This window comes from Neovison vison, chromosome 2, assembly GCF_020171115.1.
Source record: "Neovison vison isolate M4711 chromosome 2, ASM_NN_V1, whole genome shotgun sequence".
Classification (NCBI taxonomy): domain Eukaryota; kingdom Metazoa; phylum Chordata; class Mammalia; order Carnivora; family Mustelidae; genus Neogale; species Neogale vison.
In genome coordinates, this window is record NC_058092.1 from 159348911 (window position 1) to 159637268 (window position 288358).

A 288358-nucleotide genomic window follows, 5' to 3' on the forward strand; every position below is an offset into this window, starting at 1 on the left:
TTTAAATATAGGCTTACAAAAGCATAAGTGAGCAAAATAAGCCTATTTTTCAGTCTTTTAGCCTGCCAACTTTATCCTACAACTTCCCTAATTTATATATGCAGGTTGTAACTATGTAAGAATTAACATGTCTAAATCCACACATTTGATCCCCCTAGCCCTGTTCCCTCTCCCACTTCCAGATGTTCAACCATCAACCCAGCCACTCAGGCAGAAACTTCTGTAATATATTTGGCTCATTATTTCCCCAGATGTATCTATATTGTCATCTAATTCTTTCTCACTATCAGTTACCCAGCTGTGCAAAAAATGACCCCAAAACTTCGTAGCTTAAGAAAACAAACACTTCGTTAGCTCACAGTTCCATAGGTCAGCAGTTTGGGCCAGATGCAACTGCATGGCTCTTCTCTTGGTCTTGCAGAATGCACTCCAGTGGCAGCATTAGCTGGGGGGTTGGCTAGTGTCTGGTGGTGCCCAAGCTATGACAGCCTGTATCTGCTATATATGGCCCAATCATCTGCAAGGCCAGCTTTGGCTTCTTCCTGTGGCAGTCTAAGGGCAGCAAGAAAGGGCAAACACCATGGAGAAGGTACATTCCAAGTCCTTGTTTGCATCGCACTTGACAATGTCTTGCTGTTCACAACATGTCAGCTGGCCAAGTCCAGAGTCAGAGAGGGGCCACAGAAGAGTGTGGATAGATGAGGGGCCATTGGAGGCCACTGCTGTGACCCTCTTTCCCCAAACCCAAAGCAAATCTCAATGTCTGCACTTTCCATACCCACTGGCTTATCCAGAATCAAGCCCCTCTCATCTCTCACTCGGAAACTGTAATAGATTCCTACTAACTTGTCTGTCCAGTTCTTCTCTCAAATCCCCTGAGCAGGTTTTCCAAGGACAGCAGAGAGATTATTTAAAATGTAAGCAAGGTGGTCTCGTTCCGTGTCAAGAACCCCTCCAGGATTTCTCATTTAATTGAGAATGTGATGCAGATGAATTCCTCTGGCGGAAACATCTCCGCAGCTTTGTCTCCATTTACCTGTGCTGCTCGTCTTCCTTTCCCTGTTGTCAGGGATGCCATCTTTCAGGCTTTTCCCAGCGATGCATCTTTCCATTATCATTCATGCACACCACCCACAAAGTTCTTCCCTGAACCATTGCATGACTTGGCTCCCTCTTGGATCTTATTAAACTGGGATCCTTCAATGACTCTCTTTCAAACCTGGTCTGTTTCTTTTGAAGCTCTCTGTGTGTCATAGTTTTTTTGTGTGGGGGTTCCTTTTCCACTTACCTTTAGCTGTTAGACAGTAGTCTATGGGCACAGGAGGACAGGGTTATAGCTTTTCGTATTCTCACTGTTTAGCTTGTCGTGCTTGTACATAGTAGAAACTCAAGAAATCTCTGTACAATGATCTCTCCAAATTCAAAGCAGCATAATCCACATGGCTAAAAAGTGGAAATGTCCCAGATGCCCATAAACTCATGAATGTTGAATGGACACAATATGGTACACCCATACCAAGAAATCTTGTTCCACAATAAAAAGGAATGAAGTAGTCACACATGCCACAGTATGGATGGACCTGAAACATGACACTAGTGAAAGATGCAGATCACAGCAAAACCAGAAACAAGACCCTATGTCTCGTAGGATTCCATTCATACAAAATTTCCAGAATAGGCAAATCTTTTGGAAACAGAAAGTGGATTAGTGTTTGCCAGAGTCTAAGTAGTGCAAGTGCTGGGAGACAGGGAAAGGCTGCTCATTTATATGGAACTTCTTTTTGGTGGAAAACACTCTAAAATCATATAACCGGTGGAAATGCATAACTCTGCTAATCCACTAAAAAATTAAATGTGCACTTTATGTGGGAGGGTTTTATGATATGTGAATTATTTCCTTCAAAATTGATTTAAAAAAACAATTCTTAGAGAATTAAATAAAGTCAGGTGCACACTGATCCTGATTTTGTGGGGCACGGGAGGGGAACAGCTATTTCAAAACTTCTTCCATTTCTGTGCATTCTCTTTTTCATTTAAGAGGTAAAACTATAAAAAGAGTTGTGAAACCAGAAGCAGGAGGAGTCAACTTCAAACTCCTTTGGTAAAGATGTTTTAGTTAAAGAAAAGTTACAAAATCATGAAATTTTAAACCTCGAATTCACCCTAAAGAATATTCCATCATAAAATGCAATGTCCTAGAATATATTTTAATTAACTATACAAGTTTGCATGCACATGCGTGCACACGCACACACACACACATATATTCTGAGTTCATTTCATCTGTGCAAGAACCAGGCAAGACCCTGCCACCCATTTCCAAGTCCTGACATAGGTGTGGAAATTGGCCTTTTCTATCATTGTTAAGATGTATCTTGGCTGTCAAAGAACTAAACATTATTTATTTTAACCTGAGTGAAACTTAAAATCATTTGAGTTTGCAAACTGAATGTGTTCTAACTCACTTCTTAGTCAAATGAGAAAAGTCAGCCAGTATGTTTGAGACTGACATAAGACAGTACAGCTAAAAACCACACTCCAGTCTGCAGGCTTAATTTTCCTTGCTCTTCCTCCTGAATTTTATTACCCTTAACTTGTCATTTCCGACCTCTAGCATGTTGTGATAATACCCTCCTCTGGAATGTGCTTCCACTGAAAACTTTTTGGAACTGTAAAAAAGGAATTACTTATCATGATGGTTTACTCATTAATGTCACATTTTTGTTGATACCTGATGTTGTTGAAGCTACTCTTAGACAGCATCCAGAGTCTTGCTACTCAAGAAAAATAGCCACCAATCCACACAATTCCTTTCAGAAAACTCTTTTCCTAAGAAGTGTGATAATTGTATTTCCCACTGCCCATATTCTTTTATGTGTTCTATCTTGTGCTTAGGAATTTAGAAAACACGTACATAAACAAAACAAAACAAACCACACACACACACATATATATATAAAATATAAAAATTAAAAAACCCTCTGAGATAAAACTCTCTTTAGCTAGTAACCTTGGATTAGACAATTCTCCTAATAGTTTGTTACATGACTAGGTGGCAATCAAAGGAGACAGTAAGATACCCGAGCTCTTTAAGCTCGGATGGATCCGAGCTTTAAGTGGATCCCTACACTTCCCCAATTTAACCAGGATCCTCTGTACTGACAAGACAACCCATTCTGCTGACATGAGTCTTGCCTCCCTCCTTGACTCATGGGTCCTAATGACAAACGCCCCTTGAACTCACAATCCGACTTGCCCTGTTGCTTCAAACAGCCCACCTGAATGAGAGTCAGGCATGTAAGATAAAATGTAACTAAACAATGAGATCTGTTAAATATGAATTTGGAATATGAATATAAAGATATTTGAATGTGAAACTGAACAGAAGTTTACCTAGATAAAGACTGATGACCTGGCTTTGGTCCACAATTTTTCTTATTGGAAGGAAGACAGATGGTGATTTATGAAGTAATTTAATGTGCCACGCAACTTACAAATCATGTTCTATTTAATCTATTTCTATTGAAGTGGGAGGGAAGCGTTGCTCCATCTGTGAACCAGATGAAGACTTAGAGGATCGAGAAGTTGTAATAATTTATTGAGATTATATAATTTGTGAGATACAGAATTACGTTTTAAGATATACCTGATCATATCATTTCTATAAGAGCAAATTATTCTCCTAGAGTTCTTCAAACTTAGAGAAATACATAGAAATTCAGTTGAGATCATCCCACAGTAATTTATTGAGGACAGATGATAATACAGATCTTTTGGGAATTGAAAAGATTGTTAAGGGAAAGAAAAATTGGTAAACTGCATTTTTTTTCCTGAAACTAAATGCTTTTCTTGCCCTCAGAGCTAGGCATAGGTTTAAAAAGCAAGTGTATTATTTTCTGTTTCTGCTTCTCAGAGAAGCATGAAAGTCTTCTAAAATTTAAGGCAAAATATCAGAAAACCTGATGTTATAAGATGTCTTGGATCCAAAGTTTTGTTACTGCCATTTTGATGCAGTTCATGTATTGAACTTGCTGCTTCCACTTTTATGACAAGCATACAAAACTTTAATCAAAATTATCTCAAATTTGGGTCTCATTAAAATATTCACCTAATTAATACCATCTTCCTTGATGCTATAGATAAAATCTTTCCAATTTCTAAACTTTTTTTCACTAAATGTATTTTCAGTGGTTCCTATTCCTTAATTAATACTTCAGAAAAAAACTTGATTTACTGTTCAAAGTTTACTAAGTCTATCTTATGTCAGTGTGTATTTTGTTTTGCACACAATTGTTAACTAAATGCAACTATCCAAGATCTTAAACATTACAACTTTGTCAAAAATATTTTTTTATCTGTCCATATTTTACCAAATAAAACTTCTTACCATGTCAAGTTTTACCTGCTGTCAATATTTTTGTGCAGACTCTTTCTACCAAGTGTGTTTTTTGGCATTTTATTATTGCTGTTTTCAGTACTTCCAAGCTATATGATTCTTCAAAAATATTTTTACTTATAACTCTCAGTTTGGGGATTTGTTGATTACTTCAATCATAATATTTACTAAGAAATGGTTAAAAGTTTTGGATGTAATTATCATCATGTTTTCATGATAGACATTTTGAAAGTTCAAAAAATGATTATCCTTTGGCTTAATAAGAGAAAAAATATTCCTGGATTCATTTGAGGAAAAAAAATCTTACAGCTTTAGTAATTACAAAATAAGAATGCTAATTTCAAGAAATATTACAAACACCAGCATCATTTGGTCTATTGTGAAAGACTAACATTCAGTTAAGTAAAACAATAGATACTAATTTCATGTAACCTTAGTAGAGATATAAATCCTATATATTATTTCTAAATCATGTATTTTTTTATTATGGCCAAATATACATGACACATACCATTTTACCATTTACTATAACAGCTGCCATTTTAATCATTTTTTTAAAGTAGACTCCACACCCTGCATAGAGCCCAACACAGGACTTGAACTCACAGTCCTGAGATCAAGACCAGAACTGAGCTCAAGAGTTGGACACTTAACTGACTGACTGAGCCATCCAGGCATGCTGTTAACCATTTTTTTTCAATTTATTTATTTTCAGAAAAACATTATTCATTATTTTTTCACCACACCCAGTGCTCCATGCAAGCTGTGCCCTCTATAATACCTACCACCTGGTACCCCAACCTCCCACCCCTCCGCCACTTCAAACCCCTCAAGCTGTTAACCATTTTTAATTGTACAATTCAGAAGCATTAACTTTTATAATGTTAATCACCATGAGCCATTTCCAGAACTTTCTCTTCATTCAGGACACTCTACACCCATTAAGCAGCAACTCGCCATTTCCCCCTTCCCTCAGCCCCAGGTAACCTTTTTCCCGCTTTTTGTCTCTATGCACTTAGTTATTCTTGGTACATCCCATAAGCAGATTCATGTAATATTTGTTCTTTTGTGTTTGGCTCGTTACACTTACCATAATTTTTTGAGGGTCACATACAGAGCGTGTGTCAAGATTTTATTCTTTTTTAAGACTGAATAATATTCCATTGTATGCAGACACCATATCTGTTCATGCATTCCTCTATTGATGGACACTTGTGCTGTTTTCAGCTCTTGGCTGATGGCTGTTGGTGTACAAGTATCTGTCTGAGTCATTGCTCTCCATTTGGGGAGGAGGTGGTGAATATCTCAAACTGGAATTGCTAGAGCCTATCACCCAGCTTTTTGAGGAACTAACAATTTCACACATCAGCTGTGCTGTTTGTAAGTGCACACGGACTTCTGGCCCTCCATGTCCTTATTGAAGCTTGTTATCTTCAGCGTTTTTGAGAATAGCCGCCCCACTGAGTGTGAAGTGCCATCACATTGGGCTTTGCCTTGCATTTCTCCAATAATGAGTAATTTGAGCCCTTTTCACGTGCTTTTTGGCTATTTGTGCGTCTTCACTGGTGAAGGGTCTGTTCAAGTCCTTGCCCATTTTTTTTCTTAATTGGGGCTCTTCGTTTTTTTATTCTTGAGTTATTGTATTTGTATATTCTGGATATTAACCTCTTATCAAATATATCATTTGAAAATATTTTCTCCCATTCTATGCTATTTTCCCCCACTCTTGCTAATGTCTTTGATGCACAAAGTTTTTAAATTTGATAAGGTCGAATTAATTTTCTCTTCTTGCCCATGGCTTTGGTGTCCTCCTCCATGACGTACCAAATCCAGTGTCATCAAGACTTTTCCCTACGTTTTCCTTTATGACTTTTATAATGTTAGCCTTTACATGTAGGCCTCTGATAAATTTCAAACTAATGTCTGTATATGGTATTAGGTCAGAACCCAAACTTATCCTTTACCATGTAGGTATCCAGTTTTCCCAGGACCATTTGCTCAAAAGACTGTTTTCTCCCCCATTGAATGGTTTTGGCATCTTGCTAAAAATAATTTTACCATACATGTATGAGTTTATTTCTGGGCTCTCTAGTCCATTCATTTGTATTTCCATCTTTATTCCAATACCATGTTGCTGTGATTACTGCAGGTGTAGAATATGTTTCAAAATCAGGAAATGGGAGTCCGCCAGTTTTGTCCTTCTTTTCCAAGATGTTTTGGCATTTCAGGTTTCCTTGATTTTCAGCAAAGTGACTTTTGTATTTGCTCATGTATGTACCTTCACCAGAGATCGTTATATCTTCCTATGGGTTCTACTTGCTGTATAAAGTTGTTTTATTTCCATCTGAAGGATATACTAATTTTTATGGCGAGGTCTGTGGTCAGGGATTTTATCAGATTTTGTTTGTCTGGAAGTGTCTAATTTCTTTAATTGTTCCCTCAAAAATGAAGGACAATTTTGCTGGTTATAGAATTCTCAGTTGACAGCATTCTTCTTTCGTCTCTCTGAACATACCATCCCACAGCCTTCAGATCTCCAAGGTTTCTCATATGAAATTGCCTGGCAATCTTCCTGAGGATCCCTTGCATATGATCACTCCTTTCTCTCTTGCAGCTTTCAAGATCCTCTCTTAGCCTTTGTTTTTTGATAACTTCATTAGTGTGTTTCAGTGTGACTATCTTTGGGTTTATTCAACATGGAGTTTGTTGAACTTCTTTGGCTTACATTATTTATGTCTTTAATCCAATTTGGAAGAATTTTTACACCATTTCTTCAAATGCTCTTTCTATCCCTTTATCTTTTGTCTTTTCCTAGGACTCCCATAATTCTTACGCTGGCTTGGTTGAGACTGTCCCACACATCATTGATTCTCTGTTTATTTTTCTGTTTTATTTTTCACCCTACTGAAAGTTTAAGGTGCTCTCAGATCCTTTCTAAGCATACATCTTTTCTGGGCATGGGCATGGTTTTCTAATTTCTCCCCTTATATGTGATTACTTTTGAATATCCTAATTTCCAAAAGAGTCACAAACCAGCTTCTCTAGGCCTTACATGGTCTATTCTATATCTCCACTTGTAATCTCTTGCTCCAGGCATCTGTGAGTATAGTTCTCCTAGCTTTTACAAACAGTTCCCATTACTTTTCCTGCTTGTGTTCCAAGTTATGCAAGATGGGAAAGAATGCCTTGCATCGGCCTTTTGGGAATTTTCAGATTATAGCAGATGTATAAAATAACTTGGAAAAAAGTCTGTTCCTCTAATTTAAGGGGAAAATTGGGAACCAGGTTGCTACCAGCTTAAGACCGAGACTATTACCAGGTCAGGCAGGGGATGGGGTTAAATGACTATTGCTTGGTTTCTACAAACTTTTACTGTTTTCAGAGCTCTTATGAATTGATTCATACAGCTTCTGATGTGTGCATATGTGTGTGTGTGTGTGTGTGTGTGTGTGTGTGTCGGTGTGTGTTATATGTAGAAATGAGTCCTTGGGATTTTCTACTTTGCCATTTTGCTGGTAACGTTGCTATATTTTTTAAAACCTAAGAAATGTTTACAGATAAAATATCTCTTTGAATATTTTTTTCTGTTCCATTTTTATTCCCTTCTATTTGGACTCTAACTGCACATATACCGGGAACTTTGGGTAAGTCCCACGTGTCTCTCCTGTTCTTTTCTATTCTTGGTTTTCTCTGTGTTATACTGTGGACATTTTCTATTGACCAGTTCAATAATCTTATTCTATCCAATCCGTTCTTAAACCTATCCATCCTGTTCTTAATTCCACATACATATTTTTCAGTTATAAGCTATGACTTTTGCTTTTATATAATGTCTAAATCTCTGGTAAAAATTCTCATTCATTTTTGTGTTTATCTTTCTCTTTTTTTCTTCAGCATATTAATCACAATTACTACAAAGTCTGCTAAGGTTATTTTCTGGATTATCTGTCAGACTTGTTTTTTAGAGTTTTATTATCTTGTCTATTTCTTGTTGGTTTTAGCCATACTGTATTACCTCCTTGCATGTCTTGTAAGTTTTAACTGCATGCAACATATTTCAGACAAAAGAACCTTTGAGGGTCCAGATGGTATCTTCTACCACTTGTCCATCTCCCCCATTAGGCAAAAACAGTAAGTGGTTGGTAACATCCATCTAATCTCTAAATTTCAGTTTAGGTAATTTTCAGTTTCCCTCTCCTTCATCTCTCCTTTTCAGGTGGGGCCCTCAATAGCTTCTAACTGAAAGATTCATGGGTCTTCCAACAACATAGCCTTAAAGTGAATATTCTAGAATGAAAAAGTACAATATCTAAAATGAAAACACAGAAGATGAGTTTAAGAGACCCACTTTTGTCCTCTAAAGATTTTCACCTCAGTCTTTAGTCTATCAGCCAACAGCTTCAACATTTGACAAGTGGAATTCCATCTGATTTTAGATTAGATATAGACAGAGCTAGAAAGAACATCACTCCTATCTTGTTTCATTTATTCTTCTCCTACCCACTTAAGCCCCCATGTTGCATCAAGATGGGATTGGGAGGGAGACAAACCATAAGTGACTCTTAATCTCACAAAACAAACTGAGGGTTGCTGGGGGGAGGGGTGTTGGGAGAAGGGGGGTGGGGTTATGGACATTGGGGAGGGTATGTGCTTTGGTGAGTGCTGTGAAGTGTGTAAACCTGGCGATTCACAGACCTGTACCCCTGAGGATAAAAATATATGTTTATAAAAAATAAAAAATTTTAAAAAAAGAACATCACTCCTTAAAATAAGAAAAAAGCTATAAAGCTGAAAGTTGACTAATTTCTATGAGACCATGAAAGAACCAAAGTCACAGCTACAGAGACAGGTGCCTGCAGGAAGAACAGCCCCAGAGCATTTGCTTCCCTGAGACAGAAGTGGCCAAATGTCATATAAACAAATAGAAATATCAAACAAGAAAAATTTTAGCAAGTTGTTGAAGCATGGACTTTACTGAGAGTGTGAAGTCCCTGGGGACCACTGCTATAAAGGAGGGATTTCACCCTCTTACAGGTTTTTCCTCTAGGAACCCCACCTAACAACCACAGGGAAGATGGGGAGAATGCTAAGAAAGGTAATGGCTGAGGGAGAAGCAGCTTTGGCCAATGCTCCACCCAGACCCATCCCTCCTTATTTTCCCTAAAACACAAAGGCCTTAGCCTACAGAAGAAAGATCAATTAAATCATAGTCTGAGTCATGGGAAAAGGAAATGGAGACCACCACTGAAAATCTGCCTTCCCCATATCTTTCCAAGTGGATAAGAGCCCCAATCTTCAGAAGGCACAGTGGCAAACCCACAGGCTGGGGGTGCATAATGGAAACCCATTCAACGTGAAGGAGGGAAAAAGGAAGCTCTATTTCAGGAAGAAGGGTAGGAACAATAGTGACATCCATATTCTTAAGACCAAGGTTCAATCTCTTAAAAAAGAAAAAAAAATCCTTAAAAAAATGGGATTGCCTGAAGCCGAGATTTAATTAGAAAATCAGAGAATTTCACCATCAACCAAATTTCATCCCCAGCAGCACGCTAACTAGCCCAGAGTAAAAATATCAATGGATATAGCAGAAAGCACAGTAGTATTGGTCTTTCAGGAAGTTCAAATTAAAAACACGATGAGATGCCACAATCAGCACTGCTAAAACAAAAACAATAAATGTTTTATGTGAACCTTTATAATTGCCATTCGCAGCTGACAAAGAATGTAAACAGCCAAGATGTCCTTGAGCAGATGAAAAGATACACACACGCTGGACACCTGTGTACTGGGCTGCTGCTCAGAAAAAAGACACGGTGAGCTGCTGAGTTACAAAACAGCACAGCTGAATTCTACATGCATTTTGTTAATGTTAAATGTTAAAATCTCTCCCGATTTTTCTGTCCCCCAGCAGACGCTCTCTGGTAAAAGCACAGAATATGTTCAAATAAAACACCGCTGTACTCCTCAGTATCAAATCATCACTCTCTCCAGAACGTCCTCAGGTCTCCTTCCTTTCCCAGTTCTCCTCACCTTCTTCAGGCTGGGGGACTTGGGGGAATGCCTGCTTCCTAAGGATTGTGAGGTTCGTGCACATTTTACTGCCTTTCAGGAGATTTTGGAATATGCCTTTTACTGTCTGGTGTAGAAATTAGCAAACGCTTTCTGGGGTCCCCTATACTCTCCAAGTTTATGATTTCGGTTCGTGTGACTACTAAAATTTTTGTTAGTTTTATTTTCTTTCTGCAGCCCAGCCTTTGCTGACAACAGGGGAAATGCCCTACTTGTTATTCGTTCTTTCCCGAAGTCTGCCGTCCTTGAAGTTTTAGCTCATTCAGTACTGCTGTTTCTACCTGCATCTCATGCCTTCAAACACGTAACTTTTCATGGTTTATTCTACTTTTCCTAGTTGTGATTAGTGAATGTCTGCCATGAGTAACTCTCTCACCCAGGAACATACCTTTTTTTTTTTTTTAATTTCTTTTCAGCGTAACAGTATTCATTGTTTTTGCACCACACCCAGTGCTCCATGCAATCCATGCCCTCTCTAATACCCACCACCTGGTTCCCCTTCAAAACCCTCAGATTGCTTTTCAGAGTCCATAGTCTCTCATGATTCACCTCCCCTTCCAATTTCCCTCAACTCCCTTCTCCTCTCCATCTCCCCTTGTCCTCCATGCTATTTGTTATGCTCCACAAATAAGTGAAACCAATTGACTCTCTCTGCTTGACTTATTTCACTCAGCATAATCTCTTCCAGTCCCGTCCATGTTGCTACAAAAGTTGGATATTCGTCCTTTCTGATGGAGGCATAATACTCCATAGTGTATATGGACCACATCTTCCTTATCCATTCGTCTGTTAAAGGGCATCTTGGTTCTTTCCACAGTTTGGCGACCGTGGCCATTGCTGCTATAAACATTGGGGTACAGATGGCCCTTCTTTTCACGACATCTGTATCTTTGGGGTAAATACCCAGGAGTGCAATTGCAGGGTCATAGGGAAGCTCTATTTTTAATTTCTTGAGGAATCTCCACACTGTTTTCCAAAGTGGCTGCACCAACTTGCATTCCCACCAACAGTGTAAGAGGGTTCCCCTTTCTCCACATCCCCTCCAACACATGTTGTTTCCTGTCTTGCTAATTTTGGCCATTCTAACTGGTGTAAGATGGTATCTCAATGTGGGTTTTAATTTGAATTTCCCTGAGGGCTAGTGATGATGAACATTTTTTCATGTGTCTGATAGTCACTTGTATGTCTTCATTGGAGAAGTGTCTGTTCATATCCTCTGCCCATTATTTAATATGATTGTCTGTTTTGTGTGTGTTGAGTTTGAGGAGTTCATTATAGATCCTGGATATCAACCTTTTGTCTGTACTGTCATTTGCAAATATCTTCTCCCATTCCGTGGTTTGCCTTTTTGTTTTGTTGACTATTTCCTTTGCTGCGCAGAAGCTTTTGATCTTGATGAAGTCCCAAAAGTTCATCTTCTATCCTAATTATTTTCAAGAAAAGCTAAATTTCAAATCAAAACACAATCTGTATTTTGATTACAATATTAAGTACGATTATTTATTGGATGCTTTATTCAGAAACTCATTTGATACCGTACTGTTCAGAAGACCCAATTAATGGAGATTATAGTTGGTGGAAAAAGTGATTAGTAGCCATTTATTAATGAATTTTGAAAATAGCATGGAGAGTTCTCTGAACTAGTTAAAGAATCCAAAATTGGGGAGCAACAGTGTAACTCAGTCGGTTGTGTCTGACTCTTGATCTCAGCTCAGGTCTTGACCTCAGGGTGGTGAGTTCAAACCCCCTCTTGGGCTCCACTGGGTGTGGAGTCTGCTTAAAAAGAAAAAAAAAGAATTAAAATTGGACTATCTGACTCAGGAAAAAAAAAGAGGATATTAAAAATGTAATATGAGTGGCTCACATCTCAAAATATTTCTATTAAATCTAGCAAAAATAAGCCAAAAACAGTTTATCTACTTAATGTATCATAGACATCGCTTAACAAACAACTGCTCGGTGAAAAGCCAATATAAAGGGGTGCCTGGGTGGCTCAGTGGGTTAAAGCCTCTGCCTTTGGTTCAGGTCATGATCTCAGGGTCCTGGGATGGAGCCCCCCATCCAGCTCTCTACTGGGTAGGGAGACTTCTTCCTCCTCTCTCTCTGCCTGCTTCTCTGCCTACTTGTGATCTCTGTCTGTCAAATAAATAAATAAAATATTATAAGAAAAGAGAAAAGCAAATATAAATAATGAGAAGGGGGTCAATAATGCCGATATCTTCTCTATACTCACATATTTTTCATGCTATGAAGTACAGAAAAAAATGTCATTGATTTACTGTAAGAATGACATCTTTCTTACAAAGGGGTGCACGACATCTCTCGTGCTCCTCACTTGAGCCTGCGGCAGGTGCGAGGCCGCCCCTGTGTCAGGACAGTCCGGCTGGAATGGCTGGAATAGCTCATGGGCCATAGGCTCGAGGGAGCCGAGTCAGTCTCCGCTGCAGCAAGCATGCAGGAGGTGGGCTGTGTCTCCATAGAGCAGAGCAGTCGGTGCTGACTAGTTCCCTTACCCTTTGTGGTCTGGTGTGACACCAGCATCCCCGCCGTCGCTGTTCCTGGACCAGAACTGCCTTCGGGCCTGGCCTCTGCCCAGGGTGGGCACCACGCCTGACAGTCTCTCCACACCGACAAGTAAGACATACTCAGGTCAGGACGGGAATGTTGACTTGGGAAAACCTACCAAGTGGGATCTGGAATCCAAAGAGGGGGTCCAAGTTTCAGTCCTGCAAGTGCCCGACACTGGTACCTTGGCCATGGTGGAGTCTGGGACCTGTAAACTGTTATATGGCAAACACTGAAATGTGAGCCCCATTCAGTCCCAGGTGGGGATCTGGTCCCTTCCATCTGATTTGGCTTTTTGCTAAAAGATCAAGAACTCCGAAGTAATATGGATTTTCCCCATCTATAATTTTTAAAACCTTGCTTCTGATTCTAAAAGTTCTTCACGGTTATAGGAAAATATTTGGGAAATACAAAATGATTTAGGCAGAAACATATGCCCTTCAAAACCCCAACTTTGGTAAATGAGGAGTTAAAGTCTTGGTACTTTTACTTCCAAAGTGCTTCAAGTTCATTTCCTTACCATTTTAGCACAGCTTCCTATATTGGAAATACTTGTAATTAACACCACCAAAGTCTGAATGTGACAGCATTGAGAAGTGGGAATGGGGATTCAACTCCATTCAGGCAAGCATCTGTGCTAGCTGAAGGAACTAAGGGGGTGCCTAGGGGACCATCTGCCCCCACCCTCACTTGCCTGAGCATCTGGGTCAGGGACAGGCTCTTGGAGCACAGTGAGGATGCCTAGATGTGTCCACAGTAAGCAGGAAGGGGTGTGGAGACCCCTCACACCTGCACTCTGGGGTCTCACACTCTGGGCTTCCCTGGGGAGAATGCTTTCTGCAACCTACCTGGAGTTCTCATCCCCCTTCCTCAGCTGCCTATTGAAGGGAACCCCACCAGGTGGGTCACAGCACATTTTTCTAATTAGTTTTCCGGACTGCTCAACAAATGTTGAGTCAACAAGCATAATCTTAAAATTCCTCTTCATAAAAATTGAGGTCGTGACCACTGGTGGTTCTGACCTGTGCCTGGCAGAGTCCTTTCCTTTCCTATCTGCTTCCTCACCTCCACCACTGTTCCTGCCACTGACAGGGCTTCCCTCCCCATGGATGCAGCTCCCTGTCCCAGGGATGGCTCCCTCCTCCTGGAGGAACCCCTCTCCATCATCAGCTAACATCCAAGGACACATCCAAGGACACTGTCTTAGAGGACACATTAAATTTAATATCTTTATCTTAGAAGAAAACATAAAAATATATCTTCATGATTGGGGCAGGCAATGACTTCTTAGATATGACACACAAAAGAAGTAAAGAGAAAGAGGTAAATTGGGCTTCATCAAAATTAAAAACCTTTGGGCTGCTATCAAATAATTAGTATTATTAAATAAAGTAGAGACAAACCACAGAATGGGAGAAAATATTTACAAAGCATATATCTGATAAAGAGACTTCTCTCCAGAATATGTAAAGATCTCATACAAGTCAATAATAAGATAACTAAACCAATGGGAAATGGGCAAAGGATGTGTATAGACCTCTCTCCAAGGAAAATATACAAATGGTAACTGGCACACACACACAGAAATGTGCAAAATCATTAGTCATTAGGGAAATGCAAACCATAATGAGATAAAACAATAATGAGATACCACTGGAGACACACTAGGATAGCTAAAATAAAAAGAAAGAAGCAGGTGTTGGTGAGGGTATGAAGAGATGAGATCCCTTATACATTGCAGCAGGAATATAAAATGACGCATTTGCTTCAGAAAACAGTTTGTTCCTCGGGATGTTAAACACAGATTTATCACAGGATGCAGCAGCCCCACTGGTAAACGTGTCCCCAAGAGGAGTGAGAACAGAGGTCAACAGGAAAACCTGCACACGAATGTTCACATTAGCATTGCCTATAAGGGCCCCAAAGTGGAAACAACCCAGTGTCCATCAACTACTGAAGGCATACAGAAAATACAGTATACCATCCAGTGAAATATTCAGTGTAAGAAGTACTGATGTATCCTACCATGTGGGCAGACCCTGGAAAATACAATGCCAAGCAAGAGAATCCAGTCAAAAAAAGATCGTATGTTCTATGATTCCACTTGCACCAAGTTTCCAGAAGAGGAAAATGTCCAGAGACAGAAAGTGTGCTAATAATATTACTAAGGAGTAATAGTGAACACGGGACAGGGGGAAGCATAGAAGATATGGCGTACATGCCCATGAGTGTAAACTTCCTTGGGAAAGAAATGAGCATGTTCTCAAATTAGAGTGTTGTGGTGGTTTCGCACCCTGTAAGTACTTGAAGAACACCGTGCACTTTAAGTGGGTGAATTTTATGGTATGTGAATTTTGTCTATTACAGTTTTAATTTGGCTTTTCCCACCAGAAACTAATATTTAGAAGAGCTGCCCTTTCCATCTGCTACTTTAGCAAATCAAGTCTCAAGACGTCTGTGTTCCTCAGAAACAATTCATTAAGAAATTACCACACCCTGCCCAGCACTGTCAGCAATAAGTTATCTTTTGGAGAGCCATGGACTTATGGTTAAATTCATAACAATTTAAGGAGATAAAATAAGAAGAATAACGGGAGATCAATAGTTCTACAATTATCCGCAGAGCTGCAGCATAATTATATTCCAGACATCTACACCCTTAATGGACTTCTGATAAGAAGCTATGGATTAATAGTCCACATTAACTTGGGCTGAGTTGCAGAAGAAAATCTGCATTTATAATTGTGTCACTTTTGCCTGTTTTGCAGAATTCTATTCTAGACTGAAGTGCACTATGAAAAGATACATTTATAATCAACCACCATTGAGAAGAAACATGAAAGAAACTACCTCATTTACACAAGATCAATAACAAAAAATCAAAAGATATGACAAGAAATTTTGAAGTCATGTACAAAGCCTACGTGAGGAAAACTTCTATTCAACACAAGGTAAGTCTTCTTCATTCTGTTTATTCAATTTCTTTTTAGTAATGATAACTAATGCTTTGAAATTTTGAGTGATATTTAATAACTTTAAAAAAGGATGTACAATTTCCATCTGTAACAAACATGACCTAAGTTAAGATGCACAGCTCTCAAAGTACATTTCAGTAAATACATTTCCTTCCTGGACTGTCCACTCTGAGGGACTCATCGAACTTTAGACCCAAAGTGTATCAGAAGCGACAGTACAATTTAAAAGGCAAGCGTTACTTAATAGATATTTTATGAAGACTATTTCTTTTTATCTCCATAAGAGCTCTAAAAAGAAGACAGTATTTCCACTATGTGAGCAAGAAAGCTACTTCCAAGATTTGGAAGCTCTGCTCCTGGGCGATGAACTCAGATCTGCCTGTCCCAAAGTCCCTATTCTTCCCACTTTCCACTGTCCGTTGGTGCATTAATCTAATAAATAGTACAGAAAATACGAAAGAGGAGTGCTTTGCTTCTAGGCCCATTAGATCCTGAAGAAGATTTTCTGTTTTCATTGGATTCTTACTACTTAATCTCTCAGATCTGAATTATAAGTGTAGACTTCTTATCTTCGCTATGAAGTTATAGACAGTTTGTGAGCAAAATCAGTAATTCTACATTGTATCTTTTGAAGTACCTAGAATTAAGATGACAAAAGAATAGACTTGACAGATGCAGAGAAGTCTTTCAAGGAATATGGGTAGAAGGGAAAAGGAATCAATAATAATTTGACCAGGAAAATCTGTCTTAAACAACAGATTTTGTGAGATATACTCAGTGTAATTGAAATGTCAGTTATTCCTAAATTAATATATACATTTAAAGGGATCCCAGTTAAAACACCAACAGGTTTTGATCTCCTGTTTTTGTTTTAGTGAGTGGTGAGGTCCTTTAGTCAAGCCAATTCCAACCTATTTGGAAATAGACCAAAAAATTTTCACAAAACTCTGAACAGCAGAGAGTGACGTTGCCTACCAGGTAGTGAACATTTGGCCCCCTGTCCTGCGTGCAAAATGCCTTTGTCCTATCCCAACGTTCCCCAAAGTCCTAACCCATTCCAGCATCATCTGTAAGTTCCAAATCTCATCCTCTAAATCATCTACGTCAGGCAGGAGTATGACTCTGAGTAGAGGCCACACTCAGAAAGACTCCATCCATGGACCGGTGAAGAGAGAAAATAGCTATCTTCTTCCAGAATAGCATAGTAAGGCAGGTACAGGATAGACATTCCATTTTCCATAGAGGGAAACTTAAAGGAATAGAGGGGTCACCAAGTGAGTCCAAACTCAGCAGAGCAAGTTCCATTAAGGCTTGGAAGATCCTCTGAGTCTTGGTGCCTTGTCCCCAGGGCTTTTGGGGTGGCCCCGCTGGCCTGGCCTTGAGTCTCTCTGACCTCTGTCTCCATGTCCACATGTGTGTCTTTGGAGTCATTCTTCCTTGTTCCTGAAGGACAGCCTGTGTTTTCCCGCAGGTAGCTCTGGAAGCCCACTTCCTGCTTCTAGAATCTCACAGGTTTTGGATAGCCTCCCTCCATTTATTCCTGTCTCTGTTCCTTCAGGAGAAGCTGGTGGTGTTTCTGCTGATACAACATTCTGTGAAACTGTGCTGGTCTGTGGTGTACATCGTGGGGCACCCATGCCTTTAGACCCCTCTGGCCAAACCCCATCTCTGTTCCTGGCTCTGCTGAGATGTTTGAGTGGGTCCATGGGGCCCCAGTTCATGTCTTCAGCAGAAGGTTGCCCAGCCTCACCTTGGCCCTCTCTCCTGAGCATCCCTCATCAGCCATGGATGGCCTTGTTTTCCCACTCCCAACTAGGATTGGCTTGGGACTAACCCAGTCAAGCGCTAGTCTGTCTTTGCTGAGCAACCCCTCTTCAATTTATCTCCTTCTGCACACATTGCTACAAGCTGAGTGGAGTCCTGCTTGGAAATCTCTTCAGTTATCCTCAGGATCTCCTCAGCTAAATCTCAACTACACCTCTCCATATTTGCCACTTGTAAATTGTTTTTCACTGGACAAAAGAACACAGTTCAGTTGTGTTTTCTGTCACTTTGCAACGAAGATGACCTTTTCTCCAATTTTGGATAACATGTTCCTCCTTTCCTTTTAAGACCTCACCAGAAGCACCTTTAATATTTGTATTTATGCCAAGATTCTGGTCATCAACAACTCGATGTTCACAATGAGAAACTTTCTCTGCCGTGCTTCTTCCCGAGTTGTCACCAGAATCCCCCTTAACATCCATTCTTCCTTCCCAGTTCAGAAGCCACTTTCCTCAGGCGCTGCCATAACAAACAGTCACAAACTTGGTGCCTGAACAGAAGTGTTAAGGTTTTGATAGGGTTAGGGCAAGCTGTTCCTTCTGGAGGCTCTGAGGCAATCATTAGCTCCACACTCTCTCATGGTTTCTGGGGGCTGCCAGCAACCCTTGACATTTCTTGAACTTTTTTTTTTTTAAAATTTTACTTATTTACTTGACAGAGAGAGATCACAAGGAAGCAGAGAGGCAGGCAGAGAGAGGAGGAAGCAGGCTCCCCACGGAGCAGAAAGCCTGATGCGGGGCTCAATTCCAGGACCCTGGGATCATGACCTGAGCCGAAGGCAGAGGCTTTAACCCACTGAGCCACCCAGGCGCCCCTCTTGAACTGTTGATACATCACTCCCATCTCTGCCCCTGTCTCCACGTGGCATTCTCCTTTGTGGCAAACATTTTTCCCCATTTTGGTTTTTTTTACATTCACTATTTAAAGTATACTTCTTACAGAGAGAAGGGCCACAAAATACAACCACTTTTTACAGTTAATTTGCATATGGAAAGTGTTAATTAAAATTTAAGGCTCTCAAAGTTTCTAATTAGCCTGTAAAATTCATTCTGCTATTGGGGTTTGGGTTTTTATTTCTTTTCTTGGTTGTATCTCTAATTATAGACTGTAAACTAAAAGTTTTTTTTTTATATTTCACAAGAGCATTTTAAAAGAAAATCACCAAAGTTTTAAAAATGTATGGCTTCCTAAGATTCAGCTGATGCAAATACTATTAGATAAATTGGTTTCACTGTGAAGTGAAAACTTCTAACAGAAATGGCTGAGCTTTTACTTTATGAATTGGAATTTAGGGAAAATAATCTCAAATACTGATAAGATTTAGTTAAATCATGGGCATAATTCCATCGGTTGGTGATAATACACAAATTTCATATTTTTTATCCAAGTAGCACAAGAATATGGCAAAAAGTGTGGGTTAGCACTCTATTTTTATAAAAAGATTCATTTATTTATTTGAGAGCAAGAGAGAGAGAGGGGCGTGGGGGGGGCAGGGGGCAGGGGGAAAAGGAGAAAGAATCCCGAGCAGACTCCCCACTGGGCACAGAGTCTAAGGCAGGGCTGGATCCCATGACCTGTGATCCTGATCTGAGCAGAAATCAAGAGCTGTTTCAAACCCCTCAGACTGAAGTGGCGGGGGGGTGGGTGGGAGGTTGGGATACCAGGTGGTGGGTATTATAGAGGGCACAGCTTGCATGGAGCACTGGGTGTGGTGAAAAAATAGTGAATACTGTTTTTCTGAAAATAAATAAATTGAAAAAAAAAAAGAAATCAAGAGCTGGATGCTTGATGGACTGAGCCCCCTGGGCATCCCCTCCATTTTTTGAATATACATCCAGGACTGGTTTTTAAGATCACAGTCTTGCATAATAGGTAAGAAGCTGAAATAATGACTGAATCAGAAATTAAGGCAACAGCAATTCATTGACTGGTCCCCATACATCAAGCACATTGATGTCCCTCGTCACAGCAGTGCTGACCCTTACTACTTCATTTTTTACCACATTCATATGTACCTAGCTAACACAGCATCCAGAGCCAGTAGATGTATCGACATCCTGAAGGCACCGAATTTTAGCATACAACTCAGTAATGCCTAGTCACTCTGGAGGACTGTCACTATGACCACCATCCCGTTTGAAAGCATTTCCAAAGAGGCTCACACTCCTGTGCTGTTGGCTTCATTCCCACTCCAAGCCGAAGTGAGGGCTAATGTAATTCCTGTCTCTACAGGCTTGCCTTTTACAGACATTTCATATAAATGGAATTTCACAATCTGTGCTTTTTACAAATGTACTTAGCCTGGTATGTATTGAGGTTCATCTCCATGGCAGGATGGATGTGCACTTGGATCATTTCTACTTTTTGCTCTTCTAAATCATGCTGCCAGGAACATTCATGCACACATCTCTGTACAGACACATATTTTCATTTATCTTGGATGGATATTCAGGAAAGTCATTGCTGGGTGATCTAGTAAATTTACATGTTCATTTTCAAATAACTGACAGATTGTTTTCCACGGTGGCTGCACCTTTTTGTGTTCCCATGAGCAATGAATGAGGGTTTCAATTTCTCCTCAGCTTCTCCAACACTCATTCTTGACTTATATTTTTTTCACTTTATTTTTTTAAAGATTTTTATCTACTTATTTGACAGAGAGAAAGAGAGCACAAGCTGGGGAGCAGAAGGAAGAGGGAGAAGCAGACTCCTCTCTGAGCAGAGAGCCCAATGTGGGGCTTGATCCCAGAACCCAGGATCATGACCTGAGAAGGCAGATGCTTCACCCACTGAGCCACCCAGGTGTCCCTGTCTTTTTTTCTGTGGTCATCCTTATGATTATGAAGTGACATCTCATTGTGGTTTTTATTTTCATTTCTCTGATGGGTAATAATATTGAGAATTCTGCCTTGGGCTCATTGGCCATTCTATATAAATATGCATTGATGAAATGTCTATTCAAAATTTTAGCTTATATTTTACTGCCTTTTTGTCTTGTTGACAAAAAGGCAGTAAAATGTGTTTTAATTAGTCAACTAGTGAACCATGAGAGACTATGGACTCTGAAAAACAGTCTGAGGGGTTTGAAGTGGCGGGGGGGTGGGAGGTTGGGGTACCAGGTGGTGGGTATTATAGAGGGCACGGCTTGCATGGAGCACTGGGTGTGGTGAAAAAATAATGAATACTGCTTTTCTGAAAATAAATAAATTGGAAAAAAAATTAGTCAATTAGTTGACTAATTGAGCTGCAAGATTTTAGAATCTATTTGGGATGCAAATAATTTATCATACATATGTTTTCAACATTTTTTCTTCCCATCTAGGACTTGTTTTTCACTTATTAATGGTGTTCTTGAAATTCAAAATGTTTTCATTTTTATGAATGCGAATTTGTCTTTAATCACATGTGTTCTTGGGGTTGTAGTAAGACTGTCTAACCTTAGTCCCTACTCTGCTGAAAGTGGAAACTGAAGTTTCATGTGGCCCAGGAGATGCTCAAGGGCACGCATGTGTTCACAGGCAGGAAGTTGTCCCTATGCCATCTCTCCTCTCTGCTCACTGCTACCAGGATTCAATTCATGGGAGCCCAGATGGGGGACGTCTAACCCTGGGCCTGCAATTTCCCCAGTGGTGGACATATTTTGAGTGACCCAAGCCCAGGAAGAAGGAACAGACCTGTCTTCCCAGAAAACACCTCGAGCTTCTTCTGTACCATGTGAAATAAATGTTTTGTGAGCAAATACATCCTATAAGAAAGTTTCTGATGATCCCTTCATCACCCTAAAGTAAAACGAACAATGCTCTTCTCTGATTTTAAGATACAAAAAGTAAAAATGTAAGTTAATTGGCCTTTAAACCTTTTTTTAAAATCTTCTATATAAACAAACTCTAGGAGTGCCTGGCTCAGTCAGTTGAGCACTGGGCTCTTGATTTTGGCTCAGGTCAAGATCTCAGGGTCATGAGATGGAGTCCCTCGCCGGACTCTGTGTGGGGATTGACTCTGCTTCTCTATCTCTCTCTCTGCCCTTCCACCAACTCATGTGTGTGGGGTCTCTCTCTCTCTCTCTCTCTAAAATAAATAAATAAATCTTTAAAACTTTTCTATAGGAAAACCAGGGGACCAACTGTTAAGTTTAAAGTAATCAAAAATTTCAACTGCATTACCCAAATTATTATAATGTGCCAATAATTAAGGTCAGTCACAGTGTATGTTGGTTTAATGTTAAAACTAACTAAAGAGACTTTATGAAGAATACATGGAGGAGACTAGTTCATGTTGTGAATTTAGGAAGCATTTCAAAAATGTCCTTGTGGAAGGCGGCCTCGAAAGTGACCCCAATGACCCCTACCTGCTTGTGTTCCCACCCCCTGAATTCCCCCCATGTCTTAGACTTGGGCTAGGCTGAATGATCTGCTTCTAACAAATACACAGCAGAAGCACACACACAGCACTCACAGCACTGCCATGGTAGGTGACAACATTATGTCGGCATGCCCCTGGCCCTCCCTCTCTTGAGCACTTGCTCTGGAAGAAGCCAGCGGCCATGTTGTGAGCTGCCCCACCAACATGCCACGTAGTAAGGTCCTGGTGTCTCTGGCACACAGCCAGAAAGCACCTGGGGCCAAGGAGTGCCAGTCTCCAGTCCTGGGAGTGATCAGGTCTCTCAAGGGATCCTCATCTTTGAACCTACAGGAAAAAGTCCTATCCTTTAAGTCTGTATGACTTTTGTATAAACTACATATTCGAATTAAGTGGAGTTCAATCAGACCAGGAGCGGGCAAGAGGACTTTAAGTATTGCATCATGATCCAAGCACGCTACAGGTAAGGGCTAATGAGAAGTGCTTTCAGCAGCAGCTGTCACTCCACCAACCTCTGGGGGTGTGGGTGAGCTCGGATTCTGCCACGAGGACATCACAGTCAAGGCAACACCTGGCATCTTAATTATTGAAGGGCTGCACAAGGATCTCTCGTTCATTCAAACTGCATGCTTGTAATTCTTGACGACAGACGATTAGAGGTAAGGGGTCCATTTATATTCTCTTGACCAGCAGTTGTGTAGATGAGGGTACAACTTAAGATCGAGCAATTAGAGGGAGTGAGATTTCTTCTAACTTATCTCTCTTCAGTTATGTTATCAGGAATGATTCTAATGACTCCATGTGACTAGCATCATAGTAACAAGGATGGAAATATACAGGGCATCCTATAAAGCAGCGCTTCTCAAAGCACAGCATCTTTTCTTAGAAAACCAAGTGCCCTGTCTCCACCCCCAAACTACTGGACCAGTGGAGGAAAAAGTCCCCATTGTTTTCAAGAATGACGTTTAGTTACCAGGACATCATCAGGACAGATCAGGGTGCTGACTGAGAGGCCAGTCTCAAAGGGAAGAATTCTGTCTTTGTAGTATGAACAGTGAGGTCATACATCTAGCAAAACAAAAACACTCCAGTAAACCAGGTTTTTAAAACGGGTTCTTTTTACATCATTATGAAAGATTTTCTGAAAGAAGTGGAAGGAGTTTGGATGGGACATTAATGACTCATGTATTTTTTTTTGTTTTATTTTGTTTTGTTTTGTTTTACAGTGGGTTCAATACCACTCAGAGCACACAGGTTCTCTATGATCAGGCAGGTCTAGGAACAGCCTTCCCTGGCTCCTCTTGAGAAATGTGGTATTGTCGGAGTCTTGCCAGTGTCCAGATCGTAGAAGAGCTGAGGTGAAGGGCGTGAGGCTGAGGGCTGGTCCATCCATTCCTTGGGTTCAAGGATGAGAAGGGCAGAGCCTGTGTGAAGGGCTGTGGGCACAGGGGCCGTTCTGATGGATCAGGACTTGAAGGAGCTCAAATGAGAAGTTCTCAGGAGAAGGGAAGGATTGAAACAAATTTTCCCTTACTCCCCCAGTGAGGATGTGTGTCTCTCTTCTTATTTCTTCATGTTTCTGAAAACATTTTGAGTTGTTTTTCATTTCTGCTGCAAGAGCAAATTTTCTGTCAAATAAAAATGTGAACTGAGAAAATTAATAACTAAGAGAAAAGGGGTGAGGTGGGAAGGGGTCTGCACAGAATGACCTGCAGGCTCAGCCTGACCTGCTGTCTTACTGTCTCACAATTCAGTCCTGAGGGAGGTTCTGGGGCCTCTGAGGCATTTTGCTGTCCTCTCCAACTGCAGACAACTTTCATCATCTTTCCCTTCTTCTATGTACTTCAGTCCTCCCCGTGTTACGGTCAGAGACAGCCCAATTTCTAGATTTCTAGAGTGCAGTCATCTGACTGTTTCTTTTTACTCATGCCCTTTATTCAGCTGTCCTGTTTGCCCTTAACTCCCCATGGCCTGACCCCTACAGAAGCTGAGACCATGGAGGATGACATCAGGAGGAGCTTGGTGAGGACCAGGCCTAGGAAATACCACTGCATCAAAGGAGGAGGTTTTGGGTAACACTTCAGAGAGGAACCCCTGGAAAGGGCCATGAGGAGGGGGAGTATCAATGCCCTGTAAGATACTATCACTCTGGCTATTCAACATTAATATCTACAATCCCCATAGTTGGGCTATGAAAAAGGAGCATATTGTACAAACACATATAGAGAATTGTTTTACTGCATTTCTACTATATGTATAAAAATTCTATTTATAATTCTTTGAGCACAATTATATATTTTCATTTTCTTTTCAGTAATGTGTATTTTAGCTCCATAAAAGTACTTTTTCTAGGGGCACCTGGGTGGCTCAGTTGGTTAAGCATCTGACTCTTGGTTTTGGCTCAGGTCATGATCTCATGGTCGTGGGATTGTGCCCCGAGTCGGTCTCTGTGCTCAGAGGGGTCTGCTTGAAGGTTCTCTCTCCTTCTCCCTCTGCCATTCCAGCTCATGCTCTCTCTCTCTCTCTCTCTCTCTCTCAAATAAAAAAAAATCTTAAAACCAAATGAAACCAAATGAAACAAAATCTTTTCTGGTTACTGTACATATGCCCCAAGGTTGTTAACCCAGAGAGCCACTGGCCTGAGGCCACACATGTTTGGTCTGACGCACCACTGCCTTTCAGCTCTTGTGGACTCCATTCTCCCATCTATTTCTCAGGGTCACAGATTCTAAGAGGCTTTGCCACAACATCCCAGGGTCCCAGGGTAGCCACATCACAGCATGAGATCCATATGTATGGAGACAACCACAGTCCAACTCCAGAAAAAAAGAGTCACAGGGCATGTATCAAGGAAGAAATAGAATTTTATGTTTGCATTTTAAGTTTAGGCACCATCAGAAGTACTTGTATTGGCACTGGCTTGTTGTCAACAGGGTAACAGGGAAGCAGCAGAGAAACACTATTTCAAAAGCTAAAAATCTCACTAAATTCTTAAGATGTTATGAAATAAAGCTTTGATTCTGGTCCACAAAGCAGCCCCTGGAATGTTTCCTGTGCCCTGCATAATACTTTCTAGCAGATAGGTCTTATTTTTTGGTGTTGTTATTACTTACATTCCTTTTCCCTAGTTTTTGGTTGACTTTATTATTTTGCTTTATTTTTAAAGCTTACAAAATGAAGGGTGTAAGCTATGCAGAAGACATAAGGGATAAAAATAAAGGAACACCCATGCATAACTCCTCTGCCTAAGAAAGAAAACTCAGCCATGTCTTCGCAGACCTTTATTGGTCCATCTCTACTCCCATCCTGTTGGTTATCCCCATTGTTCCTCCTCATAGTTTACTTGATGGGAATATACGGCTGAAGAAGATAACACTTTGAGTTGCATACTTTGAACTTTAAGTAGAGGGAATAATATACTGTGTGTATTCTTTGACTTGCTTTCTGGCTCAGTATCATGTTGATAATATTAAATCTCATAAACATTCATTGTGGTCTATGGTCATTGCTTTATTATATCTCATCATAAAATTAAATTAACCAATGCATCCATTCTAGTTGATGGGATTGGGTCTTTCTCCCATTTTTCATATTACAGTGAAAACAGCTATGCATCTTTTCAGGATCTTGGAGACGGGGCTGAAATTTATTTAGAGAGTATACAATAGGAATGGCTGAGTCCAAAATTTGACACATCTTCACATCTACGAAGCTTCAACAAACTGTTTTCTGAGATCGCTGTGTCCTCATGAGCAGTTAAAAGGCTCTGGAGGTCCATGTTGCTATGTAGAGTTGATAGTGTTGCTCTTTTTAATTGTGTCCAACTTGGTGGTTGGGAAATGGGATCTCTCTATGTTTTAATCTTCATTCCCTTCATTACTAAGGCAGCAAATAAAGAAAATAATTTTTTAAGTATTTTATTTATTTATTTGACAGAGATAGAGAGAGAGAGATCACAAGCAGGTAGAGAGACAGAGAGAGGGGGAAGCAGGCTCCCCGCTAAGCAGAGAGCCCAATGTGGGGCTCGATCCCAGGACCCTGGGATCATGACCCGAGCCGAAGGCAGAGGCTTTAACCCACTGAGCCACCCAGGCGCCCCTAAATAAAAATAATTTTATTTAGACAAACCAAGAAGGAAAAATGGGAGGGGGCTACCTCGGATGAAGGATCAAATCGGGTGTCTCCTGTGGAGAGTCATCTATGTAGACATGAGAGACGAGATGGGCTGTGCCAGGTAACCAGCTGTGGGCAGGGGGATGCAGACAGAGGGAGTGGTTTCTAGCAGTTCCAAGAGGCAAAACCCTCTTTCCTTTTAAGTTCTGTAAGTATTCTTAGCTGGTAAATTAGAGACCTTGCCAGACAGTTTCATCTAGATTAGGAGACTAGGGAGAAAAGGGAGAGTGTAGGGAGACATACTTTGTGCCTATTTATTCTCTTAACTGGGGTGAATTACTTTGCATTGTTAGAAAAGGAAAATCACACATAAAAACAGATTTTTAAAATCCTTGAGAAGAATTAATCTGGCATGAGTCATGCAATGTTTTAAGCTTAAAAGAATCATTAAGAGCTTTCTAGGTTTGGAGAAATATATACATATATATAATCTGTCATATTTAAGATCTGCATGACTTGCCTGTGTTAAATCTAGATGAAGCATTTCTAGCCCATTGGAGATGCCCCTTACTGTTCCCAAGTTCCGTTATATGTAGCTGCAATGGGTCATTCACTATCACTTGAATGTTGAGTCAAACTGAGTCACCATTCACTCCTGGAAAAAGACCCACCTTTAATGATCAGTGGAGTCCAAAAGAGTCCAATGGGGAACCTTTCTAGTTTTTCTTAGTTAGTCACTTTGCATTCTCTTGGGAACAGATGCCGGGATGGAATCAGTCATATGAGTGATTTGCCAGGGAGATGCCTGTGGAGAATGAGGAAGCAGGAGTAAGAGTGGAAAGCATTCCTATTTCGATGCAGGTCTGACGATCGAGGAGACAGGATGAGGCAGGATTGGACAAGAAGAGCTTCGGACTTGACTGCAGTTTAGAGACAGCTTCAGCCACGCTGCTGCGGAGTCCGGAGTAAAGGCACCCTCCAGGGAGACCCCACATGAGGCCAGGAGAGCCCCGCTCCACCAGCCAGTCATTGGCTGAGAGAAGCCTTGGGAGAATATGGCCCCAGGATGGAGGTGAGTGGGGACCCAAAAGTCCCAGAGGCACTGAGGCTGGAGGCTGTCACGTTCCCATGCTTCTCACAACAGGTTCTTTTGAAAGGGAGAGCTGAAAAATGTATCTCCACAACTGCCTCACTAAGAAATATAAACCTATTAAACTCACCATACGAAGAAGCTCACTGTCTTTAACGTCTGCATAACAATGAAATATCACGAATGCATCGGGCTCCTAAACTACATGCGGGCCTACCAGTTATGACATCCAAGAGCATCTCACTGGTGTTCTAATGACGTTGAAATGAAATGAGGGTTATTTGCCTGGCTCAAGGGATTATTTTTTAGAACTTTGTGCTGTTCACAAACAAATTAAGGATGACATTTTTTTAATTTACAGATTAAACTGATGTAGAGACATCTGTTAGTACCCTATAGCTTCAGTTCTCTATGTGTCTGTAAGCACAGTGATCCCCTTTCGTGTTCCTATCCTCAGCACTCAGAGTTGGTTTACCCTAAGTAGATTTTCTTCTGCATGAGCACGTACTCATTATTTATTTGGACTTCACATAAAATGGTTGCTATCCTTGACCCAGTGGTCCCAAACCACTCACATGGGTCTAGAATGTTCTGTGCCTAGGGATGCTGTCATATGATTGCGGAAGCCAGGCCTCCTGCATTGTTCATTCATTATGTGACATTCAGACCTCTCAGACTCATCTGCTTCATTGTCTTATTCCTACTAGCCACACAACCCATCAAAGCAGAAGGACACAAAAATGGGATTCAGACAAAAGAGGCCAAGCTTAACCAAGAGACTGGTTATTCCCCCTCCCTTTGTTTGCAATGTTCCGTTTATCTACTTTACAATGGGAAAGGAGTGGAATGGCTCACTTACACAGAGTAGAAGTTAGTGGAGAAGAATCATTAATTAGTGAGAGGAAGCGTAACATTGTGTTAGGTTGGCCATCTGTGTGGGAGAGGAGAATTATGAATCCCTACAGGAGGTTTGTCTAACAGAGGCCATGCAGTCAGGAAGAGCAGAGAGCCCTAGAAGTGACATGCATCTGTGATGCCCACCACGTGACATGCCTTCGCCCAAACCTCTTTCTGTCTTACTAGAACCTCTCACTACCCAGCATGGTTGCCTGCTTAGTCCCATGACCACCATAAACCTTCTGGAAAGAGAATAACTTTCCAGTTGGAACATAAGTATTGTTAGCTCTCACAATGGCCCCCTTCCAGGTCCATGACTTATGCTGAGCTACCTTTGTCCTGAATGGCTCTCACTGATAACTTGACCTACCTTTGCTCCTGTCAAAGCCACTCAGCACCCTTTAACAGAAACAAAGAGTGTTCAATGACATTTGCAAAAAGACCAACTAAAAATAGAACCCAAGTCACTATTAGAAGGCTAAATAATTAGCTAAATAATTAGCTACTTTCAAAATCAAAGCCGACCCCCCAAAGCCAAGGAAACTCCCTGACTGACAAATACACTAAGACAGCCACTTTCCAAGGAGACTCCTCCTCCACCACCACACACTGTCCCCTGCTCAACCTTCTGTAGAGACAGAAACTTAACGGACACAACGCACTGCAGCTGCTAACACCTGAGGCTGAGAAGCTCCTTGGAAGGATGAGGCAGGAGGCTTCACCAGTCAGATGGGTTTTGGAGACACCCAAATTGGCCACTGGGTCTCTCCTTGGTCTTTCGCCCAAAATTTAGCCCACAGCCTTCATAAAATTACACGTTAGCCCAAAGGAAATCTCAAAGATCTTCTCCACAAATATTGGTGGTAATGGTAATAACTAGCTCTTCTGCACAACCAGAAATAGGCACCATGTGTTCTCTTATGGGCTTTTGTCTGATGCATGCAGAAGTTTTAGAATTAAAGCTCTTTATTTATATCTGTCTGGATGTTTTTGTGCCTACACATATGTAATAGTTTCCTGCCTTTGGATGGTATTACAAAATTACACCATAAATTTCTTAAAAGGACTTCTATTTTAATTGCTGTAATGATAAATAAACACATACAGATTGAACAGTTCTAAAATTCCCAAAAATTTGGGAAATTTAACCTTTAATACTTTCACATGCTTTAAAAATATTCTTATACAAACTGACTCAAGGATTTTCAAAATTCAAGTTTCCATAATTTGGGTAGGTCTTTAGCAATCAGGACTAGTTTGATATTGCTGGTTGAAACACTGCCATTTCTAGCATCATACATTTCTATTCTATTTGGGTACATTCTTCCCAAAATTACAAAGGTTTCCTGATTAAATAAACCCGCCTGTGGCTACAGCTGTTTCAGACTATCAAAAATGCAAATATTTCCTTAACCAAATTGAACCTTCTTCTGACCAACCTTATTTCAACAGTACTTACGATTTGTAGTATAAAAATAGTTTCCAAGCTCTTTACATAACCTAAAACCTTAAACTTATGCTAACCTGAGTTAATGGTTTTCTTTAGATACCCAGGTCACTTATAAAGAAGAGAAAATACTGAAACTTAATTACTAAACATAATTTTAATTCTATATGCTTGTTTTAAAGATTTTATTTATTTTATTTGACAGACAGAGATCTCAAGGAGGCAGAGAGGCAGGCAGAAAGAGAGAGGGGGAAGCAGGCTCCCTGCTGAGCAGAGAGCCCGATGCGGGGCTCGATCCCAGGACCCTGGGATCCTGACCTGAGCCGAAGGCAGAAGCTTTAACCATTGAGCCACCCAGGTGCCCCAATTCTATATGCTTTTTGTCTCTAATTTTTACATGGTACAGACTGGGTTAAGATTTCAGAATTGCATTCAGGCCAGGTTATTTCTCCTGGAGAGCACACTTCTGTCTATAGAAAGATCTGGACATATTTCCAAATAATTCCTATGCCCCAACTACCTCCTCCTCTCATCCACCCCCCTCCAAAGCCACAAAGGCACCTTTCTCCATCCTCACCATGAGAACCTACAGGGCCCCTGATGAGAAGACCCCAAAACGGTGGCCCCCAGGATTTTCCCAATGAGTCACACCCAGCCTCCAGCCATTTGTGAAAAGTATCATGTAAGTCTCCCCATGTGTCTGTGGCTTCAATGTGCTTACTATGGGCCTCAGGAGGCAGTCACAGGCTCAGCCCCTGTCTCTCTGGATATGCCTGACTCTCTAAATTTCAGGGTGGCAGCTAATCTTGAAGCCTTGGTTCTCTGAGGAGCCCAAGAAAAGCTACTGATCTCTAGTTTGTCCTGATTTTTCTTACTGTAAGGCTAAAAGTGATGATTTCTGGAAGTTGCTTCTCTTGCTGTCAACATGTTATACAACAATGTTGTGTCTGTACTACTGAGCAGTGAACATCGGTACCACTGTTAACTACAGATTTTATTCTGATTTCACCAGTGTCTTCCACTAGTGTCCTTTGTCTCTCCCAGAATCCAAATAAGGATAACACATAGAATTTAGTTATGTATCAGCTTAGTCTCCTCAATCTGTGATACTCCCATAGCCCTTTCTTTTTTTTTTTTTCCAAGACTTTTTCACATTTGAAGTTCTCTCATTTTGGATTTTTCTGATATTTTCTATTAATTAGGCTGGAGTTATGTTTGGGGGGAAGTATAGCACAAAGGTGAGTCCCCTTTTTATGCATCATTTCAGGATGTACATGACAGAAGCTTGACTAATAACTGGGGATGGTAGCTTGATCACAGGGTTTAGATGGCACCTACCAGATTTCTCTGCTGAAAAGTTACACATTTTCCCCCTCAAATCTCTATCAGTTAGAAGCCAATCACTAAATTCAGTGCACAGTCAAGGGGAAGGGAATTAAACTCTACCTCTTGGTAGCAGGAATATCTGTATCTATATCATGAATAATTTTTCTGTTATTTATTTTTTCATATGGACTCATGGACATTTATTTTATTCTTTGGAATTTGATCCAACATATGCTTGCTTGTGTCATTGCTCAATTTGTTAAAATTTCCTGGTTTCATCTTTGTTTGAGCTTATAACTTCTTCAGTCTGTGTCTGCCCTGAATAATGCTGTGTTCTTACTTCTCCCAGTGAGTGCCTGTCACTCTCTAGTTTTCATGTTGCTTCTTCTTCCTGTGACATCTCTCTGCTGGGTTCACAAAAAGTAACTAATTTCCAACAATGCTCTTTCCAGCTTTCTATGTCTCTGAAATCATTTATTAGACTGATATCTGATAAATCATGATCCAAGAGCTCACATGAAAATAATGGATGTATAATTACAATATGAGTTCTGAATCACTGGTTCTGTGTGCTCTGAAATTTTCTGATCCAGGCTGGTGCCATTAGAGAAGATAAAAATAGATTATTTCTTCTTGTCACTTCAGTTCCCTCCCTTCACATCACTCCCATCTGTCCCCCACCTACAGAACCCATTATGCACATAAGGCCCATGACTTGGCTTGTTCTATATCGATACTATCAATCATGCTCTTTGGCCTTACATTAATAGACTCACTCCTGACTTTGTCCTCAGGAGAGAATACAGTAAATTATCAAAAAGAGAAGGTTTACATTACTCTCATAAAGTGTAGTTAACAAGCAGGGAGGACGTTCATACAACACCCCCATCAATCAGTGCCTGTGCTGAGACATAACAGTAAATGTCAATGGTAATAATAATAATAATAATTGAATAAATAAAGGCTTTTAAAATGGATACACCTCCAAGAATCTTAGAAAAAATGCAACATGAATTTAGGACTCAGAGAGTTTAAAGGTCAGAACAGGTCAGGAAGAGTAAAACTAATACCATTTCATAGATTTGAGCAATTACTTTAGGAAAAATCCATTACATAAAACACCTGTTAGATGCTGAGGAAGTAGTATGGAAAGGGACTATCTCGTCTGATAAAACACTATCAAAATGTATTCTGGAAAGGGATTCAAGATGGCAGCAAAGGAAGATCCTGAACTGATCTCCCATAAACATGAACACATCAAATCTACAGCTACATACGGATCATTCCCCTGTGAAAAAGATCTGAAATCTGGATGACAATCAACGGACAAAAGAATGTCATTGAGACAGGTAAGAGAGGCAGAGATTTGGTCTTCACAAAAAACTCAGGCCCCAGAGCCCAGCACACAATAGGGAGGGGTCTCACCAGTCTTGTGCTTCCTCTGGAAAAGTGAGGAGTTGGTGCCTCATATCAGGCAGTCCAACCCTTGGGATCTGCACCAGAGAGATGAGTTCCCCAGAGATGCCTGGCTTAGAAAACCAAGGGAGATGAGGGAGCCAAAGTGTAAGGGGGGGGCAGACTGAGTGGAGTCATCCAATCAGTAGGCCGTATGTATATCCACTGGGAAGGTTGGAATTCAATTGGCCACCTGTGTAGGGGCGGGGCTTAACCACCCCCATAAAGGTTGCTCTGCCAGGCTGCCAAGGGGGGCTGCTGCAGGAGAGCAGTGGAGCCGAGTCCGCGGAGAGTGGAGCGAAGAGCGGTGAAATCGGCGGAGAGCGGTGAAGTGGAGCGGAGAGCGGTGGAAGTTGCAGAAGAGCAGGGGAGTCAACGGTGTATAGAAGAGCTGTAACAGCTCTTGTAAGAGCTATAACCGCGTTTGGCGGTCCAGCCTCCAGCCTCCGGCGGCCCGAGCCACCGCCTGCAGCCTCCAGCCCCCGGCGGCGGCGCCGAGCCGTGGCCTGCAGCTTCCATCCTCCGGTGGCGGCCCCGAGCGCCGCCACCTGCAGCCTCCCGCGGCGGCCCCGAGCGCCGCCGCCTGCAGCTTCCATCCTCCGGCGGCGGCCCCGAGCGCCGCCGCCTGCAGCTTCCATCCTCCGGCGGCGGGCCCGGGCGCCGCTGCCTGCAGCTTCCAGCCTCCGGCGGCGGCCCCGAGCGCCGCCGCCTGCAGCTTCCAGCCTCCGGCGGCGGCCCCGAGCCATCGCCTGCAGCCTCCAGCCTCCGGCGGCCCAGCAGTCCAGTCGTCTGCGGTCCAGTTGTCAGCGGTCCCTCGACGCCTGCGGTCCTGAGACATCTGCGGTCCAGTTGTCAGCGGTCCCTCGACGCCTGCGGTCCTGAGACATCTGCGGTCCAGTTGTCAGCGGTCCCTCGACGCCTGCGGTCCTGAGACATCTGCGGTCCAGTTGTCAGCGGTCCCTCGACGCCTGCGGTCCTGAGACATCTGCGGTCCAGTTGTCAGCGGTCCCTCGACGCCTGCGGTCCTGAGACATCTGCGGTCCAGTTGTCAGCGGTCCCTCGACGCCTGCGGTCCTGAGACATCTGCGGTCCAGTTGTCAGCGGTCCCTCGACGCCTGCGGTCCTGAGACATCTGCGGTCCAGTTGTCAGCGGTCCCTCGACGCCTGCGGTCCTGAGACATCTGCGGTCCAGTTGTCAGCGGTCCCTCGACGCCTGCGGTCCTGAGACATCTGCGGTCCAGTTGTCAGCGGTCCCTCGACGCCTGCGGTCCTGAGACATCTGCGGTCCAGTTGTCAGCGGTCCCTTGACGCCTGGGGTGCCAGCGGCCCTGCCCCGCACTCCAGGACCCTCAGCAGTGACACAGTGAGAAACGACCTAGATGTCAGCAACCTCATTGGGAGTAGGCTCGCCGGGGTCAAAGTTGTCATCTTTTATAAAAGAAAGCCCTGACCGGTCAGTGCGATTCATGATGCTTGGCGCAAAATAAAGCTTTGCTTGACCTTCGCTTTGTATCAGTCTCGTTCCTTTGATCACGGACCCTAACAAAAGTACTATAGGAAACTGAGGTTCTCCTTCTAAAGAGCCCATGTTTGGTCTCACTCATCCTGGGATCCTGCTCAAAAGCACCACATTTTTTTTTTTTGATGTGGAAAAATTATTTTTTTAAATTTCTTTTCAATGTAACAGTATTCATTGTTTTTGCACCACACCCAGTGCTCCAGGCAATACGTGCCTTCCCTAATACCCACCACCTGGTACCCCAACCTCCCACCCCCTGCCCCTTCAAGACCCTCAGGTTGTTTTTCAGAGTCCATAGTCTCTCATGGTTCACCTCCCCCTTTTAAAGTGTCTAGACTGTATGGCAAGAAAATTCATTTGTTCATCTGAGGGTATCTGCCCAAGGGGCAGGGGAGAGTCAGGGGTCTCTCTGGAGACAAAGGCTCTGGCTGACACCATTTTTGTGTTCTCCACCTACCCTGCTAGCCAAGGTAGGCACATTGTGACACAGCACCTTCCTGTTGCCTCACAAGAAGGGCTTGCAGTCCCAGCATGGTCCCACCGCCTTGCTGAGGCTAGAGAGAGTGGGTGGTAGCAGCAATTCTTCACTCCCTCAAGGGCAGACTAGTGTGAACAATCATGGCATTTCCCTGCCCCCAATCTCGGGACTGGGATAGGGCATTCTCTTGCAGCACAGCAAAAATTGATGAGTACATGCAGTCAAGGCATTTACCTGTTCTTGTTCTGAAGCCAGAGGGCGTGCCTTGCCCCCTGCACACACCAGCTTCCCTGCTAAAGCCAGTAGGCATGTGAAAACCGCACAGGGGATGTCCCTTATTTGTTTGGCTCTGGTGGCCAAGGGGGCTGGCATTCCTGACCTCCAGGGAACTATAACAAATGCAAAGACACTTCTTGGCAGACCAGTACCCCCAGGACACTGCATAGACAGCAGGCTGAAATACAACCCCTGTCTTTCCATGAATAAAGCCTTTTTACTTACCCTGGAGCTTCAACCTGAGGGACAAGCTTCATGTCTCCCAGACATCTAGAGGCTACAGAGGTGCTCCCAGGGAATGTAAGCAGAAAGAAACCATCCTTGCTCACCCCCTTTGCCTCAATACAGCTCTACCAAACATCCCAGAAAGGAGCTTATACACTTATCTAGAGCCCTGATTTTTGAAACTGTCACCAGGGACACCTCCAGATCTCCCAATCTGGAGTCCAACTGGGATTGAAATTGTCACCCCACAAGACTATATATACGTGCACACTTTAAAAGCTTCTGCCTGAGTGTCTGACTTCCAATCAGCCTAAAACAAAGTGTTAGATTAGATTCCTCTCTTTGGAACACTGACAGGTCTTGGGGACAGATCAGAAATAAATCAGACTGTTTAGACAATCACAAAGGTTAGGAGACAACTAAGAACCAGGACAAGGGTAAGGGAGAAAGTTCGTCTCCCACACATGGCAACTTTTCATCACTGGAAGGAGTAGTTGTTTTGCCAAATATATAGAAACACAGGAAGTCAAGCAAAATGAGGAAATAAAAATACATTCCAAATAAGAGAATAAGACAAAACTTCAGAAAAATGTTAATGATATTGAGATAAGTAACCTACATGTAATAAACTCAATTTGATAGTCATAAAGATGCCCATGGAACTCGGGGGAAGAAAGGAGGAGCACAGGGGGAACTTCACCAGCAACAGCAAGTGTGCGAAAGAACCAACCAGAAGTGACAGGAATGATGAATACAATAATTAAACCGAAAACTACACTAAAGGTGTTCAGCCTGAGACTGGATGAAACAGAAAATAGAGTCTCTGAGGTGGAACACAAAGCTGCCCAAACAGAGCAACAAAAAGAAAAATGAATTCAAAACGTTAAAGATAACTTAAGAAACTTAATGTGACATCAAGCAGCATAACACTCAAATTAAAGAGGTCCTAAAGGGTGAGGAGAAAAAGAAAGGTGCAGAAAACTTATTTGAAAAAATCATGGGTGAAAACTTTCCTAACCTGAGGAAGAAAACACCACACTGGGATATTCAAATCAGAAAAGCAAACAAATAAAAAACACCTCAAAGACCCCAACACCAAGCCACATTATAATTTGAATGTCAAAAATTAATGATAAAAAGCAGCAGCAAAACACCTGTTTATTATGTGCAGGGAAGTGTACCCAGTAGGCTACCAGCAAATTATTCAGCACACGTTTCACAGGCCAGAAGAGAGCAGTGTGATGTGTTTAGAGTACTGAGGGAGGCACCTCAGTGGCACAATTGTTTAAGAGTCCAACTTTTGGTTTCTGCTCAGGTCATGATCTCAGGGTTGTGGGATCGAGCCCCACCTTGGGCTCCCTGCTCAGTCCGCTTCAGTTTCTCTCTCTTTCATCCCTCTTCCAAACAAATTGTTAGTGTCTGTGATCAAAGGAACGAGGCTGATGCAAAGTGAAAGTCAAGCAAAGCTTTATTTCACGCCAAGCATCGAAAACCAAACCGACTGGTAGGGGCCATCTCTTACAAAGAGGCGACGACGACGACCCCAACGAGGCCACTCCCCAGACAAGGCCATTCCCCGGACGACGATGCTCCCCAGACAATGACCCTGATGAGGCTGACGACTACCCCAACGACTACCCCCAACGTCTACTACTACTCCCTCCCATCCAGCCTCACAAATCAACCTTTAAAGAGGCGGTTGAGCCCAGCCCACACACAGGTGGCCAATGAGATTGCAACACACAGGGAAAGCTGCACAGTCATGCTCGGTCAGCAATATGGGTGACCAATTGAATTTCAACTGACCACAGTAAATATATGAACACCCCACTGATTGGATGTCTCCATCTGGTCTGGTCCACCCCTATATCCGGGGTTTGCAAGTAAGTTCCTCTGGCTAAAGAGGCCCTCATACAGGCCCTCACGTTCCCCCCTTTTCCTTGGAAATTAGTCAAATCCTTGACTTTTCAGCCAGTTCTATGTTCTCCTGTTGTAAGGGGTTATATTGAGCTTGTAAGACTAACATGTTTATCGCTCTAATTTTCTTCTGTACAAATGACATTAGGGCATTTACAATGCAGCGACCAAAAAGTAACAGTAGTGCACAGTCAGCTGATGAGTTAGCCATTCACCGCTTTGTATACCCTTTTGCATTTTTCCTAATTCCATTCATCTAAATTCCTGCCTATACTTTACATAAACAGGTAACAATAGGAGCAACAATAAACTCAAAGGTTTTTTAGTCTTAGCTTTAGTCCACGGTCAGCAGGGTCCGTGGGCTGCGGCTTCCATCTCTGGGGGGCGTCCTCGTCCTCATCTCATTTGACATGATCCGCGTGAATCCAGGCCCTAATGCCTTCTACTTTTACTGACATGGGGGTGGTCAGGATGACAGTAAATGGTCCCTTCCAGCGAGGCTCCAAGTTTCCCACTTGATAGCGACATATCCAAACCAAGTCCCGGGGTTGGTAAGGATGTGGTTCCACCTCTGTCTCTGACCCAGTGTGGGCAGTCCGGATCCCTGAGTGGGCTTTTTTTTAAGATAGACTGTAATGACTGCAGTGACTGGAGTACAGAATTATTAGTCATTTTTGCTAGGGCAACCTCTTGTAGCCGACGACAGAGTTGGGGGGGAGGGGTCTCCCGAACATTATTTCAAGTGGGGTCACCTTGTTTAAATAGGGTGTACATCGTGCCTTGAGGAGGGTGAAAGGAAGGAGATCAACCCATCCACCACCAGTCTCCAGAATTAGTTTTGTCAAGGTCTCTTTAAGAGTCTGGTTCATTCTCTCTACTTGCCCGGAACTCTGGGGCCAGTAGGCACAATGTGCTTCCAATTAGTGCCCACAGCCTTGGCCAATCCCTGTGAGACTGAACTCACAAATGCAGGGCCATTGTCTGACCCGATCGATCGCAAGAGGCAGCCCAACCTAGGAATTATTTCTTCTAGTAGCTTTTTAGCTACCACTCTTGCTATCTCATGTTTGGCAGAAAAAGCCTCTACCCAGTTTGAAAAGGTATCTACAAAAACTAACATATACTTGTGCCCATATTTTCCAGGTTTCATTTCTGTAAAATCTATTTCCCAATAAATTCCTGGTTCCTTACCTCTTTCTCTTTTCCCTCTTCCCATTTTAGTTCTTCCCACATTAACTTCCTAGCATTGAGCACATCTATCAACTACATCCTGAACCATACACCCTAATTTAGAAACCTGGAACTGCTTGTCTGTAAGTTCCTTGAGTTTGCGTATCCCCAAGTGAGTACCCTGATGTATCTGGTCTACTAACTTCTTATCTAGTCTTTGAGGAAGAATTATTTTTCCTGCTTTAGTCTTAGCCCAGTTCCCTTCATAGTCCAATTTAACCCATTTTTGTAAATACTTTAAATCTTCTTCTAAATAGTTTGTTTTTTTCTGGTAGGGCTGGAGCCGGGAGTGTAACCAGTTCTTGTACTGTTTCTCAGGCTGCTTGCTTTGCAGTTTGATCTGCTAATTGGTTTCCTTTTGAAATCAGATCAGTCCCCTTTTGGTGACCTGGGTAATGCATAATGGCCACCTCTTTTGGGTCCCAAGTAGCCTAGAGGAGAGCCAATATTTCTCTTCTGTTTTTAATTTATTTTCCTTCTGCTGTTAATAGGCCCCTTTCTTTATAAATAGCCTCAGGTATATGGAGAGTAGCAAAAGCATACCTGCTATCCATATAGATGTTGGCAGTTTTACCTTACGATCTACAATGCTTTGGTGAATGCAATCAGCTCCACTTTTTGCACCGATGTTCCGTGTGGCAGGGCTACTGTCCAGAGTTCCTGCTCAAAAGAAACCACCACAGCCCCCGCATACCTCTTTCTATTGACCTTGTAGCTACTCCCATCTGTGAACAGAGTCATCTCGGCATCTGGGAGGGGAACGTCTCTGAGATCCGGCCTTATTCGTGTGACTTGGGTTGGGACCTCCCCACAATCGTGTGGGTGGTCAACCACTCCTCTGGCAGCAGTGTGGCTGGATTTAGCACCGCTGGGGGCTGGAAGGTCACTCTTGGTTCATTAAGGAGGAGGGCCTGATACCCCGTCACTCAGGTGTTTGTCATCCATTGGTTTGGTGGAGTCTGGAGAAGGCCCTTGATAGCGTGTGTGGTGGTTATGATGAGATTTTGACCCAAAGTCAATTTACTCGCACCCTTGACCAGGAGGGCCGTGGCAGCAATTATGTGGAGGCAAGGGGGAACCCAGCTGCTACTGGATCTAGTTTCTTGCTCAAATAGGCTACTGGCCTTTGCCAAGGCCCCAAAGTCTGAGTCAAAACTCCTTTGGCCACCCCTGCTTTTTCATCCACATACAAGTGGAAGGGCTTGGTAACATCTGGGATGACCAATGTTGGGGCACTCGGTAAGGCTATTTGTAATTCCCGAAATGCTCCTTTGGCCTCAGCTGTCCACTCTATCATAGTGAGCCCCCCTTTGCCAGTTTGTAGAGAGGTCAGGCAATCTCTGCAAACCGCGGTATCCACAGCCTACAGTAACCCACCATCCCAAGAAATTCCCTCACTTGTCGGGACATGGTGTGGCAGGGGTATTGGGTGATCACTGTTTCTTGGACTCAGACAGTGAACGCACTCCTTCGTGGAGATCAAAGCCTAGATAAGTGGCATGGCTCTGACAGAGCTGCACTTTCTTCGCTGACACCTGATACGCTTTTTCCTGCAGTCTGTAAGAGAGCTTTCGTCCCCCACAAACATGACTTATCGTCCTCAGCGGCTACTAGCCAAGTCATCAACGTACTATAACAGAGTGACTCCCGGGTTGGAGGTTCTATACTCACACAAATCCTCGTGTAGGGCCTTGTCAAAAATGGTGGGTGAATTCTTGAATCCTTGGGGAAGTCTTGTCCAGGTGTGCTGGCCTTGGAACCCTTCCTGTGGGTCGGACCACTCAAAAGCAAAAAGGGGCTGAGATTCCCTTGCTAAATATATGCAGAAAAATGCATCCTTGAGATCTAAGATGGTATACACAGTTCTTTCGGGGCCCAGGAGGGGGAGTAGGGTATAAGGGCTAGGCACCGTCAGGTGGATATCTACAACCCGTTTGTTAACTTCTCGCAAGTCCTGAACAGGTCGGTACACCTCAGTCTCGGCCTTTTTGACGGGCAGCAAAGGTGTGTTCCATGGAGATTTGCAAGGAAATAGGATCCCATCTCCTCGGAGACAGTTAATGTGTTTTCTGATCCCTTCCTTTGCTCCCCGGGTGGAGGGGTTACTCCCAAACGCAAACAGCCATAACCATCGCCTTTAATTGCACCACCACTGTATGTTGTCCCCTGGCCAAGCCAGGGGGCTTCCCTTCTGCCCAGACCTAGGGAAACTCGACCTATATGGTTTGGAGAAGGCTCCCCCCTTTGTCTCCTCTGGTTTTGAGACTGGCTCATAAAGGAGGTATTCATCTATTGCTGCCATAAGCACCTGTACACTGGGTTGTCTCAAGGTTACAATCATGTCTCCTTCCAAGAACTGAATGCCAGCTCATAACTTGTGGAGGAGATCTCTTCGCATCAAGTTATATGGGGCATTAGGGAGGAAAAAAAAATCAATGTTTAACTACTCCTGAGGCCAAATTTAAAGTCCTTTCTGTTGTCCATTTATGTCTCTCTGTGCCATTTGCTCCTTGTACCCAGACTTCCTCTCCAGATAGTTTCCCCATAGGTTTAAGTAATGATGAAAATTGGTCTCTCGTGTCCACCAAAAAATCAATTGATTTCCCCTCCACTTCAATTTTTACCTGAGGTTTGGAGAGGGGATCTGAACCATGGCCCCTTCAGTCTCTGGTGGTGAGCACTGCTGTCTTCCTTTTGGGGCACTCCTTGGCCTAATGTCCTTCTTCCTTACAGTAAGCACACTGATCTGAATCCAAGTCTTCCCACCTGCCTTCTCTGTGCTTAGGCTTTTCCTTCCATTTACTATCCCCTACCTGTCTCCTCCCCTCCTCATGTAATGCCAAAACCTTAACCAGTTTTTTTGTCTGTTTTTCATCCTCTTGTGCATCCCTGTTGTTAAACACCTTTTCTGCTATTCCCACTAACTCAGTCAGATTCTTCCCTTCAAATCCTTCAATTTTCTGAAGTTTCCTCCTTATATCTGGGGCTGACTGACTGGCAAATGCAAGATTCATTGCCCTCTGATTTTCGGGTGCCCTAGGGTCGATCTGGCTATACATTTTATAGGCTTCAATAAGCCTTTCTAGGAAAGCTCCTGGAGACTCATTCTTACCTTGAGCCACTGTACCAGTTTTAGATAAATTTATGGATCTCCTTGCAGCTGCACGGAGGCCTCCCATAGAGCCTGGTGGTAGAAACGTAAGGTCTCCTTGCCTTCATTGGAGTTTAGATCCCAGTTGCGGGGTTCCCTCAGGCAGTAGTCCTCCATTTGGCAGGGATCGAGGTCCCTGCCAAGTCTCTCGCTTTTCACCTTATGGGTTTTTCGCATGATGCGATCCCTCTATTCCGCATTAAAGAGAGCCATAAGGAGCTGTTGAATATCCACCCAGGTAGGTTGGTAGATAAGAAAGACAGTCTCCAAGAGACTAATTAAGTCCTCAGGGAGGACAGAAAAGGATTTGTGTTGGGCCTTCCAGTTATAGATGTTAGAAGAGGAGAAAGGGATATAGGTTAGGTGGAGGTGCCCTCTCCCATATGGTAGAGCAACCTCATGGAGAGGCAGCATTGGCGCCAACAGTACTTGTGAGGTAAAGGGAGGCAGAGGGGCATAGAGGAAAGGGGAAAGATCAGGGCGGTCTCTCTGTTTGGTGGTCCCATAGGTGGACCCCAACAGCATCTGAGGTGGACTGGTAAGGGCATCTCAGGACTTGAGAGTCAGGTTTAGGGGACAGATGGGGAGGGGGAATTCCACATCCTCCACATCCGATGGGGGTAGGACGTTCTTCTTCCCTGGTTCCCCCTTATCTGTCTGTTCTGGCTTTGGTGCTCTGACCTGCCTTAGAGGGAGAGAGATGGTTTCATTAGCAGGGGAAGGTGGGACTTGAGCCATGACGATGGCTCTTCTATCAGATATCACCTGGCCACAATGTACGGTATTTGGTCTCGATGTAGATCGAACACCTCACTGAATAGATCTGAGCCTAGGCAAACGTTCCTTCCGGCAGCCACCCTGTGGGCCACTCTAACTGGCAGTGTTTTTAGTTTTCCTGGGGAAACCTTGTCACCCGACTGGGTGGCTTTACCTTGAAAATCCTTGAAATGTTCGAGAACAAGACCTAGGGGTGTCACAGGTCCCTTACTCTCCGCTTGTCCCATTTCTCCAAATACAACAAACAACACAACAGACAACAAAAAAACAAGGCAAAGAAAACCACAGGCCAAGAAATCCCCATCCAGAGCCCACTACTGCTGGGGACTTTCTTGGTCCCTGACAAACCAGACAATGGACAACAAAAAAAAACAAGGCAATCACTTATAAAGCTAGAGTGAAGACAAAAATAATATGTTTAACTAAAACTACAATAGTTAGTTAAAATATTTATATTTTAAAAAGGTTGTGACATCAAAAACATTAAACATGTGGTTCCCCACAGTATAGAACTTCAACAGTTTACATCAATGGAAAAGTCATCCACACAGAAAGTCAATAAGAAAACATCAGTCTTAAATGAATCATGTATACTGAGGTGAATGGATAAAGATATCACACACATCAATATAATATTCAGCCATAAAAAATAATGAAATGGTGATGGTTGTGGTAACATGGAGAACCTTGAGAATACCTTGTTAAATAAAATAAGAGAAAGACAAATACCATATAGTTTCACTTGTATGTAGAATTGGAAAAAAAAAAAAAGAAACTCAGATTCATAGATACAGAGAAGAGATTGGTGTCTGCTGAGGGGAGGAACTTGGAGGCCTGGGAGGGCGGAGGGATGGAGCCACAGGGTGGGGGAGGGGCTGCTTCTCTTCTGTCCCCTCCCCCTCCCTCAGGAGCCCTTTGTGACCAGACAATAGCTCTGTGATGTGGGCCTGGGGCTTGTATCTGCACCTCCACACCCAGGGCTCAGTTGTCTGAGGGCAGCAGTGCGATTGATTAGTTGCTAACTCTCAGGGCTCGGTTGCCTGAGGGCAGCAATGCGATCAGACATTAATGTCTGATGAGGGAAGAGATGGAAAATTATCTCTTCCCTCAGGAATTCTTTTTTAATGGTTGGATGAGCTCCAGTCCCATTATCTGGGCAGTTAATATCATCTTTGCCCTTGTATGTGGGATAGGGCTCTTTGTCTTTTTCCTCTCCTACTTCCAGCATGATCCATCCTCACCACCAGGAAAGAAGCACAAGAAGAGCAGGAAGGTAAGGAACCCTCGGCCCAGACCCAGCAGAGTGTGATTCTATCTTCTTTTCTATTATTCTTTCCACTTTTCTGAGTCACTGGGAAGACCCCTGAAATGGGAAAGAATAGAATGGGTATTCTCAGGAGAGAGTAGACTGAAAGACCCTCGGACTTCACCACCCAAGAATCGGACACCAGACTTCCACTGGATGCAAAAGCAAGAGGGTTTATTCTTCACAGACGCGCCTGCGGGCGGTCAGCAGCACCAGCTAGCTGAGCGCGCCCGGGCTTCTTGTTACAAGCTTTTTTATAGGGCAAGAAAAAAGGGGTACAGGAGCAATGGTTAAGCAACAGGTTTCCTATTGATTGTTTTATTTTTTTTTCCAATTTATTTATTTTCAGAAAAACAGTATTCATTATTTTTTCACCACACCCAGTGCTCCATGCAAGCTGTGCCCTCTATAATACCCACCACCTGGTACCCCAACCTCCCACCCCCCCGCCACTTCAAACCCCTCAGATTGTTTTTCAGAGTCCATAGTCTCTCATGGTTCATCTCCCCTTCCAATTTACCCAAAAGCACATACCCTCCCCAGTGTCCATAACCCTACCCCCCTTCTCCCAACCCCCCTCCCCCCAGCAACCCACAGTTTGTTTCGTGAGATTAAGAGTCACTTATGGTTTGTCTCCCTCCCTATCCCATCTTGTTTCATGGATTCTTCTCCTACCCACTTAAGGCCCCATGTTGCCCACTTTGTGTTTTAAAACAATCAATAGGATCACCACTCCCTCATATCAGGGAGTGGTGATCCTATTGATTGTTTTAAAACACAATGTGGGTTATCTGAGGTCACAGCTGTTAGTTCCTTCAACTCCCGAAACAACAGGGCGGGCTAGAGACTTTCTGTCCTTTGTTCTCTTTCCTGCTTTTGTGATAAGGTGGCGGGTGGTGGTAGGATGTTTTACAGCCAAGCGGTTACAGAAAAGCAAAAGAGCAGTTAGTTAATCAATGGCTGGGGGAAGGGTGTAGCCAAGCGGTTACAGAAAAGCAAAAGAGTGATTAGTTAATCAACGGCTGGGGGAAGGGTGTCTATATTCGGGGTCTTTCATAGACCACCATCCATCCAGGACAAGCCAGACTCAGCAGGGGTTAGAGGGACACGAGGATTTCTCCCTGAAGATCTCGGGCCAGAATCCAGGTGTGGTGGAGGGGTCCAGGGCAGTGTCCCAAACACAGTGACCGGTGGCCAAGGACCAGAGGCTAAAAGCTGCCTCTCTAGTGGAGGTCAGGCCCCTGAGCACTGGGTCACCAGCCACCGTCCCAGGACAGATATTTCAGGTGAATATTCCCCCTTCAGGGCTGATTGAGGGCAGTACTGAGCCCAGGAGGTCCCAAGCAGCAGCTAGAGTGGGGCTCTGGCCTTGGAAAGTGGGGTCCTATGTGAAAAAGTCCAGTTGTGCCACCAGGTCTGGTATTGTGTGTGTTTCTTGAGCAGAGGAACAGTGGCAAACTTCTCACATAGGATATCCTTCTGTACATTCTTCAAAGAAGGAAAACTGGAAATATTTGTATCCATTTTGAAAAGGAAATGAGTAAAACTAAAGAAAATCACAGTCCGCCCACCCGCTTAGTTAAATGTAGGAAGTCAAACTACTCATGAGCAGTGAGCACCTGCTGCTGGGCTGGGGGTCCCAGCCTCCCCATGTTCTCTTATCTCAGTACCAAGCAGAGCCATGGAGGAGGAGCAAAAGAAGCCAGAGAAGCCAGACTCTGAAAGGTGAGTGTCCACCACTCACCCCTGCATGCCCCAATTACACTGTGCCCCCTGCTCTGAAGCCCGGCCCCACCATCTCCCAAGACACCAGGGCCTGAGCCCATCCTTCAGGAAACAGAGCCCTGGGAGGCGGGTTGGGGGCTCCTGGGAGGGAGATCACAACCCACCCAGAGGCTTCCCGGATTCCGCACCAGAACAAAGCCCTGAGGGGCTGGAAATGGGTGTCGCCCAGCAGGGGCCCCAGGGCCTAGACTGGGGGCGGGACCTCCTGCTCCTACTGTGGACAAGCTGTTCAACTCAGCTCAGATTCCTCTGTGAAGCCATGCAGTCCTTCCTCCCCCAGCAAGGTCATGAGTGAGAAAACACTTTGGAAAAGACAAAGCGATCCCCAAAATGAACCCTGTAATCACCGTGTGGGCACGTGACCTTGGACAGTGCTGTTTGGGGCTTCCAAGTCCAATCCCCCAAAGGGACATTATACCCAGTCTCCTGTAAGACATCTGGGCCCCCCTTCCCCTGTGACCCAGTCTCCTGTTTCCAGCTTGCAGAAATTGCCTGCATGAGCTGGAAGAGTTCCACAGTTTAGTCTCCCTTCTGCAAAGGTAATGAATCTGTTCCCTTATCCCCTGGGTGGGCCTCCCCGAGTCTGTGATGTGACCCCCAGGGCTGCAGGGAACAGCCTCTGGGGCTGCTTGGGGGTGCTGGGAGGAGCCATGGGACAGATTGTGACCAAAGCCCCAGGCTGAGGTGACAGCAGGGGCATTGTGATGTGGGTGTGGGGCGTGGAGGGCCATGGGGTCCCCTCCCAGCCCCAGGCTGCTGCAGGGACAGCTCACACCTCTTGTCTCCCACAGCCACCTGACAAGGCTCTCTGACCAGGGGGGCTTTCACCAGTCCTTACATCAAGCAGCCCCTGGTCAGGTGCGCCAAGGGGCGCCAGCTGGAGCCTGTCAGCCATGCAGGGAGCCTGTGGAAGGCGCTCCTCCTGCCGTGGCCTCATCACCTGCTCGTGCTCCGCTGACAGGGCCCCCTCGGCCTCTGGCCTCCACCCTGCCAGCGAGACCTCAAGAAGAGCAAACTAACTTTAAAAAAATCCTACCAGACACAGTGAGAAAGAACTTTCTTCCAAGTCATTCCAACTGGGACTCTCTCATTCCAGCCATCTCAGGCCTTGGCCATGCCAGCTACCCCATTTTATCCTTTTCCTGGTGGTGGAAAAGTACCAAGTCCTTGTTCTTGCCTGGAACATTACAGCACAAGTGCCAGCAAGAACACGTGTCCTGCCACCCACCAGATGCCTTGTTCTGGGGTGGCCTTACTAACAGGCAGATAGAGACTCATAACCCTTCGTTTGTCAATCCGGATGTCCAGAAGCTCCTTGAACTGCTAATCAGCAAAAGGGTAGAACTGAAGAGTTGGAAGGAGAAAGAAATGGTTGGGTCAGTTTTCAAACAGTGGTGCCCAGACGACCATGTGAGCTTCTGGGGGACTCTGTGGAAGCTGCTGGGTTCCTTCTGGAACATGAAAAACAAAGCAGAGCCACTGGCCCAAACTCAGCCATTCTCATCTCCCAAGGTCTTGGAAGACCACTTGCACTGGAAACGCAGCCAGCTCTTCTGGGGTCTCCCCTCTCTGCACAGTGAGTCCCTGGTGACCACTGCCTTTTTTTCTACTCACTCTTCTCCACTACAGTCTCCCTCTGTTTTATTCAATGGGACCTCTAATTGCTTGCCAGTTCTAAACCAGGATCAAGTATCTTCACAGTTTTCCCATGCCCCACCATTGTTCCACCGTGGGATCCAAACTCAACCCTCAATGCTAACCTTGCCCCAGCCCCAAGTCCCCCTTGCACCCTCTGTCCCAATAAGACCACCTTCTCTCCCATCCCAGAGGAGGACCAGTAGGGTATCTTTTGCTACATCCCAGAATAAGACACAATCCTTTACCCCAACTAAAATGCAACATCTGGAGTGGCCCTTGTTGCCAAAGCAACAAGGAAGGGGGAAAACTTTACCCACTATGGAGAAAAGATCTCCAAAATTCTTTAGCCAAGTCCCTCCCAAGCTTCTGGAGGACCACCAGGCCTCCCGGGCCCACAGATCAGGTTCTACCTTTCAAGGGGACTTTGTCATCTTTAATATCCAGAAGCCACAGCTTCAGAGGAAGCTCAGCAGGGATAAACAGCAAAGCAGCTTGCCCCACAAGGTTCAGCTCTCTCTAGAACTGAGGTGGCCTCAGGATGAATTCCTGGGAGTGAGTCAGGCACAGGGAGAGCAGGGGCTCTCAAGGCCCTTTGTGTTTAAAGGTAAAAGCAGCCAAGCTACATGGAGGACCAGGTCCAGATACCACAGGAAGTATAAAGCAAGATTCAAACTAGAGAAGAACTTTGGTAAGGGTTTATGGCAGTGTCTGAAGAGGACACCAACAGGTCTCTCCAGGATCTCAGCTAGGTTCCCAGTGAAGGTTCTGGGAACCAACTCTGAGAAGGGGTTTGGAAGACCCTTAATAGGGGCCTTAGAGGGTGATCCAGGAAAATACTTAGCCAGGGGCCAAGACAAGAAACGTAGAGAAAGAACTTTAAAGGTTCATTTACACAGGAAATTAGGACATATCAGTAAAGGTCTGATCTCTGTGACTGTGCGTCGATCCTGGTTTGTGGCCAGCCATGCTTTTCCCAAGTCCCAACCCCACATGGCTATCAGAAATCTAGCACACTTAAAGGATCAGGAGCTCTACGTAAACACCTCCCATGAGCTGTCCTTCCTTTGTCCTAACACTCAGCAGAAGCTGGAAACTCACATCATAAGTTTTCAAGTGAGGCATAAGTGGGACCTACCTCTCCAAACTGTTGAGCCCATAGATCTCAAACTACTTGAAGCTCAACATTTGCCTTTTCCCCAGTCCCCCTTTCCATGCTCAGCCACCTTTGTACCTGGGGCCCCCTCAAAAGCCAAATTTTACAAGTTCTTGGGGAAACCACCTCAGCCCCATCCAGAAGAGAAGGGTATAACTGAAAAGTCTGATTCCACTTCAGGGAGTCCCCTGCCTGTTCCCTCACCCATACGTGAGCAAATCCAGCAGGCCCTGGGAAGGATTTTACCTGGTGATGGCCATCAGTCCTCAAATACGTCTTTATCAAGACAGGAGGGCAGATCACCTTCTTGGGCCTCCACTATCAGCCTCCCAAACAGAAACCTGCACAGCAAGACTGGTATGGGGGCCAAGAAAGACAACCTGGAACCAAGTCCAAGTTTAGAAATGGCCAGGAATGAGCTAAAAGAGAGTGGGGGTCAGGCCTCACCAGACATGGTAGCAACACTGAAGATGAAGCTCAGGTCCCAAACTCCAGGGTCTGAAGGGGCCACAGAGGCTATGGAGGCCAAGAAGGCCCCTGCTTGGAAAGTTGTCTTAAGACCCAGTGGGCTGGCCAACAAACCAGCCATTTATGTGGATCTGAGATCAGGATATCCAGGTGCTAGGAAAAGCCCCTCACCATCTACAGTGTTGGTTGCTCAAGATCCAGAGGAGGTAAGCCTTGAAACAAAGGTTAGTAAGGTTGAGCTCCAAAAGAAGATAGAGTCGGAGAACCAGCCTGAAGGCCCTACCACTAGTGAGCTTCCTCAAGATTCTCCCAGTGACCTCCTCCTCCCAGACTTTTCCACTTGTATGCTTGTTGAAGACAGTGGCACCAATGTGCTCCCACCAGACACTCACACTAATGCTGTCCTTGCTGCAGAAAGCTTGACCACTCAAGAGTCACCCTCCTGTTCCCAAATGGAACGTGCCAGTGGAGAGACACCAGCTTCCCCAGTGTCACATAACCTTAGCTCAAGTGGATTAAGCAGTGAGGGGCAGCAAGAGCCCTGTGGACCAAAGGTTGAGGAACCAAGTGACAGCCAGAGCAACAATGAGACCACTGATGAGGGAAAGGACCAGAAGAGACCCAAACCAGAAGAGAATGAAGACAGGTGTGCAGAACCGTTGGCAATCAGGGCTTCCCAAGCTAGCAAGATAGGCCACCCTCCCCAGGTCAGAGGATCAGGAGAGAGCCTTGGGAGCAAATACCTCCAGCTCATGCCACCAGAAAAGGGACATGTTTTTCCGGAAAGCCACTTTAGACAAAGGATGAAGAATTTTCTGCAGTGCCTTAATCCCACTAAAAAAAGCAAAGGACTGGAAGTCCCCCTTCAAAAAAGCAAGCCTGCATCGGCTTCTGCCCAGAGCTTGGTACCAGTCAGAAGCAGATTGGTTATGGACAACAGGGCTGCCGAAACTCAGACGGTAGTGACAGCTGTGGGACAAATTCTGGTGGAAAAATTGCGACTCCACCAAGGAATTCGGGCCTCAGAGATGTATCAGCACAAGGAATTGCAGGCCCCAGTACAAAGGCATTCTTGCCCCCACAGGGCTTTCGCCTCTACAGACCAGAAGAGAGTGATGGGAGGAATAGCCTCCAATCAGCAAGGTACCCCCAAGGGCCATAGCTGCCCTAGCAAGAGCCAGCTGGCCAGAGACAGAAATGGTGAATGGAAAAGCCTCCCCAGGAACCTGGGGCCCCCAGGCAGACCCAGCCAGCACCAGCCGATGGTGGCAGGTGTCTCAGGTCGAGTTCTCCATTATCCTACACGCAGTTTTCGAAAATATGCCTCAACCTATCAGGCAGAGAACGCTTCACACATCTTTCCTGGTCAGAAAGATTTCCCTCAAGAAAAAATCGAGTATATGCAAAGAAAGACCATTTTTTCTCATATTAGCACATCCTCTGTGTGCTAATAACTTCCCCGTGCCAAAATTTTGTTTCCCGAAAATACATGTTTGGTGTTTTTCCTCTCATGAGTGGTCCTGGACTTTGTGTGTGCCCTGCTTGGGTGGAGGGGATCAGGGTTTTCTCTCCCCAAAGGCCTGCTTTGGCTTCCAGAAGGATGGGGCCTTGGAGGGCCAGGGACCTTGGGGTCCACCCCGTCCCCTTCCTCACACACCTTCCATTTCCACGACAAGGTGAACAAGACCCAGAGTGGGACCTTGCTCTGCCCATCCTCTCCTGCTTTCCTTCCACCTGAAATTTGTGTGGTTGTAGGGAGGGTCTTCTGAGACAGAAATCCCACTCAGGCTCCAGGAAGACAGAGTCCTAGGTCAGAGTGGGGCCCGCAGTTGGGAGACGCAAGGCTGGCCCTGAGGGCAGAGGTGAGAAATCCTGCCCCCATCCACGTATCCTGTGGGGAGTAGAGGACGGCCACCCCAGGAGCCTTCTCTTCCCAGATAATCTCATCTTAGCTCCATGCAGCCAGCCCCTCTTACACTCGGAGCAGCAAGGGACAAGCTCGCTCCCAGCACTGAGGGTGTGTGTGGTGCCAGAGATCCCCAGCCTGCCCAGCCCCAGGGCACTGAAGGGGCCTTCTCACCAGCACCCCCTTCCCCTTCTGGGGGATGGGTAGGGTGTGGCTGTGGGCAGGGGGACCCTGCACTTAGGGTGGGAGGCCAGGAAGGAAGCCAAGTGTCAGGGTAAGCCCATGCCTGGTGTGACAACTGAAGACCCTTGGTGTCCCACTGCCACCTACAGGCCCAGAGGGGAGAAGTTAGAGGCGCTGGGACTGTCCCCACAGGATTTCCACCCCACTCCAGCTGCCAAGTCCAGGGGTGGGGTTGTGGAGAGGGTGGGGCGGGGGTTGTACAGAAGCCACCTGAGCTCCCACATGGAAAGCCAGGTTCCCAGAGGCAGCAAGGCCTTCAGGCAGAGAAGTTAAGTTCTGCACAATTTGATAAGCTTGTAGGACTGCGGGCCCCGGGACAGACTTGGGGTCTGTGACCTTTACGTACACGTGTGGCCCAAGGATGGCTCCCAGGGGACTGGGGGGGGGACTCGGAGGCCAAGGGACTGGCCTGGCTCCTGGTCATGGTTACCTCAGAGCTCAGAAGGGCAGGAGGACAAGATGGGGCTTGACCCACCACCGGCTAGAAGGACGTGTCCAGAATGAGGGTGCAGTCCAGGAGGCTCCCCCCACCGTGTGCCCCGCTCCCAGCCCAACATCATCCTCTAGGGCCCCTCACACATAGCTCACATGGTAGAGAGTCCCACAAGTCGGACGTGCACCCCACACTCCTGTTGGTAGAAGTGCCGTGGACAGGAGGCTGGTGGAACAGCCAGAAACAGGAAGGAGCAAGTCCCCTTGCCCTTCTCCTGCCAGATGGTACAAGAAGGCCAGAAAGGGAAAGCCCCATGCCAAAAGACCTTGTGCAGAGACCTCTGACAGAGACCCACCAAGACCTCCCACAGAGACTCATACAGAGACCCACACTGAGACCTCCCACAGAGACCCACACAAAGCCCAATCAGATCCTACACAGAGACCTCTGACAGGGGCCAACATCAAGAGCCCTCATGAACACCATTCCAGGGATGATCTTCAAGGCCCTCCCACACATACCTTATGCAGAAACTCTCACAGTGAACAATACCAAGAGACTTCACAGAGACCTGTGACAGAGATCCACACAGATTTCTCTCAGACACACCTCAGAAAATGATCTGAATACCCACACACAGCTCTGCAGAACCCACACAGAGGCCTCCCAGTGCCCTGCAGACACCAAAGACATACCTTGAACAGAGGCCTCACCTCCATCCTTAGGAGCCCAAGCAGCCACCCAGTGACAGGCCCCGCATGGATCTGAAGCCACTTAACAAACTGGCAGTGCAGTTGTGCTCTACAGATAAAAGGCCTTGTGTATTTTTTAATTACTTATGAAAAAGACTTAGATTCCCCATGTAAACCTGAAAAATCCTTTCCTTCACAGATTTTCATTGCTTGAGCTCCCACGCACAGTTTAAAGAATCAGAAACTGAAAACAAAACTTTGCCATCATCTAATGAGGGAAGAACTCTTATTTGTCCAGTTTTAGCTACGGTTTAGTGCCATGACTTGGTAAGATCTAGATAACAGATCTCAAGTGTATGCCTAAATCTCTCAGGTCACCCATTGAGGTGATGATGCCACAATCTTTTCTCTCAGAAGAGAGGAAGAGCTGGTGTCAGTTCTGTGGGTATATATATGTTTTTTAATTAAGAAAAAACATACGCAGTAAAATATTTTATGGGCTCACAGTTATTAATGTTATTAACATTTTGAAATTTGCTCCCTTGATGATACTTTCTCATGTTACTGAATCACAGGAACTATGGAAAGTGGCCCTGCATAGCCTATAATGTCCAATCATTAGTATTTAATGACCAAAACAACACATCATTCCCCTACAAATGCCTGCATCCACAATATCCCACAATCATAAAAAAGATACTTTCTTTTTTAAGTTTAAGCTACTTCTAAACCATGGTTTTAGTCAGAATAAAATTAAATTCTTGCAAGAGGTATAAAATAATATAACTTCTAACAAAATAAATGGGAATTTTTGAAGCTTTACTGTCTTTTGAAAGAAAACATCACTGCCTTGTCTCATCCTGATAACAAGAAATGAGATGACACAGCTCTTTGCTCTCAGCAATTTTATGTGTGTGTGTTAGTTGGTTCTGTGGATCAGATGCATTAGTATTTTTTTTAAAGATTTGTGGGACAGACTATTTTTATAGAAGCGATAAATAGGACATGTGTCTTGTTAGTGTCAGTAGCCATTCTTACCCCACTTGGAATAAGGGCAAGCGAGGAACCAACACAAACGTTTTCTGGGAAGTGATTCCATTACTTTGAACCTTTCTCAGTAGAAGAAAAGGTGGGAGGTCTCAGGTAGGAAGCTGAGACACTTTTGCCCCACAAATAAGTACACAATTCATAGGCCATTAAAACTGGGAGGGCTGCTGCAGGCTGTTGGCTGGAAGGATTTGCAGAGAGCAGATGAAGACAGACAGGCATGTTTAAGGTCTCTTGGCCATAGCCAGGACACCATTTACAAAATGTGCCCATAATATAAGTAGGAAACAGAACTTGACCAAAGCCTGCTGCGTGTCCTATCTTCCCTCAATTTACACAGCGAAGACACTGCCCTCCACCACCACCTCCCCACAGAACCCTCCCTCATTGTAAGACACTTACTGCGGACTTCAGATGAAAAAGTAGGTAAAGAAAGGAAGAAGAGGAGAAGAGGGGAGACAAAGAACCATTACCAACACACACACACACACAGTAGTGTTGGTCTCTGCTTTATCCCAGCCACCTAGTTAACAAATGGGGATCCCATGGCACAGAGAGTCTCCCCAAGCCACATGGGTACTCAGTTTCCACACATGACTCTAATCCAGTGCTTCCTCTGCTACACGACTTGAGCAGTGTAAAAGGATCCCTTTCCTAAGTCAGACAGATGGTATCCCTAAAGGAAATTATTTCCACCACCACTAATAATGGTACATATCACTTATTTCAGAGAGGAAAAAAGGAAGGAAAAGTCATCTTGCCATTTAGATAATGAAAATTTCAGAGAATAGAAACCTCTCTGGATCACAGTCTGGTTTTTCATTTGTTTGTTTTTTAAATATTTTATTTGACAGTGAGAGACAGGGAGGGAGAATAGAGAGGGAACACAAGCAGGGGAGCTGGAGAGGGAGAAGCAGGCTTCCCACCCAGCAGGGAGCCTGATGTGTGGCTTGGTCATGGGATCGAGCCAGAGCTGAAGGCAGACACTTAACGAATGACCCACCCAGGCACCCCAATGACACTTTGTAATATTTCTCTAAAAGAAAAGAATGACAAATGGGAATTTAAATCTATTAAATCTATTAACTTTCATGAAAATAAGTACAACGGATTGTGTTCCACTTTTCCCTCTGGGTGGACTCCTTTGTCCACATCTTGAAAATGTGTACAAAGTGTACCTTTGTCCGCATCTTGAATCCACCTGCAATTCCAAGTAGTCCTCAAAGATTTTGAGGATTGGAGGCAAAAGTACACAAAGCCCAGTTCCTGGAGATACCATCCCTGCTTTGTCATCTGAGAGGCTTGGGAAGTCCATTAAGAGTGAGACAGTAAGGGCCAATTTATTGTTAAAATCTGTTTAACTATTAGGGCCTGCTTAGCTAGAGCAACTCCATATTGCCTAGGTAGCCATATTGTTGTTTACATCCACGGACTTCATTCAAGGAATAAACACCCCATTAGTTCCTGGTATCGGTTCCAGGTATCGATTCCGGGAGTAAACACCTTAACAATAGAAGCCACATACCTTGAGGTCTGTGGTTATGCCCTATAATACCAGCTTGTGAGATCGGGATGGGGTCACTCTCTTTGGAGGCAGACCTGGCCAGTCAGTCTGACTTCTAGTGCTTGGCGTAGAATAAAGTTTGCATAACTTTCATTTTGTCTCAGTCTCATTCCTTTGATAATGGGCCCGAACAGAGATCTTTTTGTGGAGGGGCTCACCAGGTGACTGGACAGGACAGTACACAGGGGTGCAGAAGGAACACATTAGAACTTCCATTTGGAAACTTTTTCATCTCATTTTTTTAAAAATCCCTGTATTTATATAAGATTTGCCATGGATATAAATTGTAGACTTATGATGCATGTAGTTAACTTACATAAACACATACACATAAGAGGCTACATACTCTGAAAGATTTTTATGGGCTCAAAGAATGGTAGAAATGTAGAGACCACTGACATGAACAAGATTCCCAGTCTTTTCTAAGAAGCTGATCCAGAATCCAAAACAACTATGGGTTCTGGGCTCCATCAGCCAAACCATGTATATGGCTGGTCCAGAAAGAATGAGAACCATGGAACTCCAGAAGGGCTGTTTCACCAAACTTGGCAACCTTGATCATCCCCTCATAGACAGGGTGTTGGGTGACACAGAGGTGAGTGAACCATTCTGCCCCAATTCACCTGCAAACACAGCACAGTTGTGCACAAATAAAACCCCAAGCCTATGGTGAGGGTTGTGTTGAGGGGAAACGAAAGGGAGCTGAGATTCAGTTAGAGTGCAGTGAAGGAACCTCATGCCCTTCCTGGACCATCAGACCTCCGGGAGGTATGGGGAGGGTTCAGAAGCCATGGGGACCCCAGACAGCATTTAGCAGAGATCACACACACCATACTCAAGAGAATCGTTAAGAATGCAATGGGTTGCATTTCCATTACATTTTTGTGAGTATCCTATTGCTTTCAAGGTAAAATTTTGAAGGTATTTCCCAACGTAAAAAAATGGAAAATCCACTGGGAGATGTTATTTGCTTTGGATCATGTGAATAGTTCTAGGGACAGAAAAGAATGGATTCCTGCAGTCAAGTATATGGACACAGTGACTTGACTAGGAAGCAAGGGGGCTAAATACATTGGACCAAATTAAAGGGATTGGCTATTCCTTGGGCACACAACACTGATGGTGCTCACAAGCTGGCTTATTAAGACAGACCTCTAGCTAACAGGACAAGCAGCTGCTGTGAGTGCACTTAAGCACAGACAGGCTGGGAAACACCCCAAGGTAAGGGCTGTAAGCGAGGATGCAGCGAGGTCAGCCAATGACCCAGTTCTGGTGAAGGCAGCATCTGCGCCGGTCAGCTCTCACCATAGAGGATGATGTGAGAAGCACAAGTGGAGAAAGAGAAGTATTTCAATTCGATGTCAGAATCAATCACCTGAATGTATCACTAGATGTAGAAAATGAACTGAACTGAGAGTCTAACTGGTTCATCCACGATGCACTGTCTATGTTACCTGCTTATCTTCTGCAGAAAGGACGTCATTATTTCTCAGACTCTCTGATCCCCACCACACTGGGAGAGTCTGATGTACTTGTCAAGGTGAAGCCAGACATCAGGGGACAGACTCACAGGAAGTATGAATGTCGTGCAACTCCCTGAGAGACAGGCACCAAACGAAACATTTCATGGCATGACATGATAAGACATGATATATGATGGATGTATCGACAAACAAAGCGATGGTGAAAAATACTATAAATTATAGATGTGAAAAAAAAATGACCTCTGCCATCTCGGGAGAAGTACCCTACTTTTAACTTAATTCTGCCACTCTCAAGGACTATCATGTCTGTGTTCTTTTTATTGGGGTGACATTTTTGTCTGTACTCAGCATATGGATAATATATCAGTGAACAAGTTCTTATTAAAGCCCTTTTCAGGGGTGCCTGAGTGGCTCAGTGGGTTAAGCCTCTGCCATCAGCTCTGGTCATGATCTCAGGATCCTGGGATTGAGCCCAGCATTGGGCTCTCTGCTCAGCGGGGAGCCTGCTTCCCTCTCTCTCTCTGCCTGCCTCTCCTCCTACTTGTGATCTCTCTCTCTGTCAAATAAATAAATAAAATCTTTTTAAAAAACCCTTTGTATTCAAATTACAAGCAGACTTTATATAATAAATGCCTTTCTATTATATAAATGTCATTTATTTTTATGATAATTTATACATTTGTATACATCTTATACATTTTTATAATAAATGTTGTTCTATAGTAAGTGTTTTGTGAATGTCCTCTTTGTTTTATAACATTCCACTCTGATACCAGTCCACTAGCTTTCTAGGGAATAACCATGGGATGGTGAAAAGTCAGAGATTGAAATCTTAAGCAAAGGGAATCAGAGGGCCCAGGCTGACACAGTGCTTAAGAGAGAGTGCAAGAACTGAAATCATCTTGGTGGTTTTAACATTTATGAATTTTTACTATGTCAAAATAAATATAAAATTTGGGAGTGGAAGAGTTAAGCCAATCTTAGAGAATACACCCAAGCCAGCAATGCACTTACCTATTAATCTCTTTCTCCCCATACACTGAACAGGTTTGGCTAGAAGACCTGTACATTTCACTGATTTCTAGAATTCAAGAATTATATCTCCCAATAGAGGGTAAAAGCTTACCCATGTTCCCTTTACTGATGGGACGGTGGTGGGGAGATCCAGTCCTGCTAATGTCCAGAAGTGGCCCTGATTCACACCAGGGCCGTGTTACTCTCCACTTGGACATAAATGCCAAGGGGTATCACAGAACACCAACGCCAGAAAAAGTTACTCTGAGATCATGATAAAGGGGGACAAAATGAAGGTAACTCATAATTGTTTTTAAGTATAGAAACAAAGATCACCCCCCAAATACCCCCCAAAATACCAGGCACCCCATTCCATTCTCTTCGTTAATATGAGTGACATCTACCTCATTACCGGTAATGGTTTCTTCTGACTATAATCTTCCCTCCTATAGATAAGATTTATTGATATCATAGAATTGCCTCTGCCCTCAGCATCCAATTAAATGTGATTAGATTCAGCATCCAATCTAAATCTAAATCCAATCTAAAGTGACCCCCCACTTTTCGTCCTTCCCTCAAATTACCCAACCAAAACCCAAACCAACAGCAGATTTTTTTCTAACACCTCCTCCCCAGACACCTCCTGGTTCCCCATGGTATATGTCCTCCCTCGTTGCAACGAATAATAAGCCCAGCTTGTTCTGGATAAAACTTGTTCACAGGAGTGTTCCTGGTGGTGTCCGGCTAGAGGATGTGGATTTTGGAATGATCTCAGGGCAACCAGCTGATTCTCCCTCCCCAAGGAGAACACACCCCATTCTTCAGCCCTCCCTCCAAACACCACTCACTCCACAGCACTTCCATCCTCCCCCCAGCTGAGTCAGGTCCCACGTGCTGCATTCTCCAGACCCCCTGCACTCCCTCCTGTGACAGCCACTGCCTATCATGGCAGGCTTCTCACAAGCGCATTGAAAGCTCCTTGCAGGGTGCCTGGGAGGCTCAGTGGGTTAAGCCGCTGCCTTCGGCTCAGGTCATGATCTCAGAGTCCTGGGATCAAGTCCCGCATCGCATCGGGCTCTCTGCTCAGCAGGGAGCCTGCTTCCTCCTCTCTCTCTCTCTCTCTCTCTGCCTGCCTCTCTGCCTACTTGTGATCTCTCTCTGTCAAATAAATAAATAAAATCTTTTTTTAAAAAATTAATTAATTAATTAATAAAAAAAAGCTCCTTGCAGGCCCAGGGAGGAATGTGTGACCACATTGCCTGTAATTAGTCTGGTGCCTGATGAAACGGATCAGTAAAAGTTGGCTTATTCATGGACACATGTCGTAGAGCTTTCCAATCTACCTGAAGACTGAATCACAACAGTCTAATCACATCTTTAAAAAGGTTTCCAAGTAGCCAATATGTTTTGATAAAAATCTGTAAGATAAAACAGCATTAACAACTGAAATTTAATGATGCAAAGAAAACTCCAAATTATTGAATCTAAGTCTTTGATTTTATATGTCAAATACAAATATCCTTGTCACTTTTGAAACTAATCACAAAACTTAAGTGTTTATAGAATACAGCTTAAAAAGCATTTTACCTTAAGGTATTACTTTATGACGACAAAAAAATCATTTAAAAAGCTATTACCATCACGGCTTGCATGGAGCACTGGGTGTGGTGAAAAAATAATGAATAATGTTTTTCTGAAAATAAATAAATTGAAAAAAAAAAGCTATTACCAAAGAATATATTTAAGATAATTTAAATATGCAACTTGCAACAACCAAATATATTGTAAATCTACTATTCTAAAAATAAGAAACAATTATCTCTTGTTTACTTTAACATTTAATGTGCTGAAAAGTCCAGAGAACCATTGGTTTATTAATAAATTCATATAAAAAAGGGTAGTGAACAATCACACTGCATGCATTTTCCCTCTTTGAAAATTATTTTTGAATTATTGAAAGTGTTTAAAGACATTATTTGAAAAGTGTGCAAGAGAGAGGAAAATATGCCTGCATGCTTACTGCCTAACAATTTAAATTACAAATATACAGAAGTACATCTTTCAGTTATCAGATGAATAAATTTTAGATATTTAATGCATAAAGTGGTGATTATAGTTAATAATAATGTATTATATATAGAAATTTGCTAGGAGAGTAGATCTCAAGTGTTCTCACCACAAGAAAAGGGCAAAGACATAAGGTGATAGGTATTTTAATTAGCTTAACTGTGGTATGATTTCCTGGTTTCACTTGTAAGATGACTGTGAAATCATTTCACAATATGTAGGTAAGTGAAAACATCACATTGTACAACCTTAATCCATACAATCTTTATTTGCCCATCATACCTCAATAAAGCTAGAAGAAAAAATGCACAGATGTACACACACACGTATATCCGTATATGTTACATGGTGTATATACATGTGTGCATTTTAGCATCCTTAAGTTTGTATTACCTATTCCAGTTTTTGCTGGAAAATATTGCTTTCATTATTCTACATAATATGGCCCATTAAGGTTGATAAGCAGATATGATGCCCAAGTAACTTTTTTCTTTCTCCAGGGGTTTCTGCCAAGTCAACCTGAACTTGAGTTTGGAGAATTGCCTCCCTGCTCTACACCAGCCACTGCCAGCATCCCCAGCTCATTCCCAACCCTCTGGTTCTCCAAAACTTTCATGAGCATAAAGAGAGGTTTTTTCTTGGGAAAATATTGGATAGCTCTACTATTGACCACCTGTGCATTTATAATGAAGGATCAATCTGTGTGATTTGTCTATAAACTTGGAAGGGCAAAATGAATGCTTTTCCTTTTTACTCAGAATAACTAAAGTATGAATGAATATACTATTAAAGGTAAATTTTCATTAAAAAGTGTTCACAAGAGGGGGGACAAGATGGCGGGATACTAGGAAGAGGCGTCTTTTCAGCTGGTACCCCAAAGCGAGCTGATTACCTACCAAAGAACTCCAATCACCCATGAAATCAGCCTGAGATCAGAATTATACACGTCTGGATCTCTACAGGGGCAGAAGACGCCAGTGAGCAGGTAAATCTGAATGGGAACAGCGGACTGATATCGGAAGATAAACAAAAGGGGGAGAGAGCCACCAGAGGCGACCGGTGCAAAAGTAATACCCCGATAAGAGCGAGAGTGCCCTGCGTCTGGGGACCAGCATTAACTTGGAGACTGGTTGAAAGCACTCCAAAAGAGCAAAGGATGGCGGGGGCAAATTGTGGAAATCGGGGCGGCTAGGGACAGGGGCTTAAGTCCCCGGTCCCAGACGGCCTCCCCGGCGCGGAGGCAGAGAGAGTGCGGCGGTGAAACCAGCTCCTGGTCCCTAAGCCGCCACCATGCCCCAGAGCGCGGGGGTTCCGGCTCCTGTGAGGGGATGGGAGCTGCGCCGGTCTGCAGAACGCGCACTAGCCCTACCACAAAGCTTGAGATGCGCGCGCACGTCCCTCCAGCTCTCCTGGGTTTCTAAGGCCCGGGGGCGCTTCTTGACCCGGGCCATTGTTTCAAAGTCTAAGCCGCGCGCCGCGAAACTCTTCCCCGGACAGAGGCGCGCAAGAGCCCAGCCTGCGGCTTACGGACCAGCACCCCGTTCTCAGTGCCCCAGACGCGCGCCCGACCCACAGCCGCCTCTGAAAAGAGGTGCGCGCAAGCCGGGCACTCCCAGCCCGGGCTGGCGGCAAAATCTCAGTGTGTGATCGCTGCTTGGAACCTCTCTGGCGGTCAGGAGCTCCCAGACAGCCGCCACTGCCTTGGCTTTGGGGACGAGCAAAAGATCCTGCGCCCCCAGGGTCTTTAACTTGGAACCTGCACTGCCAGCGTCCAAGGGGGAATTTATTCAGCTTCTGCACCCAGACTGAGGCTTCTCTCTGAGACGGAGATCAGGAAGTGTTCCAGGGTGCACCTTGACTGCACCAGAGTTGATACATCCAGCTACATCTGTTCAGTCTTCTCCCACCAAAATGACTAGGAGGAGGAATGCCCAACAGAAGAAAAATACAGAGGATGGACCTTCTGCAATAGAGCTAACGGCTATCAATATAGACAATATGTCGGAAAGAGAATTCAGGCTAACAATTATCCAGCCAATAGCTAGGTTGGAGAAAGCCATGGATGACCAAACAGAATTGATTAGGGCTGAACTGAAAGCGACCAGACAGGATGTTCACAATGTTAGGGCGGAGCTCAAAGCTACCAGGGAGGAGGTCCACAATGCTCTCAATGAGTTCCAATCCAATCTAAACTCTCTCAAAGCTAGGGTAACTGAGACAGAAGATAGAATTAGTGATTTGGAAGATAAACAGATAGAGAGAAAGGATCAGGAGGAAGCCTGGAACAAACAGCTTAGATCCCACGAAAGCAGAATTAGGGAAATAAATGATGCCATGAAGCGTTCCAACGTCAGAATTATTGGAATTCCTGAAGGGGAGGAGAAAGAAAGAAATCTAGAAGATATCGTGGAACAAGTCCTTCATGAAAATTTTCCAAATCTCGCGAATGAAACCAGCGTTCATGTACTAGAGGCTGAACGGTCTCCACCCAAGATTATACACTCCAAAAAAACATCACGACACCTGATAGTCAAATTGAGAAGTTATAATTGTAGGTATAATCTCTTGAAAGCCGCCAGGGCAAAGAGGCTCCTTACTTACAGAGGGAAGCCCATCAGAATAACGTCAGACCTGTCCACAGAGACCTGGCAAGCCAGAAGAGGATGGCAAGATATATTCAGGGCACTAAATGAGAAGAACATGCAGCCAAGAATCCTTTATCCAGCAAGACTGACATTCAAAATGGATGGAGAGATAAAGAGTTTCCAAGACCGGCAAGGCTTAAAAGACATTGAAACCACAAGCCGACACTGCAGGAAATATTAAGGGGGGTTCTATAAAAGAGGAAAAATCCCAAGAGTAGCATTGAACAGAAATATAGAGACAGTCTACAGAAAGAAAGACTTCAAAGGTAACTCGATGTCAATAAAAACGTATCTATCAATAATCACTCTTAATGTGAATGGCCTAAATACAAATAACAATTTATAGATAGAGTTACATTAAGCAATAAATAATTGTGAAATTGAATCACGTTCAAAGTTAACCTAGCATGTTTGAGGAGAAGACCTCATTAATCATATCCATTGCTATGAGATCATCACAACTTTGTGGGTATACTGGTGAATCTGAAACACAACTTGATCTCACATGGCCCTGCTGTCATCTTGGGCCCTCACTCAGGATTGTAAGGCCACCCCCACTTTTTCTGTTATGTCTTCCTCTATCTTCAAGCCAACAATGATATGTCAAATCCCCCTGTGCCTCAAATCTCTCTGACCTTTCCTTCTTTTTACCAGACAAAGCCTGTGTAAAGAGCTCACCTGATTGGGTCTGGCCCACCTGAATAACGTCTATGTCTTAAGGGCAAGTGACTCAGAGTTTTAATTACATTTGCAAAAATTTCTTCACAGTGGTACCTAGATTAGTGTTTGATTGAAAAATAAGAAGACCTGAATCTTGAAGGACTGTGTTTAGAATTATTCCTACAATGGGGCACCTGGGTGGCTTAGTCAGTTAAGTGTCCAACTCTTGATTTTGGCACAGGTCAGGATCTTAGGGCTGTAGGATTGAACCTATTTAAGATTCTCTCTCCCTCTCCTTTTTCCCTCCCCTTCCTCTCTAAAATAATAATAATAGAATTACTCCAACCATGGCTTACATCCATACTGTTCTCCATACTGGCTTCACTAATTTACAGTCAAACCAACAATGCATGAGTATTCCCTTTTCTCCACATCTTCACCAACAATTGTTATTTCTTCTGTTTTTGATGGTAGCCATTCTAACAGGTAGGCGAGGATATCTCACTTTCATTTTGATTTGCATTTTCCTAATGGTCACTGCTGGTATGCTTTTTTTTTTTGCACCTGTTGGCTATCTATACGCATCTAGAGGACTGCTGCAAGTTTGTTTGTATCTGCATGTACCTGTTGGCCATTCTCTTCCAGTTCTATCTAGAACTCACTCAAGCAGGCTAGCCCACTACCAAAATACCTGCCTTAGAAATCATACCTCCTCTCTCTCTGCCTGCTTCTCTGTGATCTCTGTCAAATAAATAAATAAAATATTTTTAAAAAATGGGGTGCCTGGGTGGCTCAGTGGGTTAAAGCCTCTGCCTTTGGCTAAGGTCATGATCCCAGGGTCCTGGGATCAAGCCCCACTCGGACTCTCTGCTCAGCAGGGAGCCTGCTTCCTCCTCTCTCTCTCTGCCTGGTTCTCTGTGATCTCTGTCTGTCAAATGAATAAATAAAATCTTTTAAAAAATTAAAAATTAAGAAAAAAGAAATCACTGACCACTTTCTACATCCAAAGTTTAATTGAAAATCTTTATCTTAACAAACACTAGAGCAACAATTGACATTGATGGAAACCAAAACCTCCTCATTGGAATGATGTCTTCATTTGCCTTCTAGGCACTCTATTCTCTGGTAACTCTCCTACCTCAGGAGCCACTGTATCTGTGTCTTCTTTGTTAATTTATCCCTATCTTTTCATTCTGCTTTTCTCTAGCTCCTTGGAGACTTTAGATCCCATTGGTATGCTGGTTACTCACGGGTTTGTATTTCCAGCCTGGACCTATACCCCTGAACTCCTTCTCATATGTCTAACTCCATATGGGTTGGCTCACACCAAGTGTCTAGAAGCCATCTGACCTTTCCTTATCTCCTATCCTTGCTCTTTGAATCTTTTCCCACCTCCAATCTTTCTTCTTCCAGCTAATGGCAACTCCATTCCCCTAGTAGCTTAAGCAAAAATTTTTGGTGTCATCCTTAATTTCCAACTCATATCCCACATCTCTCATATCAATCAATCCCACTGGCCCAATTTCAGAATTTTAACTGGTGTCTAGCGATGTCTAACTCCCTCTCCTGCTCATACCCAAAACTTATCACTTTGTCCTGGGGTTTTTTCATTTCCTAACTTAGATGACCTCTACTGCTTATACCTTATGCTTCTACAGTTTATTCTTAAAAACCAGAAGGAGTGAGACTTCTAAAACAAGACATACAGTGCCACCCCTCTGCTCAAAACACCAAAAGAACTTCCTGATTCATGCAGTCAAGTCTAAAGTGTTTACCATGGCTAACCAGGCTCTCCACTCTTCCCAGCAATCCCCCTTCCTTGATCTCTACCTTCTCTGTGTTGTCTAGTTTGTCTCTGAGCTCTTCTTTAAACCTGTCATGGCTTTTTTTTTTTTTTAAGATTTATTTATTTATTTATTTGACAGAGAGAGAGAGAGAGAGAGAGAGGGAGAGATCACAAGTAGGCAGAGAGGCAGGCAGAGAGAGAGAGGAAGGGAAGCAGGCTCCCTGCTGAACAGAGAGCCTGATGTGGGACTCGATCCCTGGACCCTGAGATCATGACCTGAGCCGAAAGCAGTGGCTTAACCCACTGAGCCACCCAGGCGCCCCCTAAACCTGTCACAGCTTTTCACCTTATTTGCTTTGGCTCTGTCCTCACATGCTTCTCCCAGACATTTACATGGCCCTGCCCTCACTTCCAGCTCCTCTGCTAAAAAGGCACCATGATAGTAAAAACTTCTCTGATCACCCTCTTTTTTTAAAAAGACAATGGTCCCCACTTCCCCATTTTGCAATCTTTGCCCCCCATTTGTTTCATTTTATTTAAAAAATTATTTTTAGAACTGGTATAGAAAGATCATGAACTCACCTCCTTCCATAAACATGACAAACCTATGGCTGCATATGCAATAATTCCCTCCTCTGAAAGAATCCTGAAAACTGTAAGGACCTATTTAGCCAGAGCGACTCCATCTCAGTTAAATAGCCATTTTGTTGTTTATGCAGTAAACTTAAATTGACCCTGCCCCCCAGAGAAACTTACTTAAAGCAAGTCCAGAAACCAGTAAAATGTAGTCAGCTAAGGGGAACCCTCTTACACTGTTGGTGGGAATGCAAGTTGGTGCAGCCACTTTGGAAAATAGTGTAGAGATTCCTTAAGAAATTAAAAATAGAGCTTCCCTATGACCCTGCAATTGCACTACTGGGTATTTACCCCAAAGATACAGATGTAGTGAAAAGAAGGGCCATCTGTACCCCAATGTTTATAGCAGCAATGGCCATGGTCGCCAAACTGTGGAAAGAACCAAGATGCTCTTCAACGGATGAATGAATAAGGAAGACGTGGTCCATATACACTATGGGGTATTAAGCCTCCATCAGAAAGGATGAATACCCAACTGTTGTAGCAACATGGACGGGATTGGAAGAGATTATGCTGAGTGAAATAAGTCAAGCCGAGAGAGTCAATTATCATATGGTTTCACTTATTTGCGGAGCATAACAAATAATACGGAGGACATGGGGAGATGGAGAGGAGAAGGGAGTTGAGGGAAATTGGAAGGGGAGGTGAACCATGAGAAACTATGGACTCTGAAAAACAATCTGAGGGTTTTGAAAAGGCAGGGGGTGGGAGGTTGGAGGAGCCAGGTCGTGGGTATTATGGAGGCCATGCATTGCACAGAGCACTGGGTGTGGTGCAAAAACAATGACTTCTGTTACACTGAAAAGAAATTAAAAAAAAAAAAAAAAGTAGTCGGCATAGAATAAAGCTTTGCATAACTTTAACTTTGTTTCAGTCTCGTTCCCCTGGCCAATCAGTCTGACTTCTAATACTTGGCACAAAATAAAGCTTTAAATAACTTTCACCTTGTCTCAGTCTCGTTCCTTTGATAACGGACCCTAACAAAAACTAGATGAACAGTGCCTCCACCACAAATTATAAAAGAGCTACACTGAGATAGGTAGGAGCAGCAGAGACATGCTTTCACCAAAAACACCACTCCAGGCAGGGCAACACACAATCAGAAGGATCTCAAAGATATCGAACTTTTCCTGAGGGGCAAGGAACTTGTCTTCTATATCAGGCACCCCAGTCCCTGGGCCCTGCACCAGAGAAATAAGCCTCCAAAACACTTGGCTTTCAGAGCGATAGGTACTAAAAAGAGCATGTGTTGTGATGAGCACTGGGTGGTTTTTTTTTTTTTTTTTCCCTGATTTTTCTAACTTTTTTATTATGTTATGTTAGTTACCATACAGTACTGCATAAGTTATTGATGTAGTGTTCCATGAAGTGCTGGGTGTTATTCATAACTAATGAATCATTGAATACTACATCAAAAACTAAATGGTGTACTAGACAGCGGTTAACTGAACACACATACATAAGAAAGACACTTGGCTTTCAAAACCAATGGGGACTATGTCCAGGACGACCACAGAACTGTAGGGAATAGACCATCCATTCTTTTTTTTTTTTTTTTTTTTTTTTTAGCCACCCAGGCACCCCTGTATATCTTTTTATTGAGACTCTTCATGTGTTGTGTCATTTTCATCATGGTTTTCAACACTATTTCCATTAGTCTTTGACCATGTCCATGTAGCTGCTTTTAAATCTTTGCTGAATCTACCATCTGGAAATACTTAGATGGTTTCTCCTTAATGCTTTTTGTAGTAAGGGTCACCTTTCTTATCTCTTTGTTTTATAATCTTGTTAAATTTCAGGTAATGTAGCAATTAGGGGTTCTGATTTCCACCCCAGGGGGTTGTCTTGTTTTGCTTAATAACTTGCCTCCAGTAAATTTATGAAGTCTGTCTCTCCTGCAGTGTGCAGCCATTGATGTCTCTGTTCATTTCTTAAATTTTTAAGTCTTGCTTCCTACATGTTGCTGCTGTGCCTGCATTCTTTAACATTTAGCCAAAGATTGGGCAGATGTGTGAAGACCCCATTATTCATGCTTTCTCCTCTACTGATGGATCTGTGTGGGCTTCCAAGTCCATTCAACATTTGGGTCATTTTCAAGCGGCCGCCAGGTGGCGGCAGACAACATTTGGGTCATTTTCAAGACTGCCTGGTTTTTGCTTGCTAACAAGCTTTTTGCTTCTTTGCGTGTATGCGCATGGCTTGGCAACCACAGGTATGTGGGTGGCTTGAACCAGCTTCAGTTTGGACTGCATGCCCCGGGTAAACCTGGAGCTTCTGTGGAGTGCTTATCACATTCAGATGGCTCCCTGACCTCTCAGAGCCTACAGGTAAGTACCTTGCTACTCTTACCTTGTTTCCCCCAAACAGCATTGCAACCTCAGGCTAGAGAACCCTGTCTGCATAGCATGGAGGCCACCTCTTTGACTTACTCTGCTTCACGTCAGGCAAGTCCCTTGTCTAAGTGACAGGTTTCTGGCACGGGAAGTAAGAGCACAGCACAGACTCACACAACTCTAATCAAACTTGAGTAATTTTCATGAATAAACACTTCTTAGTTTGTTGTAGGTCTTCAGAGTCTTTAAAATATTATTATCCAGATCTAGCCTCGGAGCAGCGAGCCGAGTATAGGCCCTGCCCTCCCGCCGCCCCAAGCCCCAGAGCGGAGAGCCCAGCGGAGGCCCCGCCTCCCCTAGCCGGGAGCCGAGCGGAGGCCCCGCCGCCCCGAACCGCGAGCCCAGCGGAGGCCCCGCCGCCCCCAGCCGCGAGCCGAGCGGAGGCCCCGCCGCCCCAGCCGCGTGAGGAGCGGAGGCCCCGCCGCCCCCAGCCGCGAGCGGAGCGGAGGCCCCGCCGCCCCAAGCCGCGTGCCGAGCGGAGGCCGCGCCGCGGCGAGCCGAGTGGAGGCCCCACCGCCCCGAGGCGCGAGCCGAGCGGAGGCCCCGCCACCCCGAGCCGCCCCGGGCTGAGCGGAGGCCCCGCCGCCTCGAGCCGCGAGCCGAGCGGAGGCCCCGCCGCCCCGAGCCGCGTGCCGAGCGGAGGCCGCGCTGCCCAGTGCCGCGTGCCGAGCGGAGGCCGCGCCGCCGAGTGGAGGCCCCGCCGCCCCCAGCCGCGAGCTGAGCGGAGGCCCCGCCGCCCCGAGCCGCGAGACAAGCGGAGGCCCCGCTGCACCGAGCCGCGCGGAGGCCCCGCCGCCCCAGCCGCGTGCCGAGTGGAGGCCGCGCCGCCGAGTGGAGGCCCCGCCGCCCCAGCCGCGTGCCGAGCGGAGGCCCCGCCGCCCCGAGCCGCGAGCCGAGCGGAGGCCCCGCCGCCCCCAGCCGCCCCGAGCCGCGTGCCGAGCGGAGGCCCCGCCGTCCCGAGCCAGCGAGCCAAGCGGAGGCCCCGCCGTCCCGAGCCGCCCCGAGCCGAGCGGAGGCCCCGCCGCCCCGAGCCGCGAGCGGAGCGGAGGCCCCGCCACCCCGAGCCGCCCAGGCTGAGCGGAGGCCCCGCCGCCCCGAGCCGAGCGGAGGCCCCGCCGCCCCGAGCCGCGAGCCGAGCGGAGGCCCCGCCGCCCCCAGCCGCGAGCCGAGCGGAGGCCCCGCCGCCCCCAGCCGCGAGCCGAGCGGAGGCCCCGCCGCCCCAGCCGCGTGAGGAGCGGAGGCCCCGCCGCCCCCAGCCGCGAGCGGAGCGGAGGCCCCGCCGCCCCAAGCCGCGTGCCGAGCGGAGGCCGCGCCGCGGCGAGCCGAGTGGAGGCCCCACCGCCCCGAGGCGCGAGCCGAGCGGAGGCCCCGCCACCCCGAGCCGCCCCGGGCTGAGCGGAGGCCCCGCCACCCCGAGCTGCCCCGGGCTGAGCGGAGGCCCCGCCGCCCCGAGCCGCCCCGAGCCGAGCGGAGGCCCCGCCGCCCCGAGCCGCGAGCGGAGCGGAGGCCCCGCCGCCCCAAGCCGCGTGCCGAGCGGAGGCCGCGCCGCGGCAAGCCGAGTGGAGGCCCCACCGCCCCGAGGCGCGAGCCGAGCGGAGGCCCCGCCACCCCGAGCCGCCCAGGCTGAGCGGAGGCCCCGCCGCCCCGAGCCGCCCCGAGCCGAGCGGAGGCCCCGCCGCCCCGAGCCGCGAGCCGAGCGGAGGCCCCGCCGCCCCGAGCCGCGTGCCGAGCGGAGGCCCCGCCGCCCTGAGCCGCGAGCCGCGAGCCGAGCGGAGGCCCCGCCGCCCCGAGCCGCGAGCCGAGCGGAGGCCCCGCCGCCCCGAGCCGCGTGCCGAGCGGAGGCCCCGCCGCCCCGAGCCGCGTGCCGAGCGGAGGCCCCGCCGCCCCGAGCCGCGTGCCGAGCGGAGGCCGCGCTGCCCCGTGCCGCGTGCCGAGTGGAGGCCGCGCCGCCGAGTGGAGGCCCCGCCGCCCCCAGCCGCGAGCCGAGCGGAGGCCCCGCCGCCCCAGCTGCGTGCCGAGCGGAGGCCCCGCCGCCCCAGCCGCGTGCCGAGCGGAGGCCCCGCCGCCCCGAGCCGCGAGCCGAGCGGAGGCCCCGCCGCCCCCAGCCGACCCGAGCCGCGTGCCGAGCGGAGGCCCCGCCGTCCCGAGCCGCCCCGAGCCGAGCGGAGGCCCCGCCGCCCCGAGCCGCGAGCAGAGCGGAGGCCCCGCCGCCCCAAGCCTCGTGCCGAGCGGAGGCCGCTCCGCGGCGAGCCGAGTGGAGGCCCCACCGCCCCGAGGCGCGAGCCGAGCGGAGGCCCCGCCACCCCGAGCCGCCCGGGCTGAGCGGAGGCCCCGCCGCCCTGAGCTGCCCCGAGCCGAGCGGAGGCCCCGCCGCCTCGAGCCGCGAGCCGAGCGGAGGCCCCGCCGCCCCAGCCGCGTGCCGAGCGGAGGCCCCGCCGCCCCGAGCCGCGTGCCGAGCGGAGGCCGCACCGCCCCGAGCCGCGTGCCGAGTGGAGGCTGCGCCGCCGAGTGGAGGCCCCGCCGCCCCCAGCCACGAGCTGAGCGGAGGCCCCGCCGCCCCGAGCCAGCGAGCTGAGCGGAGGCCCCGCCGCCCCGAGCCGCCCCGAGCCGAGCGGAGGCCCCGCCGCCCCGAGCCGAGCGGAGGCCCCGCCGCCCCGAGCCGAGCGGAGGCCCCGCCATCCCGAGCCGCCGCGAGCCGAGCGGAGGCCCCGCCGCCTCGAGCCGCGAGTCGAGCGGAGGCCCCGCCGCCCCAGCCGCGTGCCGAGCGGAGGCCCCGCCGCCCCGAGCCGCGTGCCGAGCGGAGGCCCCGCCGCCCCAGCCGCGTGCCGAGCGGAGGCCCCGCCGCCCCGAGCCGCGAGCCGGGCGGAGGCCCCGCCGCCCCCAGCCGCGAGCCGGGCGGAGGCCCCGCCGCCCCCAGCTGCGAGCCGGGCGGAGGCCCCGCCGCCCCGAGCCAGCGAGCTGAGCGGAGGCCCCGCCGCCCCGAGCCGCGTGCCGAGCGGAGGCCGCGCCGCCCGGAGCCGCGAGCCGAGCGGAGGCCGCGCCGCCCCGGGCCGCGAGCCGAGCGGAGGCCCCGCCACCCCGAGCCGCCCCGAGGCGCGAGCCCTAGACCATCCATTCTTAAAGGACTCACACAGAGATTCACTCAGCCTGGGACTGAGCATAAAAGCAGCATTTTGAAAAAACCTAGACCATATGTGGAAACTACTAATCTTAAAGTGGCTTCCAGCAAGACAGAGGCCTGTTGTGACTTTCCAGGAACGAAAGTGCTGGTGGACGCCACTGTTGTAGTCCCACTCTACCTATTAATGCTGGAGTTGGCAAGTACCATATTGGCACTCTGACCTACTAGTGCCACTGGGCACACCCTGCCACACACATAACACAGCACACTGCAGCCAGCTAGGAGAACCCCAGCTCTGCCCTATATGGCAGCTACACGAGAGCCATCCAGGAAAGCACCCTATCTCCCTGTGCTGCAGCCATGCCAAGGTCAGATGCCTCATCTATGTGCTGCCTACAAGAGACCCACTTCAAAATGAAGGCACATGCACCCATGAAAAGACATTTCATGTAAGTGAAAACCAAGAGAAGCTGTTGTAATTAGACTCAGACAAAATAGACTTTAAAATAAAGGCTGTAACAATAGACAAAGAGGGGCATTACATAATGATAAAGTGGTCAATCCAGCAAGAAGATGCAACATTTATAAATACTTATGCACAAAATATGAGAGCACTACAAGACAGACAGCAAATATTAACAGACCTGAAGGGAGAAATTGACACAAGAAAATATAATATACTACAATACAAGTAGGCAACTTGAACCCCCCCCTTACATCAATGGATGGATCATCCAATTAGGAAATACATAGGGAAATATCAGTCTTAAACAACACGTTAGACCACATGGACTTAAAAGACATGCACAGGACTTTCCATCTGAAAGTAGCAGAACACATACTCTTCTTAGGTGCATATGGGACATTCTCCAAGATGTATCACATGCTAGGCCACAAAACAAGTCTCAGTATATTGAAGAAGACTGAAATCATATCAAGCATCATTTCCAACCACAGCAGTATGAAATTAGAACTCAATTACAAGAAGAAAACTGGAAAAATTATTAATATGTGGAAATTAAACGTGCTATTGGGCAACCAATTGGCAATTAGAGAAGTCAAAAGAGAAATGAAGAAATACCTAGAGACAAATGAAAATAGACATGAGACCTATCAGGGGCACCTGGTGGCTTAGTCAGTTAAGCACCTGCCTCTGGCTCAAGTCATGATCTTGGGGTCCTGAGTTCGAGTCCGACATCAGGCTCCCTCCTTCTCACTCTCCCTCTGCCCCTTCCCCACTTGTGCATTCACACACATTCTATTTCTCAAATAAATAAATAAATAAAATCTTTAAAAAACTTTAGGAAAAATCGAAATGAGACATATCAAAATCTATGAGGTGCAAGAAAGGCAGTTATAAAAGGGGATTTTGTAACAACCCAAGCCTACCTCAAAAATCAAGAAAAATCTCAAGCAATTTAATTTTACAGCTAAAGGAACTAGAGTAAAAAAAAAAAAAAAAGAACAAACAAGGCTCAAAGTTAGAAGAGGGGAAATAATAAAGATCAAAATAGAAACAAATAAAATACAGACTATAAAGGCAACACAAAAAAATCAATAAAACTTAGAGTTGGTTCTTTGGAAAGATAAAGAAAATTGACAAACCTTTAGGTAGACTAGCCAAGAAAAAGAGAGGGTTCAAATAGATAAAATACAAATAACAGGCAAGTCATAACTAATGTCAAGAAAAATACAAAAGATAATAAGAGACTACTAAGAACAGAGAAGCCAAGAAACTGGACAGCCTAGAAGAAATGGATACATTCCTAGAAACATACAGTCTGAATCATAAGAAATAGAAACTCTGAACAGTTTGATTACTGGCAAGGAGATTGAATTGGTAATCAATATTTTCCAAAAACCAACCATCCAGGACCAGGGATTTATAAGTATATCAAAAAGAGTAAAATACCTAGGAATGAATTTAATTAAGGAGGTTAAAGACATGCATACTGAAAACTGTAAGACACTGATGAATGAAACTAGAGATGACACATATAAATGGCAAGATATTTCATTCTCATGAGTTGAGAGAATTAATATGGTAAAAATGCCCATACTACCCAAAAAAATATGCAGATGCAAGGCAATTCCTGTCAAAATTACAATGCTGTTTTTTTTTTTTAACAGAACTAGATTAAATAATTTGTATAGAGCCATGAAACACTCCAAGTAACCAAAGCAATATTGAAAAAAGAGGGACAAAGCTGCAGGTATCCCACTCCATGATTTCAAATTATACAACAAAGCTATAATAATCACAATAGTGTTGTACGGGCATAAAAACAGACCCAGATATGAACAGAACAGAACAGATACCCCAGAAATAAACCCACACGTAAATGATCGATTTATGACAAAGGAGGCAAGGACATACAATGGGGAAAGAATAGTCCCTTTATTAAATGTTTGTAAAACTGGACAGCTACATACAAAGGAAAGAAACCTGATAACTATCTTACACCATATACAAAAATCAACTCAAAATGTATTTAAAAAAAAACTTGAATGTAAAGCCTAAAACCATAAAACTCTTAGAATAAAACATAAACAGTAGTATCCTCTTCGTGTAGTTTTTTTTGGAGCTGACTCCAAAGGCAAAGGCAAAATAAACAAAAGTGACCACATTAAACTGAAATGTTACTGTACAGCAAAGGAAAACATTAACAAAAAGAAAAACAGCCTCATGATATGGAAGAAGATAGCTGCAAATCATCTATCTGATAAGGAATTAGTATAAAAAATAAATTTTTTAAACACTCATACAACTCAATAAGAACAACAACAACCAAAACCTGATTTATTTTTTTTAAAGATTTTATTTATTTATTTGACAGAGAGAGATCACAAGTAGGCAGAGAGGCAGGCAGAGAGAGAGGAGGAAGCAGGCTCCCTGCTGAGCAGAGAGCCCGACGCGGACTCGATCCTAGGATCCTGAGATCATGACCTGAGCCGAAGGCAGTGGCTTAACCCACTAAGCCACCCAGGCACCCCCAAAATCTGATTTAAAATGAGCAGAGGACCTAAATAGATATCTTTCCTAAGAAATACAGGAGGCCAAGAGACGCTTGAAAAGATGCTCAATATCACTCATCAGGGAAGAAAAACCAAAACTATAATGAGGTGTCTCCTCACCTCTCAGAATGACTAGTATCAAAAATACAAGAAATAACATGCTGGTGAGGATGTGGAGAAAGGAAAACCTGCTGCACTGTTGGTGGGAATGTAAACTGGTGCAGACACTATGAGATGTGGTGTGGGGGTTCCTCAAAAACTGAAAAATAAATGGCCATATGATCCAGGAATTGCACTGTGGGGTGTCTATTTGAAGAAAATAAAAATACTCTTTAGAAAAGCTAGTATACTACAGAGATACTGTTCTGTTCATGGGAGCCTTGTTCACAACAGCCAGGATATGGAAACAACCCAAGTTTTCCCAACAAATGAGTGGATAAAGTAGGTTATACCTATATTATATGTGGATATATACTGAGCATTCTCATAAAAACAAAGTCATCCATTCTCCAAGAATATATAACAATCCTAAATGTACATGCTCCTAGAAAAAAGCTTCAAATATATGAGGTGAAAGCTAATCAATATGGAAAAAAAACACATAAATACCACAGTAGGGGACTTTAATACTCTTCACTTAATAAATGATAGAATAAGTGAGCAGAAAATCAGGTGAAGTATCTTGACTTCAAAAAGCCAGATGTTTTTTGTGATTTCAAAAACTCAACTAGAGATTATAATGTACCATTAATATGTTGTTTTGGCTATTTCTCAAGCATTATCTGAAGAGCAAGTGTGGTTAAGTAAGGGTCTAGAGCTGTGTGCCATTTATAAGGATTTATCTCTTGCAAGGAACACCAGGAAGAAGTTAGTGGGAATGAAAGGATGGCTCATACAGAGACAGTGGCATAGTACATTTGTATTGACCTAAATGTGGAAGTTCTTGTATCAAGACTCCCAATACAATTCATTATGTCAGCACATACATAAAACTGAGACTTAACCATTCCTTTTGTTAAACCCTATTAATGTTATGAGCCCTCTCAAAGCAAGTTTTCTTACCAGTGTAAAAGTTTTGTTTCTGATTTTTGTTTCTAAATTACAGTGAAAACTTCTTCAATCAAATTTCACATTGCCTGGGTGGCTCAGTTGGTTGGACGACTGCCTTCGGCTCAGGGCATGATCCTGGAGTCCCGGGATCGAGTCCCACATCAGGCTCCCAGCTCCATGGGGAGTCTGCTTCGCTCTCTGACCTTCTCCTCGCTCATGCTCTCTCTCACTGTCTCTCTCTCTCAAATAAATAAATAAAATCTTTAAAAAAAAAAAATAAGAAATTAGGGGAGGAGTCAAAATGGCGGAGAAGTAGCAGGCTGAGACTACTTCAGCTAGCAGGAGATCAGCTAGAGAGCTTATCTAAAGATTGCAAACACAGGCAAATCCATTGGCAGATAGAAGAGAAGAAGAACAGCAATTCTAGAAACAGAAAAACAACCACTTTCCTAAAGGTAGGACTGGCGGAGAAGTAAATGCAAAGCGACAGGAAGATAGACCCCGGGGGGAGGGGCCGGCTCCCGGCAAGCGGCAGAGCAACGGAGCACAATATCAGGACTTTTAAAAGTCTGTTCTACTGAGGGACATCGCTCCAGAGGCTAAACGGGGGCAAAGCCCATGCGGGGTCGGCGTGGCCTCAGGTCTCTCAGGGTCATAGAAGGATCGGGGGTGTCTGAGTGTTGCAGAGCTTGCGGATATTGGAAAGGGAAAGCCGGCTACAGAGACAGAACCGACAGTAAGCTCACAGCTCGGTGTTGCCTTGTACCAGCCGCAGGCTCAGTGAGCTCGGAGCACGGCAAGAGGTTAGGCAGACGCAAGTTACTAGGAGCTGTTCGGTGAGGGCGCACTGGGGAGCGGGGCCCCGGGCTCTCGGCTCCTCCGGGCCAGAGACCAGGAGGCCGCCATTTGTATTCCCGTCCTCTGGAACTCTATGGAAAGCGCTCAGGGAACAAAAGCTCCTGAAAGCAAAGCCGAGCAGATCACTCAGCCGGCCCCTGGTAAGGACAGTGCAATTTCGCCTGGGGCAAAGACACTTGAGACTCACTACAACAGGCCCCTCCCCCAGAAGATCAACAAGAAATCCAGGCAAGACCAAGTTCAACTACCAAGGAGTGCAGTTTCAATACCAAGGAGAGCAGCAGAATTCCAGAGGAGGAGAAAACAAATCACGGAACTCATGGCTTTCTCCCTGTGATTTTTTAGTCTTGCAGTTAAATTAATTTTTTTTCTTTTTCATTTTTTTTCTCTTCTGCTAAAATTTTTTTAACTTTTACCCTTTTATTTTTTAACGTTTTTTAGCTAGTTTATCTAATATATATATATATATATTCTTTTTTATACTTTATTCGTTTTCTTTTTTTTAATTCTTTTTTTTCTTTATTTTTGAACCTCTTTTTATCCCCAAATCAGAAGAGATCCCAATCTCTTCAATCTCTTTTTTTATTCTGTTTTTAATTCTTGATTGAATTTTTAATTCAATCTCTTTTTTTTAATTCTTTTTTTTTCTTTTTTTCTTTCTTTCTTTTTCAACCTCTTTTTATCCCCAAATCAGAAGAGATCCCAATCAGAAGAGATTGGGAGAGCCCAATCAGAGGAGATCCCAATCAGGGGAGATCCCTCACCCAATTGTGAGGGGGGAGAAATCCCCCCTCACGATTTCGGTTCTCTTCTGATTTGGTTAAAGCATATTTTCCTGGGATTGTTGCCACCCTTTTAGTATTTTACTTGCTCCTTCATATACTCTTAGCTGGACAAAATGACAAGGCGGAAAAATTCACAACAAAAAAAAAGAACAAGAGGCAGTACCGAAGGCTAGGTACCTAATCAATACAGACATTGGTAATATGTCAGATCTAGAGTTCAAAATTACAATTATCCAGGTCCTAGCGGGGCTTGAAAAAGGCATGGAAGATATTAGAGAAAACCTCTCCAGAGATATAAAAGCCCTTTCTGGAGAAATAAAAGAACTAAAATCTAACCAAGTTGAAATCAAAAAAGCTATTAATGAGGTTCAATCAAAAATGGAGGCTCTCACTGCTAGGATAAATGAGGCAGAAGAAAGATTTAGCGATATAGAAGACCAAATGACAGAGAATAAAGAAGCTGAGCAAAAGAGGGAACAAACAGCTACTGGACCATGAGGGGAGAATTCGAGAGATAAGTGACACCATAAGACGAAACAACATTAGAATAATTGGGATTCCAGAAGAAGAAGAAAGAGAGAGGGGAGCAGAAGGTATACTGGAGAGACATATTGGGGAGAATTTCCCCAATATGGCAAAGGGAACGAGCATCAAAATTCAGGAGGTTCAGAGAACGCCCCTCAAAATCAGTAAGAATAGGCCCATACCACGTCACCTAATAATAAAATTTACAAGCCTTAGTGACAAAGAGAAAATCCTGAAAGCAGCCCGGGAAAAGAAGTCTGTAACATACAATGGTAAAAGTATTAGATTGGCAGCTGACTTATCCACAGAGACCTGGCAGGCCAGAAAGAGCTGGCATGATATTTTCAGAGCACTAAACGAGAAAAACATGCAGCCTAGAATACTATATCCAGCTAGGCTATCATTGAAAATAGAAGGAGAGATGAAAAGCTTCCAGGACAAACAAAAACTGAAAGAATTTACAAACACCAAACCAGCTCTACAGGAAATACTGAAAGGGGTCCTCTAAGCAAAGAGAGAGCCTACAAGTGGTAGATCAGAAAGGAACAGAGACAATGTACAGTAACAGTCACCTTACAGGCAATGCAATGGAACTAAATTCATATCTCTCAATAGTTACCCTGAATGTTAATGGGCTAAATGCCCCAATCAAAAGACTCAGGGTATCAGAATGGATAAAAAAACAAAACCCATCTATATGTTGCCTCCAAGAAACTGATTTTAAGCCCGAAGACACCTCCAGATTTAAAGTGAGGGGGTGGAAAAGAATTTACCATGCTAATGGACGTCAGAAGAAAGCAGGAGTGGCAATCCTTATATCAGATCAATTAGATTTTAAGCCAAAGACTATAACAAGAGATGAGGAAGGACACTATATCATACTCAAAGGGTCTGTCCAACAAAAAGATCTAACAATTTTAAATATCTATGCCCCCAACGTGGGAGCAGCCAACTATATAAACCAATTAATAACAAAATCAAAGAAACACATCAACAATAATACAATAATAGTAGGGGACTTTAACACTCCCCTCACTGAAATGGACAGATCATCCAAGCAAAAGATCAACAGGGAAATAAAGGCCTTAAATGATACACTGGATGAGATGGACATCACAGATATATTCAGAACATTTCATCCGAAAGCCACAGAATACACATTCTTCTCTAGTGCACATGGAACATTCTCCAGAATAGATCACATCCTCGGTCCTAAATCAGGACTCAACCGGTATCAAAAGATTGGGATCATTCCCTGCATATTTTCAGACCACAATGCTCTGAAGCTAGAACTCAACCACAAGAGGAAGTTTGGAAAGAACCCAAATACATGGAGACTAAACAGCATCCTTCTAAAGAATGAATGGGTCAACTGGGAAATTAAAGAAGAATTGAAAAAAATCATGGAAACAAATGATAATGAAAATACAACAGTTCAAAATCTGTGGGACATAACAAAGGCAGTCCTGAGAGGAAAATATATAGCGGTACAAGCTTTTCTCAAGAAACAAGAAAGGTCTCAGGTACACAACCTAACCCTACACCTAAAGGAGCTGGAGAAAGAACAAGAAAGAAACCCTAAGCCCAGCAGGAGAAGAGAAATCATAAAGATCAGAGCAGAAATCAATGAAATAGAAATCAAATAAACAACAGAACAAGTCAACGAAACTAGGAGCTGGTTCTTTGAAAGAATTAATAAAACTGATAAACCCCTGGCCAGACTTATCAAAAAGAAAAGAGAAAGGACCCAAATAAATAAAATCATGAATGAAAGAGGAGAGATCACAACTAACATCAAAGAAATACAAACTATTATAAGAACATACTATGAGCAACTCTACGCCAACAAATTTGACAATCTGGAAGAAATGGATGCATTCCTAGAAACATATAAACTACCAAAATTGAACCAGGAAGAAATAGAAAGCCTGAACAGACCCATAACCAGTAAGGAGATTGAAACAGTCATTAAAAATCTCCAAACAAACAAAAGCCCAGGGCCAGACGGCTTCCTGGGGGAATTCTACCAAACATTTAAAGAAGAACTAATTCCTATTCTCCTGAAACTGTTCTGAAAAATAGAAATGGAAGGAAAACTTCCAAACTCATTTTATGAGGCCAGCATCACCTTGATCCCAAAACCAGACAAGGATCCCATCAAAAAAGAGAGCTATAGACCAATATCCTTGATGAACACAGATGCAAAAATTCTCACCAAAATACTAGCCAATAGGATTCAACAGTACATTAAAAGGATTATTCACCACGACCAAGTGGGATTTATCCCAGGGCTGCAAGGTTGGTTCAACATCCACAAATCAGTCAAAGTGATACAACACATCAATAAAAGAAAGAACAAGAACCATATGATACTCTCAATAGATGCTGAAAAAGCATTTGACAAAGTACAGCATCCCTTCCTGATCAAAACCCTTCAAAGTGTAGGGATAGAGGGCACATACCTCAATATCATCAAAGCCATCTATGAAAAACCCACCGCAAATATCATTCACAATGGAGAAAAACTGAAAGCTTTTCCGCTAAGGTCAGGAACACGGCAGGGATGTCCATTATCACCACTGCTATTCAACATAGTACTAGAAGTCCTAGCCTCAGCAATCAGACAACAAAAGGAAATTAAAGGCATCCAAATCGGCAAAGAAGAAGTCAAATTATCACTCTTTGCAGATGATATGATACTCTATGTGGAAAACCCAAACGACTCCACTCCAAAACTGCTAGAACTTGCACAGGAATTCAGTAAAGTGTCAGGATATAAGATCAATGCACAGAAATCAGTTGCATTTCTCTACACCAACAACAAGACAGAAGAAAGAGAAATTAAGGAGTCAATCCCATTTACAATTGCACCCCAAACCATAAGATACCTAGGAATAAACCTAGCCAAAGAGGCTAAGAATCTATACTCAGAAAACTATAAAGTACTCATGAAAGAAATTGAGGAAGACACAAAGAAATGGAAAAATGTTCCATGCTCCTGGATTGGAAGAATAAATATTGTGAAAATGTCTATGCTACCTAAACCAATCTACACATTTTATGCAATTCCTATCAAAGTACCATCCATCTTTTTCAAAGAAATGGAACAAATAATTTTAAAATTCATATGGAACCAGAAAAGACCTCGAATAGCCAAAGGGATATGAAAAGCTCCTTTTTCTCCATCACTTGGCAAGCTCAGAGCTTGTTAACCTGAAAATCCCTGGGTTAAATTCAAATACATTTTCACCTCCTTTTCTTTGATTTAATAAAATCCATCCCCAAGTGTGAGGCCTGGTCTGATCTGTTTTCTGTCGAGTCATGGTCACCTTGTTCCATGAGCCCTGGTGGTGGGCCAGCCAGACCCAGGCCCTGCTGCCTGGCACAGTCAGAACGCAGCCTGCTAACAGCCACAGCCCAATACCTTCATTTACTGCTAAAAATCTCCAGCCAGGAGGAAGCAAGTACCATCCACTAAGAATCAAAAGCCTGCATTTTATTCTTTTAGGTTTGGGAACCATCAGAAAGTGATCTTAGTTGGATTCAGCTTGTCATAAACAGGGCAGTGGGGAGGTTTCAAAACTGAAAGTCACTCTGGGATCTTTAAGGTCTTGACAACAAAGACCCCTGCAGGGGACAAAACATCTTACAATCAGTTTTTCTCCTCCCTTCCTGTTGGCCATTTCATTTTTGCTATGTCTGATTTAATTTCCAAAGGGGTTGTTTACATTATAGTGTATCTTAGTGTTTAAAATCTACAAGCTGACATTTATGAATTATATAGAAGATGTAAGGAATAAGGAAAAGAAACCCGTACACATCCCAACCATTCTAAGAAATGCGGTATCATCCACATCTTTGGAGTTGTCTGTACATCCCTCCCCTGGTCTATCAGTCCTGTTCGCTATTCTCTGTGTTTACTTTATATTTTTACCAAAGTAAAAGCATCGCTAAATCATATTTTATTTTGTATAGTTTTGAAACTAGAACAAATGCAACCATCCTGCACAATTTTTCTGCAAGTCGCTTTTATCTCTTCCTCAGTAGCATGTCTAAGTAATGTACACTTACGACGTTTCACGATAGTTCACTGTAACTTGAGCATGATACTGCAGAGCACATACATCCTTCCACTCGACAGGACTGGGTTGGTCCCCATTTTTTATTACTACAAAATGGCAGGTTTTCTCTAGGTCTAGCAGCAGAATCAGTCTTTCAAAAGGCCTGTTCTCTTCAGCCTGGCCCAGGTCCTGGTGAAGCATTTTCAAAAGCGATGGCTCTAACTCACAGCCCTACCACAGTCAGAACCCATGGGCAGAGGCATGACATTATCACACAGGTAGCTTTCCCTGGTGTCAGCAAAACACTCCATACCCAAGACATTCTCAGAACTGAAGCTACTTTCTAGACAACACCGTGAATGTTGAGAAACTAGGGCTGTTGCATAGCAGTTCACTGCAAGCCTGGGAAGAATGTGAACTCATCTGGAAGTCCTTACCTACTTCCTCGGCTTTGTAAATTTTGAATAATCATTAATTTTATAAGTCCCTCTACCTGAAGTTAGTGAAGATTAATTGAAATAAAACATCTTAAGATGTTTTCAAAATGGACATGGCTAAAGAAGCACAAAAGAAGTTTGAGTTTCTTTTGTACTAGGGTGATGCAAGGAAAGAACATATTATGTGGGGAGACTGGAGCTGCACACAGAGGACAAAAGTTCCTGGAATTAACCAAAATTCCAAGGACAACTCCAGATTTTTCTTCGTTTTTATTTCTTTTTTTTTTTTTTTTTTTTTTTTCTGGAGATCTCAAGGGGAACAGGTATTCTCTGAGCTTCACGCAGGATGAAAGGCAAATTGACAAAGGTCTGTCTCTAGCATGGTGAGCGGGTAGCACAGGCCTGGGAGGGCGGAGGGATGACAGAGCTACAGGGCTAGCGGTGGAGAGGGGATGTGGTCCGGCTACTTGTGTCCCTTACCTGTCCTCAAGGGCCCTTTGTGACCAGACCACAGCTCTGTTATGTGGGCAGGGGGCTTGTGTCTGCATGGACACACCCAGGGCTCAGTTGCCAGAGGGCAGCAGTGCAATCAGTCACTAACTCTCAGGGTTCAGTTACCTGAGGGCAGCAGTGCGATTGGACATTAATGCTTTCTAGAGGGAAGAGATGGAGAATTATCTCTTCCCTCAGGAAATCCTTACTGATGGTTGGCTGAGCCCCAGTCCCACTCTCTGGGCAGTTAATGCCATCTTTGCCTTGAGTGTGGACTAGGGTTCTTTCTTTTCTTATTATCTTATTTCCAGCCTGATCTGTCCTCACCACGAGACAAGAAACACAGGAAGAGCAGGAAGGTAAGAAACCCTCGGCTCAGACCCAGCAGAGTGTAACTCGATCATCTTTTCTATTATTCTTTCCACTTTTCCGAGTCACTGGAGAGACTCCTGAAATGGCAAAGAATAGAATGGGTATTCTCAGGAGAGTGTAGACCACCATCCATCCAAGACAAGCCAGACCAGGCAAGGGTTAGAGGGACATGAGGATTTCTCTCTGAAGATCTCGGGCCAGAGTCCAGGTGTGGTGGAGGGGGTCTAGGGCAGCATCCCAAACACAGTGACGGGTGGCCAAGGACCGGAGGTTAAGAGCTGCCTCTCTAGCGGAAGTCAGGCCCCTGAACACTGGGTCATCTGCTGCTGGGGTGGGGGTCCCAGCCTCCCCGTGTTCTCTTATCTCAGTACCAAGTGGAGCCACAAAGAAGGAGCAACACAAGCAAGAAAAATCAGACCGTGAAAGGTGAAGTGTCCGCCACTCACCACTGCGTGCCCCAGTTACACTGTGCCCCCTGCTCTGAAGGCCCAGTCCCACTGTCTCAAGGACACCAGGGCCTGAGCCCATCCCTCAGGAAACAGAGCCCTGCGTGGGGGTTGGGGGCTCTGAGGAGGGAGAGGGAACCTGGAGGCTTCCCAGATTCTGCACCAGAACAAAGCCCTGAGGGGCTGGAAACTGGTATTCCCTAACCAGGCACCCCAGGGCCTAGACTGGGGGCGGGACCTCCCGCTGCCACTGTGGACAAGCTGTTCAACTCTGCTTAGATTCCTCTGGAGGCTGCTGTAGTCCTTCCTCCCCCAGCAAGGTCATGAATGTGGAAGCACTTTGGAAAAGACAAAGCAATCCCCATCATGAATCCTGTAGTCACCATGCAGGCATGTGGCCTTGGACAGTGCTGTTTGGGGCTCCCGAGTCCAATCCCCCAAAGGTCTCCCCTAATGGGACATTGTACCCAGCCACCCGTAAGATCCCTGGACCCTGTCTTCTGCTGTGACCCGGTCTCCTCTGTTTCCAGGTTTAGAGAATTTCTGAGCAATGTAGAAGAGGTTCAGGACCTGTTCTCCCTTCTGGAAAGGTAAAGAATCTGCCCCCTCCTCCCTTGGGTGGGCCTTCCTGGGTCTATGGTGTGACCCCTGGGCTGCAGGGAACAGCCTCTGGGGCTGTTTGCCGGGACTGGGAGTAGCCATGGGGACAGACTGTGACCAAAGCCCCGGGCTGAGGGACAGCAGGAACATTGTGATGTGGGTGTGGGGCGTGGAGGGCCGTGGGGACCGTTCCCGGACCCAACTGCTACAGTGGCAGCTCATGCCTCCTGTCTTCCACAGCTACCTGGAGAGGCGCTCTGACCAGGGGGGCTTTCACCAGTTCTTACGTCAAGCAGCCCCTGGGCAGGTGCGCTGAGGGGTGCCAGCTGGAGCCTGTCAGCCATGCAGGGAGCCTCTGCAAGATGCTGATCCCGCTGTGGCCCCATCACCTGCCCTAACTACACTGACGGGTCCCCTCGGCCTCTGGGCTCCACCCTGCCAGCAGGACCAATGACCTCCTCAATTTCCGATGCTTTACACTCCTCTCTGACTACTTCCTGGCTAGCAGAGCCTTTCCTCCCCCGGGATGGCCTTCCACAGCAGCCACTTGCTCTCCCCACCCCCTTCTCCTTCAGAGGCCTCCCCTCGGCCTCTGACAGCCTCCTTGGCCCCAGAGTGGCCAGACTCTCCTTTGACTCTCCCTCAGTGTGACTCAAGGGCACCCCTGCCGTGCCCCATCCCACAGAGCTCGGCTCCACACACACCTTGGTCAGCTGACAGGTCAGCTTCTCCTGTCCCAGCCATCTCGGGCCTGGGCCGCTCACACTGCCCCATTTCAGCCCTGTCCTGGTGGCAGGCAGCTGCCAATGCCTGGAACCTGTCCACCTCAACATGCTTGGAGTCCTGTCAAGTGCCTCTGTCCCATGACCCACCAGAAGCCTTGATCTGGGGAGACCCCACACACAGACAGGAAGAGACTAGGATCCCCCTCTTCCATCAACCCGGACGTCCAGAAGCTTCTGGAGAAATTCATTGGCAAGAGAAAAGAACTGAGGTCTTGGAGGGAGAAGGACAAGAAAGAAAGGTCCAAATACCAGTTGACCTCTTTCAGGAGAATGTTCAAGTCCCCAGGTGATGGGCAGGACACCATGGGCCGCCCATCCTTCTGGAGCATGAGGGGCAAAGCAAAACAGCTGCTTGGTCCTGAGAAGCCCCCACGTCCCAAGATTCCAAGGGACAATTTAGAGCAGAAATGCCTCCAGCTCTTCTGGGGCCTCCCCTTTCTGCACAGCGAGTCCCTTGTGGCCACTGTCAGGGTGACCGATCCCCCACTGGAGTTCCCGTCTGTCATATTCAGTGAGCTCTCTCATGCCTTGCCTCTCTAGATTCAGGGCAACGTGGCTCCATGCCTCTCCCTGACCCATGACGTAAAGGACCCTTTGGCCCAGCCCCAACCCTTGACCCTGAGATTGTCCCAGTCCCTGCCCCTTCCTCCATATCAGCCCCAACCCCTCCCTCTGTATCAGCCCATTCCCCAGCCCCTCCCTTTGACTCAGCCCCCCTCTGGACCAGCCCCTGCCCCAGCCCCTCCCTCTGACTCAGCCCAAGCCCCTCCCTCTGGATCAGTCCCAGCTCCCACCTCTAACTGAGCCCCAGATGCAGGCAGGCCTTACACCCTCTGTCCCAGTTGGAAGCTTGTCTCTGCCACCTGAGATGGGGAGGTATGAGGTGTCTTGCCCTGTAGCCCAGAAGACACCATCTTACACGCCAACTACTTTTGAAAACCTTGAATGTCACTTTCTGGAGAAGCAACCAGAAAGGGCCAAGGTATCCCCTGTGATGAAAAGATCTCAGCAAGTCTTTAGCCAAGATCCTCCTGACCTTCCGCAGGGTGGCCAGGCCCCCGAGGGCCATGGGTCAGTCTCTGTCCTTCCTGGAGAATTGATCGACTCTGAGCTCTAGGAGCAACCGGATTGGCACCTTTGGAAGAGGCTCATGAAGCAAGGAAGGGGCCCGTCCTGCAGGATCCAGCTATCCCTAGAGATACAGCCTCACCAAGAGTTCCAGAAGGTGCCCCAGGCACACAACTGGCACAGTCCCAAGGCCGAGTCTGAGTCTTCGAATGGAAGCTGCCAGGCCACACACAAGACTGAGTCCAGGTACCCAGGAAGGACCGTGCCAGGAAAAAGACTGGGCAATGATTCAAGGTCCAGTGCAGGGAGGATTCGGAAAGATCTACACAGGGGCTCAGCGAGCTCTCCATAGAAGGCTCCAGGAAGAAATCTTGGGGAGTCAGACACAGACATGAAGCCCTCCACAAGCAGTACAGACGAGAAGCGCCTAGAGAAGGACCTGAGAGCCCATTTCAAGAAGTTGGGGCAGTTCAGAGAGGGTCAGATGCCTTTGGTTGTTTATCCTTCCAGGCTTGATGCCCACCAGGCCTCGGACCTTCCCGGAAAGCCAAGCCCTCATGGGAAACCTGGAAAGCCAGTGCTTTCCAAGTGCTGGGAGCCCCTCCCACGACTTTTCCATCCTCAGTCCATATACTCAGCGGATGCTAGAAGCACATATCAAAAGGCTCAGGGTGAAGCACCGTTGTGGCCTCCCCCTCAAGGTTCTCAAGACTATAAACCTCTTCAAGTTGAAGAAGGTCTTCCTCCTCTCCCAGTCCTTCCCTTTCCGCTCAGCCACCTGCATACCCAAGGCTGGCTTGGGCACCAAGTTCGTGGGAAATCCTTCTCAGCCCTATCAAGGAGAGGTCATGAAAGAGTCTTACCCCACCTGGGGGGGGGTCCCCTTGGTGCTCCCCAGCCTACATGTGAGGAAATCCAGCAGGCTCTGGAAGGGACCTCACCTGGGGGTGGCCCTCTAGCTGGACAGGGGCCCAGGCCACCTTCTCGGACCTTCACATACAGCTTTGTGGGCAGAATCTGGCACAGTGAGACTGTCTCTAAAACTCTTATGAACAGAAACTTGGAGTCAAGTCCAAGTCCAGCAATGGTCACAAAGGAGCTAAGGAGGGTGAATGGGGGTCAGGCGTCACGGGACATGACCATGATAGAGCTCAACTTAGAGCCCCAGAATTTGAGTGCCAAATAAGAGCCTGGGGAGGTGGGGGAGTTCAAGGAGGCGCCTGCGTGGTAGTCACCTTAGAATCCTGTGTGCTGGCCAACAACTAAGGCCTCCGTGGCAAGCAGAGAAGATCAGAGTCTGCAGGGAAAAGTGACAGTCCCTTGCAACGTACAACGTTGGTCACCTGAGACCTCGAAGAGCCACACCTTGAGGCAAGGCGCAGGGGATTGGAGCCCCAGAAGTTGATGGAGTCAGAGAACTGGCCTCGTGAAGCCACCCCCACCGTGCGCCTTCAAGACTGTGAAACTGGGGTCTTCCTTCAAGACTGTGTAATGGAGAGTCTCCAAGAGTGTCAGTCCAACATGTTCCTCGCTGCTGTCATTTTGGCTTCTCAGGGATCTCTGTCTAGCTTCCAGAGCAGGTCCAGTGAAGACACATCTACTTCCGAGGTGCTGCACGGCCAAAGATCCCGTGGCCAGAGCCCCCACAGGCAGCTAGGACCCCTGGGACTGCAGCACCAATGTAAGAGCCTGAACACGTCATGTGTCCCTCGTGAGGAGAGAGAGAGCTCCAGGAAGTCCCCCTCGAGAGAGCCTGCCAAAGAGTTGTCAGAAATGAAGCTCCTCCAGATCAGTGAAATTGAGATGTCCAGTAGAGAGAGCAAGGAGTCAGGAGAGGCCTCGGGAAGCAAGGCCTGTGAGATCTTGCTGAGGGAGGAGGTGCCTCCAGAAAACTACTTCAGGAGAAGGATGACTGGAAGATTCCCTTCAAAAGGGCAAGGCTTCATCATCCCAGGGCCGGGGACAAGTCATGGGCAGGTCAGCCATGGACAGCGCTTCTGCGGAGGCTTAGGTGATCGTGAGGGATGTTGAGGAGAAAATGTTGCCTTACCAGGGATTCAGGTTCTCGGAGCTCGGCTGGTGCAAAAAGGATCTCCAGGCTTCGGCAGACCCCGATGTCTGCTACCACAGGGTTCTTTCCTACCAAGAGCAGAGGAGAGTCATGAGGGAGACTGCAAGTCCACAGGGCACCCCCAGGGGCCACAACTATACCAACAAGACCGAGTGGATCGAGTGGCCCTTCCCCATCAGGGTGCCAGAGTTCCCAAGCAGACCCTGCCAGAATGAGGTCCCTGGTGCTGGGCGGTCCCTTCAGGCCCCACCCTGCAGGCCCACTGCCCCAGGCGCTGCCTCCTTAAAAAAGACAGTTCACCTGGCCAACCAGTGTGTGCTTCTCATGCCTTTCCCAGCAGGACAACTTTCCTCCAAGAAAAAATGCAAACGGTGCAGAGAAAAACTTTTTTTTTTTCTCATGTTAGTACATCATCTATGGGCTAATGGTTTCTTCATACCACAGTTACTTAGCTTCCCCCCAACTTTTTTTTTTTCCCTCATGAGTGGTGCTGGCCTCTGTGTGTGCCCTGCTGCAGTGGGAGGGAAGGATCAGGGTCTGCTCTCCCTGAGGACCTGTTCTGGCTTCCAGAACGAATGGGGCCTTGGAGGACAGTTTATCTCGGGGTCCACCCCCTCTCCCTTCCTCCCTCTCCCTCAGTTTCCAAGACCCAGACCGGGACCTCGCTCTGCCCATCCTCTCCTGCTTTCCCTCCACCTGGAGCTTGTGTGGCTTTAGGGAGGGTTTGCCAAGGCAGAAATCCAGTGCAGGCTTTAGGAAGATGGAATCATAGGTCAGAGTGTGGCCCACAGTTGGGAGACACAAGGCTGGCCTTGAGAGCAGAGGTGAGAAATCCTGCCCCACCCCCCGCAGTCTCCTGCAGGGGAGTAGAGGAGGGCCACCCCAGGAGCCTTCTCACCTCAGGGAATCCCATCTTAGCTCCCTCAGCCCCTCTTCTCACACTCAGAGCTGCAAGGGACAAACTCGAACCCAGTGTTGAGGGTGTGTGTGGCCTGCCACAGAGATCCCCAGGGACCCGCATTCCCAGACCCAGGGCACGGAAGGAGCCTGCCCACCAGCACCCCCTTCCCCTCTTGGGGGATTGAGGGAATGTGGCTGTGGGCAGGGGTCCCTATACTTAGGGTGGGATGCCAGGAAGGAGGTCAAGTGACAGAGTGTGCGCATGCCTGATATGAGGACTGAAGACCCTTGGTGTCTCACTGCCACCTAAAGGCCCAGAGGGGAGAAGTTAGAGGCCCTGGGGCTGTCCCCGCAGGGTCTGCGCCTCACTGCAGCTGCCAATTCCAGGGGTGGGGGGGTTGAGGGAGTAGGGTGGGGGTTGTACAGAAGCCACCTGAGCTACCACACAGACTGCCAGGTGCCCAGAGGCAGCAAGGCCTTCAGGCAGAGAAGTTAATTTCTGCATAATTTGATAAGTTTGTAGGACTGGGGGCCCCAGACGTACTTGTGGTCTGTGACCTTTATGTACACGTGTGGCCCAAGGATGGCTCCCAGGGGACTGGTGGGGACTCAGGCCAAGGGACTGACCTGGCTCCTGGTCTTGGTTACCCTAGAGCCTGGAGGGGCAGGAGGCCCTCAGATGGGGCTTCTCCCATCCCTGGCTGGAAGGGATGTGTCCAGAAGGAGGGTGGAGTCTAGGAGAGCCCCGCACCTCCCACGTGTCTGCCCCCAGCCCAACATTGTCCTCCAGGGTCCCCCACACATCGCTCTGATGGAGACCCATACAGAGATCCAACACAGAGACCTCTGACGGACACCCACACAGAGACAGTGCACAGAGAACTCTAACAGAGACCTCTGACGGACACCCACACAGAGACTCCACAGAGAACCCTCAGCACAACCCTACACAGAGATCTCTGCCAGAGACTCACAGGGGCAGGGGCTAAGTTTCTGATTATCATGACACCATTACTTATGATCATCCATGTTGTAGACAGCAAGGCCTTCTCAGAAACACCCAGTGACCAAGTCCATCCCATACTGAGAGATATCTGGCAGCTGTTGCTGTTGGGCTGTGACAAACACCATGGCAAGGGCCATGAATGCCCTGGTGTGAACAGGGGAGTGGGGAGGGCGCCCTGAGGGCAGGCATCCAGCACACCGATTCCTATGATGGGAATCTCCCCTGGAAGCTTGTGTGCACAACACAACGGACCACGCCTCCCTCAGTGACAGAGGAGTTTTGCTACGCATCCTCGCAGTCCATTTCCGATGGTGTTTGGCCACTTATGTAACGAAAGACCATCGGTTTCCAAAACTTCATGAAATTTACATTAACTGAAAATTTTGTTTTCTAGACTCTATCTATTGGGGGGGAAGGGGCATGGGGGAGGAGTAAAGGAGGGAGGGAGAAGGACAAGCAGATTCCTCACTGAGCAGTGAGCCTGGAACCACCAGTTCTCAGGAACTGAGATCCTGACCTGAGTTGAAAGCGAGAGTTGGTGCCTTACTTGACTGAGCCAGCTGGGTGCTCCCGAGATTTTTGAACTAACTTTTGAAGTACTCAAGAGAGGAGAAAATACATTCCAAAGTATTCACAATATAGTAATGATGGTGATGTTCTGTGCTTGTGGAGGGTTTCCTCCTCATGAAGCCCTGAATCAGGACCTTGTCTTAGAGCACCTCGCTCACAACCCTAACTCCCTTCTTTAACCCCTACCCCCTAACTGCTCCTCTAACCACTTCCCCTAACCCCTCCTCCAACGACTTCTCTAACCCCTACTTTAGCCACGCCCCTAACCACTCCCACCTTCAAAGGAATCAGTCCATGTGACTGATGAAGAGCAGGAAAGTTTCTTGCTGTTGTCTACTTTGTAAAACAAGGTTGCTTCTTGCCACCTCTCTTCTGGATTATTTCACAGACATTAGACAAAGCTTTAGAAGAAAGTTCTCCCTCATCTAAGAGAGTGGATCTTCCCACGTTTTATCAGAAAACTTTCCTACAAACATTTCAGAAATGCCAATATAATACATAGTATTTTCTACAGATGAATAAAAGCAAAGATTTATCTCATTCATGTAAATGCTAAGAAAGCAAGACAGCAAATTAGTGATTGAAGTCTCCCACCTGAGGCTTAAACGCAGATGAGCAGAGACCTGCAGTGATCAGCTACAGAGAAGGATAATACACGTAAGCGACATCGACTTTGCAATCACGGGGTAAACAATGATGTGGGGCTTGAAGCACACAGAGAACTAAAGAAAAGGGCCCACCTGTGTTGAGATCTGACTGTTTCCAGGACACTAAATGTGATTTTTTTCCATAAGCAGGATCTAAAGAAATCCATGCCATGACCCTGTGTGTTAAAGTTAATCAGGCTGTTTTTTTTCGGAAAGAAAGAAAAACAGGTTGATGTCTGGAAAGTTTCTTGGCCAAAGTGTCATCACGGAGAGGCCTGCCCCTGAGACTGAGGGTGGGAGGTTTCTGGAACAATGTCCCCCACACTAGGGCACTTGCCGGGAGGAATGCACTTACTGACAGGAGGTTTTATCTATACATACTCCTTGGTTTTCCTACCAAATAGGACTGCTGAGTCATGGAAACACTAAGTAGGAATTCTCAGGGGAAACGCCAAGAAAGAAACATTGAGACTAGGGTGCTGAGTGACTGTCTGTCTTAGGTCAATCCTTCATCTGTCTCATGCCTTCAAACTACCCTTTGTCTCATGCCACAACTACCCATGTCAGCATGTGGAGGGTTTGGACAGATGGGCTTAGAAGCCCTACAAACTCTGACTAAAAGAAAGACCCCATGACAAGAGTTCACCAATGCCCAAGGGTTTAAAGGACAGCAGAGAGAGCCAAGATTCCACATCAGAAGAAGCTAGGGACATCTGGAGGAGAAAGGTACAGCTTAGTCCCTCACAGGCCTGCTTCACATGAAAAGAAAGGCAGAAAATTCTGGTACTCCTTCCCGTGAGCACTGAAAGACCATCCTTCCTTCATTCAAAACTTACCACCCCCCAAAAAAACAAATGAACAAACAAACGTAACATGCAGAAAGGCTGAGCCAGTGGCAGTGGTTTCTACCCCAACTATTCCTGAGTCAGTATTATGGTCTTGCAACACCTCACTTTTATGTTTAACTGTCTCTGCTCTGAATACGTACGTTTCAGAGAAAGTTCTTAAGTGAGCATTCAAGTGAAGTCATAGAAATGTTCTGTACTGAGATCAAGTGGGCATTTTAACAACTTATAATTATGATTCTAATGTAGGAAATGCTCCATACCTCCCAAGCTAAGCTTGTTAGGGGTCAGACAGATTCATGAATGTGTTCAGTCTCTATCAGATTTCTGTCCTGGGTTGTTTTACTTCTAAATGTTTATAGCTGCTTAAACAGTGATTTAGAAAGAAAATACTTTCACTACCTTTTTTCACTCTACAAACCCACTTCAAATATTGTGTAAATATTAAAAGATATAATTCTCTCATTCCGTTCTCATGTCTCGAAGACTTTTAGTTTGTGTTTTTGAGAACGCTGTGCACTGAAAGTGATGTAAATGTGCTTGGGTGTCCTGATACAAGGGTGGTGTTTTCCATTCAATGCCTGTTTCTTGAAGGCTCACTTAAGCCCAGAGGAGCTGTTCTGATGCTTCTGTGGGGGCTCTGCCTGTCCCATCACTGGGCCTACTTGCCCTGCTCTGTGTCGCCAATAGTTTACCGGACTCCTGGGAGTCTGTGTTCTGGGATCCTGCCTTCTCAGCTGGACCTACTGGGAGAGACCTGGAGACCACATGATCTGCCCACAGAGTCCTACTATGGCCCAGGGTAGTAACAGGGAAGATCAAGGGCCGAGAGAATGCTCAGCACTGCTTCCCTGGGCTCCCTGCCCCCACCCTCTTGCCAGGGCAGCACCCCACCTCAGCTCTGGGCCACCCACTCCCAGGACAGAGTGGTGACTGCTACAAACTAGGGTTGTAAGAGCCTTCTGCCCACATGTGACATACATGTCATCTTAGTGAGGCAGTGACAAACCAGGGAAGAAAACAGTAACTGTTAAGTAGCTCTAATGCAGAGTTCGACTGTCCTGCAGTGTCCGTGCTTACATCTTTGACTCTTCATGGACTTCCACTCTTTCCATGCAAAACTGAAGGGACAGTGACACCCTGGCTAGCCCCCACCATGGAGGAGGGAAAGGGTGCTTGTGATTTATAGACTGAGGGGAAAGCACAGGAATCCCATGGACAATGATTTGTGGAACCAGGCCAGGTAGGAAGAAGTAAAAGAAGGAACAAAAACAGAAAGATGCAGTGTCCTTTTCTTTCGGAGAGTAACAGATGCACAGAGTCTGAAAGGTGGCCAGGAGCTGGGATCCAGGGCCCTGTGGACACCACAGAACCCTAAGCCTCAGCAGAATGCACAAATCTCAGTCCCACATCACCATTCATGAACTGAAATGTCTCCTCTCTGTCAGTTTCAGGTGATGAAAGACTGTTTATATATTTTGGAACTGTCCAGGGCAGCACCAGAGACTTGGTTCTCTATATGAGAAGGAAAGTAAGGTTGAAAATGAGAATACAGGGTGAAGACTGATTGTAAATTGCTAGCATTTCCTCTCTCCCTGATGACTCAACATCACCAGGCAGAGGCTGTGAGCCCCCTCCTCGGCCCACCAGGCTGGTCAGGCTGGCTCCTGTCACAAGGTCCCCATCTCACCTTCCCCTGTCTGTAACCCAGGGACTCCAAACGTAACAGTGAAATCGCCTCAAGTCTTTGTGGCCATCCCAACCTGAAATACAGGGAGCTGCCCAGGGGTTCTCAGTGGTTCAGGTCTGCACCTGCTGGATAAGGTCACCTCCTTGGCCCACATGCCATGTGGCCACCAGCAAGGAGTGCCGGTTGTGCCACCTGCCCTAGCACCTGTGAGTGTAACAAGTCCGGTCATTTCTTAGCTTTCCTGTGTGTGACTTCCACAACAGTGCTGGAATGTTTCTTAAACATTAAACACAAAACACCTTAAACATTAAACACCCCACAAGAAGGACTAACTTCCCCCACTCACAACACAGTGGTATTGGCAGAAAACAGAATCTTCATTACAAATACATGTGGTCCGGGAAAGCTAAGCGACTCACTAAACCAGACTTCTAGAAGGTGTCCTGCATCCTAGATGCCTGATGAACTCAGAGAGCCCGTTTCCTGCACAGTGGATCACAACAGCTCATTTCCTCTCTGCCCCAAATCCTTGCTTCCCTGCTCATGACTGACCCTGTTCTCATGACCATCAGCCAGGGCTTGTGACTAGTCAATTCCGATTGCGTAAAATACACTAGAAGGAGGACCTTGCAAATGATGGAGACAGAAAAAGTCATACTTCTGCCACAGTCTCTTAAAACACCAAGAAACTTCTTAAAACTTGAATCAGAAGATGTCAGGATACCTAAAAATGCAGTAAATACGTTCTTTACAAGATTCCAATGACTGATGGGTGAGAAAACATACCAGACACCAAGTGCAAGGGGCCAGAGCCAGGCTCTCAGGGCTGCAGGCCAGGAACCAGCACCACCAGATTGGGAGCCCCAGAGCCTGGTGTCCACAGCGAAATGCAGTAGGTGCACTGGTCCGAAGTCAGGGAGTGCTCCCTGGAGGAGGAGGCAGTGGATGCGGGGTTTCCACAGCACAAAGTTTAGACCAAGGCCACCAGAGCAGGGATGACATGGGCAGGGCACACCTGCAGGGAAGAAACCGAGCTGGAAGGAGGACACAGGGGGCTGGCAGGCTGCCCACAGGACACGGGAGGATGTTTAGGACACGGGCTGGCCAGGGGACAAACCTGCAAACCAGGTAAGGACATCGCACTGTGAGGGGTACTGAGTGTCCGAGTCAGAAGGGCGATGCAGTCCCCAGACAAGGAGAAACCAGGGAGGCTTCAGGATGCAGACCAGCATCTGATCCAGTGGGATGACCCAGCAGGGCATGGTTGAGGGAGGGGAATGGGGCTGCTGTGAACCTGGCCTGGGAATCTATCTTTACAAGAATGTATCTGAAATGGAGCTAATTAGTGATCAGAACTGAGTGAAATGGAGTGAGACCAGTTCTTGAAAAGTTGCAAAGTGGTTTGCCTCCTGGTGTCCAGACTGGCTTTTGTCGTTGTTGGGTTTCCCTTCTTTTCCAACTAGTTGCTGTGACGTTAACATCTGGCAGAGTTCCAGTGACTAGCTGGGCATGGGTGGGGGCCACGTGAAACAGGGTCCCCATCTTCTCGTGTGGATGCAGCTCACCCAGGGATCCCAGGGGGAGGGTCTGCACCCTGAGAGACTCACGTGGATCCTGAGTCCTTGACCTTCCACAGGCTGAGGTCAGAGAGAGGACTGTCCTTCCTTCCTCTGGAGGGGGTGCCCTGGAGAGGGCCCTGAGAGGGGGCCTGTGGACCTGTCCCTTCTTTGCCAGTGGCCTCCCTGCTGCACTTGTTGGGGTCCCTGGGCTGTGAGGATGTGCTCCACAGAAGTGGTAATTTAGTGAGTCCCCAAGATGGCACTGCTTCCCCCCCGGGTGACGGTCACATCCAGCTGGCCCTCAGAAAACATCTCATAGGAAATGGGAAGTGTGGGTGCCTGAAAATGGGCTGGAGGGAAGGGCAGAGGGGCTTTGCAGAGCCAGTGATAGAGATACACAGGACATGGCTGGGGGTCAGCAGGGACATGGGAAGAGCCTGTCTGAGTGCTGCGTCCCAGGTGGGGTTCCAGCTCTCTGCCAGTGTTACACACTGCCCACAAACCTCCCCTGAGGAGGGAAGGCTGCTTTGGTTGCCAGTGTGTTATTACAGTAACTATCATGGCCTGAGCACCAGTGGGATGATCCCTGGTACCCGGGAGCCTTGGCAGTGCCCTTTCATGCTATGAGTGTCCAGACACATGGTGTTTCCAGCAGCATCTGGAGAGATGGATACCAGCCCTCAGTGCAGGAGGCACATCTGTGTGCAAGGAGGAGCCTCTCCACTCACACACGGCCAGTCGGTTTAAAGGTCCTCTTAGGCATCACACATATCAGTCTGACAGGGTAAAGACTTCTTCTTCCAGCAATGACAGGAACCCACTCACACTGTGTTTTCATTTTAAAAATATGGAAACTGGGAGACGAAAATAACAGAACATGAACATGTATGTACCAGCACATTTTGAAATAGACTGGATACTTTAAAAAACTTAAAAATTCAGGAGAGTGATGTCAGCAAGATGACACACAAGAAAACTCCAGGTCTGTTCCCTCCACAGAAACACCAAAAACAACTAGACACTGACCAAAATAACCTTTGGGAACTATGGGAATGGCCACAGAGTCACAGCAACCAAGTGAGTGCTTGGTCAAGAAGGAGCCACATGTGGTAGGGTAGGAAATTCCGTGACCGTGCTGGGCAGAACACCTTGAGCACAGTAGTCACCATAAGCTAGTCCCCTTTGCAAACCAGAGAGAGCAAAGTGGACTAATCGGAGACCCTCTAATTTCTAACCTGTCTAGGGGATACCCGAGGGACTGGTCTTGGGACACCCAACACAGAGTTCAGACAACCAAAAGTGGCTCACAGCTCAGAAGGGGGGAAAACACTGGAAGCAGCAGGTACAACTTGTGAAAACCGTCCTAAAGGTCATTACAGACACAGACATCTGGGGCAAGTGATTATAGATCGAGAAATACAATAGAACAGCTAACATCCCTAAAATGAGCAAGGGTGTGAGCCTTAAAAAGAGGAAGACATTAAAAGCAGCCATACAAATGGGAGACCTGGGAAGAGAGCATGTGCACAGATGGAGGGATAACACAGGTATGAGAAAAGTGCATGCCAGGCTGATAAGGGTCTCCCCTGCATGGAGCCAGCATGCAAAGCCTGGGAGAGGGGGCTGTTTTTAAAAATATTCAATTTTCAATAAGAGGTCACAAGCTATACAAAGAAGAAGTAAAATATGACTCATTCAAAGGAACAAAATACATCTCCAGAAACCATCCCAAAAGAAACATTGGCTTTGGACTCACTAGAGAATGGCTTTAAAACAATTGCTTTAAATATGCTCTAAAGCCTAAAGGAAAACATGGACAAAAGAAATAAAGGAAATCAAGAAAATATATGAGCAAAATGAGAATATTTACAAAGAATTTGGAATTATTAGAAACAATCAAATGGAGGGGTACCTGGGTGGCTCAGTGGGTTAAAGCCTCTGCCTTCAGCTTGGGTCATGATTCCAGGGTCCTGAGATGGAGCCATGCATCCAGCTCTTTGCTCAGCAGGGAGCCTGCTACCCTCCTCCCCACTTCTGCCTCCCTCTCTGCCTACCTGTGATCTTGGTCTGTCAAATAAATAAGTAAAATCCTTAAAAAACAAAAAAGAAACAATCCAATGGAAATTTTGGAGATGAAAAATACAAAACTGAATTGAAAAAAAAAAATCATTTGAGGGGTTAAACAGCAGAGGCAAACAGAAAGAAAGGCTCAGCAAACTTGAATACAGGTCCCTTGAAACTCTTGAGACCGAAGAGTAAAAGGAGAAAAAAAGGACAGTGAACAAAGCCTGAGAGACTTATGATGGGAGAACATCAAGATGACCAATATAGACATAATGGGACGTGCAGGGGAGAAATGACTGAGAAAAAGGCGGAGAAGTAATGGCCATGCATTTCACAAGTCTGAGGAAAGTCGAGGATATAGCAATACAAGCTTAACAAATGCCAAGTAGGATAAACACAAACAGACCCACACCAAAGGAAGAGTGGCTCATCATATACAGAGCAGCCTCTGTAAAACTATCAGTGGGTTCCTCAGGCAAAAAGACAGGTCAGGGAGCATTCAACATTAGGCAAGGGAGGGGCTGAGGCTGAGTCAGAGGGAGGAGCTTGGGCTGAGTCGGAGGGGCTGGGGCAGGGGCTGAATCAGAGGGAGGGGCTTGGGCTGAGTCAGAGGGAGGGGCTGGGGCAGGGGCCGATCCAGAGGGAGGGGCTGGGGCTGAGTCAGAGGGAGGGGTTGGGGCTGAAATGGAAGAAGGGGCAGGGACTGGAACAATCTCAGGGTCAAGGATTGGGGCCTGGCAGAAGGGTCATGTAAGTCATGGGTCAGGGAGAGGAGTGGAACCAAGTTGCCCTGAATCTGGAGTGGCAAGGCATGAAAGAGCTCATTGAATATGACAGACGGGAACTCCAATGGGGGATCGGTCACCCTGACAGTGGCCACCAGGGACTCACTGTGCAGAAAGGGGAGACCCCAGAAGAGCTGGAGGCATTTCTGCTCTAAATTGTCCCTTGGAATCTTGGGACGTGGGGGCTTCTCAGGACCAAGCAGCTGTTTTGCTTTGCCCCTCATGCTCCAGAAGGACGGGCGGCCCATGGTGTCCTGCCCATCACCTGGGGACTTGAACATTCTCCCGAAAGAGGTCAGCTGGTATTTTGACCTTTCTTACTTGTCTTTCTCCCTCCAAGACCTCAGTTCTTTTCTCTTGGCAATGAGTATCTCCAGAAGCTTCTGGACGTCTGGGTTGATGGAAGGGGGGATCCTAGTCTCTTCCTGTCTGTGTGTGAGGTCTCCCCAGAACAAGGCTTCTGGTGGGCCATGGGACAGAGGCGCTTGCCGGGATTCCAAGTATGCTGAGGTGGACAGGTTCCAGACATTGGCAGCTGCCTGCCACCAGGACAGGGCCGAAATGGGGCAGTGTGAGCGGCCCAGGCCTGAGATGGCTGGGACAGGAAAAGCTGGCCTTTCAGCTGACCAAGGTGTGTGTGGAGCCGAGCTCTGTGGGATGGGGCATGGCAGGGGTGCCCTTGAGTCACACTGAGGGAGAGTCAAAGAAGATTCTGGCCGCTCTGGGGCCAAGGAGGCTGTCAGAGGCCCAGGGCAGGCCTCTGAAGGAGGGAGACATGGCGGGGAAGGGGAAAGAGCAAGTGGATGGTGTGGAAAGCCATCCGGGGGGAGGAAAGGCTCTACTATCCAGGAAGTAGTCAGGGAGGAGTGTGAAGCAACGGAAATTGAGGAGGTCATTGGTCCTGCTGGCAGGTTGGAGGCCAGAGTAAATAAATTAAAATTCAGAATTTTATTGATATTTAATTTTATTTAATATAATATATATTATGTTATATTTATACCCTAAGTGTTCACCACAGGTATACATATTATTCTGCCTTTCCATCCGATCAAGAACAGGAAAAGGATTCTCTCAGCACTTCTAGTTTACACTGTACTGGGTTTTCAATACAGCACAACAAAGTACATAAAAGAACAACAACAACAATAAAAGGCATCAGGTTGGTAAGATGAAGTAAAAGTGTACTTTTTTGAAAAAGATACAGTTTTCTATGTAGAAAATCCTAAGTAGTCTTTGAGAAACTATAAAAACTAGCTAGTGATTGCCAAGGTGAAACAAAATTTGCTGTATATTCCTATATTAGTGGTGAAGAATCCAAAAATAAAAATATTTCCATCCACAGCTTAAGAAATGACAAAATAACTAGGAATAAATTTAGCAAAATTGGGGCAAAATATACAAACCAAAACATACAGCATTGTTGGGATAAATCTAAAAGCATGTTAGAAAGACTGTCCATGTTCATGGATTGAACAATGCAATACTGTTAAGATGGAAATTCTCCACAAATTATATGATTTGTAAATTCAATATATCTTCTACCAAGATCCTTATTAAACTTTTTTAGTAGAATCAGGTTAATCCCAAAATTTAGGGGCGCCTGGGTGGCTCAGTGGGTTAAGCCGCTGCCTTCGGCTCAGGTCATGATCTCAGGGTCCTGGGATCGAGTCCCGTATCAGGCTCTCTGCTCAGCAGGGAGCCTGCTTCCTCCTCTCTCTCTCTCTGCCTGCCTCTCTGCCTACTTGTGATCTCTCTCTGTCAAATAAATAAATAAAAATATTAAAAAAAAAAATCCCAAAATTTATATGGAAATATAAGGGACCTAGAATAGCCACAGCAATTTTAGAAGAGAAAAATAATTTTACAAGACTTACACTGATTTCAAAATATACAATCTATCTACAGTAATCAACACAATGTAGTTTTGGCATAAAGTAAACTATACATGAAAGGAACAGAAGTCTAAAACTAACCTCTTCCATTTATGGCTAACTGACTTTCAGCAAAGATACCAAAGTAATTCAATGGGGAAAATATAATTTCTACAATAAAAGCTGCTGGGACAATTACACATTTCTGTGCAAAAGGTAAAAAAATGAAAATAGAAATTAGTTGAGACATTTATCTTATAACATTTAAAGTGGATCACCTGTACAATGTAAAACCTAAAACTATGAGTCTTGTAAAGATAATACAAGAGAACATCTTCTTGAACTTAGGTTGGTAAGAGTTTCTTAAATATGACATCAAAAGCATTATACACAGAAAGAAAAAAAGATAAATTGAACTTTATCAAGACTCAAAGGTTCTGCTCTCCCAAAACCACTATTAAAGAACATGATAAAACAGATTATGAGAAAATAACTGCTCATCATATGACTGATAACAGACTTGCATTTACAATTTACAAAGAGGGATTACAAGTCAATACTAAGAAGACACACTACAAATATAAAAAATGAGCAGAAGATTTGAATAGACCTTTTATCAAAGATGGAAAGATTGCTAACAAGCACATGAAAAGATCTCAAAATCAGTAGTCTTTGGGGAAATGCCTGTTAAAGTCACAATGAAATATGGAAATATACTTGCTATAATGGGCTTGATAAAGAAACTGACAATAGTACTCATCAGGGATGGTGTGGACAAGTAAAGTGTACAAACGTGTTAGAAAGGAGTTTGGCAGTTTCTTGAAAAGGTTAAGGACACACGTCTCATATGACTCAGCAATTCTACTCCTGGGTGTCTACAGACACACCCAATAGAAATACACAGTACCTGTCCATAGAAAGGCATACAGAGAAACCTAGCTACATTATTAATGTTCTCCAGAACTGGAAATAGTTCAAATGTCTATCAGTGAACAGATAAACATAATATGCTGTTTTTATAAAATGAATACTATTGAGTAAGTCAAAGAAACATATAGGACTGAGTCATGCTACTGCTTAGATGGCTAAACACAGTCGTGCTACTTCTGCTGCTAAATACAGTAGTCCTGAGTCATGCTGAGTGAAAGGAGCCAGGACAAAAGAAAAGGCAACATGTTGCACATTTCCAAATTTTCAAAAATTTTTACAAAAGGCCCATTTTAGGGACAAAAAGCAGAACTGGTTTCCTAGAGGAAAGGTCCTAGTTCCCTAAGGAACCGTCCTGGGTGAGAATGATGTTTGGACCTAGATTGTGGTAATTGTTACACAACTGTTACTAAAATAATCACAGAAATGTGCACGACGATGAATGTGTATTAGGACATGTAAATTTCATTCAATAATGCTGAGGAATGACAAAGGAAATTTCAGCTACATATAGGATCTTTATCCATTTTGCTTTTCTACTGCATTGACAGGATACTATTCAGGTTGACTAGAACCCCTGTCATTGTTCACTCCTTGTTTTGTGATTTGATCCATTTTTCTCTTTCCTTTCTCCCTTCCAATACACATTCCAAACTTTAGGTCTTCACTGTATCTTATAAACAAGTGTTCTATCTCTCTCTTTTAAATCTTTATGTCCTGCTCTCTTCTCAGGTAATTGACTATCAGGTCCGTGCTACACCATGACATCTTTTTAAACCTACTCCTTCAGTGCCTGCTTTTGGCTTGGGTCATGATCCCAGGGTCCTGGGATCAAGGCCAACATTGGGGTCCCTGCTCTATGGGGAGTCTGCTTCTCCCTCTTCTTCTGCCCCTTCACTTGTGTATGCTCTCTCTCTCGACAAAAATCTCAAAAAAACAAAAACAAAAACAAAGATAAAACAAAACAAAACAAAACCATTAAACCTACCCCTTTTCCCGAGGAATGGACAGAAGGGAAAGTTCTGGAAACCAAGGAAGCGCACCAGCCTTATGGAAGAAAGTGGAGTACAATCAGTAAATCCCACTTTTTTTTTTTTAAGATTTTATTTATTTTTCAGAAAGAGAGAGCACAAGTAGGCAGAGTGGCAGGCAGAAGAAGAGGGAGAAGCAGGCTACCCACTGAGCAAGGACTCCCCCTCTCCCACCACAGGGTGGGGCTTGATCCCAGGACCCTGGGATCATGACCTGAGCTGAAGGCAGATGGTTAACCAACTGAGTCACTCAGGTGCCCCAGAAAAATCCCACTTTGGAAGCATGAGTCTTTGTTAAGAAAAGTCATAAAAGGGAAATAAGGTGAAAATGTGGAATATAGAATGGGAATACGATTTCAAGGAAGGATATCTTCTGTGAGGACACCTTCTGAGGGAGAATTTCAGAATGAGAGTATAACCATGTCAACTGCACCTCTCACATGTGATACTGAATCACGGCTAAAGCTAGAGGAGGCCACTATCTTTGCCTTTTGCAAGAAGCCAAGATATACAGCCAACCTGGGATTACTTGGAAATGTAGTTCTCCCTGGTAACTTTGGGTAGGTTTGGACAGATTAGGAGTCAATACTATGTTGCCTCCTGAGAGACAAATGCCCATTGCATTAAAATTATGCCCAGAAGCTCGTGTCACTAAAAATTTATACATAGGAGATGGCATATGGTTTTGATGTTAAAGCAGATGAAACCCAGAGTAGCCTGAAAGATGTCTCTGTTGCCTACTCGGGTAATGGAAAATGTATGATATATGAGAATAACCTGGTTTTGTTAGGAAAGCTGACATAATAACATGGCATTATTAATTGAACACTGTTGTGTTAAACATTTAATCTCTTGGCCTCAGCTGTGTGATATAATAAAGGATTTTTGGATCACTTCTATAGTTGATAAAAATGAAGCTTGAGTGGATATTGATCTCTTGGATAGAAAGAATATTTGGGAAGGCAACCTAAAACTCACCAGCCAGGTAACAACCATGGGGACAGATTTGTTGGAGGAAGAGTTTATGTTTGAAAAACCTTACATACACCACTGAATGTCTCTATCAGCACTTAGAAAAAGGTGTAAGTAATAGAAGATGAAGGAAAGAAATAATCTTTAAAATATTAAAGAAGCATCAGATAACTTAATTAGGAAAAGGTATGGCTGGGAATGTATTTTGCAGAGGAAATGCCAATTCCTTACCAGGTAAAAGATATTCTGGTGTTTACCAGTGTTTTGGTAAGTCTCCTTTTATGCACTAGATACTACAGAAGTTGCTATACCAAAAATTTCAGAAAAATGTCTCCGATGTATGTATTAAGGGGATTATATATCCCAAGTGCAGATGATTTAGGAGGCATTAGAAGTTGTATTTAGAGGTCATAAGAGTTCCACTGTGTTATCGCCATAAAATTTTTATTGTTGTCTGTCCTGTATCCTCACAATAAACTTGGTCCTACAAGAGGCCTATTGGTTCTCAGGGTTGACAGTCAGTCTGAACCTAAGACCACTTCTGCTGATCAAGCAAACTGGGCAATGCGTAAATTAGTCATGTCCACATTATGCTCTCTAAAGCCTTAATGGGAGCTGGTGATGCTTTGAAGTTAAAAAATCTTCCAGGACTAATGGTTACCCCTCTTCTGTTCAGCATGTCTTAGACTAATCCAAGATGGCAGCAACCTCAGTAGAGTAAAGGGATCTTTCAGGTGTATAATTCACTAACAATACATTAATAATTAGTTTTTATGGACCAAAGTATTGTTACTGGAGATGGAGTTCTCATTTAGGCATTCCTCTGCCCGATGAAAAGCTCAAGAACAAAACAGCAACAATATTGCCCGAGAATTTGGAGAGCTAGTTCCTTTTCTGTGGTAACTTCATAATCCTCTAGAGGGCTTGAGTCTCATTACTCAGACTCTGAGATTGTAACCTGGAACTTGAATGCTTTCAAGTGCTGTGCTCTCTCATGCTCAGCTTCTACCCTCGCTGACTCCAGGAAAGAGTTCCTCCAAGTCGGCATCCAGCAAATGCCACAGCCCAGACCTGAACTCATCCTCTGAAAGACCTGGTCTTAAATACTTCTTCAAGAAATCTTACATTGTCTACAATTCCCAATCTGAATTACTCTCGTATGTGGGATTTGCCTTTAACTGATAGGTAAACTGATCTATTTATTCAGACCTTAATCCGTGCCAGACGCCATGTTCTAAAGTGCAGAAGATACAGACAGCATATTTTCTGTTTGTCAGCTTGTGTTCTAGAAGAGCAGACAGGAAAGAAAAGTATCTTTAATAAATGTACTAGTAGGGAAGGATAAGAAGAGATGACAAGGTCCAGAAATGCCTGTAATGATAGGGGCTTGGAAGAAGAAACCAAGGCGTACTTGACTTAGTAAAAGAAAGGCAAATCTCTTACCATTCGGTTCCTCCCATCTCCAACCGCATTCAGAGTGGTATCCTTAATGCCTCATGATATCCCATGCCTTTGGCTGTTACACGTCCACCTCCAGTAACCTTGCCTGTCTGAGCACTAATCATCCTGCTAGGTTCATGGAGTTCTCACCAGCAATGACACCTTCCTGGCTATTCAAGCCCTACCAGACCATCCTCCCCTCCCCACTCATGTTTAATGAACGCTCATTGTATTCTTAGTCTGTTCCATGTAATTTTAAAAAATCAAGAATGATTTGTGATATTTTCTGATTACTTCACTGTGAATAAGGGTCATTTCTTACTATATATATATATATATATATATATATATATATACATACACACACACACACACACACACATATATGTGTATATATATTACTTTTCAAGGGTTAGCACTGGTTTTTCTTCATCGTGTTTTTCAGGCCTCTAGTTTAGCATTGTGTACATTAAAATCTATACACATTAAATTATAATTTGTCTAAGAATATACTTATACAACATAGGCTTGTAATATGCACATATATTAGGGCTTTCTAGTTGGTGTTTTTACTTGTTTTATTTGCCAAACTGAATGATCAAGTTTACTAGGCTTCCAAGAAATCCCTATTGCTCTATTTGGAATAGTGGCTTTTTTCTAAGATTCCCTGTCTGTGAAACATCTCAACATGCAAGCATTTTTCTTTTACTCAAAGGACTACGCTTTGACATTTTAACATAATTTACTACAAAAGGGAGTTGAAAGGGAAACAGGTTTTTTTGTTTTGTTTTGTTTTGTTTTTTCCTGAAACAGTAGCTGAAAAAGGCAAACAGCTTTGGTGATACACAGAAAAGAAAAAATAAATAAAATACATTACACATTTTTGTTTCTTCTAGTTTCCAAATTTCAAGCCAATTATCTAGTAAACTGGCAATATCTAGAACTATAATGATTAGAAAGAATACTGTCAAAATTAAAAACCTACCACATAAATAATATTAAAAGCAATCATACACAATTAAAAGCTTTACAAAAATGCAAGAATTTAAGCATCCATTATTAAAACTGACCACCAACAGCTTTCACTGTGGCCACCCAAAACATGCTATATAAACATGAAAGCAAACAAACGTAACATCTTTTACAAATACATTTTCTTTGAAAAACTTGGTTTCTAAGTGTATCAGGAAAGGGGGATGGCAATCAAAAAATAATACAAAAGCCAAATGAGAGAACTATTTTTTAGCTATGCAAGTTCAAAATGCAGATGTCTGTGATCACGTGTTAATATCATTAATATTTTCCCCAAGTTTATCAAATGGGAAAACTTACTCTACCCAACATAACTCTTAAGGTATTAAGAGCAATTGAGATGTTAAAAAATCTTGTAGTATTTAACCAGATGATATGAGCCATATTTATCATCATGATAAAACAAAAATATTGTGTGCCTCTCTCTTCCCCATAACACTAGTGATTACCGAAGGTCAGAAATTAAATGTTAGTAGTTTCTTTATTCCTTATGATTAGCACAATCCTAGGCACTTCTTCCAACACAGTGAATGACTTTCAAATACATGTGTTAATTATTCACTTTTGCTTCTCCAAAAAATACAAGTGCTTTCTCAAGACATGTTTTCAGTCAGACTGTTTAGTGTCTCAAGAGCATTTGCTGGAGAGAGTCTTCTGGATAATCAAGCTAGAAATATGATGTCCTAGGGACACTAATCCCCCTGCAGTTTAGCTGATTAATACTTTAATCATTTTAATCTGAAATATAGGTAATTTCCCAACACTCATACCTAAATTAAAGAACACTTCTTTCACATGCACCCATTAGTTCCTTTATCCACTTGTTCATTAAATGAAAAATTATAGAAAATTTACTATGGACCAGGTGCCCGGCCTGGTGTTGTATACAAACAGCAGTGAAACAAGAGACAAAAAGGAGACACTGACAAAGTCTACACATCATGGGAGGTTGCTTGAGCTTATTACCTAATGGGAGAAATAGATCATAAAATTGTAATAAATTTGGAAATACGCTATAAAGGAAGAATCAGGCTGCTCTGGGATAACAGAGGGAGTATAATGCAGGAAAGGAGTCCAGGAAGGCTTTTTTGAGGAGGTGACATGTAAATTGAGATCTTAATGATGAAAAGCATGTGAATAGAAGTGAACGCATTAAAGAGCCAGAGAAAGATGGCTGGCAAGACGGAAACTGGAGAGTCATCAGCAGAGTGGTCATGCAGGATAGTGACTGGGCTTTATTCTGACAGCTGCGGAAAATCCCTGAAGGTGTCAGCACCACAGTTACTGCTTTGCTCTCCTATTCACAGGCGTCCTGTGGGGGCTATGTGGAGATGCCAGGGAGAGGAGATACACCCGGAGCCCAGAGGAGGGTGCTGGAAAGTCCCGGCAAGAGCTGATGGCAGCTTGTGGAGGAGGATAGTGGGGGGAAGAGGCTGGAGTAGATACATTTGGTTGGTGGCTAAGGGGAAATCAGTAGGACTTGGTAACTGATGGAGAGGAGGGAGGACGTGAGACTGTGCCAGGACTACCTCTGGTTTCCAACCTGCAACTATGGGGAAGGTGGTGCTTTCTCACATATGAGGGGAGCCCTCCACGTATACAGAATTCAGATGGTATAACAGAGTCTCAGCTTCAACGTGAGGAACCCATGCAATTTTAGGTATTTGTTTTCATTCTCACGCAAGTAGGTTTGGGTAAGAAATCATATGGTCTTCGGTAAAATTAAACTATTTCAAACATCAAAAATAAATGAAAATTGTATATGAATGTGAAAATATGCTTACAATTCTGCATGGTTTGCCCATCAAATTGTTACCTGAGATTTGCTGAAATACTGAACTCCACCAAGACTTTAACATAAACAGTCAAACTTGAGTCATGATATCACAAACCTAAACACACTCATGCACACATATACCGCAGAGAATGCTCTCATTATTTTACATAAAATAAATTGTCAGAAGGCATTAAAACACCACATGGGTTTATCCTGATTTTGTTTATAATGCTGGAAATCATTAAAAAAAGAATTTCAGTATATCCTTTTATATATTGTGTTTATGTGTCCTCCTCAGAGTATAATACACATGACACATAAGGATATACACAAATGAGGTGGTAAAGGCTATTAATAATCGTAAGTGTTTTATATAATCCATGAGAATAGTTCAATAATACTAATAACTAGGTAACATTTATATACAGTGGATTTGCAAAGTGCACATATGTTGGTAGCTTATAGAACTCAGAACACCTTTGTGAAGCTGGTACTATATTTATCACCTTTCTAAAGAGTAAAAAACCTAATTATAGAGGACTGAGCTATTTGTCCAGAGTCACATCAGGGCACAAAGGGGCAGAAGGAGACATAGCTCATCCGGGTCCAGAGTCTATCACTTATAACTTAGATTCAGTATCACCTCTGTCACTTAGAAACATTGTGATTGATCATTTTATCAGCGTGTTCACTCAAATTCTTTATCAAATGAGCCTGGGAACAAGAAACATTTTCAAAGTCATTTCCAGCTGTTCTGTTCAGGGACCTCTGACTCAGCCTGACTAAGAGAAATGTGCCAGTATTGAGTGTCTTCTGTCTGAAGAGCAGGAAAGGCATAGCCTCACTGAGGCTGTGGAGTTAGGAGAGGGCTGGGGGGGTGGTGGGCAACACTTTATCTATGGGAATTCCAAACAGAATTCATTTCTAGAATGAGAGATTTTGTATACTGACTGAGAGACCATGGTGGGAATCAATTCTATGGCTATTTGGTGAAGCCCTACCACAAGGAAGGGATTGTGCCGAGCACTGGTGGGTGGGTATCATTAAGAGTCCCTGTCCTGGAGGAATTTTCAGGTCAGCAGGGTAGACAGATGCATGTGAGCTAAACACCATGCAGGACATGGTAAATTGTGTGCCAGGTAGAAGCTGCTAGCTGGATGTGTAGAGGATGGTGCATGGAACCATTAATTCAGACTTGCTAGGAAAAATAACGGTTTTACTTAAAAGTCACATTTGAACTGTGTGTTAACAAATGAAAGGAAAAAGGCATCATTTGGATCAAACCTTGAAACTTGAGAGAGATGTCGACAGACTCAGAATGGGAAGGGATAGTCCATGCTGGAGTCAACAGAAGGAACAGAAGGAACAAAATAGAACTATCTCTAGGATCTCAAAGTTGATTACTTGGGGGATGTAGCAGGAGCTGAGACAGAAGATCGTGAGGCACTACAGAGATGTTCTTAAAGGCACGTGTGGAGATTGGGCTCTTCCTCAGGTAGGGAAGACCTGTCCTGATTTGTGCTGCAGAATAAGAACATGGGGTGGGGGGGCATCTGTGGAAACAGAGTTCCACTCAGAGTCCACCCTCATAGCCTAATTTCTGGCAGGCCATAGAAACAGGCAAATAATGACAGATCCATTCTGGAACAGCGATTTCAGCACCTGGACCGTCACCTGTGTGTGAGCAGGGGAAAGAGAGGGATGAGAAATGACTCGAAAGTGGCTGCTAAAGCCTGTGTAATATTAGATGCGTTTCTGTATTAGATGAAAGACCATGGATTAGTTAATTTATCTTGGAGTATGTCCAGTCTGAAGTTCCTAACCAAAACCTGTATTCCCCCCTACAACAGATCCTTGGAATGTCAGCTGGATGTTGAGGTAGTCACAGGGCATTGAATCTTGGTAGACATGAATATATGTTGTAGTAATGACTAAAAATGAGGGACTACTAAAGCAGCAAGAAGGAGTAAGAAGTGGGACAGAAGATAGGAACTGGAGAACAAGAAAAATAGAAAGAGGTGGAGGTAAGAATCAAAGGACTCAGCTCCCTATGAGACTCCATCTTCATGAATCAGCAATTTCAATTTTCCAAAGTATGAAATCTTATTAAGGGTAAAGATGAGTTTTCTCAAAACTGGCCATATATCAGAGTTGCTTTGTTTTGTTAGGTGACTCTCCCAATGGGGCTCGATGCTGAGTGGTCAGATGGCTGAAATAAAACCATGGCAGGATGGAGTTGAGACATCCTCATTTTCAAAGGCTGCTCAGGGCAATCTTTCTATTCAGTTAGGATCAAGAACACTGATTGATGAAAGTTGTGAGAGTTTAGGAAGAGCATCTATGGAGTGTGGACTGGGGAGGTAGCTACTGATAGAAAACCTACATCTTCAAAATATTAAAATTATATATCAAAATCTCTATCTTAAATATTGAGCAATTGGTTTTTCGAGAAAACCAGTAATGTGTGGAATGAGACCTAGGACAACAGAGTGTGATATCCTTGAGTGTCACCCTGTGGGAGTTCTTTGATGGCCTATAAGACGTTCTTTCTTTCTTTAAGAATTTATTTATTTATTTGACACAGAGAGAGAGATATCACAAGTAGGCAGAGAGGCAGGCAGAGTGAGAGGGGGAAGCAGGCTTCCTGCTGAGCAGAGACCCCCCCCCCCCAATGCAGGGCTTGATCCCAGGACCCTGAGATCATGACCTGAGCTGAAGGCAGAGGCTTAACCCACTGAGCCACCCAGGTGCCCTAAGACATTCTTTCATGCAAAAAAATCATTCTCACTCACGTCGGTTATCTCCCCCTAAACACAAGATATGCTAGTAATCTGAAGGACACAGATACTGGTTTGGGGCAGTGCTCTACCAGATGTAGCTCATGAGCCATTCTGTTCTATTTACATCACTCAGGCCTAGGAGATATAAAGTTAGAGGACCAATTTATAACAGAATTTGTAATAAGGACCTGGTTCCTCACATCCTTCTAACCAACCCATCCACTTCTTACATGTCCCTCCTAACAAGAAGGGGGTAGACTCAAAATAGTTGAGTAGGTACCGACATCGCGACAAGAAAGTCTTACAGTTGCATTGAAAATGATAGATTTAAAATTATCCAATTAAAATATACTTAAAATCTGGAGACCCCTGGGTGGTTCACGTCATGATCTCAGGGTCCTGGGATCAACTTTCACATTGGGTTCCCCACTCAGTGGGGAGTCTGCTTCTCCCTCTACCTGCCTCTCCCCTTGCTTGTACTCTCTCTCTCTCTGACAAATAAAATAAAATATACTTAAAAGCTGTTATCCAAGGTACTCTCTGATTAGTACTCACTGTCCCCTTTGCTTCTAATACTCTCACTTTTCTTTTCTTTTTTTTTTTTAAGATTTCACTTATTTATTTGACAAAGAGAGACACAGCAAGAGAAAGAACACAAACAGGGGGACAGGGAGGGGAGAAGCAGGCTTGCCGCAGAGCAGGGAGCCCAATGCAGGACTCGATGCCAGGACCCTGGGATCATGACCTGAGCTAAGGCAGAGGCTTCACTGACTGAGCCACTCAGGCGCCCCTTCACTGTTTTTGACATAAGAATACTAACCAAACATAAACAAGTTGATCTTGGGGGGCAGCAGGGCAAGGCAGGCTGGTGAGGGGCTGGGGTGGGAGTAGCCAGAATCTCTTCAGAGACTGTTATGAGGCAGGGGCAGGCCACAGTTCTTAGTCATTTTGCTTTATTTACAAATCTTTCTCTTCATAGGAAATGTATTTCCTTTCATTTCTAGGATCCTGGAGGATGTTTTAGAGACATACCACCCTGTTACCACATAGTGGGAATAACATTTAAAATACTAATTATAATGTTTCATTTCTTGGTGCTTAAATAATTTTTGAAAAAACATAGGGATAGAGGGAACATTCCTGAACGTCATCAAATCTATCTATGAAAGACCCACAGCAAATATCATCCTCAATGGGAAAAAGCTTGCAGCCTTCCCATTGAGATCAGGAACAAGACAAGGATGCCCACTTTCACCACTCTTGTTCAACATAGTATTAGAAGTCCTAGCAACAGCAATCAGACAACAGAGAGAAATAAAAGGTATCCAAATTGGTAATGAAGAAGTCAAACTCTCTCTCTTCGCAGATGACATGATTCTTTATATGGAAAACCCAAAAGACTCCACCCCCAAACTACTAGAACTCATACAGCAATTCAGCAACGTGGCAGGATACAAAGTCAATGTGCAGAAATCAGTGGCTTTCTTATACACTAACAATGAAAATACAGAAAGGGAAATTAGAGAATCGATTCCATTTACTATAGCACCAAGAACCATGAGATACCTTGGAATAAACCTAACTAAAGAGGTAAAGGATTTGTACTTGAGGAACTATAGAACACTCATGAAAGAAATTGAAGAAGACACAAAAAGATGGAAGACCATTCCATGCTCTTGGATCGGAAGAATAAACATTGTTCAAATGTCTATACTGCCTAGAGCAATCTATACTTTTAATGCCATTCCGATCAAAATTCCACCGGCATTCTTCAAAGAGCTGGAGAAAATAATCCTAAAATTTGTATGGAATCAGAAGAGACCCCAAATCGCTAAGGAAATGTTGAAAAACAAAAATAAAGGTGGCGGCATCACCTTACCTGATTTCAAGCGTTATTAAAAAGCTGTGATCACCAAGACAGCATGGTACTGGCATAAAAACAGACACATAGACCGGTGGAACAGAGTAGAGAGCCCTGGTATGGACCCTCAACTCTATGATCAATTAATCTTTGACAAAACAGGAAAAAATATACAGTGGAAAAAAGAGAGTCTCTTCAATAAATGGTGCTGGGAAAACTGGACAGCTATATGTAGAAGAATGAAACTCGACCATTCTCTTACACCGTACACAAAGATCAACTCAAAATGGATAAAAGACCTCATCGTGAGACAGGAATCCATCAGAATCTTAGAGGAGAACATAGGCAGTAATCTCTTTGATATCAGCCACAGCAACTTCTTTCAAGATACGTCTCCAAAGGCAAAGGAAACAAAAGCAAAAATAAACTTCTGGGACTTCATCAAAATCAAAAGCTTCTGCACAGCAAAGGAAACAGTCAAAAAAACAAAGAGGCAACCCACGGAATGGGAGAAGATATTTGCAAATGACAGTACAGACAAAAGGTTGATATCCAGGATCTATAATGAACTCCTCAAACTCAACCCACATGAAACAGACAAACACATCAAAAAATGGGCAGAAGATATGAACAGACACTTCTCCAATCAAGACATACAAATGGCTATCAGACACATGAAAAAATGCTCATCATCATTAGCCCTCAGGGAGATTCAAATTAAAACCACATTGAGATATCACCTTACACCAGTTAGAATGGCCAAAATTAACAAAACAGGAAACAACATGTGTTGGAGAGGATGTGGAGAAAGGGGAACCCTCTTCCACTGTTGGTGGGAATGCAAGTTGGTGCAGCCTCTTTGGAGAACAGTGTGGAGATTCCTCAAGAAATTAAAAATAGAGCTTCCCTATGACCCTGCAATTGCACTCCTGGGTATTTACCCCAAAGATACAGATGTCGTGAAAAGAAGGGCCATCTGTACCCCAATGTTTATAGCAGCAATGGCCACAGTCGCCAAACTATGGAAAGAACCAAGATGCCCTTCAACGGATGAATGGATAAGGAAGATGTGGTCCATATACACTATGGAGTATTATGCCTCCATCAGAAAGGATGAATCCCCAACTTTTGTAGCAACATGGACGGGACTGGAAAAGATTATGCTGAGTGAAATAAGTCAAGCAGAGAGAGTCAATGATCATACGGTTTCACTTATTTGTGGAGCATAACAAATAGCATGGAGGACAAGGGGCGTTAGAGAGGAGTAGGGAATTTGGGTAAATTGGAAAGGGAGGTGAACCATGAGAGACTATGGACTCTGAAAAACAGTCTGAGAGGTTTGAAGTGGCGGGGGGGGTGGGAGGTTGGGGTACCAGGTGGTGGGTATCATAGAGGGCACGGCTTGCATGGAGCACTGGGTGTGGTGAAAAAACAATGAATACTGTTTTTCTGAAAATAAATAAATTGGAAAAAAAAAGAGCAAAAAAAAAAAAAAAAAGAAAAGAAATCCATGGAGAGACTGCTATTCCATTACTATTCAGGACTAATGTCTGAAATTCTTGTGGGATAATTTCTCTAATATTTGGCTCTTGATGGACTCAGACTTCCTCACCTTAGAGATTCTGCTAGCGGAGGGGAGATGGAGTTTATTTTCTACTGAGCTGAACGGAAATGGGGCTGTGTCTGTGCCTGATTCTTGAAGCAGGAATCCATGAGGACAGGAAGCTAGAACATTCTCAACCAGAGCTTTTCTCTTGCCTGCTGTGGAAACATCTACTCAGAGGGTTTCTGTCCTGACCCTGGCTTGTTGGAGGTACCTATTCAATCTTTCCAGAGGAAGTATGCACACCTTTCTTCCCTCCTCTTTATTTCTCTCCTTTTGGATATACTGACAGCAGAAAGAATGGCCACTTGCACTTCACAGTCTCCTTAGTAGACCTAATGGACTTGTTTCATTTTCATGGGAGATGCAGCTATCTATATTTTGAGATGTGATGCCCGACGGTCTGTGACTTGTAGCTCCATCTGATGGCTCCTGGCACTTGAGATCATTCAACTCAACAGTGCTTCCATGGGAAATCCATGTGGTGCATAAATGGTCCAGTGTCTTGAAGGCAATACGGAGGGGCATGGCCTAGTTTTGTTTCAGGAACATTCTGTTGGGAATGAGACAGGGAGGATGTGAAGAGAAGAAGCTAAGTTTTGAGGGACCACCTGAGTGAGATATTGGCCCTTGACGGGGGACTAGAGAACTGCCATGGGAAGAGGGGATGGGGAGAAACTCTAGAGCTACATGGAGAGGACCTGACAAGGACTGAACAAGCACATGTGGGAGCACGTGCCTGGGTGACTGGCTGACTGCATGGTGTTGATGCAAAGAGAAAGCAAAAGTAGAAGATTTCAGGTTTTAAAAGGTATAGATTTTGCTACATTCTATTTTTTTTTTTTTTTTAGGTTTTATTTATTTGACAGAGATTGAGAGAGCACAAGCACAGGGAGTGGCAGTCAAAAGGAAAGAGAAGCAGGGTCCCCGCTGCGCAGGGAACCTAATGGGAGGCTCGATTCCAAAACCCTGGGGTCATGACCTGAGCCAAAGGCAGGTGGGAAATAATCTAAAAGCACCCTTTCCATACTGGCGATATCCTCGGTGCAGAACTTCAATGCCTTTCTTTCTCTCCCACAGCAAGTAAGTGTTACGCACTCCAAAGACTTAGCAAACTGAAAACTACAAACGTTGTAAGCCTCAAAAACAAGCCTCTCTGAGGGTTCTACTGAGTTCCTGTGAAGTATCACTGATGTTATCGTTCACACAAAGGCCAAGCACTTTCTAGGCTGTGGCATCACAAATCTGTGAGTATGCTAGCTGTCCTCTCAGGCCTCGAGACTTTATTGTCTTTGTCAAATGTCTAGAGAAAAGTAACTTGCCAGGATCACTGTCCCATCAGCACTGATATTCAAGTTCTCCAGTTTCAATTCTGTGGCTCTTGTCTGTGTCAAAATATATATATATGTGTATATATACACACATATATATACATATGTATATATTTAAATATGTGTGTGTGTGTGTGTGTATATATCCCCCCCCCAGAAGGAGTGTTTTTTGTTCAGTTTTCATAAACAGCTTTAAACTCTGCTTTCACATAGATCTGACCTTTTTATTCCAGGAGCTGAATTTATTTGAGAACTTTATTGCATCTTTATTCTAGACAGCCAGACAAGATGAAGTCATATGAAATGCTCACACTTTCCAAAGTAGGTATTTAAATACAGTGAAGATGTAGGTACACAAAATCAGTTGCTCTAGAAGTTTGCGCCAGGGAGAATACCTTACGACAAATATTTCTTGAGCATTTCTATGCATTTGACATACACTTGGGCCACAGCGTAAAGAAATATATGACCACCTGCCCTACTGTAAAGGCCGAGAGAAAATATACAGGATAATTCAATGTAGGATGGTTAGAGCCATCATGGGGACAAGCGGGATGTGGGGAGAAGCTTCTAGGCTGTGGTAAGGCCTTTCCTGACCGAGTGTCTTAGCCTCTGACGCATCAGTGAGACATTGATGCGATCGCTGATGTGAGAGTGCGACCCACACTGCCCCGGAGGAAAAGAAGGGACATTCACGAGGTGGGGCAGCATCCACAGATGCATGGGGGGCAGAGAGAAGATGGCAGACTGAGAGGATGGTGACTGTGTCAGGCTGGCTGGACAGAGAGTGTTCAGAGTGGCTGATGAAGGCTCAGGTTAACATGCCCTCGGTGTGGAAAGACAAAAGATCGTAGCTCAGCCTGCAAAACAGCTACCGTAGGCTGGCAATAACAACCTAAAAATCAGAGAGACCAGGTGCCTGGGTGGCTCAGTCAGTTAAGCATCTGCCTTCGGCTCAGGTCATGAGGATGGAGTCCCACATCAGGTTCCCAGCTCAGCAGGGAGCCTGCTTCTCCCTCTCCTTCTGCCTGCCACTCCCTCTACCTATGCTCTCTCTGTGTGTCAAATAAATATATAAAATGTTAAAAACAGAAAATCAGAGAGACCGTGGTGTGATCATGTCCGTGAGCCTCACTTTAGCTATGAATCCATGAGATTTCCATAAAAAAAACACAATTATGTCTGAGCAACTGTGAGACAGTGAATTATTAATAATTTATCCACTTGATATTTGTATTAGGTGTCAAGAGTATAAATATATCAATTAATAATTTTTTTAAAAAATTACTGCACTTAAAATCATAAAAGTGAATTTTCTGGGCTTTGTAATAGATAATTTATGCATGAACTGATTGATTATTACCCAGATAATAAAATATGCTTTCATATATCTCCTAGTTGCTTTTGCTTTGTAACTATGGTGATCACATAACTTTTCATCCAAACTGGGCCAGTTTTCGGAGAGAAAGAGGTATTATGAATAATTATACAAAGAAAACAGGCATGAATGTGAACCTTCCTGGGCAAACCAAACGTATGATTCTTTTTTTTTTTTTTTTTTTTTAAAGATTTATTTATTTATTTATTTGACAGAGAGAGAGAGAGAGAGAGAGAGAGAGAGAGAGATCACAAGTAGACAGAAAGGCAGACAGAGAGAGAGAGGAAGGGAAGCAGGCTCCCTGCTGAGCAGAGAACCTGATGTGGGACTCGATCCCAGGACCCTGAGATCATGACCTGAGCCGAAGGCAGGGGCTTAACCCACTGAGCCACCCAGGCACCCCAAACGTACGATTCTTATTCAATATGTGTATTTCAGTTAAAAATGTTTAAGAGATTACAATCTTTTAACATTTGTGATAGTGTTTGAAATGGAACATCCTTTCCTCTTTTCATTGGACTCCTTTCAGTCCTTTAATATTTGAAAGTTGGTGGGCTACTCCCTTTTGTTTCCCTAATTTCACCTTTACATTTTTGTCAGTATCCTGAATAAATCCCTGGCTGATATGGATGGAATAAAGATGAAAAATTTCTTAACCATGATGCTTCCCAGCTGTTAAATGTGCATATAGCTTTCGAAAGCAGAATTTTCAAAGTCTAGGAGGAAATACTTCATTTTGTTTTTCCTTAGCTCCCAAAACAGAAATGGGGATCAAATTCATTACAAACTTCTATGTTCAGGTGCCTGAGTGGCTCAGTGGGTTAAGCCGCTGCCTTCAGCTCAGGTCATGATCTCAGGGTCCTGGGATCGAGTCCTGCCTTGGGCTCTCTGCTCAGCAGGAGCCTGCTTCCCTCTCTCTCTCTGCCTGCCTCTCAATCTACTTGTGATCTCTCTCTGTCAAATAAATAAATAAAATCTTAATAAAAAAAAAATTCTATGTCCAATGAAAAATGAAACATTGCTGAAATAAGAAAAGGGGAAGAAGTTGAAAGACTCACTCCAGAGACCCACCAGACTGTTACACTTCAGGGGATCCCTGTACAAAGCCACAATATTCAGCTCTTATTCAAGCAGGTGGCACGTTATTATTCATATAGATTGAATCTATATAGATTCAATTCATATAGATTTGCTTATTATCCCCTTGACTACACACAAAACACAGTAATTTGAATCTAATAATGTCTGTAAAAACTTCCATTAATAATATAAAGTGTTACTAAAACATAAACGAATTATATATGGCCTGTTCTAATTGATTTTTGTTTCTATAATTGATGGGCTGCTTTTCATTGTACCCGGGTACACCAGGACAGCTAAGTTTGATAGTAAAGGAAAATAATTGATTTCAGGACTGAAATGAGGCAGTTTGGTAACCGTGCCTTGTCAGCTTTCTTAGCTCCTACAGAGAGCAGCACCACAGGCCTACATGGAGACGGAGGGTAGACAATGGATACATATTTTCTAGTTTTATATAGTTCCCTGATAATTGAAATAGTCAGTGCAAGAAAATAAATATCATGCATGGCCATTTTATACAAATGGTAAAAGGAGTCTGTCTTTGTTGAATGACTCCCAAACCCCTACTGAATAAAATGGAAGGAAAAAGCAATTTTACAGGAGGCTCTGCTGGTCTGCCCCTATCCCTCGTTTCCCTGTTAACTCTTTGTAGCCTGCTAAAACACGTCTCTAGTTTTTACTTTGGCTTTTCCTGATGTTCAAACACACTTCCCATTTCTATTCATTGGCCAAAAACCTTCTGATGCAGCAACAGGTAGCTCAGGGTCATCTGCGGAACATCCTCCTGGAATCCCCAGATTAATTTATATGCCCCGATTCTGTACTTTTCCAGCACTTTTTAGATGCCTTCCTGTTACGTGTTGATGGGACCTATTTGATTTACCAGCATGTACAACTCTTTACCCTTAGAGATCACAGGTTCTTCAAGAACGAGGGACAACCCATAACCTTTGATCTGGTAACGTATAACATGATCAGTGCCCACAAAATATGTCCTAGTTTGAACTAAAATCAAATGTGTGTCTGTGTGTTTCTGTTTGCAGTTGTACCAACAGAGAATTAAACCCACCACTTTGACGCAACTGCATCTTGGTGAAGGGATAAGAGTATGGCCCTCGCTTAGATCAACCTAAGTGTGAATCTCAGAGCTGCTGCTTCTCAGGGAGGCAATTTGGAGCCAGCTCCTTATGTTGGCTGAGATTTTTGTTCCACGTTTGCATCAGTGAGCTTACCACCAAGATTATGGTTCTAATTCAATGAAAAATGTGCTTAAGTAACTATGGACATGCTCCGTAAGCTTCCTTATCTTATTTTCTCTACCTTTAACAGTTTAAAATTATAAAAGAATACCCTCAATGTGCACTTCTATAGCTATTGTTCTGTGTGTTTATGAGAAGGACTTATATTGCACACCAGACTTACTCCAAGTCCTTGCTTGGTCAGTTCTATTAAAGTACTTCTCCCACCCTCATTGCTACTCCATAAATTGCCATTATTCCTTCCCTGTCCAGCTCCAATCTTACCTGCCAGCAAACTCTATCAGAATTACTTGACAGATTGTCCTGGTTTTCACAGTGCCTCTTAAACAATTTTATTGCAATACAGTAGATATTATTTAACTGTAAGTGTAATGCCAGATGGATCCCCTAGCTTTGATAATTTTTCTAGCCTAAGATCATTTTTCAAAATAAAGAAATTAATGAGACATCTATTGAAAGAATTTCTGGACAGGGAGGATCTTTTCTTTTTATGTTAGAAAGAAAAACAATTATTTTAAAATATAATATGATATTAAAATAAAAATATATAAATTCATGCCCATTTGAAATATATTTATGAGCAGTTTTTGTGGTCAAGAATTGATTCCTTTTAGCAAGAAAAAAAATGTTAGAAAATGTAACAGTTATATTATGTAGCGTTATATATATATTTGGACAAGGCATTTCTTACAAATATACTCAGTATTTGAATTACATCATAATATAAACAGTTATCTTAAAGAAAGGTAGTGCAATGTATTAAAATAGCTGAACTTCACTTTTTTAAATATTGCGGTCAAATTAATTTTAATTTCTGTAACATGAAAGTGCCTATAATACCCACTACAGGTTTCTTTGATTAGAGGTTTATAAATACAAAGAGAGAAGAAATTATTTTAATTTACCTTAATAACCAAATCAAATTTCTGGTGGAAGTCTCTGTTTACTGGTTCCAAGAGGCTAAGTTCTGCAGTCCTAGGATGCATATGAAAAAATCGTGGGTAATCCTCAGGAGTCCCTGAAAGACATTGAGATTTTGGCATATAATTGAAAACAATACATAGTATCTGTGTGTGCTGTATCTAATTCCCTTCATTAACTGAGGAACAGAATCACAATTTCATTAGTAAATTAACTTTCAAAATCATGTGGTCTAGGGAAAGGAGACACAAATGTGGTATACAATTAATTAGCTTATGAGTCAGAAGATGGAAAGTATTTATTATTGGGGTGATTTTCCAAATATCTTTTATTAGCAGAGCTCTTTAATTAATTTGAAACTTCATCACATGAAAAGAGCTATTAAGTGTAGGGAGAGCAATTTTTGAAGTATAAAATTGTGTTTTAATGGTGCATAAATCTTAATTATAGCCTGCCTGGTCTTTCACTGCATCTTGTAGTAAACAAAGACTAGTAATTTGTACCAAACATCAAGCTCCTTGAAAATTAAAATGACGCCTGGGTGGCTCAGTTGGTTGGGCAGCTGCCTTTGGCCCAGGTCATGATCCCGGCGTCCTGGGATCGAGTCCCACATCGGGCTCCTCGCTCGGCGGGGAGCCTGCTTCTGCCTCTGCCTGCCATTCTGTCTGCCTGTGCTCGCTCGCTCTCCCTCTCTCTCTCTCTGACAAATAAATAAAAAATCTTTAAAAAAAAAAAATTGAAAATTAAAATGAGCATATTCTTTTCCAGCTGCGAAAATACTTTTCTTAAGGCAAGAATCTAGCTAATTACATTAATCATATTAAATAAAAATGTATTGATGATATTCTTAATGCCTAGAGAGGGTATTTCTTAAGTACAAGCATTTTAGTGAGTTGAAATACATTTCTTCCTGCAGAAGTTTCTTTCAACTGCATTATTTTCCTTTGTATGATGTGACATCCTTTTTCTCAATGTGAAGAATAAGTAGAAGTCAAATTGTGTAACTATAGAGTATATGTATTCATTTGGCACAACAACAGCCATAAGAATGAAATAACTATGGTTTCCAATTATTAAAGGCTACTGTGTACTAAATGCTTTATGTAAATAATCATCAATAAGTCTGTAAATCATTCCCATTTTACAGAGAAGGACTTGGCAACTTTGAGATATTAAATAATTTGTCCAAGACCAAAGAGACAATATAAGACAGAGCTTGCATTCAAATCCAGGTTGCCAGAGCCAGACATATTAAAAAATGGATTAATTTCTATTCTTTCTTTGCTTCAACACTGAGACAAGAAGAGAAACTCTCCTGGGGCATTTTGTGAGGGAAAATAAAAAAAGTTTACCAGTAAAATAGACTTGAAAATACAGAAATGGTCAAAGTTTCACATGACAGTTTAGCATATGATAAAGTAATCATCTCAAAACAGTAGGGGAAATGGATTTTTGAATACTAGCATTTATCAAATAGAACAGCCATACAGAAAATGATAGAATTGCATCCATTTTTTATACTAGAGTAAACCCCAAATGGAGAGTCTATTCATATATAATAAACAATGAAACAATGCAAATTCAAGTAATAGATGAAAACACAAATGAATTCTACTATAATGTGAGAGTGGGCATATCTCTCCTAACTATGGTTCAAAATCAAGAAGCAATAAGGGAATAGAGAGATAAATTTGATGACATTACAAAATAGCTTGGCAAGACACAATAAACAAAGTAAAACCACAAATGACAAACTAGGGATAATATCTGCAATTAACAACAGATACAAAATGTTCATATCCCTAACATATGCAGATTTACAAATTAGAAAAGAAAAAGATCAACAATACATTAAAAAGATTGGGCTAGAGAATGAAAAGAGTTCATAGAAAGAGAAAGAAACAAATCTTGACCAAGTACAAAGATGCTCACCTTTATACACAAGAAGACTAATGCAAATTAAATTTGAGATTAAACTTAGATTCCATTTCCTGTTTGTTAGATTAGCAGTGGTCCAAAGTGGACACCATACTCTATTGGTGAGCCTGTGAAAAAACATGCACCTCCAGACATTTCTGGTATTATTGAAATAATGTTATAAAACCTATGATGGAAAACTTGGCATATCCATGAAAATGATGCATTGGGGAATTCTGGGAAGATGGCAAAGTAGGAAGCATTAGGAATCTATCTCTTCATGTAGACAACAACTGGCAAAATCTGTCTGATGAAAATGTTTTAGAACTCTGGTGTCTATTAAAGTCTTCCAAATTCCAGAGTAAGGTCTGGACAGTAAAATATGACTAATTTCTAACAATTACAGCTCTTAGCACAGTAGCTACTACCCACTTGGCAGGGAGCTGGACCCATGTTCCTGGAGAAGCTTATATACTACCTCTGGGAGCAAGGTTAGACAAAAAGGACCATGTCCTTCAAATAACGGAGATCTGTGATCTCCCTGGCAAATCCTGTTTCTGATCACAGAGGTGTAGGTGACTATTGTGTCTCTCACACATGCACACATATACACACACACACACACACACAAACACTCACACCCATTGTTCCCATTGTTATAAGCCCCTCCACTAGGCTGAATTAACTTCCAGGAGATTTGAGAGCCAGCATCCTCTTTACCCTCTTCATTTTTTTTCACTCTCTCTTTTTCCCCCCTCAGAAGATAGGCATTAAAGAGAAGGACATCCAAATGTGACTATACATGAGGGGAAATTAGTAAGTCACCATGCATACCCAGGGGAAGGCATAGGCTCAGAAATTACTTGAGAAAATCTTAAGTATTTTCACTTTAGACTAGTTCTCAGTGTAGAGACAGATTACAACTATAAAAAAAATAAATTAATCAACAAAAGTAGAAACAAAACCCAGCAAATCCTGGGAAAGTAAAAAATTCTGATTTCCAGAGTTACCACATTATTAGATTCAAATGTACAATTTTCAACAAGAACACCAAAGGTACATAAAAACAGGAAGGTATGGTCCATTCAAAGAAAAAAAAAAAAAGAAAGAAAGACTGAATCAACAGAAATAGCCCCTGAAAAACACCTGATTAATGAATGTCCTACTAGGCAAAGATGTTAAACAACTGTATTAAAGATCCTCAGGAACTAAAAATAGCTATAGAGGAAGTCAAAAAAATGATGCATGATCAAAATGAAAATATCAATAAAGAGAAAGAAAACCTAAAAAGAAACTATAAGAAATTTTGGAGCTTTAAAAGACAATACTGGAATGAAAAGTTTACTAGAAAGGTTCAAAGACAGATTGAGAAGGCAGAAGAAGGAATCAATGAACTAAAGATAGGGCCATGGAAATTACTGAGTCAGAGTAACAACAACAAGAAAAGATTAAACAAAAGAGAACGGTACCTAATTGACCTGTAGGGTACTATTAAAACCAACATATACATTGTGGGAGTTTTCAAAGGAGAAAAGAAAGAGAAAGATACAGAAAGAATGTTTGGGGGTAAAAAAATAAAGTCTGAAAATTGCCCAAGTTTGATGAGAGATACAGATATAGATCCAAAATGTTCAACAAAATTCATGTAACATGAATTTAAAGACACACCAAGAAACTTCATAATCTAACCCAAGAGACAAAGACAAGGAGAGAATCTGGAAAGTAGCTAGAGAGAAGGGACTTATCATCACATACAAAGGGTGCTCAATGAGATTATCAGCCTATTTCCTATCAGAAACCTTGGAGGCCAGAAGAGAGTGGCCCTATATAATAAAAGTGCTAATGTAAAGCAAAATGTAAAAAAAAAAAAAAAAAAATCCCGTATTTGGCAAAATTGTCATGTTGAAGTGGCAGAGAAACGAAGATATTCCAGGAATGATGAGGGAGTTCATTACCACTAGACCAGTCCTGCAAGAAATGTTAAGGGAGCCTGTGGGTTACAAGGTGAGGACAGTAGATGATAATCTGAAGCAGAGGGGGAGAAAAGATCTTACAAAAGGTAAATATATGGGCAATTATAAAAGCTAGTATAGTAACAACCATCTGTAATTTCACTCTGTGGTTTCTACATAGCATAAGAGACTAATAAATTTAAAAGAGTTATTAGTTTATGTGTTCAGGCACATGATGGAGAAACATGTGAATATGCTACATAAACAACCTAAAAGGGTGAGAAAGGAGCAGAGTTTTTTACGCTATTAAACTAATGTAAATTCAAGTTAGAGTGCTATGACTTCAGGATTCAAATATAATTCCCATGATGCAAACAAAAAGAACAGTTATAGCATATACACAAAAGGAAATAAGAAAGGAATTTAAACTCTCCCAAAAAAAAAAAAAATCAATGAAACACAAAAGAAGATAGTACTGAAGGAAATGAGGGATGAGAAAGCTGTAAGCTATGTGGAAAACAAATATATAGATGAAAGAAGTCCCTCCTTATCAGTAATGACTTTAAATGTAAATTAATTAAATTCTTCACTCAAAGACAAACAAATGGATTAAAAAAATAATCCAACTATATGCTGTCTACAAAACACTCACTTTCGATTCCAAGACACAAATCAATCGGTAGTGAAAGGCTGACATACGTTATACCATGAGGACAAAATGAAATAAACTAGTCATAAAAAAGACAAATACTGCATGATTTTACTTACATAAAGTACTTAGTCACAATTACAGAGACAGTAGGTAGAAGCGAGTATTCTAGGCATTGCAGGGAAGAGAAGAATAGGGAATTAGAGAAGAATAGGGTATAGAACTGCAGTTTTATAAAATGGAAAGGGTTCTAGGCACAATCTTATGAATGAATTTAGTATCACTAAACTGTATACTTAGAAATGGTTAAGATGGTAAATTATATGTTATGTGTATTTTATTATAATAAAAAATCATATTAGCATTTAGTTTTGATACAGAAACTCACTTCAAGGAATTTTTTACATTTTAATAATAAAATATAAGTAATTACCTAAATATACTTTACTAGTGGTCTGGCTGAATAAATGCTGATACATCCTCAAGTGGATAATAACTGAAATGAAAAAATGAATGATGGGTATTTTTATCCATTAGTACATTACTGTAGAGTTCTCTTTAGTTATATTAAGTGAAAAAACAACTTGGAGAAAAGTGCATATTGTATTACTAACTCTTAAGAAAGAGAAGTAAATACATATATAAATAAAAGGAAATATATATACAAATGTGTCTATATTAATATTAATAAGATGATAAATTATAACATCAAAAAAGTACTACATATGAGAGATAGAATGTCTTGAGGAAATAGGCAATGAAGCTTAAATTTTTTAAAAAATTAAGTCACATAAATATATATCATTATAAGACACTGAACATAAGGGCAACTCGAAAAGTAAAAATAAAATAAAATTTAAAAATCTAAATGTTTATTTAGTTGGTGACATAAACACAAACAGAAAAGGACCATCTCAGATAACTTTAATATAGTAACTTGATTTCACATTCATGATATAATGTAGCTCTAGAATAATAGAAATTACCAAAAACAAAAACAAATAAATAAAACAAAACAAAATAATGAAAAAGAAAACTGTCTATGATAATAATAGTGTTCACATTAGTGCTGTTAATCTAAGATGGTTATGGAAGTATTTTGCCAGAAATGAAATAAATAAGAATGTGGTGTCTTAATTCTATCATTCTCAGTGTTAGAAACAATTCTTATCATAGAAAACTGTATTGCCATAGAAACATAAGGAAATTTATGGCTATTCTCCAAGTTTTTATATTGTGGATATGTAGAAATTTATGATCAGTCTCAGTCAAATGTTACTGATGAATAGAGCTATAACTTCCTTTGGTAGAGCAAAAGCAATTATGATATACAACTTCTCTCCAGAATGATTTTCAATGAAAACCTTCATGTGACCCCTGAATGTTAAGTACTTTGCAAAAGCCAGGCTATTACTGAAGTATAAAAATGTTTTCCAAGAACAGAAGTGTATGTCTAAGTTCAAGGACCCTACAGATTCACTTAATCTTCTCATTTAGAAAATGTGGTATTCATTCCATTTAGCAAAGGTATACTTAATTCATCTGAAAACCATTTTTTCTTGGTTTCAGTTCAAGATAGTGACATAGGAAGACCCTGAACTCACCTCCTCCATGGAACACACTAAATTACACCTATTAATAGTTGTTCCTGAAGAAGAACTGAGGGCCACCGAACAGCCAAAGAGAGTGGACAGCAAGAGAACAGGAAAAGAGATGGATACATGGTAAGGAAGAGAACCCTCATCCCCCACACTGTGAGCCACAATGAAGTGGGACAGTACTGAGGGACTGTGAAGAGAACCCTCTGTCCTTGGATACAGAAACAAAGTGGTGGATTCAAAGAGAAACTAGGATACAGAAGGGATAACACTAGAACACCTCCAAGCACTAGGGGAGCCACTGAATGCTCTCTAGGTCAGAGGGACTGGAGAATGACATGATTCATATTCCCACCCCACCTTAAAAGCCCAGACCAGAGCAGGGTCCAGATGCCAATGCAGGTGGGTCCAGTCATCTCAGTGAGCTTGTGGCTTTAGTTAAGTCTAGTTTCCACAGGCCCACAGCAATCCTGGTCACACTGGGGCCCAGAAACAAAAGCTTCATTAAGAGTGCCAGGGAACTATAAAAAAAAAAAAAAAGAGTGCCAGGGAACTGAGAGAACAGTCTCTCCCCCACCAACCATGAGTCCAGACTGGAGCAAGGTCCACCTCAATGATCAGCTGGCAATCTCAAGGAACCTAGGGTCCACAAACCCACACCAGTCACCTTGTAGTGCTGAGCACAGAATACAAGGTGTGGCTTTGTGTGTGCTCTTTAAAAAATATTTATATTATTATTATTATTTTACTTTAAAAAAATTTATCTTGTCTTGTTTTGATTTTATTTTTTCTCTTCTGTTTTTTTCTTTTCTTTTATTTTTCTAATTTTTTCTTTCTTTTCTTCATTTATTATTTTCCTTTTTCTTTAATTATTGTATTTTCCCTTTTTTCTTTGTATAAAAAGCCATGATTTAAAAGAACAACTATCATTTACAGCTACAGCTCCAACTAACCAGCAGAACTCACCAAGCATTCACAGACTACAAAGAGAACATGTGCACAGGACCATTTGTTCAATTTTAGGACAAGTAATCATTTTGCCTAATCCATACAAACACAGACAGAAAGAAAAACAAAGTGGGGAGACAGAATAATATGCTTCAAAAGAAAGAACAAGAAAAAAAGTAAAACAACCTAAATGAAACAGAGATAAACAATATGCCTTATAAGGAATTTAAATTAAATACCATAAAGGTATTCACTGGGCTGCAGAAAAGAATGGTAGAACTCAGTAAGAACGTCAACAAAGACACAGATAATATTAAAAAGAACCAATCAGAGTTGAATAATACAGCATGTAAAATAAACACACAGACAAACACACACTCACACAGAGTAGGGAATCAACAGTAGATGAGATACAGAAGAAAGTATCAGCCATCTGGAAGATAGGGTAATGGAAAGCACATAAGCAATACAACAAAAAGAGGAAATAATTTTCAAAAAATGAGGATAGATTAAGAGATCTCTTGGACATTGGGTGGACAAACATACACATTATAGGAGTCTCAGAAAAAAGAGAGAGAGAGAAAGGTATAAAAATTTTATTTGAATAATAATTGAAAATTTTCCTAACCTAGGGAAGGGAAACAGACATTCAAGTCCAAGAAACATGGAGAGTTCCAAACAAGATAAACCCAAGGAGGTCCACACCATAGCACATAATAACTAAAATGTCAAAGGTAGAAGATAAAGAGAGAGGAGAGGAGAAGGAAGTTGAGGGAAATTGGAAGGGGAGGTGAACCATGAGAGACTATGGACTCTGAAAAACAACCTGAGGGTTTTGAAGGGGCAGGGGGGGGGGGGATGGGAGGCTGAGGGCACGTATTGCATGGAGCACTGGGTGTGGTGCAAAAACAATGAATACTGTTATGCTGAAAAGAAATTTAAAAAAAAAAAGTGTGAGAGAGAAACATAAGCCTTAACTGTAAGATTATCAACTGATTTTTCAGCAGAAAATCTGCATTCCAGAAAGGAGTGGCATGACATATTCAAAATGCTGTAAGAAAAAGACCCTACAACCAAGAATTTCTTGCCCAGCAAGGTTATCATTCAGATTTGAAAGGGAGATAAAAAGCTTCCCAGACAAATAAAATACAAAAGAGCTTATTGCCACTAAAACAGCCTAACAGAAAATGTTAAGGCCATTTGTTTAAGTGGAAAAGAAATGGCCACAATTAGACATAAGAAAAATATGAATAAAAAGATGTAAAATATGACAACATAAACTATGGAGAAGGGTGTAAAAAAAAGAAAGGGAGAAAGAAAGATTTTTTCTGTTTTTTTTCTTTTATTTTCAGAATGTGTTTGAGCTTAAGTGACAACTAAATTAATATGAACTGCTATTTACTTAGGATATTATATATGAACCTTATGAAAATGACAAACTTATAAAAAAATAATGAGAAAGAAGTCCAAAGAAACACTACAGATACTCACTGATCATGAAAAAAGAGCAAGAAAAGAAGAAAGGAACAAAGAACAACAACAACAACAACAAAAAAAAACCAGAAAACAAATGTCAATAAGCACATACCTAACAATAAGTACTCTAAATATAAATGGCCTAAGTGTGCCAATCGAAAAGCATAAGTGATAGGATGTATAAGACAAAACAAAACAAACAAGACCCATCTATATGCTGCCTACAAGAGACTCACCTCAGACACAGACACATACTGATTGGAAGAGAAGAGATGGAAAAACACTCACCATGCAAATTGAAGTGGAAAAAAAATAAATAAAGGCAGGGTAGCAACACTCATATGAGACAAAATAGACTTTAAAACAAAAACTGTAATGAGAGACAAGGAAGGATACGACTTAATTATAATGGGATCAATCCAACAAGAAGATACAACTGTAAATATCTACACTCAACACTGCATCACCTAAATACATAAAGCAGATATTAACAGACATTAAGAGAGAAAATTGTGGTAATATAATAATAGTAGGGAACCCTAATACCCCACTTACATTAATGGATAGATCATCTAGATGGAAAATCAACAAAGAAACAATGTCTGGGGGCGCCTGGGTGGCTCAGTGGTTTATTAAAGCCTCTGCCTTCGGCTCAGGTCATGATCCCAGGGTCCTGGGATCCAGCCCCGCATCAGGCTCTCTGCTCAGCAGGGAGCCTGCTTCCTCCTTCTCTCTCTCTGCCTGCCTCTCTGCCTACTTGTAATCTCTGCCTGTCAAATAAATAAATAAAATCTTTAAAAAAAAAAAAAAAAAAAAGAAACAATGTCTGAATAACACATTAGATCAGACTGACATACCAGATATAAATAGAATATTCCCTCCACAATCGAGAGAATATACTTTCTTTTCAAGTGCACATGGGACACTACCCAGAACAAAGGATTCAGGCCATAAAAATAAGACTCAACAAATTTAAAAAGCTTGAAATCATACCACGCACCTTTCCTGACCACAACGTTATGAAACTAGAAATAAATCATAAGAAAATAATTGGAAAAGTCATGAGCATGTGGAGACTAAACAACATGATACTAAACTACTAATGGGCCAATGGAACAGAAGAAATAAAAAAAAAAAAAAAAAAAAAACACATGGAGGCAAAAGAAAACAAGGACACAATGGTCCCAAATCTCTGGAACACAATGAACACAGCTTTATAAGGGAAGTATTTGGCAATACAGGCCTACCTCAGGAAACAATAAAAAAAACCTGAAATAAACAATCTAACCTTATGCTTAAAGGAACTAGAAAAAGAACAAACAAAGCCCAAGGTGAGTAGAGGACAGTAAATAGTAAAGATCACAACAGCAATAAATGAGTAGGAGCTAAAAAAAGGTAGAAAAAAAATCAATGAAAGTAGATTCTTTGAAACAAATAAAATTGACAAACCTTCAGGCAAAATTGACAAACCTCAAGAAATAAAGAGAAAGGACCCAAAGAAATACAATCAAATGAGAGAGTAGAAGTAATAACTGGTACAACAGGAGCACAAAGGATTGAGGCACCTGGGTGGTACTGTTGGTTAAGTGTCTGACTCTTGGTTTTGGCTCACGTCATGGTCTCAGGATAGTGAGACTGAATCCCATGTTGAGCTCCATGCTCAGCACAGAGTCTGCTTAAGACTTTCTCTGTCCCTCTGCCCCTCCCCGCCTAAAATAAATAAACAAAAAAATCTTTTAAAAAATCCCCAAAACAGGGACACCTGGGTGGCTCAGTTGGTTAAGCAGCTGCCTTCAGCTCAGGTCATGGTCCCAGAGTCCTGGGAACGAGTCCCACATAGGGCTCCTTGCTCAGCAGGGAGCCTGCTTCTCCCTCTGCCTCTGCCTGCCTCTTTGTCTGCCTGTGCTCGCTCGCTCGCTCTCCCTCCCTCTCTCTCTGGCAAATAAATAAATAAAAATCTTAAAAAAAAAAAATCCCAAAAACAGAAATACAAAGGATTATGAGAGAATGCTATGGAAGATTACATGCCAACAAACTGGAATGCCTAGAAAAATGGACAAATGCCCAGAACTATACAATCTTCCAAAATTGAAACAGGAAGAAATAGAAAAGCTGACAGACAGATTACAAGTAATGAAGTAGAATTAGTATCAAAAAATGACCCAAAAATAAAAATTCAGGACCAGATAGATTCAGAAATTAATTCTATCAGACATTTAAACAAGAGTTAATACCTATTCTTCTCAAAGTATTCCAAGAACAGTGGAAGAATGAAAGCTTCCAAATATATTCCATGAGGCCAACATTATTCTAAAACCAAAAGATACCATACACACATAAAAGAAAACTGCAGGCCAATATCTCTGATGAACATTGATATAAAACTCCTCAAGAAAATACTACCGAATTTCATACAACAATGAACTGGAAAGCTCAATCACCACAACTTGTTGGGATTTATGCCTGGATTGCAAGGATGGTTAAATATTCCCAAATCAATCAACATCACACAGCACATTAACAAAATGAAGGATAAAAATCATATCATCTTGATAGATGCAGAAAAAAAAATTTGACAATATTTAATATCCATTCATGATAAATATTATCAAGAAAATGGGGTGAAAGGGAACATACCTCAATCTAATAAAGGCCATATAAGAAAAAATCACAGCTAACATTGTACTCTGTGGTCAAAACTGAGACCATTCCCTCTAATGTCAAGAGCAAGACAAGGATGTTCACTTCACCACTTTTATTCAATACAGTCCTAGAAGTCTTAGTCACAGCAATCAGACAAGAAAAAGAGGTAAGAGGCATCCACATTGATAAAAAAGTTAAACTGTCACTATTTGCAGATGGTAAGATACTGTACATAAGGAACCCTAAAAACTCCACCAAAAAACTACTAGAAGTAATAAGTGAATTCAGTGAAGTGGCAAGAAACAATAATAATAATAATAATAAATCAGTAGTGTTTCTATATACAAACAACAAAGTTGCAGAATGAGAGGTTTAAAGAAGAAAAACAACACAGTTTGGCTATTGTGGACATTGCTGCTATGAACATCAGGATACATATGGCCCTGCTTTTCACTACCTCTGTATATTTGTTGTAAATACCTAGTAGGGCAATTGCAGGGTAATAGGGTAGCTCTATTTTTAAATTTTTGACGAATCTCCACACTGTTTTCCAAAGTAGCTGCACCAACTTGCATTCCTACCAACAGTGTAAACAGCAATGTCCACGTTCACCAAACTGTGGAAAGAGCCACGATGCCCTTCAACAGAAGAATGGATAAAGAAGATGTGGCCCATATATACAATGGAATATTACACAACCATCAGAAAGGATGAATACTCAACTTTTGTATCATCATAGATGGGACTGGAGGAGATTATGCTGAGTGAAATAAATCAAGCAGAGAAAGTCAATTATCATATGGTTTCACTTACTTGTGGAGCATAAGGAATAACATGGAGGGCATTAGGAAAAGGAAAGGAAAAGTGAATTGGGGGAAACTGGAGGGAAAGATGAACCATTAGAGACTGTGGATTCTGAGAAAGAAATTGAGGGTTATGAAGAGGAGGAAGGTGGGAGGATGGGAGAGCCTGATGGTGGGTATTAAGGAGGGCATGTATTGCATGGAGCCCTGGGTGTGGTGCATAAACAACGAATCTTGGAACATGGAAATAATAAAATTAAGATGTTAAAAAATTTATAATCACATCAAACACAATAAAATACGTAGGAACACCCTTAATCAAAGAGGTGTAAGATCTGTACTCTGAAAACTAAAATACTGATGAAAAGATATGAAAATGACACATAAAAATGGAAAGATATTCCATGCTTATGGACTAGAAGAATTAATATTGTCAAAATGTCCCTATCACCCAAAGCAATCTACAGATTCAATACAATCCACATCAAAATATCAACATTTTTCACAGAACTAGAACAAATAATACTAAAATTTGTATGGGATCACAGAAGACTTTGAATTGCCAAACCAATCCTAAGAAAGAACAAAGCTGGAGGTATCACAATTACAGATTTCAAGATCTACCACAAAGCTATAGTAATCAAAACAGATGCTATTAGGATAAAAATAGATACATAGATTAACAGAACAGAAAGGCCAGAAATAAACCCATAATTTATATGGTTATTTAATCTCCAACAAAGGAGCCAACAATAAGCAATGGGGAAGAAACAATATCTTCAATAAACGGTGCTGGGAAACGTGGACAGCTACATGTAAAAAATAAAACTAGACTAGTTTCTAGCACATTAAACAAAAATAAATTCCAAATGGATTAGAGACATACACATGAGACTTAAAATCATAAAAATCCTAAAGAGAACACAAACAGTAATCTCTCTGGCATTAGGCACTGCAACATTTTTCTAGATATGTTGCCTAAGGTTAGGAAAACAAAAGCAAAAATAAACTGTTGGGGCTTCATCGAAATAAAACTTCACTACACAGCAAAGGAAATAATCAACCAAACCAAACTAATGGCATTCTACTGAATAGAAGGTATTTGCAAATGACATATCTGATAAAGGGTCAGTATCCAAGTATATTAAAACTAACACTAATGGTGCATGCAAAAGTGAACACCAGGAAAGGGACAGGATGTTCACTCCCATGCTCCTAGTACAAGGTTTTAATCAGTCGTGTCATTATATCACATCATGAATATCCAAGCACATCAAGTCAGCCTGACAATTTTTAAACAATTAGAATTACTTGAAATGTAGGCTTACATCCAATATAATTAATAGTAATCAGTGCTTTATGTAATTGTTGAGCATTGCAGTTTTAACTAATGATTATGCAAGTATCATTATGAAACATTAGAGGGCTAACTCAATTTATTTTTAACTCATGGGACAAGGAATGAAAGAGTTGTCTTCAATCCAACATGTAACTATCTTAAGCTAACATGTACACAAATTACCTGAAGTAGATCAGAGATAGCTACAGATTTTGCACTTCCCACCATGAAGCTGAGTCTATTTTCCCTCTTCTTGAATAAGGGCTAGACTCCTGCTTGATTTGACCAATGGTTGGTAGTGGAAATGATATCATTCTAGTTCTGGGACTAAGCTTTGAGAAGACTGGTAGCCTTCACTTTAGCTTCTTAGAAGTCAGTGACCAATACTGTGAAGAAGGCTATAGAATAAGGTGAGGAGGAGGGAAGAGGAAGAGTGAGTAACCTCCCTGGATGTCTATATCTCTGGCAAGCTCCCAGCTGAAGCTACACATTTGAGTAGCATCAACTGCACTGTGTGAGAAGCAAAAGATCTGACCTGCCAATCCAAATCAACGCACAGAAATAGAAGAAATACCAAGCCACTGCCATTTTAGGTCACTAATCTCTTGAGTGGTTTATTGTACAAGAACAGACAACTAAAGCACTACCCACTGTCTCTACAGCTTCCCTTATGTTTCCCCAGCTTGTTCTATTTTCATGAATTTTGGTTCATTTCCACAAAGTTACTTGCCCTGAACTTTACTGTTTTTCCCACTGGCTGTAATGGGTTAATGAGTAGAGTGACATAGCAAACAAAGAATTGAGAATGGTAAAGCCTTCCCACAAACCCAGGTTCATAATCCTTTGGGCTATTACTTGAGAAAGAAATAGACTTCTGTTTGATTTAAGCCACTGTGTTTTGGAGGTTCTTTATAGAAGTATTCAAGCTGGTACATTTACTAATACAAACACCCCCTAGCCCACTATTATAGGTAACATAACTTCGCTTTGGATTCAATCAATGCTCTCATTTTTAGCAGATCTATTTTCAGGAGTTCCAGTATTTGTAGCTTATTATTCTACCCTATGTGATCTTTATGGGGGATGGGACAAGAGTTTCAATGTGTTTGAAATGCATAATTTTCTAGAACAATTTCCAGGGAAAGCCATAAAAATATGAATGATACTGATACTCAGTACTATAACCTGTAGGTAGGAGAAATATCTTCCAATAATGTGTGCCATAAAATCAAACTTCTCACAAGCCTACATAATAATAATAATACTTCACAATACTCCAGTTTATTAGCCAACAGTAAGTTTCTGATTATGGAGAAGAATAACCCAAAGAATCCAAAAAGGAAAGGTAGAAAATTTCTGAATTAGTGGAGGTACTTTAAAATTAGAATCAACATAGGTGACTCACAGATTATAAGTGAGGCTACTTAATGTTTAAAAGGCCAGCATGTAAATAAGGATGCAGTTATAAGGTGCATGGCACTGGGAAAACAAAACTAAACAAGAAAAGTAAAGGCAAATAAATAGAAATTCTGGACTCTCCCTCCAGTGTTTGTGAAATCTGAAATATACAAAAGAGGGTATTCCTTTTTCAGTTTAAAATATAATTCAAATTTGAATTTTCATGGCTTTTCCAACATGACTATCCTATACACTTGAGCACAAGAATATTGATATTTCATAATGCTCATCTGAGTTGAGCACTGGGTGTGGTGAAAAAATAATGAATAATGTTTTTCTGAAAATAAATAAATTGAAAAAAAAAATGTGCTTGTATAAAATATATGAACCCAAGTTTTCTGGATTGGTGTCTCTATTCTTAACTAGTGTATGACACCAACTCTTTAGCTGCTAGAATATTCATAATATCATTACAATTATTATACTTATTTTAAACAAGGAAAAGTAACTATTAATTATATTTTAATATTTATATGTTAGTATGTAACATCTATCTTAACTATATATTTATTACATTTTAAAAGATTTATTTACTTATTTTAGAGAGGGAGTGTGTGCGAGAGGGGGGAGCAAGAGAGAGAGAGGTAAAGAAGACTTTCCCCCAAGTGCTGTGCCTGACCAGGGGCTACATTTCAGGACCCTGAGATCATGACCTAAGCAGAAACCAAGAGTCAGATGCTTAACCGACCGAGCCACCAAGACCCCACCCCTATATATTAGAGTACCCAGCATTATAAAATACTAACATTTTAAGCTACTATTATCAATCAAGTGTCAGTAGATCTTCTTATATTATTCGAAATAAATACATAACTCTATTATATTGTTAGTGTCGGTGTGAGAACTCTCATGGAAATGCCCTTTTTTGTCTCTGAGGAGAACTTTTGACTTAAAGTTGATTTTGTCCTATATAAATATTGCTACCCTTGACCTCTATGTGTTTATGTATGCCACAAATACATTTCCATCCTTTCACTTTCAGCCCACTAGTGTCCTCAGGCTTAAGTGAGTCTCTCATTGGTAGTTTATCCTTAGATCTTTTATAAAAACTCCATTTAGGGGAGGAGTCAAGATGGCAGAGAAGTAGCAGGCTGAGACTACTTCAGATAGCAGGAGATGAGCTAGATAGCTTAAAGATTGCAAACACCTACAAATCCAACGGTAGATCAAAGAGAAGAAGAACAGCAATTCTAGAAACGGAAAATCAACCACTTTCTGAAAGGCAGGACTGGTGGAGAAGTGAATCCAAGGCAATGGGAAGACAGACCCTGGGGGGAGGGGCCGGGTTCTGGCAAGCGGTTGAGCAACGGAGCATAAAATCAGGACTTTTCAAAGTCTGTTCCGCTGAGGGACATCACTCCAGAGGCTAAACCGGGGTGAAGCCCACGCAGGGTCATCGTGGCCTCAGGTCCCGCAGGGTCACAGAAGGATCAGGGGTGTCTGAGTGTCACAGGGCTTACAAGTATTAGAACAGGGAAGCTGGCTACAGAGACAGAGCCGAGGAGTGAGCTCCCAGCTCAGAGTTACCTTGAACAGGTCGGAGTCTTGGTGAGCTTGGAGTGCGGAGGCCAGGGAGACAGGAGTAATTGGGCGCTGTTCTCTGAGGGCGCAATGAGGAGTGGGGCCCGGGCTCTCAGCTCCTCAGGCCGGAGACCGGGAAGCCGCCATTTTCATTCCCGTCCTCCAGAACTCTACGGAAAGCGCTCAGGGAACAAAAGCTCCTGAAAGCAAACCAGAGCGGATTACTCAGCCCGGCCCCCTCGTAAGGGCGGTGCAATTCCACCTGGGGCAAAGTCACTTGAGAATCACTACAACAGGCCCCTCCCCCAGAAGATCAACAAGAAATCCAGCCAGGATCAAGTTCACCTACCAAGGAGTGCAGTTTCAATACCAAGGAGAGCAGCGGAATTCCAGAGGAGAAGAAAGCAAAGCATGGAACTCATGTCTTTCTCCCCATGATTCTGTACTCTTGTAGTTAATTTATTTTTTTCTTTTTCAATTTTTTTTCTCTTCTTCTGTTAAATTTTTTTAACTTTTACCCTTTTCTTTTATAAACGTTTTTTTAACTAGTTTAACTAATATATATATATATTTCTTTTTATACTTTTTCTTTATTTGTTTTCTTTTTTTAATTGCTTCTTTTCTTTCTTTCTTTCTTTCTGTACCTCTTTTTATCCCCTTTCTCCCCCCTCACGAATTGGGATCTCTTCTGATTTGGTTAAAGCATATTTTCCTGGGGTTGTTGCCACCCTTTTAGTATTTTACTTGCTCCTTCATATACTCTTATCTGGACTAAATGACAAGGCGGAAAAATTCACCACAAAAAATAAGAACAAGAGGCAGTACCGAAGGCTAGGGACCTAATCAATACAGACATTGGTAATACGTCAGATCTAGAGTTCAGAATGAAGATTCTGAGGTTCTAGCCAGGCTCAAAAAAGGCATGGAAGATATTAGAGAAACACTCTTGGGAGATAAAAAAGCCCTTTCTGGAGAAATAAAAGAACTAAAATCTAACCAAGTTGAAATAAAAAAAGCTATTAATGAGGTGCAATCAAAAATGGAGGCTCTCACTGCTAGGATAAATGAGGCAGAAGAAAGATTTAGCGATATAGAAGACCAAATGACAGAGAATAAAGAAGCTGAGCAAAAGAGAGACAAACAGCTACTGGACCACGAGGGGAGAATTCGAGAGATAAGTGACACCATAAGACGAAACAACATTACAATTATTGGGATTCCAAAAGAAGAAGAAAGAAAGAGGGGAGCAGAAGGTATACTGGAGAGAATTATTGGAGGGAATTTCCCTAATATGGCAAAGGGAACAAGCATCAAAATCCAGGAGGTAGAGAGAACGCCCCTCAAAATCAGTAAGAATAGGTCCACACCCTGTCATCTGATAGTAAAATTTACAAGTCTTAGTGACAAAGAAAAATCCTGAAAGCAGCCCGGGAAAAGAAGCCTGTAACATACAATGGTAAAAATATTAGATTGGCAGCAGACTTATCCACAGAGACCTGGAAGGCCAGAAAGAGCTGGCATGATATATTCAGAGCACTAAACGAGAAAAACATGCAGCCAAGAATACTATATCCAGCTAGGCTATCATTGAAAATAGAAGGAGAGATTAAAAGCTTCCAGGACAAACAAACCTAAAAGAATTTGCAAATACCAAACCAGCTCTATAGGAAATATTGAAAGGGGTCCTCTAAGCAAAGAGAGAGCCTAAAAGTAGTTGATCAGAAAGGAGCAGAGACAATATACAGTAACAGTCACCTTAAAGGCAATACAATGGCACTAAATTCATCTCTCTCAATAGTTACCCTGAATGTTAATGGGCTAAATGCCCCAATCAAAAGACACAGGGTATCAGAATGGATTAAAAAAAAAAAAAAAAAAAAAAGCCCATCTATATGTTGCCTACAAGAAACTCATTTTAAACCTGAAGACACCTCCAGATATAAAGTGAGGGGGTGAATGATCATTAATCCACAATGAGATATCACCTTACACCAGTCAGAATGGCTAAAATTAACAAGTCAGGAAATGACAGATGCTGGCGAGGATGTGGAGAAAGGGGAACCATCCTATGCTGTTGGTGGGAATGCAAGCTGGTGCAACCACTCTGGAAAACAACATGGAGGTTCCTCAAAATGTTGAAAATAGAACTATCCTACGACCCAGCAATAGCACTACTGGGTATTTACCCTAAAGATACAAACGTAGTGATCTGAAGGGGCACATGCACCCAAATGTTTATAGCAACAATGTCTACAATAGCCAAACTATGGAAAGAACTTAGATGTCCATCAACAGATGAATGGATCAAGAAGATGTGGTATATATACACAATGGAATACTATGCAGCCATCAAAAGAAAGGAAATCTTGCCATTTGCAACGATGTGGATGGAACTAGAGGGTATCATGCTTAGCAAAGTAAGTCAAGCAGAGAAAGACAACTATCATATGTTCGCCCTGATATGAGGAAGTGGAGATGCAACATGGGGGGTTAAGGGGGTAGGAGAAGAATAAATGAAACAAGATGGGATTGGGAGGGAGACAAATCATAAGTGACTCTTAATCTCACAAAACAAACTGAGGGTTGTGGGGGGGAGGGGGGTTGGGAGAAGGGGGGTGGGGTTATGGACATTGGAGAGGGTATGTGCTATGGTGAGTGCTGTGAAGTGTATAAACCTGGCGACTCACAGACCTGTACCCCTGGGGATGAAAATATATTATATGTTTATTAAAAAATTAAAAAATTTAAAAAAATCCATTTAGCTGGTCTCTGTCTTTTAACTGGAGATTTTAAACCACTTATATCTGGAGTAGTTATTTATGGATAACGACTTACTATTGCCACTTTATTAGTGTGTTTGCAGTGCAACCCAGTGAGGGTGAATCAAAGTTGCTGATTTGATTCAGGGCTGACAGTGGGGTCCCAGTGAGGGAAGACACACCATGACTTAGGATCCCCAAGAACAGGGCACAACAGTGACTATGCCCTGGGGGCAGTCTCACTGCAGTGCCAGCTTCAGCTCCAGGGAGGAGACAGAGTAGAGAGCTCTGGGCAGCTCTGTCACCTAGGTTCAGCCCTGGTGAAGACTGTAGGTCCTCCTTAGCAAAGTCTACAAATGCCCATCATGGTGAGGTTTGCTAGGATTTCTCTGCTCTCCTGGTCCTGCGAGATGGAGTCCCTCCAAGGGGACCCCTCCTGGCACCGAACTGCTCAGACTTGGGGAAGGCATAATGCAGGTAAAATGCTCCCTATGCTTTCCTATGTGGGAATCATCAGTATGTAAGCTCTGTAGAGTTTCTGCTGTTTCACTTTTCTAGTCTAGAACTTTCGCAGAGCTATTCCCATCAGTCTGTAGTTATTTATTGTTTTGTTATTTTTGTGGGCAAGACAAGAGTTGGGGCCTCCTAGCCCACCATCTTATTGACATCACCTCCTCTGTATCTTTATGTAGAAAAAAATATTATTCCTTTCACTTGGTTAGAAATTTTACCATTCCCCTTTAGTTTTGATTTTGTGGTTCTATGGTTTTTCAATTTAACATTCTGTTCAATAACAGAATGTGTTCTAGTTCTTGAAAAATATCAAGATTTTTTTTTTTTTTAAGCCTAACACACAATTCTTAAATAAATGTACTTTGGGTTTTTTAAAAACAATTTGAAAAGACTGGTATTTTTCTTTTTTTTTTTTTTTCTATTTTAATCCCTGAGTCACTTAATCACTATATGCTTACTGAATTTTTATCAACTTGATCTAAGTTCTAAGAAGATAGCTTTAAATTCTTTCACTATGATAACTGTTAAATCAAAATCTCCCTGTATTTCTTTCTTTCTTTTTTTTTTTTTAAGATTTTGTTTATTTATTTGACAGCGAGAGAGATCACAAGTAGGCAGAGAGGCAGGAAGGGGGGGGAAGCAGGCTCCCTGCTGAGCAGAGAGCCCAATGTGGGGCTTGATCCCAGGACCCTGAGATCATGACTTGAGCCACCCAGACACCCTCTCCCTGTATTTCTAATAGTTTTTGCTTTATATTAGTTTCAATGATTTGTCATTAAGTAAATTTACATTTAATCAAGGGTTTGATTTTGTCAGATTTTGCTTCTTCATCTTTTGAAGTAATGGGTTTTGTCGATTACTAAGGTGTATTACACTGCCTTATTCATACATAAACCAACCTTGCATTCATGGGATAAATTCCATTTGGGCACAATGCATAATCCTATTTATAAGCTGCTGGATTTGATTTGTTAAGTATTCAAATGAAAAATTCTTCACCTATATTCATAAGGGATATTGTTGCATAACTTTCTATTCTTGTGCTATCTTTGTCTAGCTTTGTTATCAGGGTGATTCTAGCCTCACAGAATGAGTTAGGTAGTATTCCTTGCTCTTTTATTTTTTGGAAGGATAGCTGTTATATCTTTTTTTTTTTTTTTTTTTTTTTTTAACTTTGGTACAATTCCCTGGCCAAGACTTCTGGTCTTGGGTTTTTCTTTGAGAAGTTTTTTTGATATATCATTGTTCTTACAGGTCATAGGTTAGCTCAGAATTTTCTGTCTTCTTGAGTCTGTTTCAATAGGTTGTGTTTTTCTAATAATTTGACCACAGCAGTTTTCTAATTTGTGCATGATTGTAGGTAACATACCCTTATAATATTCTCATGTCTAAAAGGTCAGCAATAAGGTCCCTTCTTTCATCCTAGAGTGAGTAAATTGCTTCTTCTCTTTTATATTCTTGATCAACATAGCTCGAGGTTTGTCAGTTTTGTTGTTCCTTTCAAAGAATCTAAATTTTAGTTTCACTGATATTCTTCACTGTGCTTTTTATTTTCTACTTCATCAATTTCCACTCTAGACTTATTTCTATCCTTATGAGTTCTCTGTTTTAGTTAGCTCATCCTTTTCCACAGTCTTGAGGAAGTACATTGTTGATAAGATTTTTCTTCTTTATTAATGTTGGCATGCTCAACTATAAATCTCGCTCTGAGTATTTCTTCATCTTCATCCCATAAATTCTGGTGTGACATGTTTTCATTCTTACTTATCTCAAAGTAGTTTTCTTACTCTCTTTGTGGTTCTTCCTTTGAACCACTGACTATTCAGGAGTATCTGTCTAATTCCACATATATGTGTGTTTCCAAATTTCTGTGGTTAGTGATTTCTGATTTCTTTCCATTGTGGTCAATAGCTTGTATAATTTCAATCATTTCCAAATAATAATACCTGTTTTGTGGCCTAACTTGTGGTCTATATTGAAGAATATTTCATGTGCCTTTAAGAAAAAGGTGTATTCCATTGCTTTGGGTTTCAGTATTTGGGTATGGTTGGCTTGCAATGCTGTTCAATTCTGTCCTTGCTCCCCTCTGTCTAGCTGTTGAATCCATTACTTATGGTAGGGTTGCAGAGTCTCCAACTATCGTGCTTGAATGATCTATTTTCCCTGTTCAGGTTTATCAGTTTTTGCTTCATGTACTTTTGGACTCTATTGTTAGATGCATATATGTTTTTAACTATTATACCTTCTTAATGGATTGACTCTGTTGTTGCTATAAGATGTCCATCATTGTCTCATATAAAAAATATTACTGTATAATCTATTTTTGTCTAACATTAGTAGTATTACTTCAGCTCACTTTTAGTTATCATTTGTGTGGACTGTGTTTTCACAAACTTTTACACCCCAAAGGTTTATGTCTCCATAACTGAAGTGGGTCTCTTGTAGACAATGTATGGTTAGATCATGTTTTCCTTTCTTTTTTATCCATTCTGCTAATCTCTGCCTTTTAACTGGAACATTTCATTAACTTACATTGATTGTGATTACTAAAAAGGTAGGATTACATTTGCCATTTTGCTTTCTGTCTTCTGTATTTTCTGACTTTTCTGTTCCTCTATTATTCTATTACCGACTTATTTTGTGTTAAATAATATTTTTCGTATGTACTGTTTAAATTCCCTTGTGTGTCTTTTCATATAAATCTTTAAATTGCTTAAGTAATTTAAATCTTTAAATTTGCTTCCCTCTTTCTAGTTATTGCAAATGGATATTTATATATTTCATATCCATCAATGCTGATTATTGCTTATAACACTTTCTTTATATTAGATAGAAAAGGAAGAGTTACTAGAAAAAACTATACCTATGCTATGTTTTATACTTATCTATGTAGTTGTTTTTTCCACTATTCTGTATTTCTTCATGTAGATTTGAGTTACTGTCTATTTTAGCCTTAGATTTCTCTTTGATATTTCTTATAGAGAAGGTCTGCTACTGACAAACTCTCTCATTTTCTTTTTCTGGAAATGTCTTAATTTCTCATTCTTTTTTTGAAGGAAATATTTGTCATATTTAGAATTATTGATGAGCAATTTTTTCTTTTAGCACTTTGAACATTGTCATCCTACTGTTTCCTGGCATCCATGGTTTCAGATGATAAATCACAACTTTATGGAGAATTAATATCCATGAAAAGTCACCTGTACTTTCAAATTCTTTATTTGTCTGTGTGATTTGGTAATCTGATTGAGATGTGTCTGAATTTCTTTAAGTCTATACTTTTTGAAAATTCACTGAGTTTCTTGGATGTGCAGATTGTTTTCCTTAAATTTAAGATGTTTTTAACCATTATTTATTCATATATTCTTTCAGCCCCTTTTCTCTCCTGGGACTCCTGTTATGCATATCTTGGTATACAAAATGGTATCCCACAAGTGTCTGAGGCCCTCTTCTTCACTTTCTTCATTCTTATTTTCTTTCTGTTCTCAGATTTGATAATCTCAATTGATCTCTCTTCAAATTTGCTAATTGTTTCTTCTCCATACTTGAATCTTCTATTAATCCCTGCTAGTAAATTTTTAATTTATAGTTGTTGTATTTTTCAATTCAAAAATTTCTAATTGGTTCTTTTTTATAATTTATGTCTCTTTGTTAATATCTATTTGATGAGATAGCATTCCCATATTTTAATGTAATTCTTTGCATATGATTTTCTTTAGTTCTTTGGACATATTTTAAATACCCGATCAAAGGTCCTTGTTGTGTCTCCCCCTCACCTCCACCCAGTTGAAAATGTTTGTAAGCCCAATGTCTGGGCTTCCTCAGAAACACTTTTGTTATTTTTTTTTTTTTTTTTTTTGCCTTGTGTATCAACCATTCTTCCCTGTTTTTTTTTCTAGTCTCATAATTTTTGTTAAAAACTGGTCACTGCAAACAGTATTATGTGACAGCACTGAAAATCAGATTCCTTCCTTCCCCAGGAGCTATGGAGAACATTGCTTGTTTTAGTTGTGCTCAGTCTTTTTCTCAACTAATTATTTCTGAACTAATACTCCAAAATCTGCATTCTTTGTCATGTGATTCCACTGAAACCTGTACTAGTTCAGTGGTTAGTTAATAACTGGAAGATATCTTTGAACATATTTAGAAGCAGTAATTCTCCTAGTCGTTTTTGAGGAGAACTTTGTGTATTTTGGGTCACATCTTTAGTCTTCAGTCTTGCTGTTTAGAATTCAACCTTAGCTTTTGCTTTCTGCTTTTCCAGAAACTCAAGGTAACCCAGAGCTGAAAACCCAAGGTATTCTCAGATGTTTTCAAGAATTCGCACTACACTGTTCTTATTTTTGCCCTAAGATTCCTAGAAATATGTCAAAACTTTTTACAGACCATATGTATATCATTTCTGCCTTCTTTTTAAAATTTACTCTTTATTTAGCTTATTGGTTGTCCCAATTGTTATCTATTACTTCAGGCAGCAATAAAGTAAAAACACTTGCCTGTAACTGTTTTTGACAAACTCCTCTCCCATCTTCCCCTTCAGCTCCCAAATAAGGCTTTTTGTGCTGGGTGAACTCTGAGTCAGGTTTTCATGTGGGTTCTTCCAGAGAAGCACCAAGTTTTGTTCTGCTTCTTCCAATGACTGCCAAGCTACTTTGGGGGGGGTGGGCAGGTTGTTATTTTTTAGTGTTACTGCTAAACTAAAGAGCAGGCAATGGGAATCAGGCAAGTGAAAAATTCCACTGAGTTAAAAAAAAATTATTACAAAGAGTCATCTGTTTTTCTTGAATAAATGTTCCCTGGTTTGTTTTTAAGCCTTGGTTAATTTAGGAATTAATGAACCAAAATTATGATGTTCCTTTTTTTTAAAAAACAGTTTTTCATTGCTTTTATGAAAGAGGAAATTTTCAGGAGTCTTTACTTGTCTATTTTCAATAACTTTACCTTGGATGGGTCCTTAAATTATTAAAACTTTAATCTAATCTTACACGTGCTATGATTTTATTATATTGACTATAACAAACTTAAAGGGCTTCATTAAATATCCAACTCAGTGTTTGTAAAATCATAAGTGCCTAAACAAAAATAATTCAGTTCATCTAAATTTTTCAGTTTCATTGAAAATTTTAGTTTACCAGAAGATTCTATTTTGTACTTATTAGTTGAGATTTTACTGTCACTTTTTTTCCCTTTAGTACATGTTCCAATTTAAACCTAAATTTCATCTTCCTCATAGTAAAACATGAAAGGAGCATTGGTTGGACTGACTATCAGAGTTTTACTAATTCCCACCAATTGCCCTTCCCCATTTTGGGATGAAACAATTTCCATTTTAAGGCAGTAGTCAATTTTGAGGCTTTTTTTTTTCAATTATGAATTTTTGACTTTGCTTATAGTTTCAATATCTTTCACTCATTTATCCCTGCTAATCCCACACCCCTCACCCACCCCAGATACAATGGTATCATTTTTCTTGAGGAAAGCAACTGAACACATCATAGGAAACCATGGATTGAGGTGACATAGGGTCAGGTTGCTGGGGGAATCAATAGGAGAAGAAATAATTCCAGAACTGATGATAGTTACAGTAGGACTTTAAAGAGTGTCCTTAAATTTCATCCTTTGGACTTAGTACACGCTGTATCAGCCTTCTAGGTAATTTCTTCCTGGAAACCCTGATCTTTCTGCTGAAATAACTCTAAGCAATTTTCTCAGAAATACTTTGCACTTTCTTTTGATGATCCCATGTAATATGTGGTTCATAGGTTATTTCTAGTGCTTAAACTAGGTGTTTGAATTTATCTTTGGACATGTTTCTAGCCATAGACTCCACCCCTCCCTAACCTAAAACATTTATCTCTCATCTTTGCATCTACAGTATTTAGCACAGTGACCGACATGGTGTCAACCCTTCTGTTAATGAGACGAACAATAGCTATTTCTTTTTATCTATGCTAAGGCCCTTACAGACTTAAAAGATGGATGCTTATGTTCATAAGGTCTTTTTAAAAATGTAATAGTCTTATATCTGTAACTGGCTTATGACAAGTGTGTAGTTCCAGAGACAACTTTCTTACAGACAACATTTCTAAGTGGGATATAACGTCATATTTAGAAAAATCTATCTAATGTTTGTAGACTGTTGTATTACTATGCATGTGTGCACACACACAGGCTGAAGGCTCGGGATTAGAAAGGGGTTGAGGGCAATGAATGACTGAATAGTCATTCTGAAGCATACTTCAAAAGCAACCTCTTCTTCATGAAGAGATTTATGATATGTCTCACACGCATCTCTCTCTCTAGAGACTATAAACCATGCAAAGCAGCAACACCCATATTTTAGCAAAAGTAATTTGAGAAGAGTATCATAATGAAATTCTCATCATTTTTGCTTTGGTACAATTACCAGTATATGCACAACGATGAACTAGAATAGCTCCTGTGAAATTTTTCAAGGAAAAATTAGCCAAGGGTGTAATATATTGTGTACCCTTGGGTAATCATGGCCTTTCTCCCATATGGTTCCAAAAACTCTTATTTAATTCAGTCATATATTTTCAGAATTACATAATTACATTTAACCAATGGTAAAATACTAGTAGAGCAAACAGTGTATATTTTCAGTTAATTTTTTTCAAATTTTTCTTAGAGAATTCTTTATGAGGTAACACAGAGAAAACTACCAATATGTAGATTATTATTCATTTTTTAAAGTGGCTTCACTTCTTCAATTAAAAAAAATTCCATGTTTTCTTCTACACATTTCACTAAAACTAATTCTAAGAGAAAAGCCGTTATTTTAAAATTCATTTTTACATAAAAATAGTAATTTCCAAGGAGATCAACTTTGTTATTAGAGGTGTTTCCTTTGACTTGAGACCGCTTTTTCTACATGGTTCGAGAGTGATGACTGAGAGTGTAAAATGTGAGTAAATACAAACCAACAAGGATGGATCTGATGGTGGCTGGATATTCCGGTCCTGGGTCAACAGCTTGGATGGGTGGGGTAACAAAGATGGGGTTCAGTTCTTCCTGAAAAATAATTCAGACAGTTTAGTTCAGCTTTATTATTAATGCCTCATGAAAAACTGACACTCAGGGATTGGGTATTATAGTTTGGACAGCTAGGTAATATCTGAGCTAGTATTAAACTCAGGTTTCAGGAATTAGATATTATAGTCTGGACAGCTAGGTAATATCTGAGCTAGTACTCAAACTCAGGTTTCAAGATCTGTAACTTAACATATTAGACAATTTTGAATCTGAAGAAGGAGCAATGTGGCCTCAAGGTCAAAATGAAAAGACAGATTAATTATGCACTTAGAACGTTCTATCAGGAATTTCTCCTAAAAAGAAAACAAGGAAGAAAGATATCAATAAAGTTTGACTCTTCCCTAGATATAATTAAATCAGAAAAAATGTGAGGCTATCAAGTATTATTTTTATCTGTGTTTAGACAAGATTTGTAAGAATATTTACATTGTTTTTCTTCCAAGATCGTGTTTCAAAATTTCACATAACTTAATTATATTAAGATAAAATCTTTAAAAAGTGATGCTTTAGTCGAATAATAATCAAAGCCCCATCATTGCAAATTTTATATAGCTAAAATTAATTCTGTATCATGCATGTATATACATTTACCTTGTAGTTATCCATAAGAAGATGGATAGCAATACATTTCTCTAAGTCCTTGTTTCCCAATATGATGTTCAGAGGTGGACTTTCTCCTATCATGACAGGCAAACATTTTTCTGTGAAGAACCAGATAATAAATATGTTTAGGTTTCACAGGACATAAAGTATCTGAGTCAGCTTTTCAACTCTGCCACTGTTAACACAAAAACAAGAAATGGGCATGACAATATTGCAATAAAATTTTATTTACAAAAACAAATGGTGAATAGGATGTGATTTGTTAACCCCTGTACTAAATTATAAGTTATAATTTATAACAGGTATGAAAAAACAAATATGAAAAAACAAATATGCACTCCACACAGATAAGTTCGTGATGCACGGTATTAAATAACTTTTCAAAAAGCTAATCTACTCTACTGCAGGTCTTTTCAGAGACTTATGTGCTAATTTGCATAATGACTGTCCAAGAAAGGGGTTTATTTGCACATTTTCTAGAATCACGCATTTACATCTTAAACTCTTACACTCCCTTAGAACACAGCTTGAGAAATACTGCTTTAAGTCTCTACAATGCTCAGGCCAAATATAATAATAATTCTATTTTTTAAAAGATGTTATTTATCTGAGAGAGAGACACACAGTGAGAGAGGGAACACAAGCTACGGGAGTGGGAAAGGAAGAAGCAGGCCTACCCCAGAGCAGGGAACCTGATGCGGGGCTCGATCCCCAGGATCCTGGAATCATGACCTGAGCTGAAGGCAGATGTTTAACGACTGAGCCACCCAGGTGCCCCTATAATAGTAATTCTAAAGGGAAATAATGTCTATTTAAATATATAACTTCACATTCTAAGGAGTCACTGCAATGTTACTTTAATTCTTCTCAAATGATAGAACCTTGACACATATCATGTACTTTCAAAGAAAATCAGTAATTTCTAATCTCAGCAGAAATGCACAGTGGTGCCATGCTAAAAAGGCAATGGTATTAAACTGTACTGTCTGATACTTAATTTTGATTAAGTTATTATGTTAAGTGATGTTAAGCATAGCTATAGTACTAAAATATATTAAATTACTGAAGTTGCAATAATTAAAGATACTCACTGACCAATAATATGGAGTTCACATACATCTGAGGGACTCTGCCCAGTTCACAATCTCTCATGGGCACTCAGTAGTCTAAACGTTATTACTATTTTCCTAAAACAGAGAGCTCCTGGTAGGGATAACATTCTAATACTCTATTCACTTGCTGAAACGTGGATTCAGCACCATGAAAATATCAAGTCAGTATCAAAATTATGCCATTAAATCCAGATGACTACTATTTTGTTGTTGTTGCTGCTGTTTTCACAGAATACAACACATTACAACAGAATACTCTTCTTAGACTCTTCCCCTTGCTCCCTGTTTCTGTCCCTCTTTTTCTGTTTTATGCTCTCTCCTCCCCCCAACCCCCCACCCTCTCACTCACACAGACACACACACACCCCTTCCCAATTTCCATTTTACTTCCTCTGTAATCCTGGATTTCTCTTGGAACTGATAAAAATCCAGAGCTCTTCAAAGTATGTATGTTTGAATGCAGGAGTTAAGGGCTGATAGCTCACCCCAGACATTTTTTCAAAGGAATCTGAGCACTAAAGTCTCCATAGAGCTAAGCTACTTCAGTCTGGTTCAACTAGCAAAGCTTTTCCCAAAGTACAGGTCGATTCAGACCTTGCGAAGCCATTTCCAACCTCAGAATTTTTTTGCAATCCCTTCCTCCTTCCCATGCTCAGGGAAATATACAAAGGGACACTCGGTTCCTGTTGTTGGAAATAACTTACCCAGAATTAACAAAACTTGTGTCTGAGCTCTTCTGGGAGAGGGTCCCAGCTGATCACCTTTACTCCACTGTTTCTGTGGAGCTGCTAAATGCCCACACCTACGTGGTTTTAGTTTTGGTAACAAGTTATATAGTTTAAAATCCTCTCCTGTACAATCTAAAGTTGTTAGGATGAGCAATGGGGTTTTAGTCATATAATTTAAAATTATGTGAACAATAGATAAAACTAAACATAACATGGTAAACAAAACCCAGAGGGAGGGAGAGGTGCTAATAGCATTGCTCATCTTTCATAGTCGGTTATTAATAAATACATGGTGAGAACTGAAGAAATAAAAGGAAGCAAGTGTGCTACTTAGAATCAGAAGATTTAAAAATGCAAATACCAAAGTGTCCATGACTCAGGAGACTGGATCTAGAAGTGAAGATAGGAGCGATGAAAGGTATTTATTTAAAAGCCATATAGTCCCATTTCACTATGTAGTTACCATACCCTGAACTTACTTTTAATATTACAAATACATAAATTGTACTAGTGAGAATAAAATCAACCCTCTGGGTGAAGTTTTCAGTAAGTCTCCGGAAATTTGGGAGGACCATAGCTATCCTGAATAACTCATTAGGACTGACTTGTCTCACGCTATAAAGACTAGCAACTTACCTTAAGAAAAACTACTCTCCTTTTTTGTTAAAGATTTATTTATTCATTTTAGAGAGAAGCTCCATGCAGGACTCAATCTCCCAAACTTGAGATCATGACCTGAGCTGAAATCAAGAGTCCGAGGATCATCCAGGTGCCCCAGAAAAACTATTTTTCTTATGCTACCATTAATGAGTTGTGTTTTTTTTTTTTTAAGAAAATTTGGGTTTAAAAGTGAAAAGAATGAATTCTCAGGTATAATTTCTGAGATTATCTCCCACGTACATAGGGGTCTCTGAATCTTGAGAATTTTTAACACGAGCAACAAGTAACATTAAAGGATACTGTGTTTTGTTTAGAATGACACTGTTAAAATACTTAATATAATTTCTCATAAAGATAAGTAACATTTAAACCAGAGTAGGAAAATTATATATGCACTCATTAGAAGAAACAACATAAGAACATGCATCATTTTTTTAACTTTTCTCTCATCAAAAATCTCTATATTAGATGCAGCCAAGCACTGGAAGGGCATACAAATAAGCAAGAAAATCCTAGAGGGACACAATTCCTTAGAATAACCAAGAATTTTTTGGAAAAAGCAAGAAGTTTATGGGAAAAGAAAATGTAGGGACTCCTGGGTGGCTCAGTCAGTGAAGCATCTGCCTTTGGCTTAAGTCATGATCCCAGGGTCCTGGGATCCAGCCCAACATCTGGCTCCCTGCTCAGCAAGAAGTCTGCTTCTCCCTCTGCCTCTTCCGCCTTCCCTGCCTTCTCTCTTTCTCTCTCAAATAAATAAACAAATAAAATCTTTAAAAAAAAAAAAAAAAGAAAAAAAAAGCATGTAATCATTTACAAGGTTTGGCAAACAATATCTACTCATTTAATACGTTCTTGTCACTTTGTATTCTACTGAATTACACAACCTGGTAAGAGATCGGTACTCCCAGGTGGACTCTGAGGAAACAGTCCAGTGGTAGCTACTGTGAGAACAACCTTCACGGGTCTTGTGAAAAGACGAGCACCTATGAGATAAGCTTCCTTTAAAGAAACATTCTCTTCAAGTAGATAGTAACTACTGCTCCTTATTTCTCCTGTCCCTTTATTTCTCTTAGCTTCTAATTTTACTGTTGGATTCAGAAGAATTATGCTCAAGAAATTAGAAATTCACCCATGGCTTGAATATGCTTGGGTGTCCTTAAGGAGAGGATTAAGAGGATCCTCTATGCCGGCATAATTATTGGAATCACACTGGAAACTCTGTTGGCCAATCTGCGCAAACACAACCCACAGCCTAGTGCCAACAGTATGCAACATATTTGATTCATCAAGTTGAATTCCGGGAGTCACATTAAAAAGGCACCTAAACACCTTGCCCCTGAAGCAGGTCTGCCTTCTCTCACTGTTATTTGCCTTTGAGAAGTCCTGTCCCCAGAATTCTGCTCCTGCTAATGGGTATATTTTACAAGTGAACAGAAGAGCAGGCTTGCATTCCCATGCTCCTTGAATTAGCCCTTTAATTTCCTGACATATTTAGTAATGGTGATTCACCCCTAAAATGATTTAAGTCTACATAACGAGATTCATGTCATAAGGATAATCATAGAATCTATCAAACAGTAACAAAAAGATTGTCTACAGTAGAAATGTTCTCTGATTCTATGATTATAAGACCCAAGATTATTCTGCTAGAGACACATGCTTCATGATCATTTTCTGGAGAGGTGCCTTGTCTTTTCAATAGAACTAAGACCATGTTTTCATGTTCAACTCTTGAATTCTTTTGAGAAAGAATTAGAGGTAATTAGAGGGTTGGGGTCTGTGAGGACTACTTATTCCTTCTATGTGTTTCAGTCCCAATTCTGCTGTATGTCTATGTGTAGATATATCTGTATCTATTTACATAGATAATAAGTAAAAATGTATTCACAAGCAATCACAAAAGATGATTAAGGAAACCGATCTGTGGATTTAAGGAAGCCCCAACTCTTTTTTTCTTTTAGGTGTTCAAACTATAACCTTGCATAAAAAGTACATTCAAGGGAAGAGATTTCGGTGGTAGAATGCTTTCACCATTTAACCAGCATCAAACAAAGAAAAGTCATGATCTACAGGACTGTGAGATACATTCTATCTCATCCCAAAAGTTCAAAGCACACATAATTAATTCTCTTGGTTCCTAAATCTGTTTCCTGGGCAGGTAGACTGCCTTTGAATAATTTTAGCCAATTCTTATATCTTAAACAGTTTTCATTTCACTAATGGAAACTAATCAGTATCATTTATCATACAAGCCAACGGGGTAGTGAGTTTTGAAAATAAAAGTTTACATTTGACATTTAGTAACTTGATTAGTAAGGCTTTTAGCCTCAGTGAAAATAGAGGTAGAATTTATTTTTTTTTTTAAAGATTTTATTTATTTATTTGAGAGAGGGAGACAGTGAGAGAGAGCATGAGCGAGGAGAAGGTCAGAGAGCGAAGCAGACTCCCCGTGGAGCTGGGAGCCCGATGTGGGACTCGATCCCGGGACTCCAGGATCACGCCCTGAGCCGAAGGCAGTCGTCCAACCAACTGCGCCACCCAGGCGTCCCTAGAGGTAGAATTTAAAGCACTCTTTAAATTCTTATTTTCTTTAAAAAGTTTTAAATATTCTTCAACTCAGCATTGGAGTGATAGCTTCATATGAGTAACAGACACATAATATTACACTGAACCCATGATAGTATTTTAAATTAAATGAGAACATCATAACAGCCTCCAAGAGTGGTCAATAGAAAGGCTTGACCTGTTACAGTGGAAAATCCTGGAGAGGGCACAATAAGAAAAAATCTTTCAAAGGTAAACTGAGCTCAAAATACCACGTGTCTCTAACATAAGAGTCAAGCTTGTATATTTTCTTTAATTATTATAATTCTTAATTTGGACTTTAAAATGGTCACCCTTCTATTTATAGAATACTAGACTCATCATTGTTTAGCTATGTGGTCTATATATATTTCTTTAAGATTTTATTTATTTATTTGACAGAGAGAGATACAGTGAGAGAGGGAACAGAAGCAGGGAGAGTAGGAAAGGGAGAAGCAGGCTTCCTGTGGAGCAGGGAACCACTGTGGGGCTTGATTCCAGGACCCTGGGATCATGACTTGAGCCGAAGGCAGACGCTTAATGACTAAGCCACCCAAGTGGCCCTATGTGGTCTATATTTTAATCAAATAATAATCTTACAGTATTAAGAAAGCAGATAATTATGTTAGAATAATAAAAACCTCACCATCACCTATAAATATATGCAAGCAGTGATAATTAAGTGATTTAAAATGTTAGCAAGCTATATAATATCTAATTATTGAATGTTATTCTTAAATTCCTTTCATTAATTTAAGTGTTCTTTACACTTAAATACTTCCTTTTTTCTATATCCTTAAGAAATTTTTAACACCAAATTTGTATTTCAAATCTATTACACACCTCCTTTAATGGAAGAATAGTGTTTAGAGTTTATGAAAGAAAATGTAGTGGACATTGTTATCTCATATACTGTAAATGTGTTATTTTCCTGCAAGCTTTTGAAAATATTTAGCCAAATTGTTGTTTGTTTCTATACATTAACTGACACAGAAAGGAAGAATGGCTATGTTCACGCATACTCTCATATAAACACATACACCCTTAACACACTCCCTTAAGATGCCGAACCACCATTTCTGCTTTTTCTTTGATTAGTTTTGCTTTCTTTCAAGTGGCAGAAATACTGGATTGATTGAAAAAAAAAGTGTAAGATTTATATATAAGTATATATTTACATATAAGTATAGAAAAAATATTTTAAAATGTTCTATTCTCTGTGAACACTAAACAAAACAAAACAGTATTAAGGTGGGTGACATGGGCCAAACCAAGTAAGTTGAACTTCCTTCCTATGGAATCACAGAAGAAACACAGTAGAACATTCACATACGCCTTTGAACCTTATATACTTTGATGTCTGATTCTTTTCAGTCTTCCAATTTTAATAATAATCATCTCTAGAATAGAAGAGCCGAGAGCCCACATGAAATACTCTGACCGCCATGATCCACGAAGAGCGTCAGCTTCTCCTGATCACTGAAACTTTATATCACACATTAAGGGAAACAAGCAAAACTACCCTGCAAAACAGATACTTTGTTGTATCATTTTCATGAGCACACCAGACCTGCTTCAATGTCAGGCTCTTTCTTATTCTGATGTGTCTCTGAAAAAGTGTTTGAGATATATTTTTATATTTTACATATTACAAAACATTTTACATATTTTTACGTAATATACCCTGATGGCATGCTGTGTTGAACATGTGCATTTGAACATAATTGCAATTGCATATTTTACTAATATTTGATTTTTTTACTAATACTGCCCTTCTTTTCAAAACATTTCTTCGAATCTTTGCCTTTTAAAATCATTTCTTTGCTTAGACTTAAGAAATGTAGTTTGAGCTATTTATTTTACAAAAATTATGAAATATATGCTCAGACATGTGTTTATAAGGATTATTTGTTACAACCTACAACTTGCCTTTTAAGAATACACTTTATATGGAAGTACTATATATAACAGACTTTTATAAATCATAAATTCATAGCATGATGAATTATCACAGTTAAATTTAATTCTAAATGCTACTGACATGAAGAAATAGAATACTGCCCATGTATCAGAAGCCCTATATTATCTATTTTCTATGAATTGCTACTGTCCCTTCCATCCTAAAGATAACCTGCCTTCTAATATCATAAATAGTATTTTTTAATTTAAAAAAAAATTATTTTTCTTAAGGTGTTATAAATATAATTATTTATTTCTTCATTTATTATTAGGTCTTACATGATATGCATGCGTACAAGAGTTAGAACCATGCAGTGTCGTCTCCACATACTCATTTCAGTGGAAGTACTGTGTTCCATGAGAGAGACATAGCCAACTTTCTCTCCCCTTCACACTGGTGATGGCGTTTGGGTTGTTTCTAGCACATGCTTAATTAACAAAGAGTGCCGTGTCCTTCTGCATGTCTTCTTACACACGAATATATTTGGGTTAAATATGAGAATCCAATTGCTGGACATGCATGTGTTCTGACGAGCTAGGTCCCTGCCACACAGTTTTCTAAGCTAAACCTACTGCCTTGCAGTCTTTACTGAGTGCTCCCTAGCTTTGCAGACAGTTCATAATTCCAGTTGTTTTAAGACTTAACCATTCTGATAAGTCTGTACTGTTATCTCAGAGTGATTTGAACTCTTTTACAATGTGTGACATTTGTGAGGTGTTGGTTCATGTCTTTTGTGCATTTTTCTATCTTTTTCTCACCGGCTGATTAGAGCTCTTTATATATTACAGTGTTAAGTCTTTTGTCAGCTTACTGTTTGGTAGACATTATATCCCAACTCTCTTGCTTATACATAAGGTTGTTATGTTGAAGGAAAGTTCCTAATTTTAATATAGTCCCATTTATCCCTTTCTCTTTTCATTTATACTTGGCTCTTTCCTCTACCTGTATGCTACTTTGACCTGAGGTATAGTTGATAATTTTCTTTATGTATTTCTATACAGAGAATACTGTACTCTTCCTTATTAAGATTTATCAAACACTCATGTTAGCTGTATGTCTGAGTCTGCTTGCCTATAACTTTCCTGAATGCAAGGAAAGGCCATATGGAAAGTACCAGAAATATTTAGGGCACATCAGCATTTAAGAAATGTTGACTAGGGACGCCTGGGTGGCTCAGTCAGCTAAATGTCTGCCTTTGGCTCAGATCATGATCACAGGGCCACAATCCTAGGGATCAAGTCCCACATTGGGCTCCTGCTCTGGGGGAAGTCTGCTTCTTTCCTGCCTGCCGCTCTCGCTCTCTCTCTCTGTCCAATAAATAAGTAAAATCTTAGGGAGAAAAAAAAAAAAGTTGTTGAATAAAGGACTTCTCCATTCTATAGTATTCCAAGGATTCTTGAGCCTCACAGACCTAGCCTTGCTTTCTGCATTCCTGTAAGACGTCCAAATACACATACTGATGTTTTATAAGCATTTCCTTACTATACGAAGATCTATCTCGAGCTCACAAAATTACTGCACCCAACTAAACTGAAAAATGGGGTCTTCACCAGAGTATCTCAAAATGTGGGTTAAAAGTGCTTCATGGAGATGGCCTTTCAGTGACACCAACAGTTTCACAAACATTGCAATAGATTGAGTGGTGAGCTCCAGCATCCTGCAGGAAAGCATTTCAAACTCGCTAAAGAAGTAGCTGTAGCACTTTTCAGTAAGTTATTTAATCCCTCAGATCTTGAATCATAATTTTCACAGTGAGGTTAACAATATCTACATTCTATTAATTGGAATAAGGATTCATGAAAGACAGTATATTAAAAAAAATAAGTGCCATGCTTAGTAATGGATATTATTATAGTATTATTAAAATTACCTCATTAATTTAGTTGGCATTAAAATTGACTCTAAGTTATAAGCAGAGAGAGATGGAAATTTTTTCATGTCAAGTTGGAAGCTAATTTGAGCATATCTTGCTCAGTTTTCTGAAAACATGACACCGACATTAATTTTGAAGGTTTTACTTAAAATTGCATAACTGATCAAATGTTTGAGGGAATGAAGGGGGACTCTCATTACTATTTGATCTTAAACCAAGATTTAGATGCAAAACCTGCAAATCAAATTTCTAATGATTATACTTTATCATAATCTTAAGATAGTGTATCAGAGAGTTTGAATATTCACTTAAAATGAACATTTCACTTTATTAAATTGAAGCTTCAGTGAAATTCTTTCCTATACACTCAGATACATTAGTCTTACATCTAATTTATAAACACATTCCCTATGCTTTGATTACAGAAATGTTGTGATAACTCCCTAATTTATTAATAAGTTCCTATGGAGAGGCTCATAGTCACAGCGACTCAAAGCATATGTACACAGTTTCCTCTAGAATTTCTTTTATAAAGATGTATATTGATGAATATTAAGAGAACCCTCTGACAGAAAACTCACATGTTCAAGTGTTATGAGTCAAATATTCAAAATAACAAGAATCAGAGAAATTCAAGTATGTGTAGCTTGAATAAAGCACACTTCGATCCATGTATTGGGGTGAGGCTGGTAGAGATACAGGTTACGTGTGCATCTGATGGAGTGGACAAGGGAGCTAAAACAAATAAAACAACCCACAACCCACAATCAATAGGCAGATAAATGGATGAGAAACTGATAATCAATAATTTGGGGAGAGTCATTCAAGTAACTTAAAAACAATATAGTTTAATTTTCATATTGTTGGTGATGGAAAACATCTACAGGTAAATAGCAAAAAAATGTTTTTAACTTTCTGATGAAGAAAAAATTATCACAGAGTGTCCTCTAAGTATAGATACAAAGAGAAAATATTTTAAACCCTGCAAACCAGTGCTAACATGTTCAGGTATCTTCTATCAGCTTTTGTCACCTATGTATTCTACCTTGTCATCTATGTACCTACTTAGGTGATCTTTCAGGACATCATGTGTATAAATTTTGTTGAGTCTTTTACCTCTCATTACTTCATAATCCTGTTCTGAGCCAATACATATGTTTTGAAAACACAATTTGCAATAATATGCAGCCTGCACTAATGTTATAAATTAGGCTCTCTAGCTATACACTTGAGTTGTTTGGACTGTGTTCATTATTGTTCTGTGTCTTTAGTTATTTCCTTGGGTTAAATTCCTAGACGTGGAATTTCTGGATCAAGGAATGAGAGCATGTTGAAATCCTTTGTACAAATTGCCAGATGGTGTTCCAGAAAGACTGTGATGTTTTATTTCCTCCTCAGTAGTGTGTGAGTGTTTGTAACAGCACATGTTTGTCAATATTGAGTGTGATATATGCCTAGGGAATTGCAAAATAAATGTGAGGTTTAATTCTGCATTTCTTTGGTTGCTAGCATAATTTATGTGATATATTTCATCTCTGATTCTTCTGTTCATTTATTTTGTCTTTTTTTTTAAATTTGGGTATTTTAAAATTTTGTTTCCATGGCATATGTGCCTAGGACAGAAATCAACACTTGGTTAGTAATCTTACAATTTTTTTTTTTTTAGTGTGTTGTCTGCCTTTTAATGTTCTTTGTTTTTGACATCTAGAAGCTTGGCATTTTTATGTATTCAAATATATCCCTCTTTCCTTTTTTGACTTCTGCTTAGATAGTCTTTCACCATCTGATAATTATATAAAGGCTGCATTCTATTTACTTTCAAGTATTATGGTTGCAACATTTTAAGTTTAATGTTTCAATCTATCAAGAAAGTTGAACAGTAAGAATTTAATGTTCATCAAACTGTGGTTGGAATTTTACCCCCTCCTTTTGTTTAACTAGTTCTAAACACTCTGTTTTCACCCTTCCTCTCTGCCTTAAACAGACGTCATAGAAAATTTAATCTCTTTCAAAACCTAACAATCCTAGGTTTCTATCACATTCTATCATACAGTGCTTTACAAATCTTAATTTGACCATGACTATGATGATTTAAAATAGCAATTCAGACTTGCTTTATCGTATAAGACCTGTGAAGGTCAGGAACATATGTGTGTGGAAAGTAGACATTGGAAGAACATATGATGATTTAAAATAAGGAATTAGATCCAGATAATCTAGGTTTATAGAAAACTGGCAACAAGATTCATAGAAATAAATAAGATGGAATTCTAAACAAGAAAATACCATCTAACTGCATTTGTTGTCTCTAATTTGTGACATTTCTACCTTCTAGTCCCAAACACACACACACACACACACACACACAGTTGCCCTTGATAATAAAATTTGAGAATTGAAAACTACTATTAAAAATTATTAGTTATAGCTTACTATTATTCCTTTCATATTTTACATTTCCTTTAAGAATTATTTTATACTCCTGCTCTCATACATATGTATTATACATGTATACATTTATAAATTTATAATAAAGTTTTACTGGGTTACATTTATACTACATTTTGTTTTATTAGTTTTAATGCTCACATCTAAACATTTCTATCATGATTTACTTATTTTTAAATTCTTTATTTTTGTTTAACAATTGGCCAACTGACACATCCTTGACTATTTTTTCCAGTAAGAACATATGAGTCCATGTAGATGTTAGAATGTCAGGTGCTACACATCTGAATGAAAATTTGACTGAATTTGAGGTTCTCTCTTCACAAAATTTCCTCTATTTTCTCCTATGGAGCATATTTCTGAATTGTAACTAATATTTGCTTTCTTCTTCTGTTCGTTTGCTTTAACTATCTGGTAGAAATGCTCTTTTATCTTGGAATGAACATAGTATACCAGGAGCTTTCCAAGGATTACTTCCCTTGCCCTCACTGTGTTTCATCATTTGAACACCTTGGATCTGTAAACATAGGGTCTTTACAAAATTCTAAAGTTCTTTTCTTATTCTGATTCTTTCTACAGTGTTTTTGTTATTGTACATGCTCATTTTATCCAATGTCTATCTCAACACTGAGTAGCTATTTGGCCATCTGACGTCACTACCTGACCCCTCCAGGACCCACCTGCACTCTGGATATTGTCACACACATGTGACAGAGCTCCACAGGGCAGTGAGTGGAGTCCTGGATTAACCAGGCCTGGACAGACTGAATCTGCCTCTCTGGTTAGCTCTCTTCCTGGGGCTGCACCCTTTACTAGCCCATAAAGAAAAGGAATATCAGTGTCTTGGTTAGGAGGTTTGGTAATTAAATGCAGAAGTGTTTGTAGAATACCCATTTCAATGCTCCCAGCAAGTTCTAAGTAAGTATTAATAGTTGTTTGTGATTAAAAAAGCATTCTTCCTTTCCTGCATCTTTAGTCCTACATTTTCCGTCTTTAGTCTCTTTAGTTTTACTTTATTCTCAGTCCCTATTTTTATTTCACTGTCAGTCATGTTTTATAATTTCATTTTTTCTCGAGTTGCATTTGAAACTCATATTTTTTTAATAAATATGTTGTATGTGTTTTTTTAATAAATGTTCTTAAAGACTTTTCCCCCTTTTATCTTGAAAATAAAATATTCTTCCTCTTGAATGCTGTGGAATCTTTTGTGGAGCCCATGTGTGTTTGCACCAGTGCACTGGGTGGATGACCGACCCCTGAGACAGGGAGATCCTCTGTTTCTGTAGCAGAGACCCCGAAATCCATCCTTGTCCCTGTCTGGACTGTTTCATTCTCTCTCTTTCAGGACTGTGGCCATCTTGGCAAAAACCCTGCCTTCCCCTTGTCTCCAGAGTTGATGCCACATTTCCTTTGTTCTTGGTCATCAATGCAGGTAAAGCAGGCTCCCAGGGCCACCCGCAATGGCAACCCAGACCTTCCTGCTCCGGCTGAACAAGCAGACAAAAGACAGGACAAAGGAGGTGTCAGAGAAAACCATGTTTTTATCTGTGGATGAGATCCCATATTGTGGGAAAGCCTTCTCCTCTGGCCTTTCTGGACAGAGGAGCAGGGTCTCCAGGCTGTGCTCACTAACCAGCAAGGGGCCGCACCCAGCGCTCGCTCATCCACAGCTAGAACAGAAGTCCAGGGAAGGGATGAAGTCTCACACTGAGCTCCACAACTTCTCAACTGTAGAATACCCATCCTCTCTGAGATCAACCTTTTAAATGTGCAACAGTAACATTATATGATATCCAATTACACCCATTAATATCTCCACTTAATCATAGAGGCTTCTCAGCTTAAAAAAAAAAGAAAAAAGAAAAAAAAGTAGCCTTTGCCAGTCCCTTGAAGTAACTATTACATTTTAATATCCAATAAACACTCGTTTTTAAAATCTCATTATTCTGTTTACATATAAATTTCTTTCTGATCTAGAATATAAATACACTGAAGGGGACCACAGTATTTTTCTTTTAATTCAATGTTTTATTCTAATTCTAGTTAGTTAACATATATGGTAAAATTGGTTTCAGCTGTAGAATTCAGGGATTCAGCACTTACATATAACACCCAGTTCTCATCACAAGGGCCTGCTTTTTTTTTTTTAAAGATTTTATTTATTTATTTGTCAGAGAGAGAGGGAGAGAGAGCAAGCACAGGCAGACAGAGAGGCAGGCAGAGGCAGAGGGAGAAGCAGGCTCCCTGCCGAGCAAGGAGCCCGATATGGGACTCGATCCCAGGACGCCGGGATCATGACCTGAGCCGAAGGCAGCTGCTTAACCAACTGAGCCACCCAGGCGTCCCACAAGGGCCTGCTTTAATGTCCATCACCCACTCACATCCCTCCATCAACCCCCAGTTTTTTCTCTACAGTTAAAAGCATCTTATGGTTTATTCCCCTCTTCCCCCCGCCACTGAACCTTTCCCTCTGTTTGTCTGTTTTGTTCCTTAAATTCCACACATGAGTGAACTTATATGGTGTTTGTCTTTCTATGACTGACTTGTTTCACTTAACATTATGCCCTCTTTTTCTATCTACATTGTTGCAAATGGCAGGATTTCATTCTTCCTGGTGGTTGAGTCATATTCCATATATATATGTATATACATATATATGTATATACAGATATAGATATAGATATACATACATACATACCACATCTTCCTTATCCATTTCTCAGTCCATAAGCATTTGGGCTCTTTCCACAGTTTGACTGTTGTAGATATTGTTGCTGTAAATATCGAGGTGCATGTGCCCCTTCAACAGTATTTCTGTATCCCTTTGTAAATACCTACTAGGGCAATTACTGGGTCGTACATTTCTTTCATTGTTTATATCTCACTTGGTGTCTTAACATAGTACAGATACTCAAATACCATTCACTTGATAAGAAAACCAGGTTTTTGGCTATTAGGTGAATTCTGGAAGGAGACTAATCACAGCCTGATGGAGCTGTGGTACTGGAGAATCCAAAGGACAAGATAAACTTGGGAAACAGGCTCAACTGGTGGTAAATTTTACTGGGGGTTGGGTTTACTGGAAAAAAGTGAACTTTAAATTCATAATTCACAGCTGGAACAACTGAAGAGAAAGAGCAATGGACTTATTTCATCATTCTAATATTAATTTTCCGATACTGATTAGTACACTGATCGAGGTTCTAGTGCTTTATAGAGCTCATGCTGTGTGCTTTTCCTGAAAATAGGAGGTGAGAAAGATGACAGATGGAAGCATCTTGTTATCTCTTGGCGGGATTGAGTCTGCTTCAGTTAACAGAATGAGCACTTAACAGAGCACAGACAACACCACCCTACAGCCCGGATCTCACACACTCTCATCCATGGCTGCTGTTAGCTTCTGAAATGCAGAGTATGACCTCCTCCAAAACAAAACCATCAGCAACATTTAAATCCCCACCACACTGGGGTCTCCGGAAGATGTGGCTCTTTGTGGAAGTGCAAACGAAAACACTCGGTTTGACTGTGTGAAAGAAGTATAACCCAGGCTTGTTTCCGGACTTCCATTCTGTCCAGCAGTAGAGGCTACTTTAAACCACAGCGGGGGAGCCGTTGGTAACTGGATGCTAATGTGCAGGAATAAGTGATCTGCAAAAATCTTTATTGCACACAAAAATAGAGATGCTTCTTATGTCTCCTTCAGATGGCCTTTGTGGTATTTTTTACAGGGTCTCTGGAACCATCTGCTAAACTTTTCAATTTTCCTGCAGAAGTTCAAGATAATAGTATTTTTTTTTTTCTTTCCTGATCCTACTTTGATGTCTTCCATATAGAATGTGCTTATTTCCCACTCTGCCGAAATTTTTCAAAGTGCACGTACTATCACACTGGCATGAATGTCATTTTAAAAAACCACAAATGGCGTGCCTGGGTGGCTCAATCAGTTAAACGTCTGCCTTCAATTCAGGTCATGATCCCAGGGTCCTGGGATCGAGTCCTACGTTGGGCTCCTTGCTCAGCAGGGAGTCCGCTTCTCCCTCTGCCTCTGCCCCTTGCCCCCAGCTCGTGAGCATATTCTCATTCTCTCTCTCTTAAATTAAATAAATAAATAAATAAATAAATAAAAATAAATAAATTGATCAATCACAACTGCTGAGCCTGACACCAGAAAGCAAATACAGTCCTCATATGTGAGGATGCTGTTAATACTTCAGGTTATCTGCATTTGGAAACACAACTCAGGAAATTTTTGTGTGCAATAAAGATTTTTGCAGATCACTTATTCCTTTCTAGCCCTTTCTGACAATCTTTCCTAAATCTCAACCTTGGGCAATGTCTCATGGGCGTGGCACACCCATGGTCCGTCCTTCACAGCCATACTGAAAATTTCATACTGCATTTTAATTTACATTATGCTACGGCTCTTCTCACCTAGGACTCCGTACTTATTCTATTTATTCTCATTGTTGAAAACCAGGATTTTACTCTTGTGATAAAACATTTCTAGATATCAAAATTTAATAACCCCAAGCCTACTTTCAGAACCCTATTGCTATGTTTATATCCCCAAATACCAACTGGAAGTATTCAAACTAGGAAAAAGGGATGAGAAGGAATCCACAGACCCAGAACTCAACTGAATTGTACACGATACCCTTCAACTGAGTTCAGTAAGCTGGTCAACAAGCAAGCATAGTGACAAGAAGTTTCGTAATTCAAAATGGGCAAAAAGTGGAGTTTTAAATGGAAAAAGAATTTGAACTACTCCACAGGGGTCATTAAAAAAAAACAAGGAAACTAATAAGTAATTTTTATAAATGAAGGGAATAAGATGGTTAGCTTTACTTACTTAGAAAATATTTGAGATTGGTTGTTCTAATGAATTGACCCACAACTACTTATTGAAAGAAAGTGGAAAAAAATAGAATCCCATTTATTGATATTCTACCTGTGCCTGGTTCTGTTTAATTCTCACAACATCATAGTTGGAAATGCCATCCGAAGCCTCGGGAGTGGTGTGCCATGAGGAGAAGCGTGGAGCCCTTTGATGTCCCAGGCCTTCCCCTGCCTGCCCTATTGTGTCACCCACCATGTTTCCAATGTCTCCACTCAAGTATCTCTGGCTTTCTCTTCCTTTTTTCCCCCCAAAATTATTACTGACAAAAAATTCAACATGTAATAATAAGAGTACTTTTTTTGGTGATACAGATCTATTAAAGAGGAGAATGAATTATTTTCGCTGGGAAGAGATTTCAGCTAATTGGGGATAGTGTTCTCTATCACCAGATTGCAAATGCTCATCTATAGAACACACACCTTCCCCATATACAGAATCCACCTGTCTAACACAAACAGGGTCAGTCCAGACTTGCCCTGTGGGCCACAGTCTGCCAACCCGAGGCTCAGTGCTTCAAGTTTCTATTCTGAAGCTCGGTATGCAAAGGGTCTCCAAAATTTGGCTGGACCTTACTACCTCTCCATATCTATTTGTCACTGTACCTATTCACATACTGGTCTCGCCCAACAAAACATGTTAATCATTCACGGGAAACCGCTTCACTCCCTGAGTCCACGTCTTTGTCCCTGCTGTAGCTCCCAAGACTTCTTAATATCAAGAAAAGTTCAAGGATCTTCTTAAAACACCACACCTTCTTGAGGCTCTTTGTGAGCCTCTGGGTGGAGTTGATCTTTTCTCCCTCTGAATACTCATAGAGACAGGTACTACCTGCTTCTGATCACTAGCTCGCATATTATTCCCAGACTAGACGCTGAGATCCTTGAACACAAGTCCTAGGTCTTGCTCGTTTGTGTGGCTCCCTCGGCATGGACGTAGAGAGATGTCCAGCAGATGGCTGGGGAGTTCATGAGTGAGCACGGAGGAGGAGAAGTCAGAGAGGAAGCTTCATACTTGCTTCCCCATCTCCTGGTGCACTGCCAGGCCCCTTCTAATGAGCTCCCTGCCTCAAATCCCTTCTGTTTAACTAAATGCCACGGGCTCTGTTTCTCTCCATGGACCCTGACAGATGTAATTAACCTAAGTAGTACACACAAACCATGAGAATTATGCACTCAGTCATCCATCAAAGGAAGGGCAGCACAGGGACCAAGAAGCCCCCAAAGCCATGAGTTACAGGAGCTTTCCACAAGTTTTTATTTTTCTTGTCAAACATTTTCATTCCCAGGTTTTTTGCTTTTGCTATCTCTTTAGCCTTCTACCCAATAAATCAGGTCTCAAAGCCCCTTGCTCGGAGAAGCCTTCCCCGACTGTTCTACCTGTGAAAACCCCTTCATTCATTGGCATTCCTCTTACTATTTATCATGTTCTCCATAGTATGCATCAGTATCTACACTTATCATATTCATTTAAATTTCAATTTTCTGTCTCTTGTACTAAAATGTAAGTTCTCTGAAAGATATGATCACAGTCTCTATCTCCCTAGCACCCAAAATACTGTTTTGTAATAAAAGTCTCTCTTATTCTCTCTTATTCACTTTTATTCTCTCTTTCTCTCTTATTCTGATAGACAGAGATATACTGTGTATGTATCTACAATAGATGGGCTGATTCTTTTTTGTGATTAAAAAAAGGATTTCCTGGGGCGCCTGGGTGGCTCAGTGGGTTAAAGACTCTGCCTTCGGCTCAGGTCATGATCCCAGGGTTCTGGGATGGAGCCCTGCGTCAGGCTCTCTGCTCAGCAGGGAGCCTGCTTCCTCCTCTCTCTCTCTGCCTGCCTCTCTGCCTACTTGTAATCTCTGTCAAATAAAATAAGTAGAATCTTTTAAAATAAAAAAAAAGGATTTCCTTTGTCAAGAAATTAAGATATAATTGAAAGACAAATCAACTGATATTAATATGTAGCTAATAATGAAAAGCACATCCTGAGGCACTTATTTTCTACTGAATTATTCAGAGGGCTGAGGGGCTAGGTGGTAACTAAACCCTAGTAATGTGAATATTATCTCACATTTCTGAAGAGTTTTACGCCCTATCATATATTTTATTTAATTTGGGGGTCCTAGGAGCAGTGTGATAAAAAGAGAATTATCTTTTTTTTAAAGAAAGGTTAAATGACATCAAAAGCACAAATCCAGTTTGTAATAAAAGGCTCCTTAATGAAGACAGAACTTGTGGAAATGCTACCCTCCTTTGTTTATTTTTCAGAAATATAGAGCTACTCTTAATTTGGCAAAGTAGGCCAAATGAGGAGCTAAAATAGGATATCTGCTACTGTTAAAATATGCATGGCACTTGTTGGTATTTAGCTTGGGGAAAGCATCACAGAAAGACCTGTTTGCCAACCTAGGAAAATGTGTGTGTTTATTTGTGCATGTACCGGTAGAGGGCGGACGCACATGCATTCCGCGTATTCTAGTAAATCAGTGTCACCAAAATAAGATGTCCCGCCAATACAGTTAGCTACCGGTTTAAAATAAATCATACAATGGAAGCGTTTGTTTTCAAACAACGTACTTGCCGAAGGGGCATAACGTGGAAGAAACCCCTATTTTCCCATTTTATATGGACAGATAAACAGTTCAAAGGTAGCTAAGAACAGCCTCACAAGCATTGCGCCGCTCACCCGGCCAGCCCAGGACCTATCAGACGTCTGCTCAGTAGTACAAGAGCCTGGAGAGGGAAAGAATCTCAGGTGCTGTGCATGGAGAAGATAATTGGTAAATTGGCACATTCACAGTCTGTCAGTGATTCTTTTCCTTTTTGGGGACATTTCTCTGTGCTCTGATTTTTACCCAATATTCCAGAGCCATTGTGCCAGTGATGAGAAAGTCAAGACAAGGTTGCTTAGAAACCGCAAATCCTGTAGAGCCAAGGGGACCTTGAAGGTCAAAGAGTGAATTAGATGGATGTCTTGTTCTTGCTTGAAAACAGAATTTATCTGTTTTGCTGACGGAGGTGGAGACTATGGATCGTCAAGAAGGGAAGATATATTATTTTTGGTATAAGGTGGAATTCACTAAGAAGTAATAGATATAAGGAAAAGTACAGTGAATACCATTATAGTAATAATCCATTTAGAATAGAGAGTCTGTGAACCTAAACATTTACTATTTCTTCTGCCAAATGAATTGCCAAATTCATCTGAGACAAATTCCCAGACTAACCTTCAGTACAAATGGATGCAAGAGGGTTAGCAAAATCACATCATCACACTGGATTAAAGGCAGTGGGAAGTACAATGGGGCTAAGTCCTGAGTTCTCTCCATATGAACTTGAACAACATAGGTATCTCCTTTTTTTTTTTTTTTCTTTTTTGAAACACTTGTCTCATCACTTGGTTTTTCTTCTGATAAAAATAATTTGATAAAAAAATAAACACACCAAAATAATAAGAACCAGTATGAGTAACATCCCCAAATTTAAAAAGAACACATTTTTCAATAAATGTACAGCCATATTTCTCAAAAAAACCTCATTGAGCAAAATCTTAGAACACTAATTATAATGTTTAGCTCACAACACAAAATCCTGACATAAAACATTAAAAAGCCTACTTAATTTCCATTTAGCATTTGTGTTTCTTATTTCTACTTAAAATAAGAAATGTATGCTAATATAAACAAGTTAAAATGATACTTCTTCTTTTGCTGTGTATCCTTTCAAAGTTTCTTGTTCACTTTCAATCTTATAAAATGTATGCATTAAGAAAAGCTTCTTGGGGGGCACCTGGGTGGCTCAATGGTTAAAGCCTCTGCCTTCGGCTCCGGTCATGATCCCAGGGTCCTGGAATCAAGCCTCACATCCGGCTCTCTGCTCAGCAGGGAGCCTGCCTCCTCCTCCTCTCTCTCTCTGCCTGCCTCTCTGCCTACTTGTGATCTGTCTGTCAAATAAATAAAAATATTTAAAAAAAAAAAAAAAAAGAAAAAGAAAAGCTTCTTGGGGCGCCTGGGTGGCTCAGTGGGTTGAAGCCTCTGTCTTCTGCTCAGGCCATGATCCCAGAATCCTGGGATGGAGCCCCACATTGGGCTCTCTGCTCAGCATGGAGCCTGCTTCCTTCTTTCTCTGCCTGCCTTTCTGCCTACTTGTGATCTCTGTCTGTCAAATAAATAAATAAAATCTTAAAAAAAGAAAAGAAAAGCTTCTTGAGAAATTATAGAATTTCTGCATTTGAAGACACAGTGACCTAGAATTACTTTAAAAGTAATCTTCACCATAATGGAATGCCACAGAAGGGCTAAAAGTTTCACTTTTAGAGAATAATAAATTGCATGCATTTAATAGCCCTTGACTAAACAGGCCACAGCCTTGGAAAGAAAATTACTCTCAACACCCAAGCCCGTGCCAGGGCACTGAATTCTCCCGCTTGCCTCCGGTAGGTTCTCTGGCATTGTGTCCTGAGGGCCCTGACAGGTTCATATTCAGGATGCACCTTGCCTGTGGTGGCAGCAGGGAGAGGTAAGGAGGCATCATGAATAGCACAGGATGTCATCTCAGTGAGAATGAAAGTAACCAATTCCAACCTTGCCAGATCAGGACAGTGGTTATCCAGCAAAGCCAAGTGAGATGCAAACAGACAGTTGAGGAGGAGAGATGGGGCAGGAAGCAAGGAGAGATGCATGGCAGGGAGGGAGCAGAGTTCAGCAAACTTTATCATCAAGACTGCCACTCTCTCCCGTGAAGGGAGGCATCATCCTGATAAACCAAAGTGGAAATGCAATGGGCATGGCTATCAATGGATTCTGCTCTGGGTGCTTCCTGGAACCTAGAGGAATCTGTGGGATATGGATTCAAGTTTGTTCTAGAAACTCATTTTCCATACTCCATTCCTTACTCTCCATCACTTTCAGAAATCCCTAGGTCAACTGGTAATAAATTTAACCTAAAATAGGCTTCAGAGCATTTCAGAGAAGATCAAGGAAAAGGAAATGATGATTGCTTGTGTAAGAAATGTAAATATGGCATCAATCTAGTTTAAAATTAAAAAAAAAACTTGAGAATTATAAGGATTCTGTGATAGTATCAGGAGCATAGCTGTTAATTTCATGCGATTAGGAGCAAGGAAGAGCAAAAACGATTCACTCTGAAAAGTCATTTACTTACATAATGACAGTAATAATATTTATAAGTAATATAAAATCACAATAAGATTTAAATGAATACTGGAGAATAAAATACTATTTTAAAACAAAATGAATAACAGATTACCATATATTGTATTATGTGTGTATTATGTGTGTATTATGTTCTTAGTTTTTTGTTTTGTTTGTTTTTTTTAAAGATTTATTTATTTATTTGACAGAGAGAGAAATATCACAAGTAGGCGGCGGTGGGGGGCGGGGGGGAGGCTTCCCGTTGAGCAGAGAGCCCCATTAAGGCGCTGATTCAGGGTTTGATCCCAGGACCTGGAAATCATGACCTGAGCCAAAGACAAAGGCTTAACCCACTGAGCCACCCAAGCACCCTGTTCTTACATTTTTAAACAGTTTAACATTTCCTTGTCTATAATGATGTATACTATTTATTTGACAGTTAACCTTCTAACACTATATTTATGAACATTCTTTTTATCTAAATATTGACTATTTTAGTGGTTTTAGCCTTTTAGAGACAAAAATCAACAAAATTAGGAAATGATTTAGAAAAAAATATATAAAGAAATAAGATTCTAGAAGAAAATATAGATCACTACATACAAAATATAAAATTTGGGATATCTTATCCATAGCCCATGGATAAAATAGATAACCATTAGCTATTAAAAAAGATAAGACATACAAATGGCTATCAGACACATGAAAAACTGTTCATCATCATTAGCCCTCAGGGAGATTCAAATTAAAACCACATTCAGATATCACCTTACACCAGTTAGAATGGCCAAAATTAACAAAACAGGAAACAACATGTGTTGGAGAGGATGTGGAGAAAGGGGAACCCTCTTACACTGTTGGTGGGAATGCAAGTTGGTGCAGCCTCTTTGGAGAACAGTGTGGAGATTCCTCAAGAAATTAAAAATAGAGCTTCCCTATGACCCTGTAATTGCACTCCTGGGTATTTACCCCAAAGATACAGATGTCGTGAAAAGAAGGGCCATCTGTACCCCAATGTTTATAGCAGCAATGGCCACGGTTGCCAAACTATGGAAAGAACCAAGATGCCCTTCAACGGACGAATGGATAAGGAAGATGTGGTCCATATACACTATGGAGTATTATGCCTCCATCAGAAAGGATGAATACCCAACTTTTGTAGCAACATGGACGGGACTGGAAGAGATTATGTGAGTGAAAAAAGTCAAGCAGAGAGAGTCAATTATCATATGGTTTCACTTATTTGTGGAGCATAACAAATAGCATGGAGGACAAGGGGTGTTAGAGAGGAGAAGGGAGTTGGGGTAAATTGGATGGGGAGGTGAACCATGAGAGACTATGGACTCTGAAAAACAATCTGAGGGGTTTGAAGTGGCAGGGGGGTGGGAGGTTGGGGTACCAGGTGGTGGGTATTATAGAGGGCACAGCTTGCATGGAGCACTGGGTGTGGTGAAAAAATAATGAATACTATTTTTCTGAAAATAAACAAATGGAAAAAAAAGATTAAAAATTTTAATTATAAAACGTTTGAAGCATTTGTTTCAAAGATATTAATACAATCAACAAATAAATTATAGATTCAAAAAATAAATTATATATTATGGAAATATTGTCTATCAGAATAAGGCCTAATACTTATAATAATACCAATATAAATTAATAATACTACTGTTTTATATAGCTAAAAAGCAAATGACCAGTTTAAAAAAAGGGAAAAAAAATAAACTGATAAATCATAGATGAAGAAATCATGCAGTCTATAAATATTACTTAAATGCTCAGATGGGGGAGAGTCAAGATGGTGGAGAAGTAGCAGGCTGAGGCGACATCAGATAGTAGGAGATCAGTTAGATATCTTATCAAACCATTCCCAACACCTACAAATCCAATAGGAGATCAAAGAGAAGAAGAGCAGCAATTCTAGAAACAGAAAATCGACCACTTCCTGAAAGGTAGGACCTGCGGAGAAGTGAATCCAAAGCGACGGAAACATAGACTGCGGGGGTAGGGGCTGGCTCCCTGCAAGTGGCAGAGCAAGGGACCACGAAATCAGAACATTTAAAAGTCTGCTCCTCTGAAAGACATCGCTCCAGAGGCTAAGCCGGGGTGGAGCCCACACAGGGACAGTGTGGTCTCAGGTCCTGCAGGGTCACAGAAGGATCGGGGGTGTCTGAGTGCCACAGAACTCGCAGGTATCAGAGAGGGGAAGTGGCTACAGAGATGGAGCCGAGGGGTGAGCTCTCAACTCGGGGTTACCTTATCGTGATCCGTGGCACAGGTGACTTCTCTGTGAGAGGGAGCCCCACAAGACCTGGGGAGACTCCCCTGGAAGAGCTCAGGAATCTGTGGGATTTGGAGACTGCAGGCAGGACTGTGTGCCAGAGACAGAGACGCTTGGTCACAGGCTGGGTGAACTCGGAGCACAGCCAGAGGCCAGGGAGATGGGAGTGATTAAGCTCTTTTCTCTGAGGGCGCACTGAGCAGTGGAGCCCCTAGCTCTCAGCTCCTCCGGGCAGAGGACTGGGAGGCCATCATTTTCATTCCCATATTCTGGAACTCTATGAAAAGCATTTAGGGAACAAAATCTCCGGAAAGCAAACCCAAGCAGATTACTTAGCCTGAACCCTGGTAAGAGCAGTGCAATTACGCCTCAGGCAAAGAAAGTTGAGAATCATTACAACAAGCCCCTCTCCAAGAAGATCAGCAAGAAATTCAGCCACAACCAAGTTCACTTACCAAAGAGAACAGCAGAATTCCAGAGGAGGAGAAAGCAAAGTATGGAATTCATGGCTTTCTCCCCATGATACTTTAGTCTTGCAAAGTTAATTAATTTTTTTTAATTTTATTTTTTCTTCTGCTACTTTTTTTTAACTTTTACCCTTTCCTCTTTTAAGGATTTTTAACTAGTTTATCTTATAAATACCTTTACAAAAAGATCTTTTTTGAACCTTCATTTTTATAGTCATATTTTATCCTTCATTGTATCTAACTTTATTTTTTGTATACAGCTAGGGTTTTTTCATTCTAAAAAAATTTGGGATACACATTCTTCTAATAGATCAAAATATGAACTACATCTAGCTCAGGGCTTTGATCTAGTCTCTAGCCTAAGCAAACTCTATCTTTTCTTTTTTTATTCTCCCAACCAACTTATCTTATCAACTCCTTTCTTAGAAATTAAAAATAAAATTTCTTCTTTATAGTTTTATTACATCCCTTCATCATGTTTACCCTTACATATGTTTTTCATTCTTTAAAATTTTGGGAGATAATTTCCTCTAAGAGACTGAAATACCCCAAAATTAAGTGGGTGAACCTATTCTATTCACAGGTCTAATACATACATATATATATATTTCTTTTTTATATTTTTTTCTTTATTTTTTCTCTTTTTAATTTTTTTTTTTCTGAATGTCTTTTTACCCTCTTTCTTCTCCCCCACGATTTGGGGTCTCTTCTGATTTGGTTAAAGCACATTTTACTGGGGTCTTTGCCACACTTTTAGTATTTTATTCACTCCTTCATATATTCTTATCTGGATAAAATGACAAACCCTCCTACACTGTTAGTGGGAATGCAAGCTGGTGCAACCACTCTGGAAAACAGCATGGAGGTTCCTCAAAATGTTGAAAATAGAACTGCCCTATGACCCAGCAACTGCACTACTGGGTATTCACCCTAAAGATACAAACGTAGTGATCCGAAGGGGCACGTGCACCCGAATGTTTATAGCAGCAATGTCCACAATAGCCAAACTATGGAAAGAACCTAGATGTCCATCCAACAGATGAATGGATAAAGAAGATGTGGTATATATACACAATGGAATACTATGCAGCCATCAAAAGAAATGATATCTTGCCATTTGCAACAACATGGATGGAACTAGAGTGTATCATGCTTAGCGAAATAAGTCAAGCGGAGAAAGACAACTATCATATGATCTCCCTGATATGAAGAAGTGGTGATGCAACATGGGGGATTAAGGGGGTGGGAGAAGAATCAATGAAACAAGATGGGATTGGGAGGGAGACAAATCATAAGTGACTCTTAATCTCACAAAACAAACTGAGGGTTGCTGGGGGGAGGGGGGTTGGTAGAAGGGGGGTGGGGTTATGGACAATGGGGAAGGTATGTGCTTTGGTGAGTGCTGTGAAGTGTGTAAACCTGGCGATTCACAGACCTGTACCCCTGGGGATAAAAATATATGTTTATAAAAAATTAAAAATTAAAAAAAAAAACTTCCAGGACAAACGAAAACCAAAAGAATTTGTAAACAACAAAGAAGTTCTACAGGAAATATTGAAAGGGGTCCTCTAAGCCAAGAAAGAGCCTAAAAGTAGTAGACCAGAATGAAACAGAGACAATATACATTAACAGTCACCTTATAGGGAATACAACAGCACTGAATTCATATCTCTCAATAGTTACCCTGAATGTAAATGGACTAAATGCCCCAATGAAAAGACACAGGGTATCAGAATGGATAAAAAACCAGAACCCATCAATATGCTATCTACAAAAAACTCATTTTAGACCCAAAGACACCTCCAGATTTAAAGTGAGGGGGTGGAAAACAATTTACCATGCTACTGGGCATCAAAATAAAGCTGGGGTGGAAATCCTCATTTCAGATCAATTAGATTTTAAGCTAAAGACTATAATAAGAGATGAGGAAGGATACTATATCATACTCAAAGGGTCTGTCCAACAAAAAGATCTAACAATTTTAAATATCTATGTCCCTAACGTGGGAGCAGCCAACTACATAAACCAATTAATAACAAAATAAATGAAACACATCGACAATAATACAATATTAGTAGGGGATTTAAACACTCCCCTCACTGAAATGGGCAGATCATCCAAGCAAAAGATCAACAAGGAAATAAAGGCCTTATTTGACACACTGGACCTGATGGACATCACAGATATATACAAAACATTCCATCCCAAAGCAACAGTAATACACATTCTTCTCTAGTGCACATGGAACATTCTCCAGAATAGATCACATCCTGGGTCCTAAATCAGGTCTCAACTGGTATCAAAAGATTAGGATCATTCACTGCATATTTTCAGACCACAATGCTCTGAAGCTAGAACTCTATCACAAGAGAAAATTTGGAAGGAATCCAAATATATGGAAACTAAAGAGCATCCTTCTAAAGAATGAATGGATCAACCAGGAAATCAAAGAAGAGTTGAAAACATTCATGGAAACAAATGATAATGAAAACACAATGGCTCAAATCTGTGGGACACAGGAAAGGCAGTACTGAGAGGTAAATATATAGCGGTAGAAGCCTTTTTTCAAGAAACAAGAAATATTTCAAATACACAACCAAACACTACACTTAAAGGAGCTGGAGAGAGAACAAAGAAAGCCTAAACCCAGCAGAAGAGAAATAAAAAATATCAGAGCAAAAATCAATGAAATAGAAACAAGCAACAAAAATAATAGAACAACAGAACTAGGAGCTGATTCTTTAAAAGAATTAATAACATTGATAAACTCCTGGCCAGACTTATCAAAAAGAAAAGAGAAAGGACCCAAATAAATAAAATCATGAATGAAAGAGGAGAGATCACAACCAACACCAAAGAAATACAAACACTTATAAGAACATATTATGAGCAACTGTATGCCAGCAAATTTGACAATTTGACAATTTGGAATGCAAAGTGGATGCATTCCTAGAGACATATAAACTACCAAAACTGAACCAGGAAGAAATAGAAAACTGGAACAGATCCATAAGCAGTAAGGAGATTGAAGCAGTCATCAAAACTCTCCCAACAAACAAGAGCCCAGGGCCAGACGGATTCCCAGGGGAATTCTACCAAGCATTTAAAGAAGAATTAACTCCTATTCTCCTGAAACTGTTCCAAAAAATAGAAATGAAAAGAAAACTTCCAAACTCATTTTCTGAAGCCAGCATTACCTTTATCCCCAAACCAGACAAGGATCCCATCAAAAAAGAAAATTACAGACCAATATCCCTGATGAACACAGATGCGAAAATCCTCACCAAAATACTAGCCAATAGGATCCAACAGTACATTAAAAGGATTATTCACCACGACCAAGTTAGATTTATTCCAGGGCTGCAAGGTTGGTTCAACATCCGCAAATCAGTCAATGTGATACAACACATCAATAAAAGAAAGAACAAGAATCATATGACACTCTCAATAGATGCTGAAAAAGCATTTGACAAAGTACAGCATCCCTTCCTGATCAAAACTCTTCAAAGTGTAGGGATAGAGGGCACATACCTCAATATCATCAAAGCCATCTATGAAAAACCCAACGCAAGTATCATTCTCAATGGAGAAAAACTTAGAGCTTTTCCGCTGAGGTCAGGAACACAGCAGGGATGTCCATTATCACCACTGCTCTTCAACATAGTACTAGAAGTCCTTGCCTCAGCAATAAGACAACAAAAAGAAATTAAAGGCATCCAAATCAGCAAAAAAGAAGTAAAACTCTCACTCTTTGCAGATATGATACTATATATGGAAAACACAAAAGACTCCACTCCAAATCCGCTAGAACTTGTACAGGAATTCAGTAAAGTGTCGAGATATAAAATCAATGCACAGAAATCAGTTGCATTTCTATACACCAACAGCAAGACAGAAGAAAGATAAATTAAGGAGTCAATCCCATTTACAATTGCACCCAAAACCATAAGATACCTAGGAATAAACCTAACCAAAGAGGCAAAGAATCTGTACTCAGAAAACTATAAAGTACTCATGAAAAACACTGAGGAAGACATTAAGAAATGGAAAAAAGTTTCCATGCTCATGGATTGGAAAATAAGTATTGTGAAAATGTCTATGCTACCTAAAACAATCTACAAGTTTAATGCAATCCCTATCAAAATCCCATCAATTTTTTTTCAAAGAAATGAAACAAATAATTCTAAATTTTATATGGAACCAGAAAAGACCTTGAATAGCCAGAGGAATATTGAAAAAGAAAGCCAAAGTTGGTAGCATCACAATTCCAGACTTCAAGCTCTATTACAAAGCTGTCATCATCAAGAGACACACTGGCACAAAAACAGACACATAGATCCATGGAACAGAATAGAGAGCCCAGAAATAGACCCTCAACTCTATGGTCAACAAATCTTTGACAAAGCAGGAAAGAATGTCCAATGGAATAAAGACAGTGCCTTCAACAAATGGTGTTGGGAAAATTGGACAGCCACGTGCAGAAAAATGAAACTGGACCATTTCCTTACACCACACACAAAAATAAACTCAAAATGGATGAAGGACCTCAATGTGAGAAAGGAATCCATCAAAATCCTTGAGAACACAACCTTTTCGACCTCAGCTGCAGCAACTTCTTCCTAGGAACATCGTCAAAGGTAAGGGACGCAAGGGCAAAAATGAAGTATTGGGACTTCATCAAGATCAAAACTTTTGCACAGCAAAGGAAACAGTAAACAAAACTAAGACAACTGACAAAATGGAAGAAGATATTTGCAAACGACATATCAGATAAAGGGCTAGTATCCAAAATCTACAAATAGCTTAGCAAACTCAACACCCAAAGAACAAATAATCCAATCAAGAAATGGGCAGAGGACATGAACAGACGTTTCTGCAAAGAAGACATCCAGATGGCCAACAGACACATGAAAAAGTGCTCCACATCACTCGGCATCAGGGAAATACAAATCAAAACCACAATGAGATAGCACCTCACACCAGTCAGAATGGCTAAAATTAACAAGTCAGGAAATGACAGAGGCTGGCGAGGATGCAGAGAAAGGGGAACCCTCCTACACTGTTCATGGGAATGCAAGCTGGTGCAACCACTCTGGAAAACAGCATGGAGCCTCCTCAAAATTTGAAAATAGATCTACCCTATGACCCAGCAATTGCACTACTGGGTATTTACCCTAAAGACACAAATGTAGTGATCTGAAGGGTCATGTGCTTGTGAATGTTTATAGCAGCAATGTCCACAATAGCCATACTATGGAAAGAACCTAGATGTCCATCAAGAGATGAATGGATAGGGACGCCTGGGTGGCGCAGTTGGTTGGACGACTGCCTTCGGCTCAGGGCGTGATCCTGGAGTCCCGGGATCGAGTCCCACATCAGGCTCCCAGCTCCATGGGGAGTCTGCTTCGCTCTCTGACCTTCTCCTCGCTCATGCTCTGTCTCACTGTCTCTCTCTCTCAAATAAAAAATTAAAAAAAAAAAAAAAAAAGAGATGAATGGATAAAGAAGGGGTGGTATATACATACAATGGAATATTATGCAGCCATCAAAAGAAATGAAATCTTGCCATTTGAGATGACGTGGATGGAACTAGAGGGTATTATGCTTAGCAAAATAAGTCAATCAGAGAGAGGCAACTATCATATGATCTCCCTGATATGAGGAAGTCGAGAAGCAACATGGGGTGTTTGGGGGATAGGAAAAGAATAAATGAAACAAGATGGGATCAGGAGGGAGACAAACCGTAAGAGACCCTTGATCTCACAAAACAAACAGGGTTGCCGGGGGGAGGGAGGTCAGGAGAAGGTGGTTGGGTTATGGACATTGAGGACAGTATATGCTATGGTGAGTGCTCTGAAGTGTGTAAACCTGGCAATTCACAGACCTGTACCCCTGGGACTAACAGTGCATTATATGTTAATAAAAATAAATAAATAACTATTCAGATTCATTAGATTTTTGGATATAATGGATGCAAGCATTAAAATGATATATTAGATCTATACCTGAGTACATATGAGGATTTCCTACAGGTATTCCTTAAAAAGAAAAGCAAGATACTGAATCATGTATATATATACATATATATTGAATCTATTCATTTTTTAAAAGATTTTATTTATGTATTTGACAGAAAAATTACAAATAGGCAGAGAGAGAAAGGGGGAAGTAGGCTCCCTGCTGAGCAGAGAGCCCAATGCGGGGCTCAATCCCAGAATGGTGAGATCATGACCTGAGAGGAAGGGAGAGGCTTAACCCACTTAGCCACCCAGGCACCCATACTGAATCTATTCTTAACATGTACACACATGTTACACACTTTAGTATACACGTGTTTAGAATCAAATGTTGAAATGCAAATTGGCCGGTGTTGGGAGAAGAGAAGAAAAGATAGCAAAAAGACAACACACACAAGAACAGTTTGTATAAACAAAACAGCAAGTATGAATCTGTGCAAAATTATCTGATTTTACATATATATAAATGCACAAATGGAAAAAAAGCAACTATTGCTGGGTGGTAGGATGTCAAAAAATCTTTGTTTCCTTCCCCACAGGTCTTATTTCCTTCCTTTTAAGATGTAAAATGAATCACAACAAACAACAACATGGTGTGGAATTAGTTTCCACCCAGAAGAAGGACCCAACTGTTTAAAATTTCCTGCCTAGTTAACTTAAAGTCATTTATCACACAAATGCATCATTTACTCACTCCACTGTTCATGGGTCTTAAGAACCAACATGGCAGTGGCAGTAAAGCACCCCTTCCCTTTCTCATGACTGTGGTCTTTTTTTAGGATCTTTGGGTAGAAAAAAAATTGGTCCCAAGATGGTTCTTCTTGCATAGAGAAGAGAGGAAGATGGAAACTTTGCATGGTCCAGGCCTCAGAACAGACTGAAACCTTTTTATATTGTGTAATGTGTTAAGCATGGTGCTTGGCCCATGAGAACAGCTGCACATTCATCCTTGCAGGATGCTGGATGTGAGAACAAGCTCTATCCCAGAGGCATGAGCCAGGAAGACCACTGACTCATGTCTTTCCATCCTGCCAATCTGGTCAAAATGCAAGGAGATGACTATGGAATGGGAAGTTAGCCCTATTCCTCCTTCTGTCTTACCTAGAAATCAAATAAATACCCCACATTTATAAGTTATTGTTCACTGCTAGAAAAGATCAATGTTCAAATTTCTGTGGCCCAGTGTAAGACATGCTTATTTCTCACTCAGAGAAAGTTTAAGCTCTGGCTTAGTGGCTCAGGCTGAAAGAGGTGCAAAGCTCTTCTCTGTTCTATGCATGGCTTTCCACACTGCCCATGGGGGAGAGTGGAAGATATTGTACGAGATTGCACAGAAGAGAAGGCATTCAGACACCAGAATCTCAGCTCCTGATTTATTCACTGGATACTCATTTGTTAGAGTCTGGTCTCTTCATCACTGGGATGGATGCCAGGAGAGCACACACCCCAGCTTCTTTCTCATCACATGTTTTATTGAGTGCAAGAGTCAAGAACATCACTAATTGCGTCTTGTAGTCAAGGAAATCTTCATTGATTTAAGCTGTTCCTTGATTAATAGGATTTTCCAAGAATCATCAGAGGAAGAATATGTAAGACTTTATTTTTTTTCTTTTTAAGAGCATGCCCTACCTGTCTCAGATAACAGACACTTTGATCCCCTATCTGCCTTAGGTACAATCTAGTAGCTGATACTTTCTCTATTTCCCAAAACCCTCAAAACATAGCCTACACTAAAACCCAAGTGTGTCTCGGTCATTTTCCTAATCCTACCAAGTAAAGCCATCTCTTTCAATGTCATAATCATGGCAAAATGAGCCACTGGAAATGCAATTTGGAATTCAGATAAGAAACATAATTAGTTCAAGTTGTTTTCCGGCTTAGCCTTCAGCAAAGGGGAACAATGCAGATAAATGTGAGACTGAAAGAAAACAAGCCAATATGTATTTTTAAGAAATAATGTTATTAAAGAGCATGCATTTTTGTTGAACAAAAGCAACTGACCTTTTCCTCAACTTGGCAGTGAGTGAGGTGTACCAGAACAACTTTGTAAAGAACAATGAACACAGTTTAATGAATCAGAGTGAAGAGGAAATAATGCACTTTACTCTAGCAATGAGATTCTGGGCATTCAAATTAAAAAAAAAAAAGATGAGATGAATTGCATAGGTATCTGATCATAGTGTTTATTAAATTGCTTGTTTTTATATCTAACAAGCTGTACAGAAAACTCTCTACCAGAATCACTGTTTTGGAAGCCCAATGAAATGCATTACGAAATACGATTCTTCACTTGGTATGCAGGCATAATCCCATGTGCAATTCAGGCAAAGTGAGGAATTCAATTGAAAGTTCCATTTGTTACAATTTGATGCCTGTGATTAAAGAACCATAAAATTTTTCTCTTTGACATTTCATTTTTTTCTTCACAAAAGCAGACTATTGCAATTCCTTTAGTTTTCTTTCCTCTTAACTATGATGTTACCTATAAATGTTGGATTTCCCTTTTTCAAGAGTAAGGAAACCAACTATTTCTGGAGAGTTGCTTGATTTTATGAAAAAAGGCCCCTAAATATGTTAAAAATTCAAATTGTTCTGTAAAGATTTTTAAATGATAAGTTTAATAAATTTGTAGGTAATCATTATTATTATTATGTCCATAATTGTGCCTATAATTTTGAAATATGTTACCTGAAGTGAATTATTGTGCATTTTGTCTCAGAAATGTCTGTTTTATCTATTTTTGAATTCTTTTAATACCTTGTACTGTGTGATAAATAAACTGGCTTACTGGATAGTCATTTACCTTTGGTCTTGTATTGCTTACTAGATGGTGGTTGAGAGGGAGGCTTTCTCTCCATCATCGTATCCAACACAGCAATCAATCCACTGCTCAGAATACAGCAGATATTTGGTTATTGTCTCTTGAATAAATGAACACATTCAGAACACATTCAGATCACTTCTTGATGTTTCAAAATGAACACTTCCCAAATTGTCCAAACTATTTTCTTTCTTTCTTTTTTTAAAGGTTTATTTATTTTAGAGATAGAGTGCATAGAATGGGGATGGGCATAGGGAGACAGAGACACAAAGAGAGAGAGAGAATTTTAAGCAGACTAGCAGCAGAATGCAGAGCCCCATAGGGGGCTCGATCCCAGGACACTGAGATCATGACCTGATCTGAATTCAAGAGCCAGAAACTCAACTAACTGAGCCAGCTAGGCACCCCTTCCCAAATATTTTCTGAGTAGCCCTAGGAATTCTCTGGAAGAAGTAACATCGAGATAGAAAAGCAAGGAAATCTGTGATAAGAAAACAAATTAGTCCAGTATCTGGGAGTTGAGATTACAAAAGTCTTAAAGAACCCATCGTAGTTTGTCTACAAGCTTGCTAACCTAGGGAATCTAATTTTCTTTTTTTTAAAGATTTTATTTATTTATTTGACAGAGAGAGACAGAGAGAGAGTGAGAGAGGGAATACAAGCATGGGTAGCGGGAGAGGGAGAAGCAGGCTTCCTGTGGAGCAGGGAACCCAATGCAGGGCTAGCTCCCAGGACGCCGGGATCACGATCTGAGCCTAAGGCAGATGATTAACGACTGAATCACCCAGACACCCCAGGAATCTGATTTTTTAATTTCTGGGCAGAGAGCACTCATCAAAGGTTTCTGAACTGGAAGGTGACCTAAGTGCTACAATTTAAGATGACTGGAAACAATTCTAACAGTAACATCAGGGTAATTTGGACAGAGATACAGGAAATAAAAATACTATTTCCAGTACTATTCTCAGGAATAGTTGATTGCACAACAATAGTGCAGATGTGATCCAACTCAGTGGTGTCCTTTGCCACTCTCCCATGCATAAGTGATCAATGTCTTCTCTTTGCACTTGGAACAAACTTATAATATAGTATTTAAAATATACTAATGTAATTATTTGTCAGTATAATCATTTCTACAATTGGAGACTGTAAGATCTCTGACTCAAAAGTCATGATACCACCAACCTTCTTGATCAGGTGCCTACCACTCTATCTGGTACATAATTACTATTAACATGAATGTGTATCTTTCCTTTCCTTTTTCTTGCTATATAAATTTTTCTCTTCTTTTCCAAAATTTAGATTATAAAATACACATGATTCCATATCCTGCTTTTTTTCCCTTAAAAATATAAGACGAATAGGGGCACCTGGGTGGTTCAGTCGGTTAAGCATGTAACTCTTGATTTTTTAGCTCAGGTTATCTCAAGACCTCAAGCGCCATGTAGGGCTCCGCACGGAGTCTGCTTGAGATTCTCTTCCTCTGTCTGAATGCCCCCCCCCAACTCATGCACATGCTTTCCCACTCTTTCTCACAAATAAATAAATACACACACACACACACACACACACACACACACACACACACACACACACGATGAATAACACCCCATGAAGTAAACATTGGAAAATTTTCCACAGTTGACACAACATTCCAGTCCTTTTACATGAGCAAAAAAACTGATTAAATGTCCTTATACAGACTTTAAGATAAGCAAATGCTGAATCAGGAATGAAGGCAAAGGGATGAAGAAGGATCCAATTATTGAGTTATACACAGGCTCTTAAATTACTTATTATAGTTTTGCTTATGATATTAAAAAAGGTTCCAGGATTTAATATATTTGTTAGTATCAACAACAATAATGACTATGATATTATTAGCAGCTTAAGAAAACATGCTTTAAGTCTAAGGTTTTTACCATATCAGCAGTATTGATTCCATTTCCCCACACTAAATCAAAGGTTCCATTTATGTCACCTACTTTGTTGGCCACATCTTCAAAGAGCTTCCTGAGTGGAGTAGAAGCTGGTAAATTTAAAGTGATCCATTCATTCACTGTCTTTGAATTAGTAGTATCCTCTATTATACATAAAACTCTAGGTTCTTGGGGCGCCTGGGTGGCTCAGTGGGTTAAGCCGCTGCCTTCGGCTCAGGTCATGATCTCAGAGTCCTGGGATCGAGTCCCGCATCGGGCTCTCTGCTCAGCAGGGAGCCTGCTTCCCTCTCTCTCTCTCTGCCTGCCTCTCTGCCTACTTGTGATTTCTCTCTGTCAAATAAATAAATAAAATCTTTAAAAAAAAAAAAAAAACTCTAGGTTCTTCAGCAGCATTTTCTATCTGAAATTAAAACAAACATCATTTATCTTTAAAGAAAAACAAAATTATAATTAGACATATTTTCTATGATTAAATATGAAAATATCCCACAAAATATTATTTTCTCCTAGCTAGTATTACTGCTTTGTTATGTCTGAAACATACGTAATGGATACGCCAAACACAGACAGTACCATATATGTTTGTTTTGGGGAAAAACTGAGGCATATTTAAGAATCAACATTCTTGTGGGTATTTGCTTTTGCCTTTTAAGGCTGTACCTCAATGGTCAACAAGCCAAGAAGACAGTATACTTGAGTAATTTTCAGTTGAAAGTAATAAAATCTGATATTTAAAATTGTATCATTACCGCACTAGCACAGTCAAATCAACCATTTCTAGGTTTCCCGAAGAAACAGAAAGGGAACTGTAAGGATTGTCTTAACTTGCAAATCCCTAACTAAGGGACACAGGCAACAAGGCCTCCTGATCTTTACACTACTATACCTATAGACATGTCTAAAGGCCCCATTGATCAACGTGCTAGGGGCTGACTGGCTCATTTAAACAGATCAGCCAGCGGCGCAGATAAGGAAAACAAAGGGAAAAAACTTTTCCATTACCAATGTATATGGAAGTTAGGATCACAAACGCTCCTTCCTTTTTTATTCATCTAGCACATGACTTAATGATTATCAACACAAAAAGTTTTCAAAGGGACTTTATCAGAGAGGCTCTGGCTTCCCTTTCAAGCTGTTCAAGGACACTTGCTCTCCTTTTTCAATTCTCCACAGTGGTAGCAGGCTGTATCAGATACTTGAATGCAAGAAATTCTTTCCCTCCTTTTTTTATAATGCCAAACTCTATGAATGGCACCATTATCCACTGACTGCCGAAACTAGAGTTCTGGAACCTTCCTCATCTCCTTCCTCTTCTTCACCTCACATAATCCCAAAATTCTATCAATTCCACTTTTTATTTTTATTTTTTTAAAGATTTTATTTATTTATTTGACAGAGGGAGATCACAAGTAGGCAGAGAGGCAGGCAGAGAGAGAGAGAGGGAAACAGGTTCCCTGCTGAGAAGAGGGCCCGATGCGGGACTTGATCCCAGGACACTGGAATCATGACCTGAGCCAAGGCAGCGGCTTAACCCACTGAACCACCCAGGTGCCCCCAATTCCACTTTTTAAAATTATTTCTTGAGCCATCCCCTTTCTCCTTACTTCTGCCTGGAGCAATCAAAATCTTACACAAGATTATGACGACACCTTCAGGAGAAGCTTAACTTTTTCTCTTCTTATCTTCTGTCAATCCAAAATAACATGCAAATCTGATTTTATAAATCTCATTCTTTCCTCTCAAAATGAAGTGCAGCAGTCGTTTATTTGGGGTATGTCTCGCCATCCCCATAATAGCCTTTACAGGAATATGACCTGTACAAACTGGTGCTATATGCAATAGTTTATTTGTTTCCTTCTCTTTCACAGTAAGATCAACTCCATCCTTTTGTTGCTTCTGTATTACCCATTTTAAAATAATAATTATCACTGACTAGTGCTGAAGACAGGATAGCCACAAGGTTTTCTGGTTTGTTTGGTAGAGTAATACAATTATAATTTGTTTCTGCTATATATAATTTTGGATTTGCAAGAGATTATTTAAATTAAGATTAACCCTAGTAGTTTAGAACAGAAATAAATTCTACAAAAGAAGCGTAACGTTTAAAACAGATTGGCTACCATGATATTTTGGACAAATCAAAATATTTAATTATAAACAAAAATCCACTTAAAAATGAAAAGGAAAATGTATTTCTATAAGATAAACAGGATAATAAAAAAGAACATTACTAATAAGCTTCTAATAAAGGAGGAAAAAAGCCTTCACCTAAAAACTTAAGGTGTTATAGGGGCACCGGAGTGGCTCAGTGGGTTAAAGCCTCTGCTTTCAGCTCAGGTCATGATCCCAGGGTCCTAGGATAGAGTCCCACATTGGGCTCTCAGCTCAGCGGGGAGCCTGCTTCTCTCTGTTTGCCTCTCTGCCTACTTGTGATCTCTCTCTGTCAAATAAATAAATAAAATCTTTAAAAAAAAAAACAAAAAAACTTAAGGTGTTATATTAACACATATGGTTGTTTTTACATCTTTTAATCCTAAACTGAGAAACATTAAGAGTGAGCCTTTTAAAACTCTGATTTACAGTAAAAGAATGAACAATTCAAAATAAATTTCAGGGGCGCCTGGGTGGCTCAATGGGCTAAATAAAGCCTCTGCCTTTGGCTCAGGTCATGATCCCAGGGTCCTGGAATCAAGCTCCACATCCAGCTCTCAGCTCAGCATGGAGCCTGCTTCCTCCTCTCTCTCTCTACCTCTCTGCCTACTTGTGATCTCTGTCAAATAAATAAATAAATAAAATCTTTTAAAAAAATAAATTTCAAATACAAAAGATCCATTTTCATAGTTTCGACAGTATACTTCAGAAGTAAATTCAAGATTTCCAGGTATAAAATACCACAGGGCCAGATTTTAAAACTTCAGATAACACTGGGTGTTGTACATAAAGAAAGAATCTTGGAACACTGCATCAAAAACTAGTAAGTAAATAAATAGACAAACCTCAGATAGGCTGGAGCTTATGGTGCAAGGAAGATTACCTTACCAAAGAATTAAGAAATCTGGAGTGCTGATTTACATCAGAATACATCTGTATACATCAGAATAGTGATATAGCAACATTGTATGACCAGACATTAGCCATTCCTGGTTCTTTCCCAAAATATGTCAGCACAAGGTATACACACTCCTATACCTTCTCTCTTTCCACCCAAAAATGTGGGGAAATTATCCCCAAAGAAATATCATCTGAAGACTAAATGTACTATAGTAAACACAAAATTTAAACTCAGGTGTGCCTTTCATTCTTCTGAATATCAATGGCTTTCTTTTCTCTATATTGCATATAAAGAACTTTTTAAATAGGAGGCTATAAAGGAAAAAATGGAATTCATCTGTAATCTCATAACACACAGATACAATTAACATTTTGGAGCACATCCTTCCAAATATTTTGTGCATATACACACATGCACATATACACATGCACACTCTTGAACACACACACTGGGTTAGAATACTTGCTATTTTGTCATTTCTTTCTTTACTCATATCATATAAACTTTTCCTGCCAAACTTTTTCTAACTTATCATTTTTAACAGTTGAGTAGTATTTTATTACATGGATTAATAATAATTTGTTCTATCAGTTCCATTTTACTGGCTCAAGCAGACTTTATTATACTTTTGTAATAATACTGTGATGAACACCTACATAAAACTTTGTGCATTTTGCCATTTCCTTTGTGCATTTTGCCATTTCCTTAAAATTCCTCTAAGCAGAATTTCTGGGCCAATCACACCTTATTCTTGAATTCAATTCTGGAATAACTGAAACAAACAAAAAGCTCTGCTCTTCTTTAAGGCTCTAAGGCTTCTGTAAGGCCCCTTATAAATCTTAATTACTTCACAGTCTACATTCTGACCTGTTACTTTAAATTTAATATATGGCTATCATCCATGGACTACATTTAAATTTCTTATAGCACTATTGCCAACACTAATCACACTCATGTGAAGTCTCTTTGTTCCCTTATAATCACCCAATCTGGGAAATGCTAAGAAAAAGAATTATTTTTTAATTCTCAGATATCGATAAGTATAACAATAACTTTACAACAGTTTTCCAAAAAAAGAAGAAAAAACCCCTCTACAATATTATATTAAACATGCAGATTTACACAACATTTAAATGTAAAAGGTATTTCTTAGAATTGGTAAAATAGCAGAGCTACCTTTCTTCTTTGGAGCTCTGCCTCTGGTTGATTCCACTTAAGCCCAAAGGGAAAAGCAGTATCACCCTGAGCTAAATGAAAAATAGTTACAAATTCTTTGCCACTCATTTTCTTTTTCCTTTGCCCATGAATCTGGACAGGTCTAGTGACCAGCTAGGATCAACAGAATGTACTAGATGTGACACTGTGTGATTTAAGGCGGGATTTTAAAAAAAAATTAGCAGCTTTTGCTTTTGTACCTCTTAGAAGATTCCCTCTTATGAGGAAAAAAAAAATCCACTTAGCCTGGGACCACCATGCTACAAGGAAGCCCTAACAACTCACAAGGAGAGAAAGCATTTAGTGGAGCACCGGAGTGCCCAATAATGGAGAAAAGCCTTCTTGCACATTCTATCCGAAGCCAGACACGAGCTAAATGCAGCCAAATAATGATCCGCGATGATGCTACACGGAGCAGAGAAACTAAACAGCTGAGCCTCTGCCCAAATCCCATCCCACTGAATTATGAATAAACTAGTTGTTTTAGACTGTTCTATATAGCAAGAGATAACAAAAATACACTTAAACACATTGAAGCACACCTGAGCACTAGGTGGAAAGGATGTAGTAATGGTGGTGTTGGTAGTAGGAGGGAGGGTGCCCATTTTAAATACTATGCCCAACAATAAGGTAAGACATCTGAGGATATGTCATAATTTAGGGAAGCGAGCACAATTTTTTACTTCAAAGAATTTCATAAAGAATAAGAGAAAACGGGAAAAATAAAGGCAAAGTTTTAGAAAAGTCTAAAGCATGTTCCACTTGGGCAAATATTGAATGTATCTTAGGTGAGCTATTGCACGGGCACAGAGTTCCCTACACAGAAAATCTAGCCAGTTATAAAAAAGGCATAAATTATAAAATTAAAACTATTTATTTTATGGACAACTCATACCACTATTACACTTGTGAGAATAAGGGGAAAGTCAGTAACAGTTACAATAACACTGTGCATGCTAAGAGACTGCTCTGTCTGCCTATCTATGCTCACTGCAGAAACAAAGCTAGATTTCCTAACAAAGTCTGAAGAAAGAATCCTTGAAAAAAGAGTAAAAAAGAAAAAAAGGATTAAACCACAGTCTTATTTATAATAGATAAAACACAGTGGGATAAAAGCACTCTAAACACATTTCCTTACAAAGATAGTTTCACTGCTAGCGACATCCTGCAGAGGTCGACATGAGATAGTTCTGTCTGAGGATCTCAGAGCCTGCTTGATAGCATGTTCACCTCTTAAGTCATGTCATCTCCTTTTCCTGGCATTCCTAATAGTTTTAAGTTCAAATCTGAGTTCTCTAAAATTAACACCATAATTCTTGTTTCAGAAAAAAAACACTTCCTCGGTATTTCTTACTTAAAAGGCAGTTTGTATAACTGATGGCATACATTCAGAATGGTATTAGCATGTAGAAAACAATTATCAAGCCAAATTCAAATTACCAAACTTCAGATTTTTTTCTAAGAAAAAAACTAATATAAAGAATATTAAAACATTACAAAGGGACCTCTTTACCTCTAAATTTAACAGTCAATGCATTTTCTTTTAAGACTTCCTTCTTTTCAGAGTTATTACAAAGATTAGTATTGTGGCTGCAAACAACACACATGCACAAACGTTTTATCTCCTTCTTGATACAGGAGCTACTAGGAGTAAGAAGATCGGTCTTAGCACATTACCCGCTGGTCATCCACAGCTAATACTGCCATAGGTTAAAAAAGAGAACTAGGGAATGTGAGTATTTTTGCTGATTGAAATCTGTTAGATTTATCAACCTCATTCAGATTTGCATTTTTGCTTTAACAAGTGACAATAACTGGGGCAGTGAAGGAAGTCCTAACTTACATTTTTAAAATTTTTTTATTTTTAAGATCCTCCTTCCACTTCATTCTACTACCCCCTCCCCACCCATCAAACTCCACAATATTATATTATCTTTTCCTAAGTGGTCCCATTCCGAGGAAGCACCTTGAAGAAAACTAGAGTTGAAGGGACCTGAGGAATATGAGGTATTAAGTAAAAATTAGGATAGGACGCTACACATCACAAAGTTTTGTTTCATAGTGCATTCAGGCTGCTGGAAAGGTAATAGTTTTAATTATTAAAGTAAGATTTTTGGGATCTGACTTTGTAAATTATTAAATGATTTCATCCCAGCATTATTAATACTTCAGAAAATGAAAATATGTCTGTATAAAAAACAAACAACAACCATACCTGAAAGTCAAAACAAAGGGTCCTATAGTTTTTATATGTTTTCTCCCTCACTCACATGTTAAAAACAAGGGACTATCTAGACACATTCATTTAAGGTGACTTTCTTCTTATTAAAATCAGGTAGAAATAAAATAAGCCAAACAAGCATAAAGCTTAAGACATGCCTTGTTATTAAATAAAAATACTAACATGCTGTTACTTGTTCTGCTGATTATCATACTAAAGCAATTACATCAGCAGTCTAGCTGTAAAAATTTCTTCTTCATTTCATCAAAGATATTTTGTCTGCACCTCCAAAACACATCCTATGGTATATAAGAAAAAATGAATTACAAATTATTTCTTTAAAATAAAGAGGTAAGGGCGCCTGGGTGGCTCAGTGGGTTGGGCCGCTGCCTTCGGCTCAGGTCATGATCTCAGGGTCCTGGGATGGAAGCCCGCATCGGGCTCTCTGCTCAGTGGGGAGCCTGCTTCCTCCTCTCTCTCTGCCTGCCTCTCTGCCTGCTTGCGATCTTGCTCTGTCAAATAAATAAATAAAATCTAAAATAAATAAATAAAGAGGTAAGAGTGTGAAATGAGAAAAATTAAGCTTAAGACATTTTTGCAACAAATATGTAATAAAGTAGCACACCACCTAGGATTTATTCCTAAACTACATTTGTAAATTTTACCTTAGGCCTCAATTACTCTTGTAAGGTTACTGAAAACCCGTGCTACAGTGATAAAGATTAATATTAGCACAGGAAAAAAAAAACCACATTTTAACAAAGAGTAGTAGCTTTAGAATTATGTGTAAATCAAATGTTCTAAGCCACATATTTTTCCCAGTTTTACTGACATATAATTAACACCTAATACTGTAATAATTTGAAGTATACAACATAAAGGTTTGTAAACATTGCAAAATGATTACCCAATAAGCTTAATCAACAGCCATCCTTTCACACAGTGACAACGTTTTTCTCCTAGTGGTGACAACTTTTAAGACCTACTTATCTTACATCTGGGAGTCTATGCATTTTGACCACCTTCACCTATTTCCTCTACCTTCTTCCTCTGGCAAACACCAGTTTGTTTCCATGAGCTCTTTTTTTCTTTTTAGATTCCACGTGTAAGTGAGATCAGACAGTATTTGTCTTTCTCTTCCTAAGTCACATAATATTTAGAGTCCATTAAAGGAATTTTGTGGGGAAACCTTGAGATCCCTGATTTAGCTGGTTTGTAAATTTGGAATTTTCCACGTGATTAATAATCTTCAAGTAAGGCTGCTTAACACTATTATCTACAGCTATTTTCTTTAATGTAAATATTTTCCTTATTATGAGACGAGCTTATTTTTCCAATTGAGGAAATATAGAAATATGCAAAAGGAAATAAACATAACCTATAATCAAGAGATAATCTCTGAAAAATCTTGTATACTTTTTCCTGTACAAATCTCATTTTCCCTCACCTTAATTAATAAAAAGACAGACCAATATATTATTTTAAAAGGTTTTTATTACTCACAGTAACTTGGGTACTATTATTTATTTAAAAATTTTCCTCTATTTGCTTTTACAATAGAAATATATTTCTTTGGGGGTGCCTGGGTAGCTCAGTGGGTTAAGCCTCTGCCTTCAACTCAGCTCATGATCTCAAGGTCCTGGGATCCAGCCCCACATCTGCTCTCTGCTCAGCAGGGAATCTGCTTCCCCCTCTCTCTGCCTGCCTCTTTGCCAACTTGGGATCTCTCTCTGTCCAAAAAAAAAAAAAAAAAAAGAAGAATCCAACCTCTTAAAAAAAAAAAAAGAAAAAAGAAATATATTTCTTTTATTATAGCAGTAGATAACTTTTAACAAGCAACTGTAAAATAACCCCTACAGCAATTATTAACAATTTGGTATACATCCTACCAGATCTCTCTCCATTCTATACACTTATTTATTTATTAGGGAGACTGTTAATTATTAAGCTCACTCTGTACACCATCATTTGAATTCTGCTCTGAAAGTGTTTTTACTTTTAAATAAAATATTTAGTTTTTACTTTCTACGTAGCATTCCATTATATAGAAAACCATAATTCATTTAACTGACAGGTTATTAATGGGCATTTAGACACCTTCAAATTTTTACTACAGCTTTGCTTAGAGTAGAATTTTCTTCCTAAAGATAATTTCCCAAAGAATTACTAGATCAAAGGTTATATACTCATTTTTAGGATTTTTACTACATGGTCCCAAAAGGCTATCTCTTCCACAAATAAGAACTGAACTGCAACTATCTGTCAACCAGTTGCTCAGACAATAGCAGTACAACAAAGCCCTTGCCCTCAGGGAGCTGCCATTTTACAGTGGGAACTCAATCATAAACAAATCTAAGCCATCAGGTATCCACCAACCTCAGAGTCTTTGCATTTCTGTCCATTCTGTCCAGAATGTTCTTCCTCTGGAAGTCCTTACTTCCTTGGTTCAAGTATCATTGCAATGGCTTCAAAGTATGTCCACAGATTCTTTGACACGCCTCCCAGCAAGAACAAGAGTCTAATTCCAGTCCTCTTAACTATGGGTCAGTCTTAGTGACCTCCTGCGATATACAACATGACTTTCAAGACCAGGGTAGAAAGGGGAACACAGCTTCTTCCTGGCTGTCTATCAGATGCTTGTCCTTGGAACATGGCCACTATGCTGTGTGGTAGCCAAGTAGCCACATAGGAAATTCATGTGTAGATGTTCTAGCCTCAGCCCAAATGAGATCCCAGTTGGTAACCAGCATGAACCACCATACATGTGACAAAACATTCAGATGATTCCAGTCCCCAACCTTTTAGCTGCCCAGGTGACGCCTAACTGAGCGGAAATGAGCAGTCCCAGCCCAGCCCTTCTTAAAGAGCATATTCATGAGAAAAAGTCACTAAGTTTGGGAGCAGGCTGTTATATAGCAGATGACAATCAGAACAGTCCATTTCTCAATTTGGTCTGTTTCACATCATTCTTTTTAAAATTACAATCCTCTTGATAATTTACATTGTCCTTCCCTGCTTCAGGTTCCCCCACAGAACTTTTGGCCACTTGATATGTTTAAATTTCACTTGTTTATTGTCTATCTCCAAGAAACTTCCATTATGAGCCAAGATGAAATAACAGACTGGACTTACCCTCCCCATCTTAGACAACTAAAAAACTACACGAAATATATGAAAAAAATAATTTTTGATAGCATTAAACAAGCAACACAGGGCAGTGATCACTATGAAGGCAAAACAAACATGATGAACTACCTTCCAGACTTCAGTGCAGGGAGAGAGAATTCAGGTAGAGTCCAGCAATTTCCTGAGTTGAAGAGATGAGGTAGGAGTCCGAGAGCCCCAATTCAGCTAAAATTTACAAAGCAGAATACTGAAGAAAGGAAAGCTGTGCAAACAGCAAGCTCCAGAAGTCTGTAGCAGGACTCTCCTTGAGTATTTGGTGAAGTAGTTAACAGCAAGTGCATGTGAACAACTACCTGAGGCTGGGGAAGGAGCCATAGGAAAGAACCCTCACAGCTCGTTTCAGCCCACCAGCCACAATGAAAAAACTATAATACACAAGGCATCAGATAAGAGAACTCAAAGAGTACTGTCTCAGTAGTAGGACCAAATTAGTCTTAGTCTACAGACTACTCTGACCCAATCTTACAAAGCTGAAAGGCAAGCCTCAAGAAGATCAAACTGTTGACAAGTAAATTAAGCGCATTCAAAAACAAAGCTCAAGAACACACTTAAGGGAATAAAAAATACCCAGCACCCATCATGGTCTAATTCACAATGTCTGATAGCCAAACAAACATAAATAGGCATGTAAAAAAGCAGGAAACTATAATGGATCAATCAATAAAAACCAACTCAGAAATGATACAGATGATAGAATTAGTAGACAAGAATATAAAAAGTTTATAACTTTGTTCTATATTTCAAGACAGTAGATAAGGGGGACATCAGCTGGCTGGGTCAGTAGACCATGTGACTCCTGACCTCAGGGGCATGAGTTCAAGCCCCACAATGGGTGTACAGATTATTTAAAATAAAATAAAATCTTAAAGAAAAAAAGGTAGATGAGTATGCTAAGAAAAAAGATGGAAGACAGTAAAAAGATCAAACTCAAAAAAAATTTTTTTAAATATTGTATTTATTTATTTGTGTGTATATATATGAGAGAGAGCACAAGCAGGCAGAGTGGCAGGCAGAGGCAGAGAGAGAAGCAGGCTTCCTGCTGAACAAGGAGCCCGATGTGGGACTTGATCCCAGGATCCTGATCATGACCTGAGCCTAAGGCAGCAGCTTAACCAACTGAGCCACCCAGGCATCCCCCAACTCAAATTTCTAAGAATGAAAAAGTTCAATATCTGAGATGAACGAAATAATGGATAGGAATAACAGACTAGGTACACTGAATACAAAATTAATAAACCTGAAAATAAAGCAAAAGAAATATCAAAAATGAGACACAGATTTCATCTTTCCTATGGTTTCATAATATTCCTGTGTATACACACACACACATACACACCCAAATCTTCTTTATCCATTCATCTATTGATGGGCACTTAGGTTGTTTCCACACCTTGGCTAATGTAAATAATTGCAACAAGCATAGGGATGCACATATCTTTTCGTACTAGTGTTTTGTTTGATGATAGTGCATAATTTGAGACAACAAGCATGAACCTAGAGAGCACTATGCTAAGTGAAATAAGTCAAACTAAGAAAGACAAAGTAGAATCTTAAAACAATAAGTAAACAAGCAAAAAGCCGAGTCAGACCTAAAAATACAGAGAACTGATGGCTGACAGAAGGGAGGGAGGTGGGAGAGTAAGCAAAATGGTTTACCCATTTTATTGTGGGGAGTGGAAGATACATGCTTCCAGTTATGGAATGAGTAAATCACAGGAATACAAAGCACAGCATAAGGAATACAGTCGATGATACTGTAACAACAGTGTATGGGACAGATGGTAGCTACACTTGTGGTGATACAGCATAATGCATAAACTTGTGGTGATACAGCCTAATGCATGATCAAAATCACTATGTTGTACCCCTGGAACTAATGAAACACTGTGTCAACTATACTTAAATTTCAAAAAAAAAAAGAGAGAGAGAGAGAAACACAGAGGAAAAAATAACATATACACAAACAAAAAACAAACAAACAAAAAGTAGAACAAAACCCATAAAGCCCAGAAGGAAGGTGCACAATATTTTTCAGGTGTTTATAGAAAATAATGGTTAACCCAGAATCATAAATGAAAAAAAAAAAAAAAAAAAGGTCCTTCAGGAATGATCCAGAAAGTGGATCATTCAGAATTCAAAACACTCTTAGATAAAGGAAAACTAAAAGAATCTGTCTCCAGTAAAACTACTCTAATGGAATGGATAAAGGAATTTCTCTAACAAAAAGGAAACGATCGAAGAACCTCAGAACATCAGGAAGGAAGAAAGGAGATAGTGTGCAAAATAAGGCAGCTACCACACACTTTCCTTCTCCTCTTGAGTTTTTATTAAATATTTGGCAGTTGACATGAAAATGAAAAAAACTGCTTGATATGGTTACAGATATGTAGAAGAAATGCCTAACACCATTATATTATAAATAAGGAAGACAAACAGACATAAAGAAGTAAAGATTCTGCATTTCAACTGAACTGATAACTGCATTTAACTGAACCAGTAGACTGTGGTAAGTTGGTGTATATAAGGTAATACCTAGAGGAATCACTAAAAAAGCTGTCATAAAGGATATAATCAAAATCACTATAGATAGGGGCGCCTGGGTGACTCAGTGGGTTAAGCCGCTGCCTTCGGCTCAGGTCATGATCTCAGAGTCCTGGGATCGAGTCCCGCATCGGGCTCTCTGCTCAGCAGGGAGCCTGCTTCTCTCTCTCTCTCTCTCTGCCTGCCTCTCCATCTACTTGTGATTTCTCTCTGTCAAATAAATAAATAAAATCTTTTAAAAAATAAATAAATAAATAAATAAAAGCTTATTTAAAAAAAAAAAATCACTATAGATAAACCAAAATGGAATTTTTTTAAAAGTTCAAACAATACAAAGGAATGCAAGTAAAAGACAACAGGAAAAAAAAAAAGACAACAGAAAAATGAAACCCAGAGAACAGAAAACACAAAATAAAATGACAGACTTAAGCTCTAACATATTAATCATTACATTAAATATAAAATATCTAAATATATCAACTAAAATATAGATATTGGCAGTGTGGATTAAAAAACATGACCCAACAATATGCTATCTCTAAGAAACTCACCATCCCTACACACACATATATTACACACACACACACGTAATATATATTTTCAAATATATGATATATAAAATATTTTAAGTACTTACTAATCATATATATCATACAAAGTACTTTATATGAAAGCAAAAGAAAGAAACCATATACCATCTAATCATTAACCAAGAGCAAGAGCTATTTTAAAAATTAGTATCAGATAAAGTAGATTCAGAACAAAGAAAATTATCAGACACAGAAAAAAAAATTACATAATTATGATAAAAGAGTCTGCGTACCAAGAAGACCACAATCCTACATGTGTATGAACTAAACAACAAAGTAGCAAAATGTGTGAAGTCAAAACTGGTAAAACAAAAAGAAAAGTTAAGTAAATCTACAATTATAGTTAGATTTCAACACCTCTCTCTTCACAATTGCTAGAACAACAACAAAGAAAATCAGCAAAGACAGAAAAAAATAGTACCATCAACCAAGAAGATTTAATCAACATTTAAACATTTAAAAAACATTTCAACTGACAAGTACAGAATATACTTTCTCTTCCAATGTGCATGGAACACATACCAAGACAGAGCACATTCTGGGCCATAAAACAAACTTAAATTTAAAAGAACTGAAATCCTACAGAGAGTGTTCTCTGCTCACAATGGGATTAACAGAAAATCTGAATACAAACAGAGAAATATAATATCTTCTTAAATTGGAAGATTCAACACACTAAAAGTTTCCAATTCTCCCCAAATAGATACACAGTTTCAAAACAAGCCCTATGAAAATGCCAGTAAGTTTTTTTGAAGATCCAGACAAGATTATTCTAAAATTTATACAGAAAGGCAAAGAAGCTAAAATACCCAAAGGAACAAAGTGGGAGAAATCAGTCTACCCAATTTCAAGACTCACTATATAGTACTATAGATCAACAGAACACAACAGAGAGGGATACAAATATGCGCAACTGATTCCTGACTAGATTTACAAAAACAACTCAATGGAGGAAAGATAGTCTTTTTAATAAACAATACTGGAACAAATGGCCATTCATATGCAAAAAAATAATAATCCTCAACCTATTACTTTATATAAAAATTAACTGAGTATGGATCATAAACATTTAAAACTATAAAACTTTTAGGGAGGAAAAAATAACGAGAAAATCTTCCAAAGCTAAGGCTAGGCAGAGTTCTCAGATGGTATCAAAAGCATGATCTATATTAGGATAATTTGATAAATGTCATCGAAGTTGAAAAAGTCTATTTTACAAAGACTCTGTATGGATGAAAAGACAAGCTACAGACTGGGAGGAAATATTTCAAACAACATAACTGACAAAGAATTAACATCTAGACTATAAAGAATTCTGAGCACCTAACCATTCCCCCGAAAAAATTAGAACCTAAGCAAAAATCGTGTGACATTTCAACAAAGGACATAACAGATAACAAAAAAGCACATGAAAAGATGGTCAATATCACTAGCCATTAGGGAAATGCAAATTAAAATCATAATGAGATAATACCACACACTTAACAGAATGGCTAAAATTTAAAATAGTGATAACATCAAATGCTGCCAAGGATGCAAAAAAAACCTGGATCTTGCATACTTTTCCTGGTGGGAATATAAAATGGTACAGCTCTCTAGTTTGGTAATTTCTCAAAAACTAATGATGCAACTACCATACAAAACAGCAACTGCCCTGTTCAACAATTATCACAGAGAAATGAAGAATTACATTCATACAATAACCTATACATCAGTTTTTACAGCAGCTTTATTCATTAACAGTCAGAAACTGCAAACAATCCAGAAGTAGTTAAATAGCTAAATGGCTAAACAACTGTGGCACATCAATCCATCCATATTACTAAGTAATTAAAAGGAATCTGCTACTGATACATGCAAAAACCTGGATAAACTCCTGAGAAACATATATTAAGTCTAAAAAGCCAAGTCTGAGGGTCTGTATACAGTAAGTCTTCATTTACACAACATTTTTTTAAATGACCAAGTACAAAAATGGAGAACAAATTACGGACTGCGCGAGATTAAAGAGGGCTTGGCAGTGGGAAGTGGATGAGGTTATAAAAGGGCAACATGAGAAATCCTTATGAAGATGAAAATGTTCTGTATCTTGGCTGTATCGATAACAATATCTTGGTTGTGATATTGTATTATAGTTTTTTTTTTTCTTAAAGATTTTATTCATTTATTTGGCAGACCTAGATCACAAGTAAGCAGAAAGACAGGCAGAGAGAGAGAGAGGAAGCAGGCCCCCTGCTGAGCAGAGAGCTCCATGTGGGGCTCCATCCCAAGAACCTGAGATCATGACCTGAGCTAAGGCAGAGGCTTTAACCCACTGAGCCATCCAGGCACCATGTACTATAGTTTTATAAGATGCTACTAGTGGGAGATACAGGGTAAAGAGTATGGTTACCTCAATTATGTATAATTGAGTCTACAGTTATCTCAAAATAAAAAGGTTAATTTTAAAAATAGTAAGTCCTACTTATTAGTTTTTTTTTTTTAAAGATTTTTATTTATTTATTTATTTGACAGAGAGAGATCACAAGTAGGCAGAGAGGCAGGCAGAGAGAGAGAGGAGGAAGCAGGCTCCCTGCTGAGTAGAGAGCCCGATGCGGGACTCGATCCCAGGATCCTAAGATCATGACCTGAGCTGAAGGCAGCGGCTTAACCCACTGAGCCACCCAGGCGCCCTTATTAGTAGTTTTATACTACTCTTCTACCTCTCTCATATATAGACAAAGAGAATTGCTTATTTCAAACCTTGACACTGAATGGAGGTAGAATGTGGAGTGGCTACTCCTGAGAATGTGTAGTCACAAGTTGGCCTTCATGCTGATTTGCAGCTCCAATTCACACTGTCTGGGTGGTATGAAAAACTCCAAGCCAAGAATTACACTGAAAATGGTTCTAAAATAGTAGTATTCTCAAATACATGACAGAAACAATCACTTTTTTTTTTTCTGGAGAACTCACCTGTATCTCAAAGCTCAAATAATTTCCATAAAAATATTCATAATTCTGGGCGCCTGTGTGACTCAGTGGGTTAAGCCTCTGCCTTCAGCTCAGGTCATGATCTCGGGGTCCTGGGATTGAGGCCTGCTTCAGGCTCTCTGCTCAGCGGGGAACCTGCTTCCCCCTCTCTCTGCCTGCCTTTCTGCCTACCTGTGATCTCTCTTTCTCTGTCAAATAAATAAATAAAATCTTAATTTTTTTTTTCATAATTCCAAAAGAAGAACAGCTCAAATCATTTTAAAAAATCACTTATTACAAAAAAAAAATCACTTATTACATAAAGAAAAAGGTACCACGAGTGAGAGACAGCAAATACAGCAGATGACACACATGAAAAGTTCCAATATTGAAACTACAGTCACATTATGTAAGATTATGTTTAATATGCTTCAAAAAATAAAAGAGAGCTTTGAAACTTGTAAGTAGATCTTAGCAATCAGCAGGCTTTTAAAAGTACTGAACAAGAGTCTTAGAAAAGAATACAGCAGAAATTAAAAACATGAAGTCTAGCAGTGTATTTAAAATACTTGAAAAAAGAATTAATGAATGCCACATCAGAACTAAAATTTCCTCAACTTTTATTGACACAGAGATGTAAAACATGAGGGCATTAAGAGATATGAAGGATATAGTAAGAAGATCTAATATACATTCAGGAGAAAAGAATGGAAGTAGAGGGAATATTTAGATAATGGCTAAGAACTTACAAGAACTGATCACCAAATCAGATTGAAGAAACCCAACAAATGTTAAGCAAAATAAATAAAAATAGTTTAAATGCAGCCAGAAAAATGATAGATTACTTTAATATAAACAATAATTAGACTGACACCTGATTTCTCAACAGGAGAAAGAGAAACCAGAAGTTAAGCACACCTTTAATGTTCTGGAGGAGAAAAACAAAAACAAACAACTGTTAGCCCAGATATAGCAAGTGTCTTTCAGGAATGCAAAAGTAGAGATTTTTGTGATCAGTAGATCCTTGTTAAAGACATTTTAAAAACAGTATTCTCTTCCTTCTTCACACTTCCTCTGCTGAGGTAATCAACGTTTTTTTCTCACCCAAGAATTTTTTCTGAGGGCTAAAATCCCAGTAAACACCTGACTGCAAACACATGAGACTACAAGTGAGAATCACTCACTTGAGGCAGGTCAATTCATAGACCCCTAAGAGGCTGGGATCCTCATCATCACAAAAAGCTACAGAAGTTTGGGGCATCACATACTTTAGAACTTTACTGAAAGACATGAAGAAATACACCATGTTTCCTGTCTATTTATAATATATAGAGCATTGTATTTCACAGTAACCCCTCAAAAAAAAAGTATTATAGACAGAAAGAAAAGTGATCCTAGAGGGAAGGTAATGAATTCTGATTGGGCCACCTAGGCTGATGATGATGAAGCTTACCTAATTTGTACTAAACTACTACTAAACTCCTACTACTACCACAATCATGTGACACCATAATCATGTCCACCATGAAAACAATTTTCTGGAAAAACCACCACAAACTCAATAAATGTACAATGCCAGACAGTTAGTTCGTATATTGCCAGCAAATCAGAGGTATGCAGAGACTTTGCTTATCTAATATGGGATGGAGACTACGCACAGATTTTAGGTTTAAAAAAACGGCCATTTTCACTCTCCTGGGCCTTGAGACTTACTCGCACTTGCACCTCCTATACTGGATTTGGTTCCCTCCTGGGCAGTACGCTTTCTACTCAGTGTTTACACTCTGGTCCCAGAGTTAATTATTTTCTCTTTAACAAAGGAAGTGAAATATAAAAAGAAATGCCTACCAAATTAATTCAAAATGGATCAAAAAACGAAATGTAAGAGCTAAAACTATAAAACTCTTAAAAGAAAACAACAGAAAAACTTCGTAACTTTGGGGATGGCAATGATTTCTTGGCTATGATACCAAAAGCAGAGACAACAACAAAAACAGATAAACTGGATTTCATCAAAATTTAAGTTTTGTGTATCAAAGGACAATAGAGCAAGAAGTCAATCCATGGAATAGCAGGAAATATCTGCAAATCAGCATATCTAGAAAACATAATAAAATGGATAAACTCCCAGAAATAAAGAAAACCACAAATGTGCTAACTCATTAAACACACTGAATCAGTAGTTAAGACTCTAAGAACAGAAAAAAATTCCAGACCTGAATATTTCCCAAATACTCAAAGATAATTCAACTTTTACAGAAAATGTTCACAGTTATGGATGAGGGATGCTCTCTAAATCATAGGAGGCTCATGTAATAGTAAACTTTAAGAAGACCAGTATAAGAAAGAAAAATTATAAACCATGTCACTTATGAAAACAACTGCAAAAATCTGAAAAAAAGTTTTAGGATATTAAATCCAGCAAAATATTAAAGCTTAATATATCATAACTATGTCAATTTAACATTGGAAATATCAACTTATATAATGCCACACTGTAACAGATTGAGAGAATATATATAATACAGAAAAGCAATTTGAAAAAAATTAAACATCTTTTCATGATAATGGCATAACAAGATAGAAGGAGAATCTCCTTAACTTAATAAGATGCATCCACAAAATTTTACGGCAAACATAGTTAATGATGAAATGCTGAAATCTTTCACTTTAGGAAGAAAACAAGGTTGCACACTAGTCACTACCTGTGATCAACATTCTACTGGAGGCATAGTACAATAAGCAAGAGAATGAAAAACAACCTAAATGGATTAGAAAGAAAGAATATGATCATTATACACAGATGCCATGATTGTCTATCTAGAAAACCCAAATAATTTACATATAAATTACAATCAATAATAGCTTATGAAAGTGACTATGTCATTAACAAAACATGTCAGCAATAAATGTAAAATCCAACAAAATACCATTTACAATAGCATCTTAAAATGCAAAATACTCAAATAGAAGTAACCAAAACTTTTAAAGATTTTTATGGAAAAATTATAAAATCTCTTTGTAAGAAATTAATAAGATCTGAATAAATTGTAAGATTAATGAAACATGCATGTTTATCAACTGGAAGACTCAATATTGTAAAGAAGTCAACTTTCCCTAAACCAATTTATAGGTTCAGTGTAATTGCAATCAAAATTCCAACCACGTGCGTGTGTGTGTGTGTGTGTGTGTGTGTTTACTGGAGGTATGGGGTGACTAAGTCTGAAATCTTATGAATATGAATGTACAAAGTTAAAAGAATAGCCAAGACTCCTGTATAACAGGGCTGAGGGGCTTGTCCTACCAGATACTAAAAATTAAAAATTAATAAGAAACTATAGGAATTAGGGTGGTGGTATTGGTACAGCATGTTTTCTCTGAAACAGAGCCAGATACACACACACACACACACACACACACACACACACACCTATATTTGACTAAAGAAAGAATATATTTTTCAGTAAATGATCTTGGAATACATAGGTATACAAAGAAAAAGGAACCCAGAGAAATTTGATGCATACCTCATTAAAAAAAATAATTCCAGATGAATTAAAAGCCCAAATAAGAAAGCCAAAACTATAAACACTTTATCTACTTAAATTTTTTAGAGGGGGTTGCAGGGGGACAGAGGATGAGGGAGAAAGAGAATCCAAGCAATCCACATGCCCAACATGGAGCCTGACACAGAGCTCAATCTCACAACCCTGAGATCACAACCCTGAAATCAAGAATACAACACTTAACAGACTGAGCCAACCAGGCACCCCACAATACATCCTTTAAAAGGTAATATAACTTTTAAAATCTTAGGATAGGAAAGAAAATATTTAAGTAAATGAAAAACACAAAAAGAGGGGCACATGGGTGGCTCAGTTGTTAAGTTGTCTGCCTTCAGCTCAGGTCATGATCCCAGAGTCCTGGGGTTGAGCACTGTATCAGGCTCTCTACTCCGCGGGAAGCCGGCTTCTCTTCTCCCTCTCCCACTCCCCCTCCTGCCTGTGTTCCCTCTCTGTGTCTGTCTCTGTCAAATGAATAAATAAAACCTTTAAACACACACACACACAGAATAAGATTGATTACAATCAATTTGGACTTCTCAATTTTAAAAAATTAAAAGGGTGAAAAATAAACAACAAATTGGGAAAGGACATTTAAAACAAATACAACTAGAGCTGGTATCCAAAGATAATAATAAATTCCACAAATCAATACAGAAAGACAATCAAATGGAAAAATGGCCAAAGACACGAACAGGAGATTTTCATTCTCAGAAAAGAATTAGCTCACAAAGAATTTTTTCAATGCACAGTATTATTAGTAAGTGAAAAAGACTAAAACCAACAACTCTCGCTCACCGTTAGTGGGGATGTAAACTAATGGAACCCCTGGAAAACAGTTTTGACATAACTTATAAATCTGAAAATGTTTATCCTACATTCCATCAATCTCATCACTAGGAGCATCCATCTATCTATCTATCTATCTATATTTGATCGATCTATCTATATCTGATCTATCTGTATCTGGCCAGCCAGCCAGCCAGCCATCATCTACTTCCTAAAGAAACTCTTGCCCCCAAGTAACAAGATATGTTCAGAAATGTTATAGTACCATTTCTCAAAATGGCACAAAACTGTAAACATCCTAAATGTCCTTCAATGATAAACTGTAGTATATTCATAGAACAGAAGATTATGTAACAATCAAAATGAATGAACTATTACCTATGTTAACATGGAAGTATCTCAAAAACAAAGTAAAAGAGCCAAGTCACAGCAAAATGTATGACACAGATAAACAGCCACAAAATCATTCTAATTCACACAAAGCTCATTTTATTGTTTATTAACATAGCAGGTAGTGAAACAAAAGGAAAACATGGTTATCAAAAATTCAGAATGGCGGTAGAGGCAGGGACCCAACTGAGAAATGAGTTACACAGCATTTCTGTTGTACTGGTAATGTTTTATATTCTGAAAAAGATGCCTGGGTATTTTGTTATTATTCTTTACACTGTACTTAATATATTCATTTTTTGTATTCTATTCTTCATAATAAAATCAAAATAGGAACAAAACAGATGACTAAGTTTAAATTATTTTACTATGAACAATGCACATCTTACTTTTTTTAAAAACATATCTTATTTAGACGGGAGGTTGGTGGGGAGAATGGGGTAACTGGGTGACAAGCATTAGGGCGTGCACATGATGTGATGAGCACTGGGTGTTGTATGCAACTGATGAATTACTGAACTCTATACTTATGAAGTTCTACATCTTGGCTAATTGAATTTAAATTAAATGTATGACAAAATATTTTATTAAATATTAAAAATATTTTATTAAAAAATAAAATATTTTCTCTGAGAGAGTGTACACCTGGAAGCAGGGGGAAGGGAGGAGCAGAGGAAGAAGGGGAGAGAGAGAGAATCTAAAGCAGGCTCCACACTCTATCTCACCACCCTAAGATCATGCTCTGAGCCAAAAACAAGAGACAGACACTTAACCAAATGAGCCACCCAGGCACTCCACATCTTACTTTTGACAGTAGGACTGATAAACCAACATACATGAAAGACACAAAAAATCTTGACCTTAAAAAAGCACACTGACAAAGTCACCACAACACTGATACGCATAAAATGTACAGTAACAATTATAACTCTTAATTGAAACCAAAACTAAAAAATTATGCCAAAAGATTATCTATCTTTGGTCCTGTTGTATTCAACATTTTAAGTAATTACCTAGACAAAGCCACGAATAAAGATGATCAAATTTAAGGAAAAATCTAAGGAGTAGTTAATACAATAAAAAGTATCAATTTAAAACCTATCTCAATAGATATGGCCAAAACAAAAATTTTAAATAGAAATAAACCCATTCTTTTCATCCAAAAAGTAACAAGACATAGGTGATAATCCACCAATTCTACCTTTAAGACTCCATCCAAGGGTTTAGTCAATGAATGCACAGATGTGAATATAAAAGGATACTCAGCAGAATGTTACTGTAAATATAAGAATCTACCAAAACCTGTCTAGTCAAAAAAGAAAATAATTTACAGGAAAATTATAATAAATACATGCAATGGGATACCATGCAGTCTTTAAAAATAACATTATATGAGGAGTGCCTGGGTGGCTCAGAGGGTTGAAGCCTCTGCCTTTGGCTCAGGTCATGATCCCAGGGGCCTGGGATTGAGCCCAGCCATCTGGCTCTCTGCTCAGCAGGGAGCCTGCTTCCCTTCCTCTCTATCTGCCTGCCTCTCTGCCTACTTGTGATCTCTGTCTAATAAATAAATAAATATTTTAAAATAACATTATATGAGAAATGCGGAAAAGAAAAAATAACCAAGATATTGCTAAAATACAATGCTAGCCTTAGAACATGAAGAAAAACAATGCTAGCCTTAAAACATGAAGAAAAACAATGCTAGCCTTAAAACATTAAGAGTCTATATTGTGCATATGGTGAGTGCTGTGAAGTGTACTAGCCTGACGATTCACAGACCTGCACCCCTGGGGCAAATAATACCTTATATGTTAATACAAATAATTAATTTAAAAAGTCTATATTGTAAAGGAAAAGGAAGGGAAAATTTCAGAATTAAAGAATTATATCAAAGTATTTTTTTTTTTAAGAATTATATCAAAGTATTAACAGTACTGTCTTTGAGGGTTAGCGCTAGCGGTGTTTTTTCCCTTTATGTTTTTTGGGGTTTCCAAATATTTAGCATTGCACATGTACTTCTTTTTATAATTTATATGTAAATCATAAGAAATAATCTTGCCAAATTTAGTCAACTTACATATTAAGTAAAATTTTTAAAGTGTTAGCTTACTCCTATCCTCTCAAACAGAAGAGACAAAACACCTACCTGCTCAATTACAAGCGCACAATAAGAAAACAAAAGCAATTTTCCTAGGCAGCAGTACACATGGAAAAGATATCTAGGGAAATTTCAAAAAACGATACTCAGTGTGTACAACAAACAGAATGATGTATCTATAGAAAACAAACAATAAAAACTAGCACAATCAAGATCAGGTACCATTAACAGATAATAGGCAGACTGTTGGTGATGTAAGAGTAGTACACAGGAAAACAGTTAAAGGAACTAAAGAGAGCAAATATCAGAAGACTTACAATAATGAACTACTAGTAAGATTCTTCTACTTCAAGTAATATTTATCTGGAAAAACAGAGGCCAGAAGGAAGAATGGAAGCCTCTTAAAAGGATATTAAAAAGAAAATAGTATTTATTTAGATAGTGGTTAAAAAAATGAATGTCACTTATAGTCTTAAAGCCACACATAACATTCTACACATTAAAATAGCTAACACTTCCATTTCTGGGACAAGAGGGAGTAGATACACATCTTTTTATTCCACCTGCTAAATACAACTAAAAGCATTATGTATTAAAGATAAGAAGACACTGAAAAGTGAAGAGGAAGCAGACTGGGTAGAGACTCAGGACCTGAAGAATGAAGGACATGGTGGTTAATTCCCTGGATTTCTTTTTGCCTAATACAGCAGACTGAAAATGCCCCAAGATAAGACTGCGTTTCTCTAGCTAAAGGATCAGAAAAGGGACAGTCTGACAACTTTTAGACACTAATCATACTACAGCCAAACATTATAGGGGAAGAAAAAAATAACTTAACTCTGCCTCCACTCCCACCATCAAGGTCCAAGAGATTTCCACTTAAATTGTCTAAGGCACTCCCTTCCCTCCCACACTCTTCCACCAGAGCAGCATTACAAAAAAACCAAGTGGGCAGTGGGACTTTCATCACAGCCCAATAGTTAAGAAGTACCTCCTCACTTCTCTATCAGTGAAGGCCTCAAGGTACAAAGAACAAAGTGACTCTCCCTGTCCCCATATCCACAGAAGTTTAAGGTGAACCTGAACTTCATCCCCACCCAGGAATAACAAGGCACCACCCCAGGCTGTAAATTAAGGTAGATGAGGAACCTGGACTTCCATCCCCACCTCTCAGTAATGAAGGAGTACACTTTCTCCTGTTGGCATGGTGTCAGACCTCTGTTACATCAGACGTTTAAGAATGATTCAGAGTTTCGTAATATACCCCAAATGTCCATGATAAACTGAAGTCACCTGTCATACTAAGAACCAAGAAAATTTCAACTTGAATGAGAAAAGAGAATCAATAGATGCCAACATCAAGATGACACAAATGTTGGAATTATCTGACAAGGATTGTAAAGCGGTGGTCATAAAAATGTTCAACAATTATAAATACACATGAAACATACGAAAACAAAACAAAACCAGAACGTCTCAGCAAAGAAATCACAAAAAAACTAAAATTAAAACTCACTAAGTGGGCTCAATAGCAGAATGCAGATAAGGAGGGTAAGGATCAGTGACCCAGAAGATAAGAACAGCAGACATTTTTATCTGAACAATAAAGAAAAAAGACCCCAAAAAGTCATTCTCAATATCCATAGGACCATAACAAAAGACCTAACTAACATTCATGTCAACCAAGTCCTGGAGGGAAAGAGGAAAGGGGGTGGACATGAAAAACTAACTGAAGAAATAATGGCTGAAAACTCCTCAAATTTGGCAAGAGGCATAAACCTACACATTCAAGAAGCTGAATGAATCCCAAACAGATTAAATCCAAAGCAATTCATGTCAAGACATATCATAAGACAACTCCTTGGAAACTAAAGAGAAACAGAAAGCTTTTGAAAATAGAAACATCTTATCTACAAAGGCAAAAAAACCCCAATCCAAATGTAGCAGATTTCTTGTCAAATATCACAAAAGTAGGTATTTTCCACAATATTTCCAAGAGCTGAAATAAAAGAATTGTCGGGCTAGAATTCTATAGTCAGTGAAAATATCCTTCAGGAATGCAGGGGAAATAAAGACATTTTCAGATGAAGGAAAACTAAGAGATTTGTTGTTAGCAAACCTACCCTAAAAGAATAGTTAAAGGAAATTCTCAAAACAGAAATGATAATAATGGAAAGAAATCATTTGTATTAAAAATTATATATTCTATGGTAATGTCTAAGCGTTATTTTAAATAAATAATTAAAGCACTGCCCAATCAACACACTGTGTAAAACCCTATACTATAAAATAATTTAGAGTTGACTCAATGTGATGTTTGGGTTATTTCCACAAAAAGCTAGACATCATTAAGTCTTAGTAAAATCCACAAGTATGCTGCAAAATAAAATTCAACTTACATCATTTCAGCTTAAAAGTTTTCCAAATATATGACCTGCCGTGAGCGCTAAAACTGTCCACTGATCTGGCAATTTCTCTTCCAGGTATGTAAAGAAAAGAATTGAAAGCAGGGACTCATAGATAGCTACACACCCATGTTCACAGAAGCATTGTTCATAACAGCCAAAAGATGGAAGCAAATATTTATACAGATATAGATATATTAAATGATTAAATATTAGGGACTATAAAGGTGTTATGTATGTTTGTGTGTGTGTAGTGTGTATCTACATATATACATAAATACAGTGGTACATTATTCAGCCTTAAAAAGGATGGCAGGGGTGCCTGGGTGGCTCAGTGGGTTAAGCCGCGGCCTTCGGCTCAGGTCATGATCTCAGGGTCCTGGGATCGAGTCCCGCATCGGGCTCTCTGCTCAGCAGAGAGCCTGCTTCCCTCTCTCTCTCTCTGCCTGCCTGTCTACTTGTGATTTCTCTGTCAAATAAATAAATAAAATCTTAAAAAAAAAAAAAAAAGGATGGCAATACTGACACAAACTATAACGTGGATGAAGTCTGAGGAAATGATACTAAGTGAAATAAGCCTGTCACAAAAAAAAAAAAAACAAAAAAACAAATACCGTAGGATTCCACTTATATGAGGTACCTAGAATTCAAACAGAATTCAAATTCAAACAGAATGATAGTTGCCAGCGGTTGAGGGGGTGAGGGTGGGAGGGGAATTAGGAGGGAATAGGGAGTTACTGCTAATGGGTACAGTTTTCCAAGATTAAAACATTTCTGTGGATGGATGATGGTGAGTAGAACAACAATGCAAATGTACTTAATGCTAACAAACTGTACACTTAAGGGGCGCCTGGGTGGCTCAGTGGGTTAAAGCCTCTGCCTTTGGCTCAGATCATCGTGATCTCAGGGTCCTGGAATCAAGCCCCATGTCAGACTCTCTGCTCAGCGGGGAGCCTGCTTCTTCCTCTCTCTCTGCCTGCCTCTCTGCCTACTTGTGATCTCTGTCTGACGAATAAATAAATAAAATCTAAAAAAAAAAAAAGTACACCTGAAACTGGTTAAGTATATCATGTGTCTATTTTACCAAAATTTAAAATTTTTTTTAATTTAGTTACAATAAAGTAAATATTCAAATATATCACATTTCCCCATCCTCTTGCTATTTAGCATTTCTAACAGTTAACAATAAACACATCTAATCCCCAGATCGTGATTCCTCAATACCATTCTCCACCAAAAGGACTCAAAGATCTTTTTACAAATGACTGATCTTAGTGTTACGGTTGGAAAAGTACAATCAAAAGCTTGGAATATCCTGCACTGCCAGAAAGTAAGGTAGTACTCCAAGAATGGTGAGACATGTCAAAAGGACACAGGAGCCAGTTGAAAGGGTTCTCACCCGCCAAGTCCAGAGTAATTTGAACATCAAAATAAAGAGATTATTTATTCAACTTAAAAGTTCACATTAAAAGATGGTTAATCAAATAGGAAGTAATCACATGACTAAAAATATATACATAGGTAAGCTAAAAATTTAATAGTAAACATGTCCTATTTCCTGAATAATATTACAATATTGATGACGGGCAGTAAGCGATTAGAGAATGGCTATAACTGACCTAGTACTCCTTAAGATGCCGTTATAACAAAATTTATTTTCAGAATTTAAAACTCACTTTGTTCACTTAAAAACTGTTAACTGCAGAAGTCAACTGCCAAGAAGCTGAGTTCCCAAATATAAAAATTTTAATCATACTTAAAAAGAAACCTGATCATGAACTTTTTATTCAGTGTATTTCCAATATTTAATTTAAGAATGAGTATATAAATAGAAGAGAATTAAGGGTAAAGACATAAAATTTAACATGAATCAAATTACAATTTTTTAGTCATTTTTTCAATTTTTGGCTTCTCAAGAATTAAGTCATTTCCTGTTTCCATTTTAATGTGGATGAAAACTGTAGATACAGTAAAGTAAATCATTCAAATATATCACATTTCCCCATCCTCTTGCTATTTAGCATTTCTAACAGTTAAGCCATTCTAAACAAAACATCTCTGTAAATCATTATAATCAGAAAATGATACAAACTCCATTTACCAACAAAAATACAAGACTTTCTTAGATCCAATTTTCCTCAACTCCATTCCCACTAGTATCTCTCTACAACTTCTCCCAAATGGTTCCATCTTCTTAACCCTACCTTTTCACCAGTGTGAAATTATACTGTAGGCTCAAATTTCTCAAAAGAAATCTCTTTCATATATGTAAGATTTGTTTCTGTTTTTTTTAAAAAAATAGAATTTTGATCCTCTTGTTAATATACTCAAAGAAAACAAATATGCCCAAAGATTTGAGGAGACTGGTCAGAAATATTACTTCAGAAAATCATAAAGATTCCATATGAACATAAAGATTCCATATGTTTCATTCCAACATGAAAATCATAAAGATTCCATATGAATAAAGACCAGTAATTTATAGGAACAAACAAAGGGCAGATTTATATGCAAGATTCTGCTTAGCTAAAAAATGGAAATGGCTAATCTATAATATTTACTACCAAAAATGAACCACAGAAGAGGAAAGTCTAAGTCTTTAAGGGAATTTGCTAAACAAAATAAATCAGGAAAATAATTTCATAATACATAGCTTCTGCTACTGGAAGTATAAAGTATGGCCTTAAAACTTTTAAATAAATTTCTAAAAACTGATTTTGAAAGTTTCAAAATTTTCCAAACTGATTTTAAATTTTAAAAGTTTTTAGTGCAAGGGCTTTTACTATTTAAGAGAAGTCTGAGGTGCCTGGGTGGCTCAGTGGGTTGGGCCTCTGCCTTCTGCTCGGGTCATGGTCTCAGGGTCCTGGGATCGAACCCCACATTGGGCTCTCTCCTCAGCACAGAGCCTGCTTCTCACCCCTCCGCCCGCCTCTCTGCCTACTTGTGATCTCTCTGTCAAATAAATAAATAAAATCTTTAAAAAAAAAAAAGGAGTTTGATAATAATCACTATCTGCTTTAACCTGCTTTCTAAATTCAAATCTTCATATATGAATTTTCTAAAAGACAACTTTGTACTTGCTATAAAAGTTCAGTTCAAAGCATAAAAAATTGTAACTACACTCTATGTTGTACATATACATACACAAATACAAATTCTGTGATAAAAGAATCTGCATTACTTTTTTAAAAAGATTTTATTTATTTGACAGAGATCACAAATAGGCAGAGAGGCAGGCAGAAAGAGAGAGAGAGGAGGAAGCAGGCACCCTGCTGAGCAGAGAACCCCATTTGGAACTCAATCCCAGGATTCCGGGATCATGACCAGAGCTGAAGGCAGAAGCTTTAACCCACTGAGCCACGCAGGAGCTCCACGAATCTGCAATATTAACAGGTACTTATTCAATATATCAGGATATGGATTTTCTGAACTTAAACTAATACTGAATAAGATATAATATCAATTGTCTGTCAGTTTATGACATTTGTTTCCAAATCATATAGCACACTATAATAAAGTATAACAAACAGTATGACTTACTTTACTTATAATAAAGTATAACAAACAGTATGACTTAGAGTATGTTTTTAAAATTTTGTAAAAATACCTATGTTCATACCTGCCCTTTCTGCTCTAGTATTAGTGAGCCCCTCTGATAACTGCATTTTACTTTCTTTTAGAACACCCATAAAGCAAGCTCCCAGAACTCCATATTATAATCAGAAAACTAAATATATAAAATTCTGAATTCTATGTAATCTATTTTTACTTGTAACAATTACATCAAGTACCCATTCAATTAGTCAAAAATGAATAACAAAATTTCAGAACCTAAAAAAAAAAGTTAAAATTAACTATGAGCAATATATTTTACTTGACAGTTATGAAACCATCAATCACGTAACTCATCACATATGACACAGAATTATAATATTTAAAGCTGATGGATGTTTAGACATCCAATGAAACTCCTTATTTTACAGATGGGTAAAAAGAAATTCTGGGACCTGAACTGACTTGCCTTAAGGTCATATATGAACATGGATCTCCAAAGAAATATAGACTTACTGACAACCTTATAATGTTAATATATTTGTGGCAATAAAGTTATAATGACATTATTTTCCCCCTTACGTCTAAGGGGGAATACTCTTCCCACTTCTGCTTTACTCCTTTTAATAGTTATTCTACTACTGGTAATGGGTATCCCACTAATAACATACTATAGGTATCTAAACTTAGAAACTAAACAAACTACTCTCAGGAGAGGCAATAATAAGCCCTTTACTATTCCTGTTATCTTTATTTTTGATTACAGCTAAGTTTTCTTCTGTGAGTAGGCTGTTGTCGACAAGCAGTGACTCAGCTCGTGATACAACGGACTTGTTTACAGGTCTTGAATGTTCTACTGTATTATTACTAAATCAAAGAAGCTTGTTTATTGTATTATCTGTTACCATGTGCTTATTTAGAAGCACAGATAATAATTTTAATGTAAGAATATTACATTCTTATAATATTCTGAACATGAAACGGTACAACTGAAAAAATACATAGGTTACTCAGAACTATTAGATGACCGTTTACTTCCTACTGGAGAGGCCTATAGTGCAAATGAGCAATGTACTGCACAGGGCAAAAGATCAAGGCTAGACTACCCTCTGGTCAAGATGTCGACTTTTTTTTTTTTACCTGTATAATCCTATGCAAGTCATTTAGTTTTCAAGGTCCACAAAGACTTTTTCTGAAGATCAAAAGAAAATATCCTGAAAATACCCTACAAGTTATAATATAATAATATCACACAGAAGGTATTATGAAACTACCAGTTACTATCCTTAGACTTAAAAAAAGATCCTTGACTACAGTAAAATTTATAATTTATGATGTTTGAAATTGCAAAAGATCATTTTTTGGGAATAATTGAACTTCATCAGACAGAAAAAACCTGCAAAGATCTTTTGTTTTCTGATTGCATGGCCTTCTCACAAAAGGTAAAAACCTACTATTGTAAAAGTGCTAAAAACACACACTACTTTAAAAGATCCCGTAGGTTTATAATTTAGAGACAAATCTTATTCCTTATCTGGTCCAAGTCCCTTATTTGAAATAAGAAAAAAAGAAAGAAGTGTTAAGCGACTACTGCAAAGTCAAACCACTGTGTTTTCTGATTTCCAAACCATTTCTTTTCACCAAACCAGCAGCTATGTGAACTGGGATTTCAAATACCATCACCATTTAACATGATTACCAGTCTTCTATATGTAAATCATAAACTCCTTGGGAACCCGTACTCTTCTGTCTTCTCTCTCTCCTATCAGAACCGAGCAAATGTAATACTTGCATAAAATATGTTTTCTGGGTCAGGATTAATAAAGATCCTCAAGTACATGAAAAGATGCTCTACATTAACAGTCATTAAAGAAATGCAAATTAGGGGCACCTGGGTGGCTCAGTGGGTTAAAATCTCTGCCTTCAGGGACGCCTGGGTGGCTCAGTTGGTTAAGCAGCTGCCTTCTGCTCAGGTCATGATCCCAGTGTCCTGGGATGGAGTCCCACATTGGGCTCCTTGCTCGGCAGGGAGCCTGCTTCTCCCTCCCCTCTGCCTGCCATTCTTCTGCCTGTGCTCGCTCTCTCTCCCTCTCTCTGACAAATAAATAAAATCTTTTAAATAAATAAATAAATAAATAAATTTATTAAAAAAAAAATCTCTGCCTTCAGCTCCTGGGATGGAGCCCCACATTGGGCTCTCTGCTCAGTGGGGAGCCTGCTTCCTCCTCTCTCTCTGCCTGCCTCTCTGCCTACTTGTGACCTCTGTCTATCAAATAAATAAATAAAATCTTTAAAAAAAAAAAATGCAAATTAAAATCACAAAAATCACTATACACTTACTAGAATGCTAAAAAAAAAAAAGCAAGAAAGAAAAAAAGCAAAAACTAAACAAAAAACCCTGACATTACCAAGTACCAAAAAGGAGGATGCAGAGCAACTAAGATGCTCATACACTGCTCATCAGAATGCAAAATAGTACAGTCATTTCAGAGAAGTTTGGCAGTTTCTTACAAGGTTAAAGATGCATTTACCGCCCAAAAAACAAGTATGCAAATACTTGCAGCAGCTTTATTCAGAATCATCAAAAACTGGAAATAAATATCCATTAGCTGGCGAATGGAGAAATAATCGCTGCACTCAGCACTAAGAAGGAAGACTACTGATACATGAAACAACATGAATGACTCTCATAGTTTTATACTAGAGGAAAGAAGTCAGACTCAAAATGCTACATACTATATGAATTATATGATGTTCTACAAAGGCAAAATATGAGGACAGAAAACAGATCAGTGGGGCGCCTGGGTGGCTCAGTGGGTTAAGCCGCTGCCTTCGGCTCAGGTCATGATCTCAGGGTCCTGGGATCGAGTCCCGCATCGGGCTCTCTGCTCAGCAGGGAGCCTGCTTCCCTCTCTCTCTCTCTCTCTGCCTGCCTCTCCATCTACTTGTGATTTCTGTCAAATAAATAAATAAAATTAAAAAAATATATATTAAAAAAAAAAAAAAAAAAAAGAAAACAGATCAGTGGTTGCAGAGCCCTGAGTGTGAGGTGGACAGCCGAAGCGTGGAGGGGTAGGGCACTGTCTACAAGGGGCCTCAACTGTATTAAGTTTGTCAAAATTCACAAAGCTGTATACCATAAAAGGGCAGACTTTATTACATAATTATACCTTGGTAAATCTGACTTAAAAAAAAAAGTTTCATTCAAGCTCTTCCACTAGCTGAGACCTTGAGTAAGTTCCTGAGCTTTTACGGTCTTTACGTTTTTCTGATCCAAAAATAAAGTGGGGGGGGGGGTGGTAGTGAAGGGACTGTAATACCTAACTACTATATCCCTTCCAGTATTAAATCATACTACTGAATTGTAGAAACATTTTCTGTGTCTGTTTCTTTCTGTGTCTGGATGTGTGCCATGTTAATAGTAAATAATGTAATGCCAAATAAATATTAAAAGACATGTGAATATAAAATGTCAAAATTAAAGCAATAATGTTTCTCAAATGTCCTTTAATAAGGGACTTCATTGTTAGGTATCTAATTTTTCACCAATTGCCTTCCATTACCACAAAGTACTATAAATAAACATAATGTAATAAATCATAAACTTGCTATAAATTTAAAATTAAGGGCAATAAAATTAAAGCACCTAAGCACATAAAATGGTAGCCATTTTATATCAATAAAAATGGAGTAAATGTATATAAACTCATAGTTTATTTATATTGAGTAAAGCAATACGTATCTTTTAGGAAGCGAGTCCCACAAAATTTGACTTTTTAATGCAACCTAGAACTGGGGTTATAATCAAGAGCTCCTCGGGGCTAAATATTAAAGTCTTAATTTTATTTGGATCATTAGAGATTTCCTCAGGAAGATTTCATTAATCCCCTAATTAAAAACGTTCCTTGTGGTGTTCTCAGTTGTGTGGCTGCCACCATAAGAGCCCCCAGGAGAGTCATCATTCTCCAGTACCAGTGCCACCTCTACCCTGCTGAGCTTTAGCCGAAAGAAAGGGGGTGAACACTGGAGTTCATCCTACTTACTCCATACTAGTTCTCCCATACCAAGACTAATGCCTACAAACAAATCAGTGGTAAAGCACTTCGGAAACTATCAACTACAAAAGTCACTCACAAAATGTCCTTATTTGAAGAAACCGTATCATTATAAGCCTTGTACTGTCAGTGAAAATCAGAAGTTCTGAACTTCCCACTTGCAAATTTCCCTTCTAGCATCAAATGTGAGAATCTGCTCAGGACTTCAAAACGTATCTACACTCCCAGGAGGACAGCTCCTGGCACTTTTCTGGACACAAATGAGGCCTACTTGCTTAGCATATTTGAAGACACCTACCTGTGTGTTATCCGAATAAAAATGTAACAAGTATGCCAAAAGAGATTCTGCCAGCATGACTCACATGTGGGAAATGCACTTACGATGCATTATGATGGGAAACATTTCATTCTTAAAAAACAAAAAAGTACCTAATTAAATTATTGCAAATGGGGGGAAAAAACAGGTTAAAGAATAAGGTATTATTAGCAAGTTCCCCCTTCCCCATTTTCATTTGTGTGTAGATTTTTAATATTAAAGTAGGGACATAAAACATTCATGCAAGTAAAATATGTTTCAGTGAAAAAGTTTCAGGAATTAGATTTATAAATATTATCACAAACTTGTTAACTTTTTCTGGGAAAAAGTTGATTTCAAGCCCCCTAATGCTTGCACAGTAAAAAATCTAAACTCCTCACAGGCATACAAAGCCTTCAGCACTTATAAGACACAATCTTCCAGAACCATCTTCTACTACTCAACCCCAAACAATCTATCCATCTATACTAAACTTTTGTCAATTCCTAAAATGCATTACAAACCTCTGTGTTGTTTGATTTTTTTTTAAAGATTTTATTTATTTGTTTGACAGACAGAGATCACAAGTAGGCAGAGAGGCAGGCAGAGAGAGGAGAAAGCACGCTCCCTGCTGAGCAGAGAGCCAGATGGCTGGGCTCAATCCCAGGACCCTGGGATCATGACCTGAGCTGAAGGCAGAGGCTTTAACCCACTGAGCCACCCAGGCGCCCCAACCTCTGTGTTTTAAATGCTACTCCTTCTAACTAAATTAACTAGACTAACATCTAGAACTAGAACTAGGTCGGGTATCTTATTTATCTTTGAACCTGATTCTAGCAGCTACTAACTCAATGTTTAACTGAATAATGAATTCTACTGAATCAGAAACTATAGAAACCTACACTAAGAAAAATTAAAGGACATTTATGATAAAAATGAAAATAGCTAAGTATGATTTGAAACAGGAAAATATCATTTGTATAGTCAAACTACAATATTTTGGTTATACTACAAAACTTCACATAAAGTCATGAATGAGATCCATGGTCTTCCTAAAGCTAAACCTATTAATCTCAGCAAGGGTATGAGATTCACTATATACAGAAAAGTTTAAATTCTAGACTTCTTCTTAATTATGTTACTTAATAGCCCTTAATTTTTCTTTACTCAAAAGCCACTATATTTGTTGAATACAAGCATGTTATGCTTGCTAGGCTAATATTTGAAAGACTCTGCAAGTCTCATATGAGTCAACTAACGCAGCATCATATCTAGAGCACAATCAATGTACAACTGACAGGAACAGTCTCTTTCATCCCTGTCGACTGGCTCTACTCTAGAGTTAAAAGTCAGAATAATCACATACATAAAGTTCTTTCAGAAACAAACTATTCTTAACATGGATACTGCTTTAAAATAGCATCTCACACTGAATCTTATAAAGCAGTAATCTGTTAATCTTATAAGGCATCTTGACAATTACCTATACATATAAACCAATTTTTCTCAGAACCTCATTAGACTCAAAAACTTATTTTTAACATTTGTAGTCTTACATGTTCTAGTTTTCAATTAAAGCAGTAAGAATAGCAATATGTTTATATCAGCAATATTTGAGGATATAAAAGAACCTGTCAAATCCAACAATCATTTAGGATTTGTGCAAACACAGAGATATTTAGCTAACAGGTCATAATTAGAACTGTAACTGTAATGACTAGTATATTCAATAACTAAATATGACTTCATTTTCATTTAATCAATATTTACTGGACAACAGTGCATAGCACATTGCACTGGTCCCTAAAAAGAATATAAGATGAAAGTAATAACATAATGGAGGGGTATGCTGACATTATTATAGAGTGCTTATTATGTGCAAGAAACCTTACATGTATTAACTCACTTCTTATTCCCAAGCCTAGGATGTAGTTTAATTTAAATACGGTACCAAGAAATTAAGTAACTTGCCCAAGGTCACAAAGCTACTATTTGAACCCAGGCACTCGGGTTGTCATGTCCTGCCTTTGAAGATTTTCCAGTCTAATAAAGGTAATAATGTAGTACATGTAACTTATAAGGGGGTATAATTTTTCAAATGTCAAAAGATATAGTGCAATGGGTTTCAGGGTTAGGGAAATGTAATCAAGTTGAAAGAGAATCAGAAATGGTTACCTGTGGGAAGTAAGAAGAGCTAGATTTTGCTGGCTGGATAATATTTTAAGAGCATGTTTTTAAAAAACATTAAAATTCGACATCCATTATCTCAGTAATTTTCACAAAAACAGTAATCTCTCAACAGTGGGGTATAGCAACAGTTTTATATAAATAAAAATGTTGATATCAACGCCTACTTTATATATGCATGGTTCAGTTTAGTTCTATTCAACAAAAGAATAGATATAAATTATTATTGCTCTCAACCCTAGAGATAAAGTAAATGGAAATATGTAAAAAGGCAGAGAGGAGACCTCTGTTTACTTACCCTACACTTACATCCACACTATACCAACAGCAAATCATCTCAAGAGAAATGAGTGCTCTTTAAGAATCTTGATTACGTCAGTTTTGCCAATCATCTGTCATCATTGCCAAGCACAATAATTTTGCCCCAAAGGCTTTGTACAATGGAGAGTGTTTGTACAAAAGTAGATTTTAAGCCAACAGTACCTGAACAGAACACTTTAAAATCTGTGTAATAAACCTCATAAAAGAATATGCCTCTGCATACGAGGACACCTAAACATGTTGCCTAAATTGAAGAAGATCCTTAAAGACAAATGAATCAATTTTAAAAGTAGATGTCTTCTGTAATCTTAACTGACAACAGATATTTAAATTTATATATTCAGTGATATATTTTTCCCAGTCCCTATTTTCAATATAACCTTTTCTTTCCAAGTTGGGCTATCATGGTACTTTAGTACCCTGGAAATGTACTAACCCAGTCCCTTCAATTTCAGCAAAAAAAATTATAGTACCTTGATACTGAGAGGCAAAAACTTTGACTAATCAAAAAACTGAAAAATAAGAAAGAAGCAATCCTAAAGAAAGTACTTAAGAAAGCACTTAAATAATAGTTTACATGAGAAATTAAAGTTCACCAACTTAAAACTCCCTAGAAAACAGATGATAAAAAAGTACTTCATTGAAAATAAATAAATTGGAAAAAAAAATAATAAAGAAAAAAAAAAAAAAGTACTTCATAATATTCACTCAGGGCAAGGGCATAGAAGTGACGCATGAAAGCATAGAGCACATCTGGGAACAACAACTAATGTAGCCAAATGTGGCTAAAACAAAACTGGCCTGGGGCAGGAGACAAATACATTAAGTTAGGAATTTCTGGTTAAAGAGGATAGATTGAATACAAGCATTTAGTGCTGAAGCTTCTAAAGATAACTTCAAAACAAGAGTTAAGACATTTTTTAAAGAGCATAAACGCATAAGGAACCAGAAACATGATTTCAAAAGCTGGAAAGCAGATCAAATGGTAATGACTATTACATGTAAAGAAGCTGAATTCTCTATTAGTTTAGAAGAAAACCAAAGACACCTGGTTTATATCACATTTACAATTACACCAAAGGACTCCCATAAACTCCCTGGAGAAGTGGTTGCTTCTAGAGTTGGCGCAGAGAAAATACACCATGGGCTGAAGCATAATGTGGCGCCAGAAAGTAAGTTCTCAGAAAGCAAGGATGAACACACAGATGCCAACCAGAAAGTGCTCCCCTGGCCAAGATTGGAACAGCTTAAAAAGCAAAATAAATAATAATAGCATTGGATTATAATCGAACGAATAAAGTAAATATCCAAAAGTCTATACTGATAATTATGGGGAAATAAATGGGGAAGAAGGGGTAACTCTTCCTCACCAAAGTAGTCCAATAATAAATACAGAAATGAGGAAAATAGAAAACTACTCTTAGAATGCACCAGTAATAAGACAAGACCCATAGATAGATGCTAAAATTGGTGGGCAGAAGTTTAAGCCTCAACAAGGTATCTGCACAGTCTCAAAGTATTTAGTAATTATTAAAGAGGAAAACAGTAACTTTATAGTGGAGAAAATCTAACAGACAGCACCATACCCAAGTGATCAAGGTTAACATCACTAGCAGTACATCACATTCTCCCACACCTTCCAGATGGCATACTGAGAAGAACACATCACATCCGCAATATCCCTCTCTTAATTCCCTACCTCAGAGAGAGGTCATAAATCATGAGAAAATGTCAGACAAACCCAAATAGAGGGCCATTATACAAAATATCTGTTCAAAGCATCAAGGTCATGAAAGAGAAGGAAAGGGTAAGGGCTGTCACAGATAAAAAGAACCTATGGAAATAAGACAACTAAATGCAGTGTAGGATCCTAAATTTGTATCTTTGAACAAAAAGGGCCATTTGTGGAAAAACTAGTAAAATATGGTTAATTGCTTACTCTTGACAAGTGTTTTATAGTTATATAAAATGTTAACATGAGGAGAAGCTCACTGAAGGGTATATGACAATTCTCTATTATTTCTGCAACTCTTCCAAAAATTTTTTAAAGTATAGTGGGGGGGGACCCTAAAATGCTCAGAAACTGTCAGTTTCAGACACTCTGGGAGGTAAGGGTGGAGTCCAACTAGGAGCACAGATTTGTTCAAGAAGCAGTTAGAACTCCCAGACCTCGCTTCTACTCCTTGACCCTTTCTGGCAAAAGGTTACATGACCTCTGAGAGTGTGAAACTGGATATCTCTGCACTAGAGGATGTTAGTCTCAAATGAATGTGAAGAATGTCATACTGAAAACTGGAGAACAAATGAAAATGTATTTGCATACTTAATGATGAAACCCAAATCCCTTTTTCCTACTCAGTCCCCAAACTTGTTCTCTCTAGGCATAAGATCAGAAATCTTTTCTGGGAAATCAATCCAGCCCAAAAGAAAAGTGTCATTGGGAGTCTGCAAGGAAATTATTCAGCCATATCACTCTACAGGGAAAACCATAATCATCCACTTGTAGGGCTGCTAAGCTTTTTAAGGCACTTTTTTTTTTTAAAGATTTTTATTTATTTATTTGACAGACAGAGATCACAAGTAGGCAGAGAGGCAGGCAGAGAGAGAGGAGGAAGTAGGCTCCCTGCTGAGCAGAGAGCCCAATGTGAGGCTGGATCCCAGGACCCTGGGATCATGACCTGAGCCGAAGGCAGAGGCTTTAACCCACTGAGCCACCCAGGCGCAGAAGGGACTTCTTTTAAGTAAGAGTTGACTTCAAAGAATCACCAGGCATCCAAGGAAAGCATCTCATATGAAAGACAAAGCCCAAGCAAATAAACACAAAAAGGAAATTTGGAGGAAAGGGGGAATGTGTAGAGAAAAAAACTACTACTCATTTCCTAAAAGAGATAAGCCATTGTATCCATAAGACAGAAAAAGGATATTTAAAATTTTTTTCATAAGAAAAAAAGAGTGCTTGGAAATTATAAATATGATGGCAGAAATAAAACTGTAGTAGGAGAACTGGAAGATAAAAGTTGTGAAAAATTTTCCATAAAGCAAGAGGGAAAGGAATGGAAAATAGAAGAAAACAGGTAAGAAAATTAGAGAAACCAGTCCATAGGCCCAAAACCTAAACCACAGAACTCAAGAGAGAGAAGAGAGAAAACCGAAGGAAGAAATGGGGGGGGGGGCGCGCGAACGTATTTAAGGAAAACTACCCAGAATTGATGAATTTCTGAATAAGACTACCCTGAACTTGACAGAAATGGATTTTTAAAAAAGACCTATACCAAGGCACATAATATAGGAATTTCAAAACTCTGGGAGAAAGAAAAGATTCTCAAAGCTTCTAGAAAGGGAAAAAAAAAAGTTTCAAAATAGGGGAAAAGAATCTTCTAGGCATCTGATGTCTCAACAGCAACACTGAAATAAAGAAAACAATGGAACAATGTTAAACAAAATTCTGAGAGAAAATTATTTCTTACTAAGAATTCTCTGCCTAGCCAAATGATCTATAAAGCAAGAGGACAGAAATATTTTCAGACATGTGAGGTTTGGAAAAAAGTATATGCTGTCCAGAAAGCTATTGAAAGTGATCCTCCAAAATGACAAAATGAGCAAAGAAGACATCAGATATGGAACTAAGAGCCCCAATACAATAGAGTCCTGAGCGGGGCTACTAAGATGATAGTAAAGGCAAATATAGGCAACAGCGGCAATTCAAGAAAACTTAAATAAAAAATAAGTAGGTTTGAACAGAGTAAGAGGAGATTTATACACTTGAGAGAACTGGACTAAATCACGGCTTCTCAACAGTGTCCCTATTGACATTCTGGACTGCACAGTTCTTTCTTGTGGGAGTCTGTGCTGGGGATGTAGGATGATGTTTGGCAGCAGAGCTTGCTTCCACCACTAGGCATCAGTAGCACACTCCCTGCCTTCCCAACATTGCCAATGTCCACTGTGTTGCCCCCTGTTGGGAACCTCTTGCTAAATTAATGATAAGTACACAGAAAACTAAACAAAAGCAAGTTTTTTAAAAAAACATTAACACAGGAAAAACAAAATATACAGCAAAGGAAAACAATAACAGTAAGCTACAAGACTCAATTATGAATATAATATAGTCACATTGATACACACTCTGAGTACTGGTATAACCAAACTACTTACAATATGACAATACTGGGAAGACTGAGCAGAACTGAGAAGTGTGTCTGGGTATGGCTTGGGATAGTGGTACACCTTATCTTCTACTTGGAGTAAGTCAGTACATAATGCCTTAAACTGAAAACTCAAGAAAGAACACTACAGACAGAACATTTTGAGATATGGAGATAAATATCAAAGAAATGAATTGAAAGTGATTGTGTCTAAAGAGCCCAAAACAAAAGGAAGAGGGAATTTGCAGAGGACTGTTTTGTCAATAGTCCTGCAGAACTATTCAACTCTTTTTAAACATGTACACATATAGCTTTGATAAAAATTTAAAAAAAAAACAACTGAAGCTAGATTATGAAGTACTTTCACTGGTTAAGGCCATACTGACTTAGAACTAAACAGCTCTACAACTTTGAGCAAGGTCCTCAACCTCTTCAAAGCCTTACCTTCTTCAACTATAAGATTATGAAGAATAGCAGCTGTCTTAAGGGGGTATGATAGGAACTAAATAAGATAACATATGCAAAAGGTTTACCACAGTATTTTGCACACAGTGCTTACAAATAGTACCTATTACTCAATTTGCAATCAGAAGTTATTAACTATAAACTTTAGAAAGTAAGTATATCATAATCTCTCCTGTTTTAGAAAGTAACTGAGTTGTAGAGAGGACAGATTCCTAAAGAGCCTAGAAGTCAGAGACCTGAACTCATTTAAATATGAAAAAAAGGAAAATAGAGGAGTCAAAAAAATCTCGGAACTTAAATAAATAGATGCTGACAACACTAACTGAACAGAACATAGAAAGAATTGTGTTGAGAAGAGAATACGAGGCGACAGAAGAGATATGAGCCTGATATTACCTACATGTAATCTATGGGTCCTAGCATACAACCAAATAGAGATATCAGGTATGCAGGTGAAAATCTGAATCTAGAAGAGAGGTCAGGGCTGGAGACAGAAATGGGTATATTATAATCAAAGGCTGAAGCCATACAAGTGGATCAGATTACTCTGTGGCAAACTCAGAGCAAGAAGAGAGGGGAAAGATAAAAATCATGAGCATAAAAAACAACATTATAACACGATACCAATAATAACCTCAAAGACTACAATTAGGTTATCTAACTTTTTTTTATGTAATGTATATACCCATTGCTGAAATAATAAAGAAAATCTAAATATAGCCCAATGATCCAGATATCCAGGAATAACAATTGTTAATATTTTAGACTATTTCTTCTAATCTTTCAATGCCTATAACCCTAAACTGTCCATTTTTTCCCTGACAAATTTGGAATCCGATACAACTGCACTCGGCTTTTTTATCTTAAATACTAATGATTTTTAATTAAACACTCCAATTTAAGTAAACTACAGATGAGTGTCACTTGACATAACTGTCATATTTGCTTCTTACTGGTAAAGGAGAATCAACACTCAAATTTTTTTAAAAAGACTAATTTTTAAAGAATGATCAAAAACAAGAAAGACCAATGTAGCACATTTCCTTAAGTAATTTAATTAGGAAACATAAAATTAAAAGAATATTCATTTGATATGAACCATAAATCCTGATGGATTTTATTAAAAACCAGACAATAGAGATAAAAAACAATTTGCTTTAATATTTTGGGAGTTCTCAACATTAATGGTCTTTTATACTTGTGAGGTCACTGTGAAGCTCAAACGAGTTAATATACATGAAGCACATATAACAGTATCTGACATACAATAAGTGCTTAATAAATATTGGTTATTACTATCATCACCATTGTTTCATATAGAAACTGTTTATGGCATGTAAAAGGAGCTGAAAGAAACCTGAGATATGAAACTACTTTTGTTTTTTCTTCCACTTTTCCATTTTCTCTACGTTTATATATTCTGTGGACATCACTTAAAGTACTATTTTAAAACAATTAGATATGTACCTTATCCTGAATTATAGTCTAAGATACTTGAGAGATGAATAAATTTTTGCTATTTCCTCAAAATGTTCCTTACATGGCACAGTACAGTAATATGCACAGCGAAGACTCAATAAATATTAGTATCAAAAATCCTTATAAAGAGAATAAAAACAAAGCAGTAAATAAAAATTTGGAGACAGTAAAAGCAAGAGACCTGAAAGCCAACATCAATACAATTCAAAGATTTTATTTATTTATTTGAGAGAGAGAGAGACAGTGAGAGAGAGCACGAGCGAGGAGAAGGTCAGAGAGCGAAGCAGACTCCCCATGGAGCTGGGAGCCCGATGCGGGACTCGATCCCGGGACTCCAGGATCACGCCCTGAGCCGAAGGCAGTCGTCCAACCAACTGAGCCACCCAGGCGTCCCAACATCAATACAATTCAAAGAGAGAGTAGAATGAAATAGTGAGGTAAAAAGCTTTGTTATGAACCACAATGAATAGACCACACTCCCTTTGCTCTTCTCCGGGTATAGCAGTTTAGGAGGGATACTAAAAACTGGATTATGCCTAAAAGAGAGCAAGTGAGAAGTAAAGAACTAAGGATCCACAGACTGTAGAACAGAGGGGGCTGGCCCTCCTCCTCCCCTCTCCCATTTTCAGCAATAAGAAAAAGCTGTCCTATGAGAAATGATTTAAGATTTCTCTGTTGTCCAAGGCAATTATCAAAAGATGGCAGGTCAGAGGTCTAGACTTCTTTCAGCTCAAAAACTTAAAATAACAGATCTCTTGTAAGACAAAGATGTTATCAGAGATTAGCCATGAAGGTATTCAAGCAAGAGTTGGAAAACAGCTTGCCAATGAACTGTGCTGCAGAAAACATCCAAGTAGGGGATAATTGGTTAGAATTCCAAGTTTCTTCACACCCTGTAACCGCATCAATAAATATTACTGAATATCTGCTCCAGAAAGGGTACTGTCCTAGACTTATAACGTATACAAAAACAGAAAATTGAGAGAAACACACAAACATCTCTGCTGCCAAGGAATTCATAACATTACATAAAATGTATATTACAGTTTGGGACCATAATATATGTCACCAAGCACTATTTATTAATAATTGCCAAATGAATTGCCAAATAAATCCTAGTCCCATAAAAGGTCTTCAAAGAAGGAGAAATCCCTAAGGTTAAAATGGTCAGATTTTTAGAATAAACAAGGTATAGGGTATTTATGGAAAAATGTATATGAAGGTTCTGAACAGAGAAGTAGAAAGCAGGGATAGTACAAAAAGAAGTGAAAAGCAAGTGAGAGAGAACCCCATTTGGCTGCATTAAAAATGTGTTTCATGGGAGAAAAGATAAGCTGAAAAGGAAGGTTGTGGCCAGAATCAACTGTACTAGGCCTTGAATACAAACTAAGTAGTTTCAAATTTATCCTGTATACAGCATCGGTAGCAACTACTCAACTCTGCTATAGCCACAGACAATAGTAAATAAACGGGCATGGCTGTGTTCCAATAAAACCTTCGTTATGAATACCGAAATTTGAATTTCATAGATATTTTCATGTGTCATGGAATATTATTCTACTTATCTTTTATAATTTGGAAATGTAAAAGACATTCTTAACTCATGGGCCATACAAAAACAGGCTATGATACCTGTAGTACACAAAGCAGCCCTCTTGGGAGTCCTCTAAGATGTATCTGTCCTTAAGCTTCAGGGACCAAAATAATATAGTATTCATTCAACAACTACACACATGCATGAATGCACACACCTAAGCAAGATCTAAATCTAGCAGGGGTCAGGGTTCCCTATACAAAGGTCCTAAGCAAACAAAAAACAATAAAACCCTCTATATTGTTGATAATAAGCCATTAGAACAGAAGCAATTTTTTGTTTTAATTTTGCAATTTATTTTCACATAGTAAATGTACTTAGAGAGTTACAAACTAGTCTTACACACCCTCCAAGTTATACGAAGGTAACTATAAAATAGGGTATAATCAAGGAATAGTAAAGGGATATGAGTTCTAGCCCTTACACTGTCATTTACTCATTACGTGACCCTAAACAAGTCACTTTTTTTAAAAGATTTTATTTATTTATTTGACAGATCACAAGCAGGCAGAGAGGCAGGCAGAGAAAAAGGGGGAAGCAGGCTCCCTGCCGAGCAGAGAGCCCAATGCATGGCTCCATCCTAGGACCCTGAGATCATGACCCAAGCTGAAGGCAGAGGCTTAACCCACTGAGCCACCCAAGAGCCCCCTAAACAAGTCACTTTCAATCCTCTGGCCCTAATTTCCTCATTTGTAAAGTGAAAGGGATTAAGTTACTAGATGATCACTATACTCGCCCTTTAGCACTGTATGATTCAACTCCAACTTAAAAAGACAGGGTATGACAAAGAGAAAAGTGGTAATTAAGGACATAAAAAGGATACTGACTAAATAAGCAGGCAGATAAGAAAAACAGGTAGGAATAAGACCAAAAAAGTACAATATTACTAAACAACTAAATTACTAAAATAAAAATTCAGCAAGAGGAGTATGGTCATCAAAAAAGAACGAACTAGTTAACAAGCTAAAAAAGGCAAAAACTTCAAGTAATAGTCTTAAGACTTGAGACCACTGTGCACGCTTCCAGGAATCATAAGACGAGCCAAGGAAAAAGAACAGCCTGAAGATCAATCTAGAGAATGGTGGGGGGGGGAGACATATGTTCCAAAAAATGTAAAAGAAAAAAAAAAAAAGTTGCGATGTGCTTGAAGCCTCAGGTAAGGGAGTTAGTCTTAAAGGAGAGGCAATTAATCTTTAAAATCCAAAAGGTAAAAGCGGTATTACAGTATTGGTTTTTACACAACTGATATTGTTCTGCAAAGCTGCATATTTATATCATGGGTTTTTTAAGACATCAAATTATTAGGGAAATAAATCTGATGTTGCATTTTCTTAAAGCAGAGTTTCACCTATACTGTATTTTTCTAACAATCAAAAAATTAAGAAAGGACTAACTTTACTTTTTGTAAGAATGAAAACCAGTAATATGTAGCTTTAAAAGAAAATGCATGTTTATCTTTCTTACAGCACCTATCACTTCTGTTCTTTCGTAAGAGTTACGTATTTATGTAGTAAAATACCTCTCCTTTAAGTGAAGTTCAACGAATATTACCAACACTCTCTTAGTAGCTTTGAAAGCTCCCACGGCAAGAACTCTAATTCATGTTTATCTGCCTTGCACAGAGTTGGTGATGTTCGATGAATAAATACTGACACACGATAGCCAAGTTTAAAAAAAAAAAAAAAAACTGTCCTTGCAAAACAACTGCCATCTGATAATATAAGAAAAATATTTTATCAGATACATAACTCCAGTATCACTTTTGCAGTGTCAGAGCTTGCTTAAGTAGCAATAAATTGCTACAAACTATCTAAAAAAAAAAAAGAATGTTTTATGGATATCGCTTATAAACATCAAGATTCTACACAGCTCATTTCAACAGGACACTGCCTCTATTTAAGGTATATGAGAAAAAAAAAAAAAAATCCAAAGCATTAGCCTGATGATCAACTAGTTAAAAACACACATTTGGATACGCTGAAGATATTTATAAAGCCAACAGGGATACTATTAATATATTGAAATCCACTGGCCAGCGCTGGATTCTACCATTAATCTTCTACTACTATTCAAGAGAAGCCAAGAAGTTAAGGCTTCTCATATCACTTGCTTTAAAGAATTCAAGAAGTCACCCAAACTAGCATACACAACCCAGCTACAAAAAGTAGTTCAGCTCTCCATATGGTAATGTTTAGCTATCTCTCACCTTTCCGTCAAAGTCGCATTTACTTTTTCAACGATCTTCCACAGGCCCCATTTAGGCAAGCCAACAGGATTACCAAGTAACAGGAGTTCAAAAAAGTCCTAACAGTTAACTCTGCCCTCCCTCAGATCTCAAGTTGGGTGTAGATTTCACAAGCCCTGAAAGCTACACACACTGCCACTGTCAAAACCAGAAGCAGCACCGTCACCCTGTCGTGCCCATCAACAACTGTTAGAGAAATTTTTCTTTGAAATTATCTTGGCTCGACATGTTAAATAAGTACTTAAAAGGCCACCTTCTCCCCCAAAGCTGGACCTGATTCCTTCCAGTCCGCTCCTTTATCCATCCGGCCCGACAAACCCGCGAGGGGCGGTCTCGGCTCTCCCTCCCCCGGCCCCTAGATCCAGTCGGGTCTCCCAACTGCTCGCCGCACCCACCGTACAGCCCCCACCACACACCCCCTCCTCCCCCCACAGCCGGGCCCGCACACGAGCTGGGCCCGCAGCCGACCGCTCGCCCGGGCCTGCACCGCCTCGAGCGGACACAGGCCTCGGGCCTAGCCTCCTCCGCTGGCCCCTCACCTCTTTCGGGACCAGTTGGTTCTCCTCGCCAGGCACCATGGCTCAGACTCTGGCCGCTCCTCTCCGCCCTGCCGCGGGAGGGGGCAGGGTGGTGGCGGCTCTCTATCTCAGAAGACAACGGCAGCGGCAGTCATCCTCTCCGCCGCCTGCGCTCCGACGACCGCGGAGGCCTCAGCCTGGGCCTCAGACACCAGCGCGCAGACACCGACCAACCGCTGCTCCGCTGCCGCCGCCGCCACCGTTGCCTTCGTCGTCGGCCCCTCCCCCAGCCCGCTGCAATCAAGGGAAAAATGGCGGCAGCCGCTCTCGCGAGAATTCGGACCGTCGGGCTCCGAGCCAGGCGCTAGGCGCCCAAATTGTAGAGGCAGCTGTCGCTCGCGTCTAATTACCTCAGCTCTTACTAAGCCCCGGGATGTACAAAATCGGTTGAGCGGCCATGCAAACAAACGTCTTTCACGGGAGGGATGCTGGACAGTCCATTTCGGGAGTCCCTCTGCCGGCAGGGAAGGACCAGGCCTCAGACCCCTCCATGGCTTCTTGGGCTCTTCCGACTCTGCCCACCAGGGAAAGACTGGAGCCGAAAGCTCCTTCTCTGACCTTACCGCCAACCAGCACTGCCCTCCCTAACCGTTAGAAGAGCGTCTTAACTCCATCTCCTCTTCGCAAAGCCCTCGCCTCTCCTGGGAGAGAAAGCGTCAACAAACTTATATCTACCTTTGTGATGACTTGAAACATTTCAAACTTGGGTGGCTCAGTGGGTTAAGCCGCTGCCTGCAGCTCAGGTCATGATCCCAGGGTGCTAGGATCGAGTCCCGCATCGGGCTCTCTGCTCAGCGGGGAGCCTGCTTCCTCCTCTCTCTGCCTGCATGCCTCTCTGCCTGCTTGTGATCTCTGTCTGTCAAATAAATAAATAAAATCTTTAAAAAAAAAAAAATCAAACTTAATTTGATCTAAACAGATCATTTTTTATTTCCAAGCCAGTTCTCTCCCTCTCAGTAAATTGCACCATCATCAATTCAGTTTATCCAGCTGAAAACTTGAATCTTTTTTTTTAAGATTTTATTTATTTATTTGATACACAGAGAGAGCACAAGATGGGGAGTAGCAAGCAGAAGGAGAGGGAGAAGGAGGCTCCCCACAGAGCAGGAGGAGCCCGATGTGGGGCTTGATCCCAGGACCCCAGGATCATGACCTGAGCCAAAGGCAGTCATTTAACCAACTGAGCCACCCAGGTGCCCAAAACTTGAGAATCTTTACCTCACATTCAATCCATTACTAAGTTCCGTCCCTTTATCTTCTGAAACATATCCCAATCCAACCAGTTCTCTTTATATCCACTACTTTCCATTCCTACCTCAATCATCATCTTTTCTTGCCCAGACTACTGCTATTGTCTCCTAACAGGGCTCCTAGCTACTACTCTTACTCTCCCAAATTTCATACTCTGCAAAGCATCCAGAGTGAGCCTTTTAAAGTATATAAGATTATATATAGTTCTTAGTTAAAATCTTATCTTAGTTAAAACCTTGCAAAGATTTTCTGTCCTACTCAGCATAACATCCATATTCCTTGCCATGGCCTACAAAGTCCAGTGCAAGCTACCCCCTGGCCACTTTGCTCATCTCATCTACCCCTCTTCCTCTGATACCAATGACCCAGTCACTCTGCCCTTATTGAAGCTTTTCAAATATTGTTTATTCTGTGCTACAAAGCCTTTGCACTAGTTACCCCTTTGCCTAAATGTTCTTCTCCCAAATCTCTGCTCTTATCTAGTTCTATCTTGTCATTTGGGCCTTTCAAATGTTTCCTCCTCCAAGAGGCCTTTCACAACCATTCAGTCTAGGCTGCTTGTCCTTAATATACCCTCTGTGCCTGGAATAGTGTCTAGTACATAGTAGGTGCTTAAGAAATTTTTGTTGAATTAGTGACCTTTTTTAGGTGAGATTCACCTTTTTAAAAATTGCCCGGACTGGTGTAGGTCAGAAGCTTGTTGCTTTTCCTTATACATTTTGTGGATTATTTTTTTAATCCCTCCACTTTAAAATATTCATAATATAACCCCAGTCAAAACATGAAACAAACATCGGGAAAACTCAGGCGGGGGGGAACTTCTACAGGATACCTGGCTGGTATTTTTCAACATAAGCTCAAGAAGAACAATGAAGGATTGAGAAACTGTTACAGACCAGAGGAGACAGGGGAGACATGACAACTAAATGCAGTGTTGTACCCTAGATTGGATTCTGGAACAGAAAGAAAACACTAATGAAAATGTTTGGGAAAATCCAGTAAAGTCAGTCGTTTGGTTACCAATAATGTTCCAATGTCAGTTTCTCAGTTTTGATAAATATGCGATGATAATGTATACTGACAGTGTAATGGGGAAACAGGGAGGGGTACATGTAGACTCTCGGGGGTTTTTTTAGCAATTTTTCTGCAAATCTAAAATTTCTCCAAAATAAAAAGTGTATTTCAAAATGTCCAAGGAATGCCTGGGTGGCTCAATCAATTGAACATCCTACTCTTGATTTCAGCTCAGGTCATGATCTCAGGGTCCTGAGATTGAGCCCCACATCAGGCTCCATGCTCAGTGAGAGTTTGCTTGTCTCTCTCCATCCCACTGTTTCTCTCATGCTTTCTCTCTTGCTCAAATAAATAAATAAATAAAAATTTTAGAAATGTCTTTCGAAATCTTAAGACATTTCTTTCTTTCTTTCTTTTTTACGTTTCAAAAAAAATACATTCACAAACATTTCTATATTTTAGACTATTTTTAAAGCCATATAGTCAAAGCCATATTATATAATTTAAGAGCTAGCGATGATGTTCACCACTATAACTGTAACTATCAGTAATACTGTTAAATGTATTCCATAAATGTGAATAGATATTTTTACCATGACTGTGTTTTAATAGGGTTAAAAAGATCTTTAGTCAGTGTGATATGGTGTCGCCCTTGGCCCGCAAGAACGACAACCAGCCTGGCATGGTGTTAATGCTTCGTCTCTTTATTTCGACAACTTTCTTAGCTTATATGTGTCAGGGTGACCAATAAGGGGCCAAACAATGGGGAGAGCCAATGAGAGTCCTGTTATTTTACTGATTAAATTTGAAACAGCCAATGACTATGTCCTCCTTCAGGTGGGCTTCACCAGAAAGTTCGGTGTTTACTTGCAGCATATTTTGCTGGCAGTGAGCCAAGTGCCATCTTGTAATGGTGGGGACTTTCCCGGCCGGAGGCGGTCCCCGACATCTCCCCCTTTTTTGTTTTATGGCGGAGATCGTGCCTGTCTTAGGTTGTCAGTAGCAGAAAACATCCTTACCCGTCATCAGACACAAGATATCGATGATCTCTGTCCTGTCTTAGGTTGGTATGTTTCTCTACTGATCTTACCCGTCTTTGACTACCGATCTAGCATGCTTAGCCACATCTGGGGAGATGTCCCAGCCTCTATTGACATAAGGGCTTGTACTATAGCTCGGCTCTGCTCTCGCTGCTGTGTTCTCCATTGGCGAACTTTTCTGAATAGAAGCAGAATGCCAATAAGGAGGACAAGAAGACCAATTGTGCCAGCCCATTGTTTGGTAAACTGGAACATATTGCTGAATGTTTGAAATAGCTCTGGGAGGGAAGTTGGTTGCACACACGTACTCGTGTGAAATTTTGAAAATCGTCAGAAAATCGTCAGACCAAGCACCCTGCAAATACTGGGAGAGCTGTCGGGAGACATTCTGTAAGTTACTCATATTAGCATAGGCTATGGGAGTTACACAAATTGCCGGGAAGGGTGCTATACATCCCAGTCCCAATAGGGCCCCCAATATGTCCACTTGTTCTTGAACCAAATCCACTCTCTGGTTGACTATCAGGATTCCTGCTTGCAGATGTGCATTGATCTGAGTCTGTGTTCGAAGGGCAGCCGCCGTTCCTGCTGCAAGGGTGTTCACAGCTTCCGCAGTGGGTCTAGTTGCAGCAAGCGAGACTGCTGCTGCCGTGGCAGCTGCTGTAGATATAGCCAATGCTGTCACAATGGCGGCTGTGATACCAAAGTCTCTCTTCTTTCTGGATAGCACCATCGGTAACTTGTCCTCTGGAATGAAAACTGGGATAGGAGTAGGGATATGCATAATCACAGCCAGCTTGAAGGCCGTGACATTCCAGCACTGGGAAAGATAGCAATTCTTAGTGCAATTCAACATATCATTCAGCCTGCTAGCATTTGTTACGAGGAAAAGGAACGGTGGCGAGACGCATATGGGAGTGGGCTGGTAAGTAATATTATTGGGACAAGACACATTAACTGTTGTCTCAAAGGTACCAGAGTCATTTTGTTTATAAGAACAGCTGAGGAATTTGCCACCATTTAACATGGACACTGCTGAGATATAAGTACATGCTCCTAACAAGTTACAGACCTGCCATGCATCAAAGGGAGAGGAGGGAATATGAGAAAAGAATTAGTCACTGGTAAAGGATATAGCCATGCTTTAACCACTGCTCACAGCTCTCTGGCTTGAGTCTGCCGCAGGAGGTGTAGCATCCCCAGCGTTATCATCAGCATCTTCAGCATCATGACTGGTGTTCGGAGGCAAGGCTGCACGCACCAGCCGCTCTGGGATCCAAATTGGAGCCTCTTTTTCCTGTGGAAAAACACATACAGACCCCCTACTCCATACTAACACTGGATCTGGTCCATTCCACTTTCCTGTGAGGATGTCCTTCCAAAGTACTAAAGGCTTAGGGGGAGCAGCAACAGCACTTGCATGTCTGTCTGCAGCTGATTTACCTGTTTTGTCCAACGTTAAAAAATTCAAAATAAAGAGAATGGTGTTGAGCTTATCTTTAGGGGACCTGAAGGTGTCCCCTATTCCCCCTTTTTGTTTATAAAGCGCATCTTTTATTGTAAGATGCGCGCGCTCCACAACACTCTGTCCTTGTGGGTTATAGGGTATTCCATGTATCAAGTGAATGTCAAGTTGTTGTAGGAAGGCTTTAAAGTGTTGTGAGGTGTAGGCTGGACCATTATCTGTCTTTAACTGGCGTGGCTTTCCCCATGCCGCGAAAGCCTGTAGGCAATGGGCGATAACATCTCTGGATTTTTCCCCCGTATGCACTGAGGCAAAAATTATTCCAGAGCAGGTATCTACAGAGACATGAACATATCTTAACTTTCCAAATTCTGAAACATGTGTGACATCCATTTGCCATATATGATTAGGTAACAGACCCTTAGGATTAACCCCCAAAGACGGTGCAGGTAGTAAAGTCACGCAGTTTCTGCAGGAGACTACTATGTCCCGTGCCTGTGCTTTTGTTATGTTAAATTTGAGGCGAAGAGTTAAAGCATTCACATGGAACAGCTTATGATAATGTCTCGCCTGTTGCACCGGGTCCTCAATGGCAAAGACAAATTCTCCTCTAGTTAAGGAGTCTGCTAACCGATTACCTTGTGTCAGGGGGCCTGGTAAGGTTGTATGAGCTCTTATGTGGCCAACATAAAATGGAACCTTCCTGTCCCAAACTAATGTTTGGATTTCTTGTAATGCCTTAGAGATAGTAGACCTGGCATTAATAGAACCCACATTTTCAATGATAGAGACAGCTTGCACCACATATCTACTATCTGATAAAAGGTTGAAGGGTTCTTGATGAAACATTTGAAATGCTTTTATCACTGTGAGCAGCTCGGTTTCTTGGGGAGAGGAGCTTTGAAATAGGAAAGTCCAACTCTCTTCTTTGGTAACTATAGCTCCTACTCCTTGCTTAGATCCATCAGTGAATATAAGCCTTACATTACTGAGGGGTTTATGGTGAGTGATCCTAGGGTATATGATTGGATTGGATAAACTGAACTGTAGCCATGGATGTGATGGGTAGTGGTTATCAAATTGAGCGCACGTTATAGTTATCAAAATGGCCCAGTCATCATCACAGGCTGCTAGGCACTTTATTTGTTCCTGCGTATATGGTGTTATTATAGTATCTGGTTGTTTACCAAACGCTGCTATACTAAGTTTAATCCCTTTAAGTATAATTTACGCAATGGCGCTTGGGTACCAAGGCAAGACCTTTCTTGGAGAGTGGGCCAAACTAACCCATGATATGGGGCCAGATTGCCAAAAAACTGCAGTGGGAGCTCGTTTTTCGGCAAGGACACAAAATAGCAAAGGTTTGGAATAGTCAATTCTGTCTATCTGAGCAGCTTCTAGCCTTTTTTGGATCAGATTGATGGCTGCTTTTGCCCCCTCAGTCAACTGACGAGGAGAGGTGAGGTTAGGGTCTCCTTTAAGTGTCTCAAATAAGGGTGACAATTCCTGATCAGTGAGTTTTAGATAGGGCCTGATCCAATTGATATCTCCTAACAATTTTTGAAAATCATTTAATGTGTTTAGGTGATCTGTCCGCAGGGTTAGCTTTAAAGGTCTGACTTTAGTATTCTCTAACCTAGTTCCCAAATACTCTTTAATGGGCGTCATTTGGACCTTTTCTGGTGCTATGTGTAATCCGAATCTCTCAAAATGTTTGAAAAGAAAGGAAAGGGCCTTCTCAATATACTGTTCTTCTTTATGGCACAGCAAAATATCATCCATATAATGATACACAATGAGTGGGGGAAATTGTGTTCTCACCTCCTTTAGGGCTTGATCTACATATAATTGGCACATTGTAGGGCTGTTGGCCATGCCCTGAGGCAATACCACCCATTCATAGCGTTGATCCGGACTAGAATGATTAATGGTAGGTACTGTGAAAGCAAAACATTGGGTGTCCTCGGGGTGCAATGGGATGGAAAATAAACAATCTTTAACATCGATTACCACAGAGGGCCAACCAGAGGGCAGGGCTGAGACTAAAGGCAGCCCCAGCTGTACTGCTCCCATGGCCACCATCCTTTCATTAACAGCTCGTAAGTCATTAACAATCGCCACTTCCCGGACTTCTTTTTAATCACAAAAATAGGCGTATTCCATGGTGATGTGGAGGGCCGAATATGCCCGGCGGCAAGTTGCTCTTTTACCAACGTGTGGGCAGCTTCACATTTTTCTTTAGGCAGGGGCCACTGAGAAACCCACACGGGTTTACTGTTTTTCCATTGAATTTTTAGAGGTTCAGTGGCCCCTAAGAAAAACCCAGCCCCGGCCCACCTATTCTTGTAGGTTCAGGAGTGCCCTGCAGCTGTTTCCCTAGGCCTCCCGTTCCAGGATAACCAGACTTAGTCACTAAGGCTTGAGCTTCCTCACTATAGAATAATTCTGTAGTCAACTTCAGGTTCATTTGGGCCAAAACATCCCGTCCCCACAATGAAATGGGAATTTTAAGGACATATGGCTGCACAAGTCCATGGTGGCCTTCATCGTCCTTCCATGGCAGTGTAGCTGCACTGCACATGGGGCTATGAGCAATCCCTTGAAAGACTCCGCATATAGACACCCCCCCCAGCCATTGATTAACTAACTGCTTCTTGGCTTTTCTGTAATCGTTTGGCTTCGCCCTTCCCCTGTTAGACCCTTCCCCCAGTTAATTGTTTAACCGCTCTCTTGCCCTTCTGTAACCGCTTAGCTTTTAGGGGGTGATACTGGTCTCCTGTTTAAACAGGATACCTTATGTGCATAGTCATGTAGGCAAGGGGGGTCGCCTAGGTACGTGGGCCTAGTCACGTAGGCAGGATGTTTCTCTGCTGAGTAATAAGGTCCAACTCCCCCTCCTCACTCCCCCTCCCCACCTTTCTCTTCGCTCGCCGGGGTCCTTCAAAGCCAATCTACAAACACCGAGTATGCCTTACATTCAAACCAGCCAATAAGAACCTTGTAACTATGTTTCTGCTTCTGTACGTATGCTTTCGCTTCCCCAAACCCCATAAAAAGGCCCTGAACAAAGGGCTGGCGCGCAAGTCTTCCTAAGACTTGATCGCCCACAGGTACCTGTGTCAACTCAATAAACCTCGTGCTGTTTGCATCTGATCAGTGGACTCGGCTTGGTTTTTGGGTCCGGGGGTCTCCTCCTGAGAAGGGGTCCATTCCGGGGTGCTTGGAGCCCCGGGGGGATCTTTCATTTGGGGGCTCGTCCGGGATGTGAGACCCCCACCCAGGGACCACCGACCCACTGTCAGGAGGTAAGCTGGACAGCACTTTATTCGTTGTGTCTGTTCGTTGCGTCTGTGGCTGCGTCTGAACCTGTTACTTGTGAATTTGCGCATGCGTTTGGTTTGGGGTTCGATCGGATCCATTTGTATTTGGTGAGGGCCAGAAGGAGCTGACGGGCTCGGACTTCTCCCTCGCAGCCCTGGAAGACGTTCCAGAGGCGTTTGTAGTCCCGCTGGGCGGGACATTTGGGTCCTTCGGGACATTTGGGCCCCGGGGCAGCGGGGCATTTGGAGCTCAGCCTGTATCAGAGATACGTGGCCTTGGTTGGAGAGGGGGAATCCGGACCCCCGGGATCTCCGCTTGAGTTTTTGCTTTCGTTTTTGTACCGAAATCGCGCAGCATCCTTCTTGTTAACTGTTTTGTGTGTCTTACTTATTGTCCTTGGTGTTTTCTTTGACTCTAAAATGGGGCAAACACTTACCACCCCCTTAAGTCTCACTTTAGGTCACTGGAGAGATTCTGAGTTTCTCCTAATAGATGTGGGGGTTTCTCCCTCACTCACTTCCCATGTTAATGGCTATAACTGGAACCAACTGGGGTTGGTCTAACTCGAGACAGAGACCATAAGGAATATTCCCAAGCAGCTGCCGAAACTCTTTTTGTTTCGGGGAAGTTTCCCTGTGTTCTCTGGCCCGACTTGGACTGCTTAACCCCTCCCCCCTTGCTGGTGGGAAAGCATGGCATCTGCTCCTCTGTTGGGGCTTATGAGCTCTAAAACCGGGAATCTTTTCTCTGCCTCCTGGCAGCACTTTGTTTTCCTCTGTTTCCCCCTTATCGTGTTTCTGCACCAACGTGCGTGCAGCCTGCATGACTAGCCTCTCGATCATGCACCACGGCTCCTTCTCTCTCCACTGTCAAGGAGCAAGAAGAGCAGCCCCTGGACCTAACGCACCCCCACTCCAGATCTTCCCATGCATGTCTCAGGTAAACATTCAAAGTGGAGTGGGCCCAGGTGAAACGTAAATCACTATTGGAACTAAGTTAAGTTTGTTGGTTTAATTAAGATAAGATGTGTCTTTGAAGTTACAGCAGTAAATGTGAAGCTTTTATTCTATCAAAGTTTATTGAAGGTCAAATAAGCTTGTGTTATTTATTAAAATTTGTTAGCAAAGAAATGACTAAACTAAGTTCTAATGGGTAATTGCTGAAGTAGCTTTCAAAGTCTTTGGTAACCTGAAAGTTTAAAGTTTTGGATGGATGACAAATGGAATTAAATTATGGACATCTAGGTCTTAAAGGATAAAATGCTAAGTCATTAATTACTGGATGTAGATTTGTGCTTTTGACTTCTTAACTGCAAAGAAACTAAGAGTATTTAAATCTGCTGGTAAACTTGTTTTCCACTTAACTGATTCATAAATTTGCCACCTGAAGAATTCTGTTGTAACAGTTCACAAATGGCTAATAACTAAAGGTGTTTCTAACAATACAAAATTCTGCTTAGTGTAACTAAGACTGATGGAAATAAAGGAAAACTGTATGTAGGAAAGTAGGAGATATGTAAGAAAGATTTAAGGAATGGGAATACATTTTGTTGAAGGTTAGGGAAGGTAATTTTGTCCTCAATAAAATGGTTGTTTGAAAGAAAATGGCTTGGGACAAAACCTGAATGCAAAGGAAAGATGTAAAAGGTTTGTGAAGGGAAATCTTCAGAAAAGGAATTTTAGATATGGTCAGGACAGACTAAAAAAAGAAAAACAGCCTCCAAGGTGATTTAATACTCTCCTGACCTGCCTCCACATAGATTATACTTCCAAGTATAAGGGCCATTTGGCCTTGAGAGATTAAGAAAGCAGCCCAACCTTGAGAGACTGTGAAAACACCCGGTTGCCATCCTCCATTGCCTGTAACCATAGAAATTCACTCTAATCTGTAAAGAGTAAAAAGGGAGATTGATCACCTCCCATTAGCCAGAGATACCCAAAAGGGAGGGTATCCAACCTGTTTGAATCTGAAGAGTGCCTGACTGTGTAAATCTGTCTGTACAGCTTCACTGCTTCGGCTACGGAGTCTGAGTGGGCTGCACCCTGAGTCTCGCAGGGCGTCATATGGCAGAACGGTCATCTACTCCACGGAGTAGCCTGGTCTAGGGTTTATTTGGACAGGCCTTAGCTAAAACGCTCCTAAGTTCCTGTGAGGAATGCGAGCAGGACAGCAGGGAAAAGATCCCCCTCCTTTGTCTGCGACATCATTCATGATGGGAGAAAAACCCAGAAAACTCCTATCTTAAGACTGCACACTTAGAAATAAAATTAAAAAGGAACAGACACTAGTATAAAATAAAAAAAAAAGCTGGTTTTCTTTGTTTAAAAGGACAAAGTTTTCTTAGATTAATTGATCAGATAAGAGAATGTAAATGGTTTTCTCTTTGCCAGCCCAGAAAACCCAGTCTCTCCTATGTTTTGTTTTATCACGTGTTTAACATCCCTAATTATATTTAGGCATGTGCTTTAAAACTTTCTAAGATTTTAGCAATTGTTGACAAGATTTAAACCAATGATAAACCTTGGGTTACATTTGGGAAAATGCTATAATTATTCTAGAGATTCTATACATTTCCTAAAGTTTTAAATGTTTTAAAAGATCATCGCTTGATATTATAATTACAGAAATGTTATATGTCACAGAAGTAACCTGATTTCCTTGCCAGCTAAATTGTAAACTCTTGTCTCATCAGCTCTAACCATATCCATTCCGAGTTTTGTCATTTGTAATTGTTTTAATTCTTTTGTAAAATGAGTTTTATCTTCAAGGAGATTTATATAAAGGACTTCCAGGACAAATACAGATATTTGATATACTTGAAAATCCTAAAACTGAAATGGGTAAGAATTTCCAGAACTAACTAAAGGTGCATTCACCAGATTTAGTAACATGGGATTAAATGAACTACAAGATTATAATGTTATGTCTCTTAATATTTTGTCTTGTTTTAGACATTGCTGGTTCTCTAATGTTTGCTCTTCCAGACTAGGGATACTTTTTCTTAAGTTATCTGTAACTCACAGAGATGTAAAAGTGCTCAAGGCATTCAACTTTTCTCTCTAATCTAAACCCTCTGAAACCAAAAGGTCTCAGTAAGTATTCTTTCTTCCATGGCAATCAGTCATTTGCATAAGTTCAATAAGAATCTGTTCTCTTTGTAACAGGACAGCATTGGAAACTGGTTATTTTACCAAGGCTTTGACTGGAATGTCATAATTGAAAAAGACATGCATAGACTCAGATATGACCAGACAGCTTTAAGGAACTAAGGTTGACTTTATGAAACCTGGAGCCATAAAGCCCCTTGGGACTATTGGCCTGATACCTTGTTTACAGAGTTCCCAGCAGCCTCACCAGGTGAGTAAAGAATGTCACTCCTTGGTAGGTGCAGAATCTCATGAAGAGGCATATGCCCAAATCGACAGGTATTGCAGGCATGCCTGATGGCAAGTACGTGGCTTGGCTTCTGGCCTGGAGAGGCTAATAGAAGTTCAACCTAGAGATTCCTTTTAAGAAGTTCCAGCAAAGCAGATTCTAAAAGATCTATATGATCACACTCAACTGTTCTTGCTGAGCTTATGTAAATAATGGGCCAAGTTTGTTAAAACTGGACTTGTTTCACAAGTGATTTAGTCCTGATTTGGCTATCTCTGGAAATGAGGTTTTTATTTTAGAGAGAAAAATTATGTTTTAGTAACACACCTTTATGGATGTTAAATTCTAGATTTGATGGTCTTTAAATGTTTGTTTACCTAAGCTAAACAATTTGAGGTAAACTTCAGAGAAGTTACACAATAGCTTCTTTAATCGATCTTATTATCTTGTGGGTATATTAACAAGACCCCACGGCACATGATTAAACAACTGGAAAATGGGATCCATTCCCCTATAATTATATAACTTAACTAACACCTTGTTTGTGGCTGGGATAATAAAATTGCCTAAAGGCCAGCCTATTGCACTCCATAAGATTAACTATGGACTTACAGAGATAATGGATGACCCCACTTTCTTTATAATTAGATCGGATGATGCATGGGGGCCTCCCCTTATCTCTTGACAAGTTTTCTCACTTGCCAGTGATCCTCCGTAATCAGGATATTGTTAAGGCTGGACCACTCAAAGGTCTTCTTATTGGTTTCATCCCTTAGTCATATTTATCCTAGAGGCCACCTCTGTTGAGGTGCAATTGCAAATAGATGCTTTAGTGAAACCTAGAACAGCCCTCATAAAAGAGCCTCAAAGCTCACGATGGGACAGTCCCTGACAGTGATGACTTTACATCAGGCCCAGATTTGTCTTAGAAGCCAAAGGCCACTAATAGATGATGGAGGCCGACTTATTAAATACTGGGCTATACTTACAGATATGCCAGAAATAATACTTAAAACTTGTCAAAGTTTAAACCTAGTTACCTGTATGCCTGAACCTGACCACTGTTCTTCTTTCTCTATAGAGCAAAACTGTTCAGAGGTTATTGATCTTGCTTACTCTATTTGGCCAGATTTAAGATGCCCCTGTTAAAAATAGGAATGACACTTGGTTTTCTGATAACAGTAGTTTTCATAAAAAGAATAAGAAAAGCTAGGTATACTGTAGTGCTCACTAGCACTTTCCAATTGCCAAAGCCTAAGAATTAATATTTATACTGACTCCAAATATGCTTTCCTGGTACTACATGCCCATGGAGCTATTTGGAAGGAAAGGAGATTGCTATCAAGCCATAACTCCCCAATCAAATATAGGCCTAAGTTACAAACCCTCCTTATCGCTATACTGAAGATGGCATATATCAGATCTGTGATGCATATCTGTGGCTTACACCCACGATTGGACGGCTCAGTCAGAAGGCAGTTTTATGCTGGGAACAAAGAAATCATACGAGTGATACTTGGGCAAAGAACGCACGATATCTAGGATGGCTATCACTAGAAATGTGTTCCCAAGTAACAGTACTCCAGGCTACTGACTGGTTTGCTACTGACTGGGCAAGGCGACCTGGCATTAGATGGCCAGCTCCAAATGGAACCCAGTGGATATGTGAAACAAACCTGTGGCCCTGGCTTCCTCCAGGGTGGATAGGTCACTGTACCTTAGGATTTGCCTGGATTCATGGGCGCATTACTAAAACCATTACAACTCCAGCTAATCTCCCCAACTTAAAACAAAGATGGATGCGATCTATTTTTTAAATGGTATAATCACTTAGCATCCATTTTTGTTCCATCTTTGGGACTAGAGGATGTCATGTGGCATATGTGCAATTATCAAGACAGAATGTTGTGTGTACATCCCAGACTATCACAAAAATGTCACAGGATTAATAAAGAATATAAATGCCCAGATTAAGGCTCTACAAGATCCCTCTCTCTCTTTTAGTGATTGGTTAAGTTCCTGGCTTGGAGGAGGGCTATGGCCAACTCTCCTTTTCGGGCTTCTCATTCTTATCGCCTTATTAACCTTAACATGTTGCTTTGTTCGCTATTTCTCTACTTGATGCCGAGACTCCATCGCTGCAATGACTTCACCACGACAGATGATCCTTACCATGCGCAAAGATACTTCTTCACTGTCAGCACTGGATTCAGCTGCCTCCGCCTTTCGTAACTCCCCTATACATTCCTCCACTGATCAATGTTGACCTGAGTAGGTAGGGACAGCTCTACGCCCCTATTCAGCAGGAAGAAGTTACAGAAGATAAGACCTTCCACCTTCAACCACCTTAAAGATTTAAGGGTCAAAATTGTTCAGGAGGCTGGCTGAAGAGGGAGCAGGGGCTGGCGCCTTGCACCCCCTCTCCACCCCTCCCCTTGATAATATGTATGACATTTCACAGGCACCCCTGACTGCCCTGAAAAAAGAACAAATGTTTATATTGCAGAGATCACAGTCTTGTAAGGCAGGAGTCTCCCTTTGTTTGCAAATGTCCTTAAGATTTACAACAAAGAAGTTACCTTATCAATAGCCCAATTTCCAAAGACACATAACTCAGTTCCTCAAGCCCATCTGCAAGCCCTGCAGCTAGTACACCCTAACATCTGCAAGCTAGCAATGGGAACTCCAGCCAATTAGGACGTAGAAAATTACTTTGACCGCCTTCACAACCATCCCCCCCGGGGGCAACTCGGGTTAAATCCTTGGGGAAGCTATGGGGACTGAAGTCAACAAAGTATGTTAAGAACACTTATGCCCCGGGTTTCACAGACCCAGAGAGTGGACCTACTGTAGTGGGACATCCCACTTTTATTGTCGCTATTGGGGCTGCGAAACCACTGGTGACACAGCAATATCAGCTAATTCGACAGACCAGATCCCAAACTGACCTGGTACAGGACCAGAGCGAATGGATATAAGATTCTATCCATGATAAAAAAAAAGGGGGGAATGAAAGACTCCGCATATAGACACCCCCCCCCAGCCATTGATTAACTAACTGCTTCTTGGCTTTTCTGTAATCGTTTGGCTTCGCCCTTCCCCTGTTAGACCCTTCCCCCAGTTAATTGTTTAACCGCTCTCTTGCCCTTCTGTAACCGCTTAGCTTTTAGGGGGTGATACTGGTCTCCTGTTTAAACAGGATACCTTATGTGCATAGTCATGTAGGCAAGGGGGGTCGCCTAGGTACGTGGGCCTAGTCACGTAGGCAGGATGTTTCTCTGCTGAGTAATAAGGTCCAACTCCCCCTCCTCACTCCCCCTCCCCACCTTTCTCTTCGCTCGCCGGGGTCCTTCAAAGCCAATCTACAAACACCGAGTATGCCTTACATTCAAACCAGCCAATAAGAACCTTGTAACTATGTTTCTGCTTCTGTACGTATGCTTTCGCTTCCCCAAACCCCATAAAAAGGCCCTGAACAAAGGGCTGGCGCGCGAGTCTTCCTAAGACTTGATCGCCCGCAGGTACCTGTGTCAACTCAATAAACCTCGTGCTGTTTGCATCTGATCAGTGGACTCGGCTTGGTTTTTGGGTCCGGGGGTCTCCTCCTGAGAAGGGGTCCATTCCGGGGTGCTTGGAGCCCCGGGGGGATCTTTCACCCTAATCCTCGAAGTGTTTGATCAGCCTTTTGCACAGGCCAATCCTTAGGCCAATCAGCTTCATTGATGATACTGCGATCCGCTCCAGTGTCCAATAAGCCTATGAATTTCTTGCCTCTTATCCAAAGAGAGTAAAGGGGTCTATTTTCCATGCCTAGCGTGACGCATGCTAGAGGAGCTCTGGATGAACCGAGCCCCTTTTGTTCCCGCGTAACCTCATGGCTTCCAAAAAGCTTGTGACAACTAGGCAATACCAGGATCTGAGCTATCTTATCACCTGGACTAATAGCTGTAATTCCACGTGGGGAAGATACCAGGATTTTCACTGTTCCTTTATAATCAGCATCTATAACTCCGGGGTGAACAATGAGTCCTGATAACGCCGTGGAGCTCCGTCCTAGCAAGAGGCCCACGGTGTCCTCAGGTAATGGACCCTTAAAATCTGATTCGACTACCTGGGTCCCCATCTCTGGAGTCAATATGAGTCTGGTGGTGGCACGGATGTCCAATCCTGCACTCCCTGTTGGGCTCGCCTTGGCTCGTCGGCGGATAATGCGAGCGAGCCACCTGTTGGAGCACCCCATACATTTGAGGGCCCTGGGGTGTGGGGCCCCCCTTCCCGTTTTTTGACCTTCTTGGAAGCAGAGAGTTTCCTCGTATATCCCTTATTGAGCGACATTCATTTGCCCAGTGGGCACTTCTCCCACCTCTTGGGCAGATACCTGGTTTTTTAGGCTCCTGATAAGACACCTTTATCTCTGGGCACTCATGCTTAAGGTGTCCTGGCTCCTTGCAGTAATAACAAACTCCAGGAATACCCCTATGTTTATATTGTTGAGCTCCCTGTAATCCTTGTAAACCTTGAGTGATAGCTGCAGCCATAACCTGCCCTTGAATAACACTGTCATTGATATCCCTGCAAACTTTAATATATGTACTCAAGTGTTTGCTTTTCCAAGGTCTGATGGCTTCTTTACACCACTTATTAGCTTGCTCATAAGCCAGCTGTTTTATCAAAGGCATGGCTGCCTCTACCTCCCCAAATATTCGACCAGCTGTTTGCATCAGCCTCGCTACAAAATCAGCATATGCCTCATTTGGTCCTTGTATTACCTTAGACAGCTGACCCTGTAAATCCCCACTGCCTTGAATGGTTTTCCATGCTTTAGTGGCCACCGCAGCTATTTGCAGATACACTGCAGGGTTGTATTGTATTTGGGCCTGCTTTCCCATGTACGGTCCCATTCCCATTAACATATCTAGGTCCCACTGAGGATTTCCAGCCGCTGCATTACAGCGGGCAGCGTCCTGTGAGTATTCTTGCCAGGCTGTTTTCCATACTAGATATTGCCCTCCTGAGAAGGTTGCGCGGGCTAGATTACCCCAGTCTTCAGGGACTAAGTTCATTCCCACTATGGTCTCCAACAAAGATACTGTAAAGGCTACCTGAGGGCCATACTGCATGACTGCTTCCTTTAATTGCTTAACTAGTTTAAAATCAAGAGGCTGATGATACCGCTGGTTGTTTTGGTCCTCTAAAACCGGAAAGGCAGAGGTCAGGTCATGATCTCTCCAGCTCGAAGCCCTGCCACTACCGCATGTGGTGCAGCAGCTACAAGCTCCTTGGCACGCCATAGGATTATACGGCGGAGGGGCACTAGGCGTTGCTGGAGTCGACAGTTTCAACTGTTCAAACTTGGAGTACATTTTACGGTCTAACTTTTCCCCTGACATTTCTTCTTCCTCTTCACTAGAACTACCCCCCTCTGAGGCACAAGAAGAACACTCTTTAGATACTTCAGATCCCATTATGAACACAAAGACAACAGACGCAGACGTTAAAGACACTAACCAACACATTGACTTTTTACGCGCATATACTTAAGTCGACCTTTACTCCCCGCTTTACCGCGGAAGAAAATCCCGGCTCTATGGCCGCCCCGCTTCTTATTGCGGTCTTGTACAAGATTGCCACCACTTTAACCGTGGTCCCTTAAGAAAATCCTGGCTCTATGGCCACCCGCTTCTTATTGCGGTCTTGTACAAGATTGCCACCACTTTAATTGTGGTTCCTTCACCGCTTACCTGCGGTTTTTCTCCTTGCAAGGTTTACTTACTCGTTAACTATTCCCGGGTCTTGGCACCATTTGTCGCCCTCGGCCCGCAAGAACGACAACCAGCCTGGCATGGTGTTAATGCTTCGTCTCTTTATTTCGACAACTTTCTTAGCTTATATGTGTCAGGGTGACCAATAAGGGGCCAAACAATGGGGAGAGCCAATGAGAGTCCTGTTATTTTACTGATTAAATTTGAAACAGCCAATGACTATGTCCTCCTTCAGGTGGGCTTCACCAGAAAGTTCGGTGTTTACTTGCAGCATATTTTGCTGGCAGTGAGCCAAGCGCCATCTTGTAATGGTGGGGACTTTCCCGGCCGGAGGCGGTCCCCGACAATATGGACTTGGACCCCTGTTTTAAAATCTAAGCTCAGACACTTTTTCCGTATAAGACCTCTCTAAATCTCTTTTTCTCAACTAGAAAATGGGGGCAATAAAGAAGACCTTTAGCATTTACCAACTTAATATTTGCAGTTTTGACCAGAAAAGTCCATGATATGTACAACCTTCCATAATTTTACTAGAGAGAAAGTTTAAATTTTACACATTATCCAGAGTATAGGAAACTAGAAAGCTGAGTGGTTGAAAGAATAAGCGGAGAATTGTTTACCTGATATTGAATCCTACTTCTGTTATTATTAACTGTGTGGTCTTCCTTGAATAGCTTTCTTAAATTCACTAAACTTCAACATTCTTTATTTTTTTTCTTTTTTTTTAAGATTTCATTTATTTATTTGACAGAGAGAGATCACAAGTAGGCAGAGAGGCAGGCAGAGAGAGAGGAAGGGAAGCAGGCCCCCTGCTGAGCAGAGATCCCGATGCGGGACTCGATCCCAGGACCCTGAGATCATGACCTGAGCCAAAGGCAGAGGCTTAACCCACTGAGCCACCCAGGCGCCCTAAGCTTCAATTTTCTTATCTGTAAAATGAGGATAACAATAGCCCAGCTTTGTGAGGTATTTTAAATAGCAAAGAAAATAATGATAATCATAAAACTAAAACAACTAAGGTATGTTCATATATATATGTATATATTCAGTCTTGTTCTAGCTTTACACATATTATTTCATTCAATTCTTTCAACTTTTTATGTATAACTATGACTATTATCCCCACTTTACAGGTGAAGAACTTGATATAGAGCTATTGAAGCATGCATCACACTGTCCAGCACTGACAAAATAATCAATATATACTGTCTATCATTATCCTAGCACTTGACTTAGCTCCATGAGGGATCATGCAGCCCTGACAATGCCTGGCATATAGTAGGTGCTTTTAAATATTTGTGGAATAAATGAATAAATAAACCATTTAGCTACAGGATAAATCTTGTTAATCGCCCAGCAACTGTACTTTGGCGTAGTTTCTTTTTTTTTTTTTTTTAAAGATTTTATTTATTTATTTGTCAGAGACAGAGGGAGAGAGAGCGAGTGAGCACAGGCAGACAGAGTGGCAGGCAGAGGCAGAGGGAGAAGCAGGCTCCCTGCTGAGCAAGGAGCCCGATGTGGGACTCAATCCCAGAACCCTGGGATCATGACCTGAGCCGAAGGCAGCGGCTTAACCCACTGAGCCACCCAGGCGTCCCTGGCGTAGTTTCTTTATTGCCTACTCTTCTCCACTTATTTCCATGAAAATGCCAAAAATGTTCTTTTTTTTTAAAGGACTCTGAAACAAAATTTAACTATTAGCAATGAGATTGAAGAAATGAAGAACGTGATGGATCTTTGCCATGAGATAGTCCATTTGATTGAGTCAGAGAGTGGAATGTAAATTAGTCAAAGCCTTATATTTGTGATGGAAATGACCTCATCAACAAAGAAGCAAGACAAAAACAATTTGGGAAACTATAGTCAGTGAGTGCTTCCACCACTGGGATAAAATAAAAATTGGCATCACCTAAGTAGAAAACCTAGTAAATACTAAAAAGATGACTAACTCTTGATGTAAAGATAAGAATAGGAAGCACCACACTCAAGAAAATGTAACCTAGGAGAAACCTAGGAATATATACATGTATTTCCATGAAGCATTTCAAGAGGACGTTAGTGGAGCTGTCAACCCACTTTGGCCTCAAAGAAAGATTGCTTCAGGGACCTGACATAGCATTTTGTATTGACATAAACTAAAAATAAATAAAGAAATAAAACAAATCATTGCCATGGAAGTGCGTTTCACCTCTTTCTGAGCTGAAGAAGTTCATGAAATAAAGGGTTTATGGGTCAGTATGTTCAACAGCATAAAAAGAAGCTTAGACCAAAAAAAAAAAAAAAACCTGCCTTGCAAATATATCAAAGGAAGACACACAAATACCAGAGTTTAACCCAACCAAAGACAAACTGACCATGAATCATCCTAGCTTTCTCTGGGTTTCTGCAAACCCTTCAATATCAAGGTCCAAAATAAGGAGAAATCCAATAAAACAAAGTCAGAGTCATGGTGTTAATCTTTTGAAATGATTTCATAAGATCTTTGTAATAGAGTAGTACTTATAAAGTTGTGTCTGAAGACATCTCAATATTCCTTGAGAATATCAATTGTTCTTGTAACAATTACTTTACAAAATTATGACTAGAAATAATATATACAGAGGTGAATATTTTACAATAATATTGTCATGGAACAAAAATAAAACCCAGAGTGTAAAAGGAAATATGGTAATTAATTTTTTTTCATTTTGTGTGTAGCTAAATATTGATATAAATAAAGTCAAAAGACAAAATATCAGCTAGAAGAATATTTGCAACAAATATAACAAATGGCTAATTTCCTTAGTATAAAAGAGCTCTCATAAATCAATAAGGAAAAAATGAACAACTTCTGCATAAAGGAGAAAAATTGGTACCTCAAACAAAAATGAAATACAAATTGCCAATAAACATTTAAAAAGATCCTCTACTTTACTCATTATTAAAGAACTGCAAATAAAAAAAAAAAAAACCAAAATGTCATTTTCACGCTCATATCAACAAGATTCATGGGGAAATAAGAACTCATTTAAATGTTGTAGAATATGAATTAGTGTAAACTTCTCTGAAGGCAATATGGTAATATGCACATCAAAATTATACACAAAATGTACACATCTTTCAACCTAGCAGTTCTATTTCTAAGATTATCCTATCATACAAATGAACAAAGATACTGCAGACCTCACACCACCACAATAAAATGCACATCTCAATAAAGTAAGTAAAATGAATTTTTTGGTTTCCTAGTGCATTTAAAAGTTTAGTTTATACTATACTGAAGTCTATTAAGTGTACAATAGCATTATGTCAAAAAAACTGATGTGCATGCCTTAATTAAAAAATACTTCATTGCTAAAAAATGCTAACCATCATCTGAGCTTTCAGTGAGGCATAATCTTTTTGCTGCTGGAGGGTCTTGCCTCAATGTGGATGGCCGATCAGCATGGTGGTTACGGAAGGTTGGGATGGTTGCAGCAATTTGTTAAAATAAGGTTAACAGTGACGTTTTCCATACCGATTGACTCTTCCTTTCATAACTGATTTCTCTGTAGCATGTGGTGTTGTTTGATACCATTTTACCCACAGTGAAGTTTTCAAAATTAGGGTTAATCCTTTCAAAACCTGCCTCTGCTTTATCAACTAAGTTTATGTAACATTCTAGATCCTCTGTTGCCATTTCAACAATTTTCACAGCCTCTGTGCCAGGAATAGATTGCACCTCAAGAAAACCCCCCTTTTTTTCCCTTCTATGGAAGCAACTTCTTATCCATTAACGTTTTATCATGAGATTGTAGCAATTCATTCAAGGCTTCACTTCTAATTCTTCTTCTCTTCCTTTTCCACCAATCTGCAGTTATCTCCTCCACTGAAGTCCTGAACCCCTCAAAGTCATCTAGGACGGCAGAATCGGGTTCTCCCAAACTCCTGTTAATGTTGATATTTGACTTCTTCCCATGAAACACAAATGTTTAATGGCATCTAGAATGGTGAACTTTTTCCAAAAGTTTTCAGTTCTTTGCCCAGATCCAGTAGAGGAATCACTGTATAGCCTTATGAAATGTATGTTGAAATGTATGTATTAAACAACAGGGCTTGAACGATGAAATTACTCCTTGATCCAAGGGCTGCAAGAATGGATGTTGCATTAGCAGGTGTGAAAACAATATTAATCTCACTGTACATCTCCATCAGAGCTCTTGGGTGACCAGGCACATTGTCAATGAGCAGTAATGGTTTGAAAGTAATATTTTTCTCTTAACAGTAGCTCTCAAGAGTGAGCTTAAAATATTCAGTAGACCATGTGGTAGACAGATGTGCTGTCACCCAGGCTTCGTTGTTCCATTTGCCGATCACAGGCAGAGTAGATTGAGCACAATTCCTGAGGGCCCCAGGATTTTCTAAATGGCCAGTGAGCATTGACTTCAATTCAAAGCCATCAGCTGCCTAGCCCCTAACAAGAGAGTCAGTCTGCCCTTTGAAGCTTTGAGGCCAGGCATTGACTTCTCTTAGCTATCTTCTCCTCGAGGACATCTTCTTCCAACAGAAGGCTGTTTCATCTGCACTGAAAATCCTGTATAGTGTAGCCACGTTCATGACTAATCCAAGCTAGATCTTCTGGATAACTTGATGCAGCTTCTGTATCAGCACTTGCTACTTCACCTTGCACGTTAATATGACAGAGAGAGCCTCTTTCCTTAAACCTCATGAACCAACCTCTGCTACCCTCAAACTTATCTTCTACAGCTTCCTCACCTCTCTCAGCCTTCATAGAATTAAAGAGAGCTCAGGCTTTGCTCTGGATTAGGCTTTGGCTTACAGGAATGGTGTGGTTGTTTTGATCTTCTACCCAGACCTCAAAAACCTTCTCCATATCAGCAATAAGGCTCTTCCACTTTCTTATCATTCATGTGTACACTGGAGTAGCACTTTGAATTTCCTTCAAGGACATTTCTTTTGTATTCACAACTTGAGCAACTGTTGCAAGAGGCCTAATTTTTGGCTTATATTGACTTTCAACATGCCTTCCTCACTAAGCTTAATTATTTCTGGCTTTTGATTTAAAGTGAGAAGCATGTGACACTTCCTTTCACTTGAACACTTAGAATCCATTGCATAGTTATTAATTGACCTATATCAATATTGTTGTGTCTCGGGGAATAGGGAGGCCAAGGGAATAGCTAGTTGGTGGAACCATCAGAATACACAACATTGGGGCGCCTGGGTGGCTCAGTGGGTTAAAGCCTCTGCCTTCAGCTCAGGTCATGATCTCAGAGTCCCAGGCTCTCTGCTCAGCGGGGAGCCTGCTTCCTCCTCTCTCCCTCTGCCTGACTCTCTGCCTACTTGTGATCTCTGTCTGTCAAATAAATAAATAAAATCTTAAAAAAAAGAAAAGGATACACAACATTTATCAATTAAATTTATTGTCTTATATGGGCATGGTTCATCGTGCCCCCACCTCCAATTACAGTAGCAACATCAAAGATCACTGATCACACATGGTCAAAATTAATAAAATAATGAAAGAGTTTGAAATATTTCAAGAATTGCCAAGATCTGATGCAAAAACATAAAGTGAGAAAACGCTGCTGAAAAAAATCGTGCCAATAGATTTCCTAGATATAGGACTGTCATAGCCCTTCAGCTGGTAAGAACTTCAGATCTGTGAAGTGCGATAAAGCAAAGGGCAATAAAAAGAGGTGTGCCTGTACACAAATTCGTGTTTATTACAGTTATTGAAAACAATAACAAAAACTAGAAACAATATGAAAATTTGTCAACAGGATTATGTATATTATGGTACACTTATGCCATATAACACTATGCAGAGACACTAGCAGAGAAGCTATTGAAATCTGAACAAAGTGCAGAGTTTAGTTAATACTAATGTACCAGTATTAATTCTTATGGGTGACAAATGTACCTTTGTCATGTAATGTATTCATATTTCATGTCTCATATTACTTGTAAGTTCATATTACAATTTGATCTAAGTCCAAAATTATCCCAGCATGAAAAGTTTATTTTTTTTTTAAAAATGGTATAGGAAGAAAATCAATATATAATAAATAGAAAAAAGCAAGTTGCAGGATAGTATGGATAGCAGTTTGTGTACTAAAAGATGAGGGTTATATATGTATAAGCTATTATAGGCATAGAAATCTCTAGGAGCACATGACCTTATTCTACCAAAAAGAAAGTTTACAGCAGTTAGCTCTGAGTCCTTGGAACAGAAATTGTCAACTTCAATATTGGTGTAGGCTGGGATCTTTTCATTTTCACTTTCACATTAAATCATGTTGTATTCTTTTCATTCTTTTGCCACGGGGCATGTGTGTCTTCTATAATTTAAAAACAACCAATTAAAAAAAATAAGGTACAGAAAATGACTAACGTGGTCACTGATAAATTGTGGATGCTCAGTATTTGAAACCTTTTGTTTTTTTTATTATCAGCTTGGTTCATAAGTTCTTTATCATATCTCTAATAACAATCATAAAATTTTATTGGATATTTCCTATGGTCCAGGCCCTGTGTTAAATATTTTACACATAAAATTTCATTGCTCCCCCCACCAAAGCATTCTGAGTTGGGTACATTTATTATCCCCTTTTTATAGAATGGAGACATCAAGTAACTTGCCAAGGTCATGAGGCTAATAAATGGTGTAGCCAGGACTGGAGCCCAAGCAGTCTGATTCCATAGTCTTTGATCATATGGAAAGCCTTGTTTGCTTCTATAGATACTATAGAAAATATTTTAACATACATAACATATTTCATACAAAATACATCTTACTTTCATAAGTTATATTTTAACTTCCTTAGTGATCAAGTGATGAGTATAATTCAGTTTCAGTGGAGGAAAGCAGTGATTAATAACTTTTAACTTTAAACTGAGTTTGGTGATTCAAAGTCTCTGGACCTTTCTTTTAAACTTCAGCACATGAGCTTTGAGGTTTGATCTTTTGCATCTTTAATTTCAGCTAGTCTTCAATTATTTGATGGTTTTCACTAAATTATCCCATTTTTTGATCATTTTAAAAAGATTTAGTTTTTTAATCCTTTGGGTGCCTGGCTGCCTCAGTTGATGAAGCATGCAAATCTTGATATTGGTGTTGTGAGTTCAAGCCCCACATTGGGTAGAGAGCTTACTTAAAAAAAAAAAAAAAAGGCTTCAGTTATTTAATCCTTATAGTTGCTCTCTTCTGGAAAATTATGTATTTCCACATAACCAGAAAGTGAATCTTTTCTTTTTTAAAGATTTATTTATTCTGCATTATTTTTAATTTTTTTTACTTTTAAAAGATTTTATTTATTTATTTGACAGACGGAGATCACAAGTAGGCAGAGAGGCAGGCAGAGAGAGAGGAGAAAGCAGGCCCCCTGCTGAGCAGAGAGCCCAATGCAGGGCTCGATCCCAGGAACCTGGGATCATGACCTGAGCCGAAGGCAGAGGCTTTAACCCACTGAGCCACCCAGGCACCCCGGCCTTTTTTTAATTTAAAATTTTTTCAGGATCTTTAACTGTGATCTCATTTTGTCAACAATCAAATCTATTGGATTCCTGCTGTGTATTATGGCACTGTAGTTTATAAGGAATCATAAATTCTTAGGTGGATTCAATGTCTCATTTGATTTAACTACAAAAACTTCAGAATTTATTATGTGTGTGAGCACTATAATCATGTAAGGCTCTTTGGAAGATAAAAAATAATAAATAAAACTTAGAAAGTAGATCATAAAATAGATAAGAAAATGTGATGAAAAGAGCAGAAATAAATATGGGTCATTTACCATAATTAATTAATCGCCACTAAATATCCCTAAGGTATTTGACACTGTGAGAGATGCTTAAAAGAGCATAAAGTCAGTGTGGTTACTGATTTCCTGCATAACTGAATAAAGGAGATTAAAAATGATGGAACGCATGTCAGAACTTTATGTCTGAAAATGTACTCTGAAATTCAATTCAACAGGTATTTACTGAGAGTCTTTCGACAAGGCGTGTTGCCAGGAACTGTGCCAGATGAACAAGAATGCTCTCTACTCTTGGGAGTTAATAATCTAGTTAAAACAGCATTATCCAATGTGTGAATTAGAAGAAGGTGCCTTTAGGCTCACAGCCTGGTGAACAGTGTGGGCTAAACTTCAGGGCATCTGGGTTGCTCTTGTAAAATGTTTCATGGTAGTTTGGAAAATTCCAACACCATTTAAATCTAAAGGTTTTAAGTGGAAATTTTATCTTAACACTATTTCTTGCATATAATCTCAGTTCCCAAAAGAAACCACAACAAGCAATTTGGATTGCAAGCTTCTGAATCCTCAAAGAAAGTTGTTTATCTGTTAATCTCTGGGGGAGTGGTCTCCAAATTGTTCTGACCTTGTGCTTATTCAAGGAAACACTAACACATATCAATTAATTCATTTATTCATTCAACACATGCCCTACTATTATTGGCCTGATATCCCAAAATATAATAAACAAGGAAAAGTTCATCATTAAGGATAATGAATGCAAATCCATATTTCAAATAACCTTCTTGATAGTTTCATGAAAATTTGTTTGACTGTCACACTGGTCGAAACTTTAACTTCCCGAGATGTATGACTGAGGTGTTGTACCAAGAGGAGGAGAAATGTTCTCTCTGCCCTTTCTCACTGGGTTTTTGTGAAGGTGAAATGAATTAATAGAGACAAAGCACTTAAGACAGTGACTGGTGTACGGTAAATGGCATGTAAGTATTCCATATATCATTGGCGTTAAGTTCTAACTGTCATTTTTTTGGGTAAAAATCTTTTAGAGCCACCTTTCTATTTTGTGATGGCAAGTTAGTTAAAACCAGATAAGGGACTTTGTAAATCTACTTCACCAAACCTTCAGTGAAGGTTTACTGTGGAAACTCCCCTGACCTCTTTCCCTTAAAGTGGCCTGGGTACAGTAAGCTGAGGGGTCATCAGACATGCATGCCTGGTGTGGGTGCTGAAGCAAGTCACATATAAAAAGTAAGAAGGAGGGGACGCCTGGGTGGCTCAGTTGGTTAAGCAGCTGCCTTTGGCTCAGGTCATGATCCCAGCATCCTGGGATCGAGTCCCACATTGGGCTCCTTGCTCAGTGGGGAGCCTGCTTCTCCCTCTGCCTCTGCCTGCCATTCTGTCTGTCTGTGCTTGCTCTCCCCCCCTCCTCTGATAAATAAATAAAATCTTTAAAAAAAAAAAAGTAAGAAGGAGGAACTACTTCACCCTACTTGAGTCTTCAGAGGAATGCGTTCCTGAAGGAAGGAGATGCTGCCTGGTATGGTAAATACTGAAGAACAAACTTTCTCTGACTAGTGTTAGAAAAAAAAAAAAAAGAAACAAAAAAACACCTCTTTTAACTGCTTATTAAGGATACCAGAGTTTGAATGGAGTGACTGCCAACACTAGAATGTAAATTCCATGAGGATGTTTGTCTGCTTATGTTCATTGCCCTTTGCCTGATGCCTACAGTAATACTTGGCACAAAGTGCTTCTCATTTGTCAAATGAATTAATGAATAGAGAAACCATGAGTGCCTAGATGGCTCATTTGGTTAAGTGGCCGCCTTCAGCTCAGGTCGTGATTCCAGGGTTCTGGAATTGAGCCCCGCATTGGGCTTCCTGCTCAGCGGGGACCCTGCTTCTACCTCTCCAACGCTTGAGTTCTCTAGAGTTATCTCTCTCTCTCTTTCTCAAATAATAAATAAATAAAATCTTTAAAAAATTATTAGAGAAACCATGTCTGTGAACTATGAGGTAGGAGACTTTGTAGTCTCCATTTGAATCATAGAACACATATTATGGGGAACCCATATGCAATCTAGTTTAGAGTCAAGTAATCCACTGAAGGCAATCCAGGAAGTCAGGTCAAGTGTGGGAGGTAGAGCTCCTATTTCCTAAGTCCTCATTCACCCAGTGGCACCTTGTCAGAAGTATCAGACGGCCACAACTCACCTCTCACTCATCAGACCTTCTCAAGTGCAAGGAATGAATCTGATTCCAGAAGGGTGAAGGAAATGGAGATGCTAGAGATCTTTCTCTCCAACTACTATATCTGTGTCTGGCTTCCCTGGGAACCCATAGCTTTAGTTGTTATAGATCTTTCTTCTTTAAGGAATGAGGAAGAAACAAATAGCAATAAAATGCAGATATAATTTAAAATATGTAATATAAACACATCTTCTATTTCCATTATTTATCAAGCACACTAACCAGGCTGAGTAGCCCACTGTAGCCCAATGTTCAAGAGAAATGTGACCTGAACATCTGAGTTCCTCATTGTTCTTAAGGGCACATTCTGAATACACAGATATTCATAAATATAATATGAATATGTATTCATATAATACATGAATATTTATGAAAGGAATGTGTAATATATAAATTAATGTGTTTTATATGGCATAAAGGATAGATAGATGAAACAACGTTAAATTTTAGGTTTTAGGCATAAAATCGGACTTTGCCATAACACCGCTAGCCTTTGCATAAATATTATTATCTCAAAGTAAACTGCCACCCTTTCTAAACAGAGATACTCCTCAACCTTACTAAATTTTTTGCCTTTTAAAACTTAAATTCATGTCTACTAGTTTGAAGTTTCAGGTGTTAGTTGTTTGTGAAGTCTACCTCCTAAACATATCTCAGGGCTGCCCAATTTTCCCTATCTCTACTGCCACAAGTTAGTCCAACCCATTATCACCTCTCAGTTAAGACTAATGAAATAACTTCTTAATTCTATTCCCTCCCTCCATCCAATACTTTTCCCACACAGCAATTAGAATTAACTCTTTAAAAAAGAGTTACAGTCTTCCAATTCTTTCCATAGCTCCCAAGATAAAGACCAGAGTCTTTGGTGTGATGAACAAGGCCCTTCGGGATCTGGCTTCTGCCTGTTCACCAGCTTCCTCTTGGGCATGCTTCCCCTGAATGTTTGCATTTCAGTCACATTTTTCAGTTCCCTAGAGTCATCATTGTTTCCCTTCCCCAGGGCCTTTGCACCTGTTGTTTAAACTTCCTACAATGTTCTCTAGTATGGTGCTTTCCTACACCTCACACACATCCTTTGCCCAGTTATTTTTTACCTACCCCTGAGAGTTCAGCTCAGTCAGTACCCCTTCTAGGAAGCTTTTACCCCTCTTTGGATAAGTCAGGTGCCTTGTCATATCTTCTCTTAGCAATTCATTTTCCTCCTTTTTAGCACTTACCATAATTGTAATTTAAGGAATTATGGTATTATTTCTTCAATGTTTTTCTAGCCCAACAGAATGTAAGTTCTATTAGAGCTGGCTTATTCGTCACTGTCATAGCACTGGCAGGAATAAATAGCTCTTGAATGAATAAAGAAAATAAGAATAATTTCTTAAACCAAAGATGTTTGTTACTAAAGTGAAATGCCAATCATGAAAGTGGAGTTCACATTTTTTAAGTAAATGTAAATATATACTAAGATACAGTATGAGACACCACCCTAAATGAAAACACCCCCACACAGACATACATCCTCACACTCCTGTTCAATATCTCTCAAAAAAAAAAAAAGACAAAAGGAAAACATATGCAGCTTCAATGAGAGAAATCTTGCTAGAACAGGAAGGAAGCAGGAGGTCTCAGATCAGGTGACTGGTTGTTGAGGACCAAGCCCTCAGTTAGTTAGTCACCAACTAAGGGAGTCACAGGCTTCTCCTAGCCAGGCGCACTGGGGCTCACCTCCTCTGGAGGACTTTTCGTGCTGCTTCTAGTGAATTTGGCTGATGCCAGAGAGGCAAAGAGGCAGGTAAAGTGTCCTGGGACGCAGGGGCTAAAGATCTGTAGACAGGAGCCCGAGGTTCTTTCTAAATTAGGTACATGGGTGAGGAAGGACTGATTTCAGCAGCTGAACCTGAACCAGAGGCCCAGGATTTGGCTTCAGAACAGCACTGTTCTGTGGAGGAGGTCACCATGGATTTCAGGCAAATGCAACACATGGTATCTTTGGTGGTTGTCAGTGTCCAGGGGCAGAGCGCAGGAAACACCCCTCCCTCAACTCCTAGGAGTTCATCAAGAAGCTCAATGGATTAGTGAGGTAGAAACTTTAGCCCCAAGCTCCTCTGATGCTCTTGATTTTCTAGTGCTTATAGCCATTACGCTCAGGCTGGAGGCTCCGGAAGACCTAATCTAATTCCACTGAGGATATTTCAATAATTTATAGCTATGTTATAAGCTATTACTATATACTGATTATCTATAGGATATTAGGACTTAAACAATAGAAAAGCATATTGGTAATTATTAGAAACACACATCAAAAAATACCAACTGCCTATCTTTTCTATGGTATTTGGTGTCATTTTAAAAAAAAACACTTGGGATAGAAGAGGAGTCATCTGGTTGGGTAGATTTGCAACTCAACTTTTTAACAGTGCGCACTCATCCTGATTGTGCTAACTAACATCTGCACAACTACTCAAAATAAAAAATTGGGAAGATTCTTGACCAAAGACAAGTAAGTAGGTATTCATAGGAATGTGAGAGTTCATTGTTCGTAAGTTAAAAGTTAAAGATATCCACAACAGCTGGTTTACCACAAAGTATCCCATCCTCCCCTGTATGTACTACCTTATGCATTTCAGTGAGGGGTGGGGTGGAGTGCAGTGGAGCTGGTGGGAACCAGAGAGCCCTCTCTAGAGGTCCAGTGCAGGAAGATGAACAAAGAGGAAGGAAAGAAAACTAGATCTCAGAGAAGCCACAAGTTTGGCAACTTGCAAAATAACTAGGAAGAATCTAAAGGGGGCTCAATTTTGGAGAGTAGGGGTGGGAGCACGGTAAGGGCTAGATCAAAGAATATGTTGCTCTAGATTATGCAGGGTTTTGTTCTGTTTTATTTTTCATTTTTTGCTTTACTGATGTGACCTGAAAAAGGCAAGCTAGATAAACTTACATTCCTCAAGGAATATGGGTAAGCACACAAGTGCTCTGTATATGTTTACTGACTTGGAATGAATCAATCACGCCTGGGTGGCTCAGTTGGTTGGATGACTGCCTTCGGCTCAGGGCGTGATCCTGGAGTCCCGGGATCGAGTCCCACATCAGGCTCCCAGCTCCATGGGGAGTCTGCTTCGCTCTCTGACCTTCTCCTCGCTCATGCTCTCTCTCACTGTCTCTCTCTCTCAAATAAATAAATAAAATCTTTAAAAAAAAAAAAGTTGCTGTCTAGAATGTTTAAGTGTATATTCAAAACACTAGCTCCTATTAATTGAACTACATGTTGCACATTATGCTACCTGCTTCATATTTAATCCTCATAACTAACCTTGGGTGAATGTTTTTGAGTTCCAGTTTTGCAAAGAATACTGAGGTTCAGAGAGGTTAAGTCACTTGTCTAAGTCACAGTCAGTAAAAGCCAAGGGTCAAATCAAGAACTGACTGACTTCATAGCCTGTGTTCCACTTTTCCATGCTGCTCTGTTTTTGTGTATTACTGAGTAATCAGAACTAAGATAATTTTCCCAAGTGCTATTAATCAGATTTTCTGTGGAATCATTACTTATATGTATCTCTTCTCTGCTAATGTATGAATTCCTAGGGTAGGGAGAGCAGTCTAATTCATCATTTTGTCCCAACTACTTAACAGAATGACTGGTACCTAATAATAATTGCATTATTTTGAACTGTGTTAAGCACAGTTCAAAGTGCTTTATGTATATTAACTTAATCCTTGCCATAACTTATAAACTATAAGCTATTATTATCTTTGTTCTACAGGTATAGAAGTAGAGCCACAAAGAGGTTAAGCAATTTGTCCAAGTTGTGATAGAAGCTTTTAGTGCTCACCCTCCTCCAGGGTCTCCTCTCTTTCTAAGGATGTAGGAGGATAGTTTTCTTACCTTCTTGCAGTTAGGTTGTCTTGTGGCTAGTAAGGGGCACCAAGCTATCGGTAGAATTGGTATGTGTCACTTCTGTGTTGTGGATCACTTCTCTGCTGAAGCATTTAATTGCTGGTATGAGACCCTCCAGTGCTCAAAAAGCCAACATGCATACACAGCTAAAAGACGCGAGAGTCTCCATTACCCTGGATGGCTCAATGATTACGTGGAGCACAGCTCTCTCTCCCACAGTGGAAATGTAGCTTGAGTGAGAAATAAATCAAGGTGTTTTAAGTCGCTGAGATTTTGGTTGTCATCTAATACACATGCTACAAATTGGAATTTATAGCTCCTCCTCCAAATTCAATTAGTTGAAACCTAATCCCCAGTGTGATGATATTTGGAGGTAGGGACTTTGGGCAGTGATTAGATCATGAAGGCAGATCCCTCTCATGAATGGGATTGGCACCCTTATAAAAGAGACCCGGGAAGCTCCCCTATGCTTCTGCCATGAAGGACAGTGAGAAGCTGTCCTCTAGCTGTCTATGAACCAGGAAGCAAGCTCTCACCAGACAGTGTATCTGCTGGTGCCTTGATCTCAGACTTCCCAGCCTCCAGAACCGTGAGAGATAAATGTTTGTTATTTATATATCGCCCAGATTATAGTATTTTTGTTATAACTGTCTAAACTGATTGAGACACCACAGCAAATCCAACTTTAACTTGACTTATACATGGATCAGAACTCTGGTAAGTGATAGAGCAGAGATTTAAATCCAGGCAGTCTGACTCTGAAGCCCACGCCTCAAATCACTACCTCATTCTGATTAGTAAATATCAACTGAATAAATGACAAGTAAATGAATGAATAAATGGTAAGAGGTCTTTGTTATTCATGTATGCTTGGTGATCAGGATCTAGCTTTGGTGGGGGTTGAATGCTTTCCTTTTTCTAAGAATGCCTTGTCATTTCATCTTGACACACTAGACAGTCTTGATATTTATAGTGAGATGAATATATCCAATCCCTCCAGTATTCAACCTGACCTTGTCTCTTGAAGGTATTTAGCTAAATTAGCTTTCAGATCTCATTAAAATGGAAACATTTGGTTGTTTCAATTCAGTCATTTTTGACTCTGTGTATTTAAAATGACAGCACTATCAATCAAATGAAACTTTTTTTTTTCCTCCTTTATTTATTTTCAGAAAGACAGTATTCACTATTTTTTTCACCACACCCAGTGCTCCATGCAAGCTGTGCCCTCTATAATACCCACCACCTGGTACCCCAACCTCCCACCCCCACCCCCCCCGCCACTTCAAACCCCTCAGACTATTTTTCAGAGTCCATAGTCTCTCATGGTTCACCTCCCCTTCCAATTTACCCAAATTCCCTACTACTCTCTAACGCCCCTTGTCCTCCATGCTATTGGTTATGCTCCACAAATGAGTGAAACCATATGATAATTGACTCTCTCTGCTTGACTGATTTCACTCAGCATAATCTCTTCCAGTCCCATCCATGTTGCTACAAAAGTTGGATATTCGTCCTTTCTGATGGAGGCATAATACTCCATAGTGTATATGGACCACATCTTCCTTATCCATTCATCCGTTGAAGGGCATCTTGGTTCTTTCCATAGTTTGGCGACTGTGGCCATTGCTGCTATAAACATTGGGGTACAGATGGCCCTTCTTTTCACGACATCTGTATCTTTGGGGTAAATACCCAGGAGTGCAATTGCAGGGTCGTAGGGAAGCTCTATTTTTAATTTCTTGAGGAATCTCCACACTGTTCTCCAAAGAGGCTGCACCAACTTGCATTCCCACCAACAGTGGAAGAGGGTTCCCCTTTCTCCACATCCTCTCCAACACATGTTGTTTCCTGTTTTGTTAATTTTGGCCATTCTAACTGGTGTAAGGTGATATCTCAATGTGGTTTTAATTTGAATCTCCCTGAGGGCTAATGATGATGAGCATTTTTTCATGTGTCTGATAGCCATTTGTATGTCTTGATTGGAGAAGTGTCTGTTCATATCTTCTGCCCATTTTTTGATGTGTTTGTCTGTTTCGTGTGGGTTGAGTTTGAGGAGTTCATTATAGATCCTGGATATCAACCTTTTGTCTGTACTGTCATTTGCAAATATCTTCTCCCATTCCGTGGGTTGCCTCTTTGTTTTTTTGACTGTTTCCTTTGCTGTGCAGAAGCTTTTGATTTTGATGAAGTCCCAGAAGTTTATTTTCGCTTTTGTTTCCTTTGCCTTTGGAGACGTATCTTGAAAGAAGTTGCTGTGGCTGATATCGAAGAGATTACTGCCTATGTTCTCCTCTATGATTCTGATAGATTCCTGTCTCACGTTGAGGTCTTTTATCCATTTTGAGTTGATCTTTGTGTACGGTGTAAGAGAATGGTCGAGTTTCATTCTTCTACATATAGCTGTCCAGTTTTCCCAGCACCATTTATTGAAGAGACTGTCTTTTTTCCACTGTATATTTTTTCCTGTTTTGTCGAAGATTAATTGACCATAGAGTTGAGGGTCCATATCAGGGCTCTCTACTCTGTTCCACTAGTCTATGTGTCTGTTTTTATGCCAGTACCATGCTGTCTTGGTGATCACAGCTTTGTAATAAAGCTTGAAATCAGGTAAGGTGATGCCGCCAGCTTTATTTTTGTTTTTCAACATTTCCTTAGTGATTCGGGGTCTCTTCTGATTCCATACAAATTTTAGGATTATTTGCTCCAGCTCTTTGAAGAATGCCGGTGGAATTTTGATCGGAATGGCATTAAAAGTATAGATTGCTCTAGGCAGTATAGACATTTTAACAATGTTTATTCTTCCGATCCAAGAGCATGGAATGGTCTTCCATCTTTTTGTGTCTTCTTCAATTTCTTTCATGAGTTTTCTATAGTTCCTCAAGTATAGATCCTTTACCTCTTTAGTTAGGTTTATTCCCAGGTATCTTATGGTTCGTGGTGCTATAGTAAATGGAATCGATTCTCTAATTTCCCTTTCTGTATTTAATCAAATGAAACTTTAATCACAATTGGAAACTTCAATAACCAACAAAATGCACAGTCAATTTTGTAATAAAAGACAACTGTCTTTTTGTCTTGGGATTTGTTTTCAAAACTGTAAATAATAAAAAAGGATATCTAGCAACATTTCACTGGATAAAATGTAGGCAAAACTCATGTTTCAGCCACCTATTACTGCTATTTTCATTTTAATATTGTCTTTAGAGCTTTTTCTGTCATTGTAATCAGAGTATATCTTTTAAAATTTTTTTTACTTAATATTATATCGATTTTTTTTCAAGATTTCTTAAAGTAAAACTTCACAGTTATATAGTCAAAGCATCATAATTTAATTAATCAGTCTCATATTTTGGGACATCTATGTGGACATCTTGCTTTTCCTTTTTAACTTGTCAAAAACAGATTGATATGAATAGGCTTACCATATAGTTTGTTAAAGAAAACAGATGACTTTAGTGCATGACACTGAAGCTGAGCCAGCTCTATTTGCAGTGTATAGGGCAGGTAAAAATATCTAATTAGAGCTTACTGTCTTCTGTACTGACAAGTCATGAAAGGAGATACAGAGCTAGGATCAGACTCCGTTTTCCTGACACTAGTTTGCATACTATGCTCTCATGTCTTATGGGTGACAGCATTTGTTAGTCAAAGTGTGTATTAGTCAGCATGGACTGCCATAACAAAATACCATTGACTGGGTGGCTTAAATAATAGAATTTTTTTTTCACAGTTCTGGAGGCTGGAAGGTTGAGATGAGGGTACCAGCATGGTCAGGGGCTGTTGAGTGCTTTCTTCTTTGCTTGCCTTCTTGCTGTCTCCTCACATTGGAGAGAGAGAGAAAAAGAGAGAGAGAGAGAGAGAAAAAGAGATATCTCTTCCTCTTATAAGGCCACAGTCCTCTGGAATTAAGCCCTACCTTTATTACCTTATTTAACTTTAAATACTTCCTAAAGACCCTACACAGATACAGTCATAATCGGGTTAGGGCTTCAAAGTATTATTTTTTGAGGGGAGGGAACACAATTCAGCTCATAGCGAAATGTCACTAAAGAGCCACGGTCTAACGGCCAAAGAGAATGGGACATGATTTAAGTTTAACAGGTTTCTAAAATATAATGATTTGTTTTCCTGGGGGACCCCACACATTACTTTCTCTTTTCTTTTGATAGTCATGTCAGGTTACCAAGTTTCCCTTTGAGCCTCAGTACCAGGGAGGACAGATCTCTAACCTTATCCCAGTGACTGAAATGGCATTATTGGAATAGTTGTAGTCTGTACTTTTTTCTGTGATTATTTCCCCATTACTGGATTTGTCTTTTGGTTAGCTAATTCATATTTTTTTTCAGGAAGATATAAAGTAGAAATTAAAGAAACAGACAATGATTCCAGCAGTCTTGAACTTCCAGTTTCCTTTATTTTTCTTTCTTTTTTTTTTTTTTTTTTTTTTTTTTTACATACTGTCCCCTTCTAGTGGTAGTGTATGTATTTTTCACTGGAACATATTGTACTTAATAACAAAGAAACAATGGTTGAACTGTTTCTTCCTCCAGGGGCTTAATATTTTCCCTATATAATATGTATTACTCTGTGTCTGAGGATTTTATCTCCTCTAACTTTGAAATTACCTTAAGGACTGATTAAGCTTTATCCAACTTAAGATATTCACATCCTTTGAGTAAGAAGCCAATATGAATATAATCAATTTTCCGAAAGAGAATACTGAACTAAGTTAAGCTGCAAGGTCCTGAGTATAATGAAAATATCTCCTTAACCATGACTTCGGTGGTTAAAATTTAATGCAACATTAACGGTGAAGTATGGCTCTTCTAATGGTCTCTGCTCCTGCTTTCTAAAAGCTAAGGGAGGATTTATGTTACAAATAGGACTCTATATTCATGGAAATATGCAGCTTGGTTTTTAAATATCTCCAGTACATAAAAAGGCCATTTGCTCTGTTTTATGTTTTCATGTATTTATTAGTTTGTAATAATAACCGTGAACTCCAGAGGCTGGACATTTTCTGGGAGCTAATGATCTGTCAGGGTTATTGGCCCGAAGCTTCATGCTGAGGCCATTAATCAGCCCACCAGCCTTTAACTTAACGGGCAACACCCTCTTCCAACAGTTACTGTGACTCAGGTCCTGCAAGTCAAAGCCTACGCTGTGGGCTGGCCTCACTAAATACCACAGCTCACAGCTAATCATACATGTGCAAACCATTGTCAGAAAATTCACACTGTAGGGGACCTGTCTCCTACGATTCTCACTCTTCTAAAGCCTAGAGCCTGTTTTCAAAAGTTCAAAGTTCAGAACATGGGACAGATCATCATTAATTACCTTTTCAAGCCATTGGCCAAGAAGCATTGAAAACACTGCAAAATGTTTTCATATAATTGAACCCAATTAAAGATAAGCACTTTTAATAAATTTAAAATGATGGATTTTATAAAGAGGAAAATCACAAATGAGCCCAATATTCCATTAGTTTTGTTTGCAACTGTATTATGATTATGAACTGTACCTACAGCCAGTGGTCTGCTGATAGCATTCCATACTCCTACTTCTCTCTCCCTGGAGCCTTTCAGAACAGTGATGCAGGGAAAAAACCAAGCCACCTTTCCTCTTATGGCTGCTCTCTCTGATTCTAGTTCAACCCTCAGGGGCCTCTTTAGAGGTCTCATCCTCAGCAACCACTCTGTGGCATGTTGACCACTTCCTCCCTCTAGATGCTGTTCATTTATTCATTCAATAAGAATCTGTTTTGCATCCACAATGCACTAGGCACTACTCTGGCTTCGGTGCCATCTCTCTTTCTGCCTCCTCACACCTCTCTGACTTCACTTCACCTTTCCTGTTTCCTCTCAATTTATTCTTGGTGTTATCCAAAGTTCTCTTTTGTCCTTCTTTCTTCTCTTTCTTCCTTTTTTATTTGTTTGTTTGTTTGTTTGTTTGCAGAGTTTTGAGGTACATTTTACATACCACAAAGATCACCCATCTGAAGCGTACAGCTTGATACACTTCTGTAAGTGTACACACAGCTGTGCAACCACCATCACAATAAAGTTTTGGAACATATCCATCACCCCCAAAATTTCCTTCCTGCCCCATCTCTGGCCCCAGACGACCACTGGTTTGCTTATTGTCACAATTATTTGGTTGTCTAGAGTTTCATGTTCATGGGATTATTGTGTTTTCTTCTGGATTCTTTCCCTTAGCATGATGGTTTTAGGATTCATCCAAGTTCTGCAACATATCAGCGGTTGGCTCCTTTTCACTGCTCAGTAATATTCCACTGTATAGCTATGCCACTTTCCCATTTATCCATCAGTCTTAAACTTTTTAATCAATCCGTACCTCAGTCTTCCAATTTGTAAAAGGGTTATAATACTGGTAACGTGCTTGGAACAGAGCCTGGCTCCGATTACGTTTAATCTTTGCTCATATTATTACATTTAATTGTCTTGGGTACCACCACTCTTGGGTGGTACGAATGCTTACCACATGGGGGCTCAAACCCAGAGCACCCAGGAGAGAATCTGACTTGTTGCCAGTGGGTACTGCCCTAACGGTGGGGGGTCTTAGCGCCCCTCTGGGCGGGGCCTGGAATCCGCTGCAGAAAGCGGAAGTGCGCCTTCTCTGAAGAGTGCGAGGCGGTGCGGGGAGGTAGAGGCACACGGCATGGGAGGAAGGGTAGGGGCACAAGGGTGGAAGAACGGGACCGCGAGGTGAGGCGGGAACAGAGTAAATAAAAATTATACATATATTATACATATATTATAAAAATATTAAATTAATATTATTATTATTATATATTGGTTTTATATTCAGGGAGAAGGTGATGATCCCGGCAGAATCTATGAGGAGGACCCCAGGTCATGGCAACTCCGTGAATGTACACCTATCAACATCACACCATTTGGAAAGGAGGTAAATTCCCTCCCAGGCTGGTTCCCTTTGCAGTCAGTAAGGTACTGCTTTTCCTTTGAACATGTCATTCCTATGGGAAAAGTCAAGTAGAAACTGCTCTCAGGAAAAACCACTTGACTGGAAAATCAGAACCTAGGAAACACACAGAGGTGACACAGGAGAAGAATGGGGTGCCAACTAGCATTTTCCTCACAGGGTCCTGGGGCACAGGACTTCTGAAAGGATGCCAGGCCCTACCTTCCCCAGAGGGGTGGGCCCATGTTGCCACAGGAGGACAGCCCAGCACACTCTGCCATGGGGTGTTGACTGCCTCTCCCAGGGCAAGTCCTGCAGAAGAGAGGGAGGGGCCCAGCTCACCAAGCCTCCTCGGTCTCCTTCCCGGGGGGTGAGGTCTATCCTAAGAGCTGCTGACTATAGACCCCTGAGAACCCTCACTTAGAGCCATTACGAAAAGCTTACAAGAGTGGGGGTGCCTGTGTGGCTCTGTCGGTTCAGCATCTGCAGAGGGGATGCCTGTGTGGCTCAGTCGTTAAGTCTCTGCCTTTGGCTCAGGTGATGATCCCAGGGTCCTGGGATTGAGCCCCACATAGGGCTCTCTGCTCAGCGGGGAGCCTGTTTCCCTTCCTTTCTTTCTGCCTGCCTCTCTGCCTACCTGTGATCTCTGTCAAATAAATAAATATAATCTAATGAATAAATTAAATTAATAAATAAAATCAAATAAATAAAATCCAATAAATAAATAAACAAAATCTAGATTTTATTTATTTGTTTGACAGACAGAGATCACAAGTAGGCAGAGACAGGCAGAGAGAAAGGAAGGGAAACAGGCTCCCCGCTGAGCAGGTGCCCCATGTGGGGCTCGATCTCAGGGCCCTGGGATCATGACCTGAGCCAAAGGCAGAGGCTTAACCCACTGAGCCACCCAGACACCTCAATAAATAAAATCTTTAAAAATAAATAAATAAATAAATAAAAATAAACGAAAAAGTCTAGAGAGGCAGTACTTCTTTTTTTTTTCCAATTTATTTATTTTCAGAAAAACAGTATTCATTATTTTTTCACCACACCCAGTGCTCCATGCAAGCCGTGCCCTCTGTAATACCCACCACCTGGTACCCCAACCTCCCACCCCTCCGCCACTTCAAACCCCTCAGATTGTTTTTCAGAGTCCATAGTCTCTCATGGTTCACCTCCCCTTCCAATTTACCCAAATTCCCTACTCCTCTCTAACGCCCCTTGTCCTCCATGCTATTTGTTATGCTCCACAAATAAGTGAAACCATATGATAATTGACTCTCTCTGCTTGACTTATTTCACTCAGCATAATCTCTTCCACTCCCGTCCATGTTGCTACAAAAGTTGGGTATTCATCCTTTCTGATGGAGGCATAATACTCCATAGTGTATATGGACCACATCTTCCTTATCTGTTCATCCGTTGAAGGGCATCTTGGTTCTTTCTGTAGTTTGGCGACTGTGGCCATTGCTGCTATAAACATTGGGGTACAGATGGCCCTTCTTTTCACGACATCTGTATCTTTGGGGTAAATACCCAGGAGTGCAATTGCAGGGTCATAGGGAAGCTCTATTTTTAATTTCTTGAGGAATCTCCACACTGTTCTCCAAAGAGGCTGCACCAACTTGCATTCCCACCAACAGAGTAAGAGGGTTCCCCTTCCTCCACATCCTCTCCAACACATGTTGTTTCCTGTTTTGTTAATTTTGGCCATTCTAACTGGTGTAAGGTGATATCTCAATGTGGTTTTAATTTGAATCTCCCTGAGGGCTAATGATGATGAGCATTTTTTCATGTGTCTGATAGCCATTTTATACAAAATAATTTATGCAAGTTAAGGCATAGCTAGCAGGAGACAGAAATTTCTACCAGCATCACATTCACTTGTAAAACAAAGTTCAATTCCTCCGTAGTCTTCAATTTTTGTACTTCTAACGTTACAAGCAGGTCTCCCTAATAAGGACTATGCGCCCCTGCATCAGGGAGGCAGCCGTAGCAGACGTTCAAACGGCTGCAGTTCCAGCAGCACATTATTTACATGAACAGGCAGGGGGCCAGACCCGGCCTGCAGCTCGCTGTTTGCCCACCTGTGCGGCCCAGCAGGCACATTCCACCAACAGATTCGTCGGGGATAGCGGGATGCTGAATGCGAAAGTTCTTTAAAACACACACAAGCGCACGCACACACAGAAGAAAAACTGTCTAAGTCAACATCTGTGATTTGAAGTCTACCTTCTTGGCCGCAGGCGTTGGCTACATAACCGAGCCCTGTAGGGACAACAGTCCTCAACCTTCCTCCTGCCCAACTGGAATGGGCTGAACTCTGTTCCTCCAAATCCATATGCTGAAACTCTGACCCCCAGGGCCTCCAAATGTGACCGTGTTGGGAGAGAGGGCCTTTGAAGAGGGAATGGAGGTAAACAGGCCACCTTAAGTGTTTACTAATTACTGCACAGCCAAGAGAATTATTTGTATTTTTTAAAAACTGATTTTTTGGTTTCTGGTTCTGCACACAAGGAGCTTGGAAATCCTCACTCATCCTAACAAGAAAAATTCTGAACAGACTGGGAAAATCAACAAATCTTCCAGGATCTGTAGGGTAACTCGGATTGCTGTGGGTCATCACTGTTCTTTGCCACTTCGTCTCTCTCCTGCATCCCTGCATGGTTGTGGGACCTGCTGTAGGGAATAAGTCATCAGACACCTCCACTGAGAGGGTTTATTGAAGCCCCAAGAATTATTTTATATTTACAATCATCGATCATGTTTTCCAAGCAGATGTTTAGTGAAAATGGTCACCTTTTAAATGCATGTTGAATGTGTGAATATGTTTACAGCAACATTTAGGTAAAAAAATGAGGTCATGATTTATTTCAAATGCTAGGCAGTTTTCAAATAGTATTAATGTCTACAAATCAATAGATGAGCACAGAAGAATTACAGCGAGGTCTGTGACACAGATGGAAGCATAATAGAGTCCATCTTTCATCAACTTAACCAAATTCCTCCTGTTCCTAATGCCTCTTCCCATAGGATGAATGGGGTTTGCTGAGGCGTGTGCACAAGCCATCTCCTACTTAACAGCTACTGAGGGCTGTGTGCTGACAGGGAACAGCCAGATGGTTATTAGAGAGGCCCCTCGCATGGATGACAACTCTACACAGAGGTGACAAGACATAAGCAGACTTCTCATCTAAGTTTTAGAACATTGGAGGAAACTGAGAGCTTGCAGATAATGTGGACCAAGGCCCTTAGTTCCTGTTTGGCTCAGTGATGAACTAGGGAAAGCCAAGCCCAAGCTCAGTGAGGAGGAGACAGGAAAGCTAGCAGAGACCTCTGGGAAAGCCTTGAGAAGTATGGCCACACTATGAGAAAGCCTCAGGGAGTCAGAGCAGACAGAGCCTTAGGGGAGCACACCAGGCTCTGCATTGAGCCCCACTCCCTGGGCTTGACCAGGGTAGTTGGAGGGACCTTTTTCTTAGACAATTTACAAGCCAGCCTCAAGGGGACCCTGACCTCCGTCATCCAGAAGGAAAAGGTGAGCCCATTCTTTTAGAGATGACAGACCTGCAAGAGGCTCACCTAAGGTTTCTCTTCTGTGGAATCTAAACACCAGCCAACTCCAGAAAGATTCCACAGCCTCTGCTCCAGCTGCCCAGTGACATTCTCCAAGGGACAACACTCAGGAGTCTGCGGGTAAAGCCCTGTTTGATTCTTCTGTCCCTGTACTTCAAGCATCATGAGATTTACTGGTGAACCAGAAGACAAACATAACCATTTGGCTGAATTTCTTAACTTAAAAAATCAATCCCAAAAGTTGCTTATCAAGGCAGATTACATATTAGTCACTATAAGGAATTTAACAGATATTCAGGGTACTCAAAACTCCCAGGGCTCAGAAGCTAAATCAAGATATAATGAAGAAGATCAGGAGAATATCAACATCTGAAACCATGTTTTCACATCGCGGCTAGCGCGACGAATCGACCAAGGTAACCGTGGAGGCTAAGAGGATGATGAAAAAAAGTTAGACAATGAGATGGGGGGCAGGAGGGACACTGAAGATGATGTACAACAGTGCCAAATTTATTCCACATCTTATAAGCATTTATAAGGCAGACCAGAATAGGAGGAGCATTACATCAGTACCTAGTCAGATGACCCGAAGTTCCTATCACAAGTTTACATGAACTACAAGCAAACCTCGTGTAGTTTCTCGGCTAAAGCCACTAGCAAGACAATCAACCAGTGAATGGATCATGGGAGGTACAGAACAACAAGGATTAACTAAGAACTCAGGACTCTGGCCACATTGTTCACTACTGCAGGGAGTGTGTGTGGGAAGTCACGTAGGCGAGCGCACGACACATAGCACAGACCCTTTCTCAGTGCACTCAACTTTCCCATCCTTAACCTTGTCAAGGTGTCCTGACTTTGAAGGAGACACAAGTCAGGGCCTGGTTTGGTCCTCAACTCCAACCGTGCCGTGGCCTCCAACATTTTCATGTAAAAAGAAGCAAAGCCTAGGGAAGTGAAAGCTAGAGGGAGAGATGCAGAAAGCAAAAGAAGAGAAAAACCAACTTTATATTTTGTGTGTGAGAGTGATGAAAATCCCTCCCTGCCACTCAGAGACAAAGAAAACAGCAAAACATTCTTACCTTGGCAAACTGAACAAACCATAAATCACTCATTCAAGAATCCTACCCAAATTAGTGAGGTATAGTTTAAGGGAACATTCACAAAGTACTAATTATTTTCTAGGTGAAAATTTAGCTGTGATTAAATCCAGTTTCTAATGCATGCTGAATTATCATGCTGTAAATTACCACTTCTAAAATCACTTTTCCTTCATAAAATTGGAGGTTAATAACCTTAAAAATTAATCTAGGACAGCTCATTGGAAAATGGAACACAGAATGTAAGATAAATGATTATAACACAACAGGTTTATTCACATGAAGTTAAACAATCAGGAGAAAAGTGAACACAATTTGATGTCACTGAGGAAACACCAAAAACTTTGTTTTCTAAAAAAAAAAAAAAAAAAAAATGTTTATGACTCTGTACCAGAGAAAGAAAGATAGTATCCAATGAGATTTTTTCTTTTAGAAGAAATTTCCAAACCACAGTTTATTCTTACATGTACTATTTACAATCTAATCTAAGCTTCTGGTAAAATGTTTTTGTTCTTTTTTTTCCAATAATAAGCTATCATTTATTAAAATAAAGTAAAATGGAATGAAAACATATAATTCTTAGTATTTATAATATTTTGATAGAGTTAATGGTGGAGATTCTGAATTTTATAGACACTCATGAAAGTCTTCTTTTTAGAATTTTGACTGTATGACTTCTTAGTTAGCCTGGCTGGAGGCTTGTGTGTTTTATTGATCTTTTCAAAGAATCAACTTTTGGTTTTATTGATTTTCTCTGTTGATTTCTTACTTTCAGTTTCACTGATTTCTGCTCTAATTTTTATTGTTCCTTTACTCCTCCTTACTTTGTGTTGGGCTGGCAGGAAGGGCTACTAAAGATGGCGAAAGTTCCCGCCACAAGACCTGAACTTGGACTGAAGAACAAAGGTCCAAGATGGTGAAAGTTCCTGCCACAGGACCTGAGCTCGGACAGAAGAAAGGCCCAAGCAGGAATCTGAGACACCCCCCCCCCCCCCGCCCCGGGCTCCTGTGGACCAATGGGATCCTGATGAGCAGGCGGGATATCCAAATAAGGGGAACTTGCCAAAAGACCCCTGAGGTCCCTCTGAGACCCTTTAAAAGCCCCCTCCTCCCTGCCTTGGGCGCGACTTCCACCACTCTGCTTTCCAGAGTCGTGGAACCTCGCCCGAGGGTTCCCACCTCCTCCCGATGCAACTTTCTCGGCTCCCCTTCTCCTGAGCCCTGAAACTTCGCCGGAGAGCGTTTTTAATAAATCTTGCCTTGCACCCACTTTGCCTGGTGTTGTGTTTATCTCGCTGGAAAAAAACTTTACACTTTGTATTTAATGTACTCTTCTTTTTCTAGTTGATTCAGGTGAAAACTTAGATCATTGATTTTTAGATATTAGGTCTAAATATAGATCTATGGAGGTGGAGGTTCTTAGATCTTAGATCTTTCTTCTTTTCTGGTGCAGTCAGTGAATGCTATACATCTCCTTTGAAGCACAGCTTTGACTGTACCTTGAAGACTTTGATAAGTTATGGTTTCATTTTTACTTCATTGAAAATTTTTAAAAAATTTCTCTTGAGATGTCTCCTTGACCCATGTGGTATTTAGAAGTGTGTTGTTGAATCTTCAGGTATTTTGAGATTTTCCAGCTATTGATTTCTACTCTAATTTCAGTATGGTCTGAGAACAGACATTGTATAATTCCCTCCACCCTTTTTTTAATCTGTTAAGGTCTGTTTTATGGACCATGATGTGGTCTATTTTGGTGACTGTTCCAAGGGAGCTTGACAGTGATGGGTGCTCTGCTGATGTTGGATGAAGTGGTCTATAGCTGTCCATTATGTGTGGTTGGTGGAAGATGCTGCTGAGTTCAACCTTGTTCTTACTGCTTCTCTGCCTGCTGACACACCCATTTCTAACTGACAAGGGTTGGTGTCTCCAGCTGTAATAAGTCCCCTGATTTATCTTATTCTTCTTATGGTTCTATAAGTTTTTGTCTCATATGTTTAAATGATCTAAAACATACTTTATCATTACATAATACTTTTCTTTATTTGTTTTACATTTATAATCTCTACACCCAGTGTGGGGTTTGAACTCATGACCCTGAGATTAAGTCACCTGTTTTCCTGACTGAGCCAGCCAAGTGCCCCAATGCTTTTCTTTATCCCCAGTAACCTTTCATTGTCCTGAAGTGCTCTGTCTGAAACCAATACAGCCACTTCTGCTTTTTTAAAAATTAAGGTTAGAATGAGAGACTATGGACTCTGAAAAACAATCTGAGGGGTTTGAAGTGGCAGGGGGTGGGAGGTTGGGGTACCAGGTGGTGGGTATTATAGAGGGCACGGCTTGCATGGAGCACTGGGTGTGGTGAAAAAATAATGAATAATGTTTTTCTGAAAATAAATAAACCGAAAAAAAATATTGAAAAAAAATTAAGGTTAGCATGGTATATTTATCTTCACCTTTCTACTTTTAATCTATATGTGTCTTTATATTTAAGGTAGGTTTCTTCTAGACAACATATAATTGGGCTTTGTTTTTTGATCTACTGGTGGTCTGTGCCTCTTAATTATTGATACAGTTGGATTACTATCTATTATATTTGCTACTATTTTCTACTTGTCCTTCTTTGTCCCTGGTTTTGTTTTCCACTCATTTTCTGCATGGTGTGGCTTAAACATTTAATATGATTCCATTTTCTCTCCTTTCTTAATATATCCATTATACTTATACCTCTCCTTTTTTACTAATAAACTTTCATTCAATCACTTTTATTTCTTATTTTTATTTTTTTACTTTAATCATTTTTACTTGGCTTTGTTATATTTGTGCCTTTTATTGTAAAACCACCATAGATATCTTTTGGAATTAAGTAGATATAAACAATTAATAAATGTAGAGGCAAAATCAGTTTAACATATCTATTGCATCTAAGAAAATGAAAAGTCAGCTCTTTTAGTCCAGAGAAAAATAAGAAGACAGAAATTACATTTAAAATTAAAAACACATTTTAAAAATGTAAATATCAAATCTGGTTTTACAATTGTATCTTGACTTTATTTAGTTTATGTCATCTGGGACATTGACCTCATGATTCAGGGGAAAGAGAAGAGCCAGGGAGAGGGGATCTCTAAACACCATGGAGGAGAGAGTAACTGAGAGTGTCAACATGTTCAAATAACCATAAAATTCAGGGCTAAAAATATGGCACTGGACTTGGAAAATGGTGGGCCACTCATTGGTTTGTAGAGAAATTAGATGTTGTTCCCATAGAGACAAGGTGTGTCTTGTTGGAACCTTTGCTGGGGCTCCGATTTTTTGGAAGAAGTGCAGAGTAAGCACCATTTTTCTTAATTATACCCCTGTTATTCAGGCATTTCCCACTCCCCATGAACTTGGATCATATTTATAAAATGCTATAATTAGTACCAAAATAAAATATATGTGAGAATTTCCAACCTTATGCACAATTTTGAGAGACTTTGATGGAGACTCCAGTCCAGATACATTTAAATAAGATATGCAAAGACTTATTCTATTTAGTTGGATTATTTTTTAATAAACCATGAAACTCACAGGATTTTTTCCTTAAAATTGGAAGTAAGTTTGGAAAATGGAAATTTTGTGGAAAAGCAGTAAAGTTTGCATTTCACCTGAGCCACAAACTCAAGAGATTATCTCATCTTAAAAGAACTCAGTTGAAAAAAAGAAAAATCCAAGACACTAAAAACATGGATAAGGTCAGAAGTAGCATCTTTTGAATGCAGAATTCAGCAGATAATGTAGACATAAGGAATGCGGTAAAATTCAATGAAAAAATCTAGAAATACATTATTTTGACCTTTTGCTTCCCCAACAGAGACTTGGGGTATAGTGTCCGCATTTGGATTTCTAAGTAGGTGTGTGTCCAAAATCTTCAGTATATGCATCAGGGAAATGAGGGGTGGGGGTGGGGGGGGAGTATCAAGGGCTTCCAATTCAATTCAAAGGATTGTAATATTTATTTCTACTCTCTTACCATCTTTTTTAAAGGACAGTAAATGGATTTATGAAAGACATGTACTCACAGGACTGTAGTAAAATAGAGAAGATAACAGCAAAATAATTTTGCAAGTGAGCAACAAACCCAAAGAAACCAACCCCAGGATGGGAGATGGAAAGCTGAGGACACCTAAATCTGTGTTGTGAGAGATCCCAGAAGCTGGGGAGCTGGAGATAGCCCAAGTCCCCGGAAGTGCAGGCAATGGACCGTTGGCAGCACCCCGCCCCTGGGAATGTGTCCAAAGGCCAGGGGGTGACACGGGGCAGTAACACCTGGCTGCTGAATCATCAGGGTCCATTCTGGGGGCTGCCCACCTCAGTCAATATTGATTTCCCCAGGGAGAGTCAATGTGAGAAAAGACCATCTTTGGTAAGAATTAAGTGAAGTCAGCTTTAGAAATGAGAAATGTTAAATGCAGTTTTCAGGGCTTTGTCAGAGATGGAGACTGGAGAAAATAATAGAAAAATGCATTTATGCAGAAAATGAAGATGTTAGAAAACCTTACACTGTAGGTAGTTGTTACTCACCTGACTGATTTCTTCCTCTCAGATCAATGGACTGACTTTCAGAATCCCAGACTCCTGAATGCCTATTTTAAGAGTTATAGATAAAAGTTCAAGGTTTGTGAACTTGGCATGTTGACATTGTGCAATTATTTCCATTTGTCCTTCTGCTGTAATGGCAGATCATATTGTGCAGAAGTTCATGAGTTGGTCAATAATCTGCATTGTTATGTTGGTTAATTATCACTGCTGTAATAATACCCACTATTTACCAATAACCATTATGTTCCAAAGCACCAGGTGAAACTTTTCATCATGACTCTAAAAAATGTACAGACTTGACTTCTGGGCATCCTCTCGTGGTCCAGACCATTGGCTTCTAGCTTATCTGACGTGGTTCTGAGATCCGCTGAGCAATGGCCAAGCAAGCAGTTTTGGACCCTCCCCCACTGCAAAGCCCATTTTTTCCCTCTCATCAGAGTGAGAGTCTCAATACTGGTCCTTTCTTCATGGTGGCTTTTCCGCTTTCCTCCATGGAGAACCTACAAAGCTAGAAGACAACACTAAGTGAATCATGTGGGCTCCATCGTAATTAATGACTTCTTACAACAAATGATGCTCGTTTTAAAGAGCAGCATGGGTATGGCGCAGTCTCTGCCTGGTCGATTCACCAAAACCCACACAAATCTTTAGAGGTGGCCAGGTAATTTATCAAAGGGAAGCGGCAAGAGCCATGAAGGGGATCTTGCTTCATCGGTAGAAAGATGGATGAATGCACAGAGGAATTTTGAATGAAGCTAGGATTACTGCGCGACAGAGGAATGGTGCCTTCCCTCTGGCAGAGAGCACTTTGAAAGGAGGAAACCTGGACAAAGAGCAGAAGAGAACACTGAAAGAGAATAGGTTGGAGAATGGAGGCCAGTGATGGGAAGTGGCCGAGAGGACACTTAGGGGCTGGGGCCTCGACAGATACAAAGCACAGCCCCCACCACTCCAGAGCACAACTGCCCCCCTCGACACCCCCTACACAGGGCTGGTGTAATTTAAATTACAGAACATCCAAAAGCCTTTGCTCAAGGGCCTTGGTGTGCCCCACAGGAGACAATGGCAGGAGTAGGTGTGAGTCTAACCCAAAGGAAGAACACAGGAGGGTCCTATGGAAGCCCCGGAACCAGCGTCAGTGAGGCCCATTTGTATTAAAAAAAAAAAAAAAAAGCCCAGCACTCTGATCTTTGACCTTTTTTAGCACTTTTCTGAAAATACAGTGCTTCTAATTAACTTAAAAATCGAGGAAGAAAATTGCAGTCCCACCCAGCCTGTGGCCAAGCATCTCTGTCTCTGGCACACAGCCAGCCTGGAGTCTCCAAGCCCAACAGATCCCTGCCACTCTTCCTGGGGGTTGTCCCCGGATCTGCCACTTATGGGGTCCCTGCTCAAAGAGCAGTGGCCTGACTGTGCCGTGGATCACAGTTTAAGGTAACCCCTGAGTTGAGAGCTCTCTCCTTGGCTCCATCTCTATAGCCAGTGTCCCTGCTCTAATACCTGCGTGCTCTGCTACACTCAGACACCCCTGATCCTTCTGTGACCCTGTGGGACCTGAGACCATGCTGTTTCCACGTGGGCTCCACCCCGGCTTAGCCTCTGGAGCCATGTCCCTCAGTGGAGCAAACTTTTAAAAGTTCTGATTTTGTGCTCCCTTGCTCTGCCACTTGCTGAGAGTCAGTCCCTCCCCTCTGTAGTCTATCTTCCTGTTGCTTTGGATTCACTTCTCCATAGGTCCTACCTTTCAGAAAGTGGTCGACTTTCTGTTTCTAGAATGGCTGCTCTTCTTCTCTCTGATCTCCTGCTGGATTTGTAGGTGTTGGAAATGTTTTGATAAACTATCTAGCTGATCTCCTGCTACCTGAAAGTGACATTTGCGACAACACGTCCCACCTCCACAGTATCCTTGAGTCATCTTCCGAAACAACATCCACAGGTCCTCGGAGTGGGTGAGGGAGGACAGAAAAGGAGACGCAGCAGCGCCTCGTGACTCGATGCGGCACTGTTGTCTCTGCCGTTCTCTGTTGGTTTGAAGCGAGGCAATAAGCCCAGCCTACGCTCAAGGTCTCAGGACCTTAGGGGAGAGAACCATACATACAACAGGGGAGCTGTCTTTGACAGTTATATGAAAACCACAGTTCTTTGAGACAATTATGTACACGTGCATGTGGGGAGACAGTCCTGGGATCCAACTCAACAGGGGTTGGAAGAGGTCATTGGAGCGTGGATCCCAGCGCCTAGATGACCTTTCTGGCAAGCACTAAGTAAAGGGAGGTATATCTAGGTAACAGATATTGACAGATAATATGTCAATATTATCATATTAATACTACAGAGTTTCTCTCCAGAGACAAATCACTCAGCAAAATACCAACCAACCAAACAAACAAAATTGTTCAATCATGAAAGAAAAAAAAATGCGAGCATTTTTTTTGGGTCTTTGAGCTTCAAGAGAAAATGGAGAAAATAGAACTATGGGTTCTGAACTCTCCAGAATCTATCAGCATTTTCCATAACATCAGGAAACTTCAACCAGAGAGGCATAATAATAAGTTCACAGTCAGAAAGTGAGAATAAATTTATGCAATATTGGAAAAGAATCTCATCCTACTTACGTCAGCACAGTATTAAACATATATCAGGGGCCAGGACGTACTTATCAAATTAATAAATGAATAATAATTAGGACAGAACTACAAATTGCTTTAGTTCCCCAGAGATATCAGATCTATGTATTTACATATTCAATATAATATTAATCTTAGTGCTTGTGAAGACATGAATTTTTGCTGAAGACCATTTTCTGTTGTAGAAAACATACAAAACATTTACTAAGTAAGTTTCTCTATAAACACACAATTATTTGTATTTCAATAAATAGTCAATTTTTATTTTTATTATATTCTGGTTCATGAGTTAAACAATGTACCAGATTTCCTTTTAAAGTTTTTCTGAGCTGATAAATTCTGCATGCATTGTGGTGGAACTAAGAATGGTTTTTCAAGTCAAGAATACCACTGAGGTAATTGGTGGAAAATTTCACGTCAACACAGAAGGTGAGCAGGCGTCAAAGCTTTCAAAATTTGAAGAATTAGTTCAGAAAAGGATCAGCAAGTATGTAATTATAGTCATCATGTCTTGTTTAGCTGACAGAAATGGTTAGTTCTTTCGCTCTGAATAGCAAGATTTTATTTATTGAAATTTCTAGGAATTTTAGCAAAAATATGTAAAGGAATCTTTTAAGAAAGGATTTTTTTTAATGTAAAGGACAGACATAAACACAGCAATTTGAATGTGAAACTCAAAAACTGGTTGTAGTTCTGAACCCTCGTGAATCAGGGGGCTCCAAAGCAGCATATGCAGAAAAGAGCCAGGAAACTTGATGCCCACACCATGGGAGATTTCATTTTCCAACAATTGTCACAGTAAGAGTTTCATCCCTAGATGTTCTTACAATGTGACTTCTACATTCCTCCCATCAGGAGATGGTACCTACTGTTAGTCTTTGAATCTGGCTGAGGTTTAACTACAACAGAAGGGACACTGTAGACTGCAAGGCTAATTCCTGCAAATTCTGCCTCATTCCCTTGGGAAGCTCGTTCTTGAACTCAGTGCCTTGGTGTGAGAAGCCCCAACAGCCCAAGGGAGACCCGTGGGGAGGGAGAATGAAGCTCCAGCTTTTAGTCCTGGATAGGCTCCCGCCAACAGTCAGAATGCTAAGGGAACGATTCTAATACTGGTACCCAGGTCACAGGTAATGATCCTCAGCTGATGCTATGTAGGGCTGAGATGAGACGGTCCCTCAAGCCTGCCCAAACTGCAAATTTCATGAGCAAATTTTAAAAACTATCATTGCGGGGTGCCTGGGTGGTTCAGTCAGTTAAGTGGCTGCCTTTGGCTCAGAATCAAGTCCTGCATTGGGTTCCCTGCTCAGCAGAAAGCCTACTTCTCCCTCTCCCTCTGCCTGCTTCTCTGCCTACTTGTGATCTCTCTCTATATAACTCTCTGTCAAGTAAATAAATAAAAATCTTAAAAAAAAAACTGTCATTGGAAGCCACTGAATTTCGGTGATTGTTTTATGCAGTGGTTAATAATAAGAACAATGATGGTTTTGATCTGTGTTACTCTGATGAAGAGTGATGTTGAGGATTTTTTTCACGTGTCTGTAAGCCATTTAGGTGTTCTTGGCAGATTTGTCTGTTCATTTCTTCTGGCAGTTTCTTGATTGGACTTTTTTGGGGGTTGATTATTGAGTTTGATGAGTTCTTCTTAGATTTTGGAGACTAGACCTTTATTTATAGGTCAGTTGCAAATGTCTTCTTCTATTCTGTATTCTGCCTTTCAGTTTTGTTGATTGTTTCTTTTGCTGTGCAAAAGCTTTTTTTTTTTTCCTGATGAAGTCCCCGTGGTTCATGTTGGGTTTTGTTTGCCTTGCCTCCGGCAAGAAGTTGTATTGGCCAAGGTCAACGACGTTGTTGCTTGTGTTTTACTCTAGGATTTTGATGGATTCCTTCCTCACAATTAGGTCTTTCATCCTTTTTGAGCTTGTTTTCGTGTATGATGTAAGAAAGTGGTCCAGGTTCATGCTTCTGCCTGTGACTGTCCAATTTTACAATATCATTTGTTGAAGAGACTGTCTTTTTTTCCCCTATTGGATATTCATTCTCCTATGTCAACGACTGGGAGACCATAGAGTTGAGGGTCCATTCCTGGATCTTCCAGTATGCTCCATGGATATAGGTGTCTGGTTTTGTGTGAGTACCGTACTGTCCTGATAACTACAGCTTTGAAATACAGCTTGAAGTTTGGAGTTGTGAAGACTCCCATTTTCATTCTCCTTGTCAAACTTCCATTGGCCTCTTGGATTGTTTTTGGTATTACACAAATTTTAGGATTGTTTGTTCCGGCTCTCTGAAAGATGTTGAGGGTATTTTGATAGAGATTGCATTGAATGTGTAATTTTTTTTTTTAACGTAACATAGATATTTTAATAACATTTGTTCTTTTAATCCATGAGCATGGAATATTTTTCCATTCTTTGGGGTCTCCCACAACTTCTCTCATAAGAGTTCAATAATTTTCAGAATACAGGTTTTTTACCTCTTTGGTCAGGGTCAATCCTGGGTATCATATGTTTTTTCATGAAATTGTAAATGTAATCAATTTCTTGATTTTTCTTTTTTCTGACTCATGGTTAGTGTACAGATATGCAACTGACTTCTGCAAGTTGGTTTTATATCCTGGGACTTGCTGACAGCCACCAATGCCAGCCCTGCCTTCCCCTGGTTCCTTCACTTATGACTTTCATTCACGTTCAGTCACCCAGATTCGTGGCCCCTCTCTCCGTGGTTAAGTTCATCTTCAGACCTACTGCACCTCTGAAGCTGTGAGCACACACCTCCCCTTTCTGACCAACATCTCCTATTCTACCGGCTATCAGCTTTTCCCACTCCATGCTCGCTCACCTCTCCTCCTCCTGATGCCTTTCGGCTTCACTTCCTGCCCCTCCAGCCCAGACCTCCTGTCTACCACTCAGGGCCTCTGGAGCACCGGCCCTGCCAGCCCCCACCCTGCCAGTCCCCTGCCCCCTCTACTTGGAGAGCACACGCTGCTCCGTGTGCACGGGAGGGCAGGCACCAGCCAAAACTCCCCCACAGCTCGGAACAAAGGTTCTGCTCCAGCTTCCCTGCTATTTGGAAGAAAATGAAAAAAATATTACAAATTGGGGTACTTATGTTTGGGAGGATTAACAGACCTGTTCTAGCCTGCTTCTACCTCTTTCCCTATTGGGTTTATTCTTTTGAAGTCCCACACCTGTCTTGCTCCTCAGGTTTCTGGCTCGCTGCCTCTCACTGCATAGACACTTCTTCGGATTTCCCTAAGAGGAGATTTTTAGACTTTTCTTCTGGTTGATTCTTCCTTCTTACCCTCCCTCCCTCCCTTCCTTCCAATGGAATGCATGAATTCTCTTTTCTTCCCTGATGCTTTGGTTCCTGCCTAAATAGAGAATGTTTTCATGGTGCCTGTACAGAAGTGCAATATATTAATTATATGGGATAATCAATAATAATTGATATCTATAAAATTTTATATTATATTATAATATAAAGTAATAATTATATATTATATAATAATATATTATTATTATAATAATAATCAATTAGACATAGTAAGACTAATATTACCTTTAATAATTCTTTGCACCGTACTTTGATGCCTTGCAACACGGAAGCTGGAATCTAGTCCTTGGCACTCTCTCTCAGCCCGGGTGTCCTGCACCTCCCGGGTGCCAGCAGCAAAGACCTGTCCTCAGTGTTCAGGAAACAGGCTTAGCTCATGTAGCCATCAGGGTCTGCAGTACTTCCGCTGTCCCCAGGCCTTTCTCCAGAGACCCAGTGAGTCAGCAAGAGACAGAGACCATCTCTAATTCCTATAGAAGAGTCTTTCTGCATGTCTGACAAGCTCCTGTCCTCCCTGGATTTCCCTTCCTAGAATACAGCTCCTCTCTGCCCCTGCTCGCAGGCCTGCTGCCTCTTGCTCAGCCCAGCCTTAGCCCCAACATCTCCACCACTGCTAGCCACGGTAAGGGTCTTGAGACGCCCACTGCCCTCTCACTTCTCCACCTGCTGCTTTGGATCAGAATTCACCTCATCCTCTAGAATTGGACAATTTACTACTCTTTTACCATAGCTGCCCAGGCATCCCTCTGCCAGCCTGCACTCCCCTCTTTGCCACAGCACCAAGGCCTCACCTCACATTTCCTTTATTCGTTCAACAAATATTTATTATGTGCTATGAACATTTCCTACTAAATTGCACAATTCTGAAATAACTTGCATATACATCAAGCTCTGTATTTCTATTGCAATATGGATGACAGGGTATTGAAATTTTATGAATTTATCACTATAGACTGGATATAGTTCAGTCTTTTTCCTGGAAGAGATGCTCCCCTAGGTAGTTACCATTAGAGTACTACAGTCCATTCCACTGACATGTTATAACTGTCAACATGTACTAAGTACTCACCAAGTATTGATCTAAGAAGTGAACATCTGTTAATTAATTCTCACCAAAACAACCCTATGAAATAAGTACTAAAATCATCCCATTTTACAGATGAGTATCTGAGGCTAACTAAGTCATGTACAGAGCCAGTATCCAAACCCTGGCATCTGTCACCAGAACCAGCACCCTTAACCACTATGACATTCTGCCTCCCCATAGTGCTTTTCTGCATCAGATCCTTGGACAGAAGCCCAAAACTTCATCAATGGCAGCTCTGGGAAAGCCTGAAAGATGAAAGGTCCAGGACCTGAAATGAGAGCAAGAGCTCTGGACTCTGGCCAATGGAACTCCTTAGCAAGTTGAGTGATCTGCAGGCAGTGGGCAACATTGTCTAGTATGTTCCAGAGATGTGATGAGAGAGATACACAGAGGCCAGTACTGAGGACACAGAGCTGTCAGTTCTGTCCTGCTAATAAGAAATAGCCATTAATTTCTCTTCTTTCAGCTCCAGTCATCTCCAAGCTCCTCTGAGTGGTGGTGAAGATGTCACTGTGAGAATTAAGGGCAAGAATTATGGGGTCAGAGTGCCTGGGTCCATCCAAATCTTCTCTCTACTAGTTCATAGGTATGTGACCTTGAGATAAGTTGCAAAAACATATCTGTGCCTCAATTTCCTGGCATATAAAATAGTATCAATAAATGTGAACTCTTTTAATACCATCCCAAAGGCTGGCCGACCACTTGGGAGCAGCTGAGGCAGGGAATATAAAGCCACAACAAGACATGTGCTTGTATGGGTGCTACACAAAGTACATTCAGAGTGGGGCAAGAAGGCAGCAGAACAGCATTCTGAGCAAAAAGAGCTGTATTAGTTTGCTTGGACTGTGAGGATAAAGCACCACAGGCTGGGCAGGTTAAGCAATAGAAAAATATCGTGTCTTGGTTCTGGAGGCTGGAAGTTCAAGATCAAGCTGTCAGCAGGGTTGGTTCCTTCAGAGAGCTGTGAGGGAAGGATTTGTTCCATTCCTCTCTGGTTTGCCTAGGTGGCTATCTTCTCCCTTTATTTACCCACATCATCTTCCCTCTAGGCTCCCGCTGACTCCCTCCCAGACAACGGTGCCACCCGCCCCATGCACACAGCACGCTCCTTAACGTGTGTGCAGCGAGAAAGCTGACACAATGACAAGGACACACACCAATTATTAAATGCCTGGACTTGTGTTTTTAATGTAGGGGTGACAGTCCAAAGATTGACTTGGTGGGCAGTTCGATTTCTGGCATCCTGGACAAGGATCTCTCGGATCGCAGCAATGACATCGGTGAGTAAGGCGAGCGTTCTGGCTTCTCTTCACAAAATTTTCAAAGAACTGCAGCGTTTGGGTTGCCCCTTTGAGCAGCCTGGTGAGAACGAACACAGCCATTTACAGGTAAGGCTAACAGCCCACCGTCGGTGTTTAGAAGTCATGGTTTTGTAAAGGGGATGTGATGGTGATTGCCACATTAAAACAGAATGCCTGGAATTTTTACTTGCCCTGACCTTAGGAGAACAGTCTAAAGAAAAGAGGTGATGGGGACGCCTGGGTGGCGCAGTTGGTTGGACGACTGCCTTCGGCTCAGGGCGTGATCCTGGAGTCCCGGGATCGAGTCCCACATCAGGCTCCCAGCTCCATGGGGAGTCTGCTTCGCTCTCTGACCTTCTCCTCGCTCATTCTCTCTCTCACTGTCTCTCTCTCAAATAAATAAATAAAATCTTTAAAAAAAAAAAAAAAAAAAAAGAAAAGAGGTGATGAATAAGCCTTTTGTAAAAGTGGGCATTAACACTTGTATTCATAAGGTGGATGGGAGTTCATTATAGTCAACACTCAGTGTTTTGAGTTTGAATTTAAAATGAACTCTGGCCTGATAATTGCTGATTGGTTAAGAACATGGGTGAGTTTTTCAAAGGTCAAGATAGCACTGCGATGACGATGACGGGAAAGGTAACCAAAGTCTCTGTGGGGAAGCAAGTGAGAGGGTCTTCTTGGTATGTGTGTGGGTGGCACGAGGTCGCTGGTTGAGGCCACTATTGGTCTGACTCAGGTGACAGCCCTTTTAAGAAGTCTAGATTTGAGGGCTAAAAAAATTTTTTTAAGCTTTACATCTTCTATTTATACCTATCATGGTCATAATATTCTACGTAATAGGGCTACATTTTGGAATTTGCCTTTTTAAATTAAATTATTTTACTTTGAAATAGAGATTTGCATGCAGTTGCGAGAAGTAATACAGAGAGAACTACGTACCCTTGACCCCTTTTCTCTCAATGGTAACATCATAATGAAACTACAGTCTGAGATCGGAACCAGGATATTGACATGGACACATCCACTGGGCTCCCTGCTTTTACTAGTACCTGTGTGTCTTTGGTTCTCTATGGTTTTGTCACATGTGTTAGGTCTGTATCTTCCCCCTCGGTCAAGATACAGAACATTCCGTCGCTACCAGGATCCCGCCATGTTGCCCTTTTATAACTACACCCATGTCCCTCCTGTCCCCCACCCTTTCCCAAACCTCTGGCAGCCGCTCTCAGGGACTGATTTGCCATGGAAGATTTCCAGCATCTTTTGCATTGGCTGCTCAATTTAGAAACAAACATCTGACCATTGGCGGACTCATAAGTTAAGGCACCGAGTGCCTAACGTGAACGATCCTGTCACCTGGGGTTACTCCTCCTTTTTGGACTGCTGTATTTTTCCAAACCTGCTAATAGAGTTGTGTCTTTACAACTGCTGACTGCAGTCTCTGGCCTGATCTTATGAAGACTTAGAGGTAGGATATGTCATTGTGACTGTAAACACCAAAAATATTTGCTCTGTCTGCAGAGGCTTTTTGACCACTCCAGCCTTTGAGAAGCACAGTCAGGAAGTGCAACCAAAGGCTTCTGACACCTTGGGCTGATGGAATAATAATAGAAATGCCGGCCTGCTACAGCTTTCGACCTGGTTAAAGGGCAGAGCAGAGCAGGGCAGTGATTGGCTATGAATGAGACGGAGTCATCAGAATGAGCCTGATGAAGTTCTGGTCTTGCCACTGTGGTTTAACATTCAGGCCCACAATTTAAGGCAGGGTGGCCAGCTGGTGAAGTGGCAGAGAAGGTAATGTGGGGCCCCCCACAGGAAGGGAGGTGTTCTCCCTTCTCCAGGACACAAAGGGCTGTGCCTTGCCTGGGAAGAGCGTTGGCCTTTGGCTCTTGTTTTCTTTGGGTCTGGAGATGACTCGGGTGGCTCTCACCAAAATATGCATTTCATATTTCTCAGTCTGACAAGCTAGTTTGGAAATGTTGGGGGCCTTGATTGAAGTGGGTTCATCTACAGAAGCTCCTTATATGTGGAAACCAGGCCCCTGTTGTGTGTATTTGGGAGCCCAGAAAGAGCTGCTGAGGCTTAGTTTGCTCTCATTTTACTAAGAAGACGTTAATCCCCGAAAGCCCTAACTCCTCAAGCTAATCATGTCATGCATATTGTTTGCATTGCAAGAAACTATCCTCGGTGGCCTTGTAATCAGCTGCTAAATATTTGAATATCTACTCAAGGGCAAGGCCGAATGGCTACCAAGGCCCTCATACACAGGCCCTGCTGTCTAGCAGCTTTGTGTCTCTTTGGGCCTCTGGGACAGCAAGTGGAAAGTGAGGTAACACTAGCAGACTGTCTCACTGACCACTGAGTGGTGGAAGGTAATGCCAGTCACAGTTGGGGAGGCTCTGCAGTACCCAGATGCTCCATAAGTCGGGGGCAGACTCCTCTAGATCTAGAAGTTGGATTCACTGAGGCAGAAGCAGGCAGGGAGTTCCCGTGGGAAGGTGGATAACTGAGCACAGATCAGCCTGGCCATAGGAGAGCGTCCGTGGTGGCATGGAGGGAGGCTGCCCTGTAGATGGAGGTCTGGGCTGGATTCGGCAGAGAAGGGACGGTCTGTGATTTATTCGGTAGGCTGTGGGTTGACATTGAAGTTACATGATCAGGTCTAAGCATTCCGATGATAACTGATGGAGCTCTGTGGGACCAATCGGAGGAAGGAAAGATGGGTGTTGCGAAGTCAGGTTATTCGTAGTGCGGGTGAGAGGCAGTTAAGAGAGACCCTGCATTAAGCTGCCGTACAAGATCGCGAAATAAGGGCTGGATATGGAAGCAGCAGAGCAAGAGAAGTATTGCCAGGCCTTGGGCCCTGACTGGGTTGGGGTGCAGGGAGGAGGAGAGAATCCTTTGTCAGCTGTGTGGTTTTAGGGTTAGGGAAAAATGACTTGGGAAGCAATAAGCATGTCTGGGGGAGGAACCGGTCTGGGGGGAAATGTGGATTTATTTAAGCCTGTTAACTTTGAGATGTGGTCAGATGTCCCCGTGTTAGTGCTGGATGAGGTGGAAGCCAGAAGGTCGAGGCTGGGGAGAGCTGAGGTTGTAGAGGCCAACGGGGTTTGCAAGTAGAGATGAGGACCTTCTAGGAGAACAAGCGCAGGGCTGGCACGTGCAGACCCGAGCGTGAGGTGTGCAGACTGCTGCCTCCGGGCCGGGAAAACCTTCAGTAGTTTACACCGCCTCTCCCGCCCCTCCCGCCCCTCCCGGCTGCAGCTGCTTCACTGATGAAGGAAACTGACATCTCTCCCAACTTCCTCACCTTGTCTTCCAGAGTTCTGGAATGTCCCTGGGATGACTTGAGAGCACTCTCTCGGAATGGATGCCTCTTTGAAGTGGACCCCCAGCATTCGAAGCTTAAGTCAGGCTCCTGCATCACAAATAGAGAAAACCCAACTCTCTGGCCTATGCTACAAGCACTCTTCTTATTACATACAATTTTAAAGTTTTTTAAGAAAATTTCTTTATGACAGAGAGAGATAGTGAGAAACAGAACACAAGCACAGGGGAGCTGGAGAGGGAGAAGAAAGCTCCCCACTGAGCAGGGAGCCCCATGTGGGGCTCGATCCCAGAACCCTGGGATCATGACCCAAGCAGAAGGCAGACGCTCAACAACTGAGTCATCTAGAGGGGAAAAAGCAGTTAAATTCCAGTCAAGTCTTCAGCTTGGATGATAATAATATGTCAATATTAATTTCTTAGAATTGGTAAATGTACAATGATTATGTTAGGTAACATTATGGGGAAACTGGGTGAAGGCTCTATGGGAACTCTGTGCTCTTTGCAACTTTTCTGCCAAACTAAATAAAAAGTAAAATTCATTTCAAAATAAAAATTTTAAAAACCCCACAAACACTTTACAGATGAAATAATAAACTAGAGGAAATAATTTTTCATAGTAATGTGGTGTGGAATGTATATTTATGACTGACAATTTGACTACATAATAATCTTCCAATAAAAATAGCAGGGCATTGTGTATATATACCACATCTTCTTTATCCATTCATCTGTTGATGGACATCTAGGTTCTTTCCATAGTTTGGCTATTGTGGACATTGCTGCTATAAACATTCAGGTGCATGTGCCCCTTTGGATCACTACGTTTGTATCTTTAGGGTAAATACCCAGTAGTGCAGTTGCTGGGTCATAGGGCAGTTCTATTTTGAACATTTTGAGGAACCTCCATGCTGTTTTCCAGAGTGGTTGCACCAGCTTGCATTCCATTTGCGACAACATGGATGGAACTAGAGCGTATCATGCTTAGCGAAATAAGTCAAGCAGAGAAAGACAACTACCATATGATCTCCCTGATATGAGGAAGTGTTGATGCAACATGGGGGCTTCAGTGGGTAGGAGAAGAATCAATGAGACAAGATGGGACTGGGAGGGAGACAAACCGTAAGTGACCCTTAATCTCACAAAACAAACTGAGGGTTGCTGGGGGGAGGGGGGTTGGGAGAAGGGAGGTGGGGTTATGGACATTGGGGAGGGTATGTACTTTGGTGAATGCTGTGAAGTGTGTAAACCTGGCAATTCACAGACCTGTACCCCTGGGGATAAAAATATATGTTTATAAAAAATAAAAAATTAAAAAAAAATAGGGCAAAGAAACAAAGTGGGGTTACTACAAGACCACACATAGAAAGAGATCTTGGATGCAGAGTACACTGGACATGAGGCAAACCCACTGGTAAAGAGGTACTTCCAGTGACCTTGAAACAATTTTACTTCAAAGTCGCTGTAAGTGTATCTCGGCTTTACACTGTCCCTGGGTGCTGTGCGGGGTGTCCCTGGGCACTGCATGGAGTGCAGATCGCCGATGTATGAGGACGTTCTTTGGGTGACATCCAGTCACAACACCTGTGTGCTATTTCCTCACTAATCCATTCATTAAAAATCTGAGTGAAATACATCTCTTCGGTGCCCAGGCAGCCTCTACCCACAGTCTTCAATTCAAAGCCTCCTATGGTAACTTACTCACTCATGTCCTTATTGTAAGTCTCTTCAGTCCATCCAAAGCATTGCTCAACAAGTAAACAAACAACATTTTGCCCTACAACATGGCTTGATCAACTTACTGCCCTGGTCCAAGCCTTGGAGCACTTTGTGCTGTGGACAAGGCTACTTCAATGCCGGCCTCCAGGGTCCAGCCTGGTTTGCAAGGTCACCTAAGGGGGAGGAAGAAGAACTTGTTATAATCAGCTTCTACGGCGATATTTCAGTGAACCCTCAGATCATTGAACAAGCTGTTACGATCCCTCAGAATGTCCACAGGATTCTGATGAGTCTTATGAAGTACCTCCAGAAATGGAAGAGGTACCGACCTCTGTGGAAATTGGACAAAGCCATTGTGATGGAAAAGTTCGCTGCCAAGAGACCTCCTTGTGTGGTGTATGATGAAAAGTTGCAGTTCTATTCCAAGATAGCCCAAGACGTCCTGCGTCACCCTTTAATCAAGGATGAGCACTGCATCAGGCTCCAGCTAGGGCCTCTGGCAACAGATGCCCATTTCACAAGCACTTGCCAGCGTCTTGCTGTTGCCCCTACTCCAGTCTTTCTGTGTTCCTTCCAGCTCTCACTGGGGCCCTGCTGAGTACGACTCACAGGACTTGTGAATTGCGGCTTGAATAATACCTTCCTCTGAACACAAACCCTGCTGGGTAAAGAACCCAGAATCTGCCTAGCTAACGAGCGCCTTCCCGGCAGTTGGTGCACACGGTGCCTTTTCTCGTTGTTTCCAGCAATTTGCGCACCTGAAACAAGCCCCGGCCCCGTCTCCTGATGTCTTTCTTGCCTCCCAGCCCCAGCCACACTGAGAAAATTACAAAATGTTTGATTAGTCGTTTCTTTCATCAGAAAGGACGAATACCTAACTTTTGTAGCAACATGGACGGGACTGGAAGAGATTATGCTGAGTGAAATAAGTCAAGCAGAGAGAGTCAATTATCATATGGTTTCACTTATTTGTGAATGATTTTTTAAAAAAACCTCTTTAAGGTGGTGAAGTTCATTTTGGGCTGCTATGTAATGAAGCCACATGGCCACAAGGTGGAGGTGTTGTACAGCGCAGAACACACTGCCCTTCTGCAGAGACTTTTCATTATTTTAAATTTTTTTTTTTTTTTTTTTTTTAAGTAAACTCTGCACACAATGTGGTACTTGAACTCATAGCCCTAAGATCAAGAATCGTACACTCATCTGACTCAGCCAGCCGGGCACCCAGAGACTTTTACTGCTTAATACAAAAAATCAAAGGGAAAAGTTCTGTGGAAGTGGACGTTTTTGAATATACATCCATATTAAGGTTTCAAAGCACTAAATACGATCAAAATATTCAGGACAAAAATTGTGAAGATAAATTCTCCTGGTAGTGTTATTCTTCATTTTCCTCTTTTTTGAAGGTTTATTCATTTTTCTTTCACATATTTTCAAATTCCACGTATAGTGTATAAAAGGAAAATGCATCACTATCTAAAAGAGCACACATGCATATGCCTAGACACATAAATACATAGTTCTTACTGTAGCATTTACAAGGGGGAAAACAATG

General features: G+C 41.0%; 2 protein-coding genes across 9 annotated transcripts; one reads left to right on the plus strand and one right to left on the minus strand.

Annotated features, from left to right (window-relative positions):
- Positions 1–13139: 13139 nt before the first annotated feature.
- Positions 13140–226301, minus strand: LOC122900622 (protocadherin-15-like). 8 transcript variants are annotated; one of them, XR_006383277.1, is made up of 7 exons: positions 226073–226301; positions 145245–145354; positions 144542–144632; positions 122976–123038; positions 118009–118121; positions 86675–86763; positions 13140–13158 (listed from the first exon to the last, which is right to left on the minus strand). XR_006383277.1 is itself a non-coding variant. In XM_044239391.1 (6 exons), the coding sequence occupies exons 2-6, from the start codon at positions 145335–145337 to the stop codon at positions 86746–86748; spliced, it is 378 nt and encodes a 125-aa protein (XP_044095326.1). In that variant the 5' UTR covers positions 145338–145354; positions 226073–226301; the 3' UTR covers positions 84281–86745. The 8 variants fall into 8 exon arrangements, 3 of the variants coding, with proteins under 3 accessions (XP_044095326.1, XP_044095324.1, XP_044095325.1); XR_006383275.1 differs by lacking the exon at positions 13140–13158 and adding an exon at positions 13165–13245; XR_006383274.1 differs by lacking the exon at positions 13140–13158 and adding an exon at positions 13165–13245 and having other exon boundaries at positions 85860–86763.
- LOC122900624 (spermatogenesis-associated protein 31E1-like) lies at positions 43090–49890 on the plus strand. Its single transcript, XM_044239394.1, has 5 exons — positions 43090–43362; positions 45063–45120; positions 45659–45719; positions 45972–46241; positions 46476–49890. The coding sequence occupies exons 1-5, from the start codon at positions 43165–43167 to the stop codon at positions 49888–49890; spliced, it is 4002 nt and encodes a 1333-aa protein (XP_044095329.1). The 5' UTR covers positions 43090–43164.
- Positions 226302–288358: the final 62057 nt, after the last annotated feature.

Excerpts from the sequence above, each read along its gene's own strand:
- LOC122900624 (XM_044239394.1), top strand. The coding sequence starts at position 43,165 with ATGAGGGAAGAGATGGAAAATTATCTCTTCCCTCAGGAATTCTTTTTT. Across the intron at positions 43,363-45,062 it reads AGCACAAGAAGAGCAGGAAG|TACCAAGCAGAGCCATGGAG; the intron begins GTAAGGAACCCT and ends CTCTTATCTCAG. Across the intron at positions 46,242-46,475 it reads ACAGTGAGAAAGAACTTTCT|TCCGGATGTCCAGAAGCTCC; the intron begins TCCAAGTCATTC and ends TTCGTTTGTCAA.
- LOC122900622 (XM_044239389.1), bottom strand. The coding sequence starts at position 145,337 with ATGATAGGAGAAAGTCCACCTCTGAACATCATATTGGGAAACAAGGAC. Across the intron at positions 123,039-144,541 it reads CATCAGATCCATCCTTGTTG|TTATTATCCACTTGAGGATG; the intron begins GTTTGTATTTAC and ends TTTTCATTTCAG. Across the intron at positions 118,122-122,975 it reads CACTAGTAAAGTATATTTAG|GGACTCCTGAGGATTACCCA; the intron begins GTAATTACTTAT and ends AATGTCTTTCAG.